The 288,358-nt window shown below is 44.1% G+C and overlaps 1 protein-coding gene across 2 annotated transcripts; it reads left to right on the forward strand.

Moving 5' to 3' along the window:
- Nucleotides 1–3,819: 3,819 nt before the first annotated feature.
- Nucleotides 3,820–242,943, forward strand: GFRA1 (GDNF family receptor alpha 1). 2 transcript variants are annotated; one of them, XM_064269268.1, is made up of 10 exons: nt 3,820–3,859; nt 4,649–4,942; nt 6,127–6,210; nt 72,737–72,751; nt 168,403–168,739; nt 199,596–199,705; nt 202,959–203,093; nt 208,006–208,187; nt 238,571–238,624; nt 239,858–242,943. In XM_064269268.1, the coding sequence occupies exons 1-10, from the start codon at nt 3,820–3,822 to the stop codon at nt 240,011–240,013; spliced, it is 1,407 nt and encodes a 468-aa protein (XP_064125338.1). In that variant the 3' UTR covers nt 240,014–242,943. The 2 variants fall into 2 exon arrangements, with proteins under 2 accessions (XP_064125338.1, XP_064125337.1); XM_064269267.1 differs by lacking the exon at nt 72,737–72,751.
- The last annotated feature ends 45,415 nt before the right edge of the window (nt 242,944–288,358 follow it).

A 288,358-nucleotide genomic window follows, 5' to 3' on the forward strand; every position in this document is an offset into this window, starting at 1 on the left:
ATTGGTTCAAAGTCAGGAAAGGTGTGTGTCAGGGTTGTATCCTTTCACCATACCTATTCAATCTGTACGCTGAGCAAATAATCCGAGAAGCTGGACTATATGAAGAAGAACGGGGGAATAGGATTGGCGGAAGACTCATTAACAACCTGCTTTATGCAGGTGACACAACCTTGATTGCTGAAAGTGAAAAGGGCTTGAAGCACTTACTAATTAAGATCAAAGATCACAGCCTTCAGTATGAATTGCACCGCAACATAAAGAAAACAAAATTCCTCACAACTGGACCAATGAGCAACATCATGATAAATGGAGAAAAGACTGAAGTTGTCAAGGATTTCATTTTACTTGGATCCACAATCAACAGCCATGGAAGCAGCAGTCAAGAAATCAAACGACGCATTGCATTGGGCAAATCTGCTGCAAAGGGCCTTTTTAAAGTGTTGAGAAGTAAAGATGTCACCTTGAAGACTAAGGTATGCCTGATCCAAGCCATGGTATTTTCAATCACATCATATGTATGTGAAAGCTGGACAATGAATAAGGAAGGCTGAAGAATTGACGCCTTTGAATTGTGGTGTTGGTGAAGAATATTGAATATACCATGGACTGCCAAAAGAATGAAGAAATCTATCTTGGAAGGAGTACAAACAGAATGCTCCTTAGAAGCAAGGATGGCGAGTCTGCGTCTTACATACTTTGGACATGTTGTCAGGAGGGATCAGTCCCTGGAGAGGGACATCATGCTTGGCAAAGTACAGGGTCAGTGGAAAAGAGGAAGGCCCTCCAGGAAGTGGATTGACACGCTGGCTACAACAATGAGCTCAAGCATAACAAAGACTGTGAGGATGGCGCAGGACTGGGCAGTGTTTTGTTCTGTTGTGCATAGGGTCGCTATGAGTTGGCACCTAACAACAGCTAACAAGGTGAAGAAGCTGATTTGAAGACTGAATTTCATTTCACTTAGTCTGCTCTGGAACTTAGACTGTGAGAGACAGGGAACTTAAATGGCCCTTGATTTGAACCATCTGTCGTGAAAATGTGACATATGTTTGCTTTGTTTACTCAACAACCCAGTGTAAACTGATACACTGAACTAGAAATCTATGCATGGTGACTCTGTACGTGTGTGTTGGGGTGAGCTGGTTGAGGCCGGCAATCTCCTCAAACCTTGCCCTGAGAAACACGTGCATAGCAAACGAGGCACGCGAATAGTGGGACAACTCCGGCGTTTGGGATGCGTGGATAGGCCCAGACATACCTTGGCGACTCCAAACAATACGAAGCACGCACTGAAGCAGCCTCCGCAGCCTAGAGGCACGTAACACAAACGGGTAGCTGAACAGGCAACTACCCACTCCTCCCCCTTCCTCCTCCTCTTCTCCAGGCCCTTACACCCCGGCCTCCAATCTCAACCAAAGCCGATGCCCTTTTCAATTAACCTCCCTCGATCAAAATGAGAGTTTTCCTTTCTCTCCTGCGTGGCTTATTGTCTGGTGTGATGGGTTTGCAGATTTGACAGCTGGACTCGCCCAGACTTGATTCAAACTCGGTTTCCCTGAGAGATGAACTTGGACATTAGCAAAGATCTCGAATACAAGCCTGAACAGCCTGACGGCCACCCGCCAATGTGGGCTGTCCCCCAGGCCCTCTCCCTGGGCCCAGGGTCGACCACCACCACCACCACCACCCCACCCCCGGGCCAGGCGTCCCCAGGAGGGGGGAGGTGAGGTGAGTCTCTGGAAAGAGAGGGGCGGTCTGCAGACCCGCTGAGAACTAGCGTTGCAGGGCTTGGGGTGAGGGGCTATATAGGTGTCGGGTATTTTCTTTTTTTTAATTTACTATTGAAACAGCCAAGAAGGGGGTCAGCTTACAAATTTCCTAAAGCCAGGTGCTGCCCGGCTTAAATGCTGTGGGTTGGGGGCTCCGCTTTTGTCTCCTTGTCCAAGCTGGAGGAGAGAGGGAGACTGCGCGCGTCTGTGTGAGTGAGTGTGCGCGCGCTGGCGTGGAGGAGCGGGTGGACGCATCTCGCGATCGCTGCTTCGGGGGCCCGCGTATGAGTGTGTCTTTAAAAAGCCAAGTCTTGAGTCACAGGCGCGAGTGGCAAGGAGAAAAAACTTTCTGTTCCGAAGAAGGGTCTGGCTTCATTGTACGAGGACGAAAGAGCCCTTGTGCATCGCGCCCTTTTGTGTCTCTGAGTGAGTGTGTATGAGAAAGAGACACAGAGAGAGAGACACTAGCGGCGCCCGTGGTCTGCTGCGTCGCAGCGCGTGTCCAGTGCCTGTGTGCGGGGTCTGGCCGGGGTCCCACGGCGGGCCGGTGTCTGCGTCTGCGGAGTCTGTCAGTTCCGGCAGGCGAGGTTCGGAGGGGCTGGTGGGGCGCTGCGGGGCGGCGCGAGCAGGGGTAGGCGAGGGGCTTCTGGCCAGGAGCAATCTAGCCTCGTAACCCTCCATCCACCGTGGGGCTTCCAATAACCACTATCAGTCCTAACCGGCTGACGAGCCGAGCGCTCTGCTCGGAAGCAGTCCTGACCCGACTCGGCCCTCCGCGCTCGCGAAGATGACCGCATTTTCCTGCCTAGCGCAGAGAAAGTGAGCCGGGAAAGGGAAGGAGAGGGTGGGAACACCCCCTACCGAATAAATAAATAAACACCTAAACGCGCTCCTCGCCGCAGCTGGACGCGGTCGGTTGAGTCCAGGTTGGTGGCGTTTGGAGAGTTTTCTCGTTCTGTCGGCTCGGGAACCTATCGCCGCTTCCCCGCATCCCTGCTACCTCTTCGTTTCTTGCAGGTGCCCCCCAACTTTGGAGCCCAGCGCGAGCGGGGGGCGCAGGGCGCTGGGCGGGCGGCGCGGGGCTGCACCTGTCCGGGAGGGCACGGGTGGAGTGGTGGGGGGAGGCTACGGGCCGGCCAGCTCGCCTGGGCGGTGGTGTGGATGATGCGTCTGAGTCCTGGGCGCCAGGCAAGGGTGTGCAAGGCGCGGACTCCGGGACGAGCCGAAGACTTGCGGCGGGTAGGGTTGCACGAGCCGGGTGCAGGCCCCAGCCGGGACGTCGCTTCCCGGTAGCCTCAGAAAGGAGGCGCGCTCGGGGAGGGGGCTTGACGACCCGCGCAGCGATTGGTAGTTTGGTGGGGGTGGTGGGGGGGCAGCGGCTGAGCGAGCGAGAGGTGCGAGGAGGGGCGGCCAACTTCCCCGGAGAGGGGCTCTTTCCTCGCCCGGCTGGCGAGCGAGCCGCCGCCGCCGCCGCCGAGGGCTCGGATCACCGGCATCTGCCAGCTCCACTCCCGGCGCTCGGAAAGTAACGTTTTTTTTTTCTTTCTTTGCTTGGGTTGGAGCTGGGCAGACAGCCCCTAGCACTTTGCGAGTCCGCGTCAGACCTCTCCAGCCCCTGCCCGCGGTTGCCGGGGCTCCCGGGATAACGCACAGGCACCCCTGTGCCCGGCCCGGGTGGGGTGGGGTGGGTCCTCCCCCGGCGCTGGAAAGTTCCCCCGGCGGGAGCGGGGGAGGGAGGGGGCAAGGGAGGCTCTAGCGCTCTCGGCTCTCATTTCAAAGAACGCTCTCCCTTCCAGGTTGGGTCGGACCTGATCGGGGAGAAGCGGCACCGCCTCCCGCCCTCGCGCTCGCCGCCCGCACGGAGCTGAGTGGCGCGGGCAGTGGTGGCGGCGGCTGACCCGGGAGTTGGCTTTCGAGCTGGATGGAGCTGAACTTTGGGCGACCGGAGCAGCGCGGCCGTCCCAGCATCGCTGCCTGCTGAGCTCCCGGGCGAGACCCCCCGGCCGCTTGTGATTTTGGGGGGGCGGGGGACCAGCTGCGCGCCGACACCATGTTCCTAGCGACCCTGTACTTCGCGTTGCCGCTCCTGGGTAAGTCGAGGCTGTCGCTGGCTTCGTACCCGCTGAGCCTTTGCAGAGGGCACGGGTGGGTGGACTTGGGAGGGCGACGACTGGCTGGAGGAGAAGGGGTAATAACGCCTTTCAGCTCAACGCCCTAGGCTCGGGAGGCGGTGGCGGCGCGGCACTTGACCGCAGCTTTGCGTGCTTGGCCTTTGATTTTCTGTGGTATTTAATGCCCCAGTGTGGCGGACCTATGGGGTCCGCGGCCTCCAGCCCCGGGCCTTGCGCCCCCGGCAAGTCCCAGGGAGCTCTGAGGCGCGGGGGAGCAGGTGGGGTGCGGGCTAGCACCGGGCTGCGAGAGCAAACTTCGAAGGGAAAACTTTTCCCAGAACAGCATTTCGGCGCGCCCCGCCCGGCCGGCAGCCGACCGAGGCTCACCCGTGCCCCGCTCCCCGCTCCGCGCACCCCGCGCCCCGCGCCCCGCCAGCTGCTGCTCTCCTTAGAAGCCCCCGGCTTCAGCCAGGCGGGCCGAACGCGCAGCGGGAGCCGGGTGGCGGGAGGGGGCTGGCGCGTGCTGGGGGCGTCACAGGCTCTCCGCCCACCCCAGACCCCGCGGGGAGCCGGCGCCGCCTTCCCCTAGGCCCGGGGTGGGCGCAGGAGTTCCCGGGGCGGGCAAACGGACTCCTGGGGAGGCGGGCTCCTTCCCTGCGCATGGCTCCCCGGGAGGCTGGGCAGGCACCCCCGCCCAGGACGTGTGTCTTGGAACCGCGCTTTTCCTCCCCGGACGCGGCACTCACGCCCCTGTTCTTGGCCCCGCAGACTTGCTCCTGTCGGCGGAGGTGAGCGGTGGAGACCGCCTGGACTGCGTGAAAGCCAGCGACCAGTGCCTGAAGGAGCAGAGCTGCAGCACCAAGTACCGCACGCTGAGGCAGTGCGTGGCGGGCAAGGAGACCAACTTCAGTCTGGCGTCCGGCCTCGAGGCCAAGGACGAGTGCCGCAACGCCATGGAGGCCCTCAAGCAGAAGTCACTCTACAACTGCCGCTGCAAGCGGGGCATGAAGAAGGAGAAGAACTGCCTGCGCATCTACTGGAGCATGTACCAGAGCCTGCAGGGTACGCGCAGGCTGCCCGGCCCCACTCTCGCTCTCTCCGCGAAGGCAGGCGGCCTCTGGGCCCCCGGGCCGGCTGACCTCATCCTCCACTCACTTCTCCCCAGCTGCAGAAAGAAGACCTTTCATAGGTCCCCAGGGACAGGGCAGCTGGTGTTTGCTGCAGCCCGAGTAGCACTGGTGTGGCCTGGTTGTCGGAGAACCCTGTGGGGGTGCTCGGGTACTCGGTACTCGGGAGACCCCCGCTGACCTCTCTGAAACCTGGTCGGAGCTTCGGACTAGGATCTCATTAAAGGCCGCCCAAGAAACCGGCAACTTCTCTCCAGGGAGATCCAGCCTGAGGCTTTAGCTAACTTCACAGAATAATAATACAAAGGCTTACCTTGCTTCTTGTCTCCTTCCCCTCAACCTATTCTGGCATATGATAAAGAATTAAGTGTAAAAGGTCCAATAGAATCCTATCTTCACAACCCTCCCCACCCCCAAAACCTGATCAAAAGCTGATGTGTGAAAAACCATTTGTCATCTTAGATTAGCAGCTGGTGTGGTTCAACCTTGGTTAACACAGAAGGAAGTAGTTCAGGGAGAGAAAGATCCACTTGCCATAAGCATGCATTCCAACGGGAATTCTCTGGTCCTTGTGTGCCAGAGGAGGCTTGTGTTTGTGAATCTACCACGGACATCTGTGCACTCGCTCTCCACTGAGACTCACACCAAAAATTTGTAATATACAGATTTGACTTAGTAGCTTCCACTTGCTCTGTAACCTATGAGTGCAAATAGCTTAGGACCCCTGCTTTCATGCCATGTTTGGGAGTAAACCAAGATGGGGCCTCCTCTGGGTCACCTTTCTTCCATTGGCTCCTGGAAGCAAGCAGGGCTTGTGACGTCACTGGCTTTTTCCTCTTGATTTCATTCCTTTGCAAAGAGTGGGAGAGTTTTCTGGCAAGATCAGGCTGGGTTGCTCTCCAGTGTTTTCATGGCACTCTTGGGAGAGCAAGGACAACAAAGAGGGAATGAAAAGAAACAACCCAAACCGAATAAACAGATGCATTTGAAATCTTTGGAAGTTTCAGCATCTTTTTGTTACACAATCACAACATAATTAGAATTCAGATTCAGTAGTGAAAAACTGCCCGAAGTATATCTGTTTTCCAAATGCGATCCCAATCTTTTTGTTGTTTTCAGGAAATGACCTGCTGGAAGATTCCCCATATGAACCTGTTAACAGCAGATTGTCCGATATATTCCGGGTGGTCCCATTCATACCAGGTAAGAAGAGTTATACTTCCGCTCTGTTGCCTTTGCCTGCTTGAAATTCTTTGGCTTGCATTCCCTTTGGCTCTCAAATAGTGTATAAGTAGAGAGTTGAATGGTGCAGTGTTTCTGGGAAATTAGAAATAGGCTGATGATAATGAAGAGGCAGAATGCCTAGAGATGATTGTATGACTTGAAAGTAATTCTAAATGAAGTAATGTGGTGTGGTGATTTGGAAGCGGTTGGAGGGAGGTGACTTGGTCGAATTTTTTTCTTCACATTAAAATATGATTGGCCAGCTTTTGCAAAGGAGTGCCTCTTCTGTCTGTAGGTGGCAATCGTATTCCCTTCTTGTTACATGCCTGAGACAGTGCCTCCTTGGAAATGGGATCTGGCCAAATGATGCCATTTACTTTACGAGATGTCTGCAGATAATCTTAGATTGCTGAAGAATTTCAGATGGATTCACTTATCTGCCTTTGATTTAAAAGATTAAGCTCTGCCATTTGTTAGAAATTCTTTTGTTTCTAATGTTTCTTGAACAAGTGTCTGCATTTATAAGAGAATGTATGACCCTTTACAAAGTAGTCTTGCTTCCCATGGGTTGTTTTTTTTTCTCTTTGATGCTACACTTAGTTTGGAAGTGTACGTTGTTTTAGAATTGAGTTGTCATAAGATCTTCATTCAAACAACGCTATAAGTAATGAGCAAGGCAGTAATTTCTCTTAATGGCAGGCAGATTCCAGACAGATGTTGTCTTTATTTGTTTACAGTTAGTTAGATATAACCCAAAACCCAAATTATATATCTCGATGGTTCAACATGGTGGTTGATGTTGAATTTGAACCTATGAAATGACACATTACTCGTGAGAGTGTTCTAAACGGTTTATGGTTTACTGCAGAAGAGCCACAGAACCGAGGAAGGGGTCCATAAATACTGACATTGTGTGTGGGTATGTTATATATTCATGTATTCACTCACAAAACATCCATTGAGCAACTACTATGCTCTAGGCATTGGGGGTTTGGCAATGAGCCAGACAGATATGGATTTTGCCCTCATGAATCTTAGAGGCAGCCAGCAGCTGACATTTATTAAACCCTTTTTATGCCAAGCACCGTATTAAGAGCTTTACATCATTAACTTATTTAATCATCATCAAGTGCTTGTTAGGTATTATCATTTCCATTTTATAGATGAGAAGGTTGAGTCATAGTGAAGTTAGGAACCAACCCAAGATCATAAAGCTTCTAAGTGGTGGAACCAGGATTTACACCCTGATTTGTTTGGGACCCTGGTAGCACAGTGGTTAAGTGTTTGGCTGCTAACCAAAAGGTCGGCTTTTCGAATCCACCAGCTGGTCCTTGGAAACGCCATGGGGCAGTTCTACCTTGTCCTGTAGGTTCACTATGAATCAGGATCTACTTGACAGCATTGGGTTTTTTTGGTTTTGTTGGAGTCTCGACCTGCATTAACAACTTCTACCTTTTGCTAATTGCTACCCAGAGTGTGGTCCTCAGACCAGCAGCATTGGCATCATCTGGTGACTGGTTAGAGGTGCAGAATCTCAGACTCTACCCCAGATCCACTGAATCAGTATCTACATATATAACAAGATCCCTGAGTGCTTCCTATGTACATGAAGCATCAGAAGCCTTGGTCTATATTATTCTTTCAATTCAGTGGAAAAGTGTGTGTGTCTATGTGTGTGTGGTTCAGGGTGGACAGTAAGGGTAAAATCTGGTATTAGAAGCATCCATATATTATCCTGAATAATGCTGATAGTTTCCACTCCAAATCCCCATTGATGCTTTCTGTTCCCTGGGCCCAGGCAGGACAGTGGCCCATGCCGTGTACAAGGGACACACAGACAAGTGTATGTGACCATCTGGGCTTTCATGGGAGCAGGTCTGTAGGGACTAGAATGAGGCGTCACAGATGGCGTACTGGAGGTGAAGCTGGCCTTTCTAGTGTGGGCCAGTTCTTCTTGCCTGCTGTCTGCCCCATGGAAGCATGACTCCTCGGTTTTTCTGCTGATGCCTGCCAGGGTCATCCTTACATGAGGAAGTGGACAAGGAGGAAGAGTCATTTGGGTTTTAATGTCAGACCTGATATGAGCTATACGGCTTTAATGGACTCATTTTCCCTCCTTGGGTTACTCTTTTCTCATTGGTTTAATGATATAATCTCCAGTCCCAACAGTCCATGATTCTGAGGGAAAGGGCAAGGTCCCTTCCTGACTCTCTCCACTGTGCTCTTGCATTGCCTTTTCAATCCTTGTGCTCATTTCTGCACTCGAAGTGGCTCCGTCATTTTCAGATACCATTGGTTCATCTGAATTTCTTTCATGAGTATCTGAAATTCTTCTGCATGGACCAAATTTCAGTCGTTTGGTTTTTGGATCCACCCCTTAGCCAGGGATCTTTTCCATAGCAAACATGATCTTGAGTTTGTGAGACTTGTCCCGCTGAGAATCCAGAAGTCATAATGAAATTAACCAGAGGCAGGAAGGCCTTCTGTAGAGTCACATTTCATATCTCAAGGGCATTGAATTTAGGTTCCAGCACTAATGAGATTTGACCTCTGACAGTGACTGTGTTTCTTAAGTGCGTGTAGTAAAGCCAAATGGAGCCCTGAGAGGTTTTAAGTCATTGAATAATGCATATTATTCAGTTTGGCATTTGTAGGATGGGGAAGGACAGAGGAACAAGATGATAAATATTGCTTTTCATGGTTTGAATCTGAGTTTCTAGAACATCTCTTTCCATCTTGAAAATTTCCCTGAAGAAACCAGGACAACAGGGCCTCTGCCTTTTTACAGATATGGTAGTAATCAGAGTTTCCATATTTGGATTTCTCTGCCCAATGTGAAGAGAATGTTTATCTACACCCATTAAGCGTGGGCTGAATCCCCTCACTGAGCAAGACATGTTTGACGTCTTGCGTTTCCATTTTCTTCAGACTCCTTCAACCTGCAGCCATCTTTGCCATTGTTTACTGGCTAGCCAGATTAAAGGCCATGATGAAGTATTACCATCCGTGGCCGGGTGGGAACAAAGAAGGGAGTAAAAATAAGGTAGAATCTAAAACTGTCATCTCTGTTCTGAAGCCTGAACTGCAGAAGAGAAATAAATGAATCACCCCTCCCCAGACGAGAATTGCAGTGGAAGGTTGGAGGGACGACTCTTGTGGAAACTTGATAGTGGAAGCATTTGGCCTCAGAGGCACTTTTAAGGCCTTGAGGAGGTGTGTTTACTGAGGGTTGATGTGAGTGGATTTTAGAGATCTTGAGCATGAAGATAGGAGCCCTGGTGGTACAGTGGCTAAATGTCCAGCTGCTAACCAAAAGGTCGGCCGTTCAAACCCACCAGCTACTCCAGGGGAGAAAGACATGGCAATCTGCTTCTGTAAAGATTTACAGTCTTGGAAAGTCTGTGGGGGCAGTTCTGTTCTGTCCTATAGTGTTTCTATGAGTTGGAATTGATCCAATGGCAGTGGGTTTTTGTTTGTTTGGTTTGAATGTGAAGAGTCAGACAGGGAGTGGGAGCACATGTAGAAAAAAGTGAGCCAGTTGCAGGAGATGTTGGAGTAGAAGAGAGAACACAGCAAGTGTCTTGGGAACCAAGAGGGCAGAGCGGTGTGGGAGCTTGGAGGCCCAGGAGACAGAAACCCCGATATACTGCTTAACATCTGCGTCTCTCCCAGCTATTCTTTAACCTTCGTTCTGCCTTCCCTTTTGTTTTTCGCGGAAGTTCAAGAGGCAGCAAGAAGTAAACATTGGTTTAAAAGGAAGATGAACCTATTGACGATTTTTTGGACCCTCTGGAGGGGGAGAACAAAGCAGCGAGAAATTCTGAAAGGCAGCGGCGTAGAGTTGGGTGCCAGGAGAAAAGTCTGAGGATGGACGATCAGAGGGAGGATACAAGTGCCTCAGCAGCAGCAAGAGAAAAAGAGGGCTCCGAGGTTTAAAACTATGGATTGGGAAATGGGATTTTGTAGAGAAGAGTCAAGGGATGCCAGGCCTTCCTAGAATGTCATCCAAGTTGATGATACCGCAAGCAAGAATCAAGCGAATAGATTGTAAGGAAAGGGTGATGTTAGGATTTGAGCATTCTAAATCTGATTTAGTGAAAGCCAAAGCCCCTGCCCTCTGGCTGTGACATCATTTCCCTACCAAGTCCTGTTGTTGTCATTGGGTGCTGGCCAGTCGATTCCAATTCATAGTCATCCCATGTAACAGAGTAGAACTGCTCCATAGGGTTTTCTTGGCTGTAATCTTTATGGAAGCAGGTCACCAGGTCTTTCTCCCACAAATCTTCTGGGTGGGTTTGAACCGCCAGTCTTTCAGCTGGATCTGGGAGTGGCTTAAACCTTCCCAGAAAGCTGGAGTACCTGGAAATGGGAATGGTTTCTTCCAGGATGAGATGCCCCTATACTCTCTTTTGAGTCCAACCTCTTTTTCTGAATTATGCTGTAACTAATTAGTCATTTATGTTTTAATGTACCGTCGTGTTTATGTAACTGTTTTTTTCAAAAGTTCTTAAAAAGTTTTCTATGTTGGAGAAAAGCCTTATAATATCATCTGCTGTCTCCTCAAAATATGGTGAGAGAGAAGGGCTTATAAGTCCCAGCTCCTAGGGGTATGTGTTCGTCCATTCCTTTTCATTCAGCTCTCTAAAGCAGAAACCTAATTGTGTCGTTCCTATATGTGAGGACCCTGGCTGGTTCTGTACCACTTCTTCTGATATGTGGGAAAGCCTGGAAGGCCAGTAGAGCCCCTTTACAGCCTGACCCTGTCCGCCTTCTCCAAGCATCATCACTCCTCTCTACTCAAGCGCGATGAGCTCAACCATTACCCAAGTATTGCATGTGCTTTCACATTTCTGTGCCTTTGCATATGGTCTTGCCTCTGCTTGGGAAGTTTCTATTAGTTCTCCAAGAGCAAGATCAAATTTCATCTCTAAGGGCCTTCCTGGAATTCCCCCAGACAGGCACTTCCAACTCAGGACTCCCTCACTCTGCCTTTTGCTCTTGCCTTTATGAGAGCCGTTAATCACGGTGTATTGGGAGGACTTTTTATGTGTCTGCCCTTCCCACTGGAACATCAGTGACTTACTTGGTATGCTGGGCATCTGCTTAGCACCACTCATCCTCCCTGGTTCTAAGCTGGTGTCGCAGAAATGATGGTTCGTTGAATATCTGAGTAGAAGGGACCTTGGGATCTAGTCTAACACTTTGCTTTTACAGAATTGAAGTTCAGAGAGGAGAAGTGATTTGGCCAGGGTTGCGCAGCTTGAAGGCAGCCTCCAGGACCTTTGCTAGGGAGGCCAATGTTGGCCTCTTACTGTTTTGTACAAACTTCATCCATTCCTGGGACTTCAGCTACCACTTACAAAGATGACACAGAGCCTTCCCCTCCTGTTCCATCCTTTCCTGAGCACTATGGTAAACCAGTGTTTCCATCTCAGTCTTGGACCAAGCCATCTGGATGTGTCTCAGTCATCTCAAACTTAGCTCATCCAAAATGGATATTATTATCTCTTTCCTTTTCTCCTTATACCCTTCTCTTCAGGAGTCCCTATTTTATATAATGGCATTATAATCTTATCACCTACCTAGTGATCTAAGCTGTAAACTTTGGGGTCATCTTTATCTCCTCCACCATGCTCACTTCTTCAGCAGGACGCATCACCAAGTCCTGCTGAAACCACCTTGGATGTGTCTTTTGAATTTGCTCCCCTCTCTTCATTCCCTTCACAAATGCCTTAGCTCTCACTTAAACTTTGCGAAGTCCTTCTTTTTGGCCTCCTTGTATCTAAAAAAAAAAAAAAATTTATTTATTTTTTTGTATGTAGTTTCTCCTAATTCAATCTGGCCTCCGCAGTGCCACGTCTTACCTTAGCACCTTAGTGACTTACAGAAGTGACCTGGCTTCAGTGATCCTTTACAGGTTCTTCTGCTAATCATAGCCTTCCGTCTTGCCCCAGCTGTCCTATGTTCTAAGCAAGCCAGGTTGACCTCCTGCTGTTCCACCAGTGCTCTAGGCAGCTTCATGCTTTCACACCTTTTCACATGCTGGTGCCAGAGAAAGGACATACTCTCTAAAGTTCCACCCAGCTTGGTGGATCCCAGCCCTGTCGCTCACTGGGTCTTGTACAGATCACTTGAGCTCACTGAGCCTTAGGTTCCTTGGATGTAAAATGAAATGATTGATGCTGCCTACATTTTTTTTTTTTTTTTACCTTATAGTTTCTTGTGGCGCTCTGGTGGCATAATGGTTAAAGGCCTGGCTGCTAACCAAAAGGCCAGCAGTTTGAATCCACCAGGTGTTCCTTGGAAACCCTATGGGGCAGTTCTACTCTGTCCTATAGGGTCGCTATAATATGGAATCAACTTTATGGCAAAGGGTCTTTTTTTTTTTTTTTTAATTCTTATGGACTAAGGACGAAAAAAAAAAAAACAAAACCCGTTGCTGTCGAGTCGATTCTGACTCATAGCAACCGTATAGGATAGAGTAGAACTGCTCCATAGAGTTTCCAAGGAGCGCCTGGTGAATTCGAACTGCCAGCCTTTTAACTAGCAGCCACAGCATTTAACCAATATGCTACCAGGGTTTCCAATACTATATATAAAATAGCTAGCATAGTGCCTGAAACACACTTGGTCCTCAATAATATCTGTCATTTTTAATGATGTGCCAGTGTCACAGAAACCCTGGTGGGGTAGTGGTTAAGTGCTATGGCTGCTAACCCAAGAGTCAGCAGTTCGAATCCGCCAGGTGCTCCTTGGAAACTCTATGGGGCAGTTCTACTCTGTCCCATAGGGTCGATATGAGTCAGAATCGACTCGATGGCACTGAGTTTGGTTTTGGTTTGGCCAGTGTCACGTTAGTGGCCTGCTGTGTCCTGACTCGAAGACTAGGACCCTTTTCAGCACAACACATTCCGTGATCATGGAACAATGATTCTATATCTTGAAAGAGATAGCAACCCAGAGCTTTCAGGAAGCCTGCTCTTAAACTACCTAGGACAAGAAATGAAAAATCTATCCTCTATCTAAAGGGCCCTGGAGGAAAGTCCTGTCTCTTAATAACTCAGTTTGAGGTTTAACTACCCTTTGGGGAAAGTCTTCCTTATTCCTGCTCTGAATCCCTCTTGTTCCTTTGGCCCGTGCCCTTATGCTCTATGGTGAGAGGTGAGTTTGCTGCAGCTGGTGATCACAGGGATGGGAGTTCTTCCTGTGCTTAAGAATTCTTGTGATCAGCCTTCCCGTCTCAGCTTGACTGACTCGCATTCTTCTAACCTCTTCCCATAAATCTTCTTTCCAATACCCCTCATAGCAGGAAGAATTACTGCTCCCTGAGAAGGGCATGCCTTAAACCTGGGAGGTGCTTCCGTCTCCACAGGCTCGGCTAAGTACACTTACATTTCACTTTCACAGACCACTACTTTTAGTTTTATCCTCTTCCCCTCCTGCCCCCTTAGCAGGCCATTTTTATTATGTGACAAGGAGAAATTACAAACAGGGTAAATAGGAAAACAACTTTGAATCGCCCATAATTCCACCCCTTGAAGATAACCAGTTGTTGTTAGGTGCTGTCAAGTCAATTTTTGACTCCCAGTGACCCTCATGTGACAGAGTAGAACAGCCTCATAGAGTTTCCTAGGCTGCAATCTTTATGGGAGCAGATCGCCAGGTCTTTTTCTCACAGAGCTGCTGGGTGGATTTGAACTGCCAACCTTTTGGTTAGCAGCTGTGAAAACTTAACCATTGTGCCACCAGGGCTCCTCAATAACCACTGTAAACATGTTGATATGAGCCTTTCAGATTTGTATATACCCTTTGCTGTCGAGTCGATTCTGACTCATAGTGACTCTATAGGTCAGAGTAGAGCTGCCCCATAGTGTTTCCAAGGTGCAGCTGGTAGATTTGAACTGATGACCTTTTAATTAGCAGTCACAGCTCTCTATACACACAAACACACTTTTTTTTTTTAGTAACAAAAATGGGGTCATGGTCCATACCTGCTCTTACGTTCCGTACCTGCCTGATGACGTCAGGAATCTGTGTTTCTCTGTGTTGCTGATCAGTTCCCAAAGGCAAATTTTATTATTGAGAGCAACTGCCAACCTTAGAAGTTTCATGAATAAAGCAGCAGTTTTCAAGTATCTCAGTACCTCTGGCAAAGGCCTGTAAAATCAGGGAAGTAGAAACAGTCAAACCTTTTGCATAGAGTTGCCGTAGTACCTTGCGGGCCTGTTGCCAGAAGAAGGGAGATAAAACATGAGTGAGTGACAGGTCATTGCATGAACTGAAGATTATTACAAGGTGCACAATTATTTATAGGCAATATGTCTGTCCTCAATCCTCCATAGTCCTCTGAAGTATTTCTTTCTGCCGTCTCTTAATTTTTCTGCTGTCGAAGCTTGTTCTTTCCAATGGGTGTCCTTTTTTTGTTCTCCGGCATACAGTACCAAATTCTCAAGAGGAGGTATCAAATCGAGATTGTTTGGTGAAAAAGCACTGGTCTAGGAGCCTGGAGAACTGTGTTCTGATTCCAGCTTTGCTCCTGACTAGCTGGGTGACCTTGGCCAAGTATCTACACTTTCTGAGAGTAGATATAACTTCCTCTTTTTACAACATGAGGGCAGTGAACTAGGACAGTCTGTAATGTATTTCTCCCCCTTCTCTAAGGGTCTGTGTATTGAATCTTGTATTATTTCTGAACTCACTGTTCTTCCTACCCAAGAAACTTGTGATCTTGGCATATATATTTTTCATATTAACAGCATTTTTTAAAGCATGATTTATTCCATGTACACCTTACTTTGATCCAGACTGCGTTTAAGGCATCTTATTTGATACATGGAAGAAGGTAGAACAAAATAACAAATATGTAAACAGAGAAAATAGGGAAAAGGGGGAAAATGAAAGTAGGAAAGATAAAACGAAGCCGGGGTGAGTTCAGTCAACGGAATGTCTGCCACCAGGTTATATTTAAATAAATTAAGTGATTGGAAGGGCTGCGTTTGTTTTGCGAAGAGGCGCATAAAATCACTGGATTATAGATGCCATAGGACTTCTGGAGGTCATTCGAGTCCAGTCCCCTCATTTCACCGATAAGAAAACCGAGAGTTCCATAAATTTCTAGGACAGTACAACATAAATTGCCTAGAACAGTGATGACAAGTCATATTAGGTGTGTGTTTGTTTTTAAATTGATATTTGAAACTCACCATATCCTGGCATTTCCCCGCCCCATTTAAATTGTCCTTCACCTGTCCGGGCCTGTGGTCCCTTCAGGCGATAGGCTTTATTTCTCCTGCACTGAGGTCAGGAACCAAGCCATCGACTTTGGTTAAGGGGGTAGTTACCCATGTTTTCCAATTGTTTCAGAACAATGGTTAATTAAGAAGTCTGTTTGGCAGCAGGAATTGAACCAGTGGCTAGAATGTTTATTTTCCTATCTTTGGGCCCCCTTCAGAGTGGCCTGTGAGGAGAAATGAGAAATCATTTGTTGCTTTGAGCTCTCCCAGCCCTCACATTATTATTTTTTTTTTAAATTAATCTTTCATCTGAATTTTTTTGTTTAAGAAGTGAACCACTTCCCGTAATTTAAAGACTCAACTAGCTGGGTCAGTGATGAAAACCAATGGATGATTTGCATAAAGGGCTAATTTATTATGTCCCCTGGGCTTTTCTTTCATCTCTCTTTCCCTTCTAATTAATGTTCTAAGAAGGTCTATCACCATATCAGAAATGAGGGGTGAAAGCAGCCATTGTTAACCTTTATTATTCTTATTTTTTTAATCCTCTGTGATCTTTTAACCATTTTCTTTTCATATTGAGGGATTTACATAGAGAGGGCTGGGAGTGCCTGGAGAGATTGCAAGGCTGTGCTCTTTTATGATCTTTCTTCAAATAGTAGGATGTTGTAAAAATAAAAATGACTCAGGGTGGCTTGCCAACCACCAAGGGATTTACAAAGCATACAGAGGGTTATGGCAGTGGCGGCATAATTGTTTCTAAATGTAAGCCCTCTAAAACATTTATGTGAACATGTATATATACAGATACACATACACATATTTGTATATATGCCTGCTCACGGGTATGTATATTTATAGCATGTGTAAGTGTCTAGATATACACACACACACACATATATTCTATATATGTATATGTATGTTATCTTTTTGCCTCAAAAAGATCTTCTTCGACATGTGTTTCAGTGGCTCTGGCTGTGACAAAGGCAGCTGTGTGTGAGACAGTGTGACACAGCTGAGGAAAGACAAGAGAACAAGCAATTCCTTCGAAAATCAATTGCAATTTACTCCTACTAAACTGGCCAAAGGTCCGCGCCATCCAGTCATTAACATGTGACAGACTTTTAATTACTTGGTCACATGGCCTATTTTTGGTCAAACCACACTGGCTTCAAAGGAAGGTAGGAGTGGAAGAGGAATCACCCTTGGGGAGCCCCTGCTGTGTGTCCTGCCTCCCTGCCTGTTTATCTCATTGTTTGCCTGGAATGCCCTCCCCAGTACACTGTTAAATTTCTGTCTCTCACCCACAGTGGTGGGCCAGTGGTTAAGGTCAGCAGTTCAAATCCACCAGCCTCTCCTTGGAAATCCTCTGGGCAGTTCTACTCTGTACTACAGGGTTGCTATGAGTCTGAATCGACTCAACGGCAACAGGTAATGGTAATGGCTACCCACTGAGCCTGGTGAGGAAACCTGGGCTCAGAAAGGTTGAGTGACTTTCTCAGGCCCATGCAGCAGGCATGTGGAGGAGCTTGGAATCACATCACACGCTCCAAAGTCTGTGCTCTTTTGCCATTGTTGTGTGCCATCGAGTTGAGTCTGACTCATAGTGACCCCATATGACAGAGTATAACTGCTGCATAGGGCTTTCTAGGCTGTAATCTTTACAGGGGAGCCCTGGTGGCTCAGTGGTTAAATGCTTGGTTGCTAACCGAAAGGCCGGTGGTTTGAACCTACCAGCCGATCCACGGGAGAAAAATGTGGCAACCTCCTTCCCTGAAGTTTAAACCCATTGCCCTCGAGTCTATTCCGACCCATAGTGACCCTACAGGAGAGAACAGAGCTGCCCCGTAGGGTTTCCAAGGCTTTAGAGTCTTTATGGAAGCAGACTCTAGTTTGTCTCCCACAGAGCGGCTGATGGGTTCAAACCACAGACCTTTCAAAGAATTAGAAGCCGAGCTTAACCTCTGCACCACCAGGGGCTACTACCTCAAAGATTACAGTCTAATAAACCCTATGAGGCAGTTCTCCTCTCTCCTATAGGATTCCTTTGAATCAGAATCTACTCAACAGCAAACAACAATCTTTACGGAAATAGGTCACCTGGTCTTTTCTCCCACAGAGCAGCTGGCAGGTTTGAACTGTTGACCTTTTGGTTAGCAGCTGAGCGCTTAGCCATCATACTACCAGGGCTCGTGCAGACTTGGATCCTTCATTAAGGAGGAGATGCGTAGTCCTTTCTCTCCCTCCCTAATTCCCAATTTCTCCTCCACTGTCTTCCACCTTAAAACGCTCTTTGACAAAGGAACTTTACAGTTGAAGTATCAACCAATACTTACTATTGTAATATTTAGCCCTGAATTCTGATGGGTTCTTAATTGACAACTGAAATCCAGAACACGCGTGCTATTAAAACCATTCCTGCGGAACTGCAGAAATATTAACCAAAGAAGCAATTTCTGGATTGTATCTTTTTTCATTTCAGTGTGAGATGGAAGCTCTAAAGTGGGGCAGGATGCCTAGGGCCATTTTTTGTCATGTTGTTGTATAAATAGCATTACACAGTGGTAAAGAAAGGAATGCGTAGGTTAGTCCCACTTTAAGGTGACCTAATACACTATTCATTTGTCTTCCACCATGCTGGTACTGCTCTCCTTTGCGTCCCTGTGAATTGTCTATGAAGCATCGTGCCGACTGCGATTTCTGTTGCCCTTTGTGCATTATCATTTTGTGTACAGTTAATAATGTATGAAAATAAGTATTGATTGTATTCTTTGAAGGACTAGGCCAGCAGGTTGCTCAAAGCCCATGTTTTATGAAATGTTTCATTGATCCCTGTTACTACAAGTTTTCAAATCAACTTTTGCTGAAGAAGATACCAGGAGATGAGTGAATTTCAGAGCCCTGGATGGAACCGTTCTGTTCCTGGAAGCTTAGGAATGGCAGGTGGCACAGGAATGGGAAAGGGATGACCAGGCTGAAAATCTAAGCTTACTCCCTATTGGAAGTGATTGCCTTGCCTGTGATAATGCAAGAGAAATAAAAATAATTACAACAGCTGTGAGAGGCAGTGAGCTAAGTGTTTTACGTGTGATAACTTTTTCGTGTTGTTGTTAGGTGCAGTCGAGTTGGCTCTGACTCATGGTGACCCTGTGTACAACAGAACAAAACACTGCCTGGTCCTGAGCCACCCTCACAATTGTTGTTATGGTTGAGCCCATCGTTGTAGCCACTGTGTCCATCCATCTCATTGAGGGTAGTAGGTTCTCTTAGCCCCATTTGATGGATGCGGAAACTGAGGCCCAAGTAAGAAACTTGTCTGAGGTCAAGTAGTCTGTGGTAGAGCTAGCATTTTTACCCAGGCAGTCTATCTCTGGAACCCACACTGTTACACCCATTTTGCATACATATAACAGAAGCGAGTTCCTGTGAAAATTACTTAATGATGGATTCTTAGATATTTTATACTGTGTTTTATCTACATATAGGTATATACACATATTAAGAATAAGAAGACAAGTCTGTCATTTTTTTTGTGATTTCTACCCGTTTTTTGTATTTCAGTGTGATAGAATGACTTTCCTGCCAAATTCATTCATCAGCTATTTACTGAGAACTTACTATGGGCCTAGTGATTCAGAGGTAAATAGGACCCTGCCCTTGACTTATAGGAACCCTTTTGTTGTTGTTATTGTTTTAAGGGTATATATATAGACAAAAGAAACCATGATGCAAAATGGCAGGTGGATGAGTAAACTCTGTACAAGGCTCAGATGTAGCCCTATGGAAGGAATAACTAACTAACTAGAGTTGTGGATCATACAAGGCTTGCTGAAGGTGACTTTTGAGCTGGGTTTTAAGGGATGGATAGGAGTTTGGTAAGTAGATATGGTTGGGGAGGGCATTTCAGGCAAAGGTAATAGAATGGACAAAGGCATGGAGTGTCCAGGGTGCTAGTAATAAGCTGTTTGCTGTGACTGGAGCATGAGGTCTGAGGAGTGGTGGGAGAAAAGCTGAACAGGGAGGCAGGTTTACCTTACTCAGGAGTTTGGACTTTGTCTTTGCAAAACTGAGGAAGGGTGATGGCTAATTTATCTCAGCATTGCTGGGATTTTTAGGTTGAATGATATGAAATTGTCGTTTTTGTAGGTCAGCCTGGTAGAAGAGCAGAAATTTTATATGGTCCCACTTAACATAGTTGTGGGTTATAAAAGCCCATACAGGGCTCCTGGGTGCATCTAGAGTGAAGAACGTCATAAGGCCTACTGTGGATGAGTCACACCTGTCACAGAAGACACCTTCTACGGAAATGAGAAGAAAGAAAAAAAAAAGAGGCCAGGAGAGCAGTGCTATTGTCCACAGCTCCTGGTGGAGGCAGAGAGAGTGCAGGTCAAGTTCAAGCTCCTCCCTCCCAGACTTGTCTTCTCCTTGAGGAGTCCACACTGTCTACCATGAAGACCCCGAGGCAGGCAGAGGAGAGGGAGTCAGGGAGGCCGCCTGGGGCTTACATGTGGTCCTGGGGAAGAGGGTGGGCCACAAGTTGTGTGGACTGACATCTGGGCAGAGCGCTGTCCGCATGGAAGAGGGTGGGCCCCAAGTTGTGTGGACTGACATCTGGGCAGAGCGCTGTCCGCATGGAAGAGGGTGGGCCCCAAGTTGTGTGGACACATCTGGGCAGAGCGCTGTCCGCATGGAAGAGGGTGGGCCCCAAGTTGTGTGGACTGACATCTGGGCAGAGCGCTGTCCGCAGGAATGAGTGTGAACATGAGGCTAGTGGCTTGGAGCCAGGTAATGTAGGGCCACAAGTTTGGGAGATGTTTTGGCTTGTGCTGGAGGAAGGCAGCCACAGAAAACTGTTAAGTGGGGGCCCCATGGACTTTGAGTGAGCAGCTGGTGAAAGGTTGCCTCCCCGGTGGGCGGTGGGTGCGGGGACAGTCTGGGAGGAATGGCTCCCTGCCTGCCTTTCTTGTGCCCCACCTCCAGCCCCACACGCTGGCCTCTGTCCTGGGCTGAGGATCACTACCACCATCAGCTGCTATCCAGTCGATTCCGACTCATGGCGACCCCATGTGTGTCCGAGTAGAACTGTGCTCCGGAGGGTTTTCACTGGCTGATTTTTTGGAAGTAGATCTCCAGGTCTTTCTTCTGAGGCACCTCTGGGTAACAGCTGGGTGTGTAAAGCGTTTGCACCACCCTGGGACTCTGGGCTCAGGATGGACGTCTGCTTCTTCACTTGGGGGTGGCGTCTCAGTCATGGGGGTGTGGCCCCCCAGGCCACTGCTGCCCTCCTGGCTGGGAGGAATGGCGCTGCCCAGCTTCTCTGAGGCCCTTCGGAACCCTGGCAGATAGTGCCTGTTTGCAGAAATGGACGCATGGGCTTTTTTTTTTCTTATTTATTTTCTATTTACAGTTTGATTCTTGCGGTTCCCTAGTTTCCTGTCTCACTTGGCTGTTCTCTATGCTGAATTCTCCACTCAATTCAGAACATTTCGCAAGACAGTGTCTGAATAAAAACTCAAAGATTCTAAATGCAGGGAGTTGTCTTAATTGAAAGAGATGCCGCAAACCCCAGGGCATGGCCTGGGAGGGAAGGATGAGGAGGGAGGGCGTCGGGACTGCAGCCAGGGACTGCAGCCAGTAATTACCGCAGCTCATAGAGCTGCTTCCTAAGAAGTGACCCACTCTCCCCGTGCCCTTTCTTGAGCCCAGAGTGCATATATGATACTGTTTTTATGACATTGTGGTGTGGAGGTGGAGAGAGGTGGTGCTACCCACTTTTGACTGCTAGTAACCTTTGTTAGAAACCCACCCAGAGCCTGGCAGCACTTTCTGACATGAAGAACAAGGATGATCATCTGCAATCATTGCAGAGGTTCGGTGGGGATGGGAGGGGCAGTGGGTGAGGTCCCGATGGTCATAAGAAATTATGAAATTCAGAAGAACACAGTGGTAAGGAGCAAAGGTCTTGGTTAAACACACTTGAATTTGAATTCCACCTCCTTAGCACTTACTAGCTATGAGACCACAGGTGAGTAGTTACTTACTCTGTCCTAGGTCCTCTCTCTGTAAATGGGGATAGTGAGATGGCACAGTGGTTAAGTGCCTGGTTGCTAACCAAAAGGTCGGTAGTTTGAACCCACCAGCTGCTCCACGGGAGGAAGACTTCTAAAGACTTACAGCCTTGGAAACCCTATGGGGCAGTTCTACTCTGTCCCTTAGGGTTGCTATGAGTAGGTTTCTTAGTTATCTAGTGCTGCTATAACAGAAATATCATAAGTGGATGGCTTTAACAAACAGAAGTTTATTCTCTCACACTTTAGGAGGCTAGAAGCCCAGATTCGTAGTGCCAGCTCCAGAAGAAAGCTTTCTCCCTCTGTCGGCTCTGAGGGAAGGTCCTTGTCATCAATCTTCCCTTGGTTTAGGAGCATCTCAGCGCAGGGACCCTGGGTCCAAAGAACACACTATTCTCCTATCTTTTTATTTCTTGGTGGTATGAGTTTCCCATGCCTCTCTGGTCATTCCTGTCTTTTATATTTCAAAAGAGATTGGCTCAAGATGCAGTCCAATCTAGTAGATTGAGTCCTGCCTTGTTATCATAACTGCCACTAATCCCATTTTATCAATATCATAGAGACAGGATTTATAACACACAGGAAAATCACATCAGATGACAAAATGGTGGACAATTACACAATACTGGGAGTCATGGCCTAGCCAAATTGATACACGTATTTTTGGGGGACACAATTCAATCCATGACAGTAGGAATCACCTGGACAGCAGTGGGTTTGGTTTGGTTGTCATAGGGTTGTTGGAGGTAATACGCAAAAAACCTTTAGCGCGTGTTTTGGCCAGCAGGAAGTGCTCAGGAAATGGTAGGTGAGTGACTGACTGCGGGTCCTTCCTTTTATGTGCACCCTAACACCCTTGCCCCTCCTCCCCCAATTTATTAGCAATAAACAGGAATAGTAGATTACTCCTGCACCAGTAGTGATACCTGAAATGATGATTGCCAGTTCACATGAAAACACGGATAATCTTCTCTGAAATTAACAGTAGCTAACTTTTTTTAACACTGTTGGAGAGCTTACTGCGTGCCAGGCACTGTGCTGATTGCTGGGGAGATGGTGAGAACCAGAGAGAAAGTGCAGAGTAGGATGAAGTGCCATGGAGGAAGCTGGAGTGGAAGAAGGTTCTGGAAGGAGATGGCAGAGACTGGGGAGTGGGGAAGGGGTGTGGAGTCCAGGTGAGAGCCAAAGCACACCAGTGGGACTGGGAAGGGTATGCACCTGGCCCAGGAAATTAATATTAGATGTGCAAGCCTTGTGTTGAGCGGATGTGAAAAAGCTGAAAACTGCTTTTTTTCCCCTCCCTGATTATTCTCAAGAATGTTTAAAAAAAATGTAATGTTTGCAAACAGAGTACAAACAATTGAACCATTGTTTTCTATTAGCAGTATAAGGTTCACTGGCTGTGGGTATTTTTTCATTCTTGTCTTCCAAATTGTAATTTTAAAAGACGAGGCATTTCATATTCAAGAGTTTTCTTTGTCTGAGATAAATTATTCATTTCTTTCAGAAACAATGAACATAATACTTAATGCATCACAATTAAGCGGGTGTAGCTTCGTATAAAATTATGTTCTGTGCATTTGGGTGGCACACAGAGCACTGCATCCTCTATCTTGCCGACATTTGTTCCTCATAAGCAAAACATGGAGAAGCCCCAGAAATATGTTTTCTTTCCTCTTGTCGTGGAGGGGAGGGGGCGGTAACTTTAGAGCCAGGCAGCCGCGTTTTGACATTCCACAGCTGTTGGTGGCTGTGTCGCTCTGCAGAGAGAGTGAGCTTTCTGCCCCTATGCTGTGCGTGAGGTCAAGGGAGGGTCAGAATGCCTGGGCACTGTCGACTCCTTTCAGTCCGCTTTGTCTGGGTTTGAGATCTTCGAACCCTTTTAGAAGGGCACTGCCGGGGGTCTGGTCCTAGAATACCCTTCCTATAACAAGGCTTCTCTTTGGGAAAATGGGAATCGCCAGCAAGAATCAAGATTTCAATGGGAAGCCCATTTAGGCTTGAAGGTAAAGGCCTTTAGCTATGGCAGTCCACAGGAACATTTTTGGGATGCCTCCAACTCAAGTCCCAGTCCTCAGGTCAGAGCCCAAACTGGCTGCAGTTGCCAAAGATCAATTATGAAATAACATTAATTGTGAAATGCCTGCTGGGTGCCCAGCAGTAGGACACTAGATGTCTTCATGTGTTATTTCATTTAACCCTCACAAAAACCCTGAGTGTTGGCAGGGGCGGAAGGGAGGCTGTTATTCATATTTTAAAGAAGAGGAAAACGACAGCTCAGAGAAGTTGAGTGACCTCCCTCAGGCCACACAGCTAGTTGGAGCCAGGCTTGTCCAGCTCCCAAGGCTTAGCTCCTTGCATGCCGTCCTCCTAGTTGCCTCTTTTGATTGTTAGAACTAGGCAAAAAACCACTGATTGGAAGGTGGATTCTGAGATATCTCTGGTCCAAGCATCAATTTATATTTTGACAGAAAAAAATGCATTTTTGTTATATTAGAGAGTTTGGGAAGAAGGTCCTTGGCTAGAAGTTTTTGTGGATGGTTCCTTGCCCTTGACCCTGGTTTAGTTTGTCTAGCACCTGGCCTTGCAGGCTGGCTGGACTGACTGCACAGCCCTCGAGGGACCTCGTGCTTTCATGGTCTCTGCTTCTACCTATGTGCCCATGACCCCACCACGGAGTTTCTGCTGAGTCCTTTGCTCTGTGCTTCACTCCAGTATTTCCTTTGTGGGATTCCGAGGTCCCCCAGGAATTGATGGATGTGTTCTGGGGAGCCTCTGAAATCTCAAATTTGATGAGGCCTCTTTTAGAACATACTAGTTACACCAAGGAAACCCTGGTGGTGTAGCGGTTAAGAGCTACCGCTGCTAACCAAAAGGTCAGCAGTTCAGATCTACCAGCCACTCCTTGCAAGCCATGTGGGGCAGTTCTACTCTGTCCTCTCGGGTTGCTATGAGCTGGAATCGACTCGATGGCAACGGGTTTTTTGGTTTAGTTACACCAAGATATCCTGGCCATAACTCAAACCTGTTTCACGTTGAACTTGCCTTCTCTCTGAATCCTAGGACAAGAGGAAGAGATGTTTTAGAATCTTAGGAAGGTATTTTGGTATTTTGTGGGTAGCAGTGGTATATTGGAAAGAATGTGGACTTTGGAGTGAGATCTGGATTTTCAATCTGACTTTATCATTTCTTAATTTAGCCCAAGTTATTTAATTTCTTTATGCCTCAGTTTTCTCATTTGTACAATGTGGGTAGTATCTACTGTGCAGAGTCATTGTGAGGATTGGATCTGAGTTGTTAGTGTGTTTAAGGATATAACACAATGTGGAGGTGGTGGTGGTAGCTGCCGTCAAGTAGGCCCCCGACTCCTGGCGACCCCACGCACAATGAAACAAAACGCTGCCCTGTGCTGTGCCATCCCCTGATCAGTTTTCAATTGAACTGTTGTGATCCATAGGGTTTTAATTGGCTGATTTTCAAAAGAAGATCACCAGGCCTTTCTTCCTGGTTCGTCTTAGTCTGGAAGCTCAGCTGAAACCCGTTCGTCATAGCAGCATGATAGCAGCACGCAAACCTCCACAGACGGAGGAGCAGTGGCTGTGCCTGAGGTGCACTGGCCAGGAATCGAAGCCAGGTCTCCCACAGGGAAGGTGAGAATTCTACCACTGAACCACTAATGGCTCATATTGGCACTAAGGGTAGGGACCTCAAGATAGTAGAAGTCCTTAGTAAAAAATAAGAACTTATTCAGTGGCTTCAAGAAATTTCAGTTCAGCAAGGGAGGGCATGGTGGTCCAGGCGCCTGTCCTTCCAGCTTCCCACAGTCGAGGCTGTGAAGATGCATCTTGACTTCGTGGTTGCCATCTGGAGGTTTGCTAAGATGCATGACAACTGGTTGCTTGGTTTGCCTGTAAAACAGTGCAGCCCCACCAGGCTGGCCCCCAGCTGTGTCCCTCGCTTGTTCTCATCTGCAGTCCTGCCTCACTTAATGTCCCCAAACATTCCCACAGCTCTAAGGAGCCGACACAGAGCACCCTGAGCAAAGGGGCCCTCACTGACTTGTTCTCCCCGCCTTCGTGCTTAATTAAGAGAAAGCGCAGTGCGCACAGAGAGCTCTCCCAGAAATGACCCTTACGCAGGTCCAGCCTCCTGCTCGCTGGTAGTAGGGGCTCACCTGGGAACCTGAGGGAAGCAGAGTGAGTGTTGTGGGTCTATGGGCAGGGTGAGTCTCCTGAGCTGAATGGAGAATTCTATTAAAAGCAGCACAAAACAGCTTTTTTAGATAAGCACTCTAACATGGGCCAGAAATGCCCAGCAAATATTTACCCCAGATATAAAACACATACCAAGTTAAATGCTGTTTAGGAAATGCTAAAATAGAAGAATTTACACTCAGCGTTTTATATTTGGTATTTAAAAAAAAAAAAAAAAGGGCCTACTGTTGTTTTCCATTTCTTCAGGGTTACCTTTTGCAACATGGGAAGGATGAAGAAGCTTCCTTTCCTGCCTGCCTGCCCTGCCCCCTCACTCAGTGACCTCAGCCTCTTTTCTCCATCCCAGTCCCCCTCTCAGAAATATACCCCCCCAATAATTCAAATGACTGTGGAGCTTTCACTTTTTAATCCCTGACCGTGGGCGTAGCACCATCTCGCCTGCCTCCCCGCCGTGAATCTCCACATGGTGAGTATTTGACTCTGGCATTTGCACATTTTACCTTCCAAACAGCTTCCAAGAGTAAAATAAGTCTATTGACCAAGATGTTTAAATTTCTGAAGGGCCGGCATTGGACTTGAGAACACTTTTGTATGTGTCAGACACGAGGGTTTGAGTTTCTGACTAGTTGCCATTGAATTGACTCCAATTCCTGACGGCCCTGTGGGTGTCAGAGTAGAACAGTGCTCCATAGGGTTTTAAATGGCTGATTTTTCGGAAGTAGATCGTGAGGCCTTTCTTCTGAGGTGCCTCTGGGTAGACTTGAACCTCCAGCCTTTCAGTTAGCAGCCAAGAGCATAAATGGTTTGCACCACCCGGGAACTCCTTAAGTTTCTGAATGTCATGCTAAATAAGTTACTTTCCTTTGCTAGACCTTCTTTTCGTCCCTGGCAAAACAGCATTTTGGGCTTCTGTGGTTCTAACCTATAACGTTATGGATTTTGTGCAGTCATTGTTCCATGGGGGAGGTGTATGATATTCCGGTAGCTTCCTTCCTTGTCCCCAGATGTGCTGTCTTGGTTGAGAATTGTTGTGCTAAACTAGACGATTTTCCCAGGAACTTTCTAGTTCTGGTGTGCCATGTGCTCTTCTGTGCTTTATCAAAGATCTTTGGATGACGTCTTCCTTCAGCCTAGCAACAAATATTCACTGATCCAACTTTCTATGGGCTGGACATTGTGCTAGGCCCTGCGGACATGGGCATGGAGAGACAGGTGAGGCCTCTGTGTCCATAAAGCTTGTGGTCTAGGAGGAGGAACATAATGAATTAAAATAATTTTGGTGATGGTTGGAGCCCTGGTGGTACAGTGGTTAAGAGCTCAACTGCTAACCAAAAGGTGTTCAGTTCCAATCTACCAGTCACTCCTTGGAAACTCTGTGGGGCAGTTCTTCTCTGTCCTATAGGGTTGCTATGCGTCGGAATGTACTTGAGGGCAGCGGGTTTTAACTATTCCGGAGAAGATAAACCAGTCAATGTGATAGAGAATAGAGGGGAGAGGGAACCAGTCTATACAGGTAGGGCCTCTCTGGTGAGGCAACTGAGTTGAGACCTAAATAACAAGGAGGAGCTGGCTATGTTGCATGCCGGTTGAGGAATATTGTCATCAGAGTGCAAAGGCCTAAGGTGACCACATGCTTGGTGTGTTTTCCGTAAACAGGGAGGCAAATGTGATTGGAACCTCATACCTTGTTGCAAGGGACGATCTTCTGCTACCCTGGTCAGCAGTGCAGGCTATGGGGGCAAGACCACCAGCAAGGGTCAGTAGGGTGCTATGGCCCTGAGGCTTTGGGAGCATGAGGACGCTTCAGGGCCATGGCACCTGCTTTGGGGGAGCTCATGTACCTTAAACAAGAAAGCATCCATGACTACTTCACCACTCTAGAATTTTGAGACGTGAGGAAAAAAAAAAAAAACTGTCTGAATTGAAGACTTTGTGTCTGAGTGTGACCTGGTGTGATGAACTTGGCCCTGTTCCACTTGAGGTACATGCCTTGAAAATGTACTTCTTAAATGATAATTCTCTTTTAGTGTCAAGTTCATGTTTTCTATTCCTTTGTCTCATTTCTTACAGACAATGCAAAGGAAAATAACTTCAGAATATTGGAGTTGAGCCTTTTGTGGTCACCAATCCAGGTCGTTACTTGATGGATAGATGATGGAGTTAGAGACCAGAATGGTTAAGGAACTTTCTAGGAGACAATCTGGTTCTAGTGTGAGTTCCAACACTCTTTCTTCACTACTCAGCTGACATACTCAGCTATGGCCAAATGAGACATGCCTGAAGGAGAGTGAGGCCCAAAGGAATGAAGACTCTATGTCTGTAGACATTATACTATCCTCAGAAGAAGAATTCTTAAATAAGGTGGTCCCTGCCCACTTTCCTGGCCTCATCTGGTTTTATTCTCCCTGTGAAGAGTTTCTTAAGCCACTCTATTTTTTTCTGCTCCTCACACACATCAATCCTGTTCCGTCTCATAGCCTTTGCTCTTGCTTTTGCCCATTGTCTGGAATGTCCTTCGCATGATTGTCACTTGGCTGGCTCCTTTCTTAATGCCATTTCCAATCCAGAGCCCTCCATGACCACCTAGCAAAATATTCCCGCCCCATCTTTATTACATTTCCCTACTTTATTATCTTCCTAGAGCTTACCACTATCCAAAATTATTTTGATTTACTTAATGTGTCTGTTTCTCTTACTAGAATAAAAGAAAGAACCTCATCTGGCTTGTTCACGTCTCTGTCTATAATGCTAGAAAACCACATCAAAACCAAAACCAAACCCATTGCTGTCAAATTGATTCCAACTCATAGCGACCCTAAATGACAGAGTGTAACTGTCCCACAGGGTTCCCAAGGAGTGCCTGGTGGATTTGAACTGCCAACCTTTTCGGCTAGCAGCCCTAGCTCTTAACCACTATGCCACCAGGGTTTCCTAGAAAACCACATAGTAGGCACTTAATAAATATATGCCAAATAAATAAATGAATGAACAAATATACAGTGAACATAAGCCAGATAGGTGAAAACAAATAGGATCGAAGTATACGAAACTATGCTGTTAGGGACCGATAGTCTTGTTAAAGAGGTGCATCTGTTAGGATTCTTTGTTATGAATGGCGGAAAACTTACCTCAAACAGACTTGGATGATAAAGAGAATTTATTAGCTTATGAACTGAGTGGTCCAGAGGTAGAGCAGCTTTCCAGTAAACACTGTTACAAAGAACATGACTTCTTAACCTCCAGCTCTTGGATCTGCCCTTGGCGATGAAAGTGTCTTCAGGATCAACAGAGTAATATCTTCCAACACGTCAATGTTGTTTCCTCATGGAAGCAAAAGAGCCTAATCTGAGCTCTGACTGCACGGCCTTGCATACTCCATCCCTGGTTAGGTGTTTGGTGACGTTACGGAAAGACCATTTGCTAAAGAAGGACATCCTACTTGGTAAAGTAGAGGGTCAGCATAAATGAGGAAAACCCTCAATGAGATGGATTGATACGATGGCTTCAACAATGGGCTCAAACATATGAAAGATTATGAAGACGGCATAGGACCAAGCAGTGTTTCATTCTGTTATACATAAGGTTGCCATTAGTTGGAGCTGACTTGATGGCAACTAACAGCAACAACAACATGGTGAACAAAGTCAGACTTGGCCCTGCCCTTACGGAGCTTCTAGAGACATTAATCAAATAACCACACAGATACATAGACAATTACAAGTGTAGAAAATTGGTCTAAAGGAGAGCCTGTAATGGGAGTCAGACTTGGCCAGGGACGTCTGGAAAGTCTTCTCTGAGGAAGCGAGGAGTGAGATAGGGTGACAGAAGAGGGTGGGAAGGGCGGTCCAGGCAGAGAAAAGCCAAGGTCAAGCCATATGAGAGAGCAGGCGAGACAGAAGACCAGTGTGAGATTAGTGTGAGATGAGTCTGGAGAGGTCATCTTGGGCTAGTTAGGAATTGGCGGGCCTGGCCAGGGCATGCGCGGCTAAACATTGGAATGCACCGTGGAAGGGACTGAGGGGCCTGCATTGTTTTCTCATCCCACTGTCGTCATTGTCAAATTTGAGCAGCTACACCCGTCTGGGGAAAGAAGCCCCCGAGCACAAGTGGTGAGGACTGGAGATTTAATTCACTTGTTGTTCAAAAAGAACTCGATTCTTTGAGGCAGGCCCCTTAACTCTCCTAGCCTCAGTTTCCTCAACTCTGAAATTCTGGTAATATTTATAGCTGCCCTAGATTCCTCACAGATTTGTTGGCAGGCTAGCTTGAGATGACAAATGGCAACGTGCTTTGTGAACTCCAGAGCTCAAAAGTAAGTTGCTTTCAGTTGTTTTGATTTTTCTTCAGCTGTGGGAAGAGATATGGATTCAAGGGAGTTGGAATCAAAGTCCAGGAAGTTTGGAGCTGGAAGGAGCTTGAGGGACCTCTTGGTTAAACTGTTGATGGCAAGGTGTGAATTGTTGAGGCTGTCTACCTCTGAGGGGTGTGTGGTCATCTTGCTGTCGGCCATCTCCCCTGGTCTCCTGTGTTAGGGTGTCCCCTTCATGCTCCCTCTAAGGCTGTAGAGAAAGAATGGCTGCTCTTCTTCCAGCCCTTACTGGGGTCTAGTCATGTTCTAGATGAAAGCTCAGGTCTGGAAATCGGAGGTGACTTGGCCGCAAGCTAACGGCGTACGAAAGGCAGAGTTCAAATGAGCCTTGTGCTCTACCCTCTGTGGCTGTTCCTCACCTCTCCCCCAGCCCTCTTACCCTACCCAGGCCATCTCCTCCAGCCCTCTTACCCTACCCAGGCCGTCTCCCCCAGCCCTCTTACCCTACCCAGGCCGTCTCTCCCAGCCCTCTTACCCTACCCAGGCCATCTCCCCCAGTCCTCTTACCCTACCCAGGCCATATTCTGGAAGAAGTGTGGGACCACAGATTCAGTCGGAGTCAGTCAGCTCCTCAAGTCTTGACTGGGAATTAGTGTCTCATATCAAACATACAAAAAAGTCAAGAGTACAGCAACAAAAGCCTACGCACCCAGTATCCAGAACGAACAAACTGAACCACTCTGCCATATTTGCCCCATATCTTGTTTAAAAGGAGCTATATGTCTGCTAACCAAAAGGTCGGCAGTTTGAATCCACAGGTGCTCCTTGGAAACTCTATGGGGCAGTTCTACTCTGTCCTATGGGGTTGCTATAGAGTTGGTATGAGTCAGCATCAACTTGACGGGAACGTGTTTGGTTTTTTAATTATTATTTTAAGTAAAGTTGACATCTACTTAAAGTATCATTGAATAATGAATTAATTCTGTAAATATTTTCTGAACACCTCCTCTGGTCCAGATGTTCTATATATTGGAGGTACAGTGAAGAACAAACCAGAAAAAGTCCCTGCCCTCAAGGAGCCTACGTTCTGGCTAGGGGAGAGAAATGAATATAAAGTGAAGATGAACAGTGGAGGGTAGTGGGGAGAGAGTAATAGAGAGATGGACGCTAAGATTCAGGAAGCCCTCTCTGGTGAGATGACATTTGACCAAAAATCACAGTGAAATGAGGGAGCAAGCCACATAATAGAATATCTGGTAAAGACCTCTGAGGTTGAGGAATCAGCCAGTTCACAGACTTAGAGGTAGGAAGCCCTGATGTGTCCAGGGAACAAGATGACCAGTTAGAGTGAGACTGAGCAGCGAAGGTCCTAGTCACCAGGTTGCAGGGCCACACGCCATGACAAGAACTTTGGACTTTGTTTCAAGAGTGATGAGAAGCTCTTGGAGGGTTTTGAACAGGGTAGCCTCATGATCTCATTTATGTTTTAGAAAGATCACTTGGCTGTAGGCAGGCAAGGAAAGCAGTTAGAAGGCTGTTGTGATGTCCACTTGAGCTGAAGGTAGCTTGCATTCACTTTAGTGGTGAGAAGTGGTGCCATTCAGGGATCCACAGGACATGCTGATGGGTTGTGTACAGAGGGTGAGAGAGAAAGAGAACCAGGAATGATGTCTACGCATTTTTGCTGTTACCATTCACATGGATGAATGATAGTGCCATCTTTTCAGTTTGGAAAGCCTGGGATTGAGTGCTATTTTTGTTTTGGGAGATGGCAATCTGGAGTTCAGTTTTGGACATGTTAACCTTGAGATGGTTGGTGAAGAATATTGAATATACTCTGAACTACTAGAAGAGTGAACAAATCAATCTTAGAAGAAATACAACCAGAATGTTTCTTAGAAGCAGGGCTGGTGAAACTTTAGCTTGCTTACTTTCTCATGTCATCAAGAAAGACCAATGGCTAGAGAAGAACACCATGGCTGGTAAAGGAAAGGGTCAGTGAAAATGAGGGAAACCCTCAGTGAAATGGATTGACCTAATAATCACAACAATGGACTCAGAAACACTAACACTTACAAGGATGGCACAGGCCTGGGCAACATTTGATTCTATTATACGTAAGGTCACCATGAGTTGGAGCTGACTTGACGGCAATTAAAACCTACATCGTTCAGAGGCTATTTGTTTATCTGAGTAGATGTCTTTCCTCCCTTCTCCAGAATTCAGTGTTCATGGAGCTCTTGTCCGTCCTGTCCATATTTTATGCGTTTACAGCATATGTATATGTTTCCTTGAATAATACTCCACTCTTGGCAGGCACTAGGCTGTTTCCTTGTTTTTGAAATTACAGACAATATTGCCATAATGTTCTTACTTGGGTCTCTTTAAGAGGATACATTTTATACTTAGAATTACTGGGCTATGGGACATGCACTTTTTTTTTTTTTAATAACATCTTTATTGAGATGTAATCCATATACCATTACAAAGGGATGCACATTTTCACTTTGTTTTTAAATCCTCCAAAATTAGTTTTTGTTTTTCAATAGTCAGTGTATCTTTTTATTTACCAACGTATGTAACCAGCTTCTCTGCTGACTTCCCTGGGTTGTGTATGCTTTTTACTGGCACATAGCTTTTAAGAGTTATTTCATCCAGCGTTTATCTGTGCATGTACCAGCAAGAAGGATTATCTGTTTTGTTTTAATTATTTGCCTTTATTTTTAGAATAGTTTTAGATTTACACAAAAGTTGAGTAGACGGTACAGAGAGTTCCCATTTGCCCCCCAACACACATGCACAATTTCCCCTATTACTAAGGTCTCTCTTTAGTATGGTACATTTGTAACAATTAATAAACAAATACTGACACATTGTTATTCACTAAACTGCATAGTTTACAATAAGGTTCACACTGTGTTGTTGTTCTCTGGGTTTTGACAAGTGCATAATGTCATGTACTCACCATTACAATATTATCAGTCAGAATAAACTCAATGGCACACAACAACAACAACAATAGGTGTGTAGTGGCACCTCATTGTTGTTTTAATTTTCAATCCCCTAATGACAAATAAAAAAAAAATTTTTTTAATGACAAATGAAAGGAGTCCTGGTGGTGCAGTGGTTAAGCACTCAGCTGCTAACCGAAAGGTTGGCAGTTTGAATCCACCAGCAGTTCCATGGGAGAAAAGACCTTGTGACCTGCTCCCATAAAAATTACAGCATAGGAAACACCCACATGTCTCTCAGTTTATTGTACTGTGGGGGCTTGCGTGTTGCTGTGATGCTGGAATCTATGCCACCAGTATTCAGATACTTGCAGGGTCACCCATGGGGGACAGGTTTCAGCTGAGCTTCCAGACTAAGACAGACTAGAAAGAAGGACCTGGCAGTCTACTTCTGAAAACCATTAGCCAGTGAAAACCTTATGAATAGCAGTGGAACATTGTCTGATATAGTGCTGAAAGATGAGCCTCCTACGTTGGAAGGCACTCAAAAGATGACTGGGGAAGAGCTGCCACCTCAAGGTAGAGTTGGCCTTAACGATGGGGATGGAGTAAAGCTTTTAGGACCTTCATTTGCTCATGTGGCATGACTCAAAATGAGAAGAAACAGCTGCAAACATCCATTAATAATCAGAACCTGGAATGTATGAAGTATGAATCTAGGAAAACTGGAAATCATCCAAAATGAAATGAAACGCATAAACATCAATATCCTAGGCATTAGGGAACTGAAATGGACTGGTATTGGCCATTTTGAATTGGACAATCATATAGTCTGCTATGCTGGGGTTGACAACTCGAAGAGGAATGGTGTTGCATTCATCGTCAAAAAGAACGTTTCAAGATCTATCCTGAAGTACAACGCTGTCAGTAATAGGATAATATCCATACGTCTACAAGGAAGACCAGTTAATATGACTATTATTCACATTTACGCACCAACCACTAGGGCCAAAGATGAAGAAATAGAAGATTTTTATCAGCTTCTGCAGTCGGAAATTGATTGAACATGCAATCAAGATGCATTGATAATTACTGGTGATTGGAATGTGAAAGCTGGAAACAAAGAAGAAGGATTGGTAGTTGGAAAATATGGCCTTGGTGATGGAAACAATGCCAGAGATCGAATGATAGAATTTTGCAAGACCAATGAGTTTTTCATTGCAAATACCTTCTTTCACCAACTATACACATGGACCTCGCTAGATGGAACACACGGAAATCAAATTGACTACATCTGTGGAAAGAGACGATGGAAAAGGTCAATATCATCAGTCAGAAAAAGGCCAGGGGCTGAGTGGAACAGACCATCAACTGCAAGTTCAAGCTGAAACTGAAGAAAATCAGAGCAAGTCCACGAGAGCCAAAATATGACCTTGAGTATATCCCACCTGAATTTAGAGACCATCTGAAGGATAGATTTGACGTATTGAACACTAGTGACTGAAGACCAGACGAGTTGTGGAATGACCTCAAGGACATACATGAAGAAAGCAAGAGGTCATTGAAAAGACAGGAAAGAAAGAAAAGACCAAGATGGATGTCAGAGGAGACTCTGAAACTTGCTTTCGAAAGTTGAGGAGCTAAAGCAAAAGGAAGAATTGATGAACTAAAAGAACTGAACAGAAGATTTCAAAGGGCATCTTGAGAAGACAAAGTAAAGTATTGTAATGACATGTGCAAAGAGCTGGAGATGGAAAACCAAAAGGGAAAAACACGCTCAGTGTTTCTCAAGCTGAAAGAACTGAAGAAAAAGTTCAAGCCTCGAGTTGCAGTAGTGAAGGATTCCATGGGGAAAATATTAGATGATGCAGGAACCATCAAAAGAAGATGGAAGGAATACACAGAGTCATTATACCAAAAAGAACTAGTCGATGTTCAAACATTTCAAGAGGTGGCATATGATCAGGAACTGATGGTACTGAAGAAAGAAGTCCAAGCTGCTCTGAAGGCATTGGCGAAAAACAAGGCTCCAGGAATTGATAGAATATCAGTTGAGATGTTTCAACAAACAGACGCAGAGCTAGAGGTGCTCACTCGTCTATGCCAAGAAATATGGAAGACAGCTTCCTGGCCAACTGACTGGAAGAGATCCATATTTATGCCTATTCCCAAGACAGGTGATCCAGCCGAATGTGGAAATTATAGACCAATATCATTAATATCACACCCAAGCAAAATTTTGCTGAAGATCATTAAAAAATGGCTGCAGCAGTATATCGACAGGGAACTGCCAGAAATTCAGGCCAGTTTCAGAAAAGGACGTAGAAGCAGGGATATCATTGCTGATGTCAGATGGATCCTGGCTGAAAGTAGAGAATACCAGAAGGATGTTTACCTGTGTTTTATTGACTATGCAAAGGCATTCAACTGTGTGGATCATAACAAATTATGGATAACATTGCGAAAAATGGGAATTCCAGAACACTTAATTGTGCTCATGAGGAACCTTTACATAGATCAAGAGGCAGTTGTTCGGACAGAACAGGGGTATACTGATTGGTTTAAAATCAGGAAAGGTGTGTGTCAGGGTTGTATTCTTTCACCATATTTATTCAATCTGTATGCTGAGCAGATTATCCGAGAAGCTGGACTATATGAAGAAGAACAGGGCATCAGGATTGGAGGAAGATTCATTAACAACCTGCGTTATGCAGATGACACAACCTTGCTTGCTGAAAGTGAAGAGGACTTGGAGCACTTACTAATGAAGATCAAAGACCACAGCCTTCAGTATGGATTGCGCCTCAACGTAAAGAAAACAAAAATCCTCACAACTGGACCAATCAGCAACATCATGATAAACGGAGAAAAGATTGAAGTTGTCAAGGATTTCATTTTACTTGGATCCACAATCAACACCCATGGAAGCAGCAGTCAAGAAATCAAAAGATGCATTGCTGCAAATGACGTCTTCAAAGTGTTGAAGAGCAAAGATGTCACCCTGAAGACTAAGGTGCGGCTGACCCAAGGCATGGTATTTTCAATGGCATCATAGGCATGTGAAAGCTGGACAATGAATAATGAAGACCGAAGAAGAATTGACGCCTTTAAATTTTGGTGTTGGCGAAGAATATTGACTATACCATGGACTGCCAAAAGAATGAACAAATGTCTTAGAAGTACAGCCAGAATCCTTCTTAGAGGCAAGGATGGCGAGACTGTGTGTTATATTCTTTGGATGTGTTGTCAGGAAGGATCAGTCCCTGGAGAAGGATATCATGCCTGGCAAAGTACAGGGTCAGCGGAAAAGAGGAAGACCCTCAACGAGGTGGATTGACACAGTGGCTGCAACAATGACATCAAGCATAAGAACGATTGTAAGAATGGCGCAGGACCGGGCAGTGTTTCATTCTGTTGTGCATAGGGTCGCTATGAGTCGGAACTGACTCGACGCCACCTAACAACAACAGGAAACGCTTTGGGGCAGTTCTGCTCTGTAATATAGGGTTGCTATGAGTTGGAATCAACTCAATGGCACATACCAACAAAAATGACATATGATGTTGAACACCTATTCACGTGCTTATTTGCCATAAGTGGTATCTTTTCAAATCTTTTACCTTTTTTTTCATTGTGCTTTAAGTGAAAGTTTACAGTTCACGTTAGTTTCTCATACAAAAATTTATATGCACATTGTTATGTGACCGTAGCTGTTCACCCTATAATGTGGCAGCACACTCCTCCTTTCCACCGTTTATTTCCCATGTTCATTCAACCAGCTCCTGTCCCTTTCTGCCTTCTTATCTTGCCTCCAGACAGGAGTTGCCCACTTAGTCTCATGTAGCTACCTTAGCTAAGAAGCGTACTCTTCACAGGTACCATTTTGTGTTTTATAGTCCAGTCTAATCTTTGTCTGAAGAAATGGCTTTGGGAGTGGTTGTAGTTTTGGGCTAACAGAGAATCCGAGGGCCATGTCTTCTGGGGTCCCTCCAGTCTCAGTCAGATCATTAAGTCCGGTCTTTTTTACTAGAATTTGAGTTCTGCACCACACTTTTCTCCTGCTCTGTCAGGGACCCTCTGTTGTGTTCTCTGCCAAGGCAGTCATTGGTGGTAGCCAAGCAACAGCTAGTTCTTCTGGTCTCAGGCTGATGGAATCTCTGGCTTACGTGACCCTTTCTGTCTCTTGGGCTCATATTTTTCCTGTGTCTTTGGTGTTCTTCAATCTCCTTTGCTCCAAGTGGGTTGGGACAAATTGATGCATCTTAGATGGCTGCTTGCTAGCTTTTAAGACCCCAGAGGTCACTCAGGAAAGTGAGATGCAGAACTTTTTCTTAATAAACTTAGTCATGCCAATTGACCTGGGTGACCCCTGAAACCATGATACCCAGACCCCATCCGTGCTACTCGGTCCCTTCAAGTGTCTAGTTGTATGTAGGAAACTTCTTAGGTTTTGGTTTAGTCCAGTTGTACTGACTTCCTCTGTACTGTGTGTTGTCATTCCCTTCACGTAAGATAATTCTTGTCTACTACCCCTCTCCCTCCCTCTCTACCCTCATAACCATCAAAGAATGTTTTCTTCTGTGTTTAAATGTTTTCTTGAGTTCTTATAATAATGGTCTTATACAATATTTGTCATTTTGCAACTGACCAATTTCACTCAGCTTAATGCCTTCCAGATTCATCCATGTTATGAGATGTTTCACAGATTCATCATTGTTCTTTATTGTTGTGTAGTATTCCATTGTGTGAATATACCGTAATTTGTTTATCCATTCATCCATTGATGGGCTGCTTGGTTGTTTCCATCTTTTGCTATTGTAAACAGTGCTGCAGTGAACACGGGTGTGCATATATCTATTCGTGTGAGGGCTCTTATTTCTCCAGGGTATATTCCAAGGAGTGGGATTGCTGGATTGTATGGTACTTCTATTCCTAGCTTTTTAAGGAAGCACCAAATTGATTTCCAAAGTGGTTGTACCATTTTATATTCCCATCAGCAGTGTATAAGTGTTCGAGTCTCTCCACAACTTCTCCAATATTTATTATTTTGTGTTTTTTGGATTAATGCTAGTCTTGTTGAGGTACGATGGTATCTCATTGTAGTTTTGATTTATATTTCTCTAATGATCGTGAGCATTTTCTCATGTATCTGTTAGCTGCCTGAATGTCTTCTTTGGTGAAGTGCCTGATCATATCCTTTGCCCATTTTTTAGTTGTGTTTTAGTTGTCTTTTTGTTGTTGAAGTTTTGCAGTACCTTGTACATTTTAGAGATTAGACACTGATTGGATTTGTTGTAGCCAAAATTTTTTTCCAGTCCGTAGGTTGTCTTTTTACTCTTTTACCCATTTTTTAAATTGGGTTGTTTGTTTTCTTATTGTCTTTGTAATTTTGGATTCAAGTCCATTATGAGATGTGTGTTTCAATATGTCTTTTCATGTTTGAAAATGTCTCTGTTTAGTCTTCATTCTTGGATAATATTTTACCTGGTTATAATATTTTAGTTGGGCAATTTTCTTTCATTATTTTTACAGTAGTATTCCACTGTCATCTGGTATCTGTTGTTGCTGATGAGAAGTCTGCTGTTGTCTGATATTGTTTCTTTGAGCTATCTTTTTTTTTCTAATATTTTAAGATTTCCCTGTTGTCTTTGTTCACTTGTTTCACTGAAATTTAGATGTGGTTTTGTTTTTAATGTTTCCTGTTTGGCATTAGGTATGATTTAACTGAATAGGCATATCTTTATTTAGTTCTGGAACATTCTGTATCTCTTCTGATGATCTTCTATTATTGCAATTCTTTTTCTTTGGAACTTCTGTCAAATACAGCTTCTTATTTTTGCTCCATTTTTCATAGTTTTAGATTCATGTTTTCTATTTCTCTGATGTGTGTTTTGGGCCAGGTCTTCAGATCTGTTATCTTAGTCATTATCTCCTTTTCTTTGTTTCACTGAACCCATCTATGAGTTTTTATTTTGACAGCTGTATATTTTAGTTTTAGAATTTCTATTTGGTTTTTTAAAAATATTTTTCTTTTTTATGAGATGTGTTCTTGCGGTTCTTATTCCTTCGTCTACCTTATTGAACATATTTATTTTAAAGCCTCGTTTCAGATTGATGTTCTGTCTAGTTCTCCTGTGTGCTGCTTCTGCAGAATTGCTATCATAACTTGTGTATGTATGTGTTTTAATATTTTGACTAAGTTTATCTTCAGTGACAGTGGCTTTCCCTAGGAGTCCTACAGATGGGCTTGGAGGCATCCCTATGAAATAACCTTATTTGCTTGGCTGGTCCCTACAGATTTCATGAATTCTGGGCCATGTTTAAGTTAATTTGGCTTGGAGTTCCCACATGATGGGAGGAATGTTTTTGGAACTAAACACTATTATGAGGTTCAGATTTCTTTCTGTATCTTGTCTCCAGGCCAGTGAAAAGAAATACTTTCGGCATCTGAACCTTCTGGGATGCTGATTTTATGTAAAGAGCTTTTTCAGAGCTTCCTGTGGCCATGGCTGCTCTTGCACGGCCCTGTCATGGTAGTTCTCAAAACAGGCTGCATTTTTGAATCACCTGGAAGCTTTAACATATCCTGACGCCTAGGCCCCACTCACAGAGATTTATTAAGGCTCCCAGATTATTCTGAATGTGCATCCCAGGTTGAAAATTATTGCCTTACAGGCATGTGCCTAGTTCCCCAGTTTTTTCTTGATTTCAATAATTGTTTTTTTTATATTACTTTTAGTATTTTCTCTATTCGTTTGTTTTGGGAAGGCGGTGTGTGTATGTATGTGGTATGGCTGGGAGCAAGTATACCTACATTAGTCCAGGCTACCTTACTGACCAGAAGTCAGAAGCACCACATTTCAACCAGGGTGTTTAAATAAAAGGACCTAAACAGATGGTTTTAAAAGGACTTTGGGTTGTTGAATTCTTTCTACAATTTTTAATTTCTTTGGAAAAGATAACTCATTTTCTGGCACCTTCTCCCCTTCTTTTCTTTCAGCACGCGTGCTTATCAAATATCTTTAATTAACATGAATTTATAGTTCGGGGGCTGAATTTGAGTTAGTGGCATTCTCTGCTATCCCTTTGTGATACAAATATTTAAATAGATTGTGTAGCTAGAGAATATATTCCAAAAATAAGTTAAATTTGGGGGATATAAATGGAGTAAAATTTAAAATACCACATAAAGAAATGATTAATTTTTTTTTTTTTTGGCAAAAATCAAGGTGAAAGAGTAATATTTAGGAGGGAGGCAGTGTTTTTAGTTGATTTATGAAAATATACTTGATGTAAATTTGGCTTCTGAAGCAAAAAGGGGGCAGCTTTTATAGGAGTTCTTTGTTACTAGAAACTGTGTTCTTATAAATACATTGCCTTGTCAAATACTGAAAGAGTCATTAGGACAGTTTTAAGGACATGTCTTATTGTATATGAATTCATTTTGGGGGGATAGATATGTCATTACATGCTTAAGTGACTTTTTGCAAGGACTGGGGTTTAAAAGGAATTATCTTTTTTTTTTTTTTTATAGTCAGATGTTCAAAATAGGCTTCCAAAACTTCAGACTTGACTCTGGTCTGTGCTGAGTTACATCTGCACATAATTGTAACCATAGACACTGGTGCATCTGTGGATAATTGTACTTCCAGTTGCCAACCCACAGGATGGTCTTGTGGCTCTCTAAAGAACAGTGGAGAGATGAAGCCACTATCTGGATAACTCAAGCCAAAAAAATAAGAATCCTCCATATCATATCTTCAATTTTCTGGATATTTCAGTTGAGGGGATGATTTGATTGGAATCATCTGAATAATTACCTTAGTTATCCACTTCACTTTGTATGTGTCAACACAGCTGTTATATGATTGACGACCTTTTCTTTTTTAAATCTCACTTTTGGAAGTAACCATTTTTCAAGATCACCGTTCTTGCTCGGGGAGTGTGTACTTGAGCTCACTTTTAGGATCCTTGAATAGTACTTGGTGTCTCCCAGTGAAAATAGCTGGGTAGGCAGTTGGTGCTCCTGTTCTTAGTGTTAGAACTTCCTTTTGGAGCAAGTGATATTACTAGCTAGCCGTTAGAGAAAGTAGAGCAGTAGTCCAGCCAGTGCTAACAAATCCTGCACCCAGAAAAGCTTCAGTCTCCACCTGTACCTAAGAATCACAAGTCCGGCAAGAAGCAAGCAAATGTTTCCATGTTTGGAAAAAAAAAAAAAAAAACCAATTTGGCCATTCCCGTCAGGTCCAGATGGTACCTGTTTCTGATGAGAGCCTGTTTATGGCCAAAGTGAAACCTCAGCCAGTGCGTGTTAATTCCGTTCCTGAGTTCCTCAGCGTCCTGTGGCAATGTGTACTAATACGCATGAGCTGAGGCTTTGGTCGGCTGAGGATGCTAAGGTGGCGGTGGGGGACAATGCAGAGACGCTGGGCTGGGGGCGGTGGGGAATCGGCATTTTTGCATCAGAATGAAGGCTGCGTCAAGAAGAGCTGAGGAACTGAGTGGTCGAAGTTTGCTTTGACAGATTTGGCTCTATGAGGCCTCTCCGTTTTCTCAGTCTCTTCCAGGCAATTTGAAATGCTCACAAGATAGTTGGACAGAAGCATGGGAACCATGAACCTCTTGGTGACAGGTTCTTGGAAATGTGTGAATTGCTTTTTTCCCCCCATTGTTGGTTTAAAAAGTTTTTTAAATACTGGCAGAAGACGCTGTATCACCTCAATATCTTAGAGTGTTATTTTGCTAGAACATGTTTTAGAAATCTAATGTATTATGAAACTGTAAACTTTTCATTATATGAAAAGAGGTGCATCTTAAATAAGGGCTTATTTTTGAGGATTGAGAGGTGTTTCATTAATCTGTTAAGCACTTTAGTTCAGTGGTTGCGAGCCTAAGGCCTTGAAGCACATGGCTTGGTTTCACATCCCAACTCCACAATATAATTTTGCTGGGTAATTTTAACCTCTCTAAGCCTCAGTGTTGTTATCTATAAAATGGGATGATCTTCACTGTACGTACCTCATAGGATTGTGTTGAAGATGAAAATGTGTAGTGTCATCCCTGACTTAGAGTGAGCTTTCTGTATGTTAGCTGCTATTTATTCATTTATTCCTTTTAGCTGCAGACATTTGTTGAGTGCCAAGTACTATGTGGGATGCCAGTCTGCAAAGATGTGTAAGACTTAGTCTCTTTCCTTAATCAGCAGTTCAGGAGCTAACAGGTTAGAAAAGCACGTGAAAGTTAACAGTGATACCATGTGGTGAGTGGAGGGCAGATAGCTCATGGGTTCTTGAGACGTATCCTTTAGAGTCACTTCCCACACACTTGAAGGCCTTCTTTGTGTTCTGCCCAAGTGTTTTATTAGGTGGCCGCGAAGGGCAAAAGTTCAAAGCGAGTAACTGACTCTTGAGCTCCTTTGATTTTTGAGACGTGGTAGAACTGGACTTGTTGACGAGAAATCTGTCTCTAGAAAATGCTTCTTTGTAAGTATGGTTTTGTTACTATTAATAAGAAAGAAAATAGTTGCTTGGTGCCAAGGGCTCAGTCTTAGTTTTCTGTCTGTGGAGAGGTGGGCGGGGCATTATCTGAGCTGCATGAAGGCTCATATAAGGATGAAGTGGAGTAATTTCTCATGGTGCTGGGAGGTCCTATCACCCAACAAGAACCCAAGCAGCAGCGGGGCACTTAGGTCAAAACGATGGGAGTCAGAGGCGAGTGTGTTAGGTCAGCCCGTGAGGGAACAGTAGGAGCTTTGTCCTGAGGACATAAAATTATACCAGCTGCTTTCTGAAACTCAGTCACTTAGGTTTTCTGGGTGGTTTATAAGCCAGATACAGGATTTCAAAATACAGTGGTTTCCCCTTTTTAAAGAATAGAACATAGGCAAATGGAACAAACACCTGTCTGTAGACTGTATTTTTCCCCCTATGAAGTGCTGTGATTTCCCCAATGTAGTTAAGCTCTGAGGAACACGTTGTGACCTTTTGGTCTGAGGACCTTAGCTCGTGTAATGACGAGCCGGCCAACAGGGCTCTATTATGCAATACTTTCAAGACTCTAGTTTTGCTCAAATCTGACTCTTCAAAAATTTCGAGTTAATCCTAGGAGACTTGGCTCTCCGTTTAAGCCTTTGTTGTTGTTGCCGTTAGATTTTTTTTAAAAATCCAAATTAATTTCTCTTTGATGAGGCGCCATAACCTTCTTTTGTTGAAGATGATACTTGTCTTTCACCAGATAAATAACAATTTTTAATTATTAGTGTGGCATGGGAAACAACTTTTTAAACAGAATTTCATTCTGAATGTATGACAGACTAAATTAGTATTTAGGAAGTACTGAAAGGAATTCATTGTTAAGTTATGTTTTTTATCTTCTACCCTATCTGGCTTTGTTTCTTTAATTGAATGTTATTATTTTGAACCTCATAATATTTGCTATGGGTAAAATAACAATAACTCAGTAGATTCACTGCCTCTGCATGAGATCAATAACAAAATTTCCATTATTTATTTTCCCAAAAGACCTTTAGACACTGCACTTCCAGCACAGTAGGAAGGAAAGGGGTTTTATAATGATTTACTTTAAAAAGATTTTCACCTCTGATATATATCCGGCAAAGCCCCACTAGAACTGCACTGTGATAATAATAATTATAAAACAAAAATGTCAAGAAATTGTTCCATCGTGATCTGCGTTTTGACTCTAAATGAAACCTGAGAAACACAAGGCATGCAAAGCACGGCGGTGTTTATACAAGGCTTTGTTTGAACGGAATTGGTCAAATTATGTGTTAGGAGGAGCCGTAAATATAAACAGTTTAATGGACACTGACAAATGATGAACATGTCCATTGATCAGCCAGCTGAATTCTTTCTGTCTCTCTTTGTCTTTCTCTCTCTCTGGTCATCTTAGTAAAATAGAGTTTCCCCTTTGCTTCTAATATAGCTGGACATGGTCACAATATTTCTGCTTAGAGATTTTTGTTCCACGTATTTCAGTGTGAGCCCCAGTTGAGGAGATTGCAAAACAAACATGTAAGCTTTATAAGGTGCTCGTTTTAGGGCAGTTGCAAAGGCTAATCCTGAAGCTGGAATTCCTGTGTGGTACAAACAGTTAATGCGCTCAGCTGCTAACTGAAAGATCGGAGGTTCGAGTCCGCCCAGAGGTGCCTTGGAAGAAAGGCCTGGTGTCCTATGTTCAAAATATCAGCCATTAAAAACTCTGTGCAGCACAGTTCTACTCAGATACACATGGGGTAGCTGTGAATTGGAATTGACTCATCGGCAGCCTGTGCTGGTTAATCCTATAGCTAGCAAGCTAGCCTTCAACCTGGGCAAAAAAGTATATAGATTTTTTTTTTTGTGTGTTGTAATCTTTTTAAGGAAACTCTGGTGGCGTAGTGGTTAAGTGCTATGGCTGCTAACCAAGAAGTCGGCAGTTTGAATTTGCCAGGTGCTCCTTGGAGACTCTATGGGGCAGCTCTACCCTGTCCTTCAGGGTCACTGCGAGTCAGAATCGACTCAAGGGCAGTGGGTTTGGTTTTTGGTTTTCATCTTTTTAAAGGAATGGCCATTTGTTTTGCATGTCAGTGGCTTCACATTAAATGTGGAGGAAGAGGTTTCAATATTCTATCTCTGAACAATCTGTAATATCCCATAGATTTTAGATTAAATGGATTAGTAAAATTGTGGGGGACATTATTCCCTCATCGAACAGATTACAACCAATTACATCGTAATTCTGAGCCCTTGTTAAATAAATACCTCTTATTAGCAATCAGGAAACCCTGGTGGCGTAGTGGTTAAGTGCTATGGCTGCTAACCAAAGGGTCAGCAGTTCGATTCCACCAGGCTCCTTGGAAACTCTATGGGGGCAGTTCTACCCTGTGCTATAGAGTCACTATGAGTCGGAATCAACTCGATGGCACTGGGTTTGGTTTTTTTGGTTTTATTATCAATCGTGACAGCTAAGTGTCAGAGGAAAGACGGAGCGTGCATTTTCCGACGCAGTCTCTCTCTCTCCAGAAATTTCATATGTATACGGAACATACACAGAGAGCGTAGACAGGGGATGGTGTATGTCACATGTAAATATACATGACACACACACTGAGTAATTTTAAGTCTGGCTCTTCAGAAGGCAGGCGTTCCATATCACTGGAAGGCCAAATGCAGCTGGCAAGTTTGCAGCCTTCTTCCAACTTAAAACGTCAGATGAAGTAAACTGTTCTGATACCTTGTGAGGTCACAAGGAGGTGAGCTTTCAGGCCAGCATTCTCCAGGGCCTGGAACGTTAACAGACACGGCTTTCCTGTCGTCAGAGGCTGCACCTTCCTGGCAGCTGCGCACAAAAGAGCCTGCGAAGAAGTCAGCTGTGTTCGAATGCACTTGATGTTGTATATAATTCCGGTGTTAAATTTATGGACGACTGAGCTTAATGTAAAACACAGTGTAAAAAATCAAGGCGACACGTGTCAACTTTATGGCACATTTGGAAGGAGTTTAAAGTTTCCAGAATGTCTGCGTTGTGGAGGAAATGGGCGCTAGGAAGCCCTGGAGCAAGGAGTGGCGCCCAGAGTGAAGTGTGAGCTTGGGGATGTAGGCATATGTGTTGTTTGCCCCCAGGAACCCTTTTCACTGTTTCCTTGTGACCTTGTTGAACAGAGCTTTGGGGCTTTGGGCCCGAAGAGGTGAAGCTTGCATTCATCCTAGCATGTTCTTTTATCCGGGGCTTGGGTCAGATTAAATGAATGTGGGGGGATCAGGCAGGGACCCTGGTCTTTGCAGAATGTTGAATGGCTGAAACCTTTTTTGTTCAACTACTTTGATAATATGAGGCATTAATGGTTGAGTGGTAGACATCCCACCTTCGTGTCAGAAACCCAGGTTTGATTCCCAGCCAGTGCCCCTCATACGCAGTCACTACTCATCTGTTAGTGGGGGCCTGCATGTTGCTATGATGCTGAACAGATTTCAGTGGAACTACCAGACTAAGACAGACTAGGAAGAAGGGCCTGGTGATCTACTTCCAAAAATCAACCAATGAAAACCCTAGGGATCACAACAGTCTGATGTGCAACTGATCATGGGGATGGTGCAGGACTGGGTAGCATTTTGTTCTTTTGTGCATGGGGTCACCATGGCTTGGTGGCTGACTCGATAGCAGCTAAATACAACAACTCTGATAATACGCAGGAGTGGGTATCTACAGGGGGCAACACCTACGGGGGAAAAAGAAGAATGGAATAGCAAAGAAGAATGGAGATGAGAGAGAGTAGAATCGCGCTTCTTGCTTTTTTGCCACTGGTTTGTGGGTTCGTTAATCTATTCGCCAAATATTTATTGAGTATCTACTGCATACCAGGTATTGTGCCAGGTAATAAATACAGAAAATTGCTTAAGAGCTTAGAACTGAATTTAACTAACTTCAGTTTGGGTTGCTCCTTTGTGGCATATCAGCAGTGTGACTTTGGACAAGTCACTCACCCCCTTTAAGCCCCAATTGCTCGTCTGTAAAATATAATAATAGAAGCATCCATGTCTCCATCAATGGAGATACGGTTAAATATTTTATGGTTCAACCACAGAATGGAATACTGTACATCTATAAAAAGTATGAGATGGCTCTCTGTGTAAAGATCTCCTGGTTAAGTAAAAACTCAAAGCGTACTTTGTACAATATGCTGTCATTTGTGTATAAAGAAAATAGAAACTGGGTAGAGGAGGAAGGCAAGTCAGGAATAGGAGGAGGATGGGGAGTATGTGGCTAATTGCCTCCTTGAATAACTGCCTCTTTTGCCATGAGACCAGAAGAACTGGATGGTGCCTGGCTACCATTACTGAATATTTTGAGCAAAGATTCTGTAGGAGAATCCTGATCAAAAGGAGGAAAATGTAGAACAGCGTTTCAAATTCCCATGGACTCCAGACTTTCTGAAACCATGGGGGTTGAATGAACCCCTAAAACTATTGTCCTGAGATAATCTTTAAAACTTAAACCAAAAATATCCCCTGAAGTTTTCTTAAAACCAAACAGCAGTTTAGCTTAACCAGTAAAAAGAGCCTGCCTTAAACATTATGCTCTTTTAAAAACTATCTATACGGGATCAGAGTGACAAGAGAAACTCAAAAGATGAGCTAGGAACCTTAGAGGGCAGTGAATTTATGTTGATGGGGGAGGAACAACTCAGAAAAGGAGGGTGAGAATGGTGGTACTACTCAATGAATGGAATCAGCGTCACTGAATTGTACATGTAAAAACGGTTGAATTGGTGTATGTTTTGCTGTGTTTTGTCTCAACAACAACTAACTAACTAAATAAATAAAGAGTGTGTTAAAAAAAAAAAAAAAACCAACAACTATAAATTGATACATGTTGTGGTCCTTAAGTGCTGCTCAGTCAATTTCAACTCCTGGCAAACTTACGTGACAGAGTAGAACTGCCCCACAGGGTTTTGTAGGCCGTAATCTGTATGGGAGCAGATCATCAGGTCTCTCTCCCATGGAGCAGCTGGGTGGGCTCCAACTGCCAATCTTTTGTTGCTTAACTATTTGTGCCACCAGCACTCCTTTGAATAGGGGTGTGTGTGTGTGTGTGTGTGTGTGTAAAAAAAAATTTTTTTTTTTTATGGGTACATGAGACACCAATAATAATTATATGTGAAAGGGGGTGTGGGAACTTGGCATATGGAGGACAGAGTGGGAGGGAGATTTTACGATGGTGTCTTTTTATGTTTCTGTATTGTTAAACCATGTAATAGGACCTTTTGTGAGGCTCCAAAGAGAAAACACACTTAAAGTTCTTCAATTATTGTTGTGATGGTAGTGTTGAAACAAAATTGCAATGAAGAAGTAAACTTCTCAGTTTTCCAGGCCAGGGAAGATACACACAGAATGTCACCAAAGTGCTCTGGGAAGAGCACAGATGAGGCTGTAGCTCTGCCTTTTCAGGGAAGACAGGAAGGCTGGCTGAGGTGGTGACTAGACTGCACCCATGGCTTTATTTTCTGTCTTCAATTCCTTCTTTGATTAAATAAATGTGTTATTTAATCCTGACAGTTGCTCCTCTAATCCTAACAGCTGCCACTTCCGTCATATGGCATACATATAGGGTATGTTTAATTTGTATACATATTGGGGGGTTTTTTTCATACTTTTTGTCAGTTGTCTGTTTTTAATCATTTTCTTTTTTCTGTGTCTGTTTTTTCTCAGATCACCAGCCTCCAGGAAGCCAGGGACCATATTAATTTAGCTTTTCTTCATAATGATTTGTGCTTACTTGGTAGTTCTTTATAAATATGAAACAGTATACACTTGTCTCCTTTTGTGTCTGAGAAGGTACTGACAGCATTCTTTCTGGAATGGAGGGGAAAATTTCCACCACAGGCCCTTTTCTTTACAGAAAGAGAATTGTTATTCCCAGTTCTGTGGTTTCTGGCAAACACTTGGACTTCAGGGCTGATCGGAAGCCATTTGGGCGAGGCCTGGGAGGGAGCACTGGCAGCACCACCATTGTGGGTTGCGTGTGGGGCAGGACCCCCTATGGGACCATGGGCTAGGGTTGTTATCCTAGGAGGGCACTAGGGGGCGCCCATGCTTGTGGTCTGCTGGTACTGTGCTTGTTACCAATGCCAAAGCAATGGTGGATTCTGTTCAGAAGAGAGGTGGCCTTCATAGTGTCCATCCTTGGACATATCCTTGGACATAGCTTCCTCCCCTGCCACTGTCCAGAAGGGTAATGAGAGAGCCCACAGAGATAGGTGGCATGGGCATTTGTCAGCTTTGGGCAAGAGCAGTCGTTACAGTAGAGTTATGATAGACTCCCCTCTCCCCCAGTGTGGCAGCAGCCTCTGACCACATCCACTTCCTTCGTTTTGGATTAACCTTCCAGGTAGATGGCACAGAAGGTTTGCACTCATCTACTAACCTAAAGGTTGGCAGTTCAAAACCACCCAGTGGTGCTATGAAAGAAAATCCTGAGAATCTGCTTCCATTAAGCCAAGAAAATCCTGTGGTGTGCACTTCTACTCTATAAGACCTGGGGTCACCATGATTCAGAATTGACTCAATGGCAGTGGGTTTGGTTTTTGCTTTTGTGTCCAAGTGCTGGAGTGTGTGGTGGTGGGGGGAACGTTTCTTGAGGCTCAGAGGTGCAGTGATCTTTTGTACAGGCATGTAGCAAGGCATTTGGATGTCCAATCAGAGGTTGTCAACATTATTTTATCATTTTTAGGGAGACAGGGAATATGTACCCTGAGACCCGTTTCTTATAAAAAGAAACTTGTGGACCTGAAAAAAAAATCTCTTTTTAGGAGCCTGGGGATACTCTAGCTACCCATGAGTTTTCAGGCAAGCTGCAGTGGCCATTTTACCTATGGCTCTCCCCCTTCACCGGCCTTTGCAAATCAACTCAAGGGGTATCATTTGGTTGGGTTGTCTGCTCACTGAAAGAGGTGCAGATGACGTTGACTCAGCAAGTCTGGTGCCCAATATTGAGGTTTTCCTGTTCTACCCCAGGTTTAGTGGTGCTCAGTGGGGTCCTCGCACCACCCCAGGCGCTATGCAGTGGCCTGAGTGATACTGAGTTACAGAGTGTATGGCTATACTTGGAGGGGCATTAAGGGGCTGAATGTCCTGTTGTACCAGAAGCACTCAAGGTCACCGAGCGATTTAATGGAGAGTCGCAACTAGGTTTGCAGGCCCACTGCCTATGAATAGTTAACTGAATTGGACCCAACTGAAACCTCCCCTGAGCTAGGTCCTATTTGTTGTGTATTCTGCTTTTAAACCATACGCTGAGTATTCCAAGACACCTGTTCCAGGTGCACAGGGCTGGCTAGATTTTAGGATTCCAGACTCTAATTCCCCCATGGAAATTGGAGCTGATTCCTTTTTTACACTCGTCTCTTTATTTCTATAGATTCCTAAAAGGCTGCCTGGTTAGAACTAGGGTCACACCTAGTTAAATGGGTTCCCATAGCTGGAAGCTTTTCCTGGGACTTTAAAAGTTTCACTGGAGGGGGAATAAGGTAGCCTGATTGCAGGCATTTTCCTCAAAAGGTAACAAAAATAAATGACTGTGGGATGATCAGCACTCTGTTCTGGTTTAGCACATAAAGCCTGCCTCTCAGAGTTGTAAATATAAGTACAGTTTTACCTTCTCCAAAAGAGTAGGGAGATTTAAAAGGCTCATTCAACTCAGGTGCTGAGGAAAGAGACAAAAGGAGCCATATCCCAAAATGAATCGATCCGGGGTCTGCAGATCCTGTGGTCCCTGGCAAGGAACGTGGATTATAGTAAGTGACAGACTCTTCCCCAAAGCCGTGTACAGTGGAGTGTAAGGAAAATAATAATTCTTTTTCCTCCTTTTATGTAAGATGGGCATTTATACATGATTTACGTTGGGGGGAAATGGAAAAATCATGTGTGTTTGTTAAAAGAACCCAGGCAAAGCATTTAGATTATACAGTTTTGGAAGAGAAAGCCAGTTGAGCTGGATGGAGGCTCTTGAAGGAGGCAGATGCTGATAGGTTGAGAGAACCTGATTGGTCATGGCCCTGGTAAGGTGGGGAGAGGGGACAAGTAACAGAGGAGCTCTGCCTCCAGAACGAGTCTGGTACAACAAGGCAAGGTGGATAGAGCATCATGAGGGCAGGTGGTGACATGCCACGACAGACTTCAGCAGTATTTTCCCAGTATGTCTGTGTGGTCAGTCCGTTAACTGGATTGCTCCAAGATGCTGGGAATTAACCCTGGGAACTCCCCAGGGCAGGAAATTTTTATATTTTAATATGCTTACACATGGCCAGGTGTACTCAGAAAGCTAACACGATTAAAAATAATTACACTTTTTAAATAAAAAGAAGAAAGAACTAAATATAGCTTGTTTGGATCCTGGTTTAGACCTGAGATCAAAATAACATGTTCTGTGGCCTCAATGAACAAAATATACTTAATTGAAGGTCAGAGATGTCTGCGGCCCCGTTGAGGGTCCCCAAGGCAAGAAAACACGTGAAAAGTGAACTTCCCAGCAGTTCCCTGAGACTGGTGGCAACTCTTAGATGGAATCCCTCAGAAGATCTGAGACTTGGGAGCCCTGGAATTGGAGGTTATCACAGAACCTCCTGATTACTTTTCACACCTTTGAGGAGTTTAATGATTAAAATGTGTTCCACTTCAGAAAACTTCAGAACAAGCTGTAAAAAGTAATTTGCAATTCTTCCTTTCTCCATATCTATGCTGAATGTAGTGTTTAATTACTCCGTAATAGCTTTTTGTTCTGGTGATTTGTTACAAAAATAGGCAAGTCCTTTATCATCATTAAATACCAGGATTAGTTTTTTTAAATTAGGAATCACTTAAATCTCTTAAAAGGTTTGAAGAAAAATGGCAGAGAAATTTTTTTTTTAGGTATGAAATTTGAAACACAATGCCTCCATATTGACACTAAATGGATTCATTCAAATGGTGCATATTTAAAAAGAAGTCAAGGCACTAAAATACTCATCGCTTTAAATCACCCAACAGCTATTTAAGACAAGATCCTGGAGGGGAGCCAAATTACATTCTGTAATGTATATTCCCCGGGAGGTTGAAATCTCTGGCATTTTTTGCTCACATTATTTCTCAGTAGTATGGAATGCGTTTGATTCTTAACCTGTTTATTTGAGCAAGTTACAGAGTGCAGCAGTAGGTTTGAATAGGTTGACATACTAGGGCAACACTTCTCGGAAACTCCCAAGAGTTTTGACTTCTCAGATCATTTTTGGAGAGAAGAGAAAGTTAACCGTTGAGGAAGAAATGGGTAGGTTGGCCTTCTCTCTCTCTCCCCCTCTGTCCTTTCCGTACTGGGCTCCCCACTGGATCCCAGTAATAACGTGTACTTGTCCACAATTTAAGGAAATTCTTCTTGGGTGGTTCTGTTTTCAGAAGGAAGTACAGTTGATTCCCAGCGTGGTTGAATTAGTTTTAAATGAGCTTGTGTGCCCAGCTCTTGATTTAGGTGTTGTGGCACTGTGAAGTAATAGACCTGTCACAGAGCATTAGTTTTTATATTGTAGTTAGAATTTAAATTTATGGGTCTATTCCAACAGATTATTTTTCTTTGCTAAACAGGTGAGTTGGGGAAAAGGTGGTAGCTATTTTTAGTTAAGATGAAAGAGAAAGGTCTAGAATTTGGGAGAGGGAAAAGACTTGGAAAGGTAAACGTTATTTAATCAATATAGCATTCAAACAAGAAGCTTTAACCTGGATTTGCCTGACATACACATTTAAAAATACTTTATATAAACTGTATAATTTTTATCCACAATAATCTTAGGAATTCTTATCCTGATGTCTTTTTATAATACAAAGGCACATTTCATTTCGTGTGTGTAAATTTATAACTTTGAACTGTAACATTTTAGAGGTAGATGTGACGTTAGCATCATCATTTGTGACGGTCAGCCTCATCATTTAAAGCACGAGGGAAACTGAGGCTTAGGAAGTTGATGTAACTTGGCTATGTCACAGAACCAACTAGTGAGAATTGGGGACTAGAAGAAGAATTGATGCGTTTGAATTGTGGTGTTGGCAAAGAATATACTGTGGACTGCTAGAAGAATGAACAAATCAGTCTTAGAAGAAATACAACCAGAATGCTCCTTAGAAGAGGAGGATGGTGAGACATTGGCTGCTTACTTTGGACTTGTCGTCAGGACATGTCATAGGGAAGAGGTCTCTGCTTTTAAGGACTCGTGATTAGACGGGGATAGTTCAGGATAATCTCCCCATCCCAAAATCTTTAATTTAGTCACATACGCAAACTTCCTTTTGCCATGTAAGGTATACGTATTTACAGTTTTTTTGAATACAGACATGGACATCTTTGTGGGGGGCATTACTCTGTCACTCAGCCAGAAAAGAGAAAGAAGGGGTTGGTACCCCTGGTCATCTTTTAGGGCCACCCTGGCTTCAGGAATCTCTAGCTGGGAGATGATTGAGGCACCTTTAAACCTCTTTATCAGACGCCTCCAGACCTTGGATGGCCTGCAGTGACATTTCCATCCAATTTCCTTGAATTTCCAAATCACACCACCCAGAGGTTTCTAAGCCAGCCAATTGCTTACTGACTACCAGGCCTGGGAGATAATGGGAATGAGGGGAGGAGAGTGGAAAATGAGGGCTTTGATTATCCAGGTTCTGGAGAAGTCCATCTAGAAATAGCTGTGTTACAGCTAGTTCTTTTGAAACTCTGAGTCAGGGACATTTCGTAACAACTGCTATGATTTGAAGATATCTCAATCCACAAACTGGCTCAAGAAACAAGCTTTGTTCTTTACAGCACACTTTGCCCAAAGCACAGGCCCTTTAAAATGACTTGATAGGGTCTAACTGAGGAACGTCCTAGAGGGGAGAGAGCGTGGTATATCCATCTTTGCCCAGGACTTAGTGCAACACAGGGCCTGTCCTAGGTGTTAGAACCAGCATGGTACATGGAACCCTCAGTCATTTATGGGCATGCAGCGGAAACAGGTCTAATGTGACAGAATATGGAAAGATGGACTCTTTCCCACCTATACCCATGTGTGCCCAGATGAGATTAAGGATCTTGGGATATTTTGGTTGGAGCACTGGTGGGATAGCGGTTAAGAGCTCAACTGCTAACCAAAAAGGTCAGCAGCTCAAATCCACCAGTCGCCCCTTAGAAACCCTATGGAGCAGTTCTAAGCTGTCCTATAGGGTTGCTGTGATTCAGAACCATCTTGACAGCAATGAGGTTTTTTTTCTTTTTTTTTTTTTGATGGGAGAGGGTTCTATAATGTACAGGATGGAGGCATTTTGGCCATTGAAACTCTTTTCTATCCAGGTTACTGGAGATCCTAAACAGAAGTAGATATAGGAATTTAACAGTGTTTCATCAGAGGACGCAGATTTCTAGTTCATGTTTCTTTTCCTAGGTGGCTATAATTCTCTATCCCCACAGCACACAGCAGGGACTAGTGTTTGTGGAATGAAAGAATAACAGTGTTGTTATTGATGACGATACTACCACCCCATGATTGGCCACAGATTGGACCATTATGATCTGTAGGGTTTCATTGGCCGATTTTTGGAAGTAGATCACCAGGCCTCTCTTCCTAGTTTATCTTAGCCTGGAAGCTCTGCTGAAACCTGTTCAGCATCATAGCAAAATGCGAGCCTCCACTGCCAGATGAGTGGTGGCTGTGTACGAGGTACATCGGCTGGGAATCAAGCCCTGGTCTGCCGCACAGAAGGCAGAATTCTACCATTGAACCAATGCTGCTCCCATTAATGACAGCATAGCTTAGTGCTAATTAAGGGCATTGGCTTTGGAATTAGGTAGGCTTGAGTTTGAAGTGGGGCTGTGCCATTTATCAGCACTGTGTCTCTGGGCAGTTACTTCACTTCCAAATCTGCCTTCTTAACTCCAGCGATCCAGGACTGAAAGGGTCAGTTGACACAGGTCTTTGGGTATTTACTGGGTAATGAAGAAGCAACAAGACATGCTGGTAGGATCTCAGTTATGTTCCTCTGTGGTGGTGTCTTGATGAGGAGAGCCTGTTATACCTGAGGTCCATTTTTGTTTCCTGGCTTGGGGCCCATACTCACCTCTGGATTTTTTTTTTTTTTTAATTGTACCTTATGTGAAGGTTGCAGAACAAACTAGCTTCTCTTTAAACAATTAGTACACGTATTGTTTTGTGACATTAGTTACCAACCCCATAACATGTCAACACTCTCCCCTTTTCAATCTTGGGTTCCCTATTACCAGTTTTCCTGTCTTCTCTTGCCTTCTAATCCTTGCCCTTGGGCTGGTTTGCCCCTTCGGTCTTATTTTGTTTTACGGGTCTAGCTAATCTTTAGCTGGAAACCCTGGTGGTGTAGTGGTTAAGAGCTACAACTGCTAAACAAAAGGTCGGCAATTCAGATCCACCAGGCGCTCCTTGGAAACTTTATGGGGCAGTTCTGCTCTGTCCTGTAGGGTCGCCATGAGTCAGAATTGGCTCAACAGCAATGGGGTTGGTTTTGGTTTTAATCTTTAGCTGAAGGGTGAAACTTGGGAGTGACTTCATTACTGAGCTAAGAGGGTGTCTGGGGGCCATACTCTCTGGGTTTCTCCAGTCTCTATCAGACGAGTAAGCCTGGTCTTTTTTTCAGAGTTAGAATTTTGTTCTATATTTTACTCTATCTCTGACCATGACCTCTGTTGTGATTCCTGTCAGAGCAGTCGGTGGTGGTATCCAGGCACCATCTAGTTGTGCTGGACTCAGTCTGGTGGAGGCTGTGGTAGTTGTGGTTCATTAGTCCTTTGGACTAATCTTTCCCTTGTGTCTTTGATTTTCTTCATTCTGCCTTGCTCCAGATGGGGTAAGACCAGCGGAGTATCTTAGATGGCTGCTCACAAGCTTTAAGACCCCAGAAGCTACTCACCAAAATAGAATGTAGAACATTTTATTTATAAACCTTGTTACGCAAATTGTGCTGTATGTTCCCCGAGACCATGATCTCCACAGCCCTCAGTCCAGTAATTCGATCCCTCAGGGAGTTTGGATGTGTCTATGGAGCTTTCCTGACCTTGCCTTGTACAAATTGTGCTGGCTTCCCCGGTATTGTGTACTGTCTTACCCTTCACTAAAGTTACCACTGATCTGTTGTCTATTTAGTGTTTTACCATTGTTGTTCTTTATCTTTGTGTAGTACTCCATTGTGTGTATGTACCATAGGTTGTTTATCCATTCATCTGTTGATGGGCATCTAGGTTATTTCCATCTTTTTCCTATTGTGAACAATGCTGCAATAAACATGGGTGTGCTTATGTCTATTTGGGTGATGGCTCTTATTTCTCTAGGATATATTCCTAGGAGTAGGGTTGCTAGATCATGTGGTATTTCTATTTCTAGCTTTCTAAGGAAGCCCCATATCATTTTCCAAAATGGTTGTACCATTTTGCATTCCCCCCAGCAGGGCATTAGAGTTCCAGTCTCCCTGTAGCCTCTCCAGCACTTGTTGTTTTCTGTTTTTTTTTTTTTGATTTGTGCCAGTGATGCCAGGGTAAGATGGTATCTCATTCATGTCTGGATTTTTTTATAAAAATTTGGCAGAGCCAGAAGTTTAGAACTTGCCTCTGTCTCACAGGTCTTGTTCTCATTGCCTCGTGGCTGTGTATCCAAGAGAAACCTAGGGAAGGAGAAACAAAAACCTTCTTAAACAATTCAGGGTTCACAAATGTGGTATGAAGTGGGGAGGGAGGAGCTCTCACAGACTTATGGATTGAACTGTGTCCCCCCAAGACATGTGTTGTAAATCCTAACCTCTATGCCTCTTTAAAAAGAGCCCTGGTGGCACAGTTGTTAAAGTGATCATCTGCTAACTGCAAGGTCGGTGGTTTGAAACTACCAGCGGCTCCTAGGAGAAAGATGTGGAAGCCTGCTTCTGTAGAGATTTACAGCCTTGGAAACCCTATGGGGTGGCTGTGAGTTTGAATTGACTTGATGGCAGTGGGTTTAGTTTTGGTTTGGTACGCCTCTGAAAGTGTTAAAAAGCAGAGATTACATTGAGGACTAAGGCGTGCCTGACCCAAGCCACAGTATTTTCAGTTGCCTCTTATGCATGCGAAAGCCGTACAATAAATTAGGAAGACCAAAGAATTAATGCCTTTGAATTATGGTGTTGGCAAAGAGTATTGAATATACAATGGATTTCCAGAAGAAATGGAGGAAAATCTGTCTTGGAAGAAGTACAACAAGAATGCTCCTTAGAAGCAAGGGTGGCGAGACTTTGTCTCATGCACTTTGGTCATGTTACCAGGAAGGACTAGTCCCTGGAGAAGGACATCATGCTTGGTAAAGTAGAGGGTCATGGAAAGAGAGGAGGACCCTCAATGAAATGGATTGACATGGTGACAACAACGATGGATTCAAGCATAAGCAAGGATTGTGAGAATGGCACAGGATCGGGCAGTGTTTCGCTCTGTTGTGTATAGGATCACTTTGAGTTGGAGCCGACTCCATGGCACCTAACAACAACAATAATGCCTGTGGTTGTAATCCCAACTGGGCATGGTTTGTCTTTGTTATGTTAATGAGACAGGATCGGTGTAGGGTGTATCTTGAGATACAAAAGACTAAATGAAGGCTAGCAAGCGAGAGCCTGGGGAAGAGTGATGCCAAGCCACATGTAGGTCACCCAGGAGCAGAAGCTCGACAGAGACGAAGACTTTCCTCCATAATCTACAGAGAAAAAAAGCCTTCCCCTAAAGGCGGAATGCTGAATTCAGACTTCTAGCCTCCTAAGCTGTGAGAAAATAAATTTGTTTGTTAAAATCACCCACTTGAAGTATTTCTGTTATAGCAGCACTAGATAACTAAGACGCAGACGAAACTCAAAGACCCTTCTAGAAGAAATCCCTTTTAGCAGAAGTTTCCTTTCTGTGAATAGTGGTCTATCATATCAGAATAATCTTTAATCATAATCAAAAGGCAACCTTTTTCATCATGAATCTTAGAGAGTTCAGACAAAGTTCTGTGGTCCTGTCTTATTTGGGAAACATTTGTGCTTTGTAAAGACTTGGGCACGCCAATATTTAAAAGTCCATGCCGGGTATCTTCTACCCTAGTCAAAGGAACCGACTGGTGGAGGGCAGCAAACAAGGAAACTTTTGTGCCTCCGTAATTACAGAGTAGCAGCATTTTATAACTGCTGAGTGTACTTCTACGTTAATTACCATTTTGAAGTCTGAATAAAATAACCTTCCCAAATTTTGCGTATCAGCAAAGTTTCAATGATTCATTTATTTTTAAAGATCTAGACAAGTGCCGTTCAATGGAAATAATAATGTAAGCCACTATATAATTTAATTTTTTTTAAGTATCACATTAAAAATATAAAAAGGCACAGGTGAAATTAATTTTAATAATAACATTTATTTCACCCAGTTTATCTAAAATATCATCATTTTAGCATGTAGTTTGATAGAAACAATTATTAATGAATTGTTTACCTTTTTTGCTAAGTCTTTGAAATCCGGTATCTATTTTATACTTAATAAAACCAAACCAAATCTGTTGCCGTTGAGTCGAATCCGACTCATAGTCGGACCCTAAAGGACAGAGTAGAACTAACTGCCCCATAGGGTTTCCAAAGAGCAGCTGGTAGATTCGAACCATTGACCTTTTAGCTAGCAGCTGAGTTCTTAACCACTGCACTACCAGGGCTCCACATTTCAGTCCAGATTCACCATGTTTTAAGTCCTCACTGGCCATGTGACTAGGGCTACCACAGGGGATAGCAGAGGTGTGAGCTAAGGCACCACCCAGTACTCCCTTGAGGATGGGGATTCAAACTCCAATCTGTGCAATAGCTTTCTCTGTGCCCAGCATGGTGGTTGGCACATAAGGTCATTCTTTAGATGCGTTCATAGGATGAAGAGCTGTGATGCAGTTTTGAGAGATTGGCTTTGGGTGTCCTAGGTCTTTTGCACTTCCTTATTTTTTTTATTCTGGGTTCTTATATTCTTTATAAATTTTAGAATTGGTTTATTATTTTCTACAAAAAGTTTGGTGGAATTTTGGTTGGGATTGTGTTGAATCTATAAATCAATTGGAGGAGAATTGATATTTTAACAACATTTGAGCCTTGCAGTCTGTGAACATGGTATATATCTGGATACATCCAGGAAGGAGACCTGGTGGTGCCACGGTTAAGTGCTTGGCTTCTAATAGAAAGGTCAGCGGTTCAAAGCCACCAGCTGCTCCATGGGAGGAAGATATGGCAGTCTGCTTCCATAAAGATCACAGCCTTGGAAAGCCTATGGGACGGTTCTGTCCTGTCCTGTACGGTCATTATGAGTCAGAATCGACTCGATGGCAACAGGTTTGGCTTTTTGGGTTTATTTATGTCTTCTTTAATTTCACATGTTCGTTTTCTTTTTTCTGACTCATGTGTTTTCCTGGTACTTAGTTCATACTGTTTTGGGGAATATTATATGAAATATTTAAGCCTTAGAACAAGGCTTAACATAGAGTGGGGCTCAGTAAGTGTTGGCTTTTCCTAGGACTGACTTTCGTGGTCCCTGAAGCCTGCTCAGAGCTCCGTACCAGGATTTTCTCTCCCTCACTGTGCTATTTCCCTCTTAGTGTAGAATCTAGCACCATTGCGTGAGTGTGTCTGCCTCCTCCTTTCTGTTATAAGCTCCTTGCTTGGAGGGGCTGCATTTTAGGTACCTTTGGGTCTATTATTTGCTTATCGTAATGCATCAGTTCCATTGGACACTAAAGAGATGTCTCTGAATTCAGAAATTGTAAGTTTAATTCTTCTGAGTACAATCTTATCCACAATCTCATTTTTTCCCCTAACAAGTAGTTAAGGTGACTTTTATCCTTGATTACAAATGAGGAAACTGAGGTACCCCAAGAGAGGCTAAACCTTAAACAACTAGGGACAGAGCTAGAGCTAGAACCCAGTTTTCTGCACTTGAATAACGACCATCCCGTTAAATCAAGTTTCTGTTCCTAGGCCACAATGCTTAAAAAAAATATCTAAAGCATAGTGAAAATTTGTTAAGCTCTGGAAGATACTGGAATCCCTTCCTCAGGGGGCTCCTGGCAAGCCAGCCCCACAAGTCCTTCACAAAAACGGCATTTACGTTTCATGACTGTGTTGAGCCACATAGTCATGAAAGAATTAAAAGAATTTGAAACTGCCATATCAATTTCCCCCTTCTCTTTTGAAAAGACACTGAGTGGGGTATGATCTATGGCAACGACACTGACCGCTTGCTGCCTCTTCTTCACAAGCATGACTTGTGGTGCTCCCCCATTTACAGCTGCAGAGGACATTTGTAAGGTGTTCTCTGCTCTACTGTTGTTACTCTGTCTCTTTCTGTGAAATGCCTGGCTTCGCTGCGGAAGAGCCCAGCTCAGTGTGTGTCATGGATTAAATTCTGTCCCCCCCAAAAATACGTGTATCTACTTGCTTAGGCCATGATTCCCAGTATTGTGGTTGTCCTCCATTTTGTGATTGTAATTTTATGTTGAGAGGATTTGGGTGGGATTGTAACACTATCCTCACTCAGGTCACCTCTCTGATCCAAGGTAAAGGGAGTTTCCCTGGGGTGTGGTCTGCACCATCTTCTATCTCTCAAGAAATAAAAGGAAAGGGAAGCAAGCTGAGAGTTGGGGACCTCATACCACCAAGAAAGCAGCACCAGGAGCATAGCATGTCCTGTGGACACAGGGTTCCTATGCCGGAGAAGCTCCTCAACCAGGGGAAGATTGAGGACAAGGACCCTCCTCCAGAGCCGACAGAGAGAGAGAACTTTCCCCTGGAGCCGACGCTCTGAATTTGGACTTGTAACCTACTAGACTGTGAGAAAATAAATTTGTTTGTTAAAGCCATCCACTTGAGGTATTTCTGTTATGGCAGCACTAGATGACTAAGACAGTGTGTTGTCCGGAGGCAGAGCCAAGGCATGGGACAGATGGAGAGAGAGGACCCGTGTTAGCTACTGAGCCTGCCAGTGGGTGACTTTAGAAACGGGGCTGTTCTCTAGAAGCAAGGCTTGTGGTCTGAATGATTCCTGCAGTACCCATAGCTCACATTTAATTATTTGCTTCCAATTCCCTCTGAAAAACACTAGCACCTATGTGATCTAGATGTGGGGTATTGTGGTGGTGCCCCTTTCCTGGCTTTCTTCCTGGGATTCTCATCTTTTCCTTCAGCTCCACATGCTTTCCCCACGCCTTTAACCTACCTTACCCATCACCACAAGCATGCTGAAATGGTTGTATCTTTTAAAAAGAGAATTTGTAAAGGTTTAAAAAGTAAATGCACATCGCAGTGGTGTCTACTGCTGGATCCAAACTCCATGGATGATAAAATTATGGAAAAAGTATGATTAGGGTTCTAGAAATATGAGGATGATTTTGATATTAAAAGCATGATGGATGTGATTCAAGTTAACTATCTCTGGGGTGTTTTGGAAGAAATGAGGCATATTTGTTTGTCCATCCTTCCTTCCAACCATCTATCAGACATTCATTGAAAGATAGTGTAGCATAGTGGTTAAGAGCTGGGCTCTGAAGCCAGGCAGCCTGGATGGAATCCCAGCTTACTAGCTTTCCCTTGACTCTTGGCAACTTTAGTTAACCTCTCTGGGTCCCTTTTTTCTTATCTGTAAAATGAAGATAATGATGATAGCTACCTTTTAGAGTAATTGAAAGGTTTAAGGCAATCTATGTAAAGTACTTGAAATAGTGCCTGCAATACGGAGAACTCTGAAAACAGATAGTTGGGTAGCTGCCGTTGAGTTGACTCTGACGCATGGTGACCTTACATATAACAGAACAAAATGCCGCCTGTTCCTGCATTAGCTTCACTTTCACCGAAAGTTCATGTCCATCACTACACCCACTGTGCCAGTTGATCATAAGGTTTCCCTTGCCCTCGTTGGCCCTCTACTTCACCAAACATGATGTCTCTCACCAGCGACTGATCCCTCTTGATGACGTGTCCAAAGCAAGCAAGTTGGACAGTGTTCTGTTGTGATCTATAAGGTTTTCATTTGGCTAGTTTTTGGAAGTGGATTTCTAGCCTTTTTTCCTAGCCCGTGTTAGTCCGGAAGCTCTGCTGAAACCTCTCCACCATTAGTGACCCTGCTGGTATTTGAAATACCTGTGGTATAGCTTCTAGCATCAAATCAACACGCAGGCAACCACAGTACGGCAAACCAACACACGGGTGGTGGAAAAACATATTTGTTATCTTTGATATTATTATGTGCCTACTATATTCTTGTAAGGAGACTTGGTGGTACAAATGGTTAAACACTTGGCAACTAACCAAAATGTTGGTGGTTTGAACCTACCCAGCCACTCCATGGGAGAAAGACCTGGCAACCTGCTTCCTTAAAGATTACAACCTAGAAAACCCTATGGGACATTCCTTTGTCACATGGGGTCGCAATGAATCAGAATCATCTCGACAGCACCAGCAACAAGAAACATGGTCTTGTACCTGAGCTTTGGGACTATGATAGACAAAACATGGTGCTTGGCACCATGGTGCTCACCAGCGTCTGTTAGTGTACGAAAGAAACGCTTAGGATGATGTGGGAAGCTGTAGCAGAGGGTCCTAATGAAAGACCCTGGTGATGTCCATTCTAGAACTATAGAGCTGAAAGGGATTGTGGAGATTTTCGGTCAAACTCCCTTTGAGACCTGGAGTGCTTAAATGATTTGTCCAAGTTTATTCAGGCGATTAATGGTAGAGGCAGGCTGGAACCTGTGCCTCCTGACACTGAGCTCAGGCCAGAGCGTATCACGTGACCAGACCTCCTCCTTGAATAAAGACTTAGGCCAATTTGCTGAAACAAATTAACTCCCACATCATTGTGATCAGCAGTGCTTGATGTTGGGGCAGCTTCTCAGAACTCAGAGCTTAATTGTCTCTGGCTCCTGGGAGCTCTCTTGATAGTAATTTGTGCCAAGCCATCAGAATAATGATGATGGTCATTGTTTTGTGTTTACTTTAAAGTTGCCCATCCTGATAATGATCACCTCGCAAAGAGAGAGGTGTATTCTGCTGGACATTTTTAAATATCCAGTTTGGATTTAGGAGACTGAGTTACCAATTAGATTAAAACCTGGCTGTCACATACCTGCCTGAGGAAGACACATGTGATAAAGTTAAACAGTCGACTTACAGATGGAGTCGAAAGAGCATCTTTCAGGAAGTATATTACCAGGGGTTGAGGGGAATTGATTAAGAAGGCACTATAACCTTTAAGGTTTCAGATGGTTTATAATTTATCTGTAATGGGGAAAATACTTTACCACCAAGATAATATCTTAGGATAAATTTGAAATCATCAGTCATATTATGGACGTGTTTGTGAATGTACAGGAATGGCAGGGAATGGAATTTTTTTCTGTGAATGTAATTTAGTGTGGATAAGATGACGAATAAGCTATATGCAATAAGAGCCCATTTGATACAATGCGTGTAATTTTAAACTTCAAACCATCATGTTTTAGAGCTGGAATGGGCCTGAGAGATCATTCAGTACAAATCATTTTGCAGATGGTAGAACTGAGTCCCAGAGAAGGTGGGTGGTTTTGCCTACAGTGAAGACTAAGCATTAACTCCATTGCTGTCGAGTCGATTCTGGCTCATAATGACAGCGTGTGACAGAGTGGAACTGCCCCATGGAGTTTCCAAGGAGCACCTGGTGGATGTGTACTGCCAACCTTTTGGTTAGCAGTCGTAGCTCTTAGCCACTACGCCACCAGGGCTTCCACAGTGAAGACTAGGATCCAGATATCTAGACTGCTGTGTTTAGAGATACTTTAGAACAGAAGGCTTGATACCCACGGCTTGCGTTTAGGGTTTGCCAAGTGATTTTATGTCATTTCTAATCACAGCTACAACATGATTTCTTCTGAAAGGTGGGACGACTCTTCAGACTTTACATGCGCTTAATAAAAATACTTCCTGTGATTCCAAATTAATGCCCATCTCAGCTGTTAGCCAAAAGGTGGGCAGTTCGAATCCACCAGGCGTTCCTTGGAAACCCTATGGGGCAGTTCTACTTTGTTCCATAGGGTCGGTATGAGTCGGAATCAACTTGACAGCAAGGGCTTTGGGTTTTTTTTTTTTTTTTTGGTAAGAAGTTTAGAGGAATTAGAACACTACTGTTTTTTTTTTTTTTTATTATTATTTATTAGCCTCTTCTTTTGCTTGGGCTATTTATGAGGCTTCGTATGATTTCTCAGTTAACTGATTTGAAAGAATTTAGAGAAAGTCATGTATACTGGTCTTTTTAAAGAAAAACACTGGAAGCTAGAGGAATTGAGTTTAATATTGTTTCATATCATAGAGGTTTTAATAATGCAGTCTAAAGTATTTGTACATGAATTCATTAAGCCCAGATTAGTCTTATTATAATTACTCAAAAAGTAATTCAATTTAAGAGAAAACATCTTAAATGGATATAAAATACACTGTTAGCTGGGAAGCCATACTGTTCTACTTTATCAGCTCCATAAAGTACTAGCAGATTTGAACATAAGTTTCCCAGTATACAGAATGCAATCATAAAAAGTATTATTCCTAAATCTATTTTTTTTATGTTCCTTCAGTAGTTAAGAGCTTTATCCCTCTGTGCTAGGAATGAGATACACTAGGAATAGAGTGTCATAAAAATGTTGGGGACTTACTAGCTTGCGTCCTTTGAGTTGCCTTCCCTGGTCTGTGTGGGCTGATGCACGCGGACTAAGATTGATGTTGGCTGCACATTGCCTAAAAAATGTCGCAGGAAGATACTTCAGGGCTCTTTTTTTTTTTTCCTTTTTCACAAATAAAAGACATGTACTGAGCACTGTGTGCCTTCAGAGGTATGACAATGACAGACAAAGGGTTGATCTTCATTTTTTACATGACAAAAGGGGAGGGGAGGCCAGGAGCAAGGAAGACAACAAAACTTTACCCAGCCCGCATCCCAAACGAGACAGAAGAAAAAGGAGGGTGATAAAGGCCTTGGCATTGAGGGCTAGAAACTGAGGAGCCACTAAACCTTCCGCTTGGTCTTTAAAGCTGTTCCGAAGACTCATGGGGGCTCTGCTTAGTTTGAGCTGCCTGAGCGTGCCTGGAGGAAGTGGGAGGGTTGGGGATATTGGCTGAGTGGCCACAACACTGCCCCAGCTGTCTGGCTTTGGAGACACAGAAAACTAATCATGGCCCCGGTATGGTGCCACTGAGGCCAAGCCGGGGCTCTGGAGCCGTGGACTCTGGCTGCACTCCAGGAGAGCACAGACCTGCACCTGCACAGGAAGCTTGTTGTGTTCAAACTTGAGCTAATTTGTTTAATTAAGCAGTGGAACCCTTTTCTCAGGCAGATTCTCCATAGAACCCCATGAAGCTGCAGAACAGAGGGTTCTCTTTGAAGCACTGCCAACTCAGCTGCCCCCCTGCAGTCCCTACCTCTTTGAGCCTTGACCTACAGGAAGCTTGGCTTAAAACACTGATCAAAGCCCAGGGCAGGGCTGGCTGAGCCCCTTCAGTGGTGGCCTGAGAAACAGAGACAGGTCCAGAGGAGAAAGGGTATGTCACAGAGGTACCAAAAACAGAGGCCAAGCTCTGGGACTGGGTTTCTGAAATTCCTGGTTCTAATCACAACTCCTTAGGTCATTTAAGGAACCCTGGTGGCACAATGATCAAGTGTTCTGCTGCTAACTGAAAGGACTGCAGTTCGAACCCACTAGCAGCTCCGTGGGAGAAAGACCTGGTGATCTGCTCCCATAAAGATTACAGCCTTGGAAACCCTATGAGGTAGTTCTACTCTGTCACATAGGGTTCGCTGTGAGTTGTAATTTACTCGGCAGCACCTAACAACAACAACAGATCAATTGGTGTTTGAAGGTAGGTTGTCACTAGAGCGTAAAAATAACTCATTGTTGCCCTTTATTGTTTCATAAGAATAAGGTAATATTGGGATTGACTTTAGAGTTTCTTAGGGAATGTAGCTACATGATGACAGGCCTTAGATAGGTCATTAGGTTTTTTACATAGTTGACAATAACTGTTTGTTGAATAATATTACTACCATTTATAAAAGATTTTGTGTGTAGTAGTTGTTGTGTACTTTTATATGTATTCCTCATTTAGTCTCTTTAGCAGTTTATGATGTAGCACAACATTTAGCTGTTATTATCTGCATGTAACTCATGAGAGAAACCCAAGGCTTGGGGAGGTTACAGAAGTTTCCCAAGATCACACAGCTGGTCAGATGTAGAACCAGCTCTGACTCCAGGACCTGAGCTTTTTACACCCTGTTCTGTTGCTTGCTATTATAATAACATTAAATTTTATTTATTGAACATGTTCTATAAACTAGCCACCACGTGCTAAGTGCTTTACCTATATGATTTGGGTTATTCTTATAGGAATGCTGAATGATGAGCTTTATAAATGAGGAGATTGAGGCTGGGAGAGTTTAGATAACTAGCTCAGTATCATATGGCTGGAAGGTAATTTAACTGAGAGCTAAGAGTTGAACCTAGTATTATTTGACTCCAAAGCCGATGTGCTCTATGCTTGTTAGTTAACCAATTAGATTTTCATGATCTCCCTGTGGTATAGAAAAAGCTTGTTCCTGCCGTCTTCATTTTATAGAAGGTCCAAGAGGTTGAGTGATTACCCCAGGTTTCCACCCGCTAAGGAGCTGGGACCTAATTTCAAGTCGTTTGGTGACACAGCAGTAGATCATATTGGGGAGAGAAGGAGTCAACCCTTGTCTTCCTTGGGAAGCTCACGTGTCACTTTTGCACCTGGGTTTTGTCATTCTGGAGCAGAACTACTCGGGAGCACTGATATTTCAGTGAGAGGGGATGCATTGGCAGGCCCCACTTTTCAACACGGAAGAGGAACAGTTCGCTTCATTCACAGAGATTTGCAGGGGAAATATATATGCTGAATTCTAGTTACCCTTCATAGCCATGGACAGAGCTTGCTGATCATGAAATTGACTTTGGTTAATGGTGAACCTGGTCCCTATTCAAGAAACTGCCTGCTCCCTAGACCCTTTCGTTGGACCCTGGTTAGCCGCGTCCCAGTAAAATTTACAGTGCTTTCCTGTAAAAGCACTTGTACTTGAAAGAGAATTTTCTTTCTGTAGCTCAAACCACAGGAGGATTAGCAAGACAGCTGTCTCCCCAGGTGAGACTCCTTAAATGGGAGTTAAGTGCCTGCATTTTCAAGAAACTAAACTCCCCTCATATATAATTTAACCTAGAAAGGAGAGCAAAATTGAGAGAGTAGTATGATTACATTGTTTGAGAGCTAGTAACTTTACCTCCCCCAGTCTTCTGGAAGTCATGCACACTTTCACTGTTTGGCATGTCTTTAATGCTGTGGGACGTGGGCTAAGTGTGATCTTGTAATAACAGTGAGGCTTTCTCTAACCATAGGTATAGACTGTGGATTGAAATAGTAAATTATTCCTAGTAGACTGAATGTGCAAGAAGACTGCCATCCAGTCTGCCTCATAAAACAAAACAATAGATAAATAAAGGAGTACCAACTTACTTCACCCACGTGGCTCTGCGCGCTGCTAATTATTAACCTGGGCACAAGAGAGAGGTTCGCCCAGAGTGTAGTTAAATCATTTTTAATAGAGGTAAACACTAGCCATGTGGACAAGTAGCACTCAAGAAAGTTTTTAATCAGCAACGTTTAGGAATCACCCAGCCTAATTGCCATAGCTTATTAATAATAATAAATAATCTAGTCTCTTTTTATGACCCCTGTCTCTGGAGGAATCCATGCTGTCAAGATCTCTGGAATGTGAATCTCTCAGTAGCTGAGGGGGAGGGGAACAAGGATCTTTGATACTTATTCTTAACTGAAGAAACTGGACATAGTGGCTCAGAAAGGCAAATCTGAGTCCTTCTTTTTTATTTTCTTCTTCCCATGTCTGAATCACCAACTTATACATGCCCTTTCCTGTATTTATAGGACCAGAATGGCTCCAGGGGGTGGGGTTGGAGGCTGGAGAACAGGCTTTCTTTGTTCACTTGAATGACTGGGTTGAGGTTTTCTCCCTGGGGAAGTGAGTATGAGCAGAGGTTTGTCTGAAAGAGTTCATTTCCTCTGCACAAATGTCCCTGGTGTCCTCTGGGCTTAACCTTGTTGTGGCTAGGGTTGGTGTTGGCTAGATGACTCAACTCCCAGCTCTACTTCTATACGATTTCTGATTCCTGTGAGAACAAAAAAGATGGCCCTGAGTCTTTTTTGTTTTTTTGGAGTAATCTCCCACAGTAGATGATGGAACATTGTTGGCATAAATTATTTAATTTTGCCTTCCCAACACCATGGCCAGGGTATTAGAATATGCACAAGTCATGGGCAAGGACACTCAAACCCAGAGAGGGAAAATGATTGACCTACAAATAATTATTTGTAGTTGGTTAGTCTGAAAGGAAAATATCATACCTATAGTTGAGGCTCTTTGATTCTTTATAAGTGGTTATTCCCTGTGGCTCAGGGGGATGGTGTAGGGGGAGGAGGCTTGGACAGCAGAGTAGGAAATGGTAGGGGTATTTCTATGGCTAATATCCTCTGAGGTCCACAAGTTTTGTTGCAGGTAAAATGTAGTCAACCAGCAGAGAAACCACCTTCTTCTTACTTATTTTTCGTTCTTCCAGCCATGAATCATTTGAGCCTGAGTCTGGAAGGCTGTTTCAGTCTGGAAAAGTGGTATTTTAAAGAAGGTACCCAAGCCATTATTATACAGAGCAAAGAGCTAAATGATGCTAAGGATGGAATGATTTATGCCACAGACCACAAAAGACAGAAATTTAGAGTGTAAATTACAAGAGTGCTCATGTGCAAAATTGTTGCAATATTTATATGAGTGTTTATTAAAATTTACATTTGAATAAAAGGTGCAAAATGTAAATGAAGCTGGAAAAGATTGTTTTAAAAAAAACTAGCACAGTTTATATGAAAACTGAGAGAGGTTTTTGGAAGAGAGGGTATTGTACTCTATGCAGATTTGTCCACTAAAGCGTGAAATATACGATGGAATCAGAAGGAATAAGGTCACCCAATCCCTGCCTGAATTTCCTTCCTCCCTGCCTGCTGATACTTTCCAGTGATTCAAATCAGTGCTGAATTTTGAAGGAAGTTCTCTCTGTCAAAGGCCATGGAGAGGAGGTTGAGGATTCTGGACAGATGTCGAGACGGGATCCGTATTTGAAAGGCTAATCTTATTTCGCTGATGTTTTCAAGGGTGGAAACTTTTGTCTGTATTCATTAGAGGAGAATGATAAATCTCTAATTTGTACTTTGCTAATAATAGGAACGTGCTTTTGTGCTTCATTAAGGTTAAATGAATCTTGTGTAGTCCTGGCTCAGATTTTAACTCCATTTGTGACCTTGAGAAAAATTTCAGAGTTCTCTGGGACTCCGTTTCCTCACCTGTTAAATGAGGGGATGGGCCAGATGAGTGGTAAGGCAGTGGAGCCCTCTCTCCCGCTGCCCTGTTGAGGACCCACGGGGGTGACTAAGACACTCAGCTTTTGTCTTTAATTAGGATAGGAGCTGTAATTGCAGCTTGCACACATCACTGTAGGAGCATTGAGGCGGAAACTGAGTTTTCTCTGTGTGGGGATAGGCTCTACAAAGACTTCACAGTGGCAGTGACATCTGAAGCCTGAGTAGACAGGCTCCTACAGGAGTGCAGACCTTCAGAGGGCGGGTGGTTCTCACCATGCATACCAGGAAGCGAATGCAAGTGAACTGGTGTACTTAGGGAGCTGCACACGTACCTTCTCACAGTCCCTGGGCAGCGTCAAGGGACTGGAGGTCAGCAGCATTCCACTGCTGTGTCAGAATTTGTACTAATGATGAATTACTGGGCTTAGCGAATAATACAGAGCCTGTAAAATTAGAGCAGAGTCAAGGTTGTCCTGTAACAGCACCAACATGGTCCATTCACATCCCAATTGGCTTTGTTGAATGGAAGAGAATGGGGTGGTATTTTAGCCAGCTCCCGGGAATTGTGAGTCTGCCGTCTGTCTTACCTGTGCCACGGCCCTTGGCCTGGATGTGCCCTTGGGAGTCTGTGTATTGCATGTGAATGACACCCCTCATGGAGGTCATGTGTGTCCCAGTGGAGTGAAAACCGCTCCCGTGGATATGCTCTCCTTGCAGCCTGTTAACCTCCCACGGGCATGTTTCATCCACACCATTCATGGGCCGTTGGCTCTTTGTGGCCTTGTAGGAGCTGATGCTTCAGCTGTTGATGAAGTACAACGTTAGATGTTGTATATGTATGTATATATATGCGTATATATGTACACATATGTATTATATATATATAAACCAAATGTGTGCCATTTAGTTGATTCTGACTCATAGCGACCCTATAGGACAGAGTAGAACCACCTTATACGGCTTCCAAGGAGCTGCTGGTAGATTCAAACTGCTGACCTGTTGGTTAGGAGCCAAACACTTAACCATTGCACCACCAGGGCCCTGATGCTATAGTTCTTATTTATTAGCTTTTCAAGATGCAAATAACTTTAGTTTCAAAATTTAGATTATCAATGTACGACATCTGCATTGTTCAAAATTAAAATTATACAGAAATACCACCACACCACCAGCTGTCGCTGAGTTGACTCTGACGCATGGCAACCCCATGTGTGGCAGAGTAGAACTGTGCTCCACAGGGTTTTCGGTGGTTGTGATTTTTCAATAGATCACCAGGTTTTTTTCCTGAGATGCTGCTAGGTGGATTTGAACCACCTACCTTTCTGTTAGTAGTCGAGGACTTAACCATTTGTGCCTCATGATATTCAAAGAAAAAAAAAAAAACCCAGATTCCATCACCTGAAGGTAAACATTTCCGTGACCGTCATCACAGAGCTTTGTTCATGTAGCTGTGCGCAGGCATGCATGTACATTAATGAGTTCAGGATATATGTTCCATTTTGCTATCTGATATTTTCACTCAAATGTAACCAAAGGCTTTAAATAATCATTTTAAATGGTGCACCATAATCCATTGCATGATATGTTATTTTTTGTTTGGTACCCTATTGGTGAGCAATTAGGCAGTGTCTAGTGTTTTGCCACTATAAATAATGCCATGATGAACATACTTGTAGACTTCTTTTGTGCTTTTAGTTATTTCATTAGATTAAATTCCTGGAAGTGGTATTGTTGGGTCAAGGAATGCATATTTGACATTTCCAAACCAAACCCATTGCCACTGAGTCGATTCCAACTCATAATGACCTTGTAAGACACAGTACAACTGCCCCATAGGGTTTCCTAGGCTGTAATCTTTATGAAAGCAGGCTACCACATCTCTCTCCCATGGAGTGGCTGGTGGCTTGAACTGCTGACCTTCTGGTTAGCAGCCCAGCACTTAACCACTGCACCACCAGGGCTCTTTCCATTTTTGTACAGGCCATCAAAACTGTTGTCTAGAAGTCTCATACTATATACAATCCCAGCAGCGGGGCAGGAACTGGCTCACATCTGTGCTGTCTGTATCCATGTCCGAGTCTCTGGCCTTTCCAAGTTACTGAATGACAAAGTACAGGCAGACAAGGACACTTTGGGGGTGACTGAGGGGTGATTGAAGCAAGGTGAGCCTGAATGCACATGAGAGATGTCGAAAAGTACCTGGCATATGTACATATGTCATCAAAAAGTATGTATGAAAATGTTTGTCACAATTCCTGACTGTGAAAGACTGAAAACAATCTGGATGTCCATCAGCATTAGAATGGAGAAATCAGTTGTGGTGTGGTCACACAGTAGAATACCACGCAGCAATGAGAATGAATGACCGACCACGTGCTGTGGCAGGGATGACTCCCACAATCACTGTTGAGCAAAGAAGCCAGGCGTAAAAGAAATGCATAATGTGTGAGTCCATTCATGTACAGTTAAAAAATGGGCAAAACTAATGTATGACGTTAGAAGTCATGGGAGTGATTACCCTTTCGGGGGATGTTGGTGACTAGCGGAGCACAGGAGAGTCTGGGGACAGAAAGTTTCTTGATCTGGATGCTGGTTATGCAGGTGGGTCCACCTACCTGTATGATTACAATTTGTGCATTTTACTGTAAGTGTTATGTTCCAATAAAAAGTATACTTAAAAAGAGTAATAGGAAGGCCAGGTGGCCAGATCAGCTCAGCTGGATTATGTGGAGATTTCCATTCTTTCTCTGCTTGTTGGGGCCATGCATCCCCCAATTTTTCCAAGATTAATTCTTCCTCATTCTTGAGGAGTCAATTCCAAAGTCACTTTCTCCAGGAAGTCCTCCAGGACTCTCACTCTGGTTCAGCATCTGCCTGTGCCCCATGGACTCTGCATTTACTCTCATGCTGTGTTCTCTCTGCCTGCCTGGTAGGTGCATGCTTCTCAGAGCCACACGTGGTGCTTGGCATAGAAGAGCTTCTCAAATGTTTGTTGAAAAAAAAAAAGTTAATATTGTTTCACCTTTTTAAGCAGATTTTGACCTAAGATTTAGTATGAAGACTTGATATTATTAGTTGTGGGTTATAATGTAGAGAATTCATACAAAAGTTTTGTTTATATGATTTTAAGTTGGAGCTTTAGTGTATTTATAGGTGCTTCCTCTGTTTATTCTCTTGGTATTGTTTATTTATAAACTAAGTCAGGCAGCTTAGCAGTGGGTAAGCAGATGGTTACTGGAATCAGACATACCTAGGTTCAACCCTGGATCCATCCCTTCCTCCTCTGTCGCATTGGATGAGTTATTTAACCTTCTGGAGCCTCAGTTTCTCCGTCTCTAAAATGAGGATGATAAATAGGGTTGTTGTGAATAATAAAAATAATCATATTAATAAAAGTTGCCAAATTTTGCATGTTTATATGTGCTGGGCACTGTTAAAATGTATGACACAATTTGTTAATCTTTCCAGTACTCCTGTCTATTTTATAGGTTAGGGAGCTCTAGGTAACAGAGTTAACAAGCGTAGAGCCAGGATTTAAGCCCAGGAAGTCTGACTCCACAACCTGAACTCTTAACCACCTCCTGCCTTGTTAAAGGAAGTACTGTCCATAGGTGCCCAGCAGAGTTAGCATCTGTTAGCTGTGAATATCATCACTGTCACATTCAACATCATTATTAATATTTTTTCTTCTCTCTCTCTCTCATTCCCTCCTCCCTGTTTTTCCTCTCTCCTGGCAGATGTTTTTCAGCAAGGTAAGTCTCACAGCATACTGTGGCTTTTTTATTGGCCCCGCTCTTTTGGGAACAAGGGTGTAGTCTGTTTGCAGAGGCTATGGGGTTTGCATTCTCTGTGGAGATGTCACGTGGCCTTTGGGGGACACTATGAGGACAGTGGCCTGAGGTAGCCTGAAATGCCATCAGCCTCACTCAGCCTCTGGTATCCAACCTCTGCTTCTTCCTCTGGATCACACTTGGGTGTAGGGTGGGGAACTAGACCACTGACGTGGGGTGACTGGGGAGAGGTCTGTAGCTGGGCCCCTGGAAGGGGCAGGACTGATGTGGGGCTTGTAAGGCTGGTAAGGAGCAGGTGTCTCTGGAATGTGTCAGGTGGAAGGCCTCTTGGCAGTAGCCTCCCAGCCTCTGAGTCATCCTGTGGGGCTCCCGTATCAGGGCTGGCTGCTGCTTTGGGTGGGCCTCCATATGACAGCTCAAACACGTTGCTATTGTGGAGGTGTGGGCAAGACCATGGCCGCCTGGTCACTTCGTGCCCTTTAACCCAGCTGTGACTCACCCCCTCCCAACTGGGCCTATGACAGGGCCAGATGTGGGTGTGCAATGTCTTATTGTCCCACCACCAGTCAAGGTCATATGTCTGGGGAGCTGGTGACGGAAAGCCTGAACCCAGACTGCGTCTCCTGGCCGAGCTGGCGGCGTTAACACCCCACCGCGTTTCAGTCTGCCATCAGGATGCACCGCTACTGAGCTCTGGCTTGCAGGAAGAGACTCACAGGTCATGGCACGGGCTAACCTGCTAGACGCACATTAAGGGGGGCCACCTTTTTGCTTTTTGCCGTCACAGTTTGAAACGACTTGATAAAAGTGGCAGGGCATAACTGTTTGCATTCAAGCTGGGAAAGATATTTGTAACACCCGTCTGTTATGCCTTTCTTGAATCCAAGTCTGCCTTAGAATAAAAAAGACTGGTTTAAAAACATATCCAGGCATTTCAGAAATAGCTTCCAAATAATCTTCCAGGCTTGATATTTTCACAACTGTTATTTCACCCTAAACATGCAGAGTGTGTTACGGGGAATGTCTGTCTGCTCCCTCTGATAGAAGTGCAGTGTGGGTTACAGCCATGGGACTGTAGTATTGTCTTTTGAGTCTGGAGTCATAGACCTACATCTATAAATAATTCATAAATCCCAACAAGCTATAAGTAATAAGTTCCATTTGGCTAGAGACTAAGAGATGAACAAAATTGAAAAGGTGCCGTGTCTGTTGGTGTAATGAAAGTGCGGCTGTCAGGGCCTGTTGCTACCGTAAGATTTCTGCCTTGACAAATTGGGGGTTCAGTGGGATGCTCTGGGAGGAGAATATTTTTTCTATGAATTAGAAAGCCAGCACCACCCAATGCTGAATTGCGTTTCTCCTCCTGAACCATGAAACATGTGAGCTTAGGTAGCCTTTCTAAAGCATGTGTGGCGAGGCTTCTAGAGAACAAGGGAAGAGGCTGATATCAGCTGTGGCTTTTCCGGGCACAATGGTGAGAGTTCATGGTGTTGTCCTGGATATCAGAAAGGCTCATCAGACCCTCCATTTAAGTTGGCCTCCTTTGTTAATCAGCCATGCCATTCAGTGGATGGGATTTGCCTGTCAGTAACAATGATAGGCAGAGGAAAAGTTGTAATCATCTACAAATCACTGACTATCCAGACTTAATAGCATTTGCTGGAGATGGAAGCCGCTCGCTCGTTGCCCTGTATGATGGCATGGTGCCTACTCCCTTCTGAGATTTTACTAGGATTTCGGATGGAGAGAACTGAACTCGCTTTTGTGAATTATTACACGGCTCTGACCTTATTGGATCATTTCGTATGGAGACACGTCTCTGAAATGATGGCATAGAACTCACCAGCCAGTACCCCCTCCTCCCCATGCCTTGCTTTTGTTTCTGGGCCATTCTGCCTATGAAATGAATGCTCAGTGAAAGATACAGCCGGTGGCAGTCACATCAGACCAAGACGGAATGTTCTGTGTCTTGCAGGCAGGATCTAAAATGTGATCCCCACAACTGCTTTGGTGGTTGAAACCCAGTGCCAGAATCGTGCCTTTAACTGGCAATATGGGAGTGATGCATTGTTCTAGAAAGGAACCGGCAGAAAACCATGTGGCTTCAAATGAACAGATGCCACTGGGCTGGCCCCTGAAGCCCACTCGCACTGTGGCGCTCTGAGTGGCTCTGCCCTCCTGATCATAGTGTGGCATCCAGGCCCTGCTTGTTTTGGCATGGCCAAGGAATCTCAGGAAATTGTGGGGGGTGCTGCTTTGGAAATGTGTTTCCTTCGGTGAGGATCTGAGGCCCCTTTGCCCAGAGGAGTCCCAATGTTTGGGTTGCTGTGCGCTGTGGCAGGCAGAAGAGGGAGGCAGACTTGCAGATGACAACATCAGACATTCTCTGAGGAAACGGGAGTTATTTCCTGTGGATTGCATTATCTTTTATTTCGCTACAGATCAATCTTGTTATAGTAGGTGACAGCGCTGTGGCTACTGCTGGGTTTTTCTCAGCATTATCTGTGGTGTGTGCGCGCAGGAGTGTGTGCCTACCCTGCTCCTGTGCCATTTCATAGCTTATTTCAGTTCTTTCATCTGTAAATGCCACTTGCTGTGGTGTGGAGATCACCACGTATGAGGACAGCCAAGGACTTGTGGGGCCCACAGCAGGGCCTTTCAAAAGTGTGAGTTCCAGGGCCGTGGGGCCAAGTTTTCAAAGAGCCTTTAATTGACCCACATTTCCAGGTAACCACGGAGCTCACAAGGTGTTGGATGGCTCTCAGGAATTCCGACGTGCCACACAACTGCTCTTCACAACATCGAACGCAATTGAAAATGTTGTCTGCGCACACGTGTCTAGAATTTTGAGTTTTAGAGCACTTTTATACCAATTGTTTAATAATGATGAAGTGAGGACCACACACGCATGCCTCATTTGAAGTTACTGTAGCACCTTTTGAATGCTCCTCCATAGGCTGAACCTTGATTCTGAAATTGAATAGAAAACCTGAGTGAGTGGCTCGGTAATCAGAGCAATACCACTCAGCAGGACGCTTTAAAGCCCAAGTGGGTACAGTGTAAAGATCTCACCATTGTGTTAATTCTCTGCTCTGTGCTGTGAACTGAAGTCCCTTAAATACGTGGAGCCCAAAGACCAGAGCTTCTTTTCCCCAATTCTCACCTGGAGCTGAGATCTTGCTAAAGGAAAGGCTTCCCCCCCACCCCCGCCCCCAGCTCTCTAACATCGTACAGTCATTTATTCTGCAGCCAGTAAATATGTGCCAGGTACTTTCTAGGCCTTGGGGATAAGGAAGAGAAGACAGCAAAGGCCTCTCTTCTCATGGAACTTCCAGCCTAGGTTGGAGAGATACTTGTTAGCCAAGTATGGAAATAAATAATTTCATGGAGGAATAAGTGCGGTAAAGAAAATAACACAGGGTGATGTGATGGTGGCTGGGAGGGCCACTTTAGGTGGGGTGACCAGAGATTGACAAGAAGGACCAGCTACTGGAGGACCTGGGGGAACAGCAGAGGGCCTTGCAAGGGAAACATCTTAGGTGAGAACCCCCGGATGTCCCAGAATAGAAGGAAGCAAGTGTAACCGGCACTCCTGAGTGAAGGAGAGAGTTGAGTGACAGGACCCAGAAGAGGAAGGCAGGGTGGTAGTCCAGGGTGAGAGCAAGGAATTCAGTGGTGGGCTTTAAGCAGAAGAGTGGCACTATCATTGATGGCTGTGAAAATGCACAAGAACGTGCGTGGAAAGTAAGGACAGGGGCTGAGTACTGAGCGGGCTCAGGTAGGGCTGGGATGGGGCCCTGTCCCCAGGCCCTGAGCACTTCCGTTGGTGGGTGTCTGCTCTCCTGGGCAGTGGAAACAGGTGGCCCCATTTTCAGCCAGCTGGCCTCTACTAGGTGCCCACTTTGTGCTTGCTTTGCCTGTGGGGAGTCTTGTGCCCATGGCTTATGTCTCCTTTCCTGGCAAATGATGCTCATTAAGGCTGGCCCCTGACTCTTGGCGACCCCAAGCACAATGGAATGAAACTTTGCCCAGTCCTGTACCATCTCCATGATCGGTTGTGGATAGGACCCTTGTGCTCCACAGGGTATTCACTGACTGATTTTCAGAAGTAGACCACCAAACCTTTCTTCCTAGTCCTTCTTAGTCTCGAAGCTCTGCGGAAACCTGTTTAGCATCGTAGCAACATGCGAGCCTCCAGTGACAGGCTGCATATGAGGTGCATTGGTGGGAATCGAGCCCAGCTCTCCTTCATGGAAGGCAGGAGAATTCTACCACTGAACCACCACTGCCCTCTGTAATGCATACCCACATACATATATGTGTGTGTGTTATATGTTTCATATGTTAATGTATGCATATAAGTTGTTTTAAATCTCAGTGGAATATGTTGGAGAGGAAAGGTAGCAAGTCCAAGGTCTATAGTCAAAAGTAGTACAAGGAAAGGCGGTCCTAGGGTTGTGGCTTGTGGCCTCCTGGAGACCACATGCCCATCTGCCACAGGAAGCCATCCCCAGCTCCACAGATTGAAGCTGGGCAGGAATTGGGGCCCAGGGGTGTCAGTTCCTTGGGATTTTCAAGAGAAGCAAAAAATCTGGGGTTGTATGTGAAACTTTATTATTTTTAAGCTTTTAATAAAGCTTAAAGAAAGCAACTAAACCTAACCGTGGTCAGAATGGCCTCTAACTTCTGGAAGGATTGGTGGACAATGCTTAGGAGACCTGGGCTTTGCTCCCGGCAGGGTTGCTCCTAGTGTGGGGAAGCTTAGGCCAGTTGTTTTGACCTCTGGCTTTAGCTTTCCCGTCTATAAAATGACCCATTTGGGCTTCCTGCTCCTGCCATCTTGAGAATTTTTATGTGGATTTGAGTTAATAAAGTACAGAAATACCCACAATGTGAAATTCCCATGCTACAGGATTTGGTTCTTCTCTAGAGACCTTGGGTGAAAGCAGAGGAGTCCCTAGTGGCTGAGAATTAAGGTTAAAAGAATGTGGGTTTAAAAGTGCAGCCTACTCACATGGCCATTTTAAAACATTGGCTCTTTCCCACATGGATTAATACTGGAATTCAGAATGGATGGCATTGCTTTCATTAATTTGAAGAGGACAATAAATCATAGTTTGGCTTCTGGCAGCCAAGCCAAGCCTGTTAATTGTTGGGGTGGGCTAGTGGTGACAGGGGACCGCTGCCATTTATAACATGTTTGACATAAGCGCTTTTTCATGTTTCAAACTTATTGGTCAAACTGCTTGGACTGGATTGTAGGTTTTTCCCAACCAGTTCAGAAGCCCCATCTATTATGAAGCTATGACCCGTTCTCCATGAATTATGTTCCCCTGATAATGTTATACACTATGAAATTTTTTTTTTTTTTTTGATGAGAGTGGGATTTGGGTGAATAAATTAAATCTATTGTAACCATTTCTAGGTAAAAGTCCCGAGTTGTCTTATGATGGTTAACTAGTAAATGAGAAAAATGCATTAGCATTTTTATGGTGGAAAGTGGTTGGTTCCCTGGCCTCACTTCCTATATGGTAATATTTACTGTGTATGTAAACCATCTCCCCATTCTGTCCAGAATCAGTAGAATATTCTGAGTCACATAGGAAATGCATCCATCTTTCTAGCACAGACGGAACAACGTTACCATTTAATTTTAAATAGATTCACTTTGTGTGTGTGTGATGTATGAGGAAAATGATAGCCGTATTTAAATAATCACATTCTCTGAGGAGCTTTATTACATTCAGTGGGGGCTGTGCAGGGCCGCCTGTTCCCTGCTGGGTGACCTTGAACAGATTTTTCTTTGGAGCACATTAATTGTACGCCCTCTCCAATCCCAGGGCATGAGTTTGGGGTGGTTTTAGAGCCTCTCATCCTAGTAACTTGTGTTTCAAAATTGCTAGGTCAGGCTGGGGTAAACTTCTAGATGCTTCTGTTAAGATGGTTGCTAATAGGAAGAGCAATTTATACTTTTTTATCCTATTTGAATGATAATGATCATGCCAATGCCAACATTTGTGTGCCAGGCATTGGGCTAGACACTTTATACATGTTTTCTCATTGAATTATCCTCCAAACTTTATAACCAGTAATCCCACTTTACAGAGGAGAAAACTGAGGCAAAGAATAGAATTATCTAGGGTTAGTTATATAAATAGTGGGAGAGCCAGGATTTTTTTTTTTTAATTAGCAGACTTTATTTTTTAGAGCAGATTTAGATTTACAGAAAAATTGCCGAGATAGCACAGGAAGTTCCCGTATACCCCTGTAAAAGGGTGCAGGAAGCTCCCGTATACCCCTGTAAAAGGGTGCAGGAAGCTCCCGTATACCCCTGTAAAAGGGTGCAGGAAGCTCCCGTATACCCCTGTAAAAGGGTGCAGGAAGTTCCCGTATACCCCCTGTAAAAGGGTGCAGGAAGTTCCCGTATACCCCCTGTAAAAGGGTGGTTACAGTGACAGTAGTAGCATCAGAACCTGTCTAATTTCCGGTGGGAATGATAATCAGGGTCAGCCCAAAGCTGATTCCCATGAGGTGGAGATCAGACATACTTCCACTCTCCAAACTTTTTACCAATTCTGACACCAGCTGTCCCTCCGATAGCACTCTGTACTTCTTTGCTGAATTGGATAATCCGTTGCAATGGCCACAGAGAACTCACAGACTGTACTTAACAGTTAAGTGGTTTATTAAGGAACAGGGTATAACTCAGGATCAGGATCAGGAAGCATGTGGACAAAAGTCTTGCTTCTTCAGTGCAGGACAGCTCTCTCATTTCCTCTTGACAGGACAGACCTCCTCTCAGCCACCTGAGGACAGGTTCCTTTTGGCCCTCTCAGGACAAACTCCTCTTGACCTGGCCACCTGTGATCACCGACACTGCCACAGGGCCCCTTCTGAGTCTCTTCCTGTCTTCAGTGTTACAGACCTTAACTTGTGTTACAGCTCTTTTAGGAGGCCTCTTGCCTTCTCTCTTTCTGCTTCTCCTGCTTCCTGTCTGCCTCCAAAACCTCCATGGGGCTGGCTGTATATATACATAAACTACTGATCAACTTCAAGGCATGGCTCTCTCACCAGGGCCTTGAACTGACCAATCCTTTCTCAGTAGGCTACAGACATTTCATTTGCATAGTAGGCTATAGGCACTCCATTTGCATAGTCTATTGACCAATCCCTGCAAGGTACATACTGATCACAGGGCAGGCTGCAGCCCAGGATCAGACAAAAAGTATCAAACCAAGTTGTTTACAGCTTACCCAGGAAATGTAACAAACCGTGGGGTATAAAACTAAGGCAAAGATAACTCCTCAGGGCTTAGTGGGAAAATCTCTTAAGCTGTTTTTCCAAAGAACCAAGGAATTCATTTCACCACACCCCACACCCAGGTTTCCCTCTTGTTAAAATCTTACATTAGCCTGTTGCCGTCAAGTCGATTCCGACTCATAGCGACCCTATAAGACAGGGTAGAACAGATCCATCGGGTTTCCAAGGAGCGGCTGGTAGTTTCAAACTGCCAACCTTTTGGTTAGCAGCCAAGCTCTGCCACTAGTGGCCTTCATAAAATCTTATAGTAGTGTGATAAATTTGTTAAAATTAATAGCTTACTACTGATAAATTGTTATTAATAAAGTCCAAAGCTTATTCAGTTTTCCCTAGTTTTTTTTTTTAATTGTGCTTTAAGTGAAAGTTTACAGTTCAAGTCAGTTTCTGATACAAAAACGTATGTTGTTGTTGTTGTTAGGTGCCATCGAGTCAGTTCTGACTCATAGTGACCCTACGTACCACAGAATGAAACACTGCCCAGTCCGGTGCCATGCTCACAATCGTTATTATGCTTGAGTCCATTGTTGCAGCCACTGTGTCGGTTCATCTCATTGAGGGTCTTCCTCTCTTCTGCTGACCCTGTACTTTACCAGGCTTGATGTCTTTCTCCAGGGACTGATCCCTCCTCACAACATGTCCAAAGTACGTAAGACACATTCTCACTGTCCTTGCTTCCAAGGAGCACTTTGGTTGTACTTCTTCCAAGACCAAGAAAAAAAAAATTATACACACATTGTTATGTGATCCTAATTGCTCACCCTACAATGTGACAGCACACTCCTTCTCTCAACCTTGTATTTCCCATGTCCATGCAACCAGCTCCTGTCCTCCTCTGCCTTCTCGTCTCGCCTCCAGATAGGAGTTGCCCACTGGTATTATGTATAGACTTGAGCTAAGAAGCACACTCCTCACCAGTATCATTATATGTCTTATGGTCCATTCTAATCTTTGTCTGAAGAGTTGGCTTTGGGAATGGTTTTAGTTTTGGGCCAACAGAGAGTCTGGGGGCCATGACTTCTGGGGTCCCTCCAATCTCAGTCAGACCATTAAGTCTGCTCTTTTTACTAGAATTTGAGGTCTGCATCCCACTTTTCTCCTGCTCTATCTGGGATTCTCTGTTGTGTTCCCTGTCATTCCCTAGTTTTTTTTTTTTTTAAACCTTGTCATTGTGTGCTGTTGAGTCTATTGTGACTTATTGTGACTCTATAGGCAGAGTAGAATCTCCCCATAGAGTTTCCTAGGCCGTAATTTTTATGGGAGCAGATCTTCAGGTCTTTTCTCCCATGGAGCTGCTGGGTGGCTTTAACTGCTGACCTTTCAGTTTAGCAGCTGAGCACTTAACTTGTGACACAAGGGCTCTGAGTTTTTGCCTAGTGCCCTTTTTGTGGTCCAGGATCCCATCCAGGATCCCACATTACATTTAGTCATCATGTCTCCCTCCTTAGGCTCCTCTTGGCTGTGACTGTTTCTCAGACTTTCCTTGTATTTGAGGACAGTTTTGAGGAATACTGGTCAAGTAGATTGTAGGAGTACTGGTTAGGTAGATTGTAGGATGCCCCTCTTTTGGAATGTTTCTAATGTTTTTCTCATGAGTAGACTGAATTTATGGGTTTTGGGGAAGAAGAACACAGAAGTAAAGTACCATTTTCATCACATCGTATCAAAGGTATCAACATGACTTGTAACTGTTGACATTGACCTTGATCACCTGAGTGAGGTAGTGGTTGTCAGGTTTCTCTACTGTACAGTTACTCCCCCCTCCCATTTCCATACTGTACTTTGAAAGGAAGTCACTGTGTACAGCCCACATGTAAGAAGTGGGGAGTTATGTTCCATCTCATCGAGGGCGGAGTATCTACATAAATTATTCTGCACAGCGGATTTGTCTCTTCTTCTCCATTTATTAATTTATTTAATCATTTATTTATATCAATATGGACTCATGAATATTTATTTTATACTTTAGATTATAATCCAGTACTCCTTCATTGATTTTGTTGCTCAAATCATTCTAGCTTTAGCCACTGGAAGCCCTTTCAGTTGGCTTCTGGTGACCCTTTGATATACCCTCATCAATTTTTGTTTGTTTTGAGTACTTCCTTACTTTCTGATACTAATTGGTGTATATACACATCTGTAAGTATTTCTGTATGTAACTAGCTATATCTGTATCGGAACCCTGGTGGCACTGTGGTTAAGAGCTCAGCTGCTAATGAAAAGGTAGGCAGTTTGAATCCACCAACTGCTCCTTGGAAACTCTATGGGGCAGTTCTACTCTGTCCTTTAGGGTCACTATGAGTTGGAATTGACTCAGTGGCAACTTTTTTTTTTTATATATATATATATATATATTTATATTAAGTTAGACAGGAGCTGTTACCGATGTCTCTAACTCTATTCCATTACCACACGGATCACTCTAGCTTCCTGCCCTCGCTTCTCTGTAAATTCCCACTCCAATACTGAGAAACCTGAGGCAGGATTTTGAACCCAGGTAGTTTGACTTCAGGACCTGCAATATGCTGTTCTGGCTCTTACACAAGTATTTTTGTCTACCTCCAGTGGCACACAGTCACAAAGCCTTGACTTTCCTGAGGCCCAGCATAGTTAGGTTCAGAGGGATGAGTTTTTTAGGAGCCCTGATGGCACAGTGGTTAAGCACTCAGCTCCTAACCAAAAAGTCTGCAGTTCAAACTCACTAGCCACTCCTCAGGACAAAGATGTGGCGGTCTGCTTTCGTCAAGATTACTGCCTTGAAAACCCTATGGGGCAGTTCTGCTCTGTCCCAAAGGCTCGCTATGAGTCAGAATTGACTTGAGGGCAGTGGGTTTTGATTTTGATTTCCTCTGCCTCTACACCAGACCTAGGCTTATACTCACAACCCCTCAACCAGTCCCAGCTCCACAAACTTTTAAGTAGGTCTGCCTTATCTAAAGCAGAGGCCGTATTGCAGAGGGCCTTGTTTCTTAATGTAGTCATTTACACTTTATCTTAATAGCCTGGGTAAGCCACACATGGGAGGCAGGGTTATAACAACTGATCTGTTTATAATATCCCAGCTAGTGAGTGCAGAAAGCCCCTTGCACCTTCCTTAGATTGATTGCTGCTCATTGGAAACAAGGTAGAGCCATCCTTTAAGCCACCAAGTTTGTCCTGGGGACAGTAGGAGGCAGTGGGGTATTTACTGGATGTGATTGGCTGAGCATATTGGTGCCTGGGCTGCACCCAGCTGCCAGCATTCCCCAGCTCCTCCCTGTGACACCCTTCCCAGATGCGGTGCTGATGGGCAGTCCCCTGTGGGAGAAAGATGCTCTGAATTGGAGGCCCACCGGCGATGGCTGCATTAATCAGCTGGCAGCCGGGGTGTCTGCAGAGACAGGTGGCACCCATTTTCCAGTTCCCCCTGCTACCTCCAGTGCACCTGATCCCCTCCAGCCCAGCAGTCAGGGGATGGAGCTGCGTGGACTCGTGATGTCAGGAAGCCCCACTCCCACTGTTTGTGGGTTGCCAGAAACCACAGAGCATTGTGAACAACTGTAGTTGACCCATCCAAATGTTTTTGTTCATAGCTGAAGCAATCTTTGGGGACGCATTTTGCCAGTCGATAGAAATGTTTTCCTTGTCCATAAGAGTGAGTTTGATGATGCTGTCCCCTGCAGGTGGCTGGATGTGGGCGCTCATTGACAAGCAGCCTTCTTCTAGGGGACACAAAGGCCAGACCTCCTCCACCTGGGGCCCGCCCCCGTCCCCTATCTCACCTTTGTTCATCCCGGTCGGGCTCCAGCAGCTTGATCCTGATTCTTCAAGATGCTCCTCCGCACCTATGTGACCTCGGGTCTTTTGATTCCTCAATATGAAGCTATCTTCCCCTTTTCAGCAGCCCTTGTCATGTTCTGCACCCACCCTCAGAAAAGTGCCTGGGTTCTGCTGTCATGGTGGCTGTCGGGGCTGGGGCAGGTGGGTCTTCAGCCTGACCACTAAAGCTTCCAATTAGGTGGGGGAGACGGACTTTAATTTTCTCATGTCTCCCTCTAATGTCTTATTGGTATGATATTCATAACCATCGTGCCAACATTTTACCTTGAGATAATTGAGATGGTGCCACCCAGCTTCACTTCTAGATATGCCCTAGCTCCTGTTTACCCTTCAAAACGTAGCCCAGGTCCTCTCTGCTAGGCTGCCTCTGACTCCTCCCAGGGGAATTCTGCCTCCACTCTGGAATTACCATTGCCTCCCTAAGCCTCCACCAACACTTCTTTCACACTGCGTGATGATCTGCTTGAACACCTGCCTTCCCTCACCAGAGGAGCTCCTAATGAGAAGGCAGTATGTCTCTCTATTTTGAATCCCTAGCACTGGGTGCAGTGTTTAGCACATAGTAGGTGCTCAATGAACATATGATGAATGAAAGTGGAAAAGAGGTAACAAGTATAGGTCCTTCAACGTTGGTGAGATAGAATGCTGGCAGTGTGGCAGTATAGATAGTGACGCTGACAGTCAAGCCAAGTTGTTTCTGACCCTTGACATCTTTCTCTATTCTGTTCTCCCACCAGTGTTTTTTGGGGGAATCAGTATTTGGATCTAAAATGACTTCAGCAATTATTTGTCTGCTCAGCAAGGTTTGAGCAGGAGTGGGGGAGATGTAGCAGACACTGCCCCTAACTTCCAAGAGCTGTTGGAGACCCAAGGCCAGACAATGTTTGGGGCAGGTGGGTGCTGTCCTCTCCTGGTGCTGAAGGAAGTCGTAGAGGATGGGGTTCCAGGAGTTGGGAGAGGTTGCTAAGAGAGTGGCAAGGCTGACTGGGATGGTTCTGGAGAAAGGGGAGGATCTGAGTGGGCAGGACAAGTGCAGGCCTAGGGGTTGTGGTAGGAGGAGAGTCATATGGAAGTGGGGACAAGCACAGTGTTGTGTTTATGGGACATTGAGAGGGCAGTCAGCTTGACAGGCTCTGGGCTGTCATTGGATAGGGCCAGATTATGGCACCTTCTCAGCTTGTTTACTGCCATAAACTTCCTTGTTTCCTTGTCTGCTCATCCCAACACCCTCACTAGATTGAATAGATTTTGTCTACCAAGTGAATAGTATTGGCTATTGAGTTTTCCCATTTTTTTATTGCTCAAGGGCTACCCATCAGCCAATCATATTCCTGATCAGCACAGTGATTGTCATGTCCCTGGGCTGATAAAACTCTAGTCCATAGAAAAAGAGCTTGATGTTTTAGATAGCCTGAGCAATGATTTTTCTTGGTTATTTTAAAATCTAGGCAGCCAAGTTTTGACTCATTCATTTGCCCAAGAAAGCTGTGGTAGCTTTTTAAGCAGAGAAATAGTATGTACCACGCACACGATCAAACTGTCCATGGTGGCAGTGGATAACGATAGGCACTACTTACTGGGTGCTTCATGTGTGTCAGGCACACATGTTAACTCACTTCCTCTCCAGAACAGCTCTGTGAGGTTCACATACTTGTTTATCTCCTTTTGTATCCCCATGTTTTCAGATATGAAATAGATTCAGAAAGGTTAAGTAGTTTTAATTCAGAAGATCTCAGAGCTAGTAAAGACCATGTTTGGGTTCAGATCCAGGCAATTGGACTTAGCCTGAATTCTTAAGGACTGCGGTGCATAGGAGTCTTGGAAGGATGGGAGGAACCTGAGTTGGGCTTGCCAGTGGGTCAGGACAGATCATGCAATGATCAGGCAAGACGTCCTAGCCAAACCCCAGAGAAATGAAAGCGTAAGTCCAGCAAGAAGACTTGTCCACAAATCTTCATAGCAGCTTTATTCATAACAGCCCCAAGCTGGAAATCACTTGTTCACCAGTTAAGTAGGAGAAAGGACAGCCTGTGGCAGAGTCATACAATGGAATACTACTCAAAACCAAACAGGAATAAAGCAGTGATACACACAACATAGATGAATCTCAAAAGCATGCTGAGTGAAGAAGCTTTTCACAGAAGAGGACACTGTGTGATTCCATTCATAAGAAATTCTTAAAATGAATCTAGGGTGCAAACACATCAGAGCCCTGCTTGCCTCTGGGAGATGGGAGTGGGTATTGATTTGGAAGAGGCAAGAGGGCACTTTTCTGGGAGGATAGTAATGTTCTCTATTTTGATAGGAGTTTAGGCTAGAGAGGTATATGCATTTGTCAAAACTCAATGTACCCTAAAAGATTTATGTATCTCACTGTATGTAAATTTTACCTTAAAAGGAAAAAACTGTAAACAAATAATTGAAATCTGGTTAATACTGTTGTATACTGAAATATTTAGGGGCAAGTGTTCTGATGTCTGTGCTTCATTTTGAAATGAATAAAATGAAAAAACAAACCAAGATGGATTGATGGATAGGTAGAAATGTAGTCGGGTAGAAATAGGACAAAGCAAGTATAGTAAAGCGTTAATGATAAAATCTCGGTGGTAGACATGTGGGTGTTGCTTGTAAAATTCTTTCAGCTTTGCTATATGTTTGAAAATATTCATAATAAAATGAAAAAAAGGATCCCAGCTGAGGTGCTTATATAAATAGCAGTCCTGTGGCCTCAGTACCTATGAGTGCAGATGTTGGTCAAAGTTGGACCACCTGAAGGAGACAGGCAGGCCTGGGGTCTGGCTTCAGAGTTCTAGGTGAAGTGGAGGCCAAGGCCGAGGGTCCAAAATGCATGAGGAGGCTCTGGACTCAGAAATGCTAGTAGATTCCCAGGACTGCTCTAACAAATGACCACAAATTTGGTGGCTTAAAACAACAGAAATTTATTCTCCCACAGTTCTGGAGACCAGATGTCCACAATCAAGGTGTTAGCAGGGCCATGCTACCACTGAAGGCTCTAGGAAAGTGTTCTTCATTGCCTTCATTGCCTCCTGGAACTCCTTGGCGTTCCTTGGCTTGTAACTGCACCAGTCCAATCTGTGCTTCTGTTTTCACATAGCCTTCTTCCTTGGGTCTCTGTGTGTCCTCTCCTCTTCATATGAGGGTATCAGTCTTTGGATTTGGGCTCTCCCTGATCCACTATAGTCTTAACTTACTTACATCTGCAAAGACCCTATTTCCAAATAAGGTCACATTCCAAGGTTCTAAGTGGACATGAATTTTGGGGAAACACTATTCATTCAACTACAGATGTCCAACCAACTGGGGGCCCATAATGAAGGGAGTGCGTAGATAGAGATCTAGAGAAGAGAGTGTCGGGGGCTGGAGGATTGGGAGGAAAACCTGGGGAGGGTGGAAAAGGAAACCTGATTAAACCTGGCAAGAGAAAGAAACAAGGGGTTGGGAGAGAGGAAAACAAAGCAACTGGGTTTGAGAGGAAAGGGGCTATTTCTCAACCATAGGCCTCTCTATCGATTTATCTCCTGAATATTTTAAAGAATTAAAATGTAAATCTCGGAAATTAAATCCATGGGTACGGTGTAAAGAGGGGAAGCTTTTGCCGCACAGACAAAGCTGTTCTTTTTCCTTGTTAAACAGCTATGTGTGGGAAACCAAGTCTGTATGCACAGGTTTTATTTGAGATGGATTAAGGTTCACGATGAGTGAATCTCTGAAGGATTGCAGGTGCAGTTCTCATAAGCCTGCAAAAGTTCAGCTCCTTATCTGAGGCTTATTCAAACCTGACAAAACCTTTAAGGCCAGCATGGAGGTTAGGGACCTCCAGCAGTCAAAAGCTAATATCTTGCATCAGGAAACCACCTGTGGGGGAGCGGATGGGAGAGGTCTATAAATTAATGCCCTCCGGAACAGCGGGAAACATGCTGCGGTCTGGGCCTTTCTTGGCTTAGTCCACTCATTCTCTTTGGTGGACAAATTATAAGTTCCGCCCTTTTGGAGAAGGAGTTAATGCATACTAGTTCTTGAGATCTTTGACCACATTCAGCTCTCATGTCAACTTGCATGAGCTGGCCCCTGCCACCCCACTGACCTAACCTTCTTTTAGTGTCTCCCTCCCTTACCTGGAAGAGCCACTTCCTGGGGCCTCTGTTCTGAGCCTCAGACCTGTTGGTCAAGGTTGCTCTTGCCTCAGGGCTCTGGAACATTCCTCTTATACTTGATGACTCTTTGTCAGGCAGTCATCTCCTCCGAGAAGCCTTCCCTGGCCATCCTGGCTGAAGATTTACCCCCAGACACTCTATCTCATTTCGTTCTTTAATTTCTTTATAGCACCTGTAGTGGTTGAATACCCAGTGCCGTCGATAGTGCCCCCAAATTCACATCTCCTTGGAACCTCAGAATGTAACCTTATTTAGATATAAGGTCTTTGCAGATGTAATTAGTTATGGATCTTGAAATGAAATCATCCTGGATTTAGAATGGGCCTGGGGCGCTTATAAGACGAGGAGAGAACACAGAGAGATACACAGAGAAGACAGAGGCAGAGGTTGGAGTGATGCTGCCACAAGCCAAGGAATGCTTGTGGCCACCAGAAGCTAGAAGAGGCGAGGAAGGATTCTCCCCTAGAACATTCAGAGGAAGTGTGGCCCTGCTGACAGTTTGATTTCAGACTTCTAGCCCCCTAAACTGTGACAGAATAAATTTCTGACGTTTGAAGCCACCACTTTTGTTAGTAGCTTGTTGTAGGAGCCCCAGGAAAGTAATACAGGAGTCAAGGCTGTCTGAAACTATTTTGTTCATTTTCTTGTTTGTCGACTTGTTCATTGCCTGTTTCCCTAACTTGCATATTAAGCTACATGAGTGCAAAGTCTTAGCCATCCCTGTATCCCAGTGTCTACAACAGTACCAGGCATGTAATGATTTATAGTTTTGCATTTTACGTTTAGGCCTATGATCCATCTTAAGTAAAATTTTGTGAAAGGCGTGAGGTTTGTGTCTGGATAGATACAAATACACACACACAGACACACACACAAATACATCTATTGTTGTTATTAGGTGTTGTTAAGTTGGTTCCGACTCATAGCAATCCTCTGGACAACAGAACCAGATGCTGTCTGATCCTGTGTCATCCTTACAATCACTTTGAGCTCCATTGTTGCAGCCCCTATGTCAATCCATCTACTCAAGGGTCTTCCCCAGTCGTATTTTGAGTGCCTTCTAACCTGAGGGGCCCATCTTCCAGTACTGTATTAGACAGTGTTCCGCTGCTATCCATAAGGTTTTCACTGGCCACTCTTTTTTGGAAGTAGACCACCAGCTCGTTCTTCCTCGTCTGCCTTAGTCTGGAAGCTCTACCGAAAGGTGTCCACCAGGGGTGATCTTGCTGGTATTTGAAATACTGGTGGAATACTTTCACCATCACAGCAACACACAAGCTACTGCAGTATGACAAGCTGACAGCCGAGTGGTGGTATATGTGCATACGTCAACTCAACGACAATAGGTTTGGGTTTGATTTTTGATTTATATGTATGTATGTGTGCGCTGTTGTTACTGTTAGGTACTGTAGGGTCAGTTCTGTCTCTTAACCACTATACCACCAGGGTTATGTGTAGGCAATCAGAATTTGTTGGGAGATTTTAAAGGCTTACCTTAAAGATTTCCAAGCCAAGAGTCCTCATCCATGCCCTTCTTTGTGTCTGCCTGCGATTCCCAGTGGGGAGGCTCAGCACATCTCTCCTTTAGAAACTTTAATGCCTATCTCTTTTTTTCTCATGTTGCCCCCCACCCCACCTATTCTCTTAGACTTTAAAAGATAATATGGTAGACAGAATAATAGCCCCCAAAGATGTCTGTGTCCTAACCCCTGAAACTTAGAATCTGCTAGGTTGCATGACAAAAGGGAGTTTGCAGATGCAGTTAAATGAAGGATTTTGAGATGAGGAGATTCTCCTCGTTTATCTGTGTGGGCCCAATGGAATCACAAGGGTCCTTATGAGAGGGAAACAGGAAGATCAAAGTCAAATAGGAGATGTGATGACAGAAGCAGAAGGTGTGTGTGTGTGAGAGAGAGATTATTGATTTAAAGACAATGCTGGCCTTGAAGATGGAGGAAGGGGCCACAAACCAGGGAATGTAGACAACCTCAGAAGAATAAAAAAACAAAGAAATAGATTTCTTCCTAGACCTCCCAGAAGGAACACAGCCCTGCTGACACCTTGATTTTAGGACTTCTGACCTCCAGAACTATAAGATAGTAAATTTATGTTGTTTTGAGGTACTGTGTATGGCACAATGTGGGCATGCTGGATTAAAAAAAAAAAAAAATCAGACACGGACCTGGCCCTCAAGGAGCTCACAGTTTTATAAGAAAGATAAGACAAGCTTAAGAATAATATCACACAGCTGAAGGTGGTCAGTGTATAAATGATGGGTGGGCCAGCCAGGCAGATGCCTAGGAAACCCATCTATAAGGGGAACCAAAACATCATCAAATAAAATTGGAAAAGATTAAACAAACTCTTCTTAGAAAAAGTGTGGAATGTGTATGCAAAAAATAGTTTGATAAGCAGTTTGGGATGTGAAGTAAAATTTCAAGGATCGGTCTTATGGAAAGCTTTGGTTTTGCTGCATAGGGTTTGCCGGTTTGGGGCCTGGGCTGAATTGCTGACCCAAGCCGTGATGTTTTCAGTTGCCTCATATATATGCAAAAGCTGGACAATGAATAAGGAAGGCTGAAGAACTGACACCTTTAATTATGGTGTTGGCAAAAGATATTGAATATTCCATGGACTGCCAAAAGAATGAACAAATCGCCTTGGAAAAAGTACAGCCAGAATGCTCATTAGGACCAAGGATGGTGAGACTTTGGCCCACATCCTTTGGACATGTTATCAGGAGGGATCAAACCCTGAAGAAGAACGTCACGCTTGGTAAAGTAGAAGGTCAGCCAAAAAGAGGAAGACCGTCAACGAGATGGACTGACACAGTGGCTGTAACAATGGGCTCAAGGATAATAATGATTGTGAAGATGGCACAGGACTGGGCAGTGTTGAGTTGTGTTGTACATAGGGTCGCTATGAGTCGGAAGTGACTTGATGGCAGTTAACCACAACAGGCAGGAGAATGTGAGGCTGCCCCCTCGTGGCCCCTCCTAGCCTTCCCTGACATAGTGCTCATCTGCCTCCTGCAAGGATGTTGAACAAATATTTAAAGGCTATCAGTTTGAAGGGTAGAAAACCAACAGTTTGCCTGGTCTATTATATGTCTCAGCCTGCCTGTGAAAATATAACAAAAAAGATAGCGCTAAATTGATAGGACAATTTAGAATAGAGAGAGTTCTTTTGGAAGGCATTTAAGAAGACTCCATGGGGTAGGGGCTTTCTAAAACTTGACCATGAAGGCAGAGAAAACATTACTTTAGTGAAGGGATTGCAAAGGGGCTAGCCATCTATTGTTGTAAATAAAGTTTTATTGGCAAACAACCACTCCCACTCATTTACATACTATGTATTGCTGCTTTTACACTGCAGTGGCGGATGTGAATAGTTTCCACAGAGACTGTAATGGCCCACAAACTGAAAACATTTACTATCTGGCATTTTACAGAAATGGCTTGCTGACCCCTGTTTTCATGTGTCTACATAGCAAGTTTTTGATCAGAAGCCATAATGAATAAGAAGTTTCAGACATAACAATTGAGCTGCAGATATTGATAGAGTGACAAAATGAGCCTACCAGTAGCTCAGAAACCAAAAATCGGTTGCCGTTGAGTCGATTCAGACTCACAGCGACCATGTAGAACAGAGTAGAACTGCCCTATAGGATTTCCAAGGAGCGATTAGTGGCTCAGAGATGCTCCTGAATGCTGAAGTTTCTTCTTAATTCAGTCATGTTTCAAACAATTATCGATCCCTTGCTGTGTGTGATTCAGTAGGCTAGGGATTGAATCATCAAAAAAATTGAAGTCACTCAGTGGTTTTGTTTTTATTCTAATGATTGAGCATTGGCAATCCATGGATGGTGGTGTAATTCTGTATCAACCAGAAGACTTAATTATTCAGAAACCCCATCCTTGATCTAGCTAAACATTGTGTACTTTGTTACCTATCGACAAGAACCATACCAGAGATTTTAATTAACCTTTCAAACCCCCTTTCGATTTCTTCAGGATAAATTAGAAAACATGGAGTGGCTACTGGGTTCATCTGCAGTGAGAGGAAGTTTAAAGTTGACCCAGAAAGGTAGCTGGGCCAGGGACGGTTCATTGCAAACAGCTTTGTTTACTTGACTTCCCAGTGGGAAAGAATTCATGTGGTTATTTTTAGATCTCCTATTCACATTTTATTCACATTTATCAGTCAACTTTGGCATCATCGATTTACCTAACAGACCCAATCTGTAAATGGTAAAACAAATCCGCAGGAATATTTAGAACCCCTTTCTGCATAGATGAGAGGCAATTATTAGTAACTTGGAGGCCATCCTAAAGACTCCTCAGTCCAGGCTTTAAAATGAGCTTCCTATTTATAGATCACCGGCTCTCCTGGGCCTTGGTATAGGACTGGCACAGGTATGTGGGGAGTGGGAGGTAGGACAAGGATATCTGGAAGCAGGTCTAAATGCAAGAATACCCCCTCTGGGCTTGGCTTACAGACTAGACTGTCTGGATCCCTCTGCCTGTCTTCTCAGGTGGCAGGGCACAGGATTTTCCCAACAAAAGCAGGATTTGCGTCTCTTAGGAGACGGGTCCTTCTGGCAACATCAGAAAATACAAAACAGATGTGATTGATGGTGAGAGGCTGGTGACATTTCCATGAACTTGGGACTTGATGAAACCCTTTATCTTTTATCACCAGCCTGTAGTGTTTTCTTACTCTACCTCACCAAGTGGTGTCTTGTTTTATTTCCTTTGAATGGTAAAAAAAAAAAAAAAAAAGTTAATAGATTTTTAAGAATCAACCCGAAAATCCCCAAAGTCTTAAAAATGCTTTCTGTTTGCTTCCCCTCCCCAAACTTTAATAGCCCTTGGAGTAGGTGTGGAAGTGGCAGGAGTCCTTTGTACTTTCTAAACCTGCTGTTTGCACAAGTGGCTGTTATGACTGCAGCAACATAATTGCTCTTAAAATGCCTCAATAATAATAATAATAAAAAATCTATTTTTATTTCATAATCTTGAGGCTCCTTGGCTTCCATTTTTCCAGGCCACTTTAGTAACTTCAGAAAATTAGCCTGACAAATGCGGTTTCCCAGCTTGACCCAAGAACAGCTTTGTCCAGGGAGGGGGTTGGGTGACAGTGTGTGGGGGGGGGTGGTGGAGGGGAGTTTGGAGGTGAGGTGGTGGGGGCTGAAGTTACACAAGTCGGGGTGGGGATTAGATTCCCAGCTGGCAACTGTTTCTGTCTTCTCTTGACCACTTTTAAAGGAAGCATAAATATAGAAAATACTTTCCAACTTGGACACAGTCCCCTGGACAACCTTGGTTTCCCCAGGCTGGATTGAGACGAAGGAAAATGGCCCTTCCTCATCTCTTCTTGGAGCCCCTAACTGCTTGCTGGGCTGGCCAGGTGGCTATTTGGTGGCATGGAGAGCCCAGCCACACTCACTTGGAGTTTTCTGTGCTTTTCTGAACCACACTTTTAAGAGAATGTGCTCTGGCTGTGGCCGAATGGACAAGGGCTTGTCAGCACTGTGAGGGGGGATTCCCACCGGGTGAAGGTTCACCAGGCGGCCTCTTCCCATTCTCAGATTCTACAGTGTGACTCTTTGAGCTTTCAGCCTCCAAACAAAGCCAGCTCTGTGTTTGCCTTGGACAATTCATTCACACTGCACCAGACCATGAGTTGATCCAATTTGCGATAACCCTGGAAGTAGGGACTTGAAAGGAGAACCATCTCAGATGGATTTTCCAGGGCTGGTGGTGGTGCTGGAGACGCTGGTGGTGTAGTGGTTAAGAGCTACGGCTGCTAACCAAAAGGTCGGCAGTTCTGGTCCACCAGGAGGAGCTCCTTGGAAACTCTGTGGGGCAGTTCTACTCTGTCCTATAGGGTTGCTATGAGTCAAAATTAACTCGATGGTAACGGGTTTGGAGTTTTTTTGGGGGGTTGGTGGTGGTGCTGAGAGTGGGTGTGTGGAATGGAGGTTCTGGGCAGGCCTACCCTCAGCATCTGGGAGCCCCAGGCAGGAGTACAAGTGAGGCCTACCCCAGGTCAGAGATGTTAGGCACACACCAGTGGACACCCAGCCTGCAAGCCCAAACTCCTCCTCTGTAGTGGGAATGAGTATTTGTTTATTTGTGTAAAGCTCTATACTCCTAGCCTGTGGGAGTGAGGAATAGGGGTGTCCATTTAAGGCAAGAACATTTATATCAGTGTGGCATTTATATCAGCCCCAAACCACTAAGAAATTAAATTACTCCTTATCTCGTTGTAAGGAATGAAGGAAAGGATTCATTTGGACTAGGTCTAACTCCTTGTTAACTGAAAACTAACTCAGATTGGTGTACAGGGTCCCAGCCCATGAAGTAGCAGGACTTTACTTTCTTTTTGAATGCTTTAGCTCACTTTAAAATGTTTTCAGGTATTTGGAGACTGGAGGAGACAGCCTAGTTAAAACCTTGTAATTTTCCCCTGGCAATGCGTAAGTCACCCCTTCTTGTACAGTGAAGAGGTATAAACGGAAGCCAGTCTGTCTGATGCTGTAAGGCTTAGCGTGTCAGCTTTTCACAGCGTGGCTATTGAAGTTTGTTGCCTCGTGCCAAAAAAGTCATTTTGATTTCATTTTCAAAAGTTGAATTTCAAACTCAGAATATACTTTCTTGATAATTATGCTTCTTATTTGGCAACATGTGGTGAAAATTTATACAGCCTATCAATGTGAAAGAACAGAGCCGAGGCTTGGGGCTTTTATGGTGATTACCTCTACCTGTATGGGGGCTTTATGTGCTTACAATTTGAATCATTTATAGATGCACACTCAACAGAGTTCTAGCATAACTAGTACTCTGGGTTTTTTTTTGCTGACTAAATGATAGGCAAAGCAATTTTCCACAAATGTCTCCCAGTAGGCTGTCATCATAGCAGCCTTATAATATTGCTTTTTAACCTTAGCACTGGCAGCTATCCAGAAATTATTGCATTGATACCAAACTGCCTTGTACCAGGCAGTTGCCCTTTTCTCCATGGGAACCTGGTGAACTCTCAAGTCGGCATCTGGTTCCCCCTTTGGCTCCCCTTGTTTTTATTTCAGGGAACTCTTTTACCTGTTCTTGTTCAGCTGTAGGCAGCCAAGCATGCTGGAAGTTTAAAAATATAGCAAAACAATTCTCTGGCTTGTGTTATAATGCCTTTTAATGCATTCAATTAACATTCAGAGCTTTGCCACCGAACAAGTGACGTACCTTGGTGGCACAAATGGAAGAGGAAAGGCTGTGGGTGTATGTGTTTTCTTTAGGTGAAGACAGATCTAGCTTCCTTCCTTCTTGGCTCCTTCTCACCCCCCTCCTTGCCTTTCTTTCACTTTCAGAGCAGCTTGTAAATGGCGTTTGGGGATTGGTAGATCCTGATGCTGTGTGGTTTTGAAGGATTAGTTGTTACGACTTTGGGGAAGGACTGAATGAATCACAAGGTCCTGCCCTGCAGTTTCCCAGCACAGAAGGTGGGACCAAGGGTGAGATCTGGGCAGCCTTCTCCAGGTCTTTACAGGAACTTTAGTTCCTGGGCCTGCACCTTTATGGAATCCCTGGGTGGTGCAAATGGTTTTATACTCATTTACTAACCAAAAGTTTGGAGGTTCCAGTCCACCCAGCGGCACCTTGGAAGAAAAGTCTGGTGAACTGCTTCCAAAAATTCAACCATTGAAAACACTTTGGAACACAGTTCTGCTCTCACAAACACGGGGTCACTATGAGTTGGAGTTGACTCGATGGGTACTGGTACTGGTTTGGAGAAGGCTGTGAGCCGTGGCTTCCTTCCATCTCCTGTCGGTGGAGCTCTGGCTAAGGATAGAAGCTGACTTCCTGGGAGCCCATCACTCTTCTGGACCCCAACAGGTGGGATGCACTGATGAGCTCTCGTGTCCAAGTAGAGAGAGGAACAGTGTGGTGACTATCTAGTGCTGAAAGTTTGATTTCAAACACCCATCAAGCTCCACTCAAGTTTTGAGTCCACCTGTGCAAGGTCTTGCTGGGCACTAAGACTTGAAAGGTTTGGCTCCATGAGTGCAGAAGAGTCTCAGTCAGTGCGTTGCATAAAGGAGCCTTTTCTGATTCAGTGGGGAAGGCTGTTGTGTTCGTATGCCATGTTGGCCAGGGCTTGACTCACCTTGTGAGCCCAGTTGCATCGCAGTTACTGCCCACAGTAGTTCTCCCTGAGCTTTGATTCTCCTCTCTGCCTTTCCTGGGGCTTTTATCTGGTTCCAGATGCCTCTGTGAGGGGCATTTGCCTTCTCATAGAGAGCTCTGTCTCTACCCACCCTCATCAGGAAAAGAGACCTTAAAAAAACCTCTGGCCTAATGCATTTGCCTTGACCATCTAAAATGATGAGTGCTATAAACGGAGAAATAGATAACTATTGTATAACCATGGTTCGTAGGAAATTCTGTCTTTGGCTTGGGAAAAAACATTGTACCAGATAAAATTGGAGATGTAAACTGTAATAGAAAATCAAAGTAAAAGTGTTGAATAAAATTGTGGAAGTCAATGGTTTTCAACCAGCTTTGCTTATTCCCATTGCTTGAAGAGATGTTTCATTCAGCAAGTATGAATGGATGAATGAATGAGTGAATGAATGAATGGATTTTAGAAGCTGATTATGTAGTAATTCTGCTATGATTGACACTTAAAGGGAATTAAACTTAAGATGGTTAGTTTATCTAGTTCCAAATGAAGGTAGCTAGAGAGAGAGAGGGAGTGGATGGAGGGAAGGATGAGTGCTGCTCCCAAGATGGATAGACAGAGGCAAGCACAAAAATGAACACACTAATGAAGAAGTACAGCCAGAATGCTCCTTAGAAGAACGGGTGGTGAGACTGTGTCTCACATGCTTTGGACATGTTATTAGGAGGAGGGATCAGTCCCTAGAGAAGGGCATCATGCTTGGTAGAATAGAGGGTCTTTGAAAAAGAGGAAGACCCTGAAGGAGATGAATTGACACATTGGCTGCAACAATGGGCTCAAGCATAGTAATGATTGTGAGGATGGCACAAGACCTAGCAGTGTTTCGTTCAGTTGTACCCAAGGTCGTTATGAGTCAATGGCACCTAACAATAATAATAATGAGTATGCTGAAGCTCAGGGGATGTTGTTCTTTTGGAAAATACGATGTGTCAATCAAGGGAACTCCTTGGAGGAAATGTTTCTCGAGCTACAATTTGAACCAAAAGAGACGCACGTTGGTATCTGGAGCCTGCTGATGAAACCCATCCTCTCAAGCAGTTGTCTTGCTTGTGGTCGTTCATTGCGCTCTAAGTCTTCCGAGAGCAGAACCACTTCTCTGCCTGTAGGTAGATTCATTTACTGGCCCAGGGAACATGCTTAGGTGCATTGAAAATGCTCATTTGCTTGCTCATGTGGCATTTTCAAGACTGGCTTAGCGTAGCCAGGAGCATCTGGTGGCAGCGGGGGCCAGTTACCATTGATTCAGCTCTGACTCATGGAGGCCCCTCGTGTGTCAGGGTAGAACTGTGTTCCATAAGGTTTTCAATGGCTGATTTTCAGAAATAGATCACCAGGCTTTTCTTCCAAGGTGCCTCTGGGTGGACTTGAACCTCCAACCTTCTGGTTGGCAGCCAAGCCAGTTAACCATTTACACCACCCAGGGACTCCTGGCAGCAGGGGCACCGGGATTCATTTACCTGAATCTCAGCTTGCACAGGCACTTCTGCATATGGCTGCGCCCCTCACCCTGCAGGTCTGAGCTTAAATGTGCCTCCTCGAAGAGGCTCGTACCCCAACCATCCTACCTGAAAAGATCCCTGTTCCCCATCTACTCTGCCCCTGTCTCCCGTTCTTCCCATCATTTCTGCTCTCACAGTGTGTAATCACATGTAGGAGTATGGTTTCTCTTCATTGACTCACTGGACCACTAGATCATAAGGTCTGAGAGGGCAGGAATGCTATCATTTAGATTATCACCTGGGACGTAACATGGCGCTTATCACACAGTGAGTGCTAAGTAAGCATCTGTAGTGGGAGCAAGGGATGAAGGAATGAGTTTCTGTCTCTTGCCATCATCAGGGATCGGCCCGAGATCATCCATGTGGCCGTACTTGGAGGCCCTCAGAGATAAATGCTTACTTAATCCTACCAATTCTCATTAGAGTCTTCACTGTCTTCATATAGAGTTTCCATGACAACTTGTTAGATTTCAAACAGCTCCCCTCTTATAGCCTGACAGGGTTCTGGACTGCTTTGCTCTAGTCCCTGCATGGATGTGCACTCAGAGAAGATAACTGAATTTTCATATCATCCTACATAAAACACAGTTAAAGGCTGAAACCTGCTATAGAAAAGTCGATCGCCACATTCTTGTGCTGGATAAAATAGCTTTTGGATGATCTCCTCTATTGGATTATCCAAGCCACTAACTCCTAGATTAGTATGTTAATTAGACTTTATTAGTATTAAAAATAACAGTTTTTAGGGCTGGCGAATTAGAACATAACTCCTGGAATAAGGCTGAAGTTACAGAATGTTAGTTCTAGAAGGGGGCTCACTGAGCACGTAGTCCAACTGGTTCATCGTGCAAAGGAGAAAATGGCAGGCAGGTGAGACCAGGGGCCATGCAAGGTCCCCAAGAGAGACTCTGGCAGAGTGTGCACGGAGCCCAGGGCTCTGGCCTCATAACCCCAAATAGATATTTTTGAAAGAAAAAAAAATTATGTACAAATACAAACTATTCACAGAATATTTGCATTCACAGAGAGTTCAGTTTTTTTTCTAGAATACTTGGTGCTTTCATTAACTAATGCCAGTATTGCAATCATCATTTTTTATACCTCATTGCCTTTAAAACCCCATCTTCCATCCAAATGCAACATTTTGATTACGTAATAACACAGCTATCGGAACACACCTGAGAAAAACCTCGGGTGCCTCCCTGGCTGCGTTTTAACGTTAAAGTTCCTGGGAACGTTATTGGTTCTTGGGAAAAGAACCAAGACATGGCCCTGTGAGCACAGGACATCTTCCAGCTTCCAGTATCACAGCTTGAAGGGACATTAGCTTGAGCCCAGTGAGGGGAAGAAGAACTTGGAAGTTTGCTAACGCTCACCGGAGCTTGAGATTTGAAGTACAGCTGAAATGTTTCATTTCTTTGGGAGAAAAGTCATATTCCTCATAAATACAGTACGTTCACTTGCCAAGGAAAATCTTACTTCTTTTATGTTCCGTTCACCTGAGATGCAAATAGGAGTTTGCTTGCGATTAATTAAGCAGATGCTGCATGGCACTTAAAATGAACATTCAGCATTTTCCCCTGTCTGTATACAGAATACAGAGATAATCGGATGGGAAACAATATGACATTCGAATGTGGATTGGCTTTTTTGAAGGAGATTTTCCCCCTTTGACGTATATAGATAGAGAGATTGGCCTTTCAGAATTGTCATAGCATAGACGTGTGTAACCCCATCAGTGGTGCTTTGGGCCCTCATTTTGTAAACGCACCCGCCCATTTGGCTGTTGGCAAAGTCTTGCTTAGTGGTGCATCAGTAATTAGGAACTGCCACCACCTCTGTGCTAAGTAATGTGGCTTTTTTTCTCCTGTCACTTAGTTCCTTGGGGGCTGGCAGGAGACTCACATTTTATCACTGGCAAAATACAGACCTATTTGAAGATGGCAAGGTAGCTCAGGACTGTTTAACTACATTTTAACCATCGGAAGGACCTCCCTTCTCCAAGACAGTCACTGTCACCATAACTCCTGCTGACATCTCCCCTGAGCGCAGGAGACTTTTGCTCCTGGGTTGCCATTTTTGGGTCCTGTGCTGAGGACCTGGTCAAGCCATAGAACAGCTGCTGCTGGCTGCAAGGCCCTGGGAGGGATTTTCCCTTGGTACTTGCTCCCCATCTCCCTCTTGTCAAAAAATTAATCAATTAAAAAAAAAAAAAGGATCAAAAATCAAAACTGCGGCTTTCTTAGAGAGGTACATCAGAATCCATGCCCAGCTCTCAACTGGGGGAATCCAGTCCTGCAGGGCATTGAGACGGGCATGATAATAATTAAAATAACAACCATAATGCCATCTGACCTTTATTGCACATTTTGTAGGTGGCCAGATGGTTAAATCCTGGGTTACTAACTGAAAGGTTGGCAGTTTGAACCCACCCAGAGGTGCCTCAGGAGAAAGGCTTGGTGATGTACTTCAGAAAGATCACAGTCATGACAACCCCGTGGAGCACAGTTTTACTCTACAACACGTGGGGTCGCCATAAATGGAGTCAACTTAACAGCAAGTAGTTATGCTAGTGATCAGCAGGCTCTGAGATGAGAATTCGTGTGCAAATGATTTATTAAGGACCTGCTCCCTGAAGAAGCTAAAAAGGAGAAGCAGGAAATGGAAGGGGAGGAGGCCAAGCAACGGTACAAATTCCTGTGAAGGCCTGGCCCCAGCCTGATGCAGGCTGAGGTCTGAGCATGAGTAATACCTCAGAGTTTGTCCTGCCTCCAGGCAGAAGAGCTGGGCTTTTGAACTCCTTCACTGGCCGGTCATTGGTTATGGAGCCCCTAGCCTAGCTGGGAAATGTAAACTCGCAGGCACTTCCAGCTCCCCAGCAGATGGCCAAGGCAGCTCCAGTGCCCAGAGGGAAGCCTTTTAAGGCCACAGGTGCAGGATCTGAGCAGCCACACACACAGAAGCTGGGAGTTGGTGCAAAGAACGGTAAGAGAGATCTGCGAGGACTTGGGTGGGACGTCCCCAGCAGTGTGCTGTCCAATGTGTTATCATATTAGGGGCTGTCAGTAGCCTGTCCCACAGAGGAGGAAAATGAGGCAGTGGTGGGTCAGTGGTAGAGTCTCGCCTTCTATGCGGGAGACCTGGCTTCCATTCACGTCCACTGTACCTAATGCGCTGCCACCAACCACCAACCATGGAGGCTTGTGTGGTGCTATGATGTTGAACAGATTCCAGTGGAGCTTCCAGACTAAGATGGACAGGGAAGAAAGGCCTGGAAGTCTACTTCTGAAAATAAGCCAATGAAAACCCTATGATTCATAATGGTCCAGTCCCCAACTGTGTAGCATTTTGTTCCATTTCGCTTGGGGTCGCTATGACTCAGGGGCCCACTCGACAGCAGCTGACAACAACAACACAGATAAGAAACAGACTTCAAGAGGTTACAGAAGGTATGGAAGATCACAAAGCTAAGAAGTAGCAGAGCTGGGATTCAAACCCAGGTGGTTCTTTTTTTTTTTTTTAAACTCCTTTGCCTTTCCGTTCTGCCACCACTATGCTGTATGCTGAATTCCAGTAGTTGTAGCTCTTCACTACAGTAAGGGTCTTCCCTTAAAGTAGCTAAACTTTGAGGACTTTAAAATTTTTAAGGCAAAAAAAATTAAACAGGAAAACAAATGGAGAATTTGGTGCACAAGAGTACTGGGCTGATGGGCCCACCTCTGGAGCTGCATGAGGACCTGGCAAGGTTTTGTGGCTGACCCCTGCCCTGCAGATGGACAGTGTCTGTTGGGGACATATGGGCTTTTGGTGAAAAAGGCGTCCCATGAAAGAAGCCCTCTGCACTGTCCCTGGTCTGAGAGGCTCCCAGCTCCTGTTGGACCAGGCTCTGGGTATACATCGAGGAACTCAGGGTGACTGATAAGACTAGTCTTCCCTGGGCCTCTGCTTTGAGCTGTCCATCCAACCTCCCATCAGGACAGAAAAGATGCACTGAGGGGGCCTCCCCTCTCTGCTGTGGCCCTCTGAAGGGACATTTCAATTAGATCTGGAGCAGCTAGCCAGGAAGCCCAGCTGCAGCACCACGCCCTGTTGGAGAACAGGGCCTGGTGAGCAAAGAAGCCTTCTCTGGTGGCCAGAAGCCACCCCCGAAGCCACCCCTGGCCTCTTGGTTCGTTGGTTTGGGGCTGTACCCGGGAGCTGCAGTTCCCTACCAGGCCTAGTAAAGGAAGACACGTCGCTCCCCTGGGAAGCACATTCATCTATCAGCTTGGTGAGTGAGGTCGTTCCTGAGAACCGGGGAAGCTGATGGATGCTGGCATGTGGGCCCAGGGAGGACACTGCCATCCATCCTCCAAGTTGTGTGGACCTTACTACTGACAGCTGGCCAGGGAGATGGCTGTCCCTGGCAGTCCTTGATTTGCGGGGACTCCCCCAAGCTAATCGGGGGCTTTGGCGGGCAGCTTCTCTGCATGCCTGGTGATTCCATGCACCAGTTCCTAGCAGGTAGAAAGGCTGCCTGTCTGGGCCAGTTTTTACAGTGTAGGAGAATCAAAGGATCTGCTAATGGCATACACTTCATGAACAGCTGAGCTTTCTTTAGAAGGTCTGCATATGGTGTGAGCACTATGTTTTATGAATGTACTCCATGCAACCTTGGGAAGTGCTTTCAGCAGCCAACACCCTGGAGTGCTTCCAAGCATGGTGTGCAGGTTGGTTGACCATGGCGTGACCCTCACTCTGGTCAGTTTACCCACGGAGGCAGTGGGGTGATGTGAAGAACATTGACCTGGGGATCTGGAGACCTGCTTCAGGTCTAGAGAATGAGAATAGAGCATGCTCCTGGGGAAGCTGAGATGGACCAAACACTGTCCCAGCCTCTAGGAAGCATGAGCAGAAACTGCCTAGGGACCCCTGGAACTGATGCTCAGAGCAGCCCCTGGTATGTTACCAAAGAGGAGCCTGGGAGCAAAACGTTATGCCAGGCAGCATCAGGCTCTGTTGCCCTCTCTGAGTAAGACACCCAGGTGGATGTTAAAGAAAGACTAGGTGAGTGATCTAGAAGCAGAGGGAAGGGATGGGAGCAAAATAAGAAGGGGTGGGTCTCCGCCTAGGCTGCAAGAGCCTGGTGGCCTCTCTTGGAGAGGAAGGTGCTGGGAAAAAGGAGAGCCTGGATTGTGGTGTTCTCTACGTCGTTTCATGCCCTTATTGGTTGACAATGTCAAGCACCTTAACTCTCCATCCATAGGACTCTGCCCACTTGGTGCTGAAAGAGGGTCAGGGATGGGCATGGCAAAGAAAGCATGATTTGAGACCAACAGTGTTCACATCCACCCTCTTGATCTTCATCAAGATAACCTCTCTGAGCCTCATGGAATGAGTATAATCAAGGGCTGCTCATGGGACTATTGAAATGATTGCATGATGTGATGTAGTTGAAGTCCTTATCGGACATTGGCACATGGCCCACACTCAATGAATGTTAGTTACTAGAGTTGCTTGGACCCATTGTGGTAGTTCTTGGAATGATGGGTAACCTCCCATGTGAGGTGCTGTCCTTACCCACCAGACCTTATTTGACCTGAGGGGAATAGCCTTGAACCTCAGGCCCAGCGAGCAAAGCTTCCTTTGCTCATAAAATGGTTTTGAAATCATGAAAGAAAAGGAAATTGATTAACAAATGCCATGATTATTCCTTCAGAGGAAAAGAATGCGTATTTCCCTTCTGACTTAGAAAAAGTCAGGAAAGAACAATGAAGAGGGAAAACTGTGTCTAGGCAGACATCTGGGAAGCCCCTTGGATGGCCTTGATTCCAAAAGATAAATAGCCCAGTGTAAGGTCTTCACAAACTCCTTGGCCACTCCAGCTGGAAGCATGGGGGAAGCCATGATCTCGTGATACTTGTGAATGTCTTCATGGATGATTTCTGGTGAGGCTTGGAGGTGGGTATCGCTGTCTGATATTGTTGTGACTGCAGCCTTCACACCTAGGCTTTGCTTGCTTCCTGCTGCCCGTCTCAGCTTGGGTCTGGGCATCTCTCAGAACTGGGCATCTCTCAGAGACAGTGACAGGACCTTGTCATTTATTTCATTTTGTGATGCTTAGGAATGGGATGAGTGGGGTTTCCATCACTTCTGGCAATCTGACATGAAGCACAGGGCTGTGTGTGGGCTCCTGAGTCATGCATCTGCTTCTAGATCATCTCTGATTCAGAAGATGGGAAACAGCTGGAGCTGTTTTGGAGCCAGCCTTAGCATTTAGAGCATTCCTGAATTTTGTTTTGGGTTGAATATAATTCAGCGAATGCTACTGGCCAGAGAATCAAGAGCTGTCCAGATCCTCCAATTGGCAACTTTCTGCTGTGTTTGCTTATGTAGCTTAATTAAGCATTTGACTTCTGGCGGTGGGGGGATGAGAGAGAGTGATTCCAGACAGAGCAATGCTCAGATCCAAACTCTGTCGCTTAAGACATGCCTGCTCTTTAACTAAACATTTAAGACATGTTTGCTCCTTCAGGTTCCTAAATAAAATAGTTCCAGCAAGAGCCTGTCATTGAGGAAACAGTTGTTGTGTTATTCTTCATCTTATTGTTATTAATAATGATAATCTTCTTATCATTGCGCCAGTTACTTCTCCTTAGTTTGTAAAGTCCTATCGTGATAACAGGGAGACAACCCTCACTTCAGTTTATCTTGGGTTTCCTCCTTCATTCCCCATCTCCACTCCCCGCTGCCTCCACCCCCACTCCCCTGTCTTTAATCTGTGTCCTTGAATAGGTATGTACCCTGAAACAAGATACGGTTTATGTGCCCAGTATTTTTGTTGTTTTTCATACAAATGATATTGCGCTACAGAGTTTGCTAAGTTTCTTGCCTTTTTACTCAAAACTTTTAAGGGTCAACCAATGTTTTCCTGTGTATAGTTAGTTCATAGTTTCTGCTGTGTGGGGCTTTTGAATAACTTCTTGAAAAAAAGAAACAACGCGCGAATAGCTGAATGAGGTGTTATTGTGACCATTTTACAGATGGCTAAACTAAGGCTTCTAGCATGAGGACATATGGCAAAGTGGACGGCAGAACTGGGCCTTACTCCTGATTGGTGGTCCAGTACCCTCTCCACTTCTAAGCCAGTGACATTGGTGTTCTTAAGCCCCCTGGTGACTTCAGCCTGTAAAAATGTCTGACCTTGATCACTTTGACCACCCTTGATGGTTGCATCCTAATCAACACTTGGCAGCAGAGGACAAGCCTTTGGCCTCTCCTCACCCCAGTCTCTTATTCTGTGCATGTGACTGTGCTCACAGCATTTCTACCCGTGTTTTCTGCTCTTTGCTACTCAACAAGAGATAGCAGTACCTCCTACACACTAGAATAAAAGTAATATCGCAAGCACATAATTATTCTTATAAGCAGATTATTATTCTTATAGGTCTAAGAATAATAACATTTTTGTTCCTAGGTTCTTACAGATGGAGTCCAGTAGGCTTATTTCCATTCAGTATAATCATCCACCTCAAGAGCTTCATCAAAATCAGCTCTCTACCAGGAAACACATTATTTGTGGGCCACAGTGACTGCGTGTGACGATTTAGAAGGAGTAGAAAGATTGGGCTACTGAACTCAAAGCCCTTCTTTGCTAAAAAAAAAAGTGGATCCTTGAAAGGCTTACAAAAACTATTCAGAAATGGAACAAAGATCTCAGAAAAGGATGCTTTCTAGAAAAAAGAGACTGCAGATGAAGTTATATAGAAGGGTCTTCAAAGAGAATTGGAAGGGGTAATGGCAAGTGTGTGGAAGCCCAGATGGAATGGAGCCTCCAACTGGGACAATAGCAGAATGTTTTTATCTAGCCCCAGAATTCAAAACCCAAACAGGGCACTTGGAAAGAAACAATAACAGAAGAGGTGGAAGGAGATGAGAAACAGAGAAAGAAAGGCCAATGATTGGCCATCAGTTGGTGTAGAAGCTAGAAAGTAAGGGTGGGATAATTAGTTCTGTTGGGAGAAAAAGTTAAGAAGTTAGTGACAAAATTTATAGTGACCGAATATTGAATGAAGGGTTGACACATAACTTTAATTATATTGTTCTGTTATTTGTTATTGTATTATTACCACCCTTTTTATTTAGTAACTGAATAATGAGAGAGGGTTGAGATTGATGAAGACCTTCAAGTCAAGATATTTATCACAGGACCCAACTTTCTTGGAATATGTGTCAGGGACGTAGATTCACAAAAGAAAATTTCATATTTGTGAGGACAGTATAACTATTTGGCTTTTATTTATGTCCTCACACGCTACACAAATAGATTTTCTGTCCAGTGTGCTGGAATTTATGCTGCAGAGTCTTATTACAATATTGTAAATTGAACCATGTATGAATTCTCCTTTGGAAATACCATTATTTCTCCTGAATGTTCACCTCAGCCAGGCACTTTAAAACCTTTGAGTCAAAAAGGCCTCTGAATTAATTATGTATTTGTTTGGAAAGAGGTATATGCTAACTGGCATGGATTGGAATAATGACTCTTAAGGAGCCTAATTCACGAGACAAATTGTGGATTGCCAGAGTTACAAGATCGGCAGTGTAGGAAACATGATGTCCCTTTGCAAGGTCTGGTGAGAGGGTGAGACCCAGCATCTGTGGTTTCTTCTCTAGTGGATAGCGCATAGGGCTGGCCTCCCCTGGACTGGTACTCCCTGGAATCCAGAATCTGCATTCTGCCTTTCTGTAGGCACAAAACAAGTACCTCTATCTGGACACAGTGTCTGCTCACTTCCATACCCTTGGTAGCTCTCCACAGCCTTCAGGAGTCGAACAAGTCACCCCCGGGCACCATTTAGGGTCGATCCTTTGCTGTGTGTGCCCAGCATACGATCCAGCCTTCTTTCTCACGGACTGTTGCCATGTTCCCAATACTCCAGGCAAACCATTTAACTCACTGTCCCCAAGCCCTTGTGTGCACTTTCCTGGTTCTCGTTCTGACATTTCTTCTGCGTTGAGTGGCCTTTTCCCAGCCCTCTCTTCCTATCTAAATCCCACGCATTATTCCAGGCCTAACTCATATCTCTCTTTCTCAGACCATTTCCTCAGACTGTTATCTCTGACCAGTGAACCCAAAGGCCCATCACATCTTTCGGCCAGCATCCACCTCAGGAGTCTGTATGAGTGCAAGACAGTGTATTGTGGTGGTGAAGAGCATGGACTCTAGAGCCTGGCTGCCCAAGTTCAAATCCCAGCTCTACCACTTACCAGCTGTGTGACCTTGAGCTAGTCACTTAATAAAGTACTTACCTCACAGGGTTGTTAAGAGGTGCTGATGAGTTACTGTTTGCAAAGTATTTAAATCAGTGCCTGGCATATAGGTGACTTGATAGAAGTGTTTGTTAAATCAAATACTGAAGTTGTAGTTGGTTAGCTTTTTGGTTGTACAGTAACCCCCTTCCCCCCGCCACCATCTGTATTTGGTCTTCTTGTCTGGTCTGTAAGCTGCTTGTGGGCTAGCCAGCCTCAAACTTCTAACTTGCTCAGCATCTAACACTGTGTCCTACACATCAGCAGTCATCGAGGGAGGGAACAGATGGGGAGCAGAGACCTGTCTGGCTGGAGGGGAGCTCTGCAGAGGGACTGCAGGCTCCTGCAAATGGGTGCTCTCCACCAACAGGACAGAGTGCTCTCATATGTACCTGTTGCCATTGAGTCAATTCGGACTTATAGCAACCCTACAGGATTGAGTAGAACTGCCCCGTAGGGTTTCCAAGACTGTAATCTGTAAGGAAGCAGGCTGCCACATCTTTCTTCGGTGCTAATATATACAGGGGCTCCAAAGTGGGTACCTGAGAGTCTCCCCACAGGGACCCAGAAAGGACGGCCCCATCAGGGAAGAATTCTAGAGTGAAACAGGCAGGCAAGTCCTTAGTCTAAGGAAGAGACAGAATGCTTTTCTGTTTGCACATCTCTCTTCCTTTCCAAAGAGTGTTTTTTCAGTTCCATTCAGGGCTCCTTTGGTTTGGATTTATGTACTGACATCAGCAAAGGCACACACCATGGTGACCCCAGTCAGATCTGAGGGGGGCATCCTCTCCCAGGCGTCTACTGTGTTCTGTGTCTATCTCTCTTAGAACTCTGAGTGCAGTTCTCCTCGTTTGGTTACTCATGGGGTAGGAATCCCTGTCCTGCACCTGATTTGGAAACCCTGGCCCTCCTCCCTGAAGTACTGAATGAGATTCCTAAAGCCTGCATCACTGAGTGCTTCCTTGTAGTACACAGAAAAGTGTGACTCAGCCAGGGTTCTCAAGAAACCTGACATCTGGCCAGGTAACAATCAAATAATAATAAACTCAACCAGTGTTAATCAGCAGTACAAGATAGTACAGACAGTAGCTACTGTAGGGGTTGGGGGGTGTGAAAGGGTCCCCCACTTCCGTGGGCTGAAGTGCTCTGGGGAAGGACTCCCGGCACAGCCAAGACCACGGTGTTTAGGGGATGCAGAACGAGTAGCTTATAATTTAGCTTTCTTTGAAAATGTTCCAATTTATCAACTGGGAAGAAGCCAAGTCCAAACGAGATCTGTAGGCAGTTCAAGCTCAGGTACACTGCAGGCAGACTGTCCCTGCTTTGGAAAGTGTGTGTTTGCTTTATAAGGCTCACGTGCATCTTAGGAAGAGGTACCAAAATATGGACTTTGAAAATGGAATCATTGGCAGTAGGTGCTTGTCCCCGTTGTTGGTGTGTATGGCAGAATGAGCCTTAGGGAGCCTGGGGGTCTCTGGCTGCCATGAACCTGGGCCCTTTCGTGGCCACTATTTCATGGCATATTCCCTTTCTGGCTCAGGAATTGGAACTTAACACAGTGTTAAGACTGTGCCCTCAGCACAACCAGATACGTGGCATATATACTTACCAGTAGAAAAAATAGCAGGGGGTGAGCAGAGGTGTTGTTTTATTCTTTTATAGCGATGATGTTGTTGTTAGTCACTGTCAGTTGGCTCCAACTCATGGCGCCCTTATGTATAACAGAATGAAGCGTTGCCTGGCCCTGGGCCGTCTTCATGGTCACTGCTGTGTTTGAGTCCATTGTTGTGGCCATTGTGTCAACCATCTCATTGAGGGTTTTGCTTGTTTCACTGATCCTGTACTTTACCAAGCATGATGTCCTTTCCCAGAGATTTTATAGTGATGCCTCTCAGATACCCAGGACCTAGTTGTATTGTTTTCAGTCATTGTTTCATTATCCCAGCTAAACTACCATCTCTTTGAGGGAAGGTACCTGGTGGTCCTTTGGAGAGTGGAAGTGGATGCTTGGTGCCTCCTTTTGTCCATTTAGCATGCTCAACTACTCCCATGGTTTCAGCTACCCACCTGTACTGACAGCTACCACATCTGGCCCAGACCCTCATCTCAGGCTCCTGGTTTTTATTTCTGATGGCTTTCCCTCAGCCTAATCAGGCTAAACATTGCCCCCAAGCCCAGCCCTGCCTTCTCCAGTGTTTCCTGTTGCAGATGATGGCGCTGCCTTGGCCCAAGCCTGGAATCAGCCTGTTCTCCTCCTGCTCCTCCTCGCCTCCGCTGACCACATCAGACCCTCATCAGGATCTTGGATTCTACCTTCTGGGTCCATCTCAAATGTTTCCCCTTGTCTCTATCCCTGTGTTATTTCTCGTAGCCTGGGCCCCACTATTTTGCCTGCACAATTGCCCAAGCCTAATAGGCCACTCTCTCTCTGTCTCCTCCATTCTGTCTTCCTCACTGTCACTAAAAAACTAGAGTCACCTTTATAACACATCGATGTTCTCCTGTAATTGTCTATTTTGAGACCCTCCATGGCTCCTCATTGCCTGATGAGGAAGCCTCCATTTCTCATCAGGTCTGACAATGTTTGCCATATCCAGGCCTCCATCTTTCTTTCCAGCCTCATCTTCTGTTGTGTCCTCTGTGTTCTAGGCGCACGTGACAACTTACCTTTCTCCAGACAAGTCAGCTATATTCCAGCCTCTGTGCTTTTGCTCATACTATCCACTGGTGTCTGTCCACCTTGTTTCCCTAGTGAATGCCAGTTTACTCTTCAAGACCCAGCTCAAAAGTCCCCTCTCTAAGAAGTCGTGCACCCTAACCACAACTCCACTGCAGACCCACCATACTTCAGACAACCTCCTGCTTATGTATTTGTCTTCTAGTGGAAGTTAACTTTATGAGTGCTGGGACTGAATCTTATCCACAATGCCCAGTCTGTAGTCCACAGGAGACCCAACATTGGTTGTGAAAGTGAAAGGGTGGGTGGGAAGACTGATGTAGGAAAGGATGGAAGGACACATGGAAAGAAAGATAGAAGGATAGATGGAAGGAAGGATGGAAGGGTGGATGGGTATAAGAATGAAAGGAGAAGGGAGGGAGGGAGGGAGAAAGGAAGAAAGGATGCATAGAAGGAAGGAGGGAAAAGAGGGAGGGAGGAATCTTTTTTTACTGACTCAGAATCCTAAAGTGTTCTCTTTGCATGGACTTCTGTCCCATCTCCCTAATGCCTAAGGATGCCACGTACTTTTTTTGTTCCCTGTTCTAAATGTAGCCACGAGCTCTAGCACATAGTAGGCTCTTAGTGAACATTTGCAAACTGATATGTTTGTGGAAAATATGCTTTAAAATTTACAGCTGTTAAAAAAAAAAACAGGCAACTGGGTATGTTCAGTCTGCTTATAAATTGAAGATTTTGTTTGTTGTCTTTAAAAAAGAAAATAGTGCACTTGCTGGGTTATTTGTAGTAGAAACAGTCTGCCTGCATCAGACATTAGTAGCCCCTATTGTTTTTTTTTTTTCAACATCCACTTAGGAAAAAGTGAAAGGAAGGTCGTTTGGTAACCAGCTGGGAATGCCATCTCACATGCGAGTCTGCCTTCTGACTTAATGCTTAGTTTCTGCAGAGTTGAAATGGGTAGGTCCCTTTGGAAAAGAAGGCAATGAACACAAAAAGAAAAACTGGGCCCATTCATTTCCTCCTGAATTTGAAAAGCTGTGCAACCCAATTCTTTGTTTCGTTTTATTACCATATTGACGTTTACATTTTGTAGCTATGGTAATGGAACAGGCCTGTTGTGAGCGATGATGGATACAGTTCCCAGTGGCAGTACCATGCCAAAACAAAGGGACCCTGAGGATGGTGGAGGTCTGGGCCAGCTACCTCTACCGATTTTTCTGAAGCTTCTAATTTAGCTCACGAAGCAGAGCTAGCAAGGAAATGCTGGATGAGGTTCCCAGGTGAGGCTTGTAAGGAGCATAAAATCAACCAGCATTAATCTCGCCCTTTAATGATCTACGCGTGGTAATCTAACATTGCATTTTTTTTTCTTCTGTCCTTGGCGGAAGGCAGCCTGCTGGGCTCCCCCTTGCTCAGGCTTCCTGATAAATGTCAAGCCATTTTTTGGAGCTAGCACCTAGATAGACAGCTAAGAAGTCACATATTTCCTCCAAGTCATCCTCTTTCCCAAGGATGCGGAGAAAGCCCAGGACATATTCTACACCAGCCACAGAACAAACGCTACTAACCTGGAGGAAAGCTGACATTTCTGCAGGCTGCCACAGTGTTGGTATTTTATTTGCTTCCCTTGGGGTCTGTCCATATCCTGTCTCTTCCCGTGATGTGCTCTGATGAAGCTCGAATGCCACGCACAGGTTTTCTAACAGGTTATGGGAGAAAGAGGCCCCTTCCCAGGGTGTGTGTGAGTGAGATTTCATTTGAAGTCCTAGGACGGGGTGGGGGGTTGGGGGGTAGGGTGGAGAGCAGCTCGCACCTGTCGCCTTAAATTGATTAGGATAGTGCATTTGCAGGCGGGACACAGGCTGGGCTTTCTCATCAGTTATGGGGAATGGTCGCACAAATCTTTTGGAAAAAAAATACAATAAATCCATAGCTCACGCCGAGTCATTGTATATTATATTTTGCTTTCAGCAGTGAGAGAGAAAAATCATGCTTTAAAGCTTATTAAAATGTTACCCATATAGATGGTTTTTTAAAGATAATTTATATTAGCACTGGTGCATAAGCTTTTAAATTAATAATTCGGAACAGTGGCTAGAGGTTGCAGTGATCTCTCGTAGTATATTATCTGACTGTTCCAATAAGAAAGTAGCACTTATGGACCAAGGTATAAAATTGAAAAATCTAACCCATTTGGTAGTCTGTTCTCAGCTACGAGAGTCTTCTTAAATGAGAGCCTATTAGTGTGAGAATTCTGATTTCGAGAATCAAATCTGTTTTAGGTCATTATGGAGTTATATATATATATATAAAAAAGGTCTCTGCTGCCTAACAACATGTTGAAGTCTTCAAAGTAGGCAGACTATTGATTTTTTTTGCACGAGTTTTACTGCCCTAGATGCTGAAGAATGATTCTCATGACTAAAATTTATAGGTTATTAAGCAGAAGAATGCAGGGCAAAGACGAGTTGGAAGAGTCACAAAATTAGCTCATTTTCTTCGTTAGAATCCACTTAGCACTCTTTCCTGAAATATAGACATCTCTGAGTCTGAAAAGCGCTTCTTGGTTTTCCATGGTAAATTTATATGGATAAGAAATATGCCAGAATCATATTTTAGCCCGCAAGGACACAATCACTTTTTGGAGCTTGGCAAAGAAAGGGCAAAGCAATTTTTTTTTTTTGGAGAAGTCTAATTTGTCGAAAAGATCAGGGTTGACAGATTGAGCTACAGGATGACTTTTTTTACCTGGGAAGGTGAGGAAACAAAATAAAACTTCAGCCCAAACTAAGCAGACACATTACAGAGAGCTTTCTGTAGTTCAGGCTGGTTTTTAATGCAAGGTTTAAAAAAAAAAAAATCCAATTCTGTGCCTCAGTTGAGAATAGGGAAGCTTTCTGAATGCCTTTGGAGGGAAGGTGTAATTGTTGGGAAGGGCAGTTCTGTGAAAGCCATAGGTGTTTTCTTTCCATATGTGGGCTAAACTATAATATGTGCCTTATGCCACAGGCGTTGTAGTACAGGAGAACCACTGGACTAGGAAGGTCAGAAGGGGCATTGCTTGTCTGCTGTGTCACTCGGCAGTGAGGACGACACTGGGCATTCAGCTAACACTCAGCCTTCTTTCTTCATCTGTTGAATGGAACCCTAGCCCAGCATTCTGGAATCCCTGGGTGGTGCAAATGGTTAACATTTTTGGCTGCTAACAGAAAGGTTGGAGGTTTGAGTCTACCCAGAGGCTCCTTGGAAAAAAGGTCTGGTGATCTAATTCCAAGAAATCAGCCCTTATAAACCCTCTGGAGCACAGTTCTACTGTGATGCGCTTGGAGTCTCCAGGAGTCGGAGCTGGCTTGATGGTAACTGGTTTAACCCCATTGTGCCTCCACCAAAGACGTCCTTGGGGACTGTGACCTGGCCTCTCCTATACAGGGATCACAGAGAAGGAGTTCAGCACCCAGGAAAAGCACTGGAACAGCAGCCTCCCTGCCTCCGTTCCCAGGCACTGAGGTGTGCCCACCACCCTGTGTGGTTTATGTGAGGTTAAAATGAAAATCCTACATGTCGAAGTACTCAAGAAGTGTATAGATGTGAGAAACTTAGCATGTAACCATTCCCCATTTTAAAAATAAATAATACGTATTCAGTACCAGATACAGAGAATATATTCCACACGTTGGTTGTGTGAGTGAATGAAGAATTTATATATCAAAATTAATGTTGTCTCCTTCAGAGTAGACCCCTGAAAGAGCTGCTCACAGCCCATTATGGAAATTTTCATGTGAGTTTTTTGTCCTCACACCTCTGGGTGCCTGTAACACCTTCCCAAGGGCTCTTGGCTTCTGAGTGTGTGTGCCTTTTTGTCAACCTATCTCCTCTCAGCTACCAGAGAATTCTTCCTGAAGTGTAACTCTGAACAAGTCAGTTCATTCTAGAGAGGAAGCCCTCAGATGGTGACTGCCCGACTCTATCAGAAAAAGGTCCTACTTCTTTCATGGGACACAAAGCCCTGGATTTCCTGCTTCCTGCCAACTCTCCCGCCTTCTCCTCACATCCACCCCTCACTTCAGGCCAGCTGAACTACTTGAGTCTCCCAAATGTGCGAGTCCTTCTGTGGCCTCCTGCTTTCTCACCTGCTCTCCCCTCTGGCTTGTGTGCCCTCTCTGAACCCTCTATTCCCCAACCCGTTCTTCCTTCAAGAAGTAGTTCAAAGGCCACCTCCTCTTGGAAACCTTTGCACACCATCTTCCAACTGAGTTTGGAGTTTCTCCTCATTTCCTGTTGACAGCCTTACCACATTTTCCAGTCGTTCTTGGTGTCTGCCCTCCTTTCCAGACTCTGAGTGTATTGAGAGTAGTTAGTGGGGCCTGATTTCTTCCCATACCACCTCAGTAGGAAACACATCATAGGCTCTCAGTGAACATTTGTTGAGTGGGTGAGTGGATGGATGGGTGAATATATGTAAGCTACCACCTTTTAACTTCTGGTGTATTAACTATCAGGAACAAATGGTACTTCACAGGGATTAGTTATTGCATATTCTGTGAAGAATTGTGAGTAGTCCTAGATTCTGTTCTTCTTCCAGCGAGATTCTAAAGGCTTAAAAAAAAAAAAAGATTCCAAAGGCTTTGTGAAGATGACGGATTCTAGCTCAGGAATGCTCAGCTTGGTCCCATCTCCTAAGGAGTTTTCTGGACTGAAGATAAGACTAAAGTGCTTGAAGTGTATCCTTGGGGAAGGGAGGCTTTCAGAATGGAGCTGTTGGTGATCTGAGTGGATCCAGGAGAAGGGAAGAGGAGCTACTACCAAACTGAGCCATGAAATGATTGTTTGTGCTCAGCTGCTAATCAAAAGGTTATCAGTTCGAGCCCACCCAGTGTCGCCATGGAAGAAAGGCCCAGGGATCTGCTTCCATAAAGATCATAGCCAAGAAAACCATATGGAGCTCAGTTTTATTCTGTAATGTGTGGGGTCGCAATGAATCAGAACTGACTCTACAGCAATGGGTTTTACAGGGTTTACTAACCAAAAGGTTGAGGGTTAGAACCTACCCAAGGTGCCTTGGAAGAAGGGCCTGGTGACCTGCTTCTAAAAGTTCACAGCCACGAAAAGCCTTTGGGGCTCAGGTCTACTCTGAAATACATGGGGTTGCCATGAGTCTGAATCGACGGCAATGGGTTTGGTTTTTTTGGTTTGAGCTAGTTGAAGCAGTGATTTCCTTTGCACACCTCCCTCTGCTCCTTGGCACACTGATAGGTGGAGAGTGTCCTCCTTGAGGACACATCTCTGGTTGTGACCAGGAGTGAGTCAGTAGACAGAGGCCTTCAGAGACTGTGGGAGAGAAATCGATGTCACACTGGTTGAATCCTTGGTCCCAGCAGCAGGGAAGTTCAAGGCAAAGCACCACAAAGCTGTGCTTGTGGCTGAGCATCTACTAACAGCCACTCATCATTCCAGCTGTGTATGTGCTGTTCCAGGAAGCCTAATACATCTGCTGATTTAATTACAGTAAATTACTTAATCAGAGAAATTTTTATGCTACAAATTATTGCTTTAATAAAACCAGAGAGAATAAAGAAAAATTTCTCAAATATCTTTGCCCAATCCGTCTGGGCATCCATTTTCAATTTAATAACTAATAGCAGAGGAGATTGAAGTAGATGTTATTACAGATTCTTTACAAGGCAAAATATATTTAAGCAGGATCAGAAGGTTAATTAAAATTATAGTTGGGGCTCGTCATTATCCAGCCGCTCTTTTTCTTCGGCACAGTTGCTCCGAATTTAACATGTTTGATTAAAAAAAATGCTTCAAGTGGAATCCTCGTTTAAAAGAGAATTATCCTCAGTATTATTTCTGAGCCTGATCTCATGTACCTACGTCGGAAATAAATGCATAATTAACCCTTTTTCATGATAAATTAATGTTCATTTTCCTAGGATTAGGAGGAAATAGCATAATACAGGGCAGATTTTGCCTTCTTTGGAATGGTCCTGTGGGACCTCTAACACCCTTAAAGGATTAGTGAAGCCCGTGATTCATTGTGGGCCCGTGCACACGGAGAGAGGGTGCAGTTCCTGGCTGTCAGAGGGAGGTTTTCCTAATTGACGTCTTTTACAAACAAACGTGGAAAGATTAGCCTGTAAATACTGGGAGGATGGCTGAAATGTGTTGGCAAAAGGAAATATCTGAATATTTGAGATGTAAAATTCATTCTTCCAGGGTTTTTAGACACAAAGCTACAGCAGCTGTTGAAATCAAGGCCCTAAGAGAACAGATACGATTTCAGGGGAAGCTCTTTGTCTTCTTGTCTAAACTCTTGGGTCTTCTTGCTTATCTGAGCCCAGTTTTATCAACACTAGGTTTAAATTGATATAAACAGTAGGGTTTGTTTCATTTGATCTAGTACAATCAGGTTGGAAAAAGGGTGGGCTCGTTGGAGAACAGAATTTTGAGTCTCCTTGTTTTGAATCTTTAATCCAAAATTCCCAAAGCCTGCATGAGCTTGAATACTTGCCATCCAACATTTATTGAGCTCCCAAAGGTCACAGGGCAGAGAGTGTGCATTTTAAATGTTTGAAAGGTGGGGGAGGCTTCAGCAACTGCACTCAATAACAAGCAGAGTAACTTTTCTTTCGTTTGGTACAAAAACCAGGAGTTTAGAAGGAAGGATGGAGCCACCATCTGTTGAGTAGCTATGATGTCCAAGTAATTTTCCGGGTATTTTATGTGAACTATCTCAGTGCAGAGCTTGAAAGTCAAGAGCTAGACACCTGTGAGCAATATAACTCGGAGAGATAATAAGGTCGATCCTCCCACCATCGTTTTCAGCAGCACACACCCGTTGCTGTTGAGTCAACTCCGACTCAGGGCAACCCTAAAGAACCGAGTAGAACTGCCCTATCAGGTTTCCAAGGAGTGGCTGGTGGGTGCCAACTGTTGGTCAGCAGCCTGAGCTCTTAACCACGGCACCACCGGGCTCCACATTGTTGTTAATTGTCCTCAAGTCGATTCCGACAGAGGGCAGCTCCATGTGTTGCAAAGTAGAGCTGCTCCTGAGGGTTTTCAAGGTTGTGACCTTTCAGGGGCAGATCACTAGACCTGTCTTCCAAGGTGCTTCTGGTGGGTCTGACCCACCAACCTTTTAGGTAGTATTCAAGTGCTTAGTCATTCTTGACACCCAGGGACTCTAAACGCTTTGTTGTTGTTAGGTGCTGTCAATCTGGTTCTGACTCATAGTGACCCTAAGTTCAACAGAACAAAACACTGCCTGGTTCTGCACCATCCTTGTAATTGTTGCAATGTTTGATGAGTGCCCCCCCAAAAATAGCTAAGGTTTCTCACTAGATTTGTCGCATTTACTTAGTGGAGTCTGTATGAAGATCGAAGCTCAGCATCACATTGTAGATATAACCCTGGTGCGTTCCTTCCTGGTCCTAACCTTAAACTAAGCTCATTGGAAGCCTTTGATTAGGGGGTGATTAGGATCGGCTTTGGGAGAAAGGAATTTTTTATTTTACTTTTTAAAATTCTAGATCCAAGATAGCCTTTGGAAGGCAAAGAATGACTATACTGGTGATCTTGGGGGTGCTGGGTGAGTTTGTCAGGTTCTTGCCCCATCTGAACAGTGGCATTCTGGGGATGGGCTCTGGAGCAATCCTGTGTCTGGGGTTGGAGGCAGGTCTCAGTGGTGGTGAGGGCAACCCATATAGGAAACAGGATAGGAGGTGACCAAGACAGAGAGGCACAGCCAGGGAGTGGAGCCCAGCCGCCCGCCCCTGCAGCAATGGAGCTGCTGCTTATTTCCCAAGGGCGTGCTACACTTAACTGCCCCATCTGGAACCCAGGGATGTCACTTAGAGTTTTGTTTTCAAAAGGAAGCTATTGAAGTGCTCCAGAGTACTGGGAGGTTGTTTACACAGCATAGTGGGTTTTATTTTTGAAAGAAAATCTGGTACGCATGTAATCTGCATGCTGGATGTGGATGGCTTCAAGAAACAGTTGGATCAAATAGAAGTAATGATGAATAAAACAACCCTAGCAGCAGCCAATACACATGAAAGATTCAGCTCCAGCCCCACAGCCATCAGCACAGCCCCTGCCTGACAGCAGGGAGGAAAGGCTGTCTGAGGACCTTAGGATAAATTCCCTGCCCAGCCCTCTTAGGCCCATGCTCCTCCCCTTGGCAGTAGTTGCCAGGACCTGGAGAGGACTTGAGAATTTATTTTAAAAGGCCAGAATGCATGCCCCTTCTGTGGAGGCCTAATGAGCAGACAGTATGAGGCCAGGACCACAGGGTGACCCAACAGCAGGTAGACATTTGGGAAGGAAAGAGCTGACCTAGAAGGACATTGGGCCAAGGTTGCCTCGTGTGGGAATTGGTTATGCATACTGTGAGAACACACGTGCTTTGACCGTATTGAGAACTTCAGGAGCTAGTTTTTCCCTGCCTTGCCTTCAGTTCTCTCTCAAGACTAAAGCAAATGGCTATTATGATGGAGGGTGCCCTGGCACCCATGCTCCATAAGAAGGCAAGCTCCTGGAGGGCAGAGGTTTTTGTTTGGTGTGTTTAATTCACTGCCATATCCCAAGTACCTAAGAATAGTACCTTGCACTTAGTAGGCCCTCAATAAGTAATTGTTGAATGACAGTCACACTGGCCTGTCAAATCTAAAAACACAATTGATGACATTTTTGAATCTTGAATCATATTGACTTAAGAATTTCATGAATCAGTTGTGAACTTTGCCCCTTGATCTGAAGATGACCTCTCATGGACAGTTCATAGTAGTAGCTGTATCATGGATAGAAAGCATCAGTTCTCAAAGCATGGCTTGGTTCCCTGAAATACTTATTAATAAAGCAGATTCTTGGGTTCTACCATAGGTCCAATAAGCCTGTTGCCATTGAGTTGATTCTGACTCATAGCCATCCTATAGGACAGAGTAGAACTGCCCCATAGGGTTTCCAAGAAGCATGCTGGTGGATTCAAACTGCCAACATTTTGGTTATCAGCCAGGCTCTTAACCCCTACGCCACCAGGGCTAGCTTATCTGAGGTGGAACCTGGGAATCTCCATTTTAAACTCAGGCTCCCAGGGTTTTTCTCCACAATGAAGGCTAAGAAGAGCCTTGGTTGTGCCTAATGAGAGTCTACCAAAGACACTTGGAAGGAAAAACATTACTTTAATTACAACTAATTTTGCAAATGAATTCATCCAGCATTCAGGAGACATTATATGCCAGGCATTGAGCCAAATCCACAGGGATTTTAAGAGAATTGGGGCAGTCTCCACCTACCACAAGTTTAGGATCTGGCCAGGGAGAGAAGACCGGAAATATATAACCATGAAGTAGAAGTAAGAGGGCTATGTCAGACATGTGATTGTTGTTCAGAGGAGAAGACGACTGGGGTGGGGGACGGGGGGGCAAAGGGAAGGCCTAATGGAGTTGGACCTGAAGTGGTGGGCTGATTTAAACAGCAAGTGATGGCAGGGAGGACAAGTTCAAGCCCTAGGAATTTCTTAGCAAAAGTATTGATATGGGATAGGCTTGAGGAGCAGTTGGCAAATTAGGAGAAACTTGAGAATCTGATGTCGGAGGGGAGAAAGGTTCATGAAGAAGCAGACAGTTGAGTCTTCTATTCAAAGCTTAAAGAAATTATGGTCTGAGAGAAAGCCGTTGGATTTAAGCTTTAGGAGATTGTTGGGATCCTTCAAGAGAAGAAATTCAATGGCAGATTTTGGCTGAAACCAGAATTTAAGGAATGGGAGAAAATGGCAGGTGAGGAAAGGAGACAGAACAGACCAGTGGGGTCTTCTCTCCACAGTATGGTAGTGGATATTTGGCAAGAGGATGGCAGCTTGAGGGGCTGATGGAAAGTGTTTTTAGGAGAGGGGATCTGAATGTTTATGCACTGAAGAAGACTTTGTGGAGAGGGAAAGGGAGGGAGGGATGGAGAGAGAAGACACAGAGAGAGATTGAAAGTGCCAGAGAGAAGCGAAGTGGTCCCAGAGAACAGTTATATACCTGGGAGCGTTAGTGTAGTGATTTTAAATAGCCATGAGTTAATGTGTGTGCATGGGGTTGGGGAGGGGGAAGGGCTGAGAGTAACAACAAGCCACCAAACTTACCTTGGTTAGAAGTGATTTCAAGGAGCAAGTAAAATGTTGTTAACGGCCACAGTTTGATAGCTGATGTGAATGACCATGTGAGAGAGCAGAAAGCACCACTTTGTGTGAGTTACAGCCTCGTACTGTGATTAAGAGTTTCTCTCCTACGACATCCCCAGTGTTAAAAGGAGAAAAATGGACCAAACAGCTCAGGAATATTGAAAGTGATTCTTTATTATCCACAGTAGGAGGAGGATAGCAGAGTGACAGAAATAAATTATTGCAACATAGCGTCTCCACATAGCCGCCATTTTGAACATTCCTCAGATGTTATGCGGGCTAGGAAGTGTTGAGGGTAGACTGAGATACTTAATATAGAGCCCCTGAAGAAACACAGACTCTGGTTTATTCAAAAATCACCTCAGATTCAGAAATTTCCTGGCCACAGGCTCTCAGAGGCTCTGCCTTTCCAGAGAATACAAAGTCGAAAGGTAGCTAGAGAATCCAATAACACATTATGAAGAACCGTCTGTCTTTTGTAGGGTGGAGTGAGAAAGCACAATTTAGAAAGTGGTGCTGGTTCCATACTTAAAAAGAATGACAGTTTTTATAAGGAACTTATAAAAATTTTGTGTCAGTGGTTTCGTGAGTGAGGAACAAAATGTCTGCGGTACTTTTAAATGATGGTCATTGGGTAGAAAAAGCTTTGGGTTTCTGTGGACCAGCAGAGTTTTGGTCAGACTTAAACTCCACTGCTGGCAACACTGGGTTGTTGCTGTTTGAAAGTGAAGTAAAGACCTTATTTTTCAAGTGCAAATCATATGTGACTTTAATAGTACGAATCCTGTCAAGTAGTCCATAGAATAAATTTGCACACAGTTTAACATAACACGAGTACATTAAATAGGTTTTGGCATTAAAGGACCCAACACTGAATGGGAATCCGAAAATAAATGCCCACATTCTCCCCAGAAGACCATTCACCCTGAGGCCTTGGGCATTAATTTAACTGAATGAGGAAGCCACTGGGGCAGCTGTCGGGAGCTTATTTGATTTGTGAATAAACAATGGCTTCATTTTAAATGCTGTTCACTTTTACCCAAACCAAAGCAGGACCAAGAGCACAAAAGACATTAATTGGTTACACAAAAGTACTGAAAAACAAAACAATCGGAGGTTTTTTGGGCCAGTGTTGATTTTTTTTTTCTTTTTAAAGGAAAATGCAGAATTCAGGAGGTACTGCTAATTTTTAAGCCCAGCGAGCGACTCTATGCCTCAGGGTGTGGCCTGTCGTTAATTGATACTGTGCATTCAGGCATAGGAAACCCTTGTGGCGTAGAGGTTAAGAGCTATGGCTGCTAACCAAAAGGTCAGTAGTTTAAATTTACTAGGCACTCCTAGGAAACCCTGTGGGGCAGTTCTGCTCTGTCCTATAGGGTCTCTATGAGTCAGAATCGACTCAATGGCAATGGTTTTTTTTGTTGTTTTTATGCAGACATCCTTTGGTAATGAGGATTTGGGGTGTATCAGGCCATCCAGTAGAGTCTGACCTTTGGGGCATCAGCTTGAATTAGACAGCATTCTGTCTGTGGCAAACGGTGGCCAGGAGGAGGGCTGAGAAGAGTGGTTGTCCTCGGTTGATTTTCTCCAGTAAAGTGAGAAGCCACCTCTCCTCGCCCAGTGCTGCTGCTGCTGTGTGGGGTGGCTGTCGCCCTGTCCCATTCCACATGTAGCTCTAGGTTGTTTTTGGCTAGACAGGTGATTCAGATCTCGAATTGTGTCTGTGCATCAAGTCCTATTGTCCATCCACCAAAAACCAAAAAGAAAAACCCGTTGCCGTCAAGTCAATTCTGACTCATAGAGACCCTATAGGCTAGAGCAGAACTGCCCCATGGAGTTTCCAAGGAGCGCCTGGTAGATTTAAACTGCCGACCTTTTGGTTAGCAGCCATAGCTCTTAACCACTACGCCACCATGCACAACCCAAAGGAGCCTTGCTAGGAGATCTTTTCTAAGTCAGAGCCCTTTTTTTTTTTTTTCCTGAGATATAATTTAAAGACCAAAGAATTCATCCTGCAACATGTACAATTCAGTAGATTTTAGTATATTCACTCAAGATCGTGCTACCATCTAGAGTGGCGTCAGCTCAGAATTGGCATCAAGCGAATCAGTGGGAGCCTTTACAGACATCTAGGGCAAGGACCTGTTGTCACTGCATAAGGACTAGTGGCATTCAGTGCCTACCATCTCCCTCTCTTGGGAGAGACGTGACAGTTGGGGACACCGAAACCTTTGGGAGCTCACTTCGGTTAGAATTTCTGAATGAAGGAAATCTTTGGCAAATGTTTGAAAAGAGTGATATTTTAAGGCTTTTCTGTATCCCCCTTCCTTCATGGCTCACCAGTTTACCACTTGTTTTAGCCAGAAACGGGTCCGTGAAGCAACCAGGACAACCAAATGGAGGCCTGGTGCTTTGGGCTCTGTGGACTTCCTCAGGCCTTCTGACCTGGGAGGTGAGCAGCACAGCCAGGGGCAATGGGGGCCTATGGGAAAGGAGAAGGCATTGTTCAAAGGAACAAATTGCATGTATTCATAAATACACATGAATTTCAAGATGCTGCTTCAAGTTTGCACTTAGCAACCGAGATGAAATGGGCTTTAAAGGCACCATAGTGGCACTGGAAATCTGGGTCTGTGGATAAATTGTTTTCCAACAAGGTCTTCAATGTATGGAGAACAAATAGGCTTGTCTGTGGCATTAGTTGTGCTTTGGCCTCTGGTGTTTCTCAAACAAGTGCCTGGTATGTGGGCGCTTAGGGAGTGTTCATGAATACAAGCCAGGGCAGTTGGTATGGACAGAAAAGAGGAAGGAAATGTTAGCACGGAGGCCCACAAGTCTTTCTCCTCCCCACATCACACATGTCAATAGAGCATGGGGTTATGCCCTACTCATAGATTTTTATGGTATTTTCTTTCCTAAGGGGCCGGAGAATCACTAGAAGTGTTTAGTGACCTTCTTTATGAGTGGTTTCCTCTTATGGGTCATTACATTGATTTTCCTCATCCAGCCCGGGGAGATTAAGAGCAGGGCACTTGGCCTTTCCCACACTGTGGACCAGGGTTGCCTGCCAGCATCGGCATCTACGGGGTCCAGCCTTGCGGTCATTAGAAAGTGTGGGATGGCTGTCCTCCTGTCCTGTTCCCCAGGAAGGTCTAGGTTGCTTTTGGAAAGGCAGATGATGTAGATCCCACATTGTGTTTGTGAATCCTATTGTTCCCCTGCCAAAGGCATGCACGACCCAAAGGAGCCCTGCAAGGAGATCTTTCCTAAGTTAGTCTTTTTGGTGGGGGCGGGGGGGTGAGGATATAATTCACCCAACATAAAATTATTCGCCCTGTGAAGTGTACAGTTCAATGGGTTTAGTATATTCACACACGGTTGTGCAACCATCACCATCCAGAGTTCTTTTGACCAGAGGAATAATTGTCCTTTGATAATTGAAAGTTTCAACTGGGGATTTTTGCTGTGAGCTTTTTCCACTAAGGGAAGTGCCCGTGTGTGTATGTGTGTATGTGTATGTGTGTGCGCACACGCGTGCTCTCCCCAGAGCTTTTCCAGATGCAGCTCTGTGGAGGGGACTGTGAGGCCTGACCACGGGAGCTTGGCAAGAAGGGAGCCCAGAGCCTGCCATAGCTGGGATGTTCTGCCTCGAAGGCCAGCACTGCTGGGAGGCTGGCAGGTCAAGGTGGCCTCAGACCTCTAGCCACGTACTGGCAGTGATTAACGGAGTGCTCAAGCTGGTGGAGAAATGCATGCCCTGGGCTCTGAGACCAGAGTTAACGGTGCTCTTGTAGGTTCTCTCTGATCCTCAGCCTCTCTCCGTCTAGACCTCAGGTCTCTGCTCTTCCCTGCCTTAACTGCCTCCTGCTCAGACCCGTGATGGGGGCCAGACCAGGATCGGCAGGCTAGCACTCCACCTTCAACTAATGCTGGTTAACCCAGTTCTGGTGCCGTCTAAGTTCTGGGAGAACCGATGAAACATATGGTCAGCACTTGGGATAATCCCAGAAGACAAAGTCTGGGGTGAACACTGCTCAGAACTGTGAGTCTGAGAAAGAGCTGATAAACAGAAAACAACCTGGATGATTAGCCCCTTCTCAGCCAGGGTGTTATTATCTGAGGTTGTAACTGGAAATAATTCTAATTGTTTTAAATAGTTCTAAATGCCTCTTCTTATTTGAACATGGCCAAGTGTCCCATTTTGAGACTGGTGTGTCATTTTTTTTTTTTTGCATGTTTGGTAGTGCAGTTGTATATCGTTAGCTGCTGTCAAGTCGGCCCCAACCCATGGCACAATAGGACGGGACCATTTTGACTCACAAGGTTTTCGTTGGCTGATTTTTTTCAGAAGTAGGTCACCAGGACTTTTTTCCTAGTCTTAGTCTGAAAGCCCCACTGAAACTTGTTAATAATCATAGCAGCACACAAGCCTCTACTGACAGATGAGTAGTGGCTGTGCTTGAGGTTCATTGACTGGGAGCTGAAAATAGGTCTCCCACACGGAAGGCGAGAATTCTACCACTGAACCGCCGCTGCCTTCCATAATTGTATACAGGATATACATTTCATGACATAGTTGTAAGCACCTGTCTTGGAATAGAGGTTCCTCGTGCTCTTTTCGTTAAAGAAATGCTGCTATTTCCAAATTGGTTCTTATAGAACATGGTGGGATTCATCATAAGTGAGAATCTTGCATGTTTATGAGTTAGAAGGTAAGGGGTTTGGATTCAGGTACCAGCAGGGAAAACATAAGCACAGCAAATGCTGTGAGTCAGGGCAGAAGCATCAGGCTGGAGAACTGACATTCTAGTGACCACACCAGGGAAAACCTAGAGTTCTAGAAGACCATCAGTAATGTGTCTTCAAACGGAACTTTCCTAGACTTATGTTTAGAGATGCATATCACAAGCCTCCCCTTAACATAGGCAGCTTCACAGATAAAGCATGGGGCAACAGGGCTCACCCCCCATGTCCTGGCAACACAGCTCTTATGCCCAACCCTGAATTCTGCCTCCCAGACCCATTCTCCATGCTGGAAACCTCTGCTCTCTGGTTACCTGAGCCATTTTGTCCAGAAATCTCCTGAGAAAGAGATTCGAGTCCTGGGTGTGCCCTGGTTGCTTCTCTTGCATGGATTTCCTGTGAGAGGTGAGCAGTAAATTAAGCTCTTGTAACCAAAGAATGAATAATTCATTGTTACTATTGACAGGTGTCCTCCTTCAGGAACCCACATTGCCTTGTATAGAATTGAATGTGGCATGTGGAAATCCAGATCTATTCATGGCTGTGTGCCTGGTGGTCCCCGCCACTTGGGAGTTGTCTAAATGCATGATTTGTTAAAGGCAATACATCCTTTTGTGAAACTTATATTGTCCATTAATTGGTCATTGATCTCCAATCCATTTAGGGCGGTTACTCTTCAGATAATTGTATGCCTTTGTCATGTTGTATAACACTGGATCTTAGTTTATTGCTTGTGGATGATGATGGTTTCATCCAAGGCATTTGAATGATGTCTAATGATTTCCTACTGACATTCATCCAGCAAATATTCCTTGAGCATCTCTTGTGAGTGAGGTGAAACGCCAAGCTGGTGTGTACACAGGATGCATAGTGATGTTTGCCGCCTTCAAGGTGTGTTTTGACTGGTCACATATAGAGGTATACCTTGGAGATATGGTGGGTTAGGTTCCAGACCACCACAATAAAGTGAATATCACAATAAATTGAGTCACACGAATTTTTTTATTTCCTACTATACTGTAGTCTGTTAAGTGTGCGATAGCATTATGTCTTAAAAAATCATGTACATGCCTGAATTAAAAAACATTTTATTGCTAAAAAGTGCTAACCATCTCTAAGCCTTCAGCAAGTCATAATTCTTCTGCTGGTGGAGGGTCTTGTCTCAATGTTGATGGCTGCTCACTGGTCAGGGTGGTGGTTGCTGAAGGTTGGGGTGGCTATGGCAATTTCTTTTTAAAGTAAGGCAACAATGAAGGTTGCTGCATTGATTGGCTCTTCCTTTCGTGAAAGATTTCTCTGTAGCATGCTATTTGATAGCATTTTACCCACAGTAGAACTTTCAAAATTGGAGTCAATCCTCTCAAACCTTGACACTGCTTTATCAACTAAATTTATGTAATTCTAAATCCTTTGTTGTCATTTCAACAGTGTTCACAGCATCTTCACCAGGAGTAGATTCCATCTTAAGAAATCACTTTCTTTGCTCATCCATAAGAACCAAGTTCTCATCTATTAAAGTTTTATCGTGAGATTACAACAATACAAGCACATCTTCAGGCTCCACTTCTAACTCTAGTTCCCTTGCTATTTCCACCACACCTGCAGTCACTCCTCCCCTGAAGTCATGAACCCCTCAAAGTTATCCATGAGGGCTGGAATCAACTTCTTCCAGACTCCTGTTAGTGTTGATATTTTGACCTCCTCCCATGAATCAGAGATGTTCTTAATGGCGTCTAGAATAGTGAATCCTTTCCCCAAGGTTTTCAATTTACTTTGCCCAGATCCATCAGAGGAATCACTTTCCCTGGCAGCTATAGCCTTATAAAATGTATTTCTTAAATAATAAGACTTGAAAATAGAAATTACTGCTTGATCCATGGGCTGCAGAATGGATATTGTGTTTGCAGGCATGAGAACATTAATCTTCTTTTACATCTCTATCAGGACTCTTAGGTGACCAGGTGCATTGTCCATGAGCAGTAATATTTTGAGTCTTTTTTTGTGAGGAGTAGGTCTCAACAGTGGGCTTAAAATATTCAGTAAACCGTGTTATAAACAGATGTGCTATCATCCAGGCTTTGTTGTTCCATTTGTAGAGCACGGGTGGAGTAGATTTAGCATAATTCTTAAGGGTCCTAGGATTTTCTGAATGATAAATGAGCACTGGCTTCAACTTAAAGTCAGCAGTTGCATTAGCCCTATCCAGAGAGTCAGCGTGTTCTTTGAAACTTTGAAGCCAAGCATCGACTGCTCCTGTCTAGCCATGGAAGTCCGAGAGGGCACCTTCTTCCAGTGTAAGGCTGTTTTGACTACACTGAAAACCTGCTGTTTAGTGTAGCCCCTTCATCAACCGTGTTAGCTGGATCTGCTGGGTAACTTGCTGCAGGTTCTGCATCAGCACCTGCTACTTCCCCTTGCACTTTTATGTCACAGAGACAGCTTCTTTCCTTAAACTTCCTGAACTAATCTCTGCTGGCTTCAGACTTTTCTTCTGCAGCTTGCTCACCTCTCTCAGCCTTTATAGAGTTGAAGAGAGTTAGGACCTTGCTCTGGATTAGGCTTTGGCTTAAGGTAATGTTGTGGCTGGTTTGACCTATCCAGACCACTAAAACTTTCTCCCTGTCAACAATAAGGCTGTTCCCCTTTCTTGTCATTCATGTGTTCACTGAAGTAGCACTTTTGATTTCCTTCAAGAACTTTTCCTTTGCATTCACAACTTGGCTAACTATTTGGCGCAAGAGGCCTAGCTATCAGCCTGTCTTGGCTTTCGGCATGCCTTTCTCACTAAGCTTAATAATTTCTAGCTTTTGATTTAAAGAGAGATGTGCGACCGTTCCTTCCATTTGAACACTTAGAGGCCATTGTAGGATTATTTATTGGCCCAATTTTGATATTGTCGTGTTTCAGGGACCAAGGAGGCCCAAGGAGAGGGAGAAAGATGGGAGGACAGCCCATTGGTGGAGCAGTCAGAACACACAATATTTATTCACTAAGTTCACCATCTTTTATGGGTGCGGTCCGTGGTGCCCCAAGACAATTACACAGTAACATCAAAGACCACTGATCATAGATCACCATAATAGATGTAATAATAATGAAAAAAGCTTGAAATATTGTGAGAATTACCAAAATGTGACACAGAGACATGAAGTGAGCACATGCTGTTGGAAAAATGGCCCCCGTAGACTTGCTCGACGCAGGGTCACCACAAACCTTCAATTTGTAAAAAATTTATTGTGAGGTGCACTAAAGTGCAGTGCAATAAAATGAGATATACCTGTATCCAAATAATTATTATGGGAAAGTGCTAAGCACCCTTCTTGTAGAGTGTTGGCGAGAAGGTAAAACTGTTATAGCAGTTTGGAGGGTAATTTGACAATATCTGTTAAAATTAAAAATAGCCTTCCGTTTGATTCTGCAATCCTATTTCTAGGAATTTAATCCACATAAATGTAGTACATAAAGACATAAATCCTAGAATGTTTACCACATTATTTATAATAACAAATAATAAAACAGCCTTTTATATGCAACAATTGGGAACTGGTGAGCACGTGATAGTTCTTACACTGGAGTAGAATGAAACTGTCCCAGGGATGAGGCATTTCATGTGTTAGCCAGGCCAGGACAAATGTCCCTGATATGCTGGTCAATGGAAAAAAAAAGAAAGTTTCACATGGTTCTGTTTTTGTAAAAAAAAAAAAAAAAATTCTGTATATTGGGACTTTTATGATTCAGTTATCAGGAGGAGGTGGGATTTATATGGTTTGTGGAATTATAGGTGGTCTTCACCATTTGTTTTCTGAATTGACTTTAAGAGCTGGTCTGTGGGAGTTGGGAGAGTGAGGACATGCTTGCTGTCCCTCTGAACCTCTGTGTGTGGTCACCTGTGGCCTGCATACCACAGGAGGGCACCTGGAGGTCAGCGGAGCAGGCTTTCTACTCTGGACTCCCTGCAGTCAAAGTCTTTGTCTTTCCTTGTACATGGTGGGCTTAGCAGTGTAGCAGGTATTGCAAGTTCAGAGTGCGCGTCTCTGGCCAGGACCTGGTGGTGTCCAGCCAGCCCCAGGGCCCAGGGAACACAAGCTTTATACCCTGAAATGAGTACCTCACTCTGGGGCAGGTTCCCGTGACACAACACTCTGCACAGCGGTGAGAGCAGCACTCCCCCTGTTCTGTGACACTTTCCATGAAATAAAGGGGGAACCACAGCAGAGTACACATTGTTACTTGCTTGGGGAGCTACGGCATGGTAGCATTTAGAGGGTTTAATAAGTTGTGCAGTGGTGAAATATGTTTCATTTTCTTTGTACCAGGATGGACTACTTTTCCTTTTTTTTTTTTGGCCAAGAAAAAAATCCTTTTCACGTGGCCCCTTAACATCCAGTTTCTATGAACACACTGGGAACTGCTGGGTTAGAAGATAGATGGGACTAGAATGACCTGGGCCCAAGGAGGGATCCTGGTGACTCCACCCTCCACAGAGGCAGTGTTAGAAGTGCAGTGGTTAAGAGCTTTGCCTCTAACCAAAAGGTTGGAAGTTTGAAATCCACCAGCTGCTCCTTGGAAACCCCATGGGGCAGCTCTACTCTATCCTATAGGGTCGGTATGAGTTGGAATCAACTCGAAGGCAACAGGTTTGGGGGCCCTGGAGTAGGCGGTGCCTGACGGGGGGAGAAGGCAGGATAGTGAAGAAGGACACACACACACAAAAAAAGAGAGTTGCTATTGAGTTGATTCCAACTAATGGGCAACCCCGTGTGTATCAGAATAGAACCGTAGGGTTTTCAGTGACAATTTTTCAGAAGTGGATGGCCAGGCCTTTCCTCTGAGGCAACTCTGGGTGGATTCGAACTGCCAACCTTTCAATTAGCAGCCAGGTACATTAACTGTTTCCACCCTTTTTTTTTTTTTTATTGTGCTTAAAGTTTACAAATCAAGTCAGTCTCTCACACAAAAACTTACATACACCTTACTACATACTCCCAATTGGTCTCCCCCTAATGAGACAACCTGCTCCCTCCCTCCACTCTTTCTTTTTGTGACCGTTTCACCAGCTTCTAACCCCCTCTACCCTCTTATCTCCCCTCCAGGGAGGAGATGGCAGCATAGTCTCAAGTGTCCACCTGATCCAAGAAGCTCACTCCTCACCAGCGTCCCTCTCCAACCCATTGTCCAGTCCAGTCCCTGTCTGAAGAGTTGGCTTTGGGAATGGTTCCTGTCTTGGGCCAACAGAAGGTCTGGGGGCCATGACCACTGGGGTCCTTCCAGTCTCAGCCAGACCATTAAGTCTGGTCTTTTTACGAGAATTTGGGTGTGCATTCCACTGCTCTCCTGCTCCCTCAGGGGTTCTCTGTTGTGTTCCCTGTCAGGGCAGTCATCGGTAGTAGCCAGGCACCATCTAGCTCTTCTGGTCTCAGGCTGATGTAGTGTCTGGTTTATTCCACCCATTTTCTTGAAGGAGGACAAAGAGACACCCGAGGCACAGGGACAGCATGCATAGAGCATTAAGGCTTGGCCAAGCAGAGTTCTAACCCCTTCCAAGGGGCTAGAAGGCATAGATTTTTGTGGCGAGTGGTGTGTCTGATAGCGCCTTTCACTGCCAGCCACCAGACAGCTGTATGCTGGGTACTTACCACCATTGCCACATGGCTAGTTCAGGGACGTGTAAGAAATCACATGTCCGCCCCTTCTGGACAGTTGATACCCAGATCTAGCAGCTTTTGAGTCTTGGAAGATGTCGCCACAATCCTACTTTGGAATCCACATTGAGGGCAGTATGAACTCAAGTCAGCAGAAGGAGCGTTACCTCAATAAACTTCTAAATGTCCTACCTGTGGACTTCTGTCTGCTCCCAGGTGTCCAGTGAGCAAACGCCAGAGGAAATATTTGGATTAACCTTTCCTTTAAATTTTTATTGTTTAAAAGCACCTTTTCACTGTGGTCTTACCTTATTCATTCCACCTGGGAGAGGAAAGTGGGTTTTTAATTGAGTCCATTGTAGTTTGATCATTTCAAGACAAATAAAACAGTGAGGCTGCTAAACTCTGAAAAGGACTTATTCTGCAGTTGAGAGTAGCTGGTTATAATTAGCCAGCACTGGTGATGTTAAATTTATAAACGAGGGTGCACCATTGTAGCGGGAGGGGGAGGAGATAATGAACCCTACCCCTAGTTTGGTAACACAATGGATATAACTCAAATTAAAGAACAAAAGGGAAACTGTGTAAAGCCTGTGATAAAATATCATCTCTAATTGGGTTTTCCTTTCACAATAGCACAGATTAAATGCGGAATATCAACTTAACCTTTCCGTTTGCCGCCTTTTGTCAGCCCAAAACAGATGGTTAACATGATTTAGACTTTGGTTCTTATTGTACTTCATAGCCGTTTAATTGGAATCAGATTATCCAACTGTTTTGTAAACAACCTAAAAGTGAGGTGTTTGTTTTATTGCTGAATCAAATAAAGAAGAGGTAGAAATGAAATGCATCTTAGATTGAACCAGAAAGACATTGCCTGGGAAGTGGGGGGGGGGGCAAGACAGATGTTTGAAACGGTTCCAGTTGCATCCCAGCATTCAGGCCTCCACACATGAAAGGTTTATAAAATCATGTAAATATTATTTGTTCTCTGAATGAAACATGCAAAATAAAATTCTGGGTAAATTCTTCAGAAAACTGAAGAAAATCATTTAAACCCATAACTTAATTTGAAATTACCCCTAATGACCTGTAATTTCCTCCTTTTGAAATGGTCCCATTACATTAATCAGATTGATGTAGTGGTGATAGATTATTCTCATTAAAAGGAATATTCCTTTGTTGTTTACCGATCAACCATCTATAATATCTAACCAGGGATAGTTCAGAAAGCAGTGGCTCCATTCCTTGTCTTTAGGGACATGCTTTGTTCCATTTGGTTTGATATGGGGGGAACTGGGTTGCTTTCTTTGGTGGCCGAAGAGACGCATGTGTGTGTGGAAATGGCATCTGATTTGGTACCTGGATCACGTTAAGCTGATTTGTCTGGGCTGCTCAGGCCAGCCTGGGATCGTGACCTTCTTTGTTTTCTAGCATTTGCTTCCAGCATGTGTCCTGGAGAGCCTTTTATGATAGGGTGCTTCACCCTTTCCAAGCCTCCAGATTCATAAACCAGAGTTGGTCTTTACAACCATCTATTTTTTACCAAGTCCCTAAACCTCGATGGCTCTGACATTGCCTACAGTTCCAGCCTGCATCCAGTGTGATGATTTGATGGCACAGACGCAGGGCCGTTTACACCCCAACAGCCAAACCTTCAATTTTTCATGGGGTGCTAGAAGAAGAGCTGTGTGTTCCCACATCTTCTTCAGCACATTGCTTTCAGGGCTCTGCCTTTGTTACCGTGTTTTGCTGAACCTGGCCCTGCTTGAAGGATGAACGTTGCTCATCAAATCAGCGAGTTTGGGGGTGAAGGAAAAATAATACTTTATGATTTTTTTACTTCATTAATGTTTTATCAGTTTCTGGGAATCTAGGAGAAAGGTCTTTGTTTTCCTTGGGGCCTTCCCTAGACGTTTGTCAGGAACTTGAAGCCAGTCACTCTCATCTTGGGCCCACCTGGCCTAGTAGTAAGGCGCAGGTGACCGATGGTGTCTGTTGCTTGTTTCTTTCCTCCTTTCACTAGAGGGTGAAAGGTTTAGAAGGACTGTGTGTCACTGCGTCTAGAGAAGCACCAAACCAAAAACTCAAACCCATTACCATTGAGTCAATTCCCGCTCAAAGCGACCTTACAGGACAGAGTGGAACTGCCCCATAGGGTTCCTAAGTCTGTAAATCTTTACGGAAGCAGACTGCCACATTTTTCCCCATTCAGAGTGGCTGAAAGGTTCCAATCACCAGCCTTTTGGTTAGCAGCCGAGCGCTTTAACCACTATGCCACCAGGGCTCCTTAGAGAAGCACCACAAATTGTCAAAAGGGTGTTGGAGCCCAAGAGATGGGGCTTTGCTCCATTGTGCTCTGCCACGCACCAGCTTTGTGACCTTGGGCAAATTATTTCACCTGTTTTTAGTCTATTTCCTCATTTTTAATATGGGAACAATAATGCACATTTTATAGGATTGCTGTGAAGATTAAATGAGTTCTGAAAAGCTACTGACAGTAGTATTATTTTAAAATAGGGTTAAAAAAGGCAAGTGTTTTCAGCTTTACTGTGTCTGGTATATAAATACTATAGAAAACAGGTAAGATCTGGGGCAATTAATTGTATTACTCTAAATGATTCCCTTTTCTGAAGAACTCCCAGTGTGTTTATTTGAGCAGAGTCTCCTTTCTGCATTCAATAGTCTCTGTTGGTTAGTCAGCAGCAGCCAAGGGTGGAGATGGCCAGGCACTTCAAACTGTGGAGGACACCACAGGTAGACCTGGCCTTATAAATGGGTAGATGCCCACTTGCTCTGCTCCAGCCTGGGACCTGGTGTGTAGATGCTCAGTAAGTGCTTGTGGTGCAGGTGTTGGGAGCTCACTGTGTTTCAGTGAACATTTTATTGGATTACAACTACATGTGGAATACTGACCAAACCCGAAGTGTGTGGATGCAATTTTACAAAGTGAACACAGCCATGTAAGTAAGTACCACTCAACCAAGGTAATAAGAGATTTCTAGGATCCAGAAGCCTCCTCTTGCTTTTTCTAGCCAACACTCCCCTCCAAAGATAATCACCATTCTGACTCCTCTGACCATGGATTAGGTTTGCCTGTTTGAACCATATATAAGTGGAATAATACAATATGTACTCTTTGAGACTGGGTTCTTTTGTTCAACATTATTATGCTCATGAAATTCATTCATGTTGCAGGTAGCAATAGTTTGTTCATTTTCATTGATGTAGAATGTTGCATTGTATAATTAGACTATTGGGTATTTTGTTGTATCCAGTTTGGGGCTACCAATAATGAACAATGATAGGGTGAAAACTTTTGTACGTATCTTTTGGTGAACATATATGCACATTTCTAGTGAATAAAATTGCTGGGTCATAAAGCTTATCTTCAGCTTTAGTACTACCAAATGGTTTAGTTTTCCAAAGTGGTTGTACCAGTTGACACTCCCATCAGCAGGCTGTCAGAATTCTCGTTCACACTCACATTTGTCTTTTTTTTTTTCCTTTTAGCCGTCTTGGTGGAGGTACAGTGGTATCACATAGCTTTGTTTAACATTTTCCTGGTGATTAATGATGTTAAGCGTCTTCCCATATGTTTTTGCCATTCAAACGGCCTCTTTTGTCAAATGCATGTTTGAGTACTTGCTTGTTTTTCCACTTGTCTTTTTTTTTGCTGATTTGTCAGAGTGCTTTATAAAATCTGGACACAAGACCTTGGTCAGATAAACATATTCCAAATATATCTCCTACATGGTAGCTTGTCTTTCATTGTTTAAATGGTACCTTTTAACGAAGTTTGTTTATTTTAAAGAAGTACAACTTACCCATTTTTCCATTATGTTTAGTGCTCTTCGTGTTTTGTTCATTGCCTATCCCATGTCATGAATATATTTTCTGACTTTTTGAAGCTTTGTTATTTATCTTTCACAATTAGTGGAGTCACTATTTTTTTTCTTCTAATAGCTTTATTGAGATATAACTCACCATACAATTTGGAGTCACTGCTTTTTAAAACCAAACCCGTTGCCGTCAAGTCGATTCTGACTCATAGCGATCCTATAGGACAGAGTGGAGCTGCCTCATACGGTTTCCAAGTACTGGCTGGTAGATTCCAACTGTCAGCCTTTTGGTTAGCAGCATGAGGCCCTTAAACACTGCTCCATCAGAGCTCTCAAATAAATAGAAAACTGTCCATAGTGGTATCTTAAGGTGACGGAGGTTTAAGTTCCAAAGCAACAGATAACAGCCAACCTGTCAGGAACTATAAGGTTGGTTGTTGCTGTTGTTGGGTGTTGTGGAGTTGATTTCGACTCATAGTGACCCCACGTGAAAGAGTAGAACTGCCCCATAGGGTTTTCTAGGCTGTAGTCTTTATGGGAGCAGATTTCCAGGTCTTCCTCACGTGGAGCCACTGGGTGGGTTCAAATCACCAACCTTTTGGTTAGTAGCCAAGCGCTTAACCATTTGCACTGTCAGGGCTCTTTTAGAGTTGGTTAACAAAAAAGCAAACCAAACCCATTGCTGTCGAGTTGATTCTGACTCATAGTGACCCTGTAGGACAGAGTAGAACTGCCCCTTAGGGTTTCTAAGGCTGTACCTCTTTACAGAAGCAGACTGCCACATCTTTCTCCCACAGAGCAGCTGGTGGGTTCAAACTGAAGACCTTATGCTTAGCAGTTGAACACTTAACCACTGCACCACCAGGGCTCCTTCTAGGGTTGGTTACCAAAAGCCAAAACCCACTGCCCTCGAGTTGATTCCGACTCATAGTGACTTTACAGGACAGAGTAGAACTGCCCCATTAGGTTTCCAAGGAGAAGCTGGTGGGTTCAAACTGCAGCCAAACACTTAACCACTGCGCCACTAGGGCCCCTAGGGCTGCTTAAGTGGGATATACTTGACAAAGCTGTGCTGCTCTGCAATGGGCCTGACGCTGGCCAGGTAACCATGGGAGGTTGCTATTCACAAGGCCCTAGTCTTCATCTGTACCAACCCGCTCCTGCTCTAGGAATTCCAGAAAGATGTGGACTGCGAGGGAGGCATGGTGAAATAGTACCTCTGGGGGCCTTCGGAAAAGATATCCTTTCTTTAGCAGTCTACTCGTTCACCTTGTCTCTGCATCTTTTAGAACCTATGTGTCCGGCTTTCAAACCTGCTCTCCTGGCTCTGGAAATCCATAGTTTACTGGCTTTATGGTGTTAAACAACTACTTAACTGTTTTGATCCTGTTTCTTAATCTATAAAAGCACGGCAATAAGGAGAACCACTTGAAGTATTTATAGATGCATGGATGCATAAATGCATGGATGGATGGGTGGGTGGGTACATGGGTGGCTGGGTGGCTGTGTGGGTAGTTGAATTGTTCATTGTGCTGACTATTAAATAAGACAAAGTTTATAGAGCACTTAGTACAGTGCCTGACATATAGTTCGATACTCAAGAAAAGTACTTGTTTTCCATTCTCTTCCTACCAAACAATAATCATTTCCTGAATAGTAAAATGTCATCAGCTTAGAAGACCTAATACAGCAGATAGTAAAATAAATCTAAATTATGCCAAAATGTCCACAGAGTAGCTTTGCCTTATGGTCGTGGTAGAAAATACGTGTGACTTTGAAACAACACCAAAAAAAGATACTGCCTTACAATTTTTAAATTGTAGTATACCTGACTGCTGTCAGGTGGGTGGGTGAATATGCTGTTGGAGAGGTGTCTTTTGGTGAACGTTTTAAAGATGCAGTATAATTACAAAGCATAGGGTACAGAATTATTTTAGTATCCTCCCAACTGATGTCCCTGCATCTTCTCCAGTCTACCTTACACCACCATACTCATGCCTTCTCTACCCAGCAGACAAAGTGAGCTCTTCAAAAATGAATCAGGTCATGGCACTGATCTGATTACTGTGCTTGGAAGCCTGAGATGATTTCTCAGCGCAGGTACAATAATACCCAAACACCTTTCCATGCTGACGAACAGGGATGGATTACCCAGTAAGCAAGGTACGCAGGGCTTAATTGTGTTTACTTACTAACCTGTAGTGTACAATTTCACCACATCTTTGTTGTGTTGAAACCCATGTACAATTGTGCACCCCAGATTAGTGAGTAAATACAATTAAGCCCGCGCATTATACCTTGCTTGCTGGATAAACCCCCGCCCCCCCACCGCCGCTGATGAATCCGTGTGTGGTATGGCCCATGCCAGCCTTTCCAGCCTCATTTCCTACCTCTCCCCTGTCCCTCCCCCTGCCCAAGACACAATAGCCTCCTTCCTGGTTTCTCCAAATCTCTTAGCTTTTCCCTGCCCCAAGGCTGGCCTCAACTCTCACTGTAGAGAGCTCCTCCCTGGCTATGCTCTCTCAAGTTGAGTGGTAGAGTTGACTCCTCATTTTATCATGATGTTATTCCTTCTATGTCTGACCCAAGCCATGGTCTTTTCAGTTACCTCATATGCATGATAAAGCTGGACCATGAAAAAGAAAGACTGAAGAAGAATTGACACATTTGAGAATTATGGTATTGGTGAAGAATATTGAATATACCATGGACTGCCAAAACAACAGATAAATCAGCCTTGAAGGAAGTATAGCCAGAACACTCCTTAGAAGCAAGAATGGCAAGACTTCGACTTACTTATTTTGGATATGCTATCAGGACAAGGACATCATGCTTAGTAGAGTGTCAGTGAAACAGAGGAAGACCTGCAATGAGATGGATTGACAGTTGCTGCAACAGTGGGCTCAAGCATATCTCTTCTTATGAGGATGGGATGGCATAGGACTGACCACCGCTTTGCTCTTCTGTACATGCGGTCACTATGAGTTGGACGTGACTCAGTGGTACCTAACAACAACCCTCCCTCCACAATACATATCTTGTCTATTTGTTTGTTTTCGTTTCTTCTCTCCCTTGCCTACTGGAATCTAAACTGTATAATTCATTTCTGGCACAAATAGATGCTCAGTGAATGCTTACATAAATGAATGACTACTTGGTACCAGCCTCTCCCCATCCTGGGTTTTTATGTCCACCAGCCTGCCAAGTCTTCATTGTGTTGTACATATCCTCCGGCCTCTTTCTCTCACTAACCACAAGGCTGACTCTCTGCCCCCTTCAGTGTCATTTACAAATTTTAGGTGGCCCTGCTTCCCTCCATCTTGCCATAGCAACTTGCAGCCTTTCACCTCCCTGGAAGATGCACTGTCTCCATTTGAAATCTCTCCTTAAATTCCATTTTAAATAGTGACAAAAGTTACTGCTCCAATCCCACATAATGATCATTCGTCATTTCTCCCCGAAGGAAGAATGAGTGGTTGTAACATAATGAACCGTCTTCCCTAGTGGCTTTGTAGTAAGTGTGGGTGTGTTCATTTCATCCCTACCAGGAACCCCTGATCTGGGAAAGTTTGTTATATCATCCATTCAGTAACATAAACTTCCAGGATTCCTTTGGAATGTTTGTCAATTGGTCTGTTGGTTGCAGATAAGAGAAAACAACTTAAGTTGGTTAAGTTATAGAGGGAAATTTACTGTAAGAACTGTCATGGATTGAATCGTGTCCCCTCAAAATATCTGTCAACTTGGCTAGGTCGTGATTCCCAGTATTGTATGATTGTCTACCATTTTGTCATCTGATGTGATTTCCCTATGTGTTGTAAATCCTATCACTGTGATGTAATGAGATGGATTAGTGGCAGTTATATTGATGAGACCTACAAGATTAGTGTCTTGAGCCAATCTCTTTTGAGATATAAAAGAGAGAAGCGAGCAGAGAGACATGGGGACCTCATACCACCAAGAAAGCAGTGCCGGGAGCAGAGCGTGTCCTTTGGACCTGAGGTTCCTGTGCCAAGATGCTCCCAAACCAAGGGAAGACTGATGACAAGGACTTTCCTCCAGAGCCAACAGAGAGAGAAAGCCTTACCCTGGAGCCAATGCCCTGAATTCGGACTTCTAGCCTACTGCACTGTGAGAGAATAAACTTCATTGTTAAAGCCGTCTACTTGCGGTATTTCTCTTGTAGCAGCACTAAATGACCAAGACAAGAACCTAAATGGTGTTGTTGTTCTTAGGTGCCGTTGAGTTGGCTCTGACTCATAGTGACCCCATGTACAACAGAACGAAGCACTGTCCGGTCCTGTGCCATCCTTACTATCTTTATGCTTGAGCTCATTGTTGCAGCCACTGAACCTAAGGGTGTCTTATGGAAATCTAAGAGCAGAAAGCACATCTAGGACTTGTGAGAGGCCTTGCCTTCATACCCATTCCCAGTTTCAGTGGTCAGAAGATAGTACCAAGACCAGATTTCTGGTAGAGAGCACTTGATTGATCCAGATGGTGACCCTGGTGTGGTCAGCTGTGACTGGGGGGTGGTAGGGGTGGGGCTGCAAGGCAGATGCTCCTCGAATGGGAAGAACAGTACTTCAGGGAACTTGGGCTGTGCAGAGAACCAGGACACCTACTATGGAACTTATCAGAGGCATTTCCATGTCCTGAACAGTAGCAGGAAAGGATGGCCACCCCTGACCTGGGAAGGTTCCTGAAGGAAATGCAGTTTGGCCAGGGTTTTTTCTTTAATGAAGAGTAGTGGGACAGCTAAAGAGGTTGAAGAAGCTTGCTCACTGGGATGGAGGGAGGAGGAACCATCCAGACCACTATTGAGATGGCTTGGAATATGGTGCACTGGGGGCTGGGAGATGGGCAACAAGTGGGTGAGAGAGTGGGAGTAGGTTTAGTCTTCAGGGATGCAGCAGACCCAGAGGTTAGGCTGTGGTGTCTGTCTGCCAGAGTTCAAATCCCAGCCCTACCATTTAGCCTTTTCCTCATCTTTAAAATAGGGAGAGAACAAGAGTAAGATAATGCATGCAGAGTGCTTAGTTGGTACTATGCGTAATCACAAATGTTTAGCACATGGCTGCTAAATGAAAGATTGGTGGTTCGAATTTCCCCTCCCCCCAGTGGCTCCACAGTAGAAAGACCTGCTCCCATAAAGATTACAGTCTAGAAAACCCTATGGGGCCATTCTACTGTGTCACATAGGGTCAATGGGTCACCATGAGTAGGAATCGACTCGACGGCACCTGACAACAACAACAAATATTAATTCATATTATCATTAATCTCTAAAAGGATATAACTGCTTTTGCCCCAGTGAAATCGGCTCTTGGAGTGCTTTCAACACATTAAGAAGGAGTTTTTGTGTGAGTCTCACCTGCCCCCTGCACTCCTGGTTTCAAGCTTTAAAATGGTGTGTTTTCATTTTTTAATGACAATGAGGAATGGTTTAATAAACAGTAAACCACACTCGTATGCTATCCATCCTTAGGAATTAAGGAACTGATTCCGGTCTTTACGTAGCTGAAAAATACATAAGAGGCTAAATCCTAAATTCATTCATTCACTGATGTCCTGAGTTAACAACACAATGAAATCTGTAATGTTAGTACAGACTGAACCCATTAGGTAGATCCCCAGGTGAATTCTACCTGGACCTCTTTGAAATGTTTGGAAGTTATTAAGCAGTAATGATGCTCTAAAGAAAAAATGCATTTTCTACTTCTAAAATTAAGGTGTCTTCCCGCAGGAGAAACAAGTCTTCTTCCTCCAGCGCGTGGTAAGCAGTTTGTGTGCACACAGCTTAGCACCCCTTCAGCTATGTGTTCCCTTTGATCCCCAGCTTATTAAAAAATGCAAATCTAAATTGTATCTTATTAATGCGATCCTTTGTGTTAAAGCTATGGGGGGTTAAAAATCCCAGTTTCTCTAATATGTTTGTGTTTTTAATGCACAAAGTATGACGAGAGCTTGATTTTCCGCAGGCCATATCTTCTAATCAGCTGTTACGGAGGATTTTTTTATTGTGCTACTATTTCTTGCTTTCTCAGAATCCAAGGAGATAAAGAGTAATGGCATTATTGTTACACTCCAAGTATTCTCAAGCCAAGTCGAGATCCTCATTAATTTGCTGCAACTTCTCCAACAGGACAGTGGCTCTGTCTTACAGGAAGCATATTGTAGAGATGGGCAGAAGGTCAGAGGTAGTGGATATATAGAATTTGTTGGTGAGCCCCCAGGCTTGGGAGGCACATGTGTGGGACAGTGCCCAGCCAGGCCTCCTCCAGATGTGTACAGCAGCCCTCAGACCCATTGTGCTCTTATTATTAGAACAGTTTCTTTCCTTAAAAAAAAATCATGTGTTTGAAATTTAATTTGAATGAAGTTAAAAATTGATCCCATTAGCATACGGGTGCATCTTTCTCACTTGTTGCATTTCTGGTTCTCCCAGCAACTTCTCTCATCCTTCCTCCCTTTTCTCCATGGCCTGGAATAAACTTCCTCCTCTTGTTCAATGATTCTTTTTCTTAAGATCAAAGCCAATTATTTCACAAAAATCATCATGCAGAAACAGCCGTTTTATATTTATTAGGCTGTCAGTATGTACCCCCAGAAAAGCCCTTTCCATAATAACCTGTAATGGTGGGAGTCATGACTGTGTAGAAGGAATAAGTGAACTGATTAATGATAAAAACCAACAATAACTACTAGTAGCATTGCACTCCTGGTGGTGCAGTGGTTAAGTGCTCAGCTGCTAACCAAGAGGTTGGAAGTTCGAACCTACCAGACACCCCTCAGAAGAAAAGACCTGGTGATCTGCTCCTGTAAAGATTACAGCCTAGGGAACCCCATGGGGCATTTCTCCTCTGTCCTATAGGGTCGCTCTGAGTTGGAATTGACTGGACGGTACACGGCAACAACAACAGCACTTGCTGTGTGCTAGGCAGAGTGCCTGGGTGGTGCAAATGGCTAATGCTCGTGACTGTTAACCAAAAGGCTGGTGATTGGAGCCTACCCAGAGGCACCTTAGAAGAAAGTCCTGGTAATCCTCTTCTGAAAAATCAACTATTGGAAATCCTATGGAGCACGTTCTACTCTGACATGTATGGGGTCACCATGAGTCAGAACTGACTCGAGGGCAACCAGTTGGCTGGGTGCTAGTCATATGTTATCTCGTTTAATCCTCAAAACACCCCTAGGAGGTTCCTACTATTATTACTATACCCCCATTTAACAGATGAAGAAATGGAGACACAGAGGTTAAGTAACTTGCCTAAGGTCTCATGATTTTGGGGGTCAGAGTGGGGGTACAGCCCTAGGAGTCTGGTTGCAGAGGCTGTGCCTGCCTGTAACCACTGCACACTGCTGCTGTTTACCATTTATGGGAAGATCTGGGCTCTTCTGGCTCTGCTGTGTGGGTTCAGGCAAGTTGCTGTTTTCCCTCATCTTTAAACTAGGATATTGGACTGGATTATCTCTGAGGTCATGTTTATCTCTAAAATTTTGTAATTCTTAGCTGTTATTATTCATCTGTTCTAGGGGTAAACCCGAAGACAAAAGGCAAAATTTTTAAAACATCCCTACTCCAACCATTTTCTTTGTTGTTACACTCGATGAAACCCCAGTAGAAAGAATCTCAGCGGTGACATCTTATAAAATCCTTCATTTTAGGCAGAAATTGTTACAACTCATATTCAGGAAAAAAATTTAAAAAAGGCTACACGTGGCTTCTTGACACCTTCCCTGTGATCTGCAGGAAACGGATATGTGGGGGAGGAATGTTTGTAGGTGGGAATAGTGGCGGGTCTATTTTTAACTTGAGACTTTTGCAGAGCTGCTTCCTCCTCTCTTGTCTCTAGTTCTTAGCAAATGAGATTTCACCTTATTCTCATTCACAGAGATGGCATCGTGGTTCATAAAGAAAATTCTCTCTTGGTTGCTGTTGAAGTGTTCTACGAAAAGAAGTTTGATGTGCTCTGTGAGAGGATGGCAGGTGGCAGCTTTCTGTGTCATTCTTTGACATGTGCCAGCCGATGTGAAGTGACATGTGGAGACAGAGTTACCCTTGGCACTAGCAATTTCTTTTGGCTTGATAAAACAGGTAGCCTTTTCTGTGGGGAGTCCAGGGCCGGGGCATAGGGTGGTGTGTTTTGGAGAAAAGGATAGATCTCTGAGCATGCTTTCAGATGAGATGGTACGGTATGAACTGCCAACTAGTACTGCAGATGAACTTGACCTTTGGTGACTGACAGCTGTCACAGGATCTATTGGGTCCTCTCCTCCTCCCCCTACGTCTACCCCCAGGCCAAACAGCTCTCTCAAAGCCATTTCTCCGGAACTCTCCACCAGCTATTCCCCAGGAGACCTCAGAATATAAGCACACTCAGCATGTTCTCTGGCTCTATCCTGAATCTCTCTTAATGGAACATTTCAAATATACAGAGAAGAGTAAATAATAATACAAATGTATATGCAAGTACCTACCAACTCGGATTTATCAAATCTTAACATTTTGTCATATTAGCCTCTAATCATTTGATCTTTCTGTCTTTTCTCTCACATACACACACAAACACACGTACAGAAATAACTCATTACAGATCCCTTCCTTATTCCTCCCCTCCCCCCCAAAAATCAAACCTGTTGCCGTTGAGTCAATTCTGACTTAAAGCGACCCTACAGGCCAGAGTAGAACTGCCCCATAGAATTTCCAAGGAGTGGCTGGTGGATTTGAACTGCCAACCTTTTGGTTAGCAGCTGAGTTTTTAACCACTGCACCAGAGGTGTTTTACTGTGAAGCTAATGAAGTTTAAGATTCTGGCCCTCTCTTCCACGAACCCTAGGAGAACCCTAGCAATGTGTTTACATGACTATATGTTTTTGTAAAATTTGCAAAAATAAGACATTTTAGCTGTGAATGATAACAGCCACTGTCTTTTTCCACTTTGACCTTTCTTCTCTCACACTTTCCCTCCTGTGTCCTGTGGCACTAGACAGACCTCAGATATTTGAGGATCTGGCTAAGGGGAACCTGAGCTGGGGATACATTTAGCTTGGGCTTAGTTGGATGTATTTATGTGGTTCCCAGTTAACTTTTGTGTATCGTTGAATTATTACTAGATGTCCCAGTGTAGGAATGGTGGAATAGCTTCTAGGAATCCTCCCACCACCTGCTTGTCTGAGTCAACAGCAATGTGACACGCAGTTACAAGTCCAGGGGTCATAGAGTGATATAACTCTGTCCTTTGGTGCCTACATTTGATGTTTGTGGATAGTAAAGGAGAAACAAAGTGTGAAATGTATTTAGCCAGAAGTTAGTCTATGGAAATGTTTTGAAGTCATTGTTGTTGTTTTTGTTAGGCGCCATAGAGTAGGTTCTAACTCTTAGCGACCCTATGTACTACAGAATGAAACACTGCCCCATCCTGTGCCATGCTCACAATCGTTATTATGCTTTAGCCCATTGTCATAGCCAGTGTGTCAATCCATCTCATTGAGGGTCTTCCTCTTCTTCAGTGACCCTGTACTTTACCAAGCATGATGTCCTTCTCCAGGGACTGATCCCTCCTGATAACATGTCCAAAATATGTAAGATGTATTCTTGCCATCCTTGCTTCTAAGGAGCGTTCTGGTTGTACTTCTTCCAAGACAGATTTGTTCCTTCTTTTGGTAGTCCATGGTATATCCAATATTCTTTGCCTATACCACAATTCAACACATCAATTCTGCTTTTGTCTGCTTTATTCATTGTCCAGCTTTCTCATGCATATGGTGTGAATGAAAATACCATGGCTTGGGTCACGTGCACCTTAGTCTTCAAGGTGACAAAGGTGACATCTTTGCTTTTCAGCACTTTAAAGAGGTCTTTCACAGCAGATTTGCCTAATGCAATGCATCTTTTGACTTGATGACTGCTGCTTCTATGGATGTTGACTGTAGATCCAAGTAAAATGAAATCCTTGACAACGTCAGTCTTTTCTCCGTTTATCACAATATTGCTTATTGGTTCAGTTCTGAGAATTATTGTTTTCTTATGATGAGGTGTAATAGATACTGAAGGCTATGGTCTTTGATCTTCATCAGTAAGTGCTTCAAGTCCTCTTTACTTTCAGCAAGCAAGATTGTGTCATTGTGCCATAACCCAGGCTGTTCATGAGTCTTCCTCCAATCCTGATGCCCCATTCTTCTTCATGCAGTCCAGCTTCTCAGATTATTTGCCCAGCATACAGACTGAATAGGTATGGTGAAGGATACAACACTGATGCACACCTTTCTTGACTTTAAAGCATGCAGTATCCTCTTGTTTTGTTCGAATAACTGCCTCTTGATCTATGTACAGGTTCCTCATGAGCACAATTAAGTGTTCTGGAATTCCCATTCTTTCAGATCATTAAACATGTCAAATTGTAATTTTTTTTTTTTGTTATTATCATCAATTCCTACCCAACATGAAAGTGTTCTAATCTTAGGAATGTACTTGTGTTACGATTGAATTGTGTCCCTTCAAAAGATAAGTTGAAGTTCTAATCCCCAGTACCTGTGAGAGTGATCTTGTTTGGAAATAGGGTCTTTGAAGATGTTATCAGTTAACATGAGGTTACACTGGAGTAGGGTGGGTCCTAATCCAATCTGAGTGAGGTCCTTATGAAAGAGGAGAAGAGAGGCACACGGAGGGAAGATGGCGGCAGAGATTGGACTGATGCATTGTAAACCAAGGAACGCCAAGGATTATGGACCATCACCAGAAACTAGAAGAGAAGCATGGAACAGATTTGCCCTCACAGCCCTCAGAGTGAATCAAAACAGCTGACACCCTGGTTTCAGACTCGTACGTAGCCTCCAGAACTGTGAGACAATGAGTTTCTGTTCTTATAAACCACCTGATTTGTGGTATTTTGTTACAGAAGCCCTAGGAAACTAATACAGCTTCATAATTTCCTATATACAGTTATAAACATATCATATTTTTTTCTGCTCAAAACTGTTTTCGTTTTCTTAAAGACAGTGCCCTATTATATAAGCTTCTCACCCCACAAAACCTGGGACCCACCCAGATACTGAATTCTTTCCCCTTTGATTTGGCGTTTATTACTCTCTTGCATGTTTTCATATCTTCATTTTATATATAAACCAAACCCGTTGCTGTCGAGTCTATTCCAACTCATAACGGCCCTACAGGACAGAGTAGAAATGGCCCGTAGGGTTTCTGCGGAACAGCTGGTGGATTGGAACTGCTGACCTTTTGGTTAGCAGTCAGGTTCTTAACCACTGCACCACCAGGGCTCCTAATTGTATATATTATAGTTGCTGTCAAGTTGATTTCGACTCATAGCAACCATATAGGACAGAGTAGAACTGCCTCATAGGGTTTCCAAGGCTGTAATCTTTACGGAAGCAAACTGCCACATCTTTCTCCCAAGGAGTGGCTGGTTGGTTTAAACCCCAGACCATCCAGTTAGCAGCCAAGTACTTAACCACTGCACTACGAAGGCTCCACGTGTGTGTGTGTGTGTGTGTGCGCATGTGTGGTGCATGTGTACGTGTGTATATACTTGTTTTCTAGGTTTCTATGTTTTATACATATGTTACCATTCAGTACGTATAATTCTTGCTTCTTTTTCAAACATTGTTTTTGAGATTTATTCATTTTGCTTACTCATTTTCACTACCATTTATAGTATGCCATTGTGTGAATGGAATACATAATTTATTTGTCCTGCTTTCTGCCAGTAGGTTCTTGGGTTATAATAGTGACTAATTAGAAGCAGACAGTGTACTTATGTGTGAGAGGTTCTCTGGAACTATGGTCTTCAGACTTTCTTGCTCAGGTATCCCCTAAAAGAATTTTGGAAAATTGTGGATCTCCTTAGACATTTAAAAATTGACATCTAAAACATTTCAGCAAAAGATTATGTAGTTGGAAAAGATGTAACATGCATAACATTGTAATACAGATACTTAAAAATAAAACTAAAGATCTCTTTTCAGTAAATCCAGTGAAATGAAAATAGTGTAATGATTTGGCTACCACAAGCATATTTGTTAGAATTTTTTTATCACTCCTTTTGTACTTTGAACTTGAAATTCCGTTCCTTCCATACACAGAATTTTATCTTAATGCAATATATTTTTATGTTTAACCGTGTTTTATTGCTCTCCTCATCATATTTCTCATTTTCACATTGGTTTGTAATAATTCTATGCAGTTTCTGAATATCGTTCTTTGGTCGTTGTGTGAGTTCAAATATCATTTCCTGGTCTGTGGCTATCTTTATACATTGTTCAGGGGATTTTTTGTTGTTGTTGTACTAAGTTTTTATTTTAGTGTAGTGAATGTATCAGTCTTTCTTTAACGGTTTAGGGGCATGTGTGTCTTGTTTAAAAATTTCTTTCCTATCTAAAAGTTATAAAGATATTCTCCTGTGTTTTCTTCTAAAAGTTTTAAAGTTTTGTTTTACACACTTCATTCTTTCATCCATTTAGGATTTATTTTTGTGTATGGATGCCATAGAAATCTAATTTTATCTTTTTCCAAGGGGATAAACAGTTGTTGCTGGACTGTTCTTGAGTAGTTCATCCCTTGCCAACAGATAGTTTCTGCCAAATTCATATATATATATAGGTTTTTTTTTTTTTTCCTGAGCTGTTTTATTCCTTGTGTCTGTTTACAACTTGCATTTTCAACATGAAGGGACTACTTTTTGCTTAGCTGACATTATCTTGTATTCTTTGTAGGTAACCAGCCCAACAGTATACAACATGTCCATTATTTAATTAATATTCACTAATTTGAACTGAATTTGAATGGGTAGGTTGGTCTTGGAAAAATAGGGATAAGATATATACCTGGCCTAGCCCAATAGTAAACACAATAAATGTTAGTATAAACACTATGAATGAATGAATGAGCAAATGGTGCAATAGAATGATTAAAGAGTATTTGATATAGCTTAAATTATCATTGACTTATACTGTAGGAAATTTATGTCAATGGACTTAGCGTTAGAGGAAGCCATTTTTTTTTTTAGCAGTGCAGTATCTCTCAAAATGTGATCTAGCAGAATCACATGGCAAGTGTGTTAAAATGCAGATTTCTGGGCCCCTTCCCAGATCCACCAAATCAGTATCTATGGGAATGGAAGGGACCCCCCAAAAATGTAAGAACTGCTGGTTTAATGGAATGTCATTCAGAGCCTTTATGCAGATGCTTTCCCAAACAGGGCAGTGACAAGGACAATTTTGGCCAGCACACCTTTTTTAGCAAAACCACCACCACTTGCAGGTCGTAATACATTAGAGTGGAGAGGACATCCTCGTGGGGTACCATGTTCAGTTCCTCTTTTAAGGAAGCTATTAACTTATCAACATGACCTACTGCAAGATCCTTAGTCTTCCTTATGTTAATTTGCCTATCTGTGACTTTTCCAGTGTGTTAGAGAGTTACAGTTAAAATTGCCATGTTCCTTTTAGGGAAGAGAGAATTAAACTGGGACAGGAAGCCCTGCCAGCTGGTATATTTTCCTCTCACCATAAATCTAAATGATATTCAGGTAGTGGTTGCAGTGTATGGAATTTTGTCCTCAACTCACAGCAAAGTGACCTTTTCAGAAATGTGACTTGGGGTACTGGGCGTGAAAGCTGCCATTGCTGCCGTGTGTCTTGGCCACTCAACCGATTGTTACACAGACTGCCTGAGGGTGAGTAGACCCACTGTCCTGTGCTAAAGACAACCAAGGAATTTTATTCAAACCACCCTCTTTAGTAGAGCCATTAGCCTTCTAGGTATTTGGGGAAAAAAAGGAACTGACAGTGCCACTTTGTTGTTCCAGAAGAGCTTTGTTTGGCGTCCTAAAAACCAGCCTTAGGAACTGGCTCATCATGTCTCCAGAATACTCCAGCTTTTTCCTCTTTGCAGTAATTCGATTTGAATGAACACACACTTGGAGTATATGAACCGTACAACTGGTTTTAAGCAGGGATAAAGCTGGGCTCATCCCCACCTCCATCCTGTATGGCACAATCATTTTTTATTTCATTCTGCTCGGCAGTAGCAGCAATTAAAGTTCCCAAAGTATGAAATGTTTTTATCAAGTAAGGCATTAAAAATTTCAGCCTGTCAGAGGGGGACGTGGACCTGTGCTTTACTTTGCTGTTTTTCAGCTCCACTAGGGCATGAAGTGGTGAATAGCATTCATTTCATGCAGTGGAAAAATAAGGCCAGCTTTGGCTTTAATCTTTGTTAGGAGGAGTCTCCTAGCTGTTGGAAGGTAATGAGTGGATGCACCCCATTTAGCTTAAAGTAACAGATCTATATAGAGTTGTTAATATGTAGATAAATATGGGTTTTCTACTATTGATGTTTCTTGATCCACACGAAGTGGTTATATTAATACTGAAACATTATTAATCAATAGTTTGCTGTTTAAAAATACATCAGTAAGACTACCCAATTACCTTTAAGTATATATCAAAGGGCACAAAGCAATCTGACGTATACTCAAAGTCCATTAGAAGCTGCCAGACACATTAATTAAAATTTTTAGTTACAATGAACCTTACAATGGGAATAAAAATTTCTGCTTTAGCCAAAAATAGTTACGGGTTAACTGAAAAGTTGACAGTTGCAAATGGATCTGGGTACAGGGTTTTATGGAGGATTTAGCCATAATGAAACCCCAGGATGACTTATAGTTTACTTGAATCCAGCACGTAAATGGCTTTTACTCAGGTCTGTGAACTGACAGATTCAGAGGGCTTCTCTCCTGTGTGCGGTGAAGGGCAGAAAGACATTCCTATGTAGTGAAATAGAGCGTTAGCAACGTGGTAATCGCTTTCAGGGAGCACAGATAAAACCCCACTGGAGATTAGAAAAACAAAACAAAACCACCACGGTGTGTGTAATACAGCCCTTTCTCGGTCCTGCTGTGTGGCCAGGAGTCATGGCCCTTGATCAGTATGGTTGTGGCAAATGCCCACAGTGCATAACCCTGCACTGCTTGGTCCCTGTCCATTCTGCAGCCAGTATACTAATGGAAAGCTCTGGATTTGTGCTGAGAGGTATGTCATCTTCTTTTTTTTTTTTTGTCATCTAGCTCAATAAGCTTTCCTTCCAAATTTCGGTTCTCACTACCAACAGCCCAGCCACCTCTCTTGTCCAAGTAGACCATTTTGACCAAACTGTTCACCTGACTAGCAACCAACATTCTCAGACAGTCCAGGAGCTTACCAAAAAAAAAAAAAAAAGATAGGACAAGGGCCAAACTATGTGTATGTTGTTCTCTCCCCTCCCCGGGGTTCTGTGGGTCTAGTTACTACTGATTGCGAAGAGATAGGGCATAAGCTCTTACACTGCAGTGCAGAATGTGATTTATACCAATATGCTCACTACATAACTTGACTACAACGAAGATCTGGACACCCTGAGGAACTTGCAGTACTGGTTCTGGACTGACAGCCTTGTGCATTTCTAATTGGGTTACTTTGTCAGCATGTGGCAGCCTCATCACACGTAAAGGAGGCGGCCAAGAGAAAACGTACCTGAGATCCATGTGTGACCATCCCATACCTGGGCTGCTCCTTCAGGGATATACCCTCCCTCCACCCGCTTTGTGTTTGTCCCTGAGCCGTTATCCAGCACAAGCCATTCACTGAGAATAGTGTGAGGTGTAACAGATTGTCATTCAACCCAAGTGAAATCTTCAGGTGAACATTCGTCACTGTTTTAGACATGTTAGCTTCAAGTGGAAGCAGTCAATTATAGACTAGAGGTTTTATGGCTACATTATTACCATCATACTATTAGGGTTTCAGCAGTCCCGTTCTGTTTGATCGATCTGTGCCAGAATGTTGATGGATAGCTTTGTTCTTCAAATGTCAAATATGTGGGACTTCTGTGCTTTATGTATTTACTGACACACTAATCTCCTCTAGATACCTTTTTCCCCTCTGTGGTGTTCCGCTTTAGCAGATGGTTGTGATCCCTTTCCTGAGAGCGCTGTGTGGGGCTTGTCATCAAATTGTAATTTCCTTTCTATTGTCTCTCAAAATGCAGTCGCACTCCTGAGTTATTGGCATGTGAAAGAAGGCTTCCCCACACAAAGAGGACCTCTTGTTGGTGTCAAAAAATAGATTTAGACATTTGCTTTTTTTTCTTTCCCCTAACATGCAGACAGCGTATTAGAAATGGATTCCCAATTGCAGGATATATATTAGATTTCCAGAACTTCTGCTCTCTTTTATTATGCTGTTTGACCTATCTTTCCCAAAGTCACATTTAACTTTCAGTTTTTTACAGATGCATCCCTAAACCAAATCTCTGAACTTCAGGAACTGTATAAAGCCACCATGACAACCTCCAAACATCACTAAATATGGTACCATTTACAATATTTCACAGAATTTCTGACATGAGACCCTCAAAAGGCTCATAGCAGACTTTAAGGGATTTGTCTCCTTTCAGAGGAAGTGAAGAGCTCGTAAGCCTGGCAGTGAAGATCGTCTGTTTCCCACTTTAAATAAAATAGAAGTGGAGAAAGCCTTGTTTCCCACCAAAAAGCTGAGTGGACTTCCATCTTGTCTTTAACCAAGAACTACCTGGAGGGGATGGAGTCCATGGGTGGTGTAGACAGTTACCACTCTAGGCTGCTAACCAAAAGCTGGCGTGGTTTGAGCTTACCTAGTGGCACCTGTGAAGAAAGGCTTGGTGATCTACTACTTCAGGAGAATCAGCCAGTGAAAATCCAGTGGAGCACAGTTTTACCCTGACACACATGGAGTCTCCATGAATCGGAGTCGACTTGGCAGCAACTGGTACCTGGAGGGCACATTCAAGTACTGGGAATGCCAGCTTTCTCACAGAGTCAAACCAGTCCCCAGCTCCACCTCCATGTTTCCACTATAGGGCCCACTTTTCTACCATGTTTTCTACCTAAGGAACTTGCTCAGTTCTTTTGGGTCAGTTCATCAGCTAAACTAATAGAGAGGAGACTGAATGGTCTTTCCTGGTAAGGGGAGGCAGCCCTAGACACATCAGGGGAAATTCTCAGGGGCCATTCATTATTCATTTTTAAGACCAAAGGGTAAAAGGCTAATACCTGTGTTTGGCAGTATCGCATGTAAGAATATGAAATCATAGAGATACCAGGTCTGGCTTTTTGTGATTCTTCCTGTGTCTTAAAAGAGGATATCCTGCAACACAGAGCCTCATCCATTAGCGTAGGGTTGTGCGGGGACCCAGGCCATTCTCCTACAGGGCAGAAATTCACCACAACTTTTCAGCTTTCAACCCTTACCACGAAAGGGCAGCCTGGCCTTCCTCACTTCTGTTGACCTTGACTGCCCTAGCTGAAGGGCAGCCCTGTACCTCTGGGCTTGTCCGGGGCTGCCGAGTGCAGCATTCGTGCTGGCCTGAAGCTGGCCCTTGTGCTTATTGTCGTCCTCATGTCTCCAGGCACAAAGCTGATGGAATCATCCTGACCCGAACATTCACATTCAGCTTCAACCTCGCCCAGGGTTAAATGGAACCATTCAAGTGACAATTTCTCACAAAAACTGGCTGGTATGCAAGTCTAAATCTCTATCAGAAAAAAAGCACATTGTGAAGCCTGAAAGAGTTTGGGGTAGAACACATACAATTTTGCACAAACTATGCTCGCTTTTTACTGAGCAAACAGCTAGGTGGAAGTATTCTCTAGGTGATGGGCTTGTTCTCACTGAGCCCAGGGGCCTTAATTTGTGTAGTGTCCATGCACAGTAGGGACAAAGCAACCCTGTAACTGACACAACTGTGAGAGAGGCTAAGGAAACTCAGGTTCCAGAAGCAGCCTGAAAGTGCTGGGTTCCTCACCTGCCTCAGTAGACTGGCATCTGTGGACAGGAGGCAGGTGTGAGAGCACCCCCCACGGAGAGGTGGCTCGATGGCCACGGAATACCATGAGAATATGGCCGTATTTACTCTGCAATTCCTGCGGGAGGCAGAACCTCGGATTAAGTTGTAGAGACACAAAGGAATTTTAATGTAAAAATTCTGTGGTTTAAACTTAATCTTTGAGCTAAACTGGTGTAGTTTTTCAAATGGGGATATAATAGGAGTTATACCGGGGCTCAGAAGGGCAAGTGTGTGAATGCATTTGGAACCAATTTAAAGCTAGAAATGAAATGAGCAGAAAGACTTGCCAACACACCATCAAAATAAAACACAAAAGCTCACCGGAGCGTGGAGATGGCGCTTACACGCCCTTTCTGCTGTCTGCTTCCTCTGCAGTCACCCGGAGGCCATGGGGTCGGTGCGGGATGGGTGGAGGTACTGATGTCTTGCTACGTTGTGCTAGGCCCTCCTGCTATGTCTAATCTAGCCTTAATCCTGAAGTTACACTGGAAACATCGGTCAAGAAGATCTTTCGCCAACAAGATCTTTATGGAATGAGGGCTGGGTGAGCTTTCCACAGGAAGGCATCCCTTAAGGACTAAACTGATAAAAAATTTGACCAGAGCCAACTAGAAAGCTGAGACATTGGTGGTTCGGTGGCAAAATTCTCACCTTCCATGTGTGTGGGTGGGGGGGGGTGATTCCCAAGTTCCATTCCCAGCCTGTGAAGCCTGCCTATCAGTGGAGGCTTATGTGTTGCTTTGATTCTAGACAGGTTTCAGCAGAACTTCCAGACTAAGGCAGACTAGGGAGAAAGGCCTGGCTATCTATGTATTTCTGAAAATCAGCCAATGAAAACCCTGTGGATCCCAACCATCTGCTCCACAATCGATCATAGGTTTGACACTGTATGGGGCAACGTTTCATTCCATTGTGTGCCGGGTCCCATTGTGCCTGGTGTTGCCATGAGTTGAGGGTTGACTCGACTGCAGCTAACAATAAGGACTAGAAAGCCAGGATTGACTAATAGATGGAGATACAGGTGGGAGAGTACAAAGGAAGGGTTTAACCTACTGAAGAGCAGCAAATACCAAGCCTGATTCTCAGAAGTTCCTGGAAACTTTTTTAAAATGCAGATTATCAGAGGGTGGGGCAGGGCCTACATCTATTTAAAAACAAAAACAAAAGATTGTTCACCAGGGCCTTCTGATGCTCCCTAGGTTCTATCACTGCTGGAAGGAACCAACTTTTCAAACCCTTAAAACTTGTTTACATAAAAGAGAAATAAAGTGCTAATCTTCATTAAGATAGGTCACCTAAAATGGCCCTTAACCAAGCAAAATTTTATTAACCCCGCTTGACATGAAACACTTTCTTGAATGAAGCAAAATATCAACTATAGATGATAGACAGATAGATAGATAAGATAGATTAGATGGATAGATAGTAGATACAATCTTGAGTTCACATATCTGACTAATTAAGATTGACATTCCTTCTCCCTCTAGTCTTCTGGAACGTTGTTACATTTACTCTAGACAATTAGGCCTGGCTTTCCTGGAAACGGACCTCAGTTTCTGGCTACTATCTTAAGATAATGTACACCCTGTAAATGCGAAGCGCTGCCGTCGTTATTCATGCCACTTTTGTTTGTCTTCCCTAAAGAAACAGTTGAGCTGTAGCAGAAGAGTGATGGTTGCAGGGCTGTGGTGAAGGTAAAAGCCACTGCAGGTGGAGCTGCTTAATGGGGTATTAATTGGGAAGCAGGTGAAGGCAAATAGGTAGCTCAGCAGGTATGTAAATAGGCTCGTGGGAGGAAAAGCATTGAATTTTATGCTCTTTAACTAAAAATAAAGACCTGATATTTAGCTTATCTGTGCTGAAATCCGCTCTGTGAGGGTCCTGACAACCGCCAACATCATCAATGATTCATTATTATCTCAGCATCATCCTGGCTACTTAATAGGATCTTCAACCTCTTCATTTTTCATTGTTCCAGCTGATTCTTTGGCTTTAGAATCAATATTTATTCTCCTCTCTATGCATATGAGAACCATTTTTGTAGACTGTGTAATAGAAGTGACATTTAGGCCTCTAGCCTTCCTTCAGGTGGCATTGTTTTGCTCTAACTTGTTAGAGGAACCCAGGAAATGTACAGTGAGATCGTGGATAATGAGCACACCAAGAACATATACATCCAAATCAATACTGTCCTTCAGAGTAGTTACCTTGAGAAGGGTAACACTTATTCCATTGCTATTTTTGATTCAAAGTCTTTTTCAAGAAAGCCACTTCAGTGATTATTTTCAGAGCAGATTTATAAATCACCTGTACAAAAAAAAAATCCATATATATATATATATATATCCCACTGCCGTCGAGTCGATTCTGACTCATAGTGAGCCTATAGGACAGAGTAGAACTGCCTCATAGAGTTTCCAGGGAACACCTGGCAGATTTGAACAGCTGACCTCTTGGTTAGCAGCCTGGAGTACTTAACCACTAGGCCACCAGGTTTTCATGTATATATATATTCATCCCTGATTTTATACCTCTAAGCCTTGCTGAACATCATCACCTACTTCATTCACCACCAAAAAAACAAAAACAAACAAACAAAAAAACAGTTGCCATTGAGTCTATTCAGATTCATGGTGACCTCATGGGCAACTGTGCTCCGCAATGACTGATTTTTCGAAAGCAGACCACCAGGCCTTTCTTCTGAAGTGCATCTGGGTAGACATGAACCACCAACCTTTTGGTTAGCAGCTGAGTATGTTAACTGCTCGTACCACCCAGGAACTCCAAAACCAGATGCCATTTGGTTGACTCTGACTAATGGCTTAGCACTAAATGACACTTGGCTTTTAAAGCTGCCCGCAGTGCAGATTCACTGTGGCTCAGGGTATTCCGAAGAACATGCCTTGGGCTCCCGGGGAAGAGACCCATGGAATGTTCTCAGCTCTGGCAGCCTCCTTGGCGTAAGTGCCCACCCAGCTTCCCAGAGCGATGACTTTGCATGGCACACACTTAGATATTCCTGAATTCAGTATGCTGGTTCACAAGTTCAGGCACTTGAGTTTAATGTTACCTTTTTATTTAATAATAACTTAGAAAAAACTGAAAACAAACTACTCCACATTTCCCTTCCAATTGGTCCTCCCTGTGGTTATATGTTGGTGGAAAGCTGAGGGGAAGCTCAGATTCTTTGTTACTTGGGTTGACTCACATATGTTGTTTTTTCAAAACAAAAAAGAAACCGTACTGGTTTTGGAGATTAATTTAGCCTTTTCCTGTTGGAATGGTTAAATATTCGTGGAGCTTGAGCAGGCTAAATATTAGCAGAGCTACAGTTTGTACCCCATAAAATGAATTAGGTTTATATTATCATGCAGATCTTTTCCTGTAGCTGAAGTACTCATTAATTTTACTGCTAATGAGATGTTAGCAATTAAATACCTTTAATTAATGAAAATCAGACAAAAGCGAGAGCTGCTTTCTGTATCTTCATAAAAATAGGGAAAATGTTTATAGATCTCATTGTGAATTTTGTCTGTGGAAGAATCAGAAATCAGAGCTACTGGAGATCAAATGTTCAGGTCCAGAGAAAGTCATTAGAAGATTTTGCTTTTAGAATATGAAAGGAGTAGGCATTTTTGGATCTTATGAAGATTATCTGAGATTGGGGGGGAAAAAAAACCCGCAACTGAGAGCCAGTCCTACCTGTAGTAGCAAATTTCATGGTTGAAGATGCAACAGGATTGAGCGCAATTAATGGTTCTGAAGCAGTCGTCGAGTTCTGGGGTAGGCCCTGAACACATAATTAGATTATTAAAAATGGCCTGTCTTAGGCGGACTATTACTAAATTGAAATCCAATTATGGTTTTATTTTTTGCCGAAAAATATTTCACTGTTTTGCTGAAGTCCTCGTGGCAGATCATCTCCGTTTTGCATCAGCGTTTGCACGTGTCACAATACATTTTCCAAACAAATCTGACATCAGTTATCTCGGAATCAATCTTACATTAGATAAAATCTATTTTAATGAGTGTTTTTTATGTCTAATATCATAATCGTGCCCCTCCATACTTGAGGAATTGAAAGATGGTGATAGAAGACTTTGCAAGGTATCTTTTTAATAGGAGGCATGCATATTTTAGAAATAACTAGCTTGTGCCATCTTAATACACGGAAAGGCATTATGCTTAAATAGGTGCCTGAACATGTTGCAAGACAAACTTGGTTCAGTTTGCAGTAATTGGCATTGGAATTGTAATAAAGCAGTTGTTTGCAAAGAGATAGGCTCAGACGTTTCAGGCACTCCTGCCATGTGGATTTAAATGCTAAGTTAAATATTTATGAACCCGAGATTTTTATAATTGATCATTGTATGATTTATACACAGTAATTATAATTAGGTTGAAAGAGATTTTAAAAAGCCAGTTTCCTGGCAGCCAAGGCCATTAACTAACACTAAGCTGCCAAAACAAAAATTAGGTGGGAACCCAGCCACCAAGTTCTGAGCGCCTGTCCCCACATCTGATGTACAATGAGGCACAGCATCTCAGCAGGCATCTCACCTGGTGCCCGTCATCTGCCATCATTTTTCATGCCTTTGTTTCAAACCCAGTTGAACATAAACAAGTATAAAACTTCAGAGATAGAATGTATAACAAAAGGCAAAGGTGGGGGAGGTTGGAAAGGTTAATTAAAAATGTAATGATCCCATTTGCTGAGACAGCACTATTAATCACTGTGTAGCCGCAGTCATGTGACTTGCCCACCACTTCCAGGAGACATCTAATTTTTTAAGGTATACAGTGGCCCCAGCAGCGTGTGCATTAAGGAAATGGAAACTGTGACGGATGAGGCTAGACCATGGCTTGTGCTTAACATTGGGAACCGCCTTCACCAGACAGAAGAATTATTTTCAAATTTACAGGTATTCAAAATAATTCAGTCACTGGAACCCCAGAGGAAACTTGGGTAGGGATTGAGGTGTAATGTTGTTGTGTAACGTATGAAAAAAACAGGACTTGGAGGAAATTCATCATCATGTAATATAATATTTCTGAAACGATGTATGAATGATAAAATGGGTTCCAAAGAGCCAACATGTGCGTTTTAAATGTAATTTTTAGCACCCCAGCTGGAAAAGGCCAAGCTCTTGAAGGATCGATGACAAGGGTCGCAACCTTGTATGATCAGATTTGCCACCTGATCCTCGTGGATATCAGAAAGACCAGACTGTAAATGTGAGCTTCCAGAAAAGCCTGCCTTATCCCTGCGTAGCTCTTGGGAGTCTTTTGTCTGTTTTTTATTTGCTGGGATGATACGTTAGAGGGAGCCTATTAGAAGAAGAAGAATAGTAGTTATGTTAACATGGCAATTAATCAAGTTGGAAAGAAAGAGGAAACAAGTTGTGAATTCAGTTCTGCAGCCCCTAAAACGAAAGGCAGAAAGATACCCAGAAATTGGCATTTGTAAACAAGATCCTCACACTGTGTCTCGTGAACTTTTTGCTTAAAAAGTCACAGCTGGTACAGCCCCCGCTGATTTTAATGTATTTATTGTTTCATTCCACCTCATAATCTATAGAAACGGATTTCTAGTTGCTTGCATCTGTGTTGCATCCTGAATCATTTTGACTGGTTAGCTGGCTCTGGCATTTGCCAATAACGGTGGCATTTTCTAAATGTAAATAACGAGAGGCTGCCGACCACAGTGATAGCCTCTTTGACTTGAGACAGTGTGAGGATTGTATTTGGGATAAAGGCAGTTCCGTGCTCAGAGGAGTTTAGAATATGAAAGCTTCTCCCAGTGCATAATTCATCCCTGACACCTTAACACTAGGGTCTGAGAGAAAGCTGGAGGTGGATCTGTGAGAAGACTGAGAAGGCAGGATCCATTTCCATGTGCTGTGCTCGTGGGTCAGGGTTGAAATCTTTGGTCCATGTATTCTTTACAGCAGCAAATGGCCAACATGGATAGAGGCTCCAACTGAGGCTGTATATTCTGTCCCCAGTCATCAAGTTTCAGCCTAAATACTTGAAGTTATTATCAGTAAAGGCAAACTACACTATGAATTGATGCATTTGAATTGTGGTGTTGACGAAGAATGTTGACTATATTCTGGACTGGCAGAAGAACGAACCAATCTGTCTTGGAAGAAGTGCAGCCAGAAAGCTCCTTAGAAGCAAGGATGGTGAGACTTCAGCTCATATACTTTGGGCATGTTATCGGGAGGGACCAGTCTCTGAAGAAGGACATCATGTTTAGCAAAGTAGAGGGTCAGCGAAAAAGAAGAAGACTCTCAATGAGATGGGTTGACACAGTGGCTGCAACAATGGGCTCAAACATAGCCATGATTGGGAGGATGGTGCAGGACCGGGCAGCGTTTCCTTCTATTGTACGTAGGGTCACTATGAGTCAGAACCAGCTCGAGAGCACTTAACAACAACACTATGACCATCGAATCTAAGACCCTTAAGGGTTGAAGGACTTTAGTTATATCATTTCACAAACAGGGAAACTGAAGCCCACAGGGAGAGAGCTAGCGTGTACAAAGACACTCAGATGATTGGACCAAATAAATTTAAGCCCCCTATCCCCCTGACTCCTAATTCATTGCTCCTTCATCAGCACCTGACTCTGTTTCTTCCATGTTCTGGGGCCTGGCCTTCAATTGCTATGGCAGTTACTCACTCCTCCCATGCCCAAGAAAACAGGAAACTAGTCAGTCAGCTGTGATCACAGCCAGAAAGGCATAGAATGGTGATGGAGAAAGCAATCTGTAATCTGCAAAGTAACAACATAGTTATGACTAACTTTGGAGGAAAAAGCTGGTTCAATGGCCTTCTCTGTCATACAGTGCTGATGCTGGAGAGGATCTCATTAGCCAAGCCCAACTAAGGTGCATATGCCCTCCCTCAAGAAAAAAGAATTTCTAGTCAACAGCCTTCATTCTGAGAATACTTCCCATTCAGACGGCATCCCAGACATTCCACCAACTTAAAGATTGAATAACAGCAGATGGAAGGAGAGATTAGAGGTGGAGAGGAGGGGGGAAAACAACATTTTAATGCTGAGCTCCAAAATGAACTGTGGAGAGGATGGCACTCAGAGTTATGGAAAAGCTGTTCCAAAGCCTTCCCATGCAGACTAGAAGGTGCTTTTGCCCAGATCATAAAACAGAGGCACATTGCTGTTTGTTGGCGCAGTGTGTGAGTTGATGGAGAATTGGGTGTGACTCAAGTTGTGTAAATTGGGCCATTCTCCCCCTCCCCCTCTTCCTCTTCAAGTAACTGAGGTGCCATTTAATAGATGTAGAGAATCAATCATCTTACCAGGTGAAAAACCAACTCTAATGCACCGGAAAACCAAAACCAAACCCACTGCTTTCAAGTTGATTCCGACTCATAGCAACCCTATAGGACAGAGTAGGACTGCCCCATAGAATTTACAAAGGAGTGGCTGGTGGATTCGAACTGCTGACCTCTTGGTTAGCAGCTGTAGCACTTAACCACTATGCCACCAGGGTTTCCCTCTAATGTACATGTCCTGCAATTTCAGAAGTGTTTATTTTGGATTTCACCACAGTAGGATGCTCAATAGTAGGGCCGGAGAGGGAGTTGAGGGTAGATTTTTGACAGAAATTAGAAGGAAGGAAAAGGGGTACCGAAGAGTTATTTTCCAACTGCTGTACGTAATTGGCATGTGAAGTTTTTTTGGTAAAATCAACGGTCAGCGAAAATGAGGGAAACCCTCAATGAGATGGATTGACACAATACCCACGACATACCAAAGACCATGAAAATTGCGTAGGACCAGGCAACGTTTCATTAGATCACACGTAAGGTCGCCGTGAGTCAGAGACAACTTGGTGGCAATGGTACGGGCATAAGTGCATCTATCATTTTCATTATTTTATTACAAACCTTTTCAAAGATATGAGAAAGTGAAAAAATTTTTTACAGTGAACCTTTGTACCTACCACCTCAAACCAAACCAAACCCATTGCTATTGAGTCGATTTTGACTCATAGCAACCCCATAGGACAGAGTAGAACTGCTCCAGAGGGTTTCCAAGGCTGTAATCTTTACAGAAGCAGACTGCTACATCTTTCTTCCGTGGAGCAGCTTGTGGGTTCAAACCCCCGACCTTTTGGTTAGCAGCCACACCCTTTAACCATTGTACCACCAGGGCCCCTTCCTTATCCACCACCTAGATTCTACTACTAATGTTTGCATGTAATTACATTATCACCTGTCTATCCATCTATCCATTCTTCTATTTTTCCATCTAAAATTGTTTATGCGTACCATAGTAAATTGCAAACATAAGTATAATAAGCCAGTTAAACCAAACCCATTGTCGTTGAGTTGATTCTGACTCATAGGGACCCTATAGGACAGAGTAGAACTGCTCCATAGGATTTCCAAGTCTGTAATCTTTATGGAAGCAGACTGCCACATTTTTCTCCCTCAGAATGGCTGGTGGATTCAAACCACTGATCTTTTGGTTAGCAGCCGAGCACTTAACCACTGTGCCACCAGGGCTCATTTGACATAAGTATAGATCAAAAAAACCAAACCCATTGCTGTCAAGTCGATTCCAACTCGTAGCCACCCTATAGGACAGAGTAGAACTGCCCTGTAGAGTTTCCAAGGAGTGGTTGGTGGATTCAAACTGTTGGCCTTTTGATTAGCAGCCATAGCTCTTAACCATTGCACCAGTGGGGCTCCATTGACGTACGTATACCAAACCAAACCAAACCTGTTGCTGTCAAGTCAGTTCCGACTCATAGCGACCCTATGAGTAGAGCCACTCCCATATGATTTCCAAGGAGTGCCTGGTGGATTCGAATTGCTGACATCTTGGTAAACAGCTGTAGCTCTTAACTATGCCACCAGGGTTTCCGACATAGTACCCAAAACCCAAAACCAAACCCACTGCCATCGAGTCCATTCTGACTCATAGCAACCCTATAGGACAGAGTAGAACTGCCCCATAGAGTTTCCAAGGAGCACCTGGCGGATTCAAACTGCCTACCTTTTGGTTAGCAGCCGTAGCAGTTAACCACTACACCACCAGGGTTTCTAAACTAAAAATACCTCAGAATAAATACCATTAACTGGAGTTTAATATTTCTTTGTAGTTTTGTTAAAAATTTATATATGCACAAACCTTGGTGTACTAATCTCTGAGTTTTGACAGATACATACACCCATGCAACCCAAACCTCCATCAAGATATAGAACAATACCGCCAACCCAAAAAGTTCCCTCTTAAGCTGGCAAAATTGTCATGAAAGGAGAGACTGAAAGGGCTGACTCAATAGGGGGAGAGCAAGTGGGAGTAGGGAGTAAGATGTATGTAAACTTGTATGTGACAGACTGATTGGATTTGTAAACGTTCACTTGAAGCTTAATAAAAGTTAATTAAAAAAAAAAAACACAATGGGTCTGAGATTCAGATAATCAGAAACAGATTATTCGCCTACATGAATCCTGGTGGGACATTCAAAAGTTATGTTGTCTGACACGGATTGGACTGGAGAATGGGTTGGTGAGAGATGCTGATGAGGAGTGAGCTACGTGCATCAGGTGGACACTTGAGACTATGTTGGCATCTCCTGTCTGGAGGGCAGATGGGAGGGTAGAGGGAATTAGAAGCTGCAAAGTGGTCACGAAAAGAGAGGCTGGAAGGAGGGAGCGGGCTGTTAGGGGGAGAGTAATTGGGAGTATGTAGTAAGGTGTATATAAGTTTATATGTGAGAGACTGACTTGATTTGTAAACTTTCACTTAAAGCACGGTAAAAATTATTTTTAAAAAGTTAAAAAAAAAAAAAAGTTCCCTCTTGCCCCTTTCAACCAATCCCCACCCCTACCCTCTAAAAGCAACGTATGTTCTGATTTTTTTTATTGTAATTTAGTTTTGCCTGTTCTAGAACTTCAATATAGGGAATTGTAAAGTGTGTGCTATTTTTGGCTAAGGCTTTTTTTTCCACTCAGCATATTACTTTTGAAATTCATCCATGCTATTGTGTATATCAGTAGCTGTTTTTATTGCTGAGTAGTATACCACTGTGTGGATAGACTAGAGTTGATTTAGCCATTATTCTATTAATGGATACATGGGCTGTTTCCAGTTTAGGGGTATTATCAATACACTGCTATGACATTATTATCAAGTCTTTTTGTGGCTGTATGTTGTCATTTCTCTTGGGTAAGTATCTAGGAATAGAATTTCTGGGTTGTAGAGTAGGCATATGTGTAGCTGTATAAGAAACTGCCAAATATTTTTCCAAAGTGGTTGGACCATTTCGCACTCCCACCAACATCTTTTACAACATTTGGTGTTGTCAGTCTGTAATTTTAACCACTGTGGTGGGTGTGTAGTGGTATCTTGTTGTGGTTTTAATTCGCATTCCCCTAAAACTAATGATGTTAAGCACTTTTGATGTGCTTATTGGCCATTTGTCTCTTTGTATGTGAAATGTCTCAAATATTTGGCTCATTCTTTAATTGGTTTATTTTCTTTTAATTTTGGGTCTTAGGCATTCTTTTATGTATTTTAAGTACCAGTCTTTTGTCAGATGTATGTTTTGTGAGTATTTTTTCCCAGACTGTGGTTTGTCTTTATTTACTTAAGTGTCTTTTTGACAAGCAGAAGTTTTTATTTTTGAGGAAATTTAACTTATCCTTTTTTAATTTTTTTTTATGATTATTGCTGTCTGTGTCCTGTCTAAGAAATCTTTACCTGCTCCAAGTCATGTAGATATTATCTTGTTTTCTTCTATAAGCTTTATCATTTTTGCTTTTATGTTTAAGCTTGTAATCCATCTTGCGTTCATTTTTGTGTATGGTGTGAAGTAGGAGTTGAGATTTTTTTTTCCCATGGTGATGTTCACTTATTATAACACCATTTGTACTTTGTTTTCCCCATTTGGATTACTTTAGCACTTTCACCAAAAATAAAATCATTTATTTGGGTTATTTCTGAATCTTGTCTTCTATTCCATTGTTCAGTTTGTGCCTGGTGGTGTAGCGGTTAAGTGCTGCAACTGCTAACCAAAAGGCTGGCAGTTCAAATCCACCAGGCACCCTTGGAAACTCTGTGAGGCAGTCCTACCCTGTCCTATAGGGTCACTATGAGTTGGAATCAACTGGACTGCAATGGGTATGCTGTACCAATTGTCTTGATAAGTGTAGCTTTACAATAAATCTTGAAGTCAGTTTAAGTCCTCAACTTTGTTGTTCTTTTTGAAATTGCTTTGGGTAGTCTACATCCTTTGCTTTTCCACACACATTTTAGAATCAGCTTGTTAATTTCAAAATAGGTTATAATTTGTGGATAACTGACACTTTAACAATATTTAGTCTTCCAGTCCATGAACATGGTATATATCCCTATTTATTTAGGTCTTCTTTAATTTTTCTCATCAGTGTTTGGTAGTTTTCAATGGAGAAGTTTTGCATGTCTTTTGCTAAGTTCATTCCTAAGGGCTTTCTTTTATTTTATTTCTTGGTGGTATTATAAATGGAATTATGTTTTTAAATTTCATTTTCTAGTTTCTTTTTACTGCTAGCTTATGAAAATATGATTGATTTTTGTATATTAAGCCTGTATCCTTTGACCTTGCTAAATTCATGTATTACTTCTAGCAGTTAGGATTTTTTACATTATCTGTGAAGAGATAATTTTATGCCTTCCTTTCCAACTGTTACTCCTTTTATGTCTTTCCACTGCTTTTATTGCAATGGCTAAGACCTCTAATACAATGTTGACTATGATTGGTATGGAGGGCATCCTTCCTTTGTTCCTGATTTCAGGGGAAACAGTAGTTTACCACTGAACATGATTTTAGCTGCAGGTTTTTCATACATGCTTTTTATAAGATTGAGGAGGTTCTCTTATATTCCTAACTTGCTGAGAGTTTTTATCATTAATGAATGCTGAAATTTGTTGAATGCTTTTCTTCATCTATGGAGGTAGTAGAGTCCCTGAGTGGTGCAAACTGTTAACACACTTGGCTGCTAACTAAAAAGTTGGAGATTCAAGTCCACCCAGAGGTGACTTGGAAGAAAGACTTGGTGATCTATTTCCAAAAAAATCAGCCATTGAAAACCCTGTGGAGCTCAGTTCTACTCTGTGCTCACATGGGGTCACCAGGAGTTGGAATCAATTCAACGGCAATTGGTTGGGAATGGAAATAATCATATGATTTTCTCCTGTATCCTGTTAATATGGTGAGTTATATTAATTTTTAAATATTAGACAAACCTTGCATTTTTGGGATAAACCCTAGTTGGTCATTATACATTGTCCTTTTAACATGTTGCTAAATTTAATTTACTAAAATTTTGTGAAGAATTTTTGCATGTATATTCACGCGGAATATTGGTCCATAATTTTCTTTTTCCGGTTCTCGTATTTGGTTTATGCTAGCCTCATATGTGAAGTTGGGAAGAGTTTTGAGATAGTTTTCTATGAATGAAAAATCAGAAACACAAAGAAAGTCAACATTGAGCTGTAAGCTGGAAATAAATCAGTAGTTTTTCACCTCTGAATGTTCCAGATTGTGCATTTTGGGATCTGCCATTGGGTTGTATGTTAAGGAAAGCAGAATCAGCAGAAAGTGAGGCTAAGTCACACCCATTGTTAAATGGGGAAACTTAGAGCTGCAGTTTTGGGCATAAAATGCTATATCCTATTCCTACTTTACACAAAGCTTTTCCTTTAAAATATTCCTTTTCTTTTTTGATAACACTAAGAAGAAAAAATTAGTAGGTTATATAAATTTAACAACTTTACAAAAGACACTACCAGTGTTATAGCAAAGAAGGCATAACGTAGGCCAATTATTTTAAAGCTTGCATATTGTACGGACTACTTTCAGAGAGAAAAAAATTACCTGGACTCTTATTTTTATTATAATGTTATCTGAAATTCATAAACATAAAACTTTAAGGTCTTATTCTTTGCTTTTACACAATTCTAAAGCAACACACACACAAATTAAGTATGATCAAAACTTTGAAAACAATAAAATGCAAGTTAATAACATTAACACAAGGGATGATACTGTTTTGCTGAAACTAAATTGGTGCTTCTACTCTGAATGTGGAATTCTGTTTCAGTATGGGTTCTTTTCGGTTTGGCAGGCCTGTATTACTGAGGTGTGTGATGACTTAATTCTTCTGCCATTTTTCTCCATTTCAACTAACATAAGCTGTTTGTTCATGTATCACTATCTACATCCTTTAAGAATTAAGTCCACCCCTGTGCCTCTGTTCTTTCTTTGAGCCAGAGATCATAAAGTACCATTTGACAGCGAGTGCAAATGTAACTGCAAGTAGTGAAATTGTGTACCAAGATCCAGCCTTAAGCAGTAAATCCAGGTGATCCAGAATATGGTCATATCAATTTATTTTAGGTTATTATCCAAAGACATGTGTAATTTAGAAATCTCCTAGAGAGCCCCAGACCTTCAAGAATGTAAATCACTTCCCTAGGCCCCAACAGTGGCAAGATTAGAAGTCTCAAAAGAGGAGAAAGCTAGAGTGTCACCAAGGCCTAGAGGTCCTGATCACCAGGTATCTTGGTTTCCTGGGCTGCCACAACAAAATACTGTGAAGCTGGTGGCTTTAAAGAACAGCTCTGGAGGCTAGAAGCCTGAATTCAGGGCACCAGTAGGGCCATGCTGTCTTACAGCTCTAGGGGAAGATCATATCTTGTCTCTTCAGCTTCTGGCAGCCCTGGCATTTCTTGGTGTTTTGGCTTATAGACAGATCCCCACATGGTGTCCACCCTCCATGTTTGAGTCTATGCCCCCCTCTGTCCTTCTCTTTTATAAGACACTTCTCAGAAGGGGTTAGGATTAGGACCTACCCTACTCCAGTATGTCTTTGTTAATTTGATGACATTTGCAAGGAAAAACTCTGTTTCCCCAAACAAGGTCAGATTCCCTGGTACTGGGATTAGGACTTCAACACATCTTTTTAAGGGAGAGAGTTTAATACATAATGCCACATAAGGACACATGGTGACAGCAGTGTATGTACAGAACATAGTGCCTATGGCAACTAGTTTTAAATTGTTGAGTAATTTCTCACAGCTGGCAATGAAAACTGCAGAGGCCAATAGAAACTGGCACACCCAGGGTACTTGCCATACCTGCCATACCTTAGATACACCTCTGCGTGGTAACTGTTCCACCCCTTGAGTCCTAAGGAACCTCAGTGTGGAGCAGAGGAGCCAGAGAGAAGTAGGCTTGGAAAGAGTGTGATGGGGAGGAACACCAGGTGTGCTTGTTAAACCAGCAGGCATGCATTTCCAGCTGCTAGCTTCCTGTACTGCTTACCCGAGAAGGGCTTGATTGTCTTGTTTATTGCCTTCCCTATTCAATTTTTTGGACTCAGATGTGATAGGCAGAAACATGAACCTGGGGCACAGTAAAATACTACTTGTGGTACCAGGGTATACAGTCATTTTGTAATTTCAGATTTTTGCATAGTGAATTTTCTTAAAGCAAGGCACATCTTCTGTAGAATATGGAGACTGCATATACCCTTTAAACCTGCACTAACTGCACTGTCCCATTCATCAGTCCCACCTGACCCACCTGGACTCTCCTCTCTTGTCATTTCTCTTGCCAGCTGCCATGACATCAGTTCTGACCCACGGTGATCCCATGTGTGTCAAAGTAGAACTGTGCTCCATAGGGTTTTCAATGGCTGATTTCTCAGAAGTAGATCACCAAGTCTTTCTTTCAAGGCTCTGCAGGGTGGAATCGAGCCTCCAAACTTTCACTTAGCAGCCGAGCACATTAACCGCACTACCCAGGGAAGTCAATTCTCTAGCCTCCTGTGGTTTCCCGAATGCCTTCCTGGCTTCCGTCTAGAGGGAGCACATAAACAGAATGAAAGGGAGTCACGGAATCCGTGGAGGGGCTGAGGCCAAGCAGGAACTTGCTGGGCTGGCTAGTCCAGCTGTGTGTTGCTTGTCTACCGTCTCCTCCGAATCACTGCTACGCGGAATTATCCATCTTCCATGGACTACTTTATAAGTTGGCTCTGGGAAGTCTTCTCTATCACTTCCCTCTCTGTAGAAACATCTGTGTTCTGGGGATGGAGCTCACTTTTCTTCTGCCCAATCTTCTTTTCACTTGGCCACTGGGCTTGCCCCTGGCCAAAAAAAAAAAAAAAAACTCATTGCCATGAAGTCAGTTCTAACTCATGATGACCCCATGTGTTACAAAGTAGAACTGTTCCATAGAGCTTTCTTGGCTATGATCTTTGTGGAAGCAGTTTGCTAGGCTCTTCTTCCGTGGCACCACTGGGTGGGTTTGAACCTCCAACCTTTAGGTTAGCAGCTGATTACAAACCTCTTGCACCACCCAGGCACCTGTTGCCCTGACCAGCCTGTTCAAGCACCCTAGTGGGCTTTGCCTCCACAATGGCTCTCTCTCCAGAGTGCACAGTGGGCAGTCCAGCAGTGGATGGCACTGCTTCTCTGATGGTCTGAGTACAAAGGAGCTGGGCCAAAGGCAGTATATGTTTTGTGAGTCCTAAAGCCTATGGTTTGTAAACTCATGGAAATGCTATCCAAAACACTAGCTGAATTTTTCTAATCTGAGACTTAAGTACTTGTTGAGACCTCGTTCTGTACGTGGTGAGTTACATGGTAATTGAGGTTTGCGAATTTTTTCTAATTCTGGTTTCGTTCCAATGGTCTGTGAGTTTGAACTTAAATACAGCTTCCTTGTAGTTGCTTCTTCCTGTTTAGAGAGCCTGGCATAATATTTTGTCTTCTGGGCTCGAATAACTGTGTAATTACTCTGTAATCATATAGTAATTAGCATGTACTATATGCATTTATTACATAATTATATTCCTGGAGGATTGCATGGCAATTATACTTGCATTCAGCATATCATTTTATATACTGTATAATGAACAAGTATATAATTTGTTGCTGCTTCCTGTTATTCTAATTTCAGTTTACAAACCAGGAGCTGGAAACTTAGTCTCCTATTGCCTTGTCTGCGCATAGCCGGGCAGGTGCCTGAGGTCCTTTTTCTGCACTCAGTACCTCCTAATTACACATCCCAGAGAATATGAGCCACCTGCTGTGGCCCTGGACTCCCAGCACTGTTAATGCATTCTGCTTGCCATGAACTCATTAGTTATTAGGTTTGAAACATGGAGGTGAGTTGATTAGAGCACCCAGCATTGTGAGGTAAATGGCAAGATCTCCATGTGAACAGAGTACGTGTGAGCTGCCTGGAGTCTGAGCACCGTGATCATGGCTGCTGCCTTTCTCTTGTTTTGCAGTGGAGCACATACCCAAGGGGAACAACTGCCTAGATGCTGCCAAGGCCTGCAACCTCGACGACACATGCAAGAAGTACAGGTCTGCGTATATCACCCCCTGCACCACCAGCATGTCCAATGAAGTCTGCAACCGACGCAAGTGCCACAAGGCCCTCCGGCAGTTCTTCGACAAGGTTCCCGCCAAGCACAGTTACGGGATGCTCTTCTGCTCCTGCCGGGACATCGCCTGCACCGAGCGCAGGCGGCAGACCATCGTGCCTGTGTGCTCCTATGAAGAGCGGGAGAAGCCCAACTGTTTGCATTTGCAGGACTCCTGCAAGATGAATTACATCTGCAGGTAAGCAAGCGCCCGGCAGCAGGGTGATTAATGAGGTGGCCTGGAGAACCTCGGTGGCTGTCGCAGTTGCCAAGCGCTCGTTTTCTGTATTTGTACCTGGGTGGAGGCTGGAGGTGGAGGGAAATTGGTTTTAAAGGACTGGCAAAAATACTGACCTCTGCGTGTGACACATGGTTGTTCAGAAGTGGTTCAGGCTTTCATGCTGAGGAAGCTTCTGTCTTTAATACGTGATGCTCCATGAGCGGTGCTGGGATGCGGTCAAAGACGACTGCATTTAGTGAGCACAGAGAGTCACCTGCGGGTGAGGTGGTCGTGAAGGCTTGTGCTCACTTCTCAAGCCCTGAGTGGCTCCCAGGGGTTCCGAGGAGCAAAGTACAATTAGGAGGGGAGTTGACTGGAGCTATGGAGGTTCTTGGCCTTTGGAGTTCAGAAACTGGAAGAGACCACCGAGAGAGACTGAATGGTATCCAGCCCTAGAGAGGAGAACTTTGAGAATGCCTGTTTCTGTTCTGAGTCATGTAGCCATCTACCCAGCTAGGAAGAGTGGGTACCTCCTACTCAGCCATGCTTCGAGATAATTCCGCGTCCATCAGAAATCCTGCTGAGCCTTGAATGTGTTTTTAGAACATTGACTTCCATTTCCTTTGGGGCCATTTATTGGTTTATTTTAATGTAGTCCATGAATACATTCTCAGTGTAAAAACAAAATTAAGCAATGTGGAATGCTCCCTTCACTCCTCTCACCTCCAGCCTTCAGGTGATCACAGTTAACAGTTGATGTGTGCCCTTCCAGAACTTAGGCTTGAATGCAGCTGGTAAGCAGAGACTTGCCACCTCTGGAGACTGAGGCTGCTCCGGGGCCTCATTTAGAAGAGCAGGCTGGATCCTGGGTTGGAAATTCAGAAGGGGCATCATTTTGGACAACACCTATACTTTGTCCCCAGGGATCAAAGCCAGGAGCCTTCCAAATGGACATCTCTGACAAAATGCTATGCACTCAGTAAACCTTAGACAGACGGACAAGCAAAGGAAGAGTCTCCTCCAGGGACTCTTCCTCACTTCCAAGCCTCTGGTCCATTGTTACCCTCTTAGCTGCAGACTAAGGCCAGGGATGGCTGTGCTAGAAGGGCCCAGAGGAAGAAGCAGGGCTCTGCCATAGCCAGTGGCCTGGGGCAGACAGTCAATCAGGGTGTCCAAGGAAGCCCCTGCTGAAGAGTTGACTGAGGAGCTGGACCCAGGGGAGAAGCTGTAGGAGTCTCACTCAGGGTTCAGTCATGTGAGGGGCAGAGAGTTCTGCATCCTCCTCAGAAGGCTCCTGGATCTGAAACCCAGATCCCTGGGTCCTTTTAGCCTTCAGGGATTCATCTTCCTGCTGAAGGACTGGGGTTCCAGGGTGTTACACGGCTTAAGGCAGGGCCACCCCTCGTCACCTGTACATTCAAATGTCATCCTGCTTACTGATGGGTCCAGGCCAGAAGACCTGGGCTTTTGGTCCTGCCTTGAGTTGAGAAGCTATAGGGGAGGAAATAGAGTCATAGATGATCCTTCCTTCATTGAGCAAGGGGTGGGAGAGGTCCCGCTGGTGGAACCTTTTCCTTCTCTCCTCACAAGCTTCCGCTTACATGCGGGGTCCAGAGAAGGTGTGTTACCTCCCCTACACAGGCTGAAAGGCCACCCTTAGTGGTTAGTTAGCATTACCTGGCCTGCTCCTCAAAAAACAGAATCCTTAGAGGGTTGGTATGAATTATAAATCAGATTATTTTTGTGCTAAGCTATAGGGGAAAGTAACTGGGAGTTTGGGAACTTCGGGATACTCTGGGAGGTGGCAGGAGGAGCCTGCAGATAACAGGATGGTTTGGATGCTATTTGAGGGCCCAGACAGACCTTGTAGGAGGGACATTTGTGCTGACATACTCCCACTAGCAGAAAGTAGACTCAGTTGATGGAGCAGCAAGACAGACCTTGCCTAATAGAGTAACTGATTTTGCCTGATCATACCAAGGTCCAGGTGTCGTGAACAAGAGCCCCCTTGCAGTAAGGTGAAGGCAGGAAGGAAGATTTGTACTGCTGTCACATTTCTGCATCTGGGTAGAACTCAGGGGCTGTTTGGGAACCTGGGTCTTAAACCAGCCAAGGTGCTGAACCACGTGAGTTTTGGCTCCGCGTGATCGATGGGTTTTCCACCCTGTCTTGACTCTTTCCTGGGAAGGTGAATCAGTGACTTGCCCTGCTGTTGCCCCGCTGTTAAGTTCTTTAGCCCAAATGTCTTTCCAGAACCTGGACTTACTGCTCGTGATCAACCCCTCCCCATCAGATAGAGTAAACGTAATTTTAGCTGATAGGTTGGCTAGCGGTGTTTTCTTTCATCAGATTGTATTAATCGCATCTTTAATTTTCAGCTTTTGATTCTATTCCTGCCCAGTCCATCTTGGTGAGGCGGCTGTTGTCACTAATGCCCAAGCAGCAGCTGGTAGGAGTTGGAGACGGAGGTTTCTGCACGTTTCCTGTTGCTCTAACCTTTACCCCCTTCAGAGGGAGACCCCACCTGACATGATGACTTAAGGCCTAATTTGAATGTCCCCAAAGGAAGGGTTGGCAAGAGGGAAATTTGTTTCCTAAAAACCGTGTTCTTTGAAAGCGCACACTTTCAAATGCTCCATTTCCATCTCAACGTCAGTGAATGTCAGAGAGCTGCTCCAGCTCAGTAAAACTTCCCAACACTTAAAGTTTTCCAGCTCAACTAGTGGCATACAGGTTTGCTTCCCCAGGGCCCCATGTGCCTCTGTGCAAAACCTGCCTCTCTCCCTCCTTGTCCCTTTAAACAGCTTGAAAATCTTCTTTAGCTTTTCCTTTTGACTCTGTTTTCCTATTCCTTCTCCCTTTTAGGGAAGCTGACAAGTACCTGTACTCTTGGGGTGCTTGGGGAGAGGCAATAGGCTTGACTGTCGGGCCTCCAAGCTTGTCTACAGAAAATGCGGAGGTGTTATTAGGAGGGTGTGATGGAATTTCAAAGCCTCAGGTCCTTTCCCTGAAGCATGGAGTCTCCCATGCCAGTTTTCCTCTGCTTGCTTGCCTTAGCGTCTGGAAATATGTCAGGACTGGGTTTGGCTGTAGTGAAAGAAAATACCTTTATTCCTGATGCAAATTGTTATATATACATAATTTAAACTTACACCTTACCTCCTTTCCCCCAAAATTCTGACATCCAGAATTAGCTCGTTACTCGAGCACTGGCTTCAAAAACGGAACACCAAATCCATTGCCGTTGAGTTGATTCTGACTCTTGAAAACCTTATGTGTTACAGAGTAGAACTCTTCCCGTAGGGTTTTCGTGGATGTAATCTTTACAGAAGCAGATTGCCAGGCCTTTCAGCTGTGGTACCACTGTGGTATCACTGAGCGGGTATGACTGCCAACCTTTAGGCTAGTAGTCAAGCACAAACTATTTTCATCACCCAGGGACCTGAGCACTGGTTCAAGGTGCCACAAATACATTCATATTCCATTTATATTTCTAATTAATCACCAGATTTACACAGTGGCTGCGACAGTGGGCTCAAACATAACAGTGATTGTGAGGATGGCTCAGGACCAGGCAGTGTTTCGTTCTATTGTACATAGGGTTGCTATGAGTTGGAACTGGCTCTACAGCACCTAACAACACAACAAATTAATCACCCAGGCACCTCAGCTTCTCTTAATTAACAGGAGGTTAGGTCTATCATCTTCCTTTTGAGCATGCTTCCTCCTCTATTTGTCTAAGAATCACAGAGGAATACTCCAAAGCCCACTAGGCTTCTAATGCCGAGCAAAGGGAGAGCTTGAGGCTACCGAGCAGCCCATCTACCTTGTTGTTTTAGCTGCTGCCGCACGGTGTCGCTGTTGAACACAGCCCTAAGGCTGCTTCGTGGTTCAGTGGCTGTGCCCTTCTCGGCCATTTGGGCACCGGATTAACAACTCTTAGTGCACATTCATGTATGGTATGCAACCACTGTTGCCCAAAGCATGGCATTTTGCCAGGAGGGTTGGATCTTAAAGAGTTCCAATCAGAGCCAGCCCTCTGCCTTGAACACCAGTAACCTAGACTCTCCCTTCCTTTCACTACATTCCTAGGTGGAATTGAGCGCTGCTTTTGCATTCTTTGGAAACCCTGGTGGTGTAGTGGTTAAGTGCTACGGCTGCTAACCAAAGGGTCAGCAGTTTGAATCCACCAGGTGCTCCTTGGAAACTCTATGGGGGCAGTTCTACTCTGTCCTATAGGGTTGCTATGAGTCGGAATCGACTCGATGGCACTGGGTTTGGTTTTTCGGTTTTGTTTGCATTCTTTCTCACCAGCAGTGCTTGTTCGAGGCTATTTCAATCCTTTTAGAAAGGTTCTGATAATGCTGACCCTGAAAGGGGAAGGAATCAGGCCCATAGTGTCAATAGTGGTGGCTTTGATGAAGTCACAGATCGCCTGGCTCTACCTTTCCCAGAGGAGCCGTAGTAGTTAAATGCTCAGCTGATAATTGAAAGATTGGCAGTTCAAACCCAACCAGCAGCTCCACGGGAGAAAGATCTGGCAGTCAGCTTCCATAAAGATTACAGCCTTCTAAACCCGATGGGGCAGTTCTACCCTGTCCTACGGGGTCACTGTGAGTTGGAATCAATTTGATGGCAACGGGTAACTTTCCCAGGGGTCAAGGATATGATAGTTGTACTGTGGAGACTTGGGGGACTCTTGGCAGAACCACAAAGATCCTTCATACAGAAGAACACCATATGTAATTTTCAAGATTCATTCCCAGCTAGCCATTTCCGCTCTGAGGATGACCCTGTTATATTTAGAGGAAATAGATTGTTGTTAATGTGTTAACTGGGGCCATTGGGAAACCTGTCTACAAAACCATGCAGAATATTACTGCACTGGTAACTTCCTTGGTCTGACAGTGTTAGTACACCTTTAAAACGTGGGAAATATGTCTCTTTTGCCTGGAGTCAGACCCCATTCCCACAGTAAACTGCTGATCTTAGAGATCAAGGCCATCCTCCCCCTCATGGCCTAAGTTCCTGAGTAGAAAGCTGGATTCTGTATCACTGTATCCAAGCTTGTCTTGACGTGTGGCAAGCACAGGAGAAAATGGCTCCAAGGATAATTAATGCCTCAGAAGAGATGGGTAGATTAATTTGGCACTTAATTTTATTTTACACTGATTCATTCACAAATGGAAATGAGCAATTAGACAATGCAAACTTTTGAACCATGGAAAGAAAGGTTCGGGGATATGAGAAAATACAAGTAAAATATTTTCCAGTTCATTTGAGCAGTTTTCATTTCAAATGATTACATGGGTGTCTTTAGCAATGCATTCAGAGTGCCAAGCGGCTCGTTTTAATGTGCCCCACCTGTGTGAGCCGCCTGCCACCTTTTCTCCGTGTTGGAAGCTGCGTGTGTGTGCCAGAGATTCAACACCACCCTCAAGAGCGAGGGTGTCCGTGGACATCTGCTGTGGCCCTCTTTTGATTCTACCTAGGGGCATAAGCATTCTTCTTGTTGGACCCTCTGTCCCCAGCCTGTGCCTCTTGACATGTGGCCAGGCAGCCCCAGCTAAGCAGTGTCAGAGCTGGTGTCTCTCTGCTCACGGGGTAACTTGAGCTGTGGACCAGGCGGGAGCCAGCTACAACACGCTCCATCTTGTCGTCATGTATCTCCCCTTATCTCTCCTCTGGTGGAGGTGGTGTAAAGCCATTTGTCTGTTCCTGCTGGAGCCTGCTGCTAAAAAACGCCTGTCTAGGTTTACTCCGAGGACCCTTCTCTTAGTTGGCCCCTCCCCATGTCTGCCCAAGCTCAGATTTTTGGCTTCCTTTTTCTTGCACCTTCCTTCACCTGCCCACATCCTCACCAAAATCACTTTTTCTACTCTTGGCCCTGAGACAGAATGAGGGACTCCCTTTCTTCCACATTTGTATATTCTGTGGGTTATTGGATCCATGTAGACAGGTGGAGTCTTGACATCAGAACTTCCTTTTCAACCTTTGAGCGTGAAAGGAATGGGATGAGTCTGTCCAGAAGGCCCTAACAGAGAGCCCCAGGTTTCTCGGGGCGGGGGGGAGTGTCATAGTGGAGAGTCATAAGAGCCATTTTAGGGTCAGATCTTGGTGGCTGAGAAGCAGGAAAAGTCAAGCAGAAGGAAGGAAGCTCAGTTTGGGGGGATGTAGTGCTGGGGTGGGAAGTAGGGACCTGGGGGCCCAAAAAAACCAAAACCAGATCAGTTGCTTTCACGTCAGTTCCGTCTCACGGTGGCCCCATGGGTGTCTGAGTAGTACTGTGCTCAATAGGGTTTGCAATGGCTGATTTTTTGGAAGTAGATCACCAGACCTTTCTTCCAAGGTGCCTCTAGATGGACTTGAACCACCAATTTTCTGGTTAATAGTTCAATGCATTAACCATTTTCACCACCCAGGGCAAAACGATTCATCGACAACCATCCTAGTGTCAGAGGGAAAAAATCAGTGTGATTTAAAGGCAAGACAAGACGTTGGAGACCTTGAGTCCATGCTGCAGCGTGTGGATGTTACCCATCAAAGGTTCCTGAGAGCGGAGAGGAGTGATTGGCTGGGCTTTATAGACGGCTCCCAGGTGTTGGTGCAGGGGGAGGTTTGCAGAGGGCAAGGCTGGTGGCCAAGAGCCAGTTAGGAGGTTCTGGAAGCAGAGTGGATGAGAAGTGATGAGGCCAGTGAGCAGTGAAAGCTGAACGGGAAGTTAGAAACTTGATAGATGCCGTGGAAGGAAGGAATGACTCCCAAATGCTGGGGATAGACAAGATAATGTGGGGACTGGGCAGATGATAGTCTCCATAGCCAGAATGGGGAATAGAGGAAAGAGGGGCAGAATTGTCACTTGAGTTGGAGGCAGGGCAAGAAGAAAATGAATTACTTTGTCTATGCTGCCTTTGAAGGGTGTGTTCACCTGACTCTTTGGATCCATGCTAGAAATTTCCTAGGGCTAAAGCGGGGGAGGAGTCTATTGACTCATGTGGCTGGGGAGGGAGGGGTACTGGGGACAGCCAAAATGGAGGCTTTGCGATCCACATCCTCGCCGCCCTGCTGCTCTCTGATTGTCTGCTTCTTTCTCTAGTACAATCTACCAGTGAACACAGCCACATCCTGTCACCTCAGGATCACAAAGAGACTCTTCCCCACTGAAACCTGCTGAAAAATCCCAGGCAAGGACTTCGTTGGCCTTGCTTGGGTCAGTTACCCAGCCCTGGACCAGTCTCTGAGGCCAAGGGATAGTCTCAAGCTGGGTCGGCAGAGTCTGTTAGTGGAAGGCCGTGGAAAACAAGGTCCAGACCTCCGTGCACTCAGCGCACTGCATGTGGAAGTATGGTACAGGCAGGCCATCAAGGCAAAGGCACAGTCCTTTCAAAGGCCCTCACAGCCCTTCACGAACTACCCTACCCAGTTACCTGCCTGCCTCGTACCTGGCCCCCTACCTCCTCTTACTCTGCTCCAGCCACATGGGTGTCCTTGCTGGTCCTGGAATGAGCAGGCCTTTACCCTGTCTTTTCTCTCTGCCAGGATCACTCTCACCCTAGATACTTCCCTGAAGAGCTCCCTCACCTCCAAGTCTTGCTGAAATCTCATCTGGAGGAGGCTTGCCATAGCCACCCCATTTAATACTGTCAGTTTCCACACACTCAGTCCCACTTAGCCTGCTTTCACTTTTATTCTTTTCAAAGCACTTTTCACCTTCCAACAGCTTATATGATTTACTTATTTTGATTGTTGTTTTCCTTTTTTCTTTGCTAGAATGAGAGTTCCATAGAGTTGGGGACCTTTGTCGCTTTTTTCTCTGATGTGTCCCAAGTGCCTAAAGCTGTGTCTGGCCAATATGATGTACTTAGTACTAAATATATGCTGAATGAGTGCACGACTAAACAAGTGTAAACCATGACCAGATCTTGGAGAAGGGGCTGGGCTAGAGGAGAGGGCAAGGTTTTAGAATCATCAGCATAGAGGTGGTGGCTGAAGATGGAAGAGAGGATTTATTCCCCAGCAGAAGTCTGGTGGCATAGTGGTTAAGTGCTATGGCTGCTAACCAAGAGGTTGGCAGTTCGAATCCAGCTGGCACTCCTTGGAAACTCTTATTGGGCAGCTCTACCCTGTCCTATAGAGTCACTATGAGTCAGAATCAACTCAACAGCAGTGGGTCTGGTTTTGGTTTTTTGGGAAGTGGATGGAAGAAGAATAGGCCAAACACTGCACCTTGTGGACACCAAGCTTATGGCAAAGGTGGTGGAAGAGGCCTTAGAGAAAGGGAGGCAGTTGGAGAGTGGAGAACAAGCGAAGACCTCAGCAAAGCCCAGGGGACACAGTCTGAGGGAGGAAAGGGCAGTGGTCATCAGCGTTGATCATTCAGAGGGTGGGAAAGGAGAACCCAGAGTGACGCTGACGTAGCACATTGGCAAGTCATCCCTACCTCCTCCATCCATCTATCCGTCCAGCTGGTCTGCACTTACTGTGCCAGGAATAAAGCCCTGGTTTCTCCGCTCCGGTGCAGAGAGGAAAGCACATATGCCCGTTACAACACGGTGTGACAGTCTGTGATCAGGAAGGTACTCAGTGCAATGGGAGAACAGAGCTGAGAATAGCCAGCTCAGCCTCAAGGGTCAGCAGAGCGTCCTGCAGAAGGTGGCACCTGAGCTGCGGCTGGAAGGGCAAGTGGCAGGGAAGAGAGTACCTCAGTAGTAATGCACAAAGGCTAGGGCAGTGGGTTTGCGGAAGACATGGGAGGACAACCCATTTACTGCATGTTGATGGTGAGCAGCACTGGGCTACCCATCTCCCAAAGGTGACCTCTCATCAGCCCAGCCACCCTGCAGGGAGCAAACCAGTGGGCTGACTAGCCTGGGGATACCTCAGTTCCCAAGTGGAGCAGTGGAAACCAGTTCGATCTTGCTAATAACCCCAAAACCTGGCTCCTGTCACTGTTACCAAATGTGAGCGTCTCTCATGACAAGAATATAATGTTCTTACTCTGTTCAGCCTTACCACCTCTAGTTCCAGACGGCCAGAACAACAGTCCTGACTGCTTCTGAATCCAGATGCACTTTGTGGTGCAGTAACTAACACAGCATCGGCTGTAAAGAGAGTTTTCACAGGGAGTCAGAACATAATGTTCGCCAGAGCCTCTTAGCATCGTTAAAAAAAAAAAAAAGCTACTCAGGTAATACATGGTCATTAGGTTCTTACTTTATCTAATTTCTTTTTGAGCATTCATTGCTTATTATACAGTGATTTCTCAGTGACAGCTTACTGATTTCAAAAGAGTCATTTCTACAAATAGGAGAAAAATCCTCCCAGACCACGCTTTTTTTTATTAACTCAATCACTCACTCACGGCACATTTATCGCGCTCAGCCTGCTTGACCCCAAGGGTGCCAGGATGTGTACATCGTGTGCCCCTCTCCCGGGAGCTCAAGCTAGCTGGTTTGGATTCCTCAACTGCCCGCTGGCCCGTCATTGGAAGGCAGAGTCCTCCACCCTCACCTACCCCAAGGCAGTGGGTATCAGAGACCTGGCTGCAGGATAGATGAATTCTTTGCTGTCACAGAGTGACAACCAGCTCTAAATAATCCTTGGTATTGTCACCAGGTTGGGGCTATCCAGGTGTTTTGCCTTTCTGCCTCCTTTCTGCCCTGTGGCCATTTCATTAATCATTAGGAAAAACCTCAAATGTGTGGATTGCATCTTGAGATATTCCTGCTAAAAGGGGCAGTGGGGGAAAGACCTTGGACTCATTCCTGGAAGTGGAGGTGTGGGGGATTTGAAAGGGGCCTCTGAGTTCCTAATACCCAAGACTGTCTTATCTAAGGCATCGGGTAGCTGAGAGAGACCCCAGTGGATCCTCACTGCTGTTCTGGACAGCCCGGGCCTCTTCAGAAGGGGCCCTTCTTGCCCAATGACTGTTCAGTTCACGTCCTAAGAAGCATGAGGTTCATGGACATAGAAACTAGCTGCCACCCTCAAGCCCATACTGAGACCCAACCGGATAGATTTCACTCTCTGTTTTTCATTCCAAGGGAAAGGGATGCTTCCATTTCGGGTAGCTCTACTTCCAAATGTGTTTCATCCTCAGAACAAGGAATGAGAAGAAAAAGAATGGGGAGAAAGGAAACCCCAGCATTCGTGGGAGCTACCCTCATCCAGGCCAGCAGCCTGCAGGGTCTAAGGGCAACCCCATGATGGCCAGCATGCTGTTGCCCCCTGGTTCTCCCCTCCTGCCACCCCCCACACACCCCAGGAGACAGGATGTCTTTTTCTGTTCCTGCCATGGTTTGCAGTTGACGTAAGCCTGTGACCCAGAGAAGTCCTGTATTTGTGGGGGAACCTGCGCTGGGTTGCCGGGTACATGTCATGTATTCAAGGAAGGAATAATGTCTCGTGTTTAATTAGCGCCTGCTGACTTAAGGAGAGGCTCGAGGAGGATAGGACAGGCCTGGACACCGTGGATACCAGGGCACCTGCCTGTGCCACAGCCAATTGGCCAGAATGGGCCCTTCTTACCCTGCTGGCCTGGCCTTGGAAACTGGCTCTGACCCTTCTCCTCTGTGGCTTCCAGTTCAGACTCACTTCTGCCTGCCCCTCCCTGCCGTTCAGGCCAGCGGGGCTTGGAGTCCTGCCCCACCCAAGGAGACCAGACTCTCCTCTTCCCCCAACATTACACTGTGGTAGGCACCCTCCAGTCAGGCTTGCATTTACATTTCTACCGAACATCTCCAACTCAGTGAATGGGAAACAGCTCTGTAATTTCCAAATGCAATTAATTATGCAGAAAATTTTGCATCCAAGAAAAACAAGAATTTAAAAAGAACCATCAATGTGAAAAGTACCGCCCCAAGTGAATGTTTTGGGATTTGCCTTTTTTCCCTTCCTTAGTTGCTGTCAATGTAAGGTTTGTGATCGAGGCAGACAGACCTGAGCTCACATCCTGGTTCTGCTAGCTCTAAGACATAGGCAGCCTGAGGCCTCAGTTTCCACATCTGTAAAATGCAGGCAGTGACCCCATCTTCACAGGTCTAGTTTGAGGATTAAATCTGCAAGTGTGCACCAGAGCACCAGGAAATGCTCCATAAAGGTTTCCCACATCATGGGTTGAATTATGTTCCCCAAAAATGTGTATCAACTTGCTTGGGCCATGACTCTCAGCATTCTGTGGTTGTCCTCCATTTTGTGATTGTAATTTTATATTAAAGAGGTTGAGGTTGGGATTGTAGCATCCTTCCTAGGTCACATGCCTGATCCAATGTAAAGGGAGTTGCCCTGGGGTGTGGCCTGCACCACCTTTCATTTCTTAAGAGATAAAAGAAAAGGGAAGCAAGTAGAGAGTTGGGGACCTCATACCACGAAGAAAGCAGCACCAGGAGCAGAGTGCATCCTTTGGACCTGGCGTCCCTGTGCCTGAGAAACTCCTAGACCAGGGGAAGATTGAGTACAAGGACCTTCCTCCAGAGCCGACAGAGAGAGAAAGCCTTCCCCTGGAGCTGACACCCTGAAGTTGGACTTCCAGCCTACTAGACTATGAGAAAATAAATTTCTCTTGTTAAAGCCATCCACTTGTGGTATTTCTGTTATAGCAGCACTAGATGACTAAGATACCCACTCTCCCTCACTTTTCCCAGATTCTATTGAAGAGGACATAGAGAGCTTAAGATTGCAGATGTAACATTTCCCCCAGTAGTAGACAAAGAGATCGTTAAAGTGGGATTTCTCTGTGTATGCTGGGGGTGCAGATTCTAACTGCTTACACTTTTACGCACCCACAGCATTGAGCAGAATGTGGAAATGCCAGCACCATCATGTGAGGCTGCATTGCTAAGCTTTGCACGTCACCATCTTTCCAGTCTTTGAAGCATAAGGGAAAACTGAGGGAGGGGGCAGGGGACAAAGCACAGAGGTGTCTAGAGCGTGTGTCATCTCAAGAACATTCCTGTCCAGAAGATGCAGTTGTTGACACAGAGACACGCAGTAAGAGGTGAGCGGAGCTGGCCATGAGACTGCCGGGCGTGGGATGGTGAGATTCATCATTGTTCAAACTGAATAGGGTGTGGGGGGACCACGTGCTGCTTCCGTGACCTGGGGTGACCATGAACAAGGGGTTTTTAGAGGTGCTTGGGTGACTCAGTGATAGAAGGATTACTTCAAAGGGCAGCCACTGAGTCAGTGCAACTGAGTCCACACCTCCCTCTCTTCTGGATGGTTCTCTGTTGTGAATCATCAGATCATCTGTTAGGAAGCACGCCACAACCGGGGGCTGAGTGCCTCCTTGTGCAGGGTGCAGGAGCTGAGAGCCCAGAGAGAGGGGCACCATGGCAGGAGTTTCAGGATGATGGTGGGGGTGATGAGGGTGATAATGAGGAGAGCAACATTTATTTGACATTTAATGTGTGCCAAGGACTATGCTGAGTACTTTACAACACCTCCTATGAGGGCTACTGTTGTCCCTCCCCATTTCACAGATGAGGTGAGATCTTGAGCAATTTGAGCAAAGCGATCCAAGTCATGCAGCTGGCCTTCGAACCCTGAGGGTCTGTGGGAGCTGTGTTCCTGTCAGCTGTGCTCCCCATTTCCTGTACAAAGTGTGTATCTCTCGTAAACACCCACATAATTTTCCAAAGGCTCTTGTGTGTGGAATTGGATATTGGAGGTGATTTTGTTTTTACTTTTTATTTATTTATTCATTTTAAAATATATATATGTATTTTAAATAAGAGACTTTTGAATCTTGTCATGATAGGGCTAAAGTGCCCCTCACCAAACATGTTTCATTTTCCCATTCAAACAACAGTTCTCAGACTGTTCAGCTTCGGGACTCTTTTATACTCTTAAAAATTACCAAGGCTCCCAAAGGCTTTTGTTTATGTGGGTTAAACCTATCAATACTTACCTTATTAGAAAGCAAAGCTGAAGAAATATTTGTAAATTTATTATTCAAAAAATAATAACATTAAGCCCATTACATGTTACCATAAGTAACAGAACATATTTTTATTTAAAAAAGAAATACACTTTCCTAAACAGAAAAATATAGTGAGACACGTAGCATTGTTTTACGTGTTCACAAATCTATTTCTGCTTGGCTGAAAGACGGCTGGATTCTTATATATTGGCTTCTGTATTCAATCTTTTGTGGTATCTCATGTCATGTAGCCCCTGGAAAAACTCCACGGTACTCTCATGAGAGAATGCAAGCGAAAGGGTAAATAAGGTCTTAGTATTATTATGAAGGAGCCCTGGTGGTGCAGTGACTAAGCACTCAGCTTGCTAACTGAAAGGCTGGCGGTTGGAACCCACCCAGCTTCTCAGTCTGTGAGTGAAAAATCTGGCGATCTGCTCCTGTAAAGATCACAGCCAAGATAACAGTATGGGCAGTTCTACTCTGTTACATGGGGTCACTGAGTCACAATTGACTCAACAGCACACAACCATAGCTTGGTGAGATGGGATTCTTTCTCCCCAAATCTCCAGTCTAAGAAGTTTAAGGCTATTTGACGAACTCTTCAGTAGGAATTCCAACTACTGGATGCCCACAGGAATCTCGAACGTGTAGCTTTCTGGCATTTCCGATTCTAAGGATTAGCCCAGGCCAGAAGTCACTAAATCCTTTAGTTTATGCCATGACAAATCATCACAGAGGAGGAGGAACAGAGAGGGTTACCCCTGAGATGGCCCACATCAAGTGCATCCCCCTGCCCAGCATTCCATGGGGCCAGGGGTTTACATGTGACATTTCCCAAGCCCTTAGCCAAGAGGAGTGCTCCATCAAGTCTTTCTGGACACAGACGGCTTTTACACATCGGCTCAAAGCCCTGCCCCACTGAGCTGGATATGGCATTGAAATCCTTTGGAGTGTTGGTAAGAAGTGTCTGTGAAGGCACTGTCTGTCAGGGCATCTCAGAGCAAGGAGCCAAGCTGTGGGAATGACCATGTTCCAGACTGCCATGCCGCCCTGCTGTGAAGGAGAGGTGGATGGTAGAGGCTCAGCAATTCTCCCATTACCTGAGCCCATTGCCATGAAAATAGTTTTGAGCTTGCGGACCCCCTAAAAGGCTCTCTGAGACTGCCAGTGTCCCTGGCCCTCACTTTGAGAACCGCTGCACTAGAAGGACCAGCATAACTTTCAGCTAGAAGACGGGTGTGCACTGCATTCCTATGGGCTCCTTGAACCAGGACTGTCTGGATGGCACCTGGCTGTGCCCTCCTGGTTTAGCTCCAGCAGGTCAAGGATCCTGAGGCTGTGGGAGGACTTTGGAGCCTGGCGCCGGACCGTCTATGTGGCAGTGGGAGCAGCATATTTTCTCTAGCAAAGGATCCTGACACTGCCCTCCTGGAAAACCTTTCTGTGGAAAGAGACAAAAGCAAAGGGGAAACACTTCTTCCACGGTCGATAATTTCAGGATGAAACATTTTTACCTACAGGTAAGGGACATGGTTTGAGATATGGTGTGCTTTTTTCTTAGCAAACTAGCTGGTGATTTTGCCATTGCTGGTAGTGGGCTCATTCAGTGATTCAGCGGAACTGAAGAGCCCAGTGCTTTGCTGGGCTAGGATTTGCAGAAATGAGTGGTGCCTGCATTCTCTGGGCCTAAAGGGGACATGGAATTATCTTCATGGGTGCAGCTCTGGCCTAGGGCATCGCTCTGGGGCAATGATTCTCAACCGTAGCCTGAATCAAGACCAATTTCTAATTCATGAAGTCTGAGCATCTTCATTTTCAGAGTGTTCCTGGGTATTATGGATTGAATTGTGCCCTCCAAAAAGATATGTTGAAGTCTAACCCCCCTGTTTAGTCATCTGGTGCTGCTGTAACAAAAATACCCCAAGTGGGTGGCTTTAACAAAGAGAAGTTTATTCTCTCACAGTCCAGTAGGCTAGAAGTCCAAATTCAGGGCACCAGCTCCAGGGGAAGGCTTTCTCTTTCTGTTGGCTTGAAGGAAGGTCCTTGTGATGCATCAGTCTTCCCTTGGCCTGGGAGCATCTCAGCCAGGAACCGCAGGTCCAAAGGACGCGATCTACTCCTGGCACTTTCTTGGTGGAATAAGGTCCCCATGTCACTCGGCTCGCTTCTCTCTTTTATATCTCAAAAGAGATTGGCTTAAGACGCTACCTAATCTTGTAGACCTCGTCAATATAACTGCCGCTAATCCATCTTATCACATCATAGTGATGGGATTTACAACACAAAGGGAAATCACATAAAATGGTGGACAATCACATAGAATGGTAGACAATCACACAATACTGAGAATCATGGCCCAGCTAAGTTGACATACTTTGGGGGGGACATGATACCCCCAGTACGTGTGAATGTGATCTTATTTGGAAACACAGTTTTTGAAAACGTTGTCAGTCAACAGGGGGTCATATTGGAGTATGATGCATCCTAATCCAACCTGAGTGGTGTTCTTATAAAAGAGAAGAGACACCGAGACAGACACGGGGAAGATGACTCTGTGAGTTACGCTGCAGCTGCAAACCAAGGAATACCTGGGGCTACAAGAAGCCAGGAAAGACAAGCATCTCCCCCTAGAGCCTTCAGAGAGAATATAGCCCTGCCAAAACCTAATTCAGACCACTACCCCCAGAACTGTGAGACAGTACGTTTCTGTCCTTATAAGCCACCCAGTTTGTGCTACTTGTTATGACAGCACTAGGAAACCAGGGGTTTGAACCAGTTCATTCTGGTTGAACCCCTGCTGAGAATTTGCATCTCTAACCAGTTCCAAGGCCATGCTGATGCTGCTGGTTAGGGACCCACCCTGAGACCAATTAGTAGAGCAGTGGTTCTCAAAATTTATTATACCTAAGAGTCACCTGGGAATCTTGGTAAAATGTATTCAGTATGTCTGGAGGTGGAAATGCAAAATCTGAACTGGTTGAAGCCTTGTAGGAAACTCAGACCCCAGGGAATGCCGTTGCGGGTCTGGGCCCACTACCTTAGGGAATGCTGACCAGGTGAGCTAGGTTGGTGCACCTTACCTGCTCTCTGAGGGGCCTGCAGAGCTGAGGGTGGGCAGGAGTAGACAGCCAGATCGACACTGCACAGGCACGGAAAGGATAGCACACCGCCATGGCTAGGAGTAGGGCGCCTGCCCAGGTGGGGAGAGGGCAGCGTGCAGGATGGGAAGCCAGTGCCATGGACCAGGGACGATGCTGGAAGTTTGTGCTGCACTAAAGCTAGGCTCTATTTGGAGCAGAGTGGGTAGTCACTGGGCAGGGCTCTAATGCCTGGGTGATAACACCTCAGAAACTAGGGACAGAGACATGGGTCGTGGGTATCTGTTTAGTTATTGTCCTGGCAGGCCCCAGTGTGAGCCAGGACCTTGCCCTCCGTGCACAGGAGGACGCTGACAACCAGCTGTCTGTGACTGAGCTTAGCCTGAGAAAGAATCCATTTGGCTGAGTTATGCCTGAAAATGTAAAGCAAAATAGATGGCTTTAAGGGAATTGCCTGAAAAGAAATCCTCCTTCCAAAATGACTTTCAGAGCAACCTTCGACCTGGGGGATCCAAAGGAGAGCTGACGTTTTTTTGCTATGCTGTTCTTGCCACTTTGTCCCTGTGCACATGTCCCAGGTTGTCAAGGGGGAAGGTGGGATGGGCAGTGTTTAGAGTCAGTGCCTACAGTGGGGCTGTCGTCCAGATTGCTCACACAAACACATACATGTACTTGAGAATCAAAAGCACTATGCATGCTCTCATGAGCCAAGGTCACCATGTACCTTATGCACCTTGACCTGCCTATACAAGAGCATGGTGCTGTCACATTCCTCAGTTCACTGCTGGGTCAGAGGAGCAGGCAGGTGGTAGGAGGGGGTGACCATGCACACAGCCCGGGGAGGGGGTGACCACGGACACAGCCCAGGGAGGGGGTGACCACAGACACAGCCCAGGAAGGGGGTGACCACATACACAGCCCAGGGAGGGGGTGACCACGGACACAACCCAGGGAGGGGTAACCAGATACACAACCCAGGGAGAGGGTGTGACCAGGTACACAGCCTGGGAAGAGGGTGACCACGTACACAGCCCGGGGAGGAGGTGACCAGGTACACAGCCCAAGGAAGGAGTGACCACAGACACAGCCTGGGGAGGGGGTGGCCACGCACGCAGGCTGGGGAGAGGGTGACCACGCACGCAGGCTGGGGAGAGGGTGACCACTGACACAGCCCAGGGAGGGAGTAACCACGCACGCAGCCTGCGGAGGGGGTGGCCACTCACAAAGCTTGGGGAAGGAGGTGGTCAGAGAAAGGAAGGCCTAGGCCAAGATGACTTCTCCACAACACCGTGAGTGGAATTGCATTTGAGCCGTACTGAACAGTAGCAACAGATACTATATTTTTATGTTTTTAAATGGCAAGCACTGTTAAACAAAAATACGTGGACTAATGCTGTCATTACACCTTATCGGGCGTAGTAAAGGTCACTCAAATCCACCTAAATCGGATTTCCACTTCTCCAGAACACAGTTCACATCAAAATTATTGCCAAGTCCAAGGACTAAATGTAAAAGGTTGAACTTTAATTCTTCTTCCAGCACCGTGGGGATGAATACGAGCTTGGGAATCCGAGGGCTTGTTTTCAAAACCCGACTCTCTTACCAGCTCTTTAGGCTGGTTATTCCCTTTTTGGGGCCTTAGCGTCCTCGTTTGTAAAATAAGTCTAACCTGGCTCATCAGGTTATCGTGGGTCAAATCACACAGGCCTGCAGAGCATTTGCACGGTGACCGGCACTAAGTGAACACAGTTGCTGCTGTTAGCACTGTTTCTGGAGCAGTTAGGCTCGGGCTGCTATTTAGCCTCATCTGGTGCCTGTTACAGGAAACCCTGGTGGCATAGTGGTTAAGTGCTACGGCTGCTAACCAAAGGGCTGGCAGTTTGAATCCTCCAGGCGCTCCTTGGAAACTCTACAGGGCAGTTCTACTCTGTCCTATAGGGTCACTATGAGTCGGAATCAACTCAACGGCTCTGGGTTTGGTTGGTTTTTGATGCCTGTTACATTGCTGAACCTGTACCATCAAGATGACTGATGAGTGTTGATCTGCAGGTGTGTGGAGCCATGGTGCACGGCACTTAGATTCATCCATTCATTCATACACTGAACAAATATTTACTCAACAGCTACCGTCTGCTGGGCATAGTTCTAGGCACACACATTCTCATGGAGGCAGACTGTACTATAGATTATAGCATACTAAAGAGGCACAGGTGGTGCAGTGGTTAAGCGCCTTACTGCTAACCAAAAGGTCATGTTTTCTCCAGCCACTCTGCCAGGAGAATAGACCCGACAATCTGCTTCTGTAAAAATTACAGCCTGGGTTACCCTATGGGGCAGTTCCACTCTGTCCTATAGGGACGCTGTGAGTCATAACTGTCTCCATGGCAATGGGATAGTATGTTACGTTAGTATATTATGTTAGATGCTGTCTTAGTTATCTAGTGCTGCTATAACAGGAATATCACAAGTGGGTGCCTTTAACAAACAGAAATTTATTTTCTCACAGTTTAGGAAGCTAGAAGTCTGAATTCAGAGCACCGGCTCTAGGGGAAAGATTTCTCTCTCTGTCGGCTCTGGAGGAAGGTCCCTGTCTCTTCAACTTCTGCTTCCTGCTTCCTTGGAGATCTCCATGTGTCTTGGCATCTGTTTTACCCCCTGTCTCTTTCTTTTGCTTGCTTGTTTAATCTCCTTTATATCTCAAAAGTCTCAGAAGAGATTGACTCAAAACACACCTTACACTGATCCAGTCCATTAACATAACAAAGACAGCCCATTCCCAAATGGGATTGTAACCACAGGCATAAAGGTTAGGATTTACAACACATATTTCTGGGGGATATAGTTCAATCCTTAACAGTTTCCATCTAGTAGATTCCACCTCATGGCAACCGATGTGTACAGAGTAGAACTGGTCCACAGGGTTTTCACGGCTATGACCTTTCAGGAGCAGATCGCCAGGCCAGTGGCATCACTCAGGGTGTATGGGGGTTGCAGACTGGGTGACACTGTCAGAAGGGGTGATGCCAAAATGACTGTCTATAAAATTTTCGTGCAGTGTTTCAGCAGAAATGTATTTTTTTGATAAAAATATCCCTGAAGTTAGTTATAACAACAAAAAATTTTTTGTAAGCCCAGCTTACATGTATCAACTAGGCTAAAACTCTATGCTGATTTACTTTTTGAACCTTCTAGTGCGCTTCATCAGAGCTATCATTATTATCCAATTACGATGAGGGTTTGAAACACGTGGTTTTGTCTGCACTCACTATAAGTGCTGCTGTTTTCATTGCAGCCAGTATTTTCACAGTCGCTGATTTTGTCATATTTTCTGGTGTTTTAGCTAGAGTATTGTAAAAAAAAAAAAAAAAAAATTTTTTTTTTTTTTATTGTGGTAATTAGCATGGGGCGTGACACCAGGAGTTACCAGACTGGGTGATACCAACCCTAGTGATGCTGCTGCACCAGGCCTGTCTTCTGAGGCACCTCTGTGTGGGTTTGAACTGCCAACCTGTCAGCTAACAGTTGAGCATTTAACTTTTTGCCCCCCCCCCAAGGATATTATAGATTATACTTTACTATAAACAAAGTAAAGACATAAAATAGAAAGCACTGAAAAGGAGGTTACGTTGGCATCCTGCTGGCATCTTAGAGCCAATGATGGGGGCTGGGTGGGAAGGCTCAGAGGAGACCCTTAAGATCACTGTAAACGGGTCAAAACAAGCCCTGGCAGGGGTGGTGGTGGCTGGGAGACCACCTTATTAGAAAGCAGCTTATGTGGACCATGGAAATCAAATCTTCTGCTTTGAAAGAAAAAAGGAGAAATTTAGTTATCAATTCAGCTGTGAGAACTTTAGATAAAATGCAGAAAATGGGCAGTATAGATGGAATAAGAGGATGTTAAACACGTGAATGGGTTTCTAAGAAGAGTTATGGGTTTTATAAAAAGTGGGCATTGTCATTTGGCAACAATGGAATAAGCAATTTCTTATGATCCTGTGACGCCACAATCCCCAGTCTCCTGAGCAACAGTGATATTCTCAATGCAGTGCCCTGTTAGGAAGGTAGCTATTAGACTAGTTATTCGTTAAGCACAAAGTCTCTGTTGACCTTAAAACCACTTGCCTGGAAGAAAAATGACCTACTGTGTATTTACTATTGAATATAATTTTCCTTAGGAAGCCTGTAACCCTATTAAAGATTAATAGAAGGTCTTTTTTTCATGGTTTTGCTTAAAGTCTGTTTGTGCAAGTGTAGGTTATTAGCCACTCAGCTGTTCATTCACCATCCCCTTCCCTCACCCGCTCCCAGGGAACACAGAAACTTGGCTCCTTTAATGGGCCAAAAGTAAATTAACACCCATTGAGCATAGCTTGAGGCTCAGGTACCGCATTCCTTGCCTCACGGCCATCTTCCACCATCTTCAAGACAGCAATGACCAGTCAAGTCTTTTTCACACGGCATCACTCTGACCTCCTCTTCTGCCTCGCACTTCCATTTTTAAGGACCTTTGTGATTACACTGAATCCACCTGGATAATCCAAGATAATCTCTCTACCATCTCAAATCCTTAACATTAGTCACATCTGCAAAATCCCTTTTGCCATGTAAGGTAACATATTCATAGATTCCAGAGATTAGGGCATGGACATCTTTGAGAGCCGTTAATCTTCTTACCAAGGAGCCCTGGTGGAGCAGTGGCTAAGCTCCGGGCCACTAACCAAAAAGTTGGTTTGAACCCACCAGTGGCGCCACAGGAGAAAAGACCTGGCGATCTGCTCCTGTAAAAATTATAGCCTTGGGAGCCCTATGGGGAAATTGTAGTCTATCACATAGGGTCACTATGAGTCAAAATCAACTTGATGACACACAACGACAACAACCTTCTTTTTCTTTTGAGCGTCTATCTTCTTTTTAATTCTATGGATATCATGAATGTGGGACTAGTTATTTTCCTCTCTTCCAAGTGGTTTCTAGAGCTAGCAGGAGGTCTTTTGTACCACCTTCATTTCTACCTCCATCTTGTCTCTGTCTGGCTCCTAAGTCCCTCACTCGTTTTTACTTTTAGTCTATTTCATTGTGGCTATACTTGAATGCTTCTGTAAATTCTTTCTGATGCAAATGTGGGCATAGGTAATTCAACAAAGCCATGGTGGGTGGCAAAGCTTTGCTACTTAGGGTTCCTTAGCAGTTGAGGTAGACCTTCTTAGACTTCCAAGATGAATCCAAGGCAGCTCCTGCAATTCACTCCTGATGATGGAGGTGCCTGCAGAATTCTACAGGAGGAAAATTCACTCCATGCTGCAGAAACATTGGTTGAATTTCTATTTCTCCTTGTGGCCTAAAGTCACTAAACTGATTCCTAAGTGTCCCTGCAGAAGTATAAAAGACTTATTTATTGGGTAAGATTTACTCTTAAATAGTCTTATCGTGTTTGTCAGCCACACTTATCCAAGGAGACAACTATTGGATATTTGAGAGCTTTATGATAGTTTCATCATCCAGAAAACCTCCCGTTCCTTTTCTCCTTCACTTTCTTCCTTTAAAAACAAGTACCATCAAAGCTAGATTTTCTGCACTAATGGGCATAGTGTAACATGGGTAATACAAAACAACTTATTTGAGTTGGCAGTGCATTAGAGGGTTGTTTGTGATTTTCCCATGCTCCCATTCCTTGTAACCGTTTGCCGATGCTGTGACTATCAGTTTGTACCTTTGGAGACACTGGCTCAGGGCTGAGAGGGGGCATGAGTCCTGACCAAAGGGCAGCTGTTGGGCATCAGATCAGGCTGCCGAAACCCCCTTCTGGATTGGAATGGATTTCCTTGCCAACCACCCTGACTTGCCTTTCAGATTTGCCAGGTAGAGATTAAGTGTCAAGATTTGTCAGCTGCTCTGCAGATGTTGATCGATGGCTGTCAGTGTTCATGCAAGGTGGCTTCCTGAGGGCTGCCGAGATGGATCAGATGCTGCCCTGGATTTCTCTGGGGGCTGCTGCAATAGAAGGACCACGTGGCAGTTTGATGTGAGCACAAGGCTAAGGAAGCATCGCATCTCCACCACAATCTACTTTCCCTGAACCGCCAGCAAGCAGAGAGACCCAAGGCAGGAGCCAGGGACTAAATGACACGTGACTCCACCTGCACCAGCTGAGTGCCTTACTCGGATGGTGCTGTTTTGCTGGAGCACCTACGGGTCAAGCTCAGAGAGCAGGGGCTGAAGCCCCCCATGACCCGTGTTCTGGGCACACTGCAAGGAGACCTTGAGCCAGAGGGAGCCATGGAGATCAGGGCTTCCAGGGGGAAGTGAGAGGCACGTAGTCTTGGTTAAATGGGTTGCAGCTTCACGAATGTGAGAATGAGGCTGAGCAGAGATTTGGGAGAACAGGCGTTGATCTGTACTTGGCCAGAGAGGCCTTCCTGCCCCAGGAAACAAAGCCTTTAGGAAAGTCTTGAAGGCTCCTTGTACCTCATAGTGCTCTTTCCCATGTGGCCATGGGCTGGCTAGTCACCTAAAAGCTCATCAATGGGTCTGGGGCTCTAATAATCCCACAGAGAATTAGTGATGAAGACAAGATGTGGGAACTCTGCGCATCTGCCCCTGGGGCACGCCAGCCTGGGAACCAGCCCCAGGGCCTGGCTAGTTTCCCACACTCACTCCAAGGCAGGGGGTGGCCCCCGGCTTTCTGCAGGGCCGGCTGAGCCCTCAGTCTCACAGCTTGCTCCCGGGCAAACACAAGGTCTTTGCTCCGGCAAGCCACAATGCATTGCGCAGAGTGAGGGACAGCAAGACAACACCGCCTGCAAAATATCTTTCGTACAGAGGCTGATCTCCTGAAGGATGCTTTCCAGATGTGCTCTCTAGTAGCTGTTGGAGAAGAAGGGCTAAGGTAATGCTCTAAAAACAGAGGAAAAAAATCTGTTTTGTGTCACTGTTCCAGAAAATTACCATTCCGGTGCTCATGCTCTGTCATCCAGGGTCTAATATTAGCAGCATGTTTTTCAAATTGTTTTTATTCTGCATAAGAGATCAGCAGTATTAACAAACCTGCTGATATTTAGTCATTTCTAAAATATGTCTTCTCCCTTAAGCCCCTGGAGAAAGGAGCTTTTCTTAAAATGCCTCTGAGCTCAAATGACTGGGAGGTTTTAAGTCACACCTCAGGGTTCCTGGCTTCGGACTTAACCAAATTTGTTTTGGTCAATGTTGCTGCCTTCAGTTATGGAAATGTAGGCCATTATGAGTATGTAATATAAGGACCAGAAGCTAGAAAAAGATATGTTTCTCTGTGTTGAGTTTCTCCTGGGTGCTTTTGCTGCGAGGGCTTAACATTAGAATGAGCCAGGAATTTGGGGAGAAAAGATGAAGAGATGGGAAGTAAAAACGTACTGAGCAATTGGGATAGTCTGTAATCTTGGTAGGGTACTTTATATAATTGTTATTAAAGTCTCAAACCAAAAAAACCAAACCTATTGCCGTTGAGTTAATTCCAACTCAGAGCGACCCTATACGACACAGTTGAACTGCCCCATAGGATTTCCAAGGAGTGGCTGGTGGATTCAAACTGCCAACCTTTTGGTTAGCAGCCAGTCTCTTAACCAATGTGTCAGCAGGGCTCAGAGCAGCCACTTAAAGCAACTATGGGTAGCATTGGCCTCTTTCCCACGTGGAGAAACTGAGGGTTGGAGAAGTCAAGTAACTCACTAAGGTGTAAGAGCATAAGAAGTGGAGCTGGGATTATAAACCAGGTTGTGTGTCCCTCCCAAGCCCATGCTTGGTTACCTCTCCTACTCTGTTCCCTCCAGCTGACCCACTGAGAAACCTTTCAGAAACTAAATGACTTGAACTGGAAACTAAGACTTTGAAGCCCCACCGTTCACACTGGGTTCAGAAAAACTCTGGTGATGTCTTATGTAAGCAGATTGATAAAGGGATCCTGCTGCAAGGTTCTGAGTTTCTCCTGGGTACCCAAGTCTGTAAGGGTAGTGGTGTGATCCAAAATTGATTGCTACCACCCAATCTGTCAGTTTGTCCTACTGTGGTGGCTTGCATGTTGCTATGATGCTGCAAGTTATGCTACCAGTATTTCAAATACCAGCAGGGTCACCCATGGTAGATAGGTTTTAGTGGAGCTTCCAAACTGAGACAGACTAGGAAGAAAGGCCTGGTACCTCTGAAAATTAGCCAATGAAAACTTTATGGATCACAACAGAACATTGTCTGACTTGCTCGCTTTGGAGATATCATAGGGAAAAACCAATCGCTGGAGGGGGACATTGTGTTTGGTAAAGTAGAGGGCCACAAGTGTGAGAGAGACTTTCATTGAGGTGAATTGGCACAATAGCCACAACGGTGGACTCAAACATGCCAGTGATCATGAGGAGGACGCAGGAACGGGCACCATTTTGTTCTTTTGTACATAAGGTTGCCATGAATTGGAGTCAACTCAGTCCCAGCTATCCGTCTATCAGTTGATCGATTGACCAGCCAATCAGTCTATCTATCTATCTTGTTTATTGACAGACCCCCACGCTGTTGTGCAGAGTCTCATCCTGCATCCTCTGTCCCCCCGGTACTCAAGGTATATGCAAAGTCAGTGGAACATTAGGAAGGAGACTCTGAAGAACAAGCTGGTCCTGTGGTGCCAGGGGAGAGCAATTATGATGACTTAAATCAAACCCTAGGGAAACTGAAGGCAAACATCCTCCCCGCTTCTTCTTTTCAGGGATGTTACAGGTCATTGGCAGTTCTTCCGCTGAATGCCATCTGCCACCACCCACCATGTATCTTTGATCAGGCACTTAACCTCTTTGGCCCTCCCTTTTCTTGTCCGTGAGATGAGGAATCCACTAGAAAAATCTTGTTCTCTAGACTCAAAGGAAACTAAATGCTTTGACGTAAAATCAGGGGTAATGGCAGAATGGGATCTTGGGTAATAATAGTAGTAACAATTCTTTGAAAACAAGTGGATTTTTTTTCCAAGTAGTTCCAAGTGTCCTGTGGATTACGTTTCCGATGTGGAGGTGTGGGAAAGAGGATGGGAAATCCAATAGCAACATACTCAGGAACTCTGGTTAATTAGTGTCAGAACCTGAATCTCAGTCAAGTTCTCACCATTCCTAGTCCAGGGCTCAATTCCACTAACCACATAGCTTGTGTCCAAGTATGGGATTTGTCCTGGAAAAACATCCAAAAGATTATGAAATCCAGGATGACATAAACTGGGCATTACTGCTATGTTTTTTTTTTTTTTTTTTACCTGTTTGTCGTAACACTGTTTTCCAAAAACTGTTACAGAAAATGTAGGTAAATGATTTTTCCCCACTGTCAAAAGACCATTTGCCGTTTGAGAAGATTTTCCTAGATTTTATCATTATAATCATTTTTCTATTTCCAGTTAGCAGCATGCTTACTTTAATGTGATATTTTCTGCATAAACTACTGTCTTCTCTTCAGCTGATTTCCTAAGGCCAACTTGGCATTTGCCTGCGTTTCCCTCCTGTTTAAGGGTGGAAGCTTTTCTCTTTCTGAGGGAGATAGATTTCTACATTCGTGCCTATTCATTTCCTTTTCTTTTTCTCAGAGAAAAACAATCAGGGTTCATCACTACTGTAGTCATGGACACTTCATGTTCCCCGAAGAAATCCAGTTGTGGGGTTTCTTTGTTAATCCCATACTGGACAGACAGTTAAGATTCCTTGTTTGGATCATTGCAGCCCAGGCAGGGAAGCCACTGAAACATAATGTGATTCATAACTCAGTGGGGGTAAAGGGAGTGTATATGGGGCTCTGCTGGGGTAGGGCATGCCCCCTCTTCTCTCTGCCCCACAACTGGTGCTCAGGCAGCAGTTGGTGCTGGACAGACGAAGCATCCAGAGGGCTAAGAGCCTACTAGACTCTTGGCTCCCCATGAGTATCATGAAGTCAGTACAGACACCATTCTCTCACCAATGTCCTCCCCTGTTGTCCTCTACACCACTGTTGCCCTGTCAACTGAGTTGTCCCAGTTCTGATTCAGGTGCCACCTTTCTGCAGAATCCATTTTAGAGATACCTACCACTCCGCGCATCCTCCTTGCTTCTTCCCTCTGGCCCTCCTCGTTTCCCCTTGGTTCACCACTGCAGTCTCCTAGGTAACCATCCCTCTTTGCTTTGGCCAGTTTCCCTCTTCAGACCCTCTCCCCATTGCTGCTGGAACAGTTGGGGCAAAGAACAGGTGTTCAGCAAATCTTTGCTGAACAAATGATAGGTGGAAGAATCTTCCTAGTATGCAAATTGGATCAAGTTGCCTCTTTGATTAGAATCCTTTAATGGGTCACATTGCTTTTAGGATAAAATCCAAACTCCCAGCTCTGATTCAAGGCTTCTCATGATCAGACCTTTCCTGACCTCTCCCACTTCACCTCCCATCATTCTCCATTTGCGTCCAGTGGCCTGGCCACGCTGAGTGAATGAATGCCTAGAAAATTTCTGGATGGTGCATGTTTTAAGTATAGTGGTTAAGAATGCTCTGTGGCACTGGAGTCTTGTTGAATGTTGTCACATTCTAGCTTCACCAAGGAATTCTTCAATATGAAGAGAATGCCTTAGGCTCTATATGCCTCAGTTTCTCCTTTGTAAAACTGGGCTAAAAGTATCACCTAGTAAAGTTGTCATGAGAGTTGAATGCGTCAATACTTGAGAAGAACTGAAATCAGCACCCAGCATGAACACTCTGAAATTGTTACAAGCATGTTTATTTTTATTATGTATTGTTTCTTCTGCCCAGAACTCCCTCCCCTATATTTATCTGACAAATTCTTCCCATTTTTCAAGCTTCAGCCCCCAAATCAGAGCCTCTCTTGAAACTAGCTCCTGTGGCTGTGTAGCATGGAAGTTAAAAGCTTAAGTTATGGGGTTAGAATGTGCGGCTTTAAATTAAATCCTGGTTCTACTATTTATTACCTGCTCACTATTTTACTCTGGTCTAACCTCATTGTGAGGCCCTGGGTGGTACCGACGCTTAATGCACTCACTGCTAAACAAAAGGTTGGCAGTTTGGGTCCACCCAGAGGCTCCTCAGAAGAAAGGCTGGGTGATCTACTTCCAAGAAGTCAGCCACTGAAAATCTTATGGAGCACACTTCTACCCTGACACACGTAGGGTCACCATGAGTTGGAATCGACTTGACGGCAACTGGTTTTGCCTGTTTTTTTTTTTTTTTTTTTAACCTCACTAAGCCTTGCTTCCTCCATCTGTAAAATTAGGGTAACAATAGTACCTACCTCACTAGAGTTGTCAGGAAACAAATATAAAGTGCTTAAAAACATACCTAATATATACTAAATCCTTAACTGATGTTAGGTATTATTTTTATTAACAACCCTTCTTACATTCTATCAAGAATTAGCCACTGTGTTATTATAACCACTTTAATTATTGGTCTCTATGTTTTTACTTCTAGACTGTGAGTTACTTAAGTTCAAGGACAGGATCTTATTTGTTGTTATATCACAGGCTCTTTGCGCATCATTCAGCTAATGGAATGAACTAGAATGTAGCTGCTTTGTCCATACATGTAACCAGCTGCACACATTACTTTAAGATTTTAGAGGATGGTAATGGCAAGAGAAGATCTTGTGAGCCAGAAAGGATCTTTGGTGGGGGGAGATTATTTCCTTCCTCTAGAAAGGACTGAAGCCTGGAGGTTAGTTGGTACTATACCATTCATTTAGCATAAGCATGATCAGAGATGGAGAGGAAACTTGTCCCAGAAGGACCAGACTGGACTCTGGGGCCATGACACATTCTTGATCAGTGAGATTGGCTGCATTATCCTGTTCTTAAATAGGACTCTGCTGGTAAATGTTAACGACTGCTTCTCTAAGAACAACACAAAGCCCTGATTTGTAGTTTTTGCTGATTTCCATGGTTTAATACTCTGAAATCAAACCAGTTGTCATTGAGTTGACTTTGACTCATGGCAACCCCGTATGTATCAGAGTAGAACTGTGCTCCGTAGAGTTTTCAATGGTTGTGACCTTTCAGAACTAGGCTCCCAGGCCTTTCTTCTGAGCCTTTCAGTTATCAGCTGAGTGCCTAACCGTTTGTACCACCCGGGGACAGTTGTAAATACTCTTACCGTGGTCGATTTCAAGCTACCACTGTGATTCTTAACCAACTCTCAAAATTCCTAAAAATTTACCAGTGACCCAGTTTGAACATACCACTTTATAAACCTCTTACTCTAGTTTTTCCATCTGTAAAATGAGAATGTTGTAATATTCCCATTCTGTTTCCAGGCATAAGTGTCAGGGAGAAAGAGCCACGGAATATTAGTGCTTTAGCAGCGCTGTGTTTGCACAGTATTGTTTGGAAAGCCTCTTCCCATCCACTGGCTGTGTTCATCTTAGGGCCAGGATCTGTGCTGACCATCTTCTGTCAAAAAGCTGCCTGTCCAGGGCTCTGCTCTGAGCCATATATTTAGTTTTATCCTCCCAATCAGGGTATGCTCTCTGCAGCAGACTGACTCAATTAGCCTTTCATTCCAGAGTCCAATTGTGAGTCAATTCTGAGGTTGTTGAGCAAAATGAGTCTGGTGGCATTAGTCTCACGCTGAAAGACAGTAATCCATGTCACACTGTTGTTCCGTTAATAGTCTGCTCAAGAGACTACGAACAACAGGAGATGTAGAGACAGAGCGACCTTCAGCCGTCTCTGGGGGCTGGGGCTGGGAGTATGGAGCTTCCAGGTCAGAGAGCTATTCAGCAGCCAGCTTGGGTGCAGAACCGGGACCCCAGCTGCCTGAACCACAGTTGGCCTCTGAGAAGTTAGAAGCCCGATACTACTAGGTCGTTAACTTTCATGACCATAAAAATTCTTATGAAATTAGCACACAGCCCAAGCTGGATGTGATCAGAGCCAGTTGAGTAAGCGTGAACCACCTTTAGGGATTGCCTCTGAAAAATAAATCCTTTAACTAGGCTACAGAAAATGGCAAAGTTTTATACCCTTCAGTGTGTGCAATTAGAGTCAGAAAACACCAGTGCACCGTGGGCTGGGGTGGAACCCAGGCACACACACATGCACGCACAAGCCTCATCTGGAGGATTTGGCCAAGGCAGTTAGCTTCAGCACATGGCCCTGCTAGGGAAGCGTTGTAGAGGGCCTCTCTGAGGAGTGTCAGGTGCTGTGCAAGGAAAATGAAGCAGCCCTCTGCCACCTGCCCCAGGGACTCACTGGGATGCACCAGGCACACAGAACACAGAGTGCGCCAGATGGGCACAGATAAGGGAGGCTTGAGCAGGCCTTGTTTATTAGGGTTCAAGGAGATAACCCACCCCACACGAACACTGTGCTGCCTTTGCAGTGTACTGTGACTGAGATAATTTCATCAGGCCCTTTAATCCCCCTTCATGTTAAAATTGTCCTAAAGGGTTATGTAACGTGCTTCCTGTGTGCCATTTGCAAACCTTTATGATCCCCCTAGACCAAGCTGTTTATATTACAGAGTGCACTAAGTAAATACAGCTCTTGGGTGGAAAGAAGTAAAAACGGCACCGAGTATATCAGCTGCCAACTCGGTGAGCTGAAGACAGAAGAAAGCTGGGACAACCTCCCATTGTCTCCCGTAATTGGCAGATAATTTAAATTCTCTCGAAGTGCATTGTGTTCTTCACACAGAATCAGAGCCGTTGTCTGCTGATGTGACCTCAGAGGGGGCCCAACTCTCATTCAGGATTTCTGTAACAATAACCTCTTCAGAGTTAAAAAACAACCAGTTAGCCACAAAGAGCCCTTTTCCTCCTCAGATCTGTGTGGCGTGCTTGCAGCATCTCTCCATGTCTGAGTTTCTGCACCCTCCCTGGAGTACCTGAGTGGTGCAAACGGTTAACGCACCTGGCTGCTAACCAAAAGGCTAGAAGTTCGAGTCCACCCAGAGGCACCTCAGAAGAAAGCCCTAGTGATCAACTTCCAACGAATCAGTCATTGAAAACCCTATGGTACACAGTTCTACTCTGACACACGTGAGATCACCGTGAGTCAGAGTTGACTCAATGGCACCTGGGGGCAACTTTTCCACCACCCAGAACGTCCAGTTGGACTGCGCTTGCCTCTGGAGAGTTCCCAAATTACAGACAGATGTTGATTCTTTGATCGTGGACTCTCTAGGTGCTGCCTCCAATCACAGGCCCATCACATCCCATCAAGGATGGGTGTTACCCCTCCCAGAGCGAGTGTCTCCTGTCCCTCCTGCCTCTCCCTTCAGGTCTAGAAAGGCAAGCTCATGGGCATCGCTTAGCTGGAATACATCAGGGCTCCCTGGGCTGGCGGATGGGAGAAGACTCACAAGACAGATATACATATTTCTAAAGCCAGTAGGAATTACGGAAGCAGATGGGCTGTAGGATGCTATTTTGATGCCAGGGACATGTTTCTGTATAAAGTAAATATTTTCCCAGCGTGGATCTCCGGTGAATGTGTGGCGAAGCATATTTCCTAAAGATGTAAATAAGTCTAGTCAGAAATAAATATTGAATGGAAACTTCAAAGCGTCAAGATTTCCCCAGTTATAGGCCCTGAAGACTTCTCTCCAAATAAGCAGACACACAGAGGTGGACGGGGGATACAGGGCACAGAGGATGCTTGGGGGTTGTATATGAAAGAACGCTAATATTTCGATATTTTGCATTTTTCTATATACATTGTGTGTGTGTGTGTGTGTGTGTGTGTGTGTGTGTGTGTGTAAAGAGGCATTTGAACAAAGGAGTAAAGAACAATGATGGCAGTCCAGAGGTTTACAAGGCTTTAAAACACGTTTTCCCCCTTTCTTCATATCGCAGGTCTCGCCTTGCAGATTTTTTTACCAACTGCCAGCCGGAGTCAAGGTCTGTCAGCAGCTGTCTGAAGGAAAACTATGCTGACTGCCTCCTCGCCTACTCAGGGCTTATTGGTAAGATGGGGAGAAGGGGAGACGGGAGCAAATCTGGTTTACAAATACTCACAGACTATCCCTCACTGTCCAATGTCTGTAAAATCAAAAATCTCCCAGGAACCCTGCGTGCAGGGGTTTTGATGTGAGGCCCTTTAGGACACGTCTGTGAAGAGAAGAGGATAATGGACGTTCACAGCCAAAGGCAGGAAGCTGGGATTATTAAAGAGCAGGAAGAGCGCGAGTGTGGGGAGACGTGTGAAGAGGCTCAGTTGGGGAACTGACTCGCTAGGAGCAGAAGTCTGTATAAAAGAATGGTTATGGAAGAAGAGAGCAAGTCGTACAAAGTGAATTGAATTAGGGAACCTTAGAAAAGCGGCACTTGGAAGTGCCTCAGTCTGGGAAAGTCAAAAAGGTTCTTTTCCATAAGTGGGCCCTTCGGAAACAAAAACTCTAAATGCTGGGGTCTTTCCCTCTGTTGATATTCTTGGTAATTCAACTCCTGGCATACAGGGAGTGATTTAGGCTAAATTTTTTTCCTTGGAAACAGATATAGCAGAAATGGTATTTTTTTTTTTTTCTTTTAAGACCTGAGGCTTTAGAAGAACAGAGTTCTGAATGCTCAGGAGAGCAGTGAAATTAGACAAGGCACGGGGAAGTTGGAAGAGGACTGGACCGGGGCAAACTTGTGCCCACAGATCAACTGAGCAGGCAGGGGGAAGGCAGACGTCCCCAGTGGCCAGGCTTTGTCACTGATAGCACTTGAGAAGGATCGCGAGGTGAAAGCTGTGTAGGGGTGAAGGAAATCATGGTTGTCAGGAGCCTGATGGCCCTGCCAGGGTGTGTGTCCCTACCAGGTGTCTATGTCAGTTTCACACAAGTCATCAGGCAGGAAAAACTTCCCACCAGGAATGACATACACCAATTCAACAATTTCTACATGTACAATTCAGTGGCCTTGGTTACATTCTTCAAGTTGTGCAACCATTCTCACCCTCCTTTTCCAAATTGTTCAAGTGTTTATAGCAGCACTATTCACTATAGCTAAAAGGTGGAAACAACCCAAATGCCCATCGGCAGATGAATGGATAAACAAAACGTGGTATGTATATACAATGGAGTGTTATTCAGGTGTTAAGAGAAACGAAGTTCTTAAACACGCCACCACGTGGAAGAACCTTGAAAACATTACACGAAGTGAAATAAGCCAAACACAAAAGGACAGATATTGTGTGACACCACTTACGTGAAATATCTAGAATAGGTAAATCCATTGAGACAAAACATTAGAGGGAGTGGAGAAGGGAGTTAAAAAAAGAGAAATCACGATGATGCCACATTTATTTTAATTATTTGACACTGCCTTGGAAGTTCAAACAAATGCAATGAAACATGAAAAAAAAAAATGAAAGAAAAGAACGATGGTACAGACTAAATTCTTTCTTACCAGACTTTTTTAGCAAGAGCGATTGAAAAAACCAGTAGTATTTAATGCAGGGATATTATAAGTGATTGGCACAATTGTTGCTCCAACTGCTTTGAAACGATACTGTGTGCTCTTGGATAGCAGCTTTCCCCAGTTACTTACCATTTTATTGGTATTTCCAATGAATGTATCTTCCTTAAGTCAGTGTTCAGAATTTGCATTCACTCATCCCCCTTCTGAAATAAATTAGTGTATTAGAAATTACTTATCAACTATGGAATTACAGGTTTAAGAAATAGCATTGTGTATTCCATTCTAATTATGAAAGTAATTAAGACAGGCTCATTGTAAAAAGCTTTTTTTAAAAAAAAAAAAGGTACAGAGGAGAGTGAAGGAGAAAATGTGAAGGATCTCCAACCCCACCCTGCAGACATGATCACCGTGAACACTTTCATCTCTGTCCTTCCTGGCGTACATACTCACTGAACTCCTCCATCAGCAACCTTGCCCGGTCCCGCTGGACATTCCTGAGAGCTCATTTCTAGGCTGGGCAAACCCTTATGTGCCTGAGGATGAGAAATCAAGGAAGCAACTGGCAGAGGCAATGTATTATACAGACAAAAATTAATTTCTCTCTTGGGTCTGGATCAATCCCTCCTCACTGCTTCCTGGGTCATTGGATTCCAACTTCTTTCAGGACACAACTTTTGCCTACTTCCTCCATTCGCCAGAGGTCCACTATGGTACCAGGAATACAATGGGTGCTTAGTAGATACTCCTTAACCTCCTCACTCTGTGTTCAGGATGCCTGTTCCTTAGAAGATGTTTCTCAACCAAAGTGATGGGCTCCCTCTGTTCTGTGGGATACAGTTCTCATCCCAAGTTATAATGGGGTATTATCTTGTTCAAGTCAGTACAGAATGCAGGACAAAGAAGATAAGCATGCCCTTAACCCAGAGGAACTTACCAGAATCCTTTTTTGATTGTGGACCAAATATATCCTGTGGATCACCGATCACCTATTACTTCTTCTACAAAATATTTAAAAACAGAAGACTTCTTGGCATCCATGGGCACTTCCCAGTGTGAGCCACCCAGGAGAAGACATTTGGTTTGTATTAAGTATAGATACATTGTTCTTCGTGCCAATATAGAACTAATCAGACAAAACAATGGAACACTGGAAGGCATAGGCAGGAAGGACCACCCAGCGACTCTTAGAGGACTACTGGGGATCGACAGTAAGAACCATCGACTCAGAGAATTTCCACTGTTTGTTTCCAGTTCTTTCATAACTTGGAAGACTTCACTGAAATCATTTGAGACCCTGGTGAGCAGGCGCCTCATTATAAACATCCAGGATGTGGGGTAACCCATAAGGAGAGCTTCTAAGCTTCCCTGTGTTACTCTGAGGAAGCCATTTGCTTCTGAAGGAAGTGGATTCAAAGTCCTAAAAGGATTGTTAAGATATGTAAAACCAGTTCTATCTATTTATGAAGATTAAGGACATTTTCAAGAAAATACAAGGGATTTGGCAACTCATACATTCTAAGTTAATTCTCTCCTACTCCGTGTCATCCATACCATTTGTGCAGGGAAAAAAAAATGCCCTAAGTGCAGCTCAAGGAGCTTGGTTATAATTTTTAAAGTAAATGCATAAATTATTTTATGTGCTCAAGATAAATTGCCAAGAAAATGCACTACTTAACATAATTTCCCACTCAGCAAACACAATGTTTGTAATTCTCCACGGTGCCTCTGCTGTCAGAGGAGCATTTGTTTCTTTCCAGGCTACAGAAACATCCCTATCACCCCACGAGAGGGAACGCTTTGTGTTTACTCTTTTAGGCACCGTCATGACCCCTAACTACATCGACTCCAGCAGCCTCAGCGTGGCCCCATGGTGTGACTGCAACAACAGTGGGAACGACCTTGACGAGTGCCTGAAGTTTTTGAATTTCTTCAAGGACAACACGTGTCTTAGTGAGTTTTGTTTCTTAGTGTTGTTTTGTTTTTTAATCATTTGTCTTATTTTTTTGCACTCGTTGAGAATACTCACAGCAGAACATACACCAATTCAACAATTTCTCTGTGTACAATTCAGTGACCTTGATTACATTCTTCAAGTTGTGCAACTGTTCCTTACCCTCCTTTTCCGAATTGTTCTTCCCTCCATTAACATAGACTCATTGCTCCCTAAGTTTTCTATCTTTCAAGTTGATGGTGCCAATTTGATTTTATATAGATAGTTCTTAAAAGAGCACAGTGCTCAAGGCAGATATTCTTTACTAGTTAAACTAAACTATGTTTTGCTTTTGAGAAGATTTCAGGGAATATTTGTGGTTGAAGGTTTAAGATTTAAAGATTATCTCAGGGCAATAGTTTTGGGGATTCGTTCAACCTTTGTGGCTCCAGAAAGTCTGGATTCCATGATAATTTGAAATTCTGCTCTGCATTTTCTCCCTTTTGATCAGGATTCTTCTATAGAATCTTTGATTAAAATGTTCAGTAATGGGTAGCCGGGGCACCATCCAGTTCTGGTCTCATGGCAAAGGAGGTAATTATCACGAAGACAGCCACACATTCCATTTCCTCCTCCTCTGTTGCTCTCAGTGAGTTTTTAAAAGATTTAAAAAAAAAAAAAAGCTTTCTTCTCCAAACATAAGCTGAACCTTCTTGTTTCTTGTGTCTGCTTACTGTGTTGGTCTCTCTCTTTCCCTTTTTTCTGAGCATGGATGGGGACTGCAGCCTGTTTTGGGCCACACAAGGTAAAGCAGCAGAGCACAGAGCAAGTGATGAACTGGGTGCTGCCAAGACTGTGAATTCAAAGGCCTGAGAAAGCAAGAGATGCAAATAATTCAGGGTACATTGTATGGGAATCAACACTTCTACCCACAGATCAAATTTTGATCTTGGCAGTCAGAGGAGCGTCTGTTCCAAAGGTCCTTAAAACCTAGGAGGAATATACAATGTGAGAAGCTCAGACGAATTAGATGGGGATAGGCCTCTACGGACTCTGAGAAAAATTAGAATGTTAACATCAATACCCCGTTAGATGTTCAGGGTTGGCTCAGAGTTAGGAGCAGTAATTCTTGAGTGGGATAAGCCAGTAGATGCAGGATGTCGGTTATCTTGGGAGATATCATGAGCACTGATGGGCTTGGAAACAGCATCGATTATTATTGCAGAGTCCTTTTGGCAATTTGGAAACATTTTTCTCAAAGGGAAAGGGATGGAGGGAAACGTAAGGGTATCAACAATGGATAGTCAACAAACAAACTCTAAAGGCCCTGTGTCAGGTCTTCTTTATAGCCACCAAGACGGTATGCTCTAGATGATGATCCAGCTGAGATACTTCAGTGTCTGCACTCACGCTGTGTAGCAGCTATCGTTTAGGTGCCTTCTGTGAACTCACTCCATAAAAATGTAATATATATATCATTTACTGGGATCTGCACAAGAATTCTAGGAGATGTAGGTATGATCGTCTGCGCTCTACAGTTGAGTAAACAGCTGGTATTCACATAGACTATGCATGCCAGAGTTAGAGTCCAAAGCCCAAGCTCCTTCTACTGTAGCACTCTTCTCCTGAGGTCTTTTGTTCCATGCCTGCCACTGAAGGGTCCATTGGATAAGAACATATGCCTGAATATCAGGGGCCAGATATGTCTTCCTGATGGGAGGTACAAACCAAGTTTCTAGGAATGAAGATTCAGCCACCCCTTTGAAAGCATGTCCTCCAGGACAGTTTCCATGATGCTCTGCTATAAGGTGACTAATTTTTTAAAGAATTAGCTAACAGTCTACCATATGCACGTGGAAAAGCATTTAAGTGTTACTTCTAAGTCTTCCTCATCGTTTCTTTTGTTGAAGAGAAAAACCTAAGGCATTTGCTCACAAGGTGCCTGAAGGACTATGACTGTAAATAGATTGCTCTGGTCATCTTAAAAATAAAGGAAGCTTTTGGACACTTAAGTGTAAAGTTCAAACCCACAAAACTAGTCTCAAGTATGGAGGCACTCTCCAAGACATTGGGGTGTACCAAGGAATTGTACCTTGGCCATCTTGTTTGGTCTTGATTTAAATATATTTAAGCATAAATACAGTAAAACCTGCAAAAGCTGGAATGTGTGTAAGGCAGAAACCTGTCAGAGAAGGAAAACTCAAATATTTTCCACTAATAGAGAGTGATAGAAAAGTGGTAAGATTGCACCCTGTCAGAGGTGGAAAATTTGCGAGACTCAGAAAAACAAGGCAGTCCCATCAAGTTCTAGCTCTCACAGGTTTCACTGTATAAACACACACACGTATGTATATATATACCTCACCGCTCTTTTTCATATCCTGCACACTTCTGGCAGAATACAAGTTTTAATGAAGATAAAGCATTGACAATACAGGTCAGTGTGAGAAAAGATTCTACTCATACTGGCTGGCAAACGTCTCCTCACAGAGAAATTAAAGTTGGCCCTGCTTAATAACATTTTGGTGAAGGGGAGAATAGTCTGGTATCTTATTGCTAATGACTTTTCAATAAAAATAAATGCATTTGGTCTGCAACAGGGGCCAAAGCCAGCCAGAATTGTTCACAGTCATTCCATTTATACTGTCATTAGGAGGGGCAACAGCATACTAATGACACGGGGCTGTAAATTCAGTCTCTTGCAAAAGGCCCTAAGGTAGGAGGAATTGGAATTTGTAGATTCCAACCCAAATGCAGTAACTCAATTTCTGCTCCCTTCGGATGAAGCCAGACCGCTCCCAAATTCCCTTATCATCAACACAACCTCAACCAAATGTGTTTACTTCTGGTTGTCGGGAAAGAAACAGTTGTTTTTAAGCCAAGTGCATGGCAGATCTAAAAGGAAGGGAGGAGAATGAGGTGGAGGTAGAGGTGGAGGTGAGATGTCAGTTGCTGTCACTCAAGTCTTTGTTCAGATGTCACCTTCGCCTGGAGGCCTCCCCTGACCACTTTATCTAAATTGCAGTTCTCCCTTCTCACTCTATAATCCCTGTGCCCGCCCTCACTTCATTTTTCTCCAAGCACTTACCACCACCTAATGTATTATCTAAGGAGCCCTGCTGGTGCAATGATTAAGCACTCAGCTGCTAACCAAAAGGTTGGCAGTTTGAATTTACTCAACAGCTTCTTAGGAGAAAGACCTGGCTATCTGCTGTAAAGATTATAGCCTAGAAAACCCTATGAGGCGGTTCTGCTCTTTCACATGGGGTCGCTCTGAGTTGAAGTCGACTTGACGGCACCGAACAACAACAATGTATTGTCTACTTAACTTTTTTGACTCCTCAACCCAAATGTGACTCCATGAGGTCAAGACTTGTCTTTTGTTGCTGCCGTTGTCATTCAGCCCATAGAGCAAGACCTAGTACTTAATATTTATTGACATTTGAATGAACAAATGAACTCCCAAAGTGGCAAAGCAGACACACCAGGAAAGCAAAGGTAGTTTCAATAAATAGCAAAAATCTCTTGAATCTACATGTCTTAACAAGAAAAAAAGGAAGATTTGGGTTTTTCTGTTTTCTGGGGTTTTTTTTTTGCCCTCTCACAGCCTAAAAAAAAAAAAAAGTAAAAGTTTCAAAAAACAAGCTTCCAATTTGCTAGAATTTAAAGGATAACAATTTTAGAACAAAATGTCACTTCTAAGAGGAAGATTAGGCTTAAATTATTCTGTTTTGTGTATTGAAAAATGCCACCTAAGAGTCATATATTAGCAATTTGCACATTCAGGTCCCAAATGGAAAAGGCTGATTTCTTATACAATGAATATAAAATAAAAAATTCCTAAATCCAGGCCAAATCCCTGGAGACCTGATTAAAAGCTGTTTTTTATTCATTTGGGGGAAGGGAACAACACACAACCAATTTACTCTTGCCGTAAAAACAATCTAATCCCATGAAATTGTAATAAGCTTTCAAAGTTTTACCTCTTAAACTTCTCATTTACGCAGGGCTGCTCCTACCTAATTATGCAGATTTTGTTTGAAAGTCTGGGAGCAGAAAGGGAAAAAATAATCTTGCTTAAACTTGCCCCGTATATTGAGGAGGTTTGGGGTTGATTTTTCTTTTAAAGAAAGTGGTGGCATTTGTACTTTCAGCGATGCCGAACACATAGTTACCCATTGCCGTCCAGTCAAATTCCAACTCATAGCGACCCTATAGGGTGGAGTAGAACTGCCCCATATGGGTTTCCAGGGCTGTAGTCTTTATGGAAGCAGACTGCCACATCTTTTCCCGTGGAGCGGCTGGTGGTTTCGAGCTGCCGACCTTTTGGATAGCAACCAAGGACTTAACCACTATGCCAGAAGGGCTCTTCAGTGCTTAGTAGGCACTCTATTATAGTGGTTCACAGTGTGGGCTGTTTTATATCACTGCCTGCCAGATTAGAGGGTAAAGGCTACTGAGTTATCTCAGTCTCATAATTAGAGATGCTGTACTTTAAAAGAAAGTGCTAATTAGTTTGCTTTTAATACAGTTTTGACAGAGCACGAGGATATTCTTGGAAGGTGGAATAATGATTATAAGCCCAAGTAACAGGGCTGAGGCTGAGTCTCAAAGAGCTCGAATGAGGAGGATTTCAGGGGAAGCACCTCGGTCAACACCTGGCACATAAATAGGAGCGTGATAAATATTTGGTGCATTTGGAGCACAGCTAAGTGTCCAGCTCGCTGCTGAATGAGTGAATTGATTTTTGAGTATCTGACCCAGTGACTGGCCCTCAGCAAGCAGAGGATGAATGGATGGATGGATGGGTTTTGTTCAGAGAAGTCCGATGCCATAATCAGAATTTCTAGTATACCTCTCCAGCTGTGTGTATCTTGACTGTTACATTTGCTGCTTGCCTTTGAAATGGGATTCCCTCCTGTTTTACTGCAGAAAATGCCATTCAAGCCTTTGGCAATGGCTCCGATGTGACTGTGTGGCAGCCAGCCTTCCCAGTACAGACCACCACTGCCACCACCACCACAGCCTTCCGGGTCAAGAACAAGCCCCTGGGGCCACCAGGGTCCGCGAATGAAATTCCCACTCACGTGTTACCACCTTGTGCAAACTTACAGGTGAGATTTGGGCCCTCCCTGCCTGCTAGAGCCCACTTACTGGGGCACACTGATCCACTTTCTGATGGGCATTTACAGGGAGATGGCAGTGCTGCTCAGGTTTGGGTCTGAAAAGTGCATTTTAACATGATGTCTTGGGGCTCTGAAGTGCTACATAGTGGGAAGAAAGACGGACTTTCTAACTGACTCTACCATTTCCTGGGGGCGGTTTTGGTCCAGTCACTTGGCCTATCTGGCCTTAGTTTCTTCATCTGTAAAATGAGGGAGTTGGGCAGATGAATTCTCAAGATGAGTGAAATCTTTTTGATGGTGGAGTAGAAGGGTTGCATTGGCTCTTTATTCCTTTATTATACTTGTCCTGTGTTCTCTACAAAGCAGCAACATATATTGAAAAGGAAGGAGCTCTTGGGTTTCTCGCTATCACTGCAATTTAAACATTAATGAAGAGTATATAACTGTATCTAAAAGTAAACCAGAGTCCCTGGACGGTGCAAATGGCTAACACACTCAGCTACTAACCAAAAGGTTGGAGGGTTCAAGTCTATACAGAGGCACCTCAAAAGAAAGGCCTGGCGATCTACTTCCCAAAAATCAGCCATTGAAAACCCTGTGGAGCACAGTTCTACTCTGACACACATGGGGTCACCATGAGTTGGAGTCACTTCAAGGGAAGTCATTTAGAGGTAAACCAGAGTCCACATTATTGGTTATGTGTTAGCCCAGATGTAGAGTCCTGGATGGATTTATTCGTCAGGAAGGAAAAGCACATGCTATTAGGTCAACAAGCAGAGCAGCGAGGAGCCACATGTAGCCCTGCAAAATCCCTCTTGTGAATGGCGTCCCAGCAAGAATGGCCGAGAGGCTTCTTTGGGGTTAAGCCAGGTCTCCAAGGGCAGAACCACAACAACATACAAATAGTGATTTCCTGCTTTCGGTCAAAGCAGAGGGTTTATTTGCCGTTTTGTTGATTTTTCATAGTAATGAGTATTCAGCTACTTGGCGAGACATATTTGTATGTTCACAAGGTAGTTTCATACCCTTTACATCCTTGGATGGCACCCCCCTGTCAGCTGGGAGATAGATACTGTTGTAGTATCGTCAGCCTGGCTCTTGCATCTGAGGAAATGGGCAGTGGGGAGGGGGTCTCAGAGAGGTCACGGTTTTGCTTTGAGGCTGCAGAGCCAGGGCTGGAAATCCAAGAGCCTCGTTCTTTTCACATTTCTTCCTGTACCTGGTGGGCAGTGGTGACCATGTAGTGACATCTGACTCCCACCATGCTGGGGAAGGGGACACTTCCATGGCCCATGTTCCAAGCACTGTGCCGTCACTTCACACTTGTCACTGCAGTACACCCTCCCTTCTCCTTCTCCCTTCCCCATGGATCAGCCTCCCCAGAATGCTCACCAGAAGCTTTCTTTTGCCAAATGCCATCTTGACCCACAACCCACTTTGTCCTCTAGATAGTACTGTGGCAGTTTTTCCGCCCCTTCCAATTGACTTGTTGTCTTGTCATCTCCCATGTCTTACCTCTTCTTCTTAGATATCCTACACGTCATCCATCTGAGCTTTGGTTTCTGTCGTTTCTTCTCCTGGGTCTCCAGCCCCCAACATGCATCTTGAGATACACACACACCACTAAGGAGAAGGCAGGTGGGGAAACCGCATAGGCTAAGGTCAACCAGATAGCTTTCATACTTCAAAAACATTTCCTGTGTACTTACCATGTCCAAAGCACTGTGCAGAGAATGCTGGGGCTAGGAGGAGGCTTAAGGAGTACTATGGCATCTAACTGCTTCAGCTTATATCAGGGCCCTGAGGTCAGAGGGAAGTGACTTGCACAAAGTCTCCCAGCCGGCTACAGGTGGATCTTGGGTCAGACATGGCACCCACAGAGTCTCTTCTTTATCTGTGGTCACTGCTCGGTGTCTTGCTTCCTCTTAGGCCAGTCTCCTGTTCTCTTCAGGCCCACTCAGATTCCAGTGTCAGTAAAGACAAGTGCCAGCTGAGGGATAGGAACTTGTCACCCTAAGGTGATAACGGTGACTCTATGGTGGTTCCTGCAGGTAGAAGAGGTGAGCTCTGCTGTGGCAAAACCAAGTTCTTCTCTGCACGTGTTTAAGTGCCCAGAGCATGACTGCAGAGATGGCATTCAGCCTGCTTACTAAGCCCCTCTTTGCTTTGGAAACTTGGTGGAGATGGGCATTCAAAAATAAATTCTCTCCTCCGTGGACTTAAATAGAGTGAGCAAGATGTGGCTTGTCAACATTTTTGGAAGGTCAGACTTAGTTAATAGATGGCATCTCAGAGGAAAAGCCACCACTGGAAACATCGTGAAATTAGTTTTTCCCCCACGAATGGGCAAGGAGTCCACCAGCCATTAGGAGGCCTTTCCCCCAGCCAGATCACAGCGCCTGACTCCGGCTTCCTGTGGTGAAGTACGTGGTTGGGTTGGCCACACAGACCTCTGATATTTTGCCTCCAATACAGATCTGCCAAACCACCGCTCCAAGTTCAAGGAGAACGCTGTGTCCTGTAGGGTTGCCCTGGCAACGTCAGGGAGCACGTAAGCTCTGTTCCCCAGAAACTGCACCTTTCCTTCCCTGTGTTAGCAATAGGAACTCTGCTTCATAAACAGAGGGGCAAAAGTAGAATTAGAGCATGGTGTTTATCCCAGGGTTGCCTTTTAACTTCTCAGCAGAGGGAGATATGGAGGTGGAGAGGTGCGGAGGAGTGAGGGGGCAGCCTCACCTCTCCTCCCTGTAACACACACCCAGTATCCATGAACCTTGTAGCTGAACAGCATTTTGCTTCCAGGAATCCTTAAGAGTTCCACAGAACCTTGCTTTTACCCCTAAGATAACACTACATGTTTGAGCTGTTTTTGCACTCCGAGTCCAGTGTACTTTTGCATGGTTTCATGGTCCTTGGATAACCCAGCCACCTTCTTTGAGTTAGAAATGAACAGAAGGAAATAAAGAATGGAAAAGGAGGAAGGGAGACGCTGGTTTTGAGAGAGATGTATGTCCTAGTTCTTCTTGGAGGTCAGTGACGTGGGACTGGGTTCCTTCAGGCCTAGATTCCAGCAGACAAGGAACAGGGGAAGGACTGGAATGTTGACAGAAGAACTTTTTGCAGCCTGATGATCTTTTTAGGGCGACCTATATTAAGAATGGTTGAAAGAATCATTGAGGCCAGAGGATTTGGGGGAAGGGCATGAAGGAGTGATGAGCGAAGGCCTTTATGTGAGAACGTGGCTCTCGCGCTGATTTAGGACTCCTGTCTCTGCGTAGAACCCCCAGGAGAGTCATTCTCCCCATGTGTCCTTGCCTTGCCTGCCTGGCTGTCTCCAGATGAATTACCATTTGCCAGGGGGTCCTAGAAATATCTTAGAATGGCGTTTGTCCCAGCCGCATGTGTCGTTACTCAGGATAGAACTGACTTCAACCAGCTTGGGATCCATTGGTAACAGATTTGGAGAAAGTCAACTCTCTTTGGCAGCTCGAAAGTTCACGTCCCTTGAGAAGCACCCTCTTGTAATATTTTAAAATGTACAGATAATATGAGAAAACTCTCGGGGACGTGCATTTCTCTCAACATTTGAGAGAGATTTCCCTCTTGGAAAGGAAGAAATAAGAATAAACATTTAAAAAGTCTGCTTGAAGGGTAATTATTAACAAAGCCAACCTGACGAGGTTTGGGGAAACGGGTGGGATGGGTGTCACGCATAAAGGACTCATCTGCAGTTTCTATGAATGGACTCTGCTTTTTAAAAAGGTAAGTTGATTGATTAGTATAAAATGTCACAGAAATGTCCAATTGCTTACCCCCTGAGGTGACAAAGTACAGGGTTTTGGCTATGCCGCCAAGCTCCCGTGTCAGGATTAATTGGCAGTTGTATTAGTAACAAGCCTGACACAGACTGCGCTATTGTTGGCATACCCCTTTGACTTGTACAAAATGGTCACATGAAAAACAAAGACACACTAATACTTCTACCAATTACTTCATCTCCTGGGCACTTGAGTGGTCTGGAAAAAGCTCAGGATTTTTAAACAAAATGGACCGTACTTATCGCTTATTTAAAATAAATACCTTTGTGAGGTGTAAGTAAGCACTTGAAAAAGTTCTGCCCTGCATCATTGTACACTGTTTACCTCTGGTGGCTTAAAGTGAAGGCCTCTTAACCTGTTATTTGTAGACCTCTGATCTCGTCAATCAAATAATTTGTTTCTGTTTTGTGCTGTTGAGTCTATTCTGACTCATGGCGACACTATAGGACAGAGTAGAACTGCCCCGTAGGATTTCCTAGGCTGTAATCTTTACGGGGAAACTCTGGTGGCATAGTGGTTAAGTATTATGGCTGCTAACCGAAAGGTCGGCAGTTCAAATCCACCAGGTGCTCCTTGGAAACTCTATGGGGCAGTTCTCCTCTGTCCTATAGGGTTGCTATGAATTGGAATCGACTCAATGGCCACAGGTTTGGGTTTTTTTTTTTAATCTTTACAGGAGCAGATTGCCAGACCTTTTCTCCCGCAGTGCCGCTGATAGGTTTGAACTGCCAATCTTTTGGCTAACAGCCAAGTGCTTAACCATTGCACCACTAGGGTTCCTTATAATAGAGTAAAAATGAAAAAAACCCATTGCCGTCGAGTTGATGCTGACTCATAGTGACCCTATAGGACAGACTATAACTGCCCCATAGGGTTTCTAAGGAGCACCTGGTGGATCCAAACTGCCGATCTTTTGGTTAGCAGCTATAGCTCTTAACCACTATGTCACCAGGGTTTCCATAATAGAGTATAGGGATTGGGAAATACAGCCTTGGGGCCAGTGTTCAGGACCCCTGAGAAAGTTTCACTGTCCCTGCCCCTCTTCACCCCTTTGGTCCCAGAAGTGATGTGAAGGGTGGTTGAGAGGAGCGAGTCTGATACACCACGGGGCTCAGCCTCAGAACCAGAGGCCAGCAGGGTAGCCACAGGCAGCTGATGGGAGTGCTAATGGGACTTTTAAGACAACATTCTAGAAAGGAACCAGCAAAGTAGCCTGCGCAGTCACAAAATAGACGCGAGCAGGGTCTGGAGGTGCTGCAGGTAAGTGCTTGGCTGCTAATTAAAAGATTGGCAGTTCAAACCTACCCCAGTGGCTCCATGGGAGAAAGACCCAGTGATATGCTTCCGTAAAGATGAGAGCCTAGAAAACCCTATGGGGCAGTTCTGCTCTATCACATGGGGTCACTATGAGCCAAATCAACTCAATGGCATACAACAACAACAAGGGTCCAGATGGGCAGCCTGTGTAAGAATGTTTTCTTCTGAAATCAGCAATGCCAAGGTCAGCTGCATCCCCTGCTCCCCAAAAGCATCATCTCCTTTGATGGGCAGATCACACTAACCATAAGTGGCCCACCCGGATTAGCGTGACAATGGGGACACTGCTGGCCCTTCTGTGGGCTGTGGGTGCAGAGGCCTTGGGGTGGCATCTTGCCTGGCACAGAGAACCTGCGGCATTCACTGGATTTCAGTCTTGATCCACACCTTCTGGTCTCCCAGGAAGCTTCAACACATTTCCTTTGCTTCCCAGAGTATAGCTTCAACCTCATAGAAATGGGCTGGCCACTGGAAAATAGAATATACAATGTTAACAAATTGGTAGGAGGTGTGGAGGATATCCAGGATTTGCCTGTCTTTAACACTTCCTTGTAATCCCTGTAACTTCTGTGTATTCTGCTTTAGAATATGGAAATGAGTTGACTTCTTAACTCAGGGTTTCAGTTCAAGAAGAACAGTGTCCCCATCCCTGTCCCCTTTCTCCCACCACTCCAGGACCTCATCAGACCTAAATAAAGTCCGTTTGGACCAGATAGCACCAGACTGGAAACAGCTCCGTAACACTTCCCGAAGCCAAACCCCAAAAGTCTAGATGTGGCAGGAAGGCGATTATCCAAACCTGCTAAATACCCAGGACTCCACTGGCTGCGACCAAGTGAAAATTTTAAGTGTTGAGTTTTAAAAGGAAAGCTGCCAATGGGTGTTCTGTAAATCATTTGTGCCAGCCGACTGACCCCATTATGTCAGCTAATCCTGGAAATACAGGAGGTAAATTTAAATCTTCTAGCATGAAGCACTTAATCAATATTCTAAATGTTTTTCTTGCAATTTATGCTAGCAGAGCAGTGGGGTGCTTTGGCATCCCGTTAATCTTCCACCAGAGATGAGGTGCTTGAGAGCAAGGCCAGGGTGGTGGGATTTTGCGCAGGATGCCTCATGGGAGAGCCTTAGGAAGATGGAGGCTGAGAGGGAAAGGCGGGGGGGTTGTACTCACATCAGGCCCCTGGCATGACCCCACCTCTCCCAGTGGGTTGGAGCCACCTGATTCAGAGTTCTTTCTTCTGGCTACATCTTCAGGTACATCTTCAGGCTTTCTTTTTAAAGTCAGAATCCTGACTTACCACCTATTGCTCTGTGGTCTGGGGCAGGTTTCTTACCCTCTCTGAATCTCTGCTGGAAAATACCAATAATACCACCAACCTCTCAGGGTTGTTGTGAGGATAAAGAATAAATGCCAGTATATAGAGGGCTCAGCACAATGACTGGCCAACCCTCAGTACTTGGGAAGTGGCCACCGTTACCACCATGATTAATGAGATGTAGCAGTGTTAGAGCTTTAGCTCTGGACACTGGGGTCTTAAGAAAGGGTGGTTCCGGGAGATGGGGAAATGGAGGAAAAAAAAGACAGAAGCTCTCTGAGTCTTGCCTTCTTAATTTTAAGAAGGGTTTGAACCAAATGATATCATGCCAGTTCTGAGATGTGGTTGCTGTAGAAAGTCCCAAGGAAAGAGGGAAATGGGTGAGATGGAATGTTCTCTGTCTGGACACCAGGCCAGGAAGGAAGGAAAAGCCAAAAAAAAAAAAAAAGAAGGACTGGCCTTTAGAGTTAGAACTCTTCCAAATCCCATCTCTCCAACAAGGAGTGTCCTAGGAGCGTCATCCTAACAATCTCCTTCTTGGAGCTGAAATAGTAGTCAGATCTTAGGCCAGCCTGATTATCACAGTCGGACTGTTTGTCAACAGCTATTGCTACATCTCTTTAACCAGTGATAATGTTGGGAAGAGGTGACACATTTGTAAACAGGAAAGGCAGCAGACCAGAATACATGTGTTTGAGAACTAGCCCTGCCTCTTAGCCTCAAAGACCGTACAGCAGCCTTAAGCATATCTGCATTCCACCTATACTATTATTTACTTACTTACTAGATATGCTTCTTTATATATACAATACTTTGGACATGTTATCAGGAGGGACCAGTCCATGGAGAAGGATATCATGCTTGGTAGAGGGTCATCAAAAAAGAGGAAGACCCTCAGTGAGATGGATTGACATGGTAGCTGCAGCAATACACTCAAACATAGCAACGATTGTGAGGATGGTGCAGGACTGGGCAGTGTATTGTTCTGTTGCAATGAGTTGGAACTGATTCAACAGCACCTAACAACAACAACTGCCTGTTAGACTTCTCCTAACCATTTAATAACATGTGAAATCATGGATTCAGTGTGTTAGTTGTATATATATTAAAAATGACGTACAAGTATTAAAACTAAAACAACGAAAGTTTGTATGCCACCTACAATAATTTCATATACCACCAGTGGTCCACAGACCCTACTTTGGGGAACATTGTAAGCAATCTAATCATGTGACAGAGCCCAGAACTATTTGCTTTAATAACTTGTGTCACCTCTGTTTTTATGGTTTGATACTAATAAAGTAGCACGTATATAGTGCTTCCCATGAGTCAAGCACTATTCTTAGCACACATACACACACAAATACACACACACATATGTATATACACACACTCATTTAATCCTCATGATAACCTCATGAGGCCAGCGCTATTATTATTCCCATTTTACAGATGAGAAAACTAAGGCACAGAGAGGCTTGATCAGGTGAGGAAAAACAGCAGACTGACATTTTTCCCTCAATGCACTTTAAGTGGCTACACTGTGTTACCTAAATCCAGGGCTTTGAACCAGATCAGTCATGGCTGATGAAGCAAAATTAGATCTGAATTTTTAAAATTTGGGTGAAGAAGAATGAGAACCGGAATAGGAAAAATTATAGGTCAAAGCCCTGGAATGGGAGACTCAGAAGAGGCACGGTGAACCCTTTCAGGAGGCTGATGCCTGAGATTGGATTATTGGCAGGACTGTGGAAAGCGACACATATTCAAAGGAGTGTGGTGAGCCGCCGTCTTTGAGCAGGGTACCTCTGTTCCTGACCCTGTGGGTCAAGAGATTTGGTTGCTATGCAACGTGCAAGCTGCTCTTGTTTTCTAAGAGGGGGATTAAGTTTCCAGCAGGGTTTCAACCAGTAGTTTTTCCTGTTCTGGTTCTCATTCTGGTTCACCCACATTTTTAAAATTTGGGTCCATTCGGGCAGAACCCATTAAAAAAAAAAAAAAAAAAACTTAGAGCACTTTCACGTTTTGTTTCTGGATAACATTTTTCATCACCATAGATTACATCAGTCCTTCAATTCTGGTTGAGCATCTGGCAGAATGAGATGCCAGGCTGGTTCATAAACCAGCATAAAGAAGGGTAAACATGCCTTATCAGAGTTGGGTGTTCTGAAATGTAATTTTAATCCTAGTGACATCCTGAAATTTCTCCTCAGGAAGCATGGGCTGACATCATCACTAACTGGCCATGAAACTTTAGGCAAATTATTTATCTTCTTGTCCTCAACTTCTTCATCTGTAAAATGGGGAGGATAGTAGAAAAACCTCATGGGGTTGTTATAAGGTGTAGCCATGTTTCTGCATATACAGTATACTTAGAACAGCGCCTGGCCCAGAGAGGGTACTATGGAAGTTCATCAGTTATAAGTTTTGACAGCTTCTTGGCACTTGGATGTCACAGCCCCCTTTGTTCCCCCATCCGTCACAGAGAAGTATTCTGAAGGAACAGGCTGCAATATTCAGTGCACTCTAGGTTCTGTTTTCTAGCGGGTTTTCTGGTCTTGGTGGCCCGTGGAATTTTGCATGTGTAGAGAAGACTTGTTATGGGTAAGAAAAGGAGACAAGTCCCTGCCAGAGTGGTACTTTTGAAATGTTGTTTAAAGGCAGATGCTTCTCCACGGAAAGTCCCTTGCTTCCCTTGGCATTCTTTGCTGATGGCCTCTATGGGCTGCGCACCCCTATGCCAACCTTGGAGACTTGGATGCGGATTGTTTAGTAACCTGTTGACCATGAATTGAAAACCGTTCTCAAGTTCTGGCTTGTTCACCACTGGCACTAGTGATGTTTGGGGCTGGATAATTCTTAGTTGTGGGGGCAGTCCTGGGCATTGTAGGATATTCAGCAGCATCCCTGACCTCTATCCTCCAGATCCCTGTAGCACCTCTCCCCAACTGTGACAACGAAAAATGTGACCAAATATCCCTGGGGGCAAAATTGTCCCTGGTTGAGGACCACTGCTCAGGAAGCTAGGATTGCCTCAAAGACCCCCCCTTTTCTTTATACTAACAAGGAAAATGGAGTGGGTTGAGAGTCCTCACGGGTTTCCTTTGGTTTATATGGTAAGAAGATGTAAGAGCAAATTGGTGTGTCAGACTGAACATTTCCTAAGTCATGTGGGCAGAAACAGGGAAAGGGAGCTGAGATTATCACCAGTCACCCACTTTGGGAGACTTAAATTAATTCTCCCATGTCATCACTCCCCTCAGAGTGGCACCATGGATAGTATCGTCAGTGACATTAACTTAGGCCCCTGAGCTGGTTCTTGTCATTCGTGAACCTGCAGGAGCCCAGAGTTTCCTGGGGCCTCACACCGTCACCTCTTCTGAGTGATATTTCCACCTGCCCATTACCCTGGGCCAGTACCCTGCAGGTTTTTCAAAGGAGTTATTTGCCAGATGACCATGGTGATGGCAATGTTTATATCAAACTGCAGTCAGGCTCCTCACACATGGAGTTTGAGGATCGGGGTAGGGATTGAATGGGGTTATAAAGCCAGCACCAGACAGATCCACACAGCCCTTAGCACACATGCTGAATCTAAATGACTGTGGCAACGTGGATACCATTTCCTGGGCCTTTGTTTAAGTGAATAATCTTGGCACCATGTGTTCTTTGTGGCATTCAGTTTATGGCCTTTGTGAGGTGTATCCATCATTTCTGTGTAAAACACAGTGTTTTCTAGTACCCACTGTTTTTGTTTCATAAAAAAAAAAAACTAAACCTTGGCTACATCTAATGTTTCCGTTGCACAATGCTCTCCTACTCAGAATGAGTGCATTTCCCCTATTCCTCCCGGCCACCCTGGGCTCAGGGAGAAATGAGCTGTTGGGGGTCTTCCCTTACAGAAGGGCTGAGCTACCAGGCCCTCAGTCAGCCTGCTTCTGGACTCCCCTGGAAGCCTCATGGTGGGGGAGCCCTGGACCAGGCTGCCAAGTGGGCCTGGGTCCCTGTGTGATGGGCCTGGCTACTCCCAGCACAGAGAGGCTGCTGGTGGCCCTCTGAGACTCCGTCTTCCAGGCTCCAGGTGCCAGCAGATGTGCTCAGAGGGAAGCTGCATCCCAGAATCCACCCACGTTAGCCCTGGGAGGAAAGCACCTATTGTAAAAACACTTTGAAATAGCTGCTTAGAGAGCATTTTCAAAGCTCTTCATCCGGGAGAGCGTGTGAATACAGAGCTCAGAGCTGGGCATTACTCCTTGAAGGCAGCCACACCGTCCAGCTTGCTGCAATGCATTTTCAATTGTGTGTTCAAGCCCTATTGGAGACGGAAGCTTGCAGGGTATAACTGGGTACCAAGAAAAAAGGAATTTAAAACTGGGAATAAAGTATGAGCTGGAAAACTTCTTGGGGCGCAGGCTTCATGGCAGGTACGTGTATGCATCACCCTCCATCATAGATCGCGGTATCGTGCGTGAAGGGGGCAGGTCCCCAGTAACTAAACAGTTGGCATTTTTAAAATCTCATGTATGGGGAGACTTAAAAAAACCAAAACCAAGCCCATTGCTGTCAAGTTGATTCCAGCTCATGGCAGTCTCGTGCATGACAGAGTAGAACTGCTCCATAGTGCTTTCTTGAGTATAATTTTACAGAAGCAGATCACCAAGCTTTTCTTCCGTGGCGTCCCTGGGTAGGTTTAGCCAACCTTTAGATTAGTACCATATTTTTACATAGATAACACCCGCCTCCTACATTTGTTCGCCAACTGCGCTCGCTCCTTGCGAAGTATTTTTCTAAGCACCGCTATGCCCATTTTTTTTACATGTTGTTATAACGAAAAATTGACATAGTGTGCTTACGAAAATACCTCCGGGGGGAGGGCACAGTTGGCAAACAAACATAGAAGGTGTTCATTATTTGCATAAAAATACAGTAGTTAAGCACAAACCATTTGCACCACCCAGGAGACTTCAAGGGAAGAAACAAATTCCTATTGCAACAGCCTTTCCTTGCTCTCCAGGGCCCTCCTAAGTGTCACTTGTACAGCCTTTAAATGTGAGAGGCTCTGACTCTTGGCTGGTCCTATGGTAGAAGGAATTGTTCCGTCCCCACCTACAAACACAGGTGCTCGTTGCCATGCTGAACCAGGTGTTGTCAGACTGCAGCTTCTGCAAACTTAATCCAAATTTTGTGATTGGTGTGCTTGCATTGTAGGAAACTTTGGCTCAGCATATGTTAGAATACATAATACTGTAATTTAAGATTATTTTATCAGCAGTAAAGGCCTTTATAATTCATTTAAAAAGTTGTAATGGTCTTGAGCATCTTCAGTATATTTTAATAATATAGCATTTTATGGTTGGCTGTAAAATTTCTGATTATGGTTTTAGCCATTGTGCAATTCTATTTTATCACTTAATAATTGTTCAAATGAAGGAGAGTGTAAAGTTCCTGAAAACTAATTTAGTGACTTCAAAAAATAGTGTTTATCAGAATCTATTGCACACCTTTAATGAACCCAGTTTCACCTTCTCAACAAAGGAAAGTTGTGGGATCTTTTTTTCCCCAACTGCATTGTAACCAAGGAGCCCTGGTGGCACAGTGGTTAAAACGCACAGCTGCTAACTGAAAGGTTGGTGGTTCAAACCCACTGGCGACTCCACAAGAGAAAGATGTGGCAGTCTGCTCCCATAAAGATTACAGCCTTGGAAACCCTATGGCGCAGTTCTACTCTGTCCTATAAGGTCGATATGAGTCAGAATCGTCTCAATGGCAACAATGTAGCCAGATGCCCTGCAAATTAAGCACACAGAGTACAGTATAATTTCTCTCCCTTTTTACTCTTTTATTTTTTTTTCTGTAGCTACGTAAGCTTATTTGCCAAGTACAATGTGAGCACAGCTAGGCCGGAAGAACTTCAGCACGAACAGAGAGTAAACTTGGTTCTTTCTTGAGAAGGTTCTTCATTTTATAGATGGTTCCTTATTCACGCAGCCTCAGTCTCGGCTCCTAACTCTCATAAAGCCTCTTATTAACTCCTCCAAATGACCCATACTCCACCATACTGTGAAGTGAGCGGCAAAATGGGAAGCCCTACATTATAATTTAATTTTACACTATCACTACAGGTAATAAAAGTGTTAGCGTGTAGCATCGGGAGAAGGCACTGTCTCATGTTGACATCGGAATTACTGTTCATACTATTATATCATATTTATGGGATTTACCAGGGGTGTGTTTTCAGACGACTAAAGTAAATATGAGAGGGGGCCTTAGGCCGGGTACACAAACATGGTTACACGTAGCAGGTGGAGCACACCGTGGGAAATATGGTCCCAGGCCCCTTGGGTGCAGTGAAAGTCCCTGGCAGAACATCTGTGGTTGGGAGCTCAGTTTCCATTCTCCAGAAAGACCAACGGTCAGACGGTACTCCGTGGAGCTGGGCTGTTTCCTCTCTGGGGCACAGCCAGGGATGTGGGGTTCACAGCCCATTACCACACTGTGCTATAAGCAGTGGTACCCCATGTGTGAAGGGTGAAAGGCTGACTCTGAACCTCACCTGGTAAGTAAGCTGGGGAGAGATCACCTGCAACAGCTGGGACCCCTCTCTTTCATCACCCCAACAGGATAACGGGCCTCCCTTTCTCTGACTCTCATTCAGTTGTTTGGCCCTTCTTTTCGGCTTGGCTACAGGATATTCTGGGTTGGAATTGGGCCTCGTTTTTGAACAACTTCAGGCTATCCACGCCTGCTGTGAGTATCTTTGGGCAGGTCATGGTCATCTCAGCAATAATGCCATGGCCAGATGGCATTCTTGCTGCCCAGGGGCAGGCATTGGCTCTACTCTGTAACACTTGTCTCCGTCTAATCAATACCCCAGCACAGGTCACTTCCATGTTATAAGGGAGAAGAAACAAGAGGGGGGAGTGCCAGTGCTTCGTTATTCTGAGGTCCTATGGAGAGTGGGGTCCCTGGGTGGCGCAGATGGTTAACGCGCTCTTTCACTATATGAAAGATTGGATGTTTGAGTCCACCCGGAGGAATCTCAGAAGAAAGCCCTGGCAATGTACTTCTGAACCATCGGCCACTGAGAACTCTACGGAGCACAGTTCTCCTGTGACACACAGGGGTCACCATCAGTTGGAGGAGACTTGATGACAACTTTTTTTTTTTTTTAGTGGAGGCACCACCATTATTGATTTTACTCCAAACCAAACTCATTTTAAGATAATATAACTTAAGCAAAACCCAGTGTCCATCGTTCCCATGCTTGCCAAGGATCTTGCAAACGATGTTGTTGTTGTCGTTAGGTGCCGTTGAGTCGGTTCCAACTCATAGCAACCTACGCACAACAGAACGAAGCACTGCCCGGTCCTGCGCCATCCTTACAATCGTTGTTATGCTTGAGCCCATTGTCGCAGCCACTGTGTCAATCCACCTCATTGAGGGTCTTCCTCTTTTCCGCTGACCCTGTACTCTGCCAAGCGTGATGTCCTTCTCCAGGGACTGATACCTCCTGACGACATGTCCAAAGTATTTAAGACGCAGTCTCGCCATCCTTGCTTCTAAGGAGCATTCTGGTTGTACTTCCTCCAAGACAGATTTGTTCGTTCTTTTGGCAGCCCATGGTATATTCAATATTCTTCGCCAACACCACAATTCAAAGGCGTCAACTCTTCTTCAGTCTTCCTTATTCATTGTCCAGCTTTCACATGCATATGACGTGATTGAAAATACCATGGCTTGGTTCAGGCACATCTTAGTCTTCAGGGTGACATCTTTGCTCTTCAACACCTTAAAGAGGTCCTTTGCAGCAGATTTACCCAATGCGATGCGTCTTTTGATTTCTTGACTGCTGCTTCCATGGCTGTTGATTCTGGATCCAAGGAAAATGAAATTCTTGACAACTTCTATCTTTTCTCCATTTATCATGATGTTGCTCACCGGTCCAGTTGTGAGGATTTTTGTTTTCTTTATGTTGAGGTGCAATCTATACTGAAGGCTGTGATCTTTGATCTTCATTAGTAAGTGCTTCAAGTCCTCTTCACTTTCAGCAAGCAAGGCTGTGTCATCTGCATAACGCAGGTTGTTAATGAGTCTTCCCCCAATCCTGATGCCCCGTTCTTCTTCATATAGTCCAGCTTCTCAGATTATTTGCTCAGCATACAGATCGAATAGGTATGGTGAAAGAATACAACCCTGACACACACCTTTCCTGACTTTAAACCAGTCACTATCACCTTGTTCTGCCCGAACAACTGCCTCTTGATCTATGTAAAGATTCCTCATGAGCACAGGTAAGTGTTCTGGAATTTCCATTCTTCCCAATGTTATCCATAATTTGTTATGATCCACCCAGTCGAATGCCTTTGCATAGTCAATAAAACACAGGTAAACATCCTCCTGGTATTCACTGCTTTCAGCCAGGATCCATCTGACATCAGCAATGATAACCCTGGTTCCACATCCTCTTCTGAAACCAGCCTGAATTTCTGGCAGTTGCCTGTCAATACACTGCTGCAGCCGTTTTTGAATGATCCTCAGCAAAATTTTGCTTGCATGGGATATTAATGATGTTCTATAATTTCCACATTCAGGTGGATCACCTTTCTTGGGAATAGGCATAAATATGGATCTCTTCCAGTCAGTTGGCCAGGAAGCTGTCTTCCATATTTCTTGGCATAGATAAGTGAGTACCTCTAGTGCTGCGTCTCTTTGTTGAAACATCTCAGTTGATATTCCACCAATTCCTGGAGCCCTGTTTTTCGCCAATGCCTTCAGAGCAGCTTGGACTTCTTCCTTCAGTACCATCAGTTCCTGATCATATGCCACCTCTTGAAATGGTTGAACATCGACTAGTTATTTTTGGTATAATGACTCTGTGTATTCCTTCCATCTTCTTTTGATGCTTCCTGCATCGTTTAATATTTTCCCCATAGAATCCTTCACTATTGAAACTTGAGACTTGAATTTTTTCTTCAGTTCTTTTAGCTTGAGAAACGCCAAGAGTGTTCTTCCCTTTTGGTTTTCCATCTCCAGCTCTTTGCACGTTTCATTATAATACTTTACTTTGTCTTTTCCAGACGCCCTTTGAAATCTTCTGTTCAGTTCTTTTACTTCATCAATTCTTCCTTTTGCTTTCACTGCTCAACGTTCGAGAGCAAGCTTCAGAGTCTCCTCTGACATCCATCTTGGTCTTTTCTTTCTTTCCTGTCTTTTCAATGACCTCTTGCTTTCTTCATGTATGATGTCCTTGATGTCATTCCACAACTCATCTGGTCTTCACTCACTAGTGTTCAATGCACCAAATTTATTCTTGAGATGGTCTCTAAATTCAGGTGGGATATACTCAAGGTCATATTTTGGCTTTCGTGGACTTGCTCTGATTTTCTTCAGTTTCAGCTTGAACTTGCATATAAGCAATTGATGGTCTGTTCCACAGTTGGCCCCTGGCCTTGTTCTGACTGATGATATTGACCTTTTCCATCATCTCTTTCCACAGATGTAGTCAATTTGATTTCTGTGTGTTCCATCTGGTGAGGTCCGTGGGTATAGTTGCCGTTTATGCTGGTGAAAGAAGGTATTTGCAACGAAGAAGTCGCTGGTCTTCAAAATTCTATCATTCGATCTGTGGCATTGTTTCTATCACCAAGGCCATATTTTCCAACTACTGATCCTTCTTCTTTGTTTCCAACTTTCACATTGCAATTGCCAGTAATTATCAATGCATCTTGATTGCATGTTCAATCAATTTCCGACTGCAGAAGCTGATAAAAATCTTCTGTTTCTTCGTCTTTGGCCCTAGTGGCTGATGTGTAAATTTGAATAATAGTCATCTTAACTGGTCTTCCTTGTAGGCGTATGGATATTATCCTATCACCGACAGCATTGTACTTCAGGATAGATCCTGAAACGTTCTTTTTGACGATGAATGCAACACCATTCCTCTTCAAGTTGTCATCCCCAGCATAGTAGAGTATATGATTGTCCAATTCAAAATGGCCAATACCAGTCCATTTCAGCTCACTAATGCCTAGGATATCGATGTTTATGGGTTCCATTTCATTTTTGACAATTTCCAGTTTTCCTAGATTCTTACTTCATACATTCCAGGTTCCGATTATTAATGGATGTTTGCAGCTGTTTCTTCTCATTTTGAGTTGTGCCACATCAGCGAATGAAGGTCCCAAAAGCTTTACTCCATCCATGTCATTAAGGTCGACTCTACTTGGAGGAGGCAGCTCATCCCCAGTCATCTTTTGAGTCCCTTGCAACCTGGGGGGCTCATCTTCCAGCACTATATCAGACAATGTTCCGCTGCTATTTTTAAGGTTTTCACTGGCTAATGGTTTTCAGAAGTAGACTGCCGGGTCCTTCTTCCTAGTCTGTCTTAGTCTGGAAGCTCAGCTAAAACCTGTCCTCCATGGGTGACCCTACTGGTATCTGAATACCAGTGGCATAGCTTCCAGCATCACAGCAACATGCAAGCCCCCACAGTATGACAAACTGACAAACACAATAGACAGGCCAAAAGTGGGATGGTTAGTTCTCAAAGTGGCTTTTTCCAGAAAAAGAGGCTGTCGTGCTTAGGAGTAAAAGATACTGAAGGGCCAGGTCTCTTGACACAATGAAAATCAGACCCTCTGTGAACTAAGATGGAGCGTCGTTTTAATCTCCTCAGCCTTTGGCTTTATCATATGTAATGTGGGAATAATGAACACCACCATTATTACAGGAGGGTGGTAATAATTAAATACATTAAAATCTGCTGGGCCTCCAGCACAGCAGCTCTTATTATTATTTTATCCTCCTGGGCAGTCTGTGCTGGCAACAAGCAAGAAGGAGCCCGTGCTGAGAGGGCATTCAGTGACCTTCACCCCAGAATTCACCTGGGAGTGAACTTGGGCATCATACAGGGTATGCTACCCTGCACACACAGGTCTGTTGTGACAGTTTTTTTTATGATCACCCATTTATGATGCCTTCTCTTAAGCATCTTTTTTACCTTAGTTTGCTAATGGTGCCATAACAAAAATGCCACAAGTGGGTGGCTTTAAAGAACAGGAATTTTATTATCTCATGGTTTTGGAGACCAAAAAGTCTAAATCAGGGCATTGGCTCTAGGGAAGGGTCCTTCCTCCTCGGTTGCCCCACATGTTCCTTGGTATTCTTTGGCTTGTAGACAGTTCCACATGTGGTCCCTTCCCCCTGTGTGTGTCTCTCTGTTTTCCTTTTTTATAAGACATCACTCAGAAGGGATTAGGTTTAGGACCCACCCTACTCAGGTATGGCCTCACTTACGTAACAAAAAAAAATCTATTTCCAAGTAGGGTCACATTCATAGGTACAGGGGTTAGGATTTCAATGTATATTTTTGGACACAATTTAATCCATAACAACCACTTTTCTCAAAAAATTAGAACAATTTAAGGGTGGTATGGGGAAAACTAGGCCCCACCTCCATGCACTTGGGGAAGAGCTGCTAGGCCCCCACACTTGTGGTCCAGGGGGCAGTGAGGCCAGCCCAGCCAGCCCATCAGTGGGACAATAATTCAGCAGTTGGACAATTGCTTAACCCAATTGCTGGGTAATAAACATGCTTAATAAAAAGCAAGAGGACATCTGTACCATCTTGGCCATAAATATGCTTTCTTGTTCTGGGTAACCTTTGAGAATACCTCTGAGCACACTTAGGTCCCATACCATAAATACATCCAGTTTCTTATATCCCCTGCTGACCTTTTATCTCTAGGATTTCTAACCAACCATCCCGCTCCTGAACGATAGGCTCTGCCTTGTGATTGAACTCTGGAGCCCAGGGAGGTGGAGGAAAAGAGCTCTGGTTCTTTTGGGGGTGGGGTTGATGGAGGGCTTCCTTCCTCATCACTCCTTACATTTAAGACCCAGGAGGAACCTTATCATGGGCCAGGACATCTAGAAAGAAAGCTCGAGATGGTGGGGACTGGATGGACATTGCAGGAGTGTCCCCAGATTGGCTGTCCCCTGCCAGCCCCTCGGCTGTAGGGACCTCAGATTTGACATGACCAGTTCACCTTTAGGGCTCTTGCGGAGCAGAAAGCTCCCGTCCCTGGGCTGCCCGACTTGACCCCTGACTTCCAGCAGAAGCTGCATGCATGTATACAAGTTCTTTCTGGTTTCTGGGGTGAACTTTGGGAGGACCTCCTAGTGCTTGGTACTCAGCAGGCCCTTTTCAGTGATTCATTTGACTCTAGGCTGCCCGTGATGGCTCGGTTCCATGCTGTCTGTGCGACCTCAGCCTTGTTACTCTACCTCTGGAACCCTTCCTCAGCTGTAGCAGGATAAGCACAGCACTTTCTAAAGCTTAATGAAAGGAGCCTGTGAGATGAAGTCTACAGTGTCTGGCATAGAGTGAATATACGTGGGTGCTGGAGTCAGAGAAACTGAGTTCAAATCCCAGCACAGCCACTCCACACTGTGAAAATGGGCAAGTCATGCCCTCTCAGGACCCCATTTCCTGATCTGTACAAGAAGGGGGAACAATAGCGCCCCCTTCAGAGAGTTATTGTAAGTGTTCAGTGAAGTTCAGGACAGGAAGCCTGAGCCCGGCGTCCTTATTGACAGAGGTTCCCCTTAATAGTAATCACCACCGTCATCATCATGATGACCCTACTTGGTTTTCCTGTATTCTCTGGAATACTAAAAACTCGGTCTTCTAAAAACTCATCTTTTCCAAAGCCTTTTGGATTTTTTTTTTTTTTGCTTTTTCCCTTGTTTTCACAGCACCTAGAGTGCTCCATCTTCTGAACCAGAGGGTGAACAAAAGCCCAGGTCTGTTAATGTCTCCAGACTAAGGCACTTTATATCAAACCTTAGTTACTACCATAAGTCACAGAGCCATTACAGGGCCGCCCTCAGCTGCACATAAACCCACAGGAGAATGGAAGGCTTAATAAATAGTATCTGATGGTGATGAGGACGCGTGTCCGGTGAGATAGGCTTCATGCACTCCTCATCAGGGACCACACTGCATCTTCTCTGTTGCTCTTACACATTTGCATTTCCAACTGCACAGGCTGAGAAAACAACCGTTTCCTTCTAGAGTCCTCTTTCCACGATTATTGCAGAATGTTTGCGCGACTAAACACCACCCTCCCCCCACCCCCACCCAGATGCCTTTCACACACAGTTTGGCATAATCTTATTGTTAATTGGGCATCATTTCCTGAAACACAGCTCGTAAGTGCTTCTTATCTGACTATTTTACCAATCCGGCAAGTTAACCGTGAATGAAAACACACAGCTCTCTGGTGTATTTTGTAACTTGTGTTTGCCCCAGCTTGGGGGAAAAGCAAACTAGGTGGCAGGTGATCCTGTGAAGTTGTGAAAAGCCAAAGAAAGCCCAGCTTGAGTGCTGTGTTCATCTCCAGGTTGGAGACATTGTCTGCACCCAGCCCTCCCTGCCATCCTGCCATTAGTGTTAAATTACAAGTCTGCAGGCATCCTTTTTATGGAGCGCCAGAGACTGACAGGGAAGCCCGAGGGACTGCTTAGCTAATGGAGGTCTGTTGATATATCTCACTGGACTGTATCTCTTTCATTGTATTCATTTTTAAATCCACGGAATCACACAAGATCATGAGCCAGTTACATCCAATATCACGTTCGCAAGCAAAATCAGCCTGAGGTTTTTGCATTTTCCTACCCCTGGCCCTAACCCCAGAATGACCAGCATAGGACCCGCAGATGACGTGGACAGAATGGCTAAGAGAATATCCACAGCAACTTGGATTTTAAAAGGACGTCCATCTAGAGTATTGCATTTGATTTTCACAACTCTGTGAGGTTGACAGTAGGGCAGGGATTATTCTAATCATAGCTGCTGTTGTTGTTAGCTACCATCTGGTCAGCCCCAACTCGTGGTGACCCCATGTGCTACAGAGTAGAGCTGCTCCATAGGGTTTTCTTGGCTGTAATCCATACAGAAGCAGTTCTCTAGGCCTTTCTTCCATGGAGCAGCTGGGTGGGTTCGAATCTCCAACCTTTAGGTTAGCAGTCCGTCACACACTGCCTGCAAAAGGCTGACACTAGGAGCCTCCTAATCCATATCAGTCAAGCCAGTACTAGTGGCAAGTTCTAAATTATAGTTGAAGCTGTTCTCACTGACCCTTATTTAACCAGCTCACCAGACAAGCCAGCCTCTCCATTCCCCTGTAAACATTTATGCCCAGGACACACTGAATGCTCCAAGCGAGTGGGCTACCTTCTCTGCTCACCTTGCCCATCTGGTCTTTCCTGTTGAGACATAGGCTTACCAGGAGTCAGGTATATTTGTTCGCAAACCTTCTTATGATGATTGTATTTGTTGTTTTGCTCGCGTAATTCAATTAAACAGTACATGAATGAGTGAAATATGAGCTCAAAAGAAAGCACAGTAGTTTCAATGCAGACTACGTTGAACACATTGATAAAAGCATAATGTAAATTCCTGAAGAAAAAAAAATGCTGTTGGATTAGGTGTAAGCGAGACAACTGTAAAAGACGGAGAAAAATTATAAAAATGTAGAAAGAGTCTACACTTAGATTCCTCTGTGGGCGTCACACAAATCTTACTGCCACTTTAAAGAAACGGCGAGACTGGAAATTGTAGACTATGAACCCAAACCCATTGCCATCGAGTTGATTCCGACTCGTAGCAACCCTATAGGACAGAGTAGAACTGCCCCATAGGGTCTCCCAGGTGGAATCTTTATGGAAGCAGACTGCCACACTTTTCTCCCATGGAGCAGCTGGTGGGTTCATGTAGTTTTATGCAAAACATAACACAAGGAATGCAAATCAGCAGACTCTTGCTTTAAAAAAAAGAAGGCAGCCTTGGGCAAATATCCAAAAATCAGTAAATGAATGGCATTTAGATTTTAAATTAAAATAAAGTGTTTGACACAAATGTGTCATTTAAAATGATTCTCTGACTTAATTTCTCAATTGACCCATCACCTACAAGCCCTGGCCACAGTTCCGTCAGGTAAAGGCTTGAGGCACTGGTGGTTCAGTGGTAGGATTTTCCGCTTTCATACAGGAGACCTGGATTTAACTCCCAGCCAACACACCCCAAACACAGCCCCTACCATCTGTTAGTGGAGTCTTGTGTGTTGCTGTAATGCTGAACAGGCTTTAGTGGAACCTCAGGAATGAGACAGAGTAGGAAGAGAGGCCTAGTAGTATAGTTCTAAAAATCAGCCAACGAAAACCCTGTGGATCACAATGGTCCGATCCCCTACAGATCGTGGGGATGGTGCAGGACCGGGCAGCATTTTGTTCTGTCGTGCATGGGGTGCACATGAATTGAGGGCAGACTTAACAGCAGCCAACAACAACTCTAGGCTTCGCCCTAACCTGAACCTAAATGCCACAGTTAAACTCTGAATGCCTCACAGGTGCCAAGAATCCAAGGTGTTTTAGACTCGAGAGCATGTCCCCAAGTCGCCTTCATGGCTGTGACCCTCCCCTCACGCCCGCCTCACACTCAATCTGGCTTCATTTCAGTGCATTGCACAGGCATTTTTGGAGGCCTCATTTAAACATAGCCCAACTGAGGTCAGAGTGTAGGCTTCTTCCTGCTAAGGAAGCATGACTTAGCCCCTCAGATCCCTTTCCTAAAAAATTCCTGCCACCCATTAAATGACCAAAACTCAACCTGCCCAGACTCATAAAACTCGGCACCATGGGCCTTCCTGAAGCCTGTGCTGAGTGAACTATGTTTATGAGGACTTCTTAGAGTTGAAAGCAACGAGAGCCCTTTGGCCAAGGTTCAGGCAACACGTAGTCACAGTGTCTTCCAGTGGAAGTAGGTGTAGGAGCTGAAGTGGGCTTGGTGGAAGAAAAGCTGCCCACCCCATTCTTAGAAGGGTATTTGCCTCGTCTCACCCTGGCTGTGCTCACAGGCCCGCACCCCCCTCCCCGGCATGGGCCAGGTTCCGTGGGGCTCCGCAGAAATCAGCGTGAAGTAATTGGAGCCCTTTCTTGTCCAGCAGAGTCTCTGGAAGACAAATACCCGTGCTCAGGGCTCCAAGCAGGCCTTATTTATGTGTCCACTTATTTTACGCAGCCGACTTTAGTGCACATTATTCAGACCAGTGGTTTCAAGTGTTTGCTACCAAGTTTGTAGGAAAAGCAAATCACCAAGAAGGAGAGTTTCGAAAGAGATAGTCACAGGGATTTTAGAAAGGCTGGCCAGTGGCTTGTGAGCAGGCTAGCCATAAAACCTCCCCAGCTCTCCCAAAGCCAACTGGCAAAATCAAAAAGGCTGAGAAGATGATAAGGCCGTAGAGCACTAGGCTGACCACTGTTCCTTAGGGTGGACTCACTAACAGACAAAATCTTTTTTTTTTTTTTTTTTGTCTTTTTCACGTGCAGAAATGAATCTGGGCAAATACTTACCAAATACAGAATAAAATTGTTAGGTAAAACCAGATGCTGTTGAGTCAACTCAGACCCCTGGTGACCCCATGTGTGTCAGAGTACCACCGTGCTCTATAGGGCTTTCGGTGGCTGATTTTTCAGAAATAAATCACCAGGCCTTTCTTCCGAGGCACTTTAGGTAGGCTTAAACCTCAAACCTTTGTGTTAGCAGCTGAACTCGTTCACCATTTACACTACCAAGAGACTCCGTGTAGTAGGTACTACCCGTAAACGTCAATGATCAGGTACATCTATATTTTATTAAAATAAAATGTGAAAATACAAATTCTGAAGCAAGTTACTTTGCTCAGTTATCCTTCAGAATTAGGTGCACACCCTCCTTCCTGTGTTTTGCCTGATGGGAGATTGTAAGGTGTATAGGGTATTATTAAGACATGGCTTTGAATTTGGACTTTTTGCTTCTGGACTGTTTCAGGAAGAACCTTCCAATGGTTTTCCCTAGCAGAGGTCCAGTTTGTGCTGCAAAAGAGACTCGTGTGATAATAAGCCAGTACTGACCAGGGCGATAGATGTGGCAGACTGTTTAGTGAGTGCTAGAGAGCTAAGTGGATTGCCTTTTACAGTCTGTGTATTTCTCTGTTTATTGCTTGTGTTCTGTCATTAAGCAAACAGGTTCCTAATATAGCAAATCTCTCTAATCAGTAAAGCAAGAGAGAAAAGAACCAGAAGCATCATTAATTATGACTATTTGGCTGCAGCCTGGACAGTCTGTTGCTATTGGATGGGGCAGCTTCCTCCGGTTTCGTTTTCTGGAGGGAGAGCAGAAATAGGCTTTCCTGCTGCATGGAAGAGAGTAGAAAAATGTTCCATGCCCTGCTGGCTGACAGCTCCCTAAAAACCCCAGATTAAACACTGGTTTCTATACAGCCTTGGAGTCCTGGGATGGCAAAGGCCAAGCTCTGAGCGGGTGCCTTTTAAGTCTCCAATTCCATAAACAGAGCAAACGTGCTGCCTGCGAGCCTGACCCATCCTCCAGGCTTGGGGAGAGCCTGCTATGAGCAGATCCATGTGTGGATGCCATGGCCAATGAGTGGGCTCTACAGAGAGCTATAAATTCTGTGTGTGCCTGTGTGTTTGGTACAGGAAAGCCTTTGGCACCGAGGCAGGTTTTCCAAATGCTAATCACTGCGGTAAAGAGCAGGAGCCTCACTGTTCTGACTCCAGGTAACAGAGGTTAACAGCATTTAATGCATTTATTAACCCTCTGGTGCCAGGGACTAGCGCAGTCTGGCCCTGCAGTTACAGCACCGAGGAAATTCTATTAGGCAACGTGCCTGGACTTCCACATTAGCACCAGTGACAACTTTTATAACATGAGAGCCACGGTTGGTGGAGGGGCAAGGCTTACAGAGTGCCTGAAGCAAAGGCTTCCCTTGGTTTTCCAAATGATGGAGGGCTGTTGGTTTGGGGTCTGGTTTCTTCAGTATCCTTTTCATCTTGCCATTCTCAAAAAAGGAGCCAAACCCTGCAGGGTTGGGTTTGGCTTTTGTTGGGAAATCGGGTGGCTTTCCCCACAACATGTAATTCTGTTTTAGCTGTTATGAAACTCTCCATTATAAAAGCAATTAAATAATTCATTTTTCAGCATACTGTAACAGTGGTTAAAATTGGCTTTTAGAAAAATGAAATACATTTTCTCTCCAATTTTTTAGTCTCTTTTTCTAAAGAGATACCATATTTTAAAACCACACACTGAAAGATTTGGTGTTTAGATAGAGATGGACAAAGCTCTGTGTTGGGTACCTGCATATCCTTGAGATGGTCTCTAAATTCAGGTGGGATATACTCAAGGTTGTGCTTTGGCTCTCGTGGACTTGTTTTAATTTTCTTCAGCTTCAACTTGAACTGGCACGTGAGCAGTTGGTTCTCTTCCGCAGTCGGCTCCTGGTCTTGGTCTGACTGATGATATTGAGCTTCTCCATCGTCTCTTTCCACATACGTAGTCGATTTGATTCCTGTGTATTCCATCCAGTGGGGTCCACGTATATAGTCACAGTTTATGTTGCTGAGAAAAAGTATTTGCAATGAATAAGTCATCGGTCTTGCAAATTCTATCATGGGATCTCCAGTGTCATTTCTATCACCAAAGGCCATATTTTCTAACTACTGGTCCTTCGTCTTTGTTTTGACTTTCACATTCCAATCACCAGTAATTATCAATGCATCTTGATTGCATGTTTGATTAATTTCAGACTGCAGAAGTTGGTAAAAAAAAATCTTCAATTTCTTCGTCTTTGGCATTAGTAGTGGTTGGTGCATAAATTTGAATAACAGTTGTATTAACTGGTCTTCCTTGATATTATCCTGTCATTGATAGTGTACTTCAGGATAGATCCGGAAATGTTCTTTTTGACGATGAATTCGACACTGTTCCTCTCAATTTGTCGTAGCAAACTGTATGGTTGTCCAGTGCAAAATGGCCAATACCAGTCCGTTTCAGCTCACCAATGCCTAGGATATTGATCTTTAAGCATTCCAGTTCATTTTTGAAGACTTGCAGTTTTCCTTGATTCATACTTTGTACATTCCATGTTCCGATTACTAATGGATATTTGCAACTGTTTCTTCTCATCTTGAGTCGTGCCACATCAGCAAATGAAGGTCCCAAAAGCTTGACTCCGTCCACAGCATTAAGCTTGACTCTCCTCTGAGTCGCATTTTGAGTGCCTTCCAGCCTGAGGGGGTTCATCTTTTGGTAGACAACACTCCATTGCTATTCATAAGGTTTTCACGGGTTGATTTTTTTCAGAAGTAGATTGCCAGGTTCTTCTTCCTAGTCTCTCTTAGTCTGGAAGCTCTGCTGAAATCTGTCCACCATGAGTGACCCTGCTAGTATTTGAAATGCTGGTGGCATAGCTTCCAGCGTCACAGCAATACAGAAGCCACCACAGTACAACAAACTGACAGATGAGTAGTAGATGCTCAGGATAAAAACCTTTAAAATGTGGAAAACACAGGTTGTTCAGGCTCCAGTAATGAGCTGTAAGAGCCAGATTTCTTAAGTGGACACTGTATATGCATAGGTAGATTTATGACCCTGGGTGTCACAAATGGTTAACATTCTTGGCTGTTATGAAAAAGGTTGGCTGTTCAGATCTACCCAGAGGCACCTCAGGAGAAAGAGCTGGTGATCTACTTACAAAATATCACAGCCATTGAAAACCCTATGGAGTGCAGTTCTACTCTGAAACACATAGGGCCCACGTGAGTCAGCACTGATTCGACAGCAGCTGCTTTTATTTTGTTTTATAGGATTGCTAATCGTGCAACCCCCTCGACACGTGTAGGTGTAAATTCCCAGTCTCTGCCTCTCCGTCTGCAGCTTATGCACCATTAAAGGCACTGGATGCCCAGTGTGAGTGTGGCAATGCCCTGTCATAGTTGCCACCATTCAGCCTAGGCAGTTGACCCAATCAGGCCTTCATCTTGTAACATGCACCACAGGCTTGGTACGGGATTTGCAAAGATCTCAGGTCTACGTGCAGTCCTTTGATTGTGTTACCCATGTGCCACCCCACTCCAGTAGCCAGTGACGTTCACCTTTCACCTTCGAATCAGCCTCACAGATCTTACTATGGTCTGTGTCTGGTTAAGGTGGAACTCAGGGGCTGCGTGGACCTTATCCTCTTCATGGGGGTTTCCCGGGTACCCAGATTTCCCCGTAGCAGCTGTAGTAATCCACTGTGTCAACACAGTGTTTAAAGACCTGTGTGTGGACTGCTAAGCCTCTGGAGTGCTAAGTGCCGCTGTGGGTTGGGAAGGTGTTTAGCAGGAGAGAAGGCATGTTCTACAGAGCATGGGTAGGGACCTGGCTGCACATTATTGCCTTTACTCAGCAGTTCGCCCCTGTAAAAACAGCATAGAGGCAGTGTCTGACCTCCTCCAACCCCACAAGGGGAAAGGAGAACCCAGATCAACAGCCCAAGGCAGATTCTTATGAGGAAGAGATCAGACATACTGTCTCTCTCCTCCATTTTTACCAACTCTGTCACCAACCGTCCCTCCCATAGCACTCTCTACTGGGTTTGATAATTCATTGCAATGACCACACAGAACTCACAGTCAATTCTTACGATTATGGGGTTTATTAGGGAAGCAACGGTTACAATTCAGGCTCAGGAACACTCAGGATACAGTTTTTTCATCAGGACAGCCTCTTCCCAACTGTGCTCACAGGCACAGCTCTCCCTGGCCCTAGGCCTCTCCCCAAAGGTGCTAAGCCTACTTTGCCCGTCTTCTGCTGCTGGGTCACTGCTGCCACTGCTTCTCACCATCTTCAGGGTTACAGCTCTCTCTCTTTCTCAGTCTCCTGCTTCCAGGAGCTTCTCAGGGCAGGGATCCCAGGTCCAAAGGATACGTTGTCTGCTCCTGGCTGCTCTTCCTTTGTGGTAGGATTCTTCTCTCTGCTCTGGAATTGGCTCTCTTTTAAGGCAAAACTGACCAGTTCCCTTGGTGGACCATGGTTACCCTATCACCCAATCACCTGGGTGAAAGTTATAAGACCATGGCTAGAAAGGCCACACAAAAGTAATCAATCACACAGCAACCCACTTATACGATCCATAAAGGTCCTAGGGGCCAAGATGGGGGGGAGGTGCTGCTGCCTCAGGCTTTAATCAAGGAGCAATGAGGCTATAGGGAGACAAGGCCAAAGTTGACCATTTTCTTCATTCAGAGGCCAACAGAATATGTCTGCTTTGTGGGAAGAAGAGCCTAGGGTTAGAAAAAAAAAGAGGGTCTAAATGCATTTTCCCATGTGACTGGACAGTTATTCCAGCCGTTCCCACTTGGAGGGGAAGAGCCTATGAATTTAGGCCCATGCATGTCTACCAGGTTGCATGTTTATCTTGTACCCAGTGTGAAAATCCCAGCAGCCATCGAGGGCCAGAAATCCACTTTGGCAGATACAGAGTCCACTTAAGAAAATCCATTAAGATAGAGGCCTTTTCTAGGCCATTTATGGAAGCCCCTTTTGTAATCATTTAATAATAGTGGGCACATATATTAGTGCTTCAACAGGTTCTGGAGCCCTGATGGCACAGTGGTTAAGCTCTCGGCTGCTAACCAAAAGGTCTGCGGTTCAAACCCACCAGCCGCTCCACTAGAGAAAGATACGGCAGTCTGCTTCTGTAAAGATGACAGCCTTGGAAACCCTATGGGCCAGTTGTCCCCACTATGAGTCGGGATTGACTCAATGGAAGTGGATGCGTGCACAACAGGTTCTTGACGTGACTAAGACGTGCAGCCAATGAGTATTGCAGAATTGGTACACAACAGGAGAACACCGCACACCAGAGCTGATCATACAGAACAAAGCTGGAAGACTCCCCACTGTGGTCTAAGGCACTGAGGTGCCATTTAGCTGTGACCACAACACGAAGGCATAACAGGTCCCATTCTGGAAGCCATGCTGCCTTCTCTGCATAGTTTAGTGAACTTATAGTTATGCAAAGGCTCTTAGCCAGGGTTTATGTCTTTTCTAGATTATGGCCTAGAAAAGAAAAAGAGAATGTGATGTTTTAGGGCCATTTTGGTACCTGGGCACAATTCCAATCTTGAAGAGAAATAAAACATGTAAAGCTCTACATATTCTCTGTAGGTAACAACGCAATAGACCCAATTTGCTATTAATATAGATTAAAAGTAGACTTTTGAGTAAGGTTCAATTCCTCTTCCAATTTCCCTTCTGTTCTTCTTATACATAACATTTAGTGACCTTTTAACAGCCCGGGGATGCTTTACAGTGTCTTATTCTTGATGCCTGTTTAAAGGTTTCTATTTCATATTCACAGTTGGTGTATGCAAATATAGATAAAGATTATGATGCCTCCCAAGTAGCATTATGGCCAATAAATTACTCCTTGGGTGAACATGCTGTCATTGCAGCCAAGCATGTCTTCAACTAGTTGTAAAAAAAAAAAAAATCTTCTTGCAATAGGCAGTTGGCCCATGTCATTCTCACAGAGTTGGGTGCCCAGGTACTCCTTGACTCTGGTGTGATGTTTAACCAGGGTCACTCTGCTGGAGAGTGGTCTCTCTGTCAGTGCCCAAGGGCTCTATCTTAGGGGGATTGTCAGAGGGGTTCTTTGGTCGACTTTGGGGAGGGTGGTGTAGGAAGAGTCAAACACGCATGAATTCCTGGGAGAAGCCCTGGAATGCAGGAAAACATACCTTCATTCAACAGTGGAGAGACCTGGTCTGTATCCGGACTCCACAACTAAATTGCTTGGTGGCCTTGGATAAGTCACTTAACTTCTACATAATTTTTTTCCTTTGTATATCAAGAGGGTTGTACAGGCCGAGCCTTCAGAAATGTTTTCACTGTAGTTTTTTTCTTCACCTAAATTGAGTAAACACCTAGTTTCAGTTAAGGGGAAATAGGACTGATTCACAGATCAGTCCCCTTGCAGCTGCCGTGGGAGCAGTCTTTAAATTGCTAGGTCAGAGATGCTGCACAGTTCCTCGAGAGTACTGTACGTCTGAGCGAGTCCCTGTGCCTTGGCTTCCAAGCAATGAGTGGTTTACTCCCTAGAGGGGAGCCCCCTGAGCCCAGGAACCATGTAGTCTTTGTTCATCACTGTATTCTCTGCAATGGAAGATGGTTATTGTTGTTGTTAGGTGCTACTGAGTCAGTTCTGACTCATAGTGACCCTATGTACAACAGAACGAAACACCGCCCGGTCTTGTGCCATCCTCACAAGCCTTATTATGCTTGAGCCCATTGTTGTAGCCACTGTGTCAATCCATCTCACTGAGGATCTTCCTCTTTTTCTCTGACCCTCTACTTTACCAAACATGATGTCCTTCTCCAGGGACTGATTCCTCTAGATAACAGGGCCAAAGTATGTGAGATATAGTCTCGCCCTCCTTGCTTCGAAGGAGCATTCTGGTTATACTGCACTGGATAGTGTTTGTTGAATGCAGCAACGAATCAAACAATGAACAACCAAACGAACTTCAGAAAGACCTACCTTTATTGTTACTAATAAATGGGAATTTTTATTGCAACATTTTTACCTAGGAGATACTTCTAAAAAATTAACATTCAGAAATACAAATGAGTGATCATTGAAAAAACTTTTTCTTTAGTAACCTAGTCCTGTGCCACCCCTAGGGTAAATGGGGCTGGTCCACTCCATTGTGATGGGCTATGTCAAACACATTTTTATTTTGAAGACTTAATATTAAAAAAAAAAAAATGTGAATTAGCTCATTAATAAATTTTATATCAATTACATGTTGAAATGGTAACATATTGGGTTAAAAAAAATTATTATTAAAATTAACTTTACCTGTTCCCCCTTTACTTACATGGCTACAAGAAAATTTCAGATTACACATGAGGCTTATAGTTGTGGCTCACACATTTCTATTGGATGACGCTGCTCTGACAGTTGACTAATGGATCATCAGTAATTACTCTTCTGCTTTATACCTATGAGCTTTTTTTTTTTGTTTCCAGGCACAGAAGCTGAAATCTAATGTATCAGGCAGCACACACCTCTGTCTTTCTGATGTAAGTTACTTTTCTTTCTGGGTCTTCCTCCATTTGTAAAGACAGAGCCTTTGGGCTGCTGGGACATGATATGGCCTAAAGAGCTCAGAGAAATAAAGTTTTAGGTCTAGAAAAAAGCTAAGCCACCCTCCTTGTCCCTTTATCCCTCTGCCCTTTGAACCAGGTACAGACTTCATGGCACAGAGCAAAATGTCAGAACTAAGTATGGGACCCGGGGTCTTCATCTCAGAGTTGGTCCAGCACTAATACCGTGGCTGCAGTGCCATGAGACTCTGTAATCACAGTCACCCAGCACAGAGGTGATACCCAACAACTCTCACTGTTTGCCCACACGTCCTCTATCCACAGTGCCTTTGACTCTCCACAGCAATTCAGAGGTAGATAGGGGCAGGTGAGATTCCTCTCCGATTTACAGGTGAGGAGATAGGCCATTCCATTATGTGGTGATTATCGTTCAGGGTTTGGGAATGACACACTAGGGGATTGAGGTAGGGATGGGGATGAAGGAGTCAATCCTGGAAAGAAAAGCTGTGGTGGCTGGGTCTGGAAACCTGGGTTCTAGCTTGGGCTTTCCCACTGCTGAGCAGAGCAAGTTCCTTCCCCTCTCTGATTCCTCATCTAGAAAATTTAGGGTTGAGCTGGCTGATGGAGAGAAAGACTGCCCATCTCTGATGCTATTGGAGACGTATCTTGGCATGAGCCATTACTTGACCGGGGAAGTTTTCTGAGATGGTACAACTTGCCCTCCCTCCCTGATGGGGAGAGACAGGGAGCATTCCTCCTCAATCAGTGGTACCCAAAAGGGGAAGTGTTCCATGTTATACAGCTACTGGGGGATTTGCAGAGCAGAGGTGGAGAATGGCAAGGATACCTTCCCCCAAATCTCTTCCCCAAATGGATTTTAATAAGCCCTAACAGAGGAGGAGGAAGAAGTAAGCACTGGCCAAACAGTTTACTAAAATTACCCAGTTCTCACCCAAGTTCATGGTTACTTCCCATAAAACCTTTAAGTGTGTGAATTGAAGTTTCAGTGGGAAAATCTTAGGTCAGCTTTAGCAAGTGGTAGAGCTAGTCACTATGAGTCGGAATCAGCTTGACAGCAACAGGTTTGGTTTGGGTTTGGGTTTATAGCTAGTCAGGAATGGGGGGCGGGAGAGAAAGGATGTGGTTAAAATATACTGTGGTAAAATAAATACACACAGTGAGTGATAAAGAAAATGTTCTTTCTTACAGCGTGATTACGAAAAGGATGGTCTCGCTGGTGCTTCCAGCCACATAACCACAAAATCAATGGCTGCTCCTCCAAGCTGCAGCCCGTGCCCACTGCTGGTCCTGGTGGTAACAGCCCTATCCACCCTGTTATCTTTATCTTTGGCAGAAGTGTTGTAGCTGCATTTACAAGACAACACGGACATGTAAAAAGACAAAAATCAAGTTATCTGTTTCCTCTCTTCTTGTATATCTGAAATTCCAGTTTTAGGAGCTCAGTTGAGACACTGTTAAAATGGTTTCATCCAACTGGAATTTTTTTTTTTTTTTTAAAGAAAGCTTCTTGTGATACTTAGGGGCTTCTGTAGCATACTTGATGCAGTGCTATATTCCAAACACAGAAGGCTTTAGGGCATGCTGTATTCTGAAGGGACAGTCTGTAATCTGGGTGGTGAAACCAGCTGGGGTGATGCTGCTGCTGCCGAGGATTTGAATAGTTTAAATCTGGCCCTTCCTAGCTAGAGAATGACTTAGTATTTCTAAAGAATCTTCCGTATCTCACGCAATGGCTTTGATTTCTAAGGACAGAAACTGCAGCCTATCGTGGGCGCTAAGCTTTTTTGTCACAAAGCGAAGAGTCTCATCGAGAGTAGGCTTTGTGAAAACAAGCTTGTACTGACGTTCACCGTGCTGTACGTACTCGCATTTTCCTCGCCGAAGTTTATGTACTGTAAACAGCTCTGCGCTCTCCGGAAAACAAAACAAAAAAACACCTGTCACCTCCAAATGTAATGTCTGTTTTGTAGTCAAAACAGACAGAGAGAGTGGGCTTGAAACGCCGCAGTATCTTGATCATTGAACAATGCTCTCCTAAGCCTTAGCTGAGTGAGAAGCCCTTAAACTAACACAAGTCAAATATAGCTGAAGCTTCACTCTAATACTCTTTACACTTACGAGGTTATATGTAGAAAAAAATTTTACTACTAAATGATTTCAACTATTGGCTTTCTATATTTTGAAAGTAATGATATTGTCTTCATTTTTTTACTGATGGTTTAATACAAAATACCTAGAGCTCGTTTTCCTCACAGTAAGTAGCATTATCTCTGATCTTAACTTTACAAACAAAACTCTTCAAAAGCAGACTCCAAGGGGTCTTGTGCTGTAGCAGAAAACTCTGTATCACATTACTGTGGACAGGCAGGAGGAAACAGAGCAGCCCTGGCTTGGTCTTCTGACATTTCTAGAAACGCAAGCATGCATACCTGTGAGGAAAATGGCGGCCATTGGTAAATGTTTGGAAACGTGTAATGGCACCCTTGCCAGTTAACAGGACCCAGTACCCTGGTATTCATGATACCTGACAAAGGTAGCTTTGACTCGGGTGGGAGGGTGGGGTGTTGCTCTCTCTTTCGAAGTAGATCTATCCCAGGGTCCACAATTCTTTCCTAAGGATTGTCATTACCCCCAACTCGATGGCACGGTCCCTGTTTTAGAGCAGTTTGGTGTAAAGATCGTCAAGAATCTCCTCGCATTATGTTGCATGTCCTCCATGACAGATTGTGATCATGCAAGAAAGAAAGAAGGTTCATGGATTAAGACAGTCAATCTTAGATGGAGATGAGTTGGTTGGCTCAGATCAACAGAACAGCAACAGGACGCTTGTTATAAGGCTTGTGCTTTATTAGCTGTGTTAACTACACACCATCTTCCATTGTTCTCTTCCTTAAAGGAATATATCCTAAAGTGCACTTTTGAAGCCTGGTTTTTGATGGCAAGATGTAGATTCTACAAAGATTGAGTACTAACGTCATGTTTTTCCTAAAGTGGATAAAGAGAAGAGATGGCACCTTAATAGAGTGCTCAGAAGCACTAGCTTTCCTCCACATTAGTAGAGGAGTTGGAGCGGGAAATCCGTGGTGCACATTTCATGTTGGTCCCCTTTGCCCAGTGATGTTTTCCTTGTAAGAATTAATCAAATTACTGAGAGAAAAGTCTATTAAGTCCCAGATAAAGGCATTGTCTTTTAGCTCTATTGGTGTTTGAAGTGCGTTTATATCCAAATGTTAATAGACACAAATGTGTAATACTAAGTGCCACCGTTTTTCAGTTCAAAATGTTTTCAAGGAAAATTCATCAAACGTCCAACTGTATTTGATCAGTGGAAAGTTTCGTAAAGCTCTTCCTTTGAATAAACACGTTAAGTGTGTCAAAATATCTGAGATGCTAGTCATCTATGACAGCCTATCTGTGACAGAGCATATTTCGTTTTAATTAAGGTATCTCTGTGTGTCTATACTGGACTAATTACATACGGGCTTGATTCTTTGTGATCCCCTGAAGAAAGCTATTGATTATTTCTGCACTAAACAGTGACTCTAATTAGCTTCAGATGACCAGAGAGGAAATGGGAGCTATCAGCCCTAACAAGGGTAGCCTTCAGTGATGAGTGCATGCATGTGCAACACAAATTAAATTTTGAAAAGTCTCATCTATCACCAACAAAGATCTCATTTTTCTTCAGAGATAAAAGCATATTAGAGTTACCAAATCCTCAATTCGAAAATAAATTGTTAAATAAACAGGGGGAAGGACATTCAGTGGCAACACTTTAGAGAGGTTCTTAGAGAATCCTGGCAAGCAAGTGTGTCTGCCATTCAGTGTGGTGCCAGTGTGACACCATTATTTGCACCAAGACCAGAGGAGGCAAATGATTCCAGTCATTCACCTATCTGACTTCTTCCATGGTGGGCTAAGAAAGCAAAAATGGTTCACTACTTCCTGTCCTTTGCTCCCCACATTCAGGGTGTCCCCAAATACAAGGGGTGTATGCCAGGGTTTGAGCCTTTCACAGAAAGCATCTCGTCCTAGTTGATTTTAATAAAACCAAGACAGTAACTTATGTCCATGTAGAACAGGACTTCCCAGATCAAGTCCAGCTACGCCCTACTGATTTCGTGAAAAAAAGAAAATGGCAATTTTGCCAAACTGATTAGAAGCACATTTATTCCGCTTTGGTGGTGAATATCTTTGACCAACCTATGTTTGAGTGTCTTTTGAATAGAGCACACGAAGGAGGACGTGCACAATAGAGAGAGGGGTTGCTGAATGCCAACTGAATACTTATTTTTCCATATCAGAGTTTTTCCAAGCCTCTGATAGAAGTATAAGTTGAAAATCACATAGATTATTTTTCATTAAGTATAACAAACTATATTCACAGTGTGATTTATATCACACTATGGTCTCTATATAATTTTTTTTTTTAATTTTACAATTCTTTATCCTGTAGTAAAAAATGTCTTAGAAGTTGGGCCTTTGAGTTTATCAGACACAGGACAGGGCTCCTCCAGGGTGGCTGTGGCCTGAGATTTGCCCCATATTAAAACTGCTCCTGTCTTCCACACATTCCAAGGAGGGGTCATCTGCAGTTGCATCCCATTTCTCATGTGCCTCTTTGTACGCTAAATCAGACTTTCCCAGCACTCCATCGGCTGAACTAGAAAAGTGGGAGAATGGAAGCATTTCTGCGTCTGTGTAAAGTACTCTGGAAAAAAGACTTAAGTGCAGCAAGAGTTGATATAATTAGCAAATTTTTTTCTTGGGATCCAGCTTCAAATGTATTTCTGTATCTCCTCCCTCAGAGGAGCTGTCTTTTGGAAAAGAAATTTTCATTCATGTAGTCAGACATGCACGGCTTAGATGAGTCAGTAAACAAACTGGTTCGGGAAAGGGCTGCGTATATCAATTACATTTTCTAATTCTTTTCAACACTGTCCATCTTCTGGATTCATACCCCTGTGATCTTGTGGCTCTTGCTTCTGCCATCAAACAAGACCTTGTGAGCTCCATCTTCTGGGGTCATCATGAGTAAAGAGTAGGGACTTTGGTATTTTTCTAGAAAGATCTAAAAGCAACAGATGGGAGTGACTTTACCACTGGCCCAGTCACAGTTACAGCAGAAGGGCCTGGCGGCACTGGACTCTGAATTTTGAGAGATGAAGCTGAATCAAGGTATACCATGATGGTGCCTGTCACAGTTGAATGATCATACAGTCTGTTGACGCTCCTTACTGATCACAGTAGGGAACTTCTCCAAACAACAGAGCCAGAGTTCTGTGAATTAGATAGCAGTTCCTCTGCAAGCAAGAAGCCAGAGCTAATATCTAGATGCCAGAAGAGGCATTTCTTTTTAGAAATTCTAAAATGTAATAAAACAGCTGACTGTTGGATACTCTTAGAAGCTACATTTTTCTCTTTTCCCTAAGATAGGCATCTCATGTGTATATCTCACAACTCTTGACTCTGACGCAGCTTTTCTTCTCAAGGGACCATTTGTTTTAGTTTGTTGTCGAGAGTTCTTTGTGAGAACCACACTTCTGAAATACATTCTCATGGAGAGGACTTAAATCTGTGGGCTTTTCCTGCTTCTGTCCCAGGATGTATTCAGTGAGCCATTTTGCAAGGCTACTGGTCTTCTGAAGATACTGGCTGACTCAGTTCTCTTTCATATTGATTACTAATGCCCCCACCTCATCCTTGTTCTCTATTGCTTAGTATTTAAGAGTGTCCCTTCCTGTCAATTCTTAATCCTTATCACTCTAAAGGTAGTCCTACCCAAGTGAATTCTTGTTCCATCAGATGCGTGTTTTACACTTAACTCTGGCTTTTAGAAGAGGCAGAAGCCTGTCTCAGGAGCCAGGAGACCTGAAGATGATGCTGAATCCCCAAGTAGGAAGTTTGTCTATGTAACCCTCCCTGAGTGCCCTCTGTTTAGCTTAGGATTGTCTTGTCTGCCAAATCGTCACCAGGAACCTCTTTGTTGCCCCCTGATGAGCTCCCTCCGCCCTTCTAGAGACAATACAGGGTGGTAGTTCAGCAGGATGCACCACCTGCACTCTCCATTGTTCTGAGACCCAGCCGGCAGGGGTGGAGAAGGATCACCATCTCTATTTCAATAAGCTGCCTGCTGAGAACCGCAGCTGCGAATAGTCATTGAGGTCTCAGCCCCCTAAGGTCCCCAAGCTCATTTGACCAGTGCAGCTGCGACTTCGGCTGTTTGCCTCTGGCAGGTGCCAATATCAGCATCTTGTCCCACTGCCATGGGGAGTTTATTTTTGCTCAAGGGTAGCTGCCAAGCCCAGCACCAGCATCAACAGAAGGTTCTTTCCGATTGTATTCTCTTCATCCTAGGCTGGGCTTCCCTACTCGTCCCCCTAGTTTTCGTTTTGTAGAGAGTGCTTGGAGGCTGGCCACAGACCTCATCAGCCTTGTCCTGGGTTTTGACATTTCCCGCTCACCCAGCCCTTTCCTAGCAAAAAGCATGACATGTCGTAGGTACTTAGTAAACACTGGTGGAATGAAAGACTTTGGGACTTGGAAGGGCTTCATTCTGTGACCTGTTCTGTTTGCATAGTCCTGCTGGCAGTGAGCTGTTATACATTGACTCTGAATGTATCCCCTGAGGTTATGAAGGGTGGCCTGGGATAAAAAAAAAAAAAGGGTCTCATAAAACATAAGAATCAAAGAAGCTTTAAGTCAGCCACTGTGTTTCCTGCTGAGAGGTGAAGAAATGGCCGTTGTCCCAGGACCAGCCAATCCCAGGCAGCTCACCACACCTACCAGGAAGGCCAAGACCTAAAATGGGGTAGACTTGGGAAATTAGCCAGTGAGCCTGCTGAAGGCTTTGAGGTTAAATGGACCTCAAGTGCAGGATGCCACAAGGAAGGTGGCCACTCCATAGCCCCTGGTACTACAGCCATTCTGTGAGCATTCTGAGAAGCAGAATCAGTGCTGACCCACGCAGCACCTGGGTGGTCACTTTCTCTGGATAGGTGAGCCAGTCTTGTTCTGAGGCTCCCCCTGTTCCTCGAGAGTGTAGGGCCTTCCGAGAGTAGCTGAGGGAAACACCATCTCTCCCAGATTTGCACAATCCTTCAGTTTGACACCATTCAGAGAATTTAATTCTCTTTGTAAATATTCCTTGAAGCTCAGTCACCAATCGGTCACCTAGAGGCAAGTCCAAGCCACCCATGTGTGTACAGCCACCCACCCACAACACATGCTGGGGACAAGGCAAACACAGCCACCCTGAGCCAGAAAGGCCTCCAGATGAGCCAGAAAGGCCTCCAGAGAGGAACCAATAGAATCATTCCACTGAGCCTCAGAGGGCCGTGAGCTCAGCCAAGCAGGCCACAGCTGTCAGGTACCAGCAAGGATGCCAGGTGGGAATAAGCTGCACCTAAGCTGCTTTTTTTTTTTTTTTTTTTAAGCTGCTTTAGCCAAGGAAAGCAAACAGCAGTACTCCTTCAAAATAACAACTGTGAATGTGCCAAACACAACGTGGCTCATAAGACTAGAATGAAGTAGAAGAACTGGCAAATCCAGTGGATTCCCTGGATAGAGGAAACCCAGGGCTATTAGAAGTCAGTGCAGGTCTGTCACAGGGTCCAGACTAGAGTGTCCATCACAGGGACGGGAAGGTGCTGTGGGCCTTCTGACACACTAGCATGTAAGGCTAGATAGATACAGCAGCTTGTGTCACAACTGCTGCAAGGTAGTATGATCCAGCGTTATCTTTCTGGCATACAAAGCGTGCTTGATCTGGAATTTGTTTTTTTATTTTTTAGCTTCAACTGAAGGCATTTCTGAAATGTGGGAAAAAAAAAAGAATGGAAACTGCAGATCCAAATCACAGCTGGCCCTGCCTTATTTGGCTGTGGTCTTACTGGAATCAGGCATTTCTGATGTGTTTTCCTGGATTCCGAAATAGCTGATTGTCCTCCGAGGGTTGAAGAAATGGCTTCAGAAACCTGAAATCCAGGGCCTTATAGCTCTCCCAATTATTTCTTTTCTCTTCTTCTCCCTTCCTTCCCCCAAGCAAGAGGGGAGAGGCTTTTCACCACGGAATTTGCTTTAAAAGAGTTCTTTTGCCGTCTCATGTGCATTATCCCTTGATATTGAAATTATTTTCTCTGTTTAATCCAACTCCTGCTGAGAAGCTGTGTGAGATTTAGGATGTGGGATTTTTTTCTTCTTCTTCTTCTTCTATTGGATGGTGTTGCGTTTTTCACTTTTAACCCGAGGGCATGTCTCAAGTTTTGTTCATTCTATTTCATGCAGGTTGAAACAGTACAGGTGGAATAGAAGGAGTCTGATTTTGAGTGTATTTTTACAATTCTGTCCCAGGAGAGGGGTTCAGACACCAGGCCTTGTCAGAGCTGGGTGAGGGGTGGAGTGGGCTTAGTGGAAACCTCCCATTACAAGAAGCTACAGGTGGATCACCTCCTTCTGCCCTCCTTTATATTGTGTGTTTACCACGTTTTCCTCGTTTAGACGGTCATACATACAAAGAGTATCTGCTTTTCTGAGGAAACCTACGCATTCATTCCCACATGGCGTCCTCACACAGCTGTTTTGCAACGTACTTTTTCACCCACACAGCCACGGAAGAACATCTACACGTAGAAGTACAAGTTCTGGTGTTTGGACTTTGAAAGTGGTTTTGTAACGTTTGAATTTTCTGTTAGCGTATTGCTCAAGCACTACAGAATGTATGTATTCCCCTTGACCGTTCCCCACCCCAGAATATCCTAATAAACATTGTTTTCTTTTTTAAAATAAAAAGAGTATTGGGCGTCTTTCTCTTTTACCCTAAATTCATTGGAAACCCGTTGCCATCGAGTCAGTTCTGACTCATAGAAACGCTGTAGGACAGAGTAGAGCTGCCCCATAGGGTTTCCAAAGCTGTAAATCATTACGGAAGCAGACTGCCATGTCTTTCTCCCGTGGACCGGCTGGTGGGTTCAAACCGCTGACCTTTCGGTTAGCAGCCGAGCACTTAGCTAACAATCTTGAAATCTACAAGCACATGAAGATATCCAGTGTTGAGATCTTGGGGTTTTGAGGCAGGAGAGGAAGTAAGATTCGTAAGAACTGAGCGTGGCTGGGAGATCAGGGTTTCTCAGCCTGGGCATGATTGACATGTAGAAAAACAAACCAAACAAGCTGCCCTCTAGTCCACTGGGACTCATGGTCACCCCATGTGTGCAGAGTAGAACTGCACTCCACAGGGTTTTCAAGGCTGTGACCTTCTGGAAGCAGATCATCAGGCCTGTCTTCTGAGGCACCTCTGGGTGGATTCGAACTGCTAACCTTTCAGTTAGTAGTCAAGTGCTTAACTCAGTGACTCCTTATCAACATGCCCAAAAAAACCCCACTGCCGTCAAGTCGATTCTGACTCGTAGCGACCCTATAGGACATGCAGGGCTGGGTAATTCTTTAGTGTGTATGTATAACAGGATGGAAACCCTGGTGGTGAAGTAGTTAAGTGCCACGGCTGCTAACCAAAAGGTGGCAGTTCGAATCCACCAGATGCTCCTTGGAAACTTTAGCGGGCAGTTTTATTCAGTCCTATGGGGTCGCCATGAGTCAGAATCGACTCAATGGTAATGGCTTTTTTTTTTTTTTGTAGCAGGGGGTGGGGTAAAACTATCCTGTGCATTGTAGGATTTTTAGCAGCATCCCTGGCCTCTACTACCCAGTAGGTGCCAGTAGCAGACCTCCACCCCCAGTTGTGGCCAAAAATATCTCCAGACATTGCCAAATGTCCCCTGAGGGGTAAAATCACCCCCGGTTGAGAGCCACTCTTTTAGACCCAACCCAATAACTCATGAACACCGGAAGGAAACCAGTTTCTAGCGTGGAGGCCACACACATGTGGTGTTTATTTTATGTCCTCAAAGTACAATTGTATGATTAGTAGGTAGGGTTAGTGCATTCTCTAGTTATTTTTATTGAGTTATTTATATAAACTAACAAATACTAAGTATTTTAATAAAAAAAAATGAAGACCTAGAGTGGGTCATTTTTCTTACTTACAGCATCTAGTTCAGTACCTGACAAAGAAGAGTCCCTGGTCCCTTAGCATCACATGAGGCTAGTTTTTATCCTTCTGAATTAGGATCATAATCCTGGTTGCTCAAAAAAATTATGGCCCTACTTCCTCGGACAGTTATAATCTCTAGTGTTCTAGTCACCACCAGGATTTTTTAGGCGGTGTATTAAAACACAAAACATAGTAATTAATTTCACTACCCTGGTTTGCTTCATTATGCAACTTTTTAAAAAAAGCAAAAAACAGTTGCCATTGAGTCTCTTCTGACTCATGGCAACCCCACGTGTGTCAGAATAGAACTTCAATTCACAGAGTTTTCAATGGCTGACTTTTCCGGAATAGAACACCAGGCCTTTCTTCTGAGGTGCCTCTGGGAGGACTCAAACCTCCAACCTTTCAGTTAGCAGTGATGGACCTTACCCATATGCACTGCCCAGTCCACTAAACAGCAAGAAGACCTTAAAAAAAGCTGTTTGTAAAAGCCTGCAATTCACTTGAAACCTGCAGAACAAGCTTTTGTTCTCTTTGTAATTTTTCATTCCACGGGGATTTCCTTCTCCCTTGCTTCCTGAACCTGTTTCCAGACAACCAAGTTTAGAATGATTTTAGGCAGCTTCCTTGGAAACACTATGGGGCAGTTCTACTCTGTCCCATAGGGTTGCTATGAGTCGGAATCGACTCGACGGCACTGGGTTTTGGTTTTTTTGGTCCACAGAATACCCAAGTTGGTCTGGACCAAAAGTTTGTGAGCAGTGGATCTGGGCCTGTTGTTTTAAAGGTACACAGCAAAGCCCCAGGTCCAACAGCTCATCTGGCCCTTGCTTCTCAGGGTGGCCTTTACAGAAACCCCCACGTTTATTCATGGAGAAATGAAAAGTCCCGCCTGTTACATAGGAGAGCTGGGCTTATGGGGAGGAGGAGGGCAGGGACATCCCTGAGTCATCAAATAGAAATGAGGGATCAGACACAGCGCCCTGGGGACCTCAGGCCTCCGCCTCCAGCCTGTTTCTCCTCTAACCATCCTTCGAATACAACCAAATCCCCAGGACACAGGTGATAGAAATTTTAGGAGCTGAAACAAGAAATGACTAATAAAACCCTGAGAGAAATGCCAAGAAAGTGAATACAAACTGCGACGGAAACAAGTTACAAGACGGCTTGTGTTTGGTGATATAAATAAGGCATAAATGAAAACACAGTGATGCAAAAGATACAGACAGGCAGGAGTATCCACAAAAGTCACAGAAACTGGCGGTGCCGGCTGCTCTGATGGGTTTTATCCTCACCAAGACTGGCCTCTCCGTCCAGTCTGGTAGACAAAGAATACTCCGAGCATTAGAAGGAGGTGAGCCTTTGAACAGAGAAACCAGTACTCTTAAATAGTATAGCTTGGGTGGCTATATATATAGGGGCAATCTTTTTAGGACTGTTTGACAATACGTGCCACAATTTAAAATCCACACTCCCTTTGAGCAAACAGTTCTACTGCAAGGAATTTACTCCACATTCGTACACAGGGTACTGAGATCCATGCAAAAGAATTTCTACAGCAAAATAATTCATAATAGCAAGAAACTTGAAACAACCTGGACAGTGAACTGGTTAAAGAATTTACCACACATCTAGATGAGGGTATATTATGCGGCTGATAAGAAAGTAGGGGGGCATCCACTGAAATGGAAAGCAGTGCAAGGTCTATCAAGTGAAAAGGCAAGTACGTACGGGACAATGAAAAATACAGCCTACTGGGAGATATTTTAGAAAGACAGGTAGACCAGTACCAGTGTCAGTCGCTGCCTAGTCAAATCCAACTCATGGCAACCCCATGCATGTCAGAATAGAACTGTTTCATAGGGTTTTCAATGGCTGATTTTTTGGAATTAGATCGCCAGGCCTTTCTTCTAAGGTACCTCTCAGTGGACTTGAGTACATTAACAGTTTACAACACCCAGAGACTCCAGATAGAGATAAAGATGGAGATAGGATCCCTGGGTAGTGCAAAGGGTTAAGCACTCAACAAATATCCCAAAGGTTGGCAGTTTGAACCCACGCAGAGGCACCTCAGCAGACAGTCCTTGTGATCCACTTCCAAAAGGCCACAGTCTTGAAAACCCTACAGAACAGCTCTAGTCTGCACACATGGGTTCACCATGAGTCAGAATTCACTGGGCCACAACTAACAACAACATAGATAAAGTTATAGGTGTTTGTCGTTGTTGTTGTTAGGTACCACCAAGTTGGTGCCAACTCATAGCGGCACTATGCGCAACAGAACACAACAATGCCCGGTCCTGCACCATCCTTGCAATCGTTGCTATATTTGAGCCCATTGTCCATCCACTGTGTCAATCTATCTCATGGAGGGTCTTCCTCTAGTTTGCTGACCCTCTACCAAGCACGATGTCTGTTTTAGTTATCTAGTGCTGCTATAACAGAAATATCCCAAGTGGGTGGCTTTAAAAAAGAAAAGTTATTCTTTCACAGTCTAGGAGGCTAAAAGTTCAAATTCAGGGCTCCTGCTCCAGGGGGAGGCTTTCTTTCTGTCAGCGCTGGGTGAAGGTCATTGTCATCAATCTTTCCCTAGTCTAGGAGCTCCTCAGTGCAGGGACGCCAAGTCCAAAGGATGTGCTCTGCTCCAGGCTCTGTTTTCTTGGTGGTAGGACATCCCCCGTCTCTCTGCTTACTTCTCTCTTTTACATCTCAAAAGAAATTGACTCAAAATACAGCCTAATAACAATTAAGTCCTGCCTCATTAACATGACAACCTCTGATCCTGCCTCATTAATATCAGACAAGTAGGATTTAAAACACACCAGAAAATCACATCAGATGACAAAATGGTGGACAATCACACAATAGTAGGAATCAAGGCCTAGCCAACTTGGCATATATTTTGGAGGACACAATTCAATCCAACACAATGTCCTTCTTCAGGGACTTTTTCCTCCTGATAACATGTCCAAAGTACAAGAGAGGAAGTCTTCCATTCCTTACTTCTAAGGAGCATTCTGGCTGTACATCTTCCAAGACAAACTTGTTTGTTCTTCTGGCAGTCCATGGAATATTCAACATTCTTTGTCAACACCATAATTCAAAGGTATCAATTCTTCAGTCTTCCTTATTCATTGTCCAGCTTTTCCATGCATATGAAGTGACTGAAAAAAACATAGCTAGAATCAGATGACCTTAGTCTTCAAAGTGACATCTTTGCTTTTCAATACTTTAAAGAGGTCTTTTGCAGCAGATTTGCCCAATGCAGCACATCATTTGATTTCTTGATGGCTGCATCCATGGGCATTGATTATAGATCCAAGTAAAATGAAATCCTTGACAATGTCAATATTTTCACCATTTATCATGATGTTGCTTATTGGTGCAGTTGTGGATTTTTGTTTTCTTGATGTTGAGGTGTAATCCATACTTAAGGCTGTAGTCTTTGATCTTCAACAGTAAGTGCTTCAAGTCCTCTTCACTTTTAGCAAGCAAGGTTGTATTGTCTGCCTAACGCAGGTTGTTAATAATTCTTCCTCCAATCCTGATGTCATGTTCTTCCTCACATAGTCCAGCTTCTCAGATTATTTGCCCAGCATACAGATTGCATAAATATGGTGAAATGATACAACCCTGACACACAGCTTTCCCGATTTTAAACCACACAGTATCCCCTTGTTCTGTTCGAAGGACTGCCTCTTGGTCAATGTACAGGTTCTTGATGAACACAATTAAGTGTTCTGGAATTCCCATTCTTCACAATGTTATCTATAATTTTTATGATCCACACAAATGCCTTTGCATAGTCAATAAAACACAGGTAAACATCTTTCTGGTATTCTCTGCTTTCAGCAAAGATTCATCTGACATCAGCAATGATATCCCTCGTTTCATGTCCTCTTCTGAATCCAGCTTGAATTTCTGGCAGTTGCCTGTGGATATACTACTGCAACTGTTTTTGAATTATTTTCAGTAAAATTTTACTTGAGTGTAATATTAATGATACTGTTCAATAATTTTCACATTCTGTTGGGTCACCTTTCCTTGGAATGGGCACAGATATGAATCTCTTCCAGTTGGCTAGCCAGGTAGCTGTCTTCCAAATTTCTTGGAATAGACTAGCAAGCGTTTCCAGTGTTGCATCCATTTGTTGAAACATCTCGATTGGTTTTCTGTCAATTCTTAAAAAAAAAAAAAAAAAGATTCTTAGTGCCTTGTTTTTCTCCAATGTCTTCAGTGCGGCTTGGACCTCTTCCTTCAATACTACTGGTTCTTGATTATAAGCTGCCTGCTGAAAAGTTTGAACATCAACAAATTCTTTTTTGTACAGTGGTTTTGTGTATTCTTGTCATCTTCTTTTGATGCTTCCTGCACCTTTCAATGTTCTGCCCACGGAATTCTTCAATATTGCAACTCAAGGCTTGAATTTTTTCTTCAGTTCTTTCAGCTTGAGAAATGGTGTGTTCTTCGCTTTTGGTTTTCTAACTCCAGGTCTTTACACATTTCATTATAATACTTTATGTTGTCTTCTTGATCCACCCTTTGAAATCTTCTGTTGAAATCTTTTACTTCATCACTTCTTCCATTTTCTTTAGCTACTCTACATTCAAGAGCAAGTTTCAGGGTCTCTTCTAACATCAATTTTGGTCTTTTTTTTCTTCCCTGTCTTTTTAATGACCTTTTACATTTTTCATGTATGATATCCTTGATGTCATCCCACTTGCCCGGTTTTTGGTCAGTAACGTTCAATGTGTAAAATCTATTCCCGAGATGGTCTCTAACTTCAGGTAGGATATACTCAAGGTTGTACTTTGGCTCTCATGGACTTGTTTTAATTTTTTCAGCTTCAATTTGAACTTGCATATGAGCATTTGATGGTTGTTTCCACAGTCAGCCCCTGGCCTTGTTCTGACTGATGATATTGAGCTTCTCCAACATCTCTTTCCACAGATATGGTCGATTGATTCCTGTGTGTTCCATCTGGCAAGGTCCATGTGTATAAAAAACATGTGTATAGTCACCATTTATGTTATTGAAAAAAGGTATTTGCAACAAAGAAGTCATTGGCCTTGCAAAATTGTATCATGCAATCTCCAACATCAATTCTATCACCAAGTCCATACTTTGCAACTACTAACCCTTCTTCTTTGTTTCCAACTTTCTCATTCCAATCACCAGTGATTATCAATGCATCTTGACTGCAGAAGTTGGTAAAAATCTTCAAGGTATAAGTATAGGGAGGAATCCTGGTGATGCAGTGGTTAATGCGCTCAACAGCTAACCAAAAGGTCGGCAGTTTGAACCCACCAGCCACTTCACGGAAGAGAGATGTGGCAGTCTGCTTCCATAAATATTTATAGCCTCAAAACCCTGTGGGGCAGTTCTACTCTGTCTTATAGGGTCGATGTGAGTTGGAATCAACTTGATGGCAATGGGTTTTTTGGTTTTATAGGTACAGATATAGAGCCTGGATATGCAGTTTTACTATGTCTGTATATTATTTTTACAAACTGCTTTTTAAAGAATAAAAAGTAAAGGAAGTGAGAGCTGTGCAGCTGCTGGAATCCAACCTCTGAATCTGACCTCTGCTCACTGGAGGAAAGAGGCTGATGCAGCCTGCACACTCTGGACTAGCATTTCTTCCTGCCTCCAGGAAAGCCCTGCACAGCCCAACAAAGTGGCTTTCCCAAGATTAATTGCTGCAATTTGGGGAAGAAGCACCTTCCAGTCACCTGCTGTATGGTGTGTGCATGGGAGGGTTTTTAAACAATCCTTCACCCAGTGGTTGGTGACATGGGTGAGTCATCTCCAAGGAGGGCCTACCCAAGCCAAGGGGAGGCTGGGTCAGCTCTTCTGGTGACAGGAGTGTCAAGTGTCACCTGCTCTGGGGACGTTGCTCTCAGAGGGCTCCTGTTAGCACAGCTCTCAGTTTTGTGCCCAGCACAGGAATGGACAGGCTCTATGCACATGATTTCACTCCATCCTTAGAGTACCTCCAAGACAGGATTAGTCTAACTTTGCAGCCAGGAGACTGGGACTCAGAGATGGCAAATGACTGATGTAAAGTCACACAGCCAGTAGAGGCTGAGGGGGATTAAATCCAGTTTTCTGATGCCAGCGTCCATTTAAACTATTTTCTCTGGCCTTGTGGAAAGAAAGTTCCCTGGCCTTTGGCCAGGAAACTCACAGGACACCCCACATCCCCACTTCTTTCCCTCTCCACTCGGGGCCACGTTATGAGAGCAACCAAGTTGACATATTGCAGTACGAGCCTGTCCTCGCAGGATAATGAGATTACCTCCCTCGCCTTAAGGAAAAGAACAGCAGATTAAAAAAGAAATATGACAACACATCTGAGTGCCAGGACTGCTCCCTGGAGAGTCCCACTTCCATTTCCGTCCCTCATTCTAGGCACGAAACCAATTAAAGTAGTTGCAGCGTCCACAGTTAACACCCAGTGACAAAAGCCTGCCTAAGTGTTTTAAAGATCTAATTTACCCACAGGCTGTGCTCAGAAAAACATTGCTTCCTGTTATCGTACAACTTTGGAAGTGCTTGACCCAACTCCAACTTCACAGGGTGTCCAGTTCTCCTCCTTGGACTCCCCCGCTCCCCTGCAGCCATCATGCTCTGCACCTATTCTGTCTTCAATCCAAGGATGGCAGGAGCTCTTGCCATTGGGTTTTTGGTGGAGAGCAGGGCTTGTGTTTGTGCCTTGGGTGGAACTAGACCTCTAGCAGGGTGGCTGGCTCAGGAAAATCCTTTACTCCTTAGTTGCTAAAATTTTGACCTCTCCTGCTTATGCCCTGTGATGATTAATTTTAGATGTCAACTGGGCTAGGCTATGCTTCTCAATGGTTTTGCCAAACACTAGACTAGTTGCTGTTCTATAATGTAATCTAATGCAATTTAATGTAATCACTTTCCATAATGTAATCAGTCAGCTGAAAGGGGAGTTCCCCAAGGTGTGGTCTGCCTTCAGGCTATAAGCAAACAGTTTGGCAGAACTTGTTCTCTTTCTTGACTTTGCACTGTTCGTGTCACCAACCTGAGGATCTTGGAACACAAGTCTGCCACCTGACCCACAGATTTTGGATTTGCCAGCCACCTACAGTCCTGTGAGCCAGCAGGAGTCTCCAGCCTGTCACCTCACCTATGGATTTTGGACTTTTCCGCCTCTGCAAGTGCGTGAGCCAATCCCTTGAAGTAAATCTCTGTCTCTCTCTCTTTCTGAGATATATATATCTTACTGGTTCTGTTTCTCTACAGAACCCTGACTAAGACATGCCCCACGGCAGACTTATGCTTGAGGACTTTTATCAAACAGTTAAAGCCATTTCCTTCATCTTATTTCAGGACGGGGGCATCTATCGTATTTTTATGCAAATAACTCACACCTTCTATGTTTGTTTGCCAACCATGCCCTCCCCTCTTGAGATATTTTCATAAGCTCTGCTATGTCAATTGTTTTTACACGTTGCTGTAAAAAAATTAGCATAGCATGTTTATGAAAATACCTCATGGGGGGAGGGCATGGTTGGCAAACAAACGTAGAAGGCGTGCCGTTATTTGTGTAAAAATACAGCGCTTTTGAAGTGATCAGACCAAGATCAGTGGATGGAAAGCAGGTTTTATTCCTTCATTTGCAAGGATTTCATTCCAGCTCCAGCAAACAGTCTTCAGAAAATATTACCCAAATTGAGGAGAAAATGTAAAACAGGCAATAAGAAAAAGGCCGCTCCGGTGATACATGTTTCTAATCTAAGTTTGTTTCCCCTTCCAGTCAATTGAAAAAGAAACACTGACCCCATCCATCTTCTGTGAGTGCCCAACACTGAATATTAAAGTAGCCACACTCTGTACGAAGCTGGTTTGTTTTCATATTTCCAAAACATTGCTGGCAACGGAAGATGCTTCAGGTACTCAAATAACATCTCTTTAATTTGGAAGCGCTTTACAGTTTACTGCCCCATACAGTTTCCAGGAATCCCTGGGTGGTACAAACAGTTAAGTGCTTACCTGCTAACCGAAAGGTTGGAGAATCGAGTCCATCCCAAGGTGCCACAGAAGAAAGGCCTAGTGATCTAAAAAAACTTCTGAAAAATCAGGCATCGCAAACCCTGTGGAGTGCAGCACTATCGTATTTTCACACAAATAACGTGTGCCTCCTGTGTTTGTTTGCCGGCCTCGCCCTCTTCCCTCGAGGTATTTTTGTAAGCATGCTATGCTAATTTTTTTTTTTTACAGCAACATGTGGAAGATTGTCACGGCGGTGCTTGTGAGGGGCCTCATGGGGGGAGGGTGCAGCCAGCAAACAACTGTAGAAACTGCGCGTTATTTGTGTACAAATACGGTATTCTGGCACACACGGGGTTACTGTGAGTTGGAGTCCGCTTGAATCCTCACTTGTGCTCTCCCTTGACCCTCCTGGGGGTGGGTAGGGAGCCAATGGGTCACCTCCATTTATGGATACAGAGAGAAAGGCCCAGAAACGGACTGGTTGGTTCAAGGGCAGAGGAGGCCCTGTAGCCCTGCAGCTCTCCAGCAAGGTCCCCACCACGTGGCCTTCTTCAGCCTCCAGTCTTCCTTTTCCAGCATTCTCCTACTCACACAGGGATTGCAAACCATTTTAATTTACAACCAGCTTTTATCACCTTGATTTTTCTATGCCCTTGAGTTTTTCCAGGCAGTTTTTGCAGAGTGTTAAGTGTTCTTTGAATAACACCTTCTGTGATTTAGGGGACAACCAACTCCTGATACCCAGCGTGAGTTGGCCAGGTGCTGCTCACCTGCTGATAAGTCTCAGCCCTTGTGGACCAACAAACAGAGTAGAGGGATGGGATGATGGCTTCCTCACCAGACACCAAAATGTCCTGAGGTTGGGAACCAAGGTGCAGGGGAGAGGCGACAAGGGGGGTAGGCACTGCCCTCGGTGGCCTGGCTACACCCCCTGGTGCTGGGAGACACTCACATTCATCTTCCCTTTATCCACAGAAAGAGCCTACAGCTAGCAAACCCTAAGTGGCTCAGACACTGGGACCTCCAGGCCTGCCCTCAGCCCCCACCATTGAGTCCATTTCGATTTTGGTCTGGATTTCTTTCCTGCCTGCAAAGACCTGTTTCCCCTGGACTCCACAAATTAGTGCTTACTCTGCTAAATAACACTGATGATCTCATTGGTTCTTCTCAACACATCCATTTTGCAGATGAAGAACTTGACTAAGTAACTTGCTGCAAGCCCCACAGTTCCGAAAGGACCCAGGATTCAAACCCAGGCATTCCAACTTCAAGGTTGGCCTTGTAACCTCTGTGCTATCCTGCAACAGCCCCACACTGGAAGAGGCTTCCTGCAAATCCTGTTGTTTTTCAAAGCCACAAAGGGATTAGATCTCTAAGGAAACCTGAAGTTTCACATTGGTAATCCTTTTGTAATAAGGATTTGGAATAAGGTAAACCAATGTATGTGTTCGGAGTTTTTCCTTAATTTGAGATTTACCGACAGCACAACGTAACTCTCCTTTAGGCAATCATTTTAATGAGTCTGACTCCAACATTTGCCTGGATAACTTCACACACAGCTCCCTCCCTACTCGGGAAAGGTCCGTCCCCGGGTCTCTGCTCTTTTCCAACTTTCCTATCCTCCTCGGAGAGCCCATCCATTCCCCAGCTCTGCAGCTCCATAGCTCCCGTTGTCACCCTGAGCAGATCAGATGATGCAAGCGCTGCCTCCAGTGTGACTTCACTCAGCCTCTAGTTCCGTGTCTCCACCCTCCACCAGTAGGGCCGGCCATCTCCTCAAGCCAGATGTAATTAGTTAAGGATCTAGAGGAGACCATACTGCATTAGAGTGGGTCCTAAGCACTCAGCTGTTAACCAAAAGGTTGGCAGTTCAATCCCACCCAGTGGCTTCATGGGAGAAAGATGTGGTGATCTGCTCCCGTAGAGATTATAGCCTAGAAAACCCTAAGGGGCAGACCTGCTTTGTCACATGGGATCACTATGAGTCGGAATCAACTCAACAGAACCCAACAATAACAACCCCCCCAAAATAACATTTGAGAACCAGTCGATTCTGACTCAGAACCACCCCTTGTGTCACAGAGTAGAACTTCACCCCATAGGGTTTTCTTGGCTGTAATCTTTTCGCCAGGCCTTTCTTCCCCAGTGCCACAGGGTGGGTTTAAACTGCTAACCTTTAGGGTTAGCAATCCATTTGTGCCACTCCAAGAATTTATCTTTTTAGGAGAGGTTAAAGTCTTCAAAAGATCACCAAGTCCCTACCTTCCAAAAGGAATTTTCTGCAGACAGTCCCCTAACCTAGGAAGGATGCTCATGTTTACGCAGTCGATTGAACGGCATTGCTCCAGTGCTTGACAGAAAGCAGCCATTTCTGTGCCTGCTCACATCCTGTCACTTAATTGTCATTGTATAGGAGTTCATTAACTTTCCCTTAATTTGTTGTGAAGACTTAAAAGGCTTTCAAATCTCGTAAAACTCAAAACTAGCTTATTTGCCTTTTATGATGATTGAAATGCTGTGCACTGTAAATAACCTTATGTTCAACACTCAGCAATATTAATTTCACTTGACTTCGTGACTTAAGGTCAAATACGTTAATCAAAGCCGCCATCGTTAACGCAGTTTCCTTTTCTATTAAGCAATTATGATCGCTTACTATTAATGAGTCGTGAAGTTTTAATAAATTTTTGCTGGTGTGAAATTGCAAAACAGTAATTATGACACATACCACATGGATGGCTTGTTCCACGATGTAAATTTGGCCTAATGTTGGTAAAAGCACAAAAGAACAGCAAATAATTACTTAGTTGCCACTGTGATACCGGAATAAGCCTTCACCATGATGGTGAGTGCATAAAAAAAGGAGAGTCTTTTGTTGTTACCAGTGAACTGTTAAACAGACTTGGACACTCAAAGAGACCTGATCCCCCCCAAAACAACATCTTAAGCCAAAAGAGAAATAACTTTGCAAGAATGTGTTGGGCTGAACTCAATATTTCCGGCATAGGGCTGATTGTATGCCAGCATGTGGTGGAGGAGGCTTTTGAAATAAAATTAAATGTTGATGCAGATGAATTGCTGGGGTTGGGACCAAAGAATTACCATCTGAAGGCTGAGAGGCATCCTGTGAGTCTGGAATGGAACTAGAGGAGCAAGGAATGAACACCCTTATTGGAGTTCTCATGCTACAGGGTACACAAGATCATTGAAGAATTGTGTTAAATGCAGAGTCCTGGGCCCTGCCCCTAGAAATTTGATTCAGTAGGTCTGGAATAGGGCTTAGGCATCTGCATGTACTCAGATGAAGGTGGTCTGAGGACAATGCTTTGAGAAAAAATTATTTCAAAGCCCTAAGCCATAATATATATATTTTTTAAGCCATAATATAGCTTCAAAAAAAAAAAAACCTGTTACCTTCAAGTTGATCCCAACTAATAACGACCCCATAGGACAGGGTAGAACTGCCCCATTGGGTTCCAAGGCTGTTAATCTTTACGGAAACAGGCTGCCACATCTTTCTTCTGTGGAGTGGCTGTTTGATTTCAACTACCAACGTTCTGGTTAGCAGCCAAGTGCTTTAACCACTGTGCCACCAGGGCTCCTCAATATAGTTTAGGACTACGAAAACCCACTGCCCTTGAGTCGATTCCTACTCATAGTGACCCTATAGGACAGAGTAGAGGTGCCCACTGGGTTTCCAAGGCTGTAATCTTTACAGAAGCCAACTGCCATATCTTTTCCCTTCAGAGCAGCTGGTGGGTTCAAACCCCCGACCTTTTGGTTAGCAGCTGTTCTCTTAACCACTGCACTACCAGGACACTTTTAGGACTATATGTATAAGCTATGTAAACTGCAGTATATGCAAAACTATATAGGAGTCAAAATCCTCTAGATTATGTTTACAATCTAGTAAGAAAAGCATGACATGTATATAAATAATAAATATAATACCATCATATAAAATTTCCAGCACAGGGTTGAGTATTTTATATATGTGGAAACTGAGTCACAGAGACATCAATTAACTTGCCCAAGGTTACACAGCCAACAAGTGGCAACCCCAATTTCGCAGGCAGTAGGGATTGACTGGACATGATCAGGCAGGGGAAGGCCACCATCGAGTGCTAAAGATTTCTCCAGTAACAGCAGTGTGTAGCAGGGCTGGGGGTGGGTCCAGAGAAGCCCTCTGGAAGACAGCTTCAGTTGTCCAGCACAGTGGCGTTCAAACTGCTCCCCAGAGCCCTGGAGGCTTTAGGGTGTGCCCCAGGGTCAATGCTGAGGGGGGCTTTAGATAGGGTTCCTCATCCTGTTGCCCCTATTCTATATCCCCAATTCTCATTCATATGGTTTTTTTTTTCTGTTTTGTCGTGTGTGTGTGTGTGTGTGTAAATATTGTTGCATGATAAAATACTTGAAAAATAGCTGGCTCTAGGCAAGCAAGGAAAGGGGTAGTGGGTAGAAGGGCAACCTCAGAGATGCTTCCAGAAACGTGATAGGGCAGGGGGATGAGGTTGAGTTGGATTCTGGACCCAGGGTTCCTAACCTCTGGGCAAGAGATTTTGGTGGGAAAATACATTTGGAGGTGAGGAAAGAAGTTGGGGGTGGGAGATTTGCTATTTATTTTGGAATCACCTGTGTCCAGGTAATTCTCTCCTCTAGACCCGATGGCCAACTGGTTCCTGAGCGAGGGTCAGAAGGACCTGGGTGCCTGCTCTGTGCTGGTTGCTATGCCAGGGACTGTCTTGCCCCAGCCCCAAGAGGTCTGCACTTATACCATGCCGACTTGGAAGAGAAGACTCACTGAACTCAAGGTCCACCATCAGCATTTCTTACTGAGCACCTCCATGTGCCAGGCACTGACAAAGCACTTTAAATATCACCTCACTTGTTCCTCAGGACAGCTCATGAGGAAGACACAATTATTTTCCTATTGTATAAAAGGTAGAGATAATAAATGCTAAGTGAGCATGTTGGGGAGTGACATTCCAATGTTCATGTGCTTTCGTCTCTACCTGTGATAACATAGTCAAGACCCAAATCCATCTTAAGAATTAAGCAACCAAAGGTAGAGTAGCTTCAGTTATACATATAAACTGGACAGATGGGACTTGCCATTTACTCTAATTTACAACAACCCAGCTGGGACATTCGGATACTTCTCAAAGCCTGCCCCAGCTTGGGCTCATCCTTCCTGCAGGGAGAGGCAAGTTGTCTAAACATGAGAGTAGATGGAAAAGAGTCCAGAAAGCTGAAATCCTACCCAAGGTGGCCAAAGTAACAGGTAAGGACTACAAAATCTGGCAGGAAATGGGAAAGGTTTTTCCTATTACCACCAAATACCTTATTACACTGGGCAACTTGCCTAGAAAGGTAACTCTCCCCTTAGGTATCACACATGTCAAGGTTTCATCAAGTCTTCCAAGGCTCAGATCTCATAACTAGAGCTGTGGTATCCCTGCCTCTTAGACATTTTATCCAGCTTGCCAAGCACAGGTGTAACAGCCAAAGCCCAGCTGGCAAGCGCTGCTGTCTGTGTTCCTCACAGATAGGGTCATTTCCCTTCTTGTTGGCAAGACTGGTGTCATCTGGCTTTACCTCATTAAGTGTCCTTCTTCTTTACCCACAAAGGAGGCAAAAGTAATGTGATAGAAGACAAGAGTTGCCAACATGGAAACAAAAATAATGAGGTGATAAAATGTTCAAATAGCTCCAGAGAAACTCCAAAGACAGAGGGCTGAGATGACCTATTGTCCAAATTCCATGATGGGATGCCCGTGACGTGGGGATTACCCCTCTCTGGTGGAGATCATGGAAGAGCTTGGTTCAAGGAGTGAGAATTTCCCACTTACGAACTATGCTAGAATGGCCACTGACTTCCCCTTAAATGGTGAAACCAACATTTAAAAGCTAATTTTTGTTGAGCACTAACTGTGGTGGTACAACGGTTAAGTGCTCAACTGCTAACCAAAAAGTTGGTGGTTAGAACCCACCAAGCAACTCCATGGGAGACCTACCTATTCATCTGCTCCTATAAAGATTATAGCCTAAAGTCAACATCATCAGAGCTGGGACAAATCACCATCATGTGCTACCTGATAGGGGGGAAAGAAAGAACTTGAGTCACTTCCATGACATTCCTGCTAAAGATTCACAGTCTAAATCTAATCATGAGGAAACATCAGACAAACCCAAATTGAGGCACATTCTACAAAATATCTGACCTGTAATTTTCAAAAGTGTCAAGGTCATAAAAGTTTAGGAAATACTAAGAAGCAAAACATTAAAATGATATGACAAGAAAATACGGTATCATTTGTGATTCTGAACTGGGTCTTTTTTGCATTACTGGGATGATTCATGAAATTTGAAGAAAGTCTGAGCTTTAATGTTAACTTCCTAATTTTGTTGGCTATATCGTGTAATATGTGATCATGTCTTTCCATGTGAAAATACATAATAAAATATTTGGGGGTGATGGGTATCACAACAGCAACTTACTCGCAAGTAAGTCTCAGGACAAAAAAAGTTATTTGTACCACAGTCGCCAAACTTTTTCTTAGTAAATTTCAGATTGTTTCACTAAAAGTCTGAAAATTCCTAATCTAGCAGAACGGATGGGCTGCATATTAAAGTCCTGCACCTCGAAGAAGCAGCTACTCCATGTCTACTCAGGTGATCCAAGACACACTTGCATACAGAGCTCAGATTATCCTTAGGGCATGTCTTAAAACATTTTCTCTTACAGACAAATACAGGATCAATGTCGAAAAGTTTCATGTCATACAGCATAGCTGCAATATTTTTATCTTAGGGTTTTTATGAAGTAGAAAAACTAAATCTATCCCTTCATTCATAAAAATGCACCCTTGAAGGAGCCAGGAGGTGCAATACTGTGTACCGATGGTCTGGTCTCTGTGAGCTCGTTGCCAAAATTAATGCCAGGATGACAGAATGAAATGGGTTACTGAGGTGGCTTATTAGCTATAAAGCAGTTATTAATCAGTTTTGAATCTGGCAATGACTAAATAGCAGGGCCAGTTGTTGAGATTAATTAGATGAGATCATATGAATTGATTAATCCAGCTACGTCCCAAGCATGGTATATGGTACAGAGTAAACACCACTGTCATCATCATCATACTTACTGTGATCATTATTATTATTATTGTTATTATTGGTGGCCATTCCCAGCCAGAAACAGCAAACACCCTCCCTAGCATATTCTTCTAGTCTTCATCGCAGGTAGACACACTCATGGCTCATTCAAAAGCGGCATCCAGTCACTGAGGAACAAGTTTAAAAGACGTGAATGTCAGAAATTGTTTCCCCAGTGCTGGAAGCTATTCACTGACCATCCCAGCGACCATTTGTGTGCAGGCAGTGATTTACTCAGGGACATCTCAGTGTATGTTCTGGACAAGCCCCAACAACTTGGGGACTTCATTAAGTTTATACATGTTGGTGCATAATTGAAAGTGAAAGGCAAAGGAAAGGTCTGTGAAAATCCACAATGTAATAGTGCTCCTGGTTTATTTCTCATTCTGCAAAGTCTGTAGAACACTGACCTAGGAAGTTTAGGCTAACCATGTATCATGTATTGAGGTTAAACAGGCGTAGTTTTTAAATGGCATGCCCAATAAACTAACTGGTCTGTGACTAGGGAAAGAAAAAGGGGCAATCCTATACCCATCGCCTGCAAAATTGCAAAGTAAGTACCTTGACAGTTTTTTCCACTGAAAATAGCTAAAAATGCCAGAAAAAAAAAAATTGTAAACACCTTCTGAAGTGCACTGATGTAGTAAGAAAAAAAGGAACACTAAGACCAAAAAAAGAAATAAAGATGTGAATCTAAGAGGTAAACAAAAAATTGAACAGCTTTCAGCCTGGGGCCATTTACATAACCAGGTTAGGTTTTGCACAATATCACACGGCACAAGAGACAAAGTGCAGGGTTCACCTGGGAGGAGGGAATCGAATGAACTAGAAATGACTCCACTCTCTCCTTACAATCAATGGGACTACCAGAAATGTTGTTTCTCTTGAACCTTGGAACATAGAGAAGAGGGAAAGAGCCCCTGAGAATTTTTACCCATAGCCTCGCCCTCACGTTGTTTTGCAGCTAGAATTCTTAGGACCTCGCCACCAGTGGTCATTAAGTCAATTCCAACTCATGGCAACGTCGTGCGTATCAGAGTAGAGCTGTGCTCCGAAGGGTTTTCAATGGCTAATTTTTCAGATGTAGATCACCAGGCCTTTCTTCCAAGGTCCCTCTGAGTGGACTTGGACCTCCAGCCTTTCATTTAGCAGAGTCGGGGTCTGAAAATACTCAGACCAACAATTTAGGTGATCCTAAATTAATAGTGATTCCAGGCAGCCAGCAAGAGCAAAAACAAATCCTCTTTGGAGAAGGCGAGTGAATCCCACCTTCAACCCACAGATAAAGTTTCAAGGAAAATAAGCTTCCAAGCATACAAGGAAATGAGGGACCATAAGTAAGAATTAGCAGAAACAAAAATCAGTAACAATGATTTCAGGTATTGAAATCATCAGAGACAGAACATTAATTATATTTATAGAAACAAAAAAATAAGCTGAATATAAGCAGTGAAAAACTATTTAGAAAAAACTAATAGACACAAAACATCTCACAACATGGGCGAATCTGTAAGGTGTTATGCTGAGTGAAATAAGTCAGTTGCAAAAGGACAAATATTATATGAGACCACTATTATAAGAACTTAAGAAAAAGTTTACACACAAAAAAAAAACATTCTTTGATGGTTACAAGGATAGGGAGGGAGAGGAAGGGGAAATCACTAACTAGATAGTAGACAAGTGTCAACTCGGGTGAAGGAAAAAACAACATACAATATACGGAAAGTCAACACAACTTGGCCAAAGCAAAGGCATAGAAGTTTCCTAGATATACCCAAACACTTTGAGGGACCAAGTTACCAGGGGGGCTGGGGACTACAGCTTTGGGGGACATCTAGGTCAACTGGCATGATATAGTTCACAAAGAAAATGTTCTATATTCCACCTTGGTGAGTAGCATCTGGGGTCTTAAAATCTTGTGAGGGGCCATCTGAGATGCATCTATTGGTCCCATCATGTTCAGAGCAAAGGAGAATGAAGAAAATCAAAGACACAAGGAAAATATTAGCCTAAAGGACTAAAGAATCATACGAACCATAGCCTCCATCAGCCTGAGCCCAGAAGAACTAGATGGTCCCCAGCTACCACCACTGACCACTCTGACAGGGATCATAACAGAGAGTCCCGGACAGAGCAAGAGAAAGATGTAGAACAAAATTCAAACTAACAGAAGAGATCAGACTTACTGGTCTGACAGAGACTGGAAGAAGCCCCAGTACTATGGCCCCTCGACACCCTTCAGTACTAAAACCACTTCTGAAGCTCACTTTTCAGACAAAGATTAGACGGGCCTATTAAACAAATGAGGCCCTGGTGGTGCAGTGGTGAAGCGTTTGGCTGCTAAGCAAAAGGTTGGCAGTTCAAATCTACCAGCCTCTCCTCGGAAACCCTACAGGGGAGTTCTACTCTGTCCTTGTAGGGTTGCTATGAGTTGGAATCAACTTGATGGCAGTGTGTTTTTTATAAAACAAACAATAACAAATATGAGGAACATGCCTTTTAGTTCAATCAAATGTACAAGACCAAATGGGCAACACTCACCCAAAAGCAAGAAGAAGGCGAGGAAGGAACAGGAACTGGACGAATGGACACAGGGAACTGGAGTGGAAAGGGGGAGCATGCTGACACATTGTGGGGATTGCAATCAATGTCACAAAGCAATACGTGTATGATTTTTTAAATGAAAAAAACTAACTTGAGCTGTAAACGTTCACCTAAAGCACAATCAAATTAATAAAAAAAAAAAAACTAACAGGTATAGCTGAAGAGAAAATTAGTGAAGAAATCATCAAAATTGTAGTCCAGATAACAAAGACTTGGAATGTGTGAATAAGACATTAAGAAACATGGAAGGTAGATTTTTTTTTTTAAAAAAGGGTTTAACATATGTCTAAATGAGTGGTTCTCAACTAGGGGCAATTTTGTCCCCTCAGGGGACATACGGTAATGTCTGGAATCATTTTTGGTTGTCATATCTGTGGGTGGGGTATGTTATTGGCATTTAGTAGACAGAGGCTAGGGATATTACTGAACAGCCTGTATTGTTTTGGACAGCCAATCACAACAAAGAATTAGGTCAATAGTGCTGAGGTTGAGAAACCCTGATCTACATGGAGTTCCAGAATCAGAGTAAAGAGAAAATGGGACAGAAGTATTATCTGAAGAGATAAAAGAAGCCAACCTCAATGAATCCCCCAAAAAAAAGATATATAAAAAGAAACCCATACCTAGAACACCATATGAAACTTCAGTACGCAAAAGAGAAAATTTAAATCTATAAACAGCAAAAGGATATTATTAAGGAATATCATAATATATTTCTAGGTATGATAATGGTAATATGGGTTTTTTTAAATCTATTTTTAAAGATATATACTAAATATTTTTAGATAAATGATGTGATATCTGTGAAGTGTTTCAATATAATATAAAAAAAATTTTTTGGGGGGGGAGATGAATATTGGGTAAATGAAACAAGTTTGTCTATGAGTTCGTAATTGTTAAAATTGGGTGATAGGTACATAAAAATTCATTATAATATTCTGTATTCTTTGAAATTTTCCAAATTAGTGTTGTTGTTGTTGTTTTAAAAAAAGGACAGTCAGAGGAAAAGGACCACCTCCAAAAAAACTTACAGCCAACTTCACAGCTGCAAAAAACAGAAACAACAAGACAATAGAATGTTATTTTCAATGTACTAGAGACAAATTATGTTGAAACCAAAACTTAACAGTAAAGTATAAGGAAGTGCAGTTATAGGCCAACCTTACTCAGGAATATATACACAGATACATTAAATAGAATGTGAACAAAACAGATCCAGAAATATACAAAACATGAATGAAATTGATCATGACCCAGTTGAGTTTATCCCAAGATTGCAAGGTTGGTTTTAATATTAAAATATAAATTAATGAAAATAGCCACATTATTAGAGGAAAGGAAAAATCTTATCACTTCAGTTGATGCAGGAAATGTATTTGATAAAACTCCACATGCATTTATTATTTAAAAATATACTTTCTGAAACAGAAAATATCATACTTAATGGTGTGGTGAAATATTGAAAGCATTCCCTTTAGGATGGTGACAAGACAGGAGAACACATTATCACCATGCCCGTTCAACATTGTACTGGAGGTCCTAGCCACATAGTAAGGTAAGAAAAAAAAAAGTAAGATTCATAAAGGAAGAAACCAGTAGCCATTATTTTCAGATAATAATTTGCCAAAAAAACTAAAAGAATCTATTGATAAATTATCAGAAATAATTAATTTAGTAAGGTCACTGGGATTAAAATCAATACGCCATGGTGGCATCAGCAAAAATGATGGAGTGAGTAACTACAAAATTCCTCCTCTCTATGATAGCAATAAAGAAACTGGCAAACAATAACTACAACAAGTAAATACAATAACAACAAACTGAGGTGGGGGAAAGTCTGATTGCCAGAGTTGCTACATTATTGTATTCAAAATGTCCAGTTTACAACAACAACAAAAACTACGAGGCATACAAATAATCAAGAAAGTATGGCCCATACCCAGGGAAAAAAGCAATCAATAGAAACTGTCATGGAGAAAGCCTGGATATTGACCTTACTAGACAAAGACTTTACGACAACTATTTAAAATATGTTTAAAGAGTTAAAGGCAATCATGATTGAAGAACTAAAGAAAAGTATGAGAATAGTGTCTCACCAAGTACAGAACGTCAACAAAGTGTTAGAAATTATAAAAAGGAACCATGTGGAAATTCTGTAGTTGAAAAGCACAACAAATTAAAAAAAAAAAAAATCCATAGGAGAGGCTAAACAGCCAACTCAAGCAGGCAGAAGAAAGAAACAATGACTTTGAAGACAGGTTAATTGAGATCATCCAATCTGAGGAACAGACAGAAAATCCTAGGTCTATATCCAAAACAATTGAAAGCAGGAATGCAAACAAACTTGTATACTGATGTTCACTGCAGCACTATTCACAATGGCCAAAAGGTGGAAACAACCTACATATGTATGAACATATTAAGGGATATACAAATGTGCTATATATGCACGATGTAATACTACTCAGCCATAAAGAGAAATGAAGTCCTAATACATGCTGTGACATGGATAAACCTTGAAAACATTATGCTGAATGAAGTAAGTCAATCATAAAAGGACAAATATTGCACGATCCCACTTATACGAAATAGGCAAACAGAGAGAGAACAAAGTTTATTAGTGGTTACCAGGGGTCGCTGTGAGTTGGAATTGACTCGATGGCAACAGGTACAGGGGTAGAAGGGAAGGAGGAAGTGGGGAGTCATTGCTCAGGGGGCAGAGTTTCTGTTAATGGTGGTGGAATAATTTGGAAAAGGAGAGTGGTGATGGTTGTACAACATGATGAATGTAATCAATGTCATTTAATTGTACACACAAAAATCATTGAATTGGAAGATGTTTTGTTATACATATTTTTACAACAACCAAAGTCAAAAAATAAATAACAAAAAACAAACAAATAACCCTGAGCAGACCGTCTGCAGAACATCCTTGCTAAGTGGAGGCTGCAGAAAGCCAGGGACACCAACAGTCCCTCACTTGGAGGCATTTTTTTCTGCAATTAGTAGAACAGAAGTCTGCTACTAACGATCAGCAGGATCAAAGAGAGAGGTTTGCACTTTGCAGGAGCTCTTCTGAATACCATCTGCTGCCACTGGCCTCTTTTATCAGAGGCTCAGTGTTCCAATAAAAGGATCACAAAGAAAGATCTGAGTGGGGGGAGGGCAGTCTGGAGTTATTGGGATCCCCTTGTGGGAAGTGGTGGTGAACAGGTGTGGAAGGACAGACCAGGTTCCTCATTTGTCCCAAGTCAATGGCTGCTGGGGATTGGGAGATGGAGGGCAGAGTTGGCTAACCTTTTCTGGGCACCAGCCTTAGTTTCTAGCTCTCCCAAATCCCCCTGTGGACAGCCCCACAGGGCTTCACTTCTTCATAACCCTTGCAGCATTCCCAGACACCAAGAAGCCCAAACCAACCAAAATATCCTGATATCCCCCATTGACTAGAGTCACACACTAGATCAGAATCTTGCCCCTGCCAAATATTAGCTGGGCGACATTGGAAAAGTTACTTCTGAGCTTGTTTTCCTCGTTCACCAAATGGATTTGAAGGCCCTTCACCTCCTGGAGCTGTGATGAGGAGGAAGGGTTACAGCTGATACAGGGACTAGCATAGAGGAAACTCACCCTCAGAAAGTGTTGCTATCATTTCATCATTCACACACTCACCAGACATTTGCTGAGGGTCACATAAGACGTGGTTCCTACCGGGTCATGAAGAGCTCAGCTGAAATGAATGAGTGAAATGAATGCCTTACGAAGCAGCTACATGGACAAGCTCCTCACCCTCAGAGCCCCAGAAGGGCAACTAGTCAAAGTTCTGCCTTCTAAATCCAAGCCAAGCTTACCCCCGCGCCCCCATTCCCCACCCTCACCACCACGTCCCCCTCATCCCCTACCCCCTACCACTCCCCCGACCACCATCTGGGTCCTGAGGCAGAGAGCCCATGCAGCCTCCTACAGGGACTTCTCTCTCTTTCCCCTTTGTCCTCTTCACAGTTCATCTGAAGAATTGAAAACTGCCGGAGAAGGCTCATCACTTTTTATCCCTTTGGTGCTCACAGGTACGACTAGCGACCAAGTACTTTTTCTGCCTCTGAAGGTTTCTTGGCAAGAGTTAGAACCACTTTAAATAAGCATTGGCATGAGGCGGAAACTTGCCTAACTGCAAAAAAAAACGAAGAAGTTGCTCGCCCACGTTTGAGGGTTGGGAGGCATTCTTGTGAGCGGACGTATCCTGGAGAGGTGATTTTGTGAAGCTTTCATGTCTTTGGGTTTCTGTAAAGAGAGGTAAGTCTTGTAAGTATAGATACTATCTACTTTGTGTTACTGGGAAGGTATGTTACTGGCATGCAGAAATATTCAACTGAATGACTTATTTTCAGGGTTAAAATAGTATAAGCGTGCATTTGTGATGTACTTCCTGGTCTGTGGTGCCAGTAAGTGCCCTTAGCATTGTTTGCCTCTTGGCCTAACACACATCAAGATAAGGCTTGTAAGTTTATTTGCTATTTCATGTGTGTTGTTGGGAAGGTGAGATTTCCAGGATTCATTGATACTCAAGTGAGTAAGACATTTTATGGCTCAAAGCAATGTAAGCACCCCTTCCTGCTCAAGGGTGCCAATAAGTGCCAGAAAGTGGGGAAGATTCTGAGTCCACCAGGACATACGTTGTCCCATATAATATTTATAAAAATCCATCATAGGTAACAAAAAATTACCAACACTCAATGACTCAGCATGCACTCCATTAGTGAAAAAACATGACATCACCAAAAAACTACAAACATAAAATAAGTCGGCCACGGAAAAGTTATAATGGAAAATTGTCCAAATACAATGTACAAGTTTCCTGCAAATTATACTCCAGGGAAGCTGATCTAGTGACTTCCTCTTTCATGGAGAAACTTCTCAAAACATCCAAGAGACTCAGCAGCAGAGAATGAGGGTTTTCAGGGTGGACAGAGGCAATGGGTGACTCCAGAAGCCTGGGAGGCACTTTTAGAAAGCACCTGGTACTCCCGTTAGGATGCAAATTCTCAGCCAGTCAGGGGTAGTGCCTAACAATCTGCATAGCTAAGGAGCTCCCAGGTAGGGCCAGTACTGCTGACCTGTGGCCCACACGTTGAGTAGTAGTGTTTCTCAAATCTTGGCCACATGAGAATCACTTGGGGAATGTCTTTTTTTTTTTTAACAGTTGTATTGAGATATAATTCATATACCATACAATTCACTTATTTAAAAGGTACAACTCAATGGTTTTTAGTATATTCAAAATTAGGCAACAATTACCACAGTTAATTTTAGAATGTTTTCATCACCCCCAGAAGAAACTCCACACCCATTAGCAGCCACTCTCCATTTTCCCCTTTCTTCAACTAACTTACTTTCTAACTCTATTGATTTGGCTGCTCTAAATATTTCATATAGATGGAATCAAACAATACATGGTCCTTTGTGGCCAGCTTTTTTTACTCAACATACTATTCTAGAGGTTCAGCCACGTTGTAGCATGTATCAGTACTTCATTTCTTTTTATTGCTGAATAATATTCCATTGTATGGCTAGACCACATTTTGTTTCATTGTTGTTGTTGTTAGGTGCCATTGAGTCACTTCCAACTCATAAGGACCCAATGAATACAACAGAACAAAACACTGCCCAGTCCTACACCATCCTCATGATCACGTTTTATGCATGAGCCCATGTTGCAGCCACTGTGTCAGTCCATCTCGTTGCAGGTCTCCCTCTTTTTCACTGACCCTTTATTGTACCAAGCATGATGTCTTTCTCCAGGGATTGGTCCCTTCTGATAACATGTCCAAAGTATGTAGGACAAAGTCTAACCATCCTCTCCTCTAAGGGGCACTCTGGCTGTACTTCTTCCAAGGCAGATTTGTTCACTCTTCTGACAGTCTGTGGTATATCTGATAGTCTTCACCATCACAATAATTCAAAAGCATCAATTCTTCTTTGGTCTTCCTTATTCATTGTCCAGCTTTCACATGCATATGAGGCAATTGGAAACACCATGGCTTGTGTTAGGCACACCTTAGTCCTTAAAGTGACATCTTTGTTTTTTAACACTTTAAGGAGGTCTTTTGCAGCAGATTTGCCTAATGAACTGCATCCTCTGATTTCTTGACTGCTGCTTCCATGGGTGTTGATTGTGGATCCAAGTAAAATGAAATCCTTGACAACTTCAGCCTTTTCTCCATGTTTCATGATATTGCTTATTGGTACAGTTGTGAGAATTTTTGTTTTCTTTATGTTGAGGTGTAATCCATACTGAAGACTGTGGTCTTCGATCTTCAGCAGTAAGTGTTTCAAGTCCTCTTCACTTTCAGCAAGCAAGGTGTGCCATCTTCATAAGGCAGGTTGTTAATGAGTCTTTCCCCAATCCTGATGCCCTATTCTTCTTCATATAGTCCAGCTTCTCAATTATTTGCTCAGCGTACAGATTGGATAAGTATGGTGAAAGGATACAACCCTGACACACACCTTTCCTGCCTTTAAATCATGCAGTATCCCCTTGTTCTGTTCAAACGACTGCCTCTTTCTGGTAACATCTTTCTAGTATTCTCTGCTTTCAGCCAGGATCCATCTGACATCAGCAGTGATATCCCTGGTTCCACATCCTCTTCTGAATCTGGTCTGAATTTCTGGCAGCTCCTTGTCGATGCACTGCTGCAACCACTTTTGAATGATCTTCAGCAAAATTTTACTTGCTTGTGACGTTAATGATATTGTTTGATAATTTCTGCATTTGGTTGGATCACCTTTCTTGGGAATAGGCATAAATATGACTCTCTTCCAGTTGCTTGGCCAGGTAGCTGTCTTCTAAATGTCTTGGCATAGATAAGCGAGCACTTCCAGTGCTGCATCTGTTTGTTCAAATATCTCGGTTGGTATTCCATCAGTTCCTAGAGCTTTGTTTTTTGCCAGTGTCTTCAGTGTACCTTAGACTTCTTCCTTCAGTACCACTGGTTCTTGATCATATGCTACCTCCTGAAATGGTTGAATGTTGACCAATTCTTTTTGGTACAGTGACTCTTTGTATTCCTTCCATCTTCTTTTGATGCTTCCTGCATTGTTCAGTGTTTTGCCCATAGAGTCTTTCAGTATTACAACTCGATGCATGAATTTTTTCTTCCATTCTTTCAGCTTGAGAAATGCCTAGCGTGTCCTTCCCTTTTGGTTTTCTAATTCCGGGTCTTTGCACATGTCATTATAATACTTTGTCTTCTCGAGGCACCCTTTGAAGTCTTCTGTTCAGCTCTTTTACTTCATCATTTCTTCCATTCCCTTTAGCCACTCTTTGTTCAAGAGCAAGTTTCAAAGTCTCTTCTGGCATCCATTTTGGTCTTTTCTTTCTTTCCTGTCTTTTTAATGACCTCTTGCTTTCTTCATGTATGATATCTTTGATGTTATTCCACAACTCGTCCTCAGTCATTAGTGTTCAGTGCATCAAACCTGTTCTTGAGATGATCTCTAAATCCAGGTGGGATATACTGAAGCCTGTACTTTGGCTTTCATGGACTTGTTCTAATTTTCTTCAGCTTCAACCTGAACTTGCATATGAGCAATTGGTGGTCTGTTCCACAGTCGGCTCCTGGCCTTGTTCTGGCTGATGATATCGAGCTTTTCCATCATCTCCTTCCACAAATATAGTCAATTTGATTCCCGTGTATTCCATCTGGTGAGGTCCACATGTATAGTCACTGTTTATGCTGTTGAAAAAAACATGTTGTTTCTATCACCAAGGCCATATTTTCCAACTACCAGTCCTTCTTCTTTGATTCCAACTTTCACATTCCAATTATCAGTAATTATCAATGCAACCTGATTTCATGTTCGATCAATTTCAGACTGCAAAACTTGGTAAAAATCTTCAATTTCTTCATCTTTGGCATTAGGAATGGTTGGTGCATAAGTTTGAATAATAGTGATATTAACTGGTCTTCCTTATAGGCGTATGGATATTATCCTATTACTGACAGTGTTGTTCTTCAGGATAGCTCTTGAAATGTTATTTTTGATGATGACTGCAATGCCATTCCTCTTCAATTTGTCATTCCTAGCCTAACAGACTGTACGATTATTCGATTCAAAATGGCCAATACCAGGTCATTTCACCTCACTAATGCCTAGGATATTGATGTTTATGTGTTCCTTTTCATTTTTGATGATTTCCAGTTTTCCTAGATTCATACTTCACACATTCCAGGTTCCGATTATTAATGGATGTTTGCAGGTGTTTGATCTCATTTTGAGTTGTGCCACATCAGCAAATGAAGGTCCAGCAAGCTTGACTCCCTCTGCATCATTAAGGTCTACTCTACTTTGAGGAGGGAGCTCTTCCCCAGTCGTGTTTTGAGTGCCTTCCAACCTGAGGGGCTCATCTTCTGGCACTATATCAGACAGCGTTCCACTGCTATTCATAAGGTTTTCATTGGCTAATCTTTTTCAAAAGTAGATCACCAGGTCCTTCTTCCTCATCTGTCTTCATTTGGAAGCTCAGCTGAAACCTGTCCACCCTGGAAGAGCCTGCTGGTGTTTGAATACCAGTGACACAGCTTCCAGTATCACAGCAACACACAAGCCCCCACAGTACGACAAACTGACAGACACATAGGGGTGCTTTCATTAGTTGAGGACATTTGGGTTGTTTCACTTTTTGGCTATTATGATAATGCTGCTGTGAACACTCATGTACAAGTTTTTTGTTTTTGTTTTGTTTTTTATGTGTGCGTGGATGTATGCTTTTATTTCTCTTGGTATATACCTAGGAATGGAATCACTGAGTCATGTGGTAACTCTGTATTTAACCTTTCAGGAACTGCCAGGTGGTTTTCCAAAGTGGTTTCACCATTTTCCATTCCTACTGGCAATGTATGAAGGCTCAGATTTCTTCACAATACTTGACAATACGTATTATTGTCTTTTTTATTAATGCCATCCAAGTGGGTGTGAAGTGGTCTCATTCTGTTTTTGATTTGCATGTCCCTGATGGCAACCTGAAAAGTTTTTAAAAATATGGGTTTCCTATCTATACCCTGAACAATTAAGTTAGAATGTCTAGAAAGGCCCACATAAGCCAGAGACTACATCAGCCCGAGACTGGAAGAACTAGATGGTGCCCAGCTACAACCGATGACTACCCTGACAGGGAACACAACAGAGCCTCCCTGATGGAGCAGGAGAACAGTGGGATGCAGACCTCAAATTCTCAAAGAAAGACCAGACTTAAGGGTCTGACTGAGAATAGAGGGACCCCCGGGGTCATGGTCCCTGGACCTTCTGGACTGGAACTATTCCCAAAGCCAAATCTTCAGACAGGCATTGGACTAGACTATAAGTCAGAAAATGATACTGGTGAGGAGTGAGCTTCTTGGCTTAAGTAGACACAGGAGACTATGTAGGCAGCTCCTGTCTGGAGGTGAGATGAGAAGGCAGAGGGGGACAGGAGCTGGTAGAATGGACACAGGGAACACAGGGTCAAAGGAGGAGTGTGCTATCTCATTAGGGAGAGAGCAGCTAGGAGTACATAGCAAGGTGTAAGTAAGTTTTTGTATGAGAGACTGACTTGATTTATAAACTCTCGCTTAAAGTATAATAAAGAAAGAAAGGAAAGAAAGAAAAAAATGAGACTGGGAATGGGGGCCAAGGGAATCAGTATTTTTTAGAAATGCTCCAGGTGCTTCTCATGTGGTCCGCCTTTGAGAACCTGTTGGGTTATTCATTCATTATGCAATAACATTAACTACCTACCTACCAGGTAATACCCCAGGCACTGGAGATACTGAAAAATTAAGACATGGTCCCCTACTCTCAGGAAGGTCACAGTCTAAAATGGGGAAACTTAGGTGCCTAACTCATAGGAAGATTTAGAATAAATAGAAAAAAAAAAAGTATATATGGCAACCAGCATGTGGTGTCCAGAGCCACATCTACACATTAAGACCCAAAGATCATGGGAACCAGGTAATAGTTTCCTAGATGATAAGAATAGTCTTATTCTTAGAGGTGTTTCATAAACTAAGCCACGGCCACAGCTGTCCCCTGGTACAGTGTGAGAATCCTCACTTGAGAGAGATTTACAGCCATAAAAAATACTGTCCTGCTGGCCAGGAGAGCCTCAGTGCCTGCTGTGCCTGCTGGCAGCCTGCTGCCCACAGCTACACACACCAATCTAAGTGGGGTTATTAAAGCATAAATTCCCATCTCTTGTCTTCCTCTCATTGGGCCGAAGCATCCCCATGTTCATTAGTGGGAAATGTGAGGTTATATAATCTAATTTTTATAACTCTCCAAGGAAGAGTGTGGGTCATACATTAGGCTGAGACTCCAACCTTTAAAGATAAGGGGAATGTCATTTTTATTAAAAAGGACCACAAAGCATAATGAGAATTATTACCCCAAATAGGTGGACTAACCAAGAATCCACAGAAAGGGGCATTTATGATTCTCTCCGATACTGTGGTCCTGGAAGCAGGCATGAAAATGAAGCCACTCAAGGGCATTGGCCAGGACTGTCTAAACCGTACGCGGTGCTCAGGCAGACGGCGAGGTGCTGTGGTGAATTCTGATGCCACCGACGGCTGGGCGGGCCGTGGGGCTCCATCTACAGCGAGTGGGGCCAGGGAGGGGGCAGACCCCTGTCTGCAGGAAATGGGGCCTGGGAAGGGAAAGATCCCCATCTTTAGGAAGTAGAGCTGGGAGGGGGCAGACCGCTGGCTACCTGGCACCCCCACCCTGAAAGCAGCTCCAAGAAGTGTGCTTGAGAAGACTGTGGTTCACCTGGGGGGGATGGGCCTCTGTGACCACTCCCACCCCTGAGGACAGATGCCTGCTGCCCCCTTCCTCCTCCAGATGACACCCTTAGCTCTCCATGAGCAGATGGTAGTGCTCTGAGGTCAAGAGTGACCCCACTGCCACAGGCTTTGAGGCATCCACAAAAGTCACCAGCATTTCATCTGCGCATTCAGGTGTTTAAGGTACCCCAGAGTGGGTTAGAGGGCAGTGGTAGAAGGTGGTATAGTGGTTAAGTGCTATGGCTGCTAACCAAAAGGTTGGCAGTTCAGATCCACCAGGCACTCCTTGGAAAATCTATGGGGCAGTTCTACTCTGACCTATAGGATTGCTATGAATCAGAATTGACTCGATGGCAATGGGTTTGGTTTTTTGATGTGGGAGACCTGGGTTCAGTTCCCAGCAGTGCACCTCATACCCAACCACTACCCATCTGTCATTGGAGGGCTGTCTGTTGCTATGATGCTGAACAGATTTCAGCAGAGTTTCCAGGTTAAGATGGACTAGGAAGAAAGGCCTGGCTATCTATGTCCAAAAAATCAGCCAATGAAAACCCTGATTTGCAACAGTGTTTTGTTCTCTTGTGCATGTGGTCACATGTGTCTGGGACCAGCTCAATGACAGTTAACACGAACAAAAGAATGGGTTAATGACACATTTACTGTGTACAGAAGCGGGCAGGCCATGGGTGTCCAGACCATAGGTCGATTTTGCTTGACCTACAGTTTCAAGACTGGGCAGTGTTTCATTCTGTGGAACATAGGGCCGCTATGAATCAGAATTGACTCGACAGCACCTAAAAACAACATTTTCAAGAGATTCAAGAAAATATTTAGGAATCTAAAGTTTTCACCTAAAAATACAGTTCACTGGTTTCCCAGCTTAGGTCTTACAGGCCTGCTATAAACTCCATCCTGCCCAGGATGTAAGCTCTTCTATCTGGGCTGCTTCCCTCTTTGATTGTATTCATCCTCAACCCTCATGGATGGGTAGGCATGGATGGGCAACCCATGAATTCAAGCCTGGCTCTTCATCCACCTCCCAATACCTTAGCCAGCTCATCCTCAAAGATGTCCTCCTCTAGGGGTTAACCCACCTCCTGATGGTCCCCACTGCCTACCTTTCCCTTCTCCAGACTTTCCTGCTGCTCTGCCTGTAGTGTGAGGTTGTTGTGCTGCCTGTGGCTTCCCTCCTCAGCGGATGATAAGCTGTTGAGGACAGGCATCCAACACCCAGAACAGAGCCCCAGAATCCACAAGCCAGCCCAGTCACTATCTGTGGGTTGGTTCCATCAGAATCCATCACAGTTGGGTATAAAAGAAGTGAGGAAACAAGCCAAGCTCCTTAAAATTCATTTCCCCACATCTCCAGTTATGCTGGACATAGTAACAACCTGTCTACTGGACAGCTCAGGGAGAAGCTTAAGGCCCAAAGAAAAGAAGAAGAAATGGAGTCTAAGGACACAGGCTCATCTCAGCCTCCACCTCCTATTCCTGTCTCAGAGAATTTAGGTCTGGGACACTCTCAAAACCCAGAGTCATTCAGGCAGGAAGTTCTGCCTTAGCTAATCTAAATCTTTCTTGCTGCTGTTTGAGCCAATTTCCTGGGGCTAGAGATGCAGTTTTCATCAAGGACACATGGGTGGCAATTATCTTTGAGAGTAGCTATTAAACAGGCAGTCTTAGCAGATGACAGCCTTTTACGTTTTCAGAAGTGTGTATGCCTTTATTCCATGCCATATGGACTTCCTGCTCTGTTCTGCATATTTAAAAACCCATCTTCTAGCTTATCTATTTGAAATACATTTAATCCATTGTAATGGTCAGAACACAAGTAAAACCACGTATGCAACTTCTAATCAATAGCCCACCAAAGAAAGCGCTTAAGCAAAGATGACTTACGCACCAACCTTAGAGCAAACATGACCAGGGCTCTCTCAAAAACATCCTAGACCTTCACTTCTGTAAGTTCCCAAAGTCCTAAACTCTAGATATTTCCGATGAAACCCAGAAATAAATGCCTATAGCCAGGTTATCCTAACTTTGAAAAGTATGGTTCCTTAAAACGCTATATGCAATTTCAAATAATACGTTTTTTTTTTTTTTTACAAATTAAAAGTTTTCCAAAAGAATGATTGTAGCTGAAAGTTTAGCTAAGTCGTTTCCCACAAAGGGGAAACCTGGTGGTGTAGTAGTTAAGAACTACGGTTGCTAACCAAAAGGTTGGCTGTTCGAATCCACCAGGTGCTCCTTGGAAACATCATGGGGCAGTTCTACTCTGTCCTATAGGGTTGCCATGAGTCAGAATCGACTTGATGGCAATAGGTTTGGGTTTTTTTGTTTGTTTGTTTGTTTTCTCACAAAGAGCTCCAGTCCCTAAACCCAGACTTTGAGGGGCTAAAAATTAATGCAGACCCTGGTGTTAAGCAAAATTCCCATAATGAAACCAAACACTAAAAAAGAAAAAAAAAAAAAATTACTCAATGCCTTAACACAGATCTGGGTGGAGGATTGAAACTCCAATTAGAAGCTTCTCCACCCACTCTCATTTATTACAGAAGACATGTTTTCTGTCCAGGTGGTCTGATTTGGATGACATTAATTTTCATAATATGTCCGTAATTCTCCAGTTCTCATTAGTGCTGGGTATGAGTACAATACCCAAGTTCTAAAATACCTCTTTGAGGCAGGAGGGACATACAGCTCTCCTGCTGAGCTGTGACAAATCTCTGCTTACTATTTGAAACAGGGAAAGTCTTGACATTTCCAAACAAGCATTGGGGGTCCTCCAAGGCAGGCTTCCAATTTCTAGAAGTCAGGCCCAATAGACTCTCAGGAAGAGGTGCTCTCCTATAAACACAAGAGCCTCCATGGAGAAGAAGGCACTGTTGTCCACCCACAGTGAGAGAAGATCTTCTTAAGGTCAGTTGCCACGAGGAATGACATGAGTTTTCACGGTATGGGGGTGGAGAGGTGGGTACAGAGTTGCTTTTAGCCCTCAGTCCAGGACTTGTGGGTCACAGAATGTTCCCTGAATAAAGAGCTCAAAACACACTTAACTGCTGCTTCTGTGAATGACTGACCTGTTCCTTAATGGTTCCACAGAACAAAATGGCCAGAACAGTAGCAGAAAGAAGACCAATCTAGGGCAGGAAATTGCTGAGATTCTCAAAGAGGATGGGAGAAAGAACGGAAACTGGTTATTTTCTTAAGGGAGCAAGAAAGTATTTTTCATCCAGTTCCTATTGTTAAAATAGAACTCCTAATTGTTATTTTTTTTTTGGGGGGGGGTGGTAATTGTTATTAAAAATCAAAGGATTCTTTGGTCTCTTGGGAGCCACCACTGCTGAGTTCCAGATCTGAATAAATGGGTTTGGCCTTTGTCAGTTCAATAGATGAGTGTTTAACTTGTGACAACTTTTTAAAATGTGTGTACTGTCTGAGTTTCCTTTTAATTTTCAATACTTTTTCCCTCTCCTGATTTACAGCTAGATTTGCAGCAAACCAACAGATATTAGAATCAGAAATGCATTTCCAAAGGCCTGGAAAAACCAAATTCATTTGATTTGTGGCAAGTTTTGAATAGTTAAGTCTATCCACTAATACAAGTAATAAATACGAAAATCAAAATCATTTTATACTAAAATGTTCCGTTATTTCCTCTCAGCCTCCACCCCTTTCTACTCTATTTTATTGTTTTTATTATAATAAGCACAAGAAGATATAAAATGTGAAAGCAAGAAATCCTGGCACCAGAGAGGCAATTGCACTTCCAAGTACCAGAATTGATCGTCTACTGTTCCCATTCACGCTGTTCAAACTCATATTGGTCTTTCTAATTTTAACAGCCAAAGTCAGCTTGGAGAGAATGATACTGTGCATATTTTCACAATATGTTAACAATTCCGGCTGTGAGGAGTCAATAGTGACAGCATACATCAGAATCATGGAAGCTGCATTAAGAGGAGATAATTATGAATGGAAAAAATATATATTATTTTTGTCTAATAGCAGCACGGGATGATGAGAAGACGGCTTTGCTCACAGGAACACATGTTTGGTAATTGAGCTCTCATTTTGAAGATTAATTGTTCAGCGACAGCTGTCAGAGACACACACTCTCGTCACTGACAAAACGGTCCCTCGAAGTCTGCCCCTCCAGAGTCCTTGGCTCCGCGCTGACAGTAGAGCGAGACCACAGGGCCCAGGGCTGCAGTTTTGTGGGGGCCTCTGGTCACGGTTCTGCCTCAAATAGAACATTTCTGCTCTAGAAATCTATGCCTACCCGACCCTTAGGGCTATGTCCCCCCAAAGGGTGCTTTGTGTTTCAAAGGTGTATGCAAGATGAGTTTAGGGACAAGTGGGGATTTACTTTAAATGCTTTGTAGTTACTTTCTTTTGTGTTATTAAAAATATCAGCAGCACATGCAAGTGTGATTTCAGAGGTAGGATTGCATAGCACGAGGCAAAGTAATAAAAGTGAGTGTATTGAAGTCAATGTAAAGGATAACAATAAGTTAATAATAGCCCAGGAGGTGCTCAGACATGGCAGGAAAACGGTCTGAAAATGATTGAGTGTTGGAAACCACCGCTATGAGCCATTGCCTTGTCCCAGACACATAGGACAGAAGCCCTGGCTCCTTTCACTGGGGAGAGAGATGTGGGATGAGGGTTAGTTGTTTAAATTTCATGTGCCAAACACTCAAATTGAATTCAGATACATCTGTGGTCCCCAGCGGGCTTAACAACAACATACTGTTGGCATTCCCAGGGTTGTCAACATGAGGGCCTCAATTATAAGCCAGGCTTCAACTTTGGCATAGAAATAGGAAAAGCAGAACTTAAATAATACGTGTGACTTTGAATTCTATGACTTAAAAGTAGCCCCTCGAGGCCAAAAGCTTGCTTCCAGAAATCCTGGAAACTGCAACGACAACATCTGAACTATAGAAGGTCAGGCCCTGTTCTAAGACCTTGGCCCATATTATCTCATTCCAGCCACAAATGCTCCTGTGGGAGAAATTATTGTCCCTATATTAAAGATGAAGAAACTGAGACACAAAGATTGAACAACTAGCATATGGAAGAATCTGGATTTGAACCCAGGTAGTCAGGCTTTGGAGCCCTGGTGAAGCAGTGGTTAGGAGCCTGGCTGCTAACAAAAAGGTCGGCACTTTGAATCCACCAGCCACTCCTTGGAAACCCTATGGGGCATTTCCAATCTGTCCTATAGGGTTGCTACGAGCCAGAATTGACTTGACGGCGGTGGGTTTGGTTTTGGCTTTGGAGCCTGTCCTCTTAACCACTACACATACTTTACGGCCTCAAACTTTCAATCTCTCAATGCTCATGTCATTAAGTGCCCTGAAATTGAGAAATTCACAAGGGAGCTGAAGTCCAACAGCCTTAGCCAAGAACATGGAGGTTGACGAAACATCTTCTCTTCACCTAATTGGCCCCCTTGTCTAGAGGGCTGGAGCCTCTCCCGCGAGCCATTTTCAAGAAAGGAATGAAGGTACTGTCCATAAAAATTAAGATGCTTGCAAGAAACTGATAGGTAATTGTTTTATTTCTTTTTTATTTCAATTTCTGATAGGTAAGAAATATTTCTTGAGTTGATTCCAACTCAGAGAGACACTATTGGACAGAGTCGAATTGCCCCACGGGATTGTCTAGGCTGTAAATCTTTATAGAAGCAAACTGCCACATCTTTCTGCCACAAAGTGGCTGGTGGGTTCAAACAGCCAACCTTTCAATTAGCAGCTGGTCACTTAACCACTGCGAAACCAGGGATCCTTAATGCTGGATAGTAGCATGGTAGAAAAAAGTCTGACCACCATGTCTCGACTTCATCAAGCAAAGTAAACACCTTTAGCCTTTCTCTCTTTTTTTTTAAGCTTGTCTTCTCCCCCTGGCTCCATCACTTCCAGAGCAGATATGCCTTATGAGAAAACATGATTGAAGAGAGTCTGTACTTCATTTCTCAGCTTCTCTTGGCTTTTCCCAAAGAGCGCCCGTTAGGATACACAGAAGTGATTTTTCAAATCTGCTGTCAAATTGCCTATGGAAATGACTTCTCCTCAAGGTCAAATTAGTCTTTGAAGAATATTTGGGACCACTGAAGGAAAATTACTTTTTGGCATCCTAATGGTAGGCAGTAGGAAAAGAACTTCAATCCCTTTTTAGAGTTATTATGAAAATTAATCAAACGCTAAACTTAGATAATGAGAAAAATATGTGCTGTGTGAAGAGAGACATACTATTTGAGGGGGGCAAGTGGGTGGAGGGGGGGCTCTGAGTTAGTTCTGCTTTGGCACTAATGCTGGTTAATGCCAAGTTTCTGACGTGCACATGGGAGGTGCTGCTAGGCCAAATGGCCTGTGTGTGTTTTCAGGTTACAATAAGCTCTGTTACGTTGCAAGGAAACACACTTGTACTTACCATGGGAACAAGAGAGAAAGCTGTCACAGGAAACTCTAGAAGCCCTCGTCTCTTTTCCCTCTCTGAAAAAAAGGCAATGAAAGGAACACTTAAAAAAAAAAAAAAAAAAAGCCAAACTGTGTAGTTAAAACAGCCTGGCAGAGAGCCTTCCAAAACCAATCAGCCTAAAAATTCATCTTCAGCTTTTGACATTGGCGTTTTCTCCTGTTTTCCTCTCCTTTTTTTTTCCAACTGTACACTTCAATTTTTTTTTTTTTTTTTACTGTGCTTTAGGTGAAACTTTACAGCTCAAGTTAATTTCTCATACAAAAATTTATACACATATTGTTATGTGACATTAGTTGCAATCCCTATAATGTGACAACACACTCCCCCTTTCCACCCTGGGTTTCTTGTATCCATTCAACCAGTTCCTGTGCCTTCCTGCCTTCTCATCCTGCCTTTGTACAGGAGCCGCCCATTTGGCCTTGTGTATCAGCTTGAACTAAGAAGCACACTTCTCATGAATATTATTTTGTATTTTACAGTCCAGTGTAATCTTTGTCTGAAGACTGGGCTTCAGGAATGGTTTTAGTTCTGGGTTAAGAGTGTCCTGGGGCCATGGCATTGGGAGTTCCTCCAATCTCAGCCAGACCGTTAAGCCTGGTCCTTTTACGTGAATTTGAGTTCTGCTCCACACTTTTCTCCCGCCCCATCAGGGACTCTCTGTTGTGTTCCCTGATGGCAGCCAGGTACCATCTAGTTCTTCTGGTCTCAGGCTGATGGAGTCTCTGGTTTATGTGGCTTTTTTTTGTCTCTCGGGCTTATACTCTCCTTGCGTCTTTGGTGTTCTTCATGCACCTTTGCTCCAGATGGGTTGGGACCAATTGATACGTCTTCTTTTTTTGTACTGTCTCTGTGGCATGCCTGTTCTAACCAGTGGCAAACCCAGAACCCCCCTCCCCAAACTTGAGTTTTTAGGAGCAACCTAAAGGATGGGCATAGATAAAGGGCATAGCCAAGTTCATGGCTCTCATGTTCTTTTTAGGGCAGCTGACTTGCAACCCACAGACCTGTCAATAAAAGTCCACTCCCATTCAAGGTGGGGTTTCAAGGATAGTAACAAACACAGTTAATCTCAAAAAGTCATAAACTAAGCACATTCACAGAGCCAACACTTACCTCGCTGTCTACACTGCCTTCTAGCAGCTAACACGTAATAAGAGCTTATCGAAGCCTTCCTGTCCACTTTAGTAATAACTAACATTGACGGGGCACTTACTGAGTGCCGGGAACTGTGCCAGCAACTTTGCAGCACTATCTTATTTCTCCTTTACAACGGTGGCACTGTCTATTTTGCAGGTGAGGAAACTGAGGCTGGGAGATGTTAACTGGCCAGAAGACACAGGTGGACCAGGTCTGAGACATGGACAGGGTAGTAGATTCCAGAGTTCATGCTGACAAAACTGGCTAGTTCAAGACCAACTAAAGTTGAACACCTGACACTGGGTGCTGACAACTACCACTCCACTAGACGTCATTAATACTTCAGGAGGGACCCACACCAAGGGCAAAAGGCCCCACCCCCCAAAAAAGGCTTTTTCATTCATTCACTGAACAGTGTTTTTAAATTAATTTCTTTTTATTGTGACTAGTATATATACAACAAAAAATTTGCCATTTCAACATTTTACGTGTACAATTCAGCGATTCAACAAATATTTCAGGAGCACCTCCCATGAACCAGACTGTTCTGGGCTCTTGAGTTATAACCGTGAAAAAAGTCTGTAAGCTAAGGAGCTTATATTGTAGTGAAGGGTGGCAGACAGACCCATAAGCAAATTACACTTTCGGAAGTTGGTGTTAGAGAAGGATGCAGCAGCGTAGGGGTGGTGCTGTTTCATACAAAGGGGTCAGGAAAAACCAAGACGTCTCTGATGCAGTGCAGAGACGTGAAGGAAGCGAGGAAGAGAATCATACCGGTACTGAGAGAAGAGTGTTCCAGTCAACACAGTGTACAGAGCCTCTGAGCAGGCAGGAACATGAAGGAGAATGGCTGGATGCAGGGGCAGAGGGATTCCAAGGCTCTGAGTGCCTACATTGAGCTGTAGCACCTGTGGGAAACACAAAGAAGCAACCCCAGACAGAGTTAACAACCCCATTGGTGACTCAAGATACAGAAAAATGGAGGAGTTACTTGGGGAACAAGAGGTCAAGTGCAAAATGAGCTATCGGGGGATTTAGAGGAGGCAGGAGACAGTCCTATGGCCTGTGGGCATTGAGAAGGTATAATAAGTGGAAATATTCCTTGAAGGATAAACCAAAACCAAACCCATTGCCATCGAGTCGATTGTGACTCATAGCGACCTTACAGCACAAAGTAGAACTGCCCCATAGGGTTTTCAAGGAGCTGCTGGTGGATTTGAACTGCCGGCCTGTTGGTTAGCAGCCAATCTCTTAACTACTTTACCACCAGGGCTCACCTTGAAGGATGACAGCATCCAAATAGGTAGAGAAAAAGAGGGAAGGTTTACTTCGTAATTAGCACAGGGCCTGGCACCTAAGAGATGCTCAGAGTGTCTTGAGTTGCCAAGAAATACTGGTTGCACAGACTGGATAAATTAATCATGACAGGAAAGTAGTAGAAGATAAAATTGGAAGGCTAATTGGGGTCATACCTTCGAGAAAAAGGAATACCTGCCTACAATGTTCCATAGAGAATTAGGGTGTTTCTGTTCACTTTGACCTTAAGAACAGTTTTTAATGTACTGTGTAAATTGCAATCTTATTTTTCATAATCAACCATTTGGGGATAAGTTTTATATGCTGCTAGAGCTGAAAAGATACCCAGCATGTGTGTTTTAATTTTTTCTTCCACTGATTTTGCCCCAACTGTCATGGACAAGACTGGTAATAAAACATGTGCTCAAGTTGCCCCTTCCACAAAGAAATGGGAGGCCATCCAGGGCCCAGATCTTGTGCAGGAGAAACTCAAAAATTCATAGAGAATTGCTTCAGTCACGCCAGATTCTTGCTCATGTTAGGGATTCGTGCCAGTATAGATTGAAAGTGCCGATTGACCTGTTTCTTGGGGAATGTCTGCAATATTTTAGCACGATCCTTATTGCGCCAAAGCACTTGAAGGAGACTGGTAAAATACATCACACTGGTTGGGAAAAAAAAATTCTTTTTTTTTTTACTGAACAAAATATCAGGGTAGGTGAGCTATTCCATTTTTCCCTCATGGCCCAGGACACCATGTAAACTCCAGGAACGGGCCATCCACGTGCAACTGTCAGGCGAATGGGTTTTGATGTGAAACTGCAATTTGGAGTGAAGACGAGTACCTTGCATGCCATATTAAATGAAGCATCACATAAAGCTTAGAAGCGGTAGGATAGAGGAAAAAAAGTTACTGGAGACACAGACACCTAAGGTTAAATTCAAGATAGAAGCCAACTTCCCAAGATGCTGTATTACTGCCTATTGCTTCGAAAAATGAATGCGTAAACAATAAGCAGAATTAAGCCACCATTGAGCAAGGAACTATTACAGGAAAAAATGATTTGTTTGTTTGATCAACAGAACTCTTCAGCAGCAGCATCTGCACCGCAAGAGGTAATTCACAATCAACACCACTTGGCACTGTTGCTGAATTTATTAAATTAAAAAAAAAAAAATCAACAACTCCTTTTGTCAACTTTTTCTGAGAAAACAAGGCCAGAGTACAGAATTTCAAGCTTGTGAGGTGGGTTGGTGATGATAGCACAAAGAGAAAAATGCAGAGAAAGTGGAATACCAGCTCCTGGAGATTTTAGCCTTCTGTCCCTACCTAACTTTCTGGCCCCTCCTGACCAAGAACTTTCCTTAAGTTTTTCTAGCAGTCTAAATGCAGACCATACACAAAGGCTTTGGTGTGTGATTGGGAAGAAACGAGGTGAGAAGAGGTTTTCTAGCCTAATCTCTCAGAAGTTGATTGCCAGGCCTTTCTTCCAAGGCACCTCTGGGTGGGTTCAAATGGCACACCATCTCGTTAATAGTTGAGTGCTTAACCATTTGCGCCGTTCAGGGATTCCACCTCATTTCTATGCAGACTTCTCACCTCTGCAGCCACATATGACATGGATTTCTTTTTACCCTGTTCTATTCCACTGCCTCCTGCCAAAGGCAAGAGAACACCTAGATATGAAGGTCCTGCAGCTGATGGAAAGCTTTGCCTCCCTGGGAAAGATTGACTGGGTCCTATTTTTTTAAAAAGCAAATAAAAGACCAATAAATAGTTGCCTTCCATACTTTCTCAGGGCAATGACTCAAGCCCTGAACCCAGGAGAGACAAGTTAGATAGATTCTCAGGAGATTAGAGCAAGGACTGCTGTGATCGATCCCCAGAACCACGCGCCATTTGGGATGAGAACAGGCATATTTCCTGTGCTGTGATGAGGACTTTTATCTTCTTGGGTCCAGGAGGAGGAAGAAAAGCTTGACTGATCCTTCTGATGACTACATTATTAAAAACTTTCCACCTGCCACCATCTTATTTCTTTCTCATTGTCTAGTGACCTTTTTTATTGGATGGTGAAGAGAGAGCCTCGTTGCCTTAGACTTATGATCCATTGCCTCAATTTAGTA

This window comes from Loxodonta africana, chromosome 16 (genome assembly GCF_030014295.1).
Source record: "Loxodonta africana isolate mLoxAfr1 chromosome 16, mLoxAfr1.hap2, whole genome shotgun sequence".
Lineage (NCBI taxonomy): Eukaryota > Metazoa > Chordata > Mammalia > Proboscidea > Elephantidae > Loxodonta > Loxodonta africana.

Coding starts and splice junctions, on each gene's coding strand:
- GFRA1 (XM_064269268.1), top strand. CDS start 3,820: ATGTTCCTAGCGACCCTGTACTTCGCGTTGCCGCTCCTGG. Junction 208,188..238,570: donor CACCTTGTGCAAACTTACAG/GTGAGATTTGGG, acceptor TTTTGTTTCCAG/GCACAGAAGCTGAAATCTAA. Junction 238,625..239,857: donor CACACCTCTGTCTTTCTGAT/GTAAGTTACTTT, acceptor TCTTTCTTACAG/CGTGATTACGAAAAGGATGG.